General features: G+C 49.9%; 3 protein-coding genes across 6 annotated transcripts; 2 read left to right on the forward strand and 1 right to left on the reverse strand.

Annotated features, from left to right (window-relative positions):
* Nucleotides 1-2,687: 2,687 nt before the first annotated feature.
* On the forward strand, nt 2,688-27,280 carry TIMM44 (translocase of inner mitochondrial membrane 44). The gene is made up of 13 exons (XM_082206522.1): nt 2,688-2,813; nt 5,120-5,224; nt 5,920-6,090; nt 8,065-8,145; nt 9,788-9,937; nt 12,953-13,092; nt 14,633-14,718; nt 15,589-15,681; nt 19,478-19,602; nt 21,039-21,089; nt 22,279-22,368; nt 23,988-24,098; nt 26,409-27,280. Exons 1-13 carry the CDS (start codon nt 2,784-2,786, stop codon nt 26,526-26,528), a joined length of 1,353 nt encoding a protein of 450 aa, XP_082062648.1. The 5' UTR covers nt 2,688-2,783; the 3' UTR covers nt 26,529-27,280.
* A 25,411-nt stretch (nt 27,281-52,691) lies between these two features.
* Nucleotides 52,692-63,566, forward strand: CTXN1 (cortexin 1). 2 transcript variants are annotated; one of them, XM_082206821.1, is made up of 3 exons: nt 52,692-53,059; nt 61,500-61,609; nt 63,057-63,566. In XM_082206821.1, exon 3 carries the CDS (start codon nt 63,155-63,157, stop codon nt 63,473-63,475), a length of 321 nt encoding a protein of 106 aa, XP_082062947.1. In that variant the 5' UTR covers nt 52,692-53,059; nt 61,500-61,609; nt 63,057-63,154; the 3' UTR covers nt 63,476-63,566. The 2 variants fall into 2 exon arrangements, with proteins under 2 accessions (XP_082062947.1, XP_082062948.1); XM_082206822.1 differs by lacking the exon at nt 61,500-61,609.
* A 9,010-nt stretch (nt 63,567-72,576) lies between these two features.
* FBN3 (fibrillin 3) lies at nt 72,577-222,854 on the reverse strand. Of its 3 annotated transcripts, XM_082206194.1 has the most exons (65): nt 222,767-222,854; nt 208,649-208,917; nt 203,589-203,671; nt 194,790-194,888; nt 191,614-191,709; nt 189,049-189,144; nt 170,675-170,872; nt 169,352-169,477; nt 162,571-162,696; nt 154,380-154,532; nt 151,776-151,973; nt 149,301-149,444; nt 148,496-148,615; nt 146,784-146,909; nt 145,617-145,739; nt 143,696-143,971; nt 142,746-142,799; nt 141,591-141,716; nt 140,573-140,698; nt 140,207-140,326; nt 139,216-139,353; nt 138,329-138,379; nt 136,954-137,079; nt 134,597-134,824; nt 133,758-133,883; nt 132,978-133,106; nt 132,540-132,665; nt 130,255-130,380; nt 128,759-128,881; nt 127,383-127,508; nt 126,103-126,228; nt 123,780-123,902; nt 120,979-121,101; nt 118,883-119,008; nt 117,505-117,627; nt 116,025-116,147; nt 115,138-115,299; nt 114,450-114,518; nt 113,203-113,328; nt 112,540-112,665; nt 110,288-110,437; nt 108,742-108,813; nt 107,574-107,699; nt 105,764-105,889; nt 104,379-104,504; nt 103,134-103,250; nt 100,467-100,595; nt 98,474-98,593; nt 96,007-96,132; nt 95,113-95,265; nt 93,395-93,460; nt 92,932-93,057; nt 91,681-91,800; nt 90,900-91,022; nt 89,849-89,980; nt 88,169-88,294; nt 86,765-86,971; nt 85,507-85,632; nt 84,632-84,754; nt 82,021-82,137; nt 80,858-80,986; nt 79,889-80,008; nt 78,208-78,439; nt 75,026-75,197; nt 72,577-74,316 (listed from the first exon to the last, which is right to left on the reverse strand). In XM_082206194.1, exons 2-65 carry the CDS (start codon nt 208,822-208,824, stop codon nt 73,942-73,944), a joined length of 8,631 nt encoding a protein of 2,876 aa, XP_082062320.1. In that variant the 5' UTR covers nt 208,825-208,917; nt 222,767-222,854; the 3' UTR covers nt 72,577-73,941. The 3 variants fall into 3 exon arrangements, with proteins under 3 accessions (XP_082062320.1, XP_082062321.1, XP_082062322.1); XM_082206195.1 differs by lacking the exons at nt 203,589-203,671; nt 208,649-208,917; nt 222,767-222,854 and adding an exon at nt 202,952-202,973 and having other exon boundaries at nt 72,578-74,316; XM_082206196.1 differs by lacking the exons at nt 203,589-203,671; nt 208,649-208,917; nt 222,767-222,854 and adding an exon at nt 202,821-202,828 and having other exon boundaries at nt 72,578-74,316.
* Between the last annotated feature and the right edge of the window lie 17,484 nt (nt 222,855-240,338).

The raw sequence follows: 240,338 nt of genomic DNA on the forward strand, positions 1-240,338 counted from the left end.
CTTCTCGGTAGTGGCACCCGCCTGTTTGTTTCTGATCTAGACTGGCTGAACATTTACCAGAACATTTACCAGGACATCCATTTACCAGGCTGGGGGTGGCTGGGCAAATGGAAATACCATGGAGGAATTATCCTAGGAAAAAGCATTACTGGCTGGCTCCCTGAACAGCACCCTGCAACATTCACTTGCAGGTCCCACCTTGTATACCAACTTGTTTCTGATCTAGGCTGGCTGAACATCCATTTACCAGGACATTATAACTCAAATGAACACTACTCCCGTCTCATTAACAGTAAATAGGAGGAGCAACATACAAACAGTTGTGTGCCCTCTTATGACCCAGTGGTCGTTAGAGCCTACTGCCCATCTAGGCAGAATCATAGAGTTGGAAGAGACCACAAGGGCCATCGAGTCCAACCCCCTGCCAAGCAGGAAACACCACCAGAGCACTCCTGACATGTGGTTGTCAAGCCTCTGCTTAAAGACCTCCAAAGGAGGAGACTCCACCACACTCCTTGGCAGCAAATTCCACTGTCAAACAGCTCTTACTGTCAGGAAGTTCTTCCTAATGTTTAGGTGGAATCTTCTTTCTTGTAGTTTGGATCCATTGCTCCGTTTCCGCTTCTCTGGAGCAGCAGAAAACAACCTTTCTCCCTCCTCTATGTGACCTCCTTTTATATATTTGAACATGGCTATCATATCACCCCTTAACCTCCTCTTCTCCAGGCTAAACATGCCCAGCTCCCTTAGCCGTTCCTCATAAGGCATCGTTTCCAGGCCTTGGACCATTTTGGTTGCCCTCCTCTGGACACGTTCCAGTTTGTCAGTGTCCTTCTTGAACTGTGGTGCCCAGACCTGGACACAGTACTCCAGGTGAGGTCTGACCAGAGCAGAATACAGTGGCATTATTACTTCCCTTGATCTAGATGCTATACTCCTATTGATGCAGCCCAGAATTGCATTGGCTTTTTTAGCTGCCGCGTCACATTGTTGGCTCATGTCAAGTTTGTGGTCAAACTTGTGGTCACAGTAATGTGACAAGATTCACCAGCATAGCTAACCAACATGACCCAGCAACTCAGTGTAGCTCAAGCCGTGGAGGCGATAGATGCACTTTCCTCCGTTTTATTTCTTTGTTTTGTAGCACAAGAAATTATATTTCTATGCTGCTTTTCATTCGCACAAATCGCAAAGCGGCTTACAAACAATAAATAACAATGACATAATAGAACATCACAAATGCAACATGTAGCAGACAACATTAATCTTACGTACAGGATTAGTCTCCATGTGGATGAGCCTCAGTGCTGGGAGAACGGCTCAGTTTTGCTTCACGTTCAAAGCATCTCTCCTTATCCCTACATTCCAAGCAGAGATCTTTGTTTAAAAACAAATTTTTAGTCTGTTTTGTAATCGGCTTATTACTGTGACTCATGAAGCCAGTTCCTCCTGCAAGAATATATGTGCTAAAGGGTGGGATAAGAGACAGGGTAGGACCACAATCAGCAACTGGAATACCTGAAGATGCTGTTTTCAACAAGGAAAAAAAAAGGAAAGGAGCCGAAGTGAAAACCAGACCTGAAGTCCCATCCTCTGACCTGAAAACCCAGGTTCTTAGTTCCAAATGGTAGGAGTAGGTGTTCCTTCTTCCAGGTAAGATATAAAATGATTATAATATAATAATGAACATATAACATGGTTATAATATAATATAATATAATATAATATAATATAATAATATATATCCTGTAGGTGGCAGTGTGGTGTAGAAAAGTACTTTGACAGCTCGTGAAAATATATATAAAAACACATTTCTCTAGCTGCATTTTCTAGTACAAAGAACAATTCTTCAAGAGGGTACATAAAAGAATACACTCAAGTACATTTGAATCAAGTAATCCAGTAGCAGCTTTGAAACAGGTGATTGTTACATTAAGGTACATTCTCTAGCCAATGAGAGTGGGGGGGGGGGAGTACATTTAGATAAGGATACCTTTAGGAAAAAGATACACCATACATGCAGGGAAAAGATACACCATTTAGACCAAAGACACATTTAGATATATTCTTGAAGTCAAATGAGAAAGTTACGAAAAAAGATACATACTTAGTAAACGGCACATTCAGAGGATACGTTTCTTGAAGTCCAAGGTACAGTTTATATTCTTGTAGGGTATTAAAGCAGAATACTATATATTTGATATTTGATATGGGTAAGGTCATTTTCCTTTATTCCCCTCTCTGACCCTGATTCTCTTACGGCAATAATAGAATTAATATAATCTTATATAACATAATACAATTAATATTATATAATAATAATAATAAATAGTTATATAATTATATTATATAATAAAATAATAATATAGTATATATAATATACAATATGTATAGTATTATATAATAATAAAATAATATATAATAAACAATATAACAATAATATAATATAATATAATATAATAACATTAATAGAATTAATAGAATAAGCATATAGCTCCTGAGCATGTCCAAAGCGAACCTTCTGAGATGACGTCACATCCTGTGACCGCCTCGTGAGCTTCAGGCGGGGGGGGGCGGGTGTAAACGCTCCTCAAGGCAGCCAATCAAGAGCGTCTCGAGAAAGACCCGGATGACCGTTGCCACGGCAACCGGGACAACGAACGGGGCGCGAGAGCCTCTCCGCGCCTGCGCGCCGGCTGCTCTCGGCGACGCTCTCAACCCCTGACGTCATCGGGAGGCGCCGGCGGGAAGGTCGACCCGCTCCTTCCCTCCCTCTTGGAAAGATGGCGGCGGCCGCGCTGTGGGGTTGCCGGGTAAGCGGGGACGGGGCGCGTTCATGTGTGTCTTGGGAGGGGGGGGGCTCCCCAAGTTCCTTCCCCGAGCCAAGGCCTGGTAATTTGACTCGAGCCCCATTTCGAAGGAAAGAGTGCCTCTGAGCACGTGCAGAGGGCCCTACCGTCCCTGCTGCCGAGGAGAGAGAGGCTCAGGTACCGCGAGGAGGGAGGTGGTGCCCCTGCGCATGTGCAGAGAGGATCCCCTGCTCGTTTGACGCACAGCCCCATAGCCCCTGAGCATGTGCAGAGGGGGATCCCCTGCTCGTTTGACGCATAGCCCCTGAGCACGTGCAGAGCGCCCTACTGTCCCTGCTGCCGAGGAGAGAGAGGCTGGGTCACCACGAGGAAGGAGGTGGCGCCCCTGCGCATGTGCAGAGGGGATCCCCTGCTCGTTTGACGCACAGCCCCATAGCCCCTGCGCATGTGCAGAGGGGGATCCCCTGCTCGTTTGACGCACAGCCCCATAGCCCCTGCGCATGTGCAGAGGGGGATCCCCTGCTCGTTTGACGCATAGCCCCTGAGCACGTGCAGAGGGGGATCCTCTGCTCGTTTGATGCACAGCCCCATAGCCTCTGAGCACGTGCAGAGGGCCCTACCGTCCCTGCTGCCGAGGAGAGAGAGGATCGGGTACCGCGAGAAGGGAGGTGGTGCCCCTGCGCATGTGCAGAGGGGATCCTCTGCTCGTTTGACGCACGGCCCCATAGCCCCTGAGCACGTGCAGAGGGCCCTACCGTTCCTGCTGCCGAGGAGAGAGAGGTTCGGGCACAGCGAGGATGGAGGTGGTGCCCCTGCGCATGTGCAGAGGGGACCCTCTGCTCGCTTGACACACAGCCCCATAGCCCCTGAGCACGTGCAGAGGGCCCTACCGTTCCTGCTGCCGAGGAGAGAGAGGTTCGGGCACAGCGAGGATGGAGGTGGTGCCCCTGCGCATGTGCAGAGGGGACCCTCTGCTCGTTTGAGGCGCAGCCCCATAGCCCCTGAGCACGTGCAGAGGGCCCTACCGTTCCTGCTGCCGAGGAGAGAGAGGTTCGGGCACAGCGAGGATGGAGGTGGTGCCCCTGCGCATGTGCAGAGGGGACCCTCTGCTCGCTTGACACACAGCCCCATAGCCCCTGAGCACGTGCAGAGGGCCCTACCTTTCCTGCTGCCGAGGAGAGAGAGGTTCGGGCACAGCGAGGATGGAGGTGGTGCCCCTGCGCATGTGCAGAGGGGACCCTCTGCTCGTTTGAGGCGCAGCCCCATAGCCCCTGAGCACGTGCAGAGGGCCCTACCGTTCCTGCTGCCGAGGAGAGAGAGGCTCGGGCACCGCGAGGAAGGAGGTGGCGCCCCTGCGCATCTGCAGAGGGGATCCCCCTCCTTGCTGCTTCGTCCCGTGTGCCCGTTTGACTCACAACCCCATAGTCCCTGAGCACGTGCAGAGGACCCTCCCATCCATGTGCAGAGTACCTCTCATTCCTTTTGCCGAATACTTCCATATTGAAAAGTAATACTGGTCTGTATTATTTAAAACACATTAGGAAGAGCATCCCATTGAGCGTGTTCAGAGTGCGCTTTTAAAAATAATTTTAAAAAGCGCACGCACCCATCCAGTGTTAAAGATGAGAACTCTCTCTCCCTCTATAGTTTTAATGTTTTTTAAAATCTCTTGTTGGAAGCCGCCCAGAGTGGCTGGGGAAACCCAGCCAGACGGGCAGGGAATAAGTAATAAATTATTATTATTATTATTATTGTTGTTGTTGTTGTTGGGCATAGTATAAGTAATAAATTATTATTATTGTTGAGCAGGGTATAAGTAATTATTATTATTAGTAGTAGTAATAAATTATTATTATTGTTGTTGGGCAGAGTACAAGTAATAAATTATTATTGTTGTTGAGCAGGGTATAAGGGTATAAGTACCGTATTTTTCGCTCTATAACACGCACCCGACCATAACACGCACATAGTTTTTAGAGGAGGAAAATACGTAGGCATTCCCTCCATAACACGCACAGACATTTCCCCTTACTTTTTAGGAGGAAAAAAGTGAGTGTTATGGTGCAAAAAATACGGTAATTATTATTATTATTGTTGTTGTTGTTGTTTTATTGGAGGTGCAGAAAAATGCAACCCCAGGACCTCTTCCTTTAAAAAATTAGCTACTGGGTCTCATGTGGCTGATTGTTTCTGCTAGGGAAAGGTAATGAGGTTTGGAGGCTTGGCCTCTTTGCTATAACTGTTTTGCAAGCAGAGGGGGGGGGGGCTTTGCACTATTAAACAAGAGCACCTTATCTTTCTCCTCCTAGAAATGCCTTTTAAATATATGGCTTGTATCCGGACGAAGCTCAGGCCCCTTGCACCATGCTTTCCTCGTGCATCAAACTGGCAGACCTGCGTTGGAGCTGTACCAGGTACGCTTTGCAAATCAAACCTTTTTGTGCATAATTGGAGTGGAGGCAGTTGCTGAGAGTTAGACATTGCAGAGGAAGAACTGCCAGGCTGGGAGGGAGGGAGGGAGGGATAGCCATGTTCAAATATATAAAAGGATGTCACATAGAGGAGGGAGAAAGGTTGTTTTCTGCTGCTCCAGAGAAGCGGACACGGAGCAATGGATCCAAACTACAAGAAAGAAGAATCCACCTAAACATGAGGAAGAACTTCCTGACAGTAAGAGCTGTTCGACAGTGGAATTTGCTGCCAAGGAGTGTGGTGGAGTCTCCTGCTTTGGAGGTCTTTAAGCAGAGGCTTGACAACCATATGTCAGGAGTGCTCTGATGGTGTTTCCTGCTTGGCAGGGGGTTGGACTCGATGGCCCTTGTGGTCTCTTCCAACTCTATGATTCTGTGATTCTATTCTATGATTCTGTGAGGGAGGAACCTTCCCCTGAGAGCAATAAATAAATACTCTGGCAGCATCTCTCTAGGTTTTTAAACAATGGATCTTTCCTACCTAGGACCTGTTGCATGCAAGACAGACGCTCTGCAATTGAGCTATGACCCTTCCCTTTAGAAAAAAGTAAGATTCCAGACCTCGTGGTTCTGAATAAAAGGGCCAATTTGAAAAGGAAGTTGCTTTACACTGTTAACGCCAGAAACCTTCTCTTTAGGCTCGATGTTCCTCCTCCGGGGGCCGGAAAGGTTTTATCTCTGGCTTTGTGGAGAATATTAAGCAGGAGCTGGCCAAAAACAAGGAGATGAAGGAAAGTATTAAAAGGTTCAGAGACGAAGCGAAGAAGTTGGAAGAGTCGGAGGCCCTGCAGGAAGCGAGGCGGAAATACGTGAGTCTGTTTCCTTCATGCAGTTGAGGTTTGCTTTCTCTGGTGTGTTCCTCTTCCTGGGAGTCGCAGACCAGAGCAAAAGAGAAGGACTGGAATTGAGGAGCAAGATGGGGAAACTGCCCCTTCCGAAGTTGCTGGGCCCCCAGTGCCCAGCAATGATGTGACTTGTTGCCCAGTGGCAGGTTTAAAGCCCTTGCTTTAAGAGGCAACCTTCCCCCCAATTGCAAAAGATAGGAGCTGGTGTCTCTGTTTGGAAGAGACATTCTCATATGATAAAGGGGCTTGCATCTTAGGGCAGGGATCAGGGAGCCTGTTGCTCTTTCGACATTGCTGTTGGACTTCAGCTCCCAGCAGTCTCAGCGGTCAGCCTGGCCAGTGGTCAGGGAAGAGGGTGGGAGTTGTGTAGTCCAGGGACACATCTTGTTGTTGTTGCTTAGTTGTGTCTGGCACTTCATGACCCCCTGGACCAGAGCACGCCAGGCCCTCCTGTCTTCCACTGCCTCCTGCAGTTTGGTCAAACTCATGCTGGTAGCTTCGAGAACACTGTCCCACCATCTCATCCTCTTTCGTCCCCTTCTCCTTGCGCCCTCCATCTTTCCCAACATCAGGGTCTTTTCCAGGGAGTCTTCTCTTCTCCTGAGTTGGCCAAAGTCTTGGAGCCTCAGTTTCAGGATCTGTCCTTCCAGTGAGCACTCAGGGCTGATTTCCTTCAGAATGGAGAGATTGGATCTTCTTGCAGTCCATGGGACTCTCAAGAGTCTCCTCCAGACCATAATTCAAAAGCATCCATTCTTCAGCGATCAGCCTTCTTTATGGTCCAGCTCTCACTTCCATACATCACTACTGGGAAAACCATAGCTTTTATTATACGGACCTTTGTTGGCAAGGTGATGTCTCTACTTTTTAAGGACACAGGGACACATGGGCTGCGTCAATAATATGTAGCAGCTGAAATGGTCACAGTGCTCTACATGAATTTTCTTGGGAGTCCAGACACTACACATTAGCTGTTTTTATAATCTTTCAGCATGTTAATTCCTGTATTGTGTCGGGCTCACCAAAAGTCCTGCTTAAGTCCACAAGGAGCCAGGGGTTTCCTGGTTAGCAGTACAGCTTTCTAGTGGCTTCTGATTGATAGGAGAGAAAGGCATTGTTTCAAAGTAATGTCTCCTACCGCAGTTAGGGGCTTATATTAGAGTTGAGGGATCTTAGCTCAGCCTTGTAAATTGGCCTGTACTATTGCGTCCAAGGGACGTGGGTGGCGCTGTGGGTTAAAACACAGAGCCTAGGACTTGCCGATCAGAAGGTCGGCGGTTCGAATCCCCGCAATGATGGGGTGAGCTCCCGTTGCTCGGTCCCTGCTCCTGCCAACCTAGCAGTTCGAAAGCACATCAAAATGCAAGTAGATAAATAGGCACCACTCCGGTGGGAAGGTAAACGGCGTTTCCGTGCGCTGCTCTGGTTCGCCAGAAGCGGCTTAGTCCTGCTGGCCACATGACCCAGAAGCTGTATGCCGGCTCCCTCGGCCAGTAAAGCGAGATGAGCGCCGCAACCCCGGAGTCGGTCACAAGTGGACCTAATGGTCAGGGGTCCCTTCACTTTTACTATTCCATCCAGCGAAATGCAGCCTTTGTTTACGACAGGGAAGATTTCTAAGTCCTCATTGTTTTGTTTGCGTAGAAATAAATAAATTGCATCCAGCCTTTCTGCCACATTGGGGTTCAGGACAGCTAACGGCAAAACAGTGTGAATACAATCAAATGACTAAAAGACAATGATTCAAAGTAAACAAAATGCAAAGTAAATAACAACAGCATAAAAAGGAGACAGGGAAGACATCCATCCCAATTGGTCGTTACAAGAACATACAATGTAATCCCCCATAACAACCACAGGATGCTTTCGTAAAATAATAATAGACGATAATAAGAGGGAGAGTTTGATTTGCTTCTGTTGTCTTGCCTTCCGCTGCAGAAAACAATAGAGTCTGAGACAGTCAAGACCTCTGAAGTCCTTAAAAAGAAATTTGGAGAAATCACGGACACTGTCAAAGACGTAAGTATGTGTTCGTATATGATGGATATTTCGGGTTATGTCTGGTGTTGCTTCTATTTCAGAGCAGACCCACTGAAATGAATGGGCATGGCTAACGGAGGTCCATACATTTCCACAGGTCTGCTTTCGAACGAGACTTAGTTGGCTACAGCTCTTCAGCTCCTGGTTTTGTTTTACATTTCTGACTATTCCCTGTCCCAGAGATTGGGGAGGGGAAGTATCAAAGGGAGATAACAAGGAAGGCTGGAATGAGAAAAGGCAGGCAGCGTCTGCAAGAAATCGGAAGTGTGAAGTCACCCTGCTGAGGGTGCCCGCCAGTCAGCTGTTCCCTTTCACTTCCTCTCCATTTTCTTCCTTCCCACTCGCCTGTCCCTCCCACAGTTTGTCAGATTTCTGTGCTGCTTACATGGGCCTTTTCTGGTAATAATAATAATAACAACAACAACAACAACAACAACAACAACTTATTATAGTGGTGCCTCGCAAGACGAAAATAATCCGTTCCGTGATTCTCTTCGTCTAGCCGTTTTTTTCGTCTTGCGAAGCAAGCCCATTGACGGATTCGCGGATTAGCGCTATTAGCGGCTTTTAGCGGCTTATCTGCTGATCGGATCAGCTGATAAGCGGCTTAGCGGCTTAGAAAAAGGGGGGGGGAGAAAAAAAACCCCGCAGGAACTCGCAAGACATTGTCGTCTTGCGAAGCAAGCCCATAGGAAATTCGTTTTGCGAAGCACCGCCAAAACGGAAAACTCTTTCGTCTAGCGGGTTTTCCGTCTTGCGAGGCATTCGTCTTGCGGGGCACCACTGTATATGGTAATGTTCATAAGTGGGCGGCTTCCACGAAGACCCTAAATACACTAAGATGTCACACATTAAAAACTTCCCTGTCAGGTAGTTGTTTATCTCTTTGACATCTGATGGGAGGGTGTTCCACTGGGCGGGTGCCACCACCGAGAAGGCCCTCTGCCTGGTTCCCTGTAACCTTACTTCTCGCAGTGAGGGAACCGCCAGAAGGCCCTCGGCGCTGGACCTCAGCGTTTGGGCAGAACGATGGGGGTGGAGACGCTCCTTCAGGTATACTGGGCCGGGTATACCTGGTAGTTCAGCAAGCCTCAGGTTTTATGTAATCATTTACAGTGGTATCTCGGGTTACATACACTTCAGGTTACATACGCTTCCGCTAACCCAGAAATAGTGCTTCAGGTTAAGAACTTTGCTTCAGGATGAGAACAGAAATCGTGCTCCGGAGGCGTGGCGGCAGCGGGAGGCCCCATTAGCTAAAGTGGTGCTTCAGGTTAAGAACAGTTTCAGGTTAAGAACGGAACGAATTACGTACTTAACCCGAGGTACCACTGCATTGCATTGATAATCTCACTTTTTCTCTGAGAAACCCAAGGTGGCATTCATAGTTCCTCTCTCCTCACCCCACGTTTTATCCTCACAACAGCCCTCTGAGGTAGGTTAGGCTAAGAAACGGTACCTTTCTTATGTACCAGTGGTGTATTGGTATACAGAAGATGGAAAATTATATTTGGGAGCTCACCACTAGTACGGTGAAGGCTGTTGTTTGATGGGGCTCGTGCCCCTCTGTTCCCCTGTTTGGGCATGCCTCGTTAAAGGCCTTCTTCCCCTTTGGCTGCAGAGCTTTGACGAAGTCAGTAAGAGCGATATCGGTCGGAAGATAAAGGAAGGTATGGAAGAAGCCACCAAAACTGCGAAGCAGTCTGCGGAATCGGTCACCCGAGGAGGAGAGAAGCTGGGACGGACGGCAGCGTTCAAGGCCATTTCCCAGGTACGCTGTGCTCTGCCTGGGGCAGGCTGCTGCCTTACTCCCAAGTAAGGCCATCTATAACCTGGTGTTAACAGATACCCTCGCTTAGTGCATGGGCAATGTGACTGCCAATTAGGTGTGCTGTAAGATACCGTATTTTTCGCTCTATAAGACGTACCTTTTCCCTCCTAAAAAGTAAGGGGAACTGTGTGCGCGTCTTATGGAGCGAATGCAGGCTGCACAGCAATCCCTCTTGCTGTTCTGGCTTCAGGGATAGCTGCGCAAAGCTTCTTCAATAACATTTGATTCAGAATATCTTGTTTTCCTCCTCGTCTTTTGGAGCGAAAAATACAGTAAATTGCTCCCTGCATTCACACAGCAGGCCGTTTTTTATGCAGGTTCTGCTTTCATTTTCATTTTCATTTCAAAGAACCCTGCGGGGAGGGGGACGGAATCAGCAGCGGCCTCAGCCCCATTCCCTCCACCCCCCCAAAAAAATATCCACTCTGTATGGGGGCATTCATCTAGGTGAAGAGGCCCAATGAGGCCTGACTTACTTACTTACTTACTTACCATATTTTTCGCCCCATAGGACGCACCGGCTCATAGGACGCACCAAGTTTTTTGGGGGGGAAATAAAGAAAAACATTTTATTCCCCCCCCCCCCGGCGCTTGTGGGGCCGGCAGCGGGGAGAAGCGCTCTTCTCCCCACCGCCCGCCTGCAGACCAGTTCCGGGGACAGCGGGAAGACTCGCTGCGCCTCCCAGCTGTCCCCGGAGCTTGCGGGGCTGGCGGCGGGGAGAAGCACGCGTCTCCCCGCCGTCAGCCTCCAAACCACATCGGGAGACAGCGGGATGGCGGCATTCCGCCTCCCCGCTGTCCCCCACCTTGTGGGGCTGGCGCTGCGGCTCTCCTGAAGCCTGGAGTGCGAGAGGGGTTGGTGCGCACCGACCCCTCTCGCTTTCCAGGCTTCAGTGAAAGCCTGCATTCGCCCCATAAGACGCACACACATTTCCCCTTCATTTTTGGAGGGGGGAAAGTGCGTCCTATAGGGTGAAAAATACGGTACTTATTTCCCACTCTGGGCAGCTCTCAGAATATTAAAAACATGATAAAACTTCCCTAAACTGAGCTGCCTTCAGATGTCTGTCCCTAAACTTGGAGCCTGCAGACTTGCTCCTGGAGTAATAATGGCTTCCAACAGAGTATAAAAAATACGATAAAGCATCAAACGTTAAAACCTTCCCTAAACAGGGTTGCCTTCAGGTGTCTTCTAAAAGTCAGACAGTTGTTTATTTCCTTGACATCTGGTGGGAGGGCGTTCCACAGTGAGGTTGCCACCACCAAGAAGGCCCTCTGCCTGGTTCCCTGTAGCTTTGCTTCTCGCAGGGAGGGAACTACCATAAGACCCTCGGAGCGGGACCTCAGTGTCCTGGCTAGATGGTGGGGGTGGAGATGCTTCTTCAGGTACAGGGCCTGGGTCGTTTAGGGCTTTAAAGGTCAGTACCAACACTGTAAATTGGGCTCTGAAACGTACTGGGAGCCAACGAAGATCCTTTGGGACCGGTGTTATATGGTCCCGGCGGCCGCCTCAAGTCACCAGTCTAGGTGCCGCATTCTGGATTAGTTGTAGAGTTAATTGTCCCCCTTGTTACAGAGAGGCTTGGCTGTCCTACACCAGAGACTGTGCCTTCAGTTTCCCCCTGCGGATAGCAGACATCACACAGAGGCATATTTGCTTTTTAGTGTTGGACATCCCTGGAACATGTCTCAAATGTCCACCAGGGCTCCTGCTCATTTTAATGTTTCTCCTGCTCTGCTTCCAGCGTTTTTTTCTACCTTTTCGTTTTTATTTTCCTGCACCCTGCCTTGATGTGAGGGATACAGCACAGTATGATGAGCAGGGGCAGATCAGCAGCTAGATCAGAGGCACTGGATTAAAAATAAATAAATGCAGATCTTACTTAACATCGCTTGTAGGGTTACAAGAAGTTTTGTAAGGAGGATTTTATAAATTATTGTGAAAAGGATTAAGATTAGCTGATGTAAGATTGGATTTATAGTAATAAGCATGGTACAGTCACACCAGGGACGCGGGTGGCGCTGTGGGTTAAATCCCAGAGCCTACGGCTTGCTGATCAGAAGGTCGGTGGTTCAAATCCCCGCGGCGGGCTGAGTTCCCGTTGCTCGGTCCCTGCTCCTGCCAACCTAGCAGTTTGAAAGCATGTCAAAGTGCAAGTAGATAAATAGGTACCGCTCCGGCGGGAAGGTAAACGGTGTTTCCATTCGCTGCTCTGGTTCGCCAGAAGCGGCTTAGTCCTGCTGGCCACATGACCTGGAAGCTGTACACCGGCTCCCCTGGCCAATAAAGAGAGATGAGCGCTGCAACCCCAGAGTCGGCCACAACTGGACCTAATGGTCAGGGGTCCCTTTACCTTCACCTTTACAGTCATACCTTGGGTTACAGACGCTTCAGGTTGCGTTTTTCAGGTTACAGACGTGCCAAAACCCGGAAGTACTGGAACAGGTTACTTCCGGGTTTCATGCGACTGCGCATGCGCAGAAGCCCTGAATCGCAACCCGCACATGCGCAGACGTGCCACTGCAGGTTGCGAACGCTCTGGGTTGCGAACGTGCGTCCAGCACGGATCTCATTCGCAACCCGAGCATCCGCTGTAATAAGCAAATTTAGAAAGAAATTTAGAAAATCATTATAAGGGGTTGAAGGAAGTCTTAGGCTGCGATAGCCAAATATTTGTCATGTAGTTTCGGAGTTGTTATGTTGGGAAATTTGTGCAAAAATCAATAACAATTATTTAAACAGAAGAAGAAAAGAAAAGCAGATCTATCTAATTTTTTAAAAGCCAGCCAAAGCAGAAAAGGGCTTTTTTCGGGCCGCTCAGTGAAACACCAGTCCGGTTGTGGTTGGGGGACGGGATGGACAAATGCTCCCTACAAGGTTGGGTTTGCCAGCTCAGGTGTTCTCTGTGCAGTTACTCCCAGAGTCTCTGCTGTAACTGCCTCTTGCTCTTCCAGGGCGTGGAGACGGTCAAGAAAGAGATTGACGAGAGTGTCCTGGGCCAGACGGGGCCTTACAAGCGGCCGGAGAGGCTCCGGAAGCGGACAGAGTTTGCTGGCGAGAGGCTGAAGGAAGAGAGGATATTTGAAGCCAACGAGTGAGTGATGGCTGGGAAGGGGGTGCGGTTTGTAGGGGTGTCTGGGTGCTGCCAGTTGCTTCCCTGAAGGCGGAAGCCTGGCAGCGTGCAGTAGAGCATGGGGGTCGATGGAGCCCGGGGGCAAGCTCTGGACCCTAGTATTGCTCTAACAGGGTCTTTGCTAGGAGCCCCTCTGTTACGGCTGCTGCTGGTCGTGGTAGGCAAGGCTGAAACAGATGGGTGGGGGCTGTGACTTGTTGAAGGAGCGTCTCCACCTCCATCGTTCTGCCCGGACGCTGAGGTCCAGCGCCGAGGGCCTTCTGGCGGTTCCCTCATTGCGAGAAGCAAAGCTACAGGGAACCAGGCAGAGGGCCTTCTCGGTGGTGGCGCCCTCCCTGTGGAACGCCCTCCCATCAGATGTCAAAGAGATAAACAACCACCTGACATTCAGAAGACATCTGAAGGCAGCCCAGTTTAGGGAAGCTTTTAATGTTTGATGTATTATAGTATTTTAATATTCTTTTGGAAGCCGCCCAGAGTGGCTGGGGAAACTCAGCCAGATGGGCGGGTTACAAATAATAATTTATTATTATTCTTGTTGTTGTTGTTGTTGAAAGGCAGCTCCTCTCGGGGTGGGGAGAAATTTCGTATTATTTGTTGCCAATACACACTTTTATCATAATTAAACTTTTTCTAAATAATATCTAATTTCTTATATCTGCCTTGCAACTATTACTGAAGTTCCTCGAATGCTGCAACAGGATTTAAACTACTATATCTATTTTTCAAATATTCTTTGAAAACCTCCCGTTTTGAAACAAAATCCTGTTTTGATTTATTCTTTAGTTTTTCTTATTACAGCCTTCAGTTACAGATAGGTAGCCGTGTTGGTCTGCCATAGTCAAAATAAAAAATTCCTTCCAGTAGCACCTTAAAGACCAACTAAGTTAGTTCTTGGTATGAGCTTTCGTGTGCAAGCAGTGTATCTGAAGAAGTGTGCATGCACACGAAAGCTCATACCGAGAACTAACTTAAAGGTAAAGGTAAAGGTACCCCTGCCCGAACGGGCCAGTCTTGACAGACTCTGGGGTTTGTGCGCCCATCTCACATCTATAGGCCAGGGGCCAGCGCTGTCCGGAGACACTTCCGGGTCACGTGGCCAGCGTGACAACGCTGCTCTGGCGAGCCAGAGCCGCACACGGAACGCCGTTTACCTTCCCGCTGGTAAGCGGTACCTATTTATCTACTTGCCCCCGGGGGTGCTTTCGAACTGCTAGGTTGGCAGGCGCTGGGACCGAGCAGCGGGAGCGCACCCCGCCGCGGGGATTCGAACCGCCGACCTTTCGATCGGCAAGCCCTAGGCGCTGAGGCTTTAGCCCACAGCGCCACCCGCGTCCCCAAGAACTAACTTAGTTGGTCTTTAAGGTGCTACTGGAAGGAATTTTATTACAGCCTTGTTACAGTTCTTATGCTGCATATAATATATGGCACATATATAACTGCGAGAAAATATTAATTTTTATTCCTTCCTCCCCTTCATTGGCTCCTCCTCTTCTCCCAGGGAGGCGATGGGCGTGGTTCTCCACAAGGACTCAAAATGGTACCAGCAGTGGAAGGAGTTCAAGGACAACAACGTGGTGTTCAACCGTAAGTGGCGCCTGCAGGGAGAGCTCCTCCCCGCGGCTTCTCCCCTGCCTGGTCCTGTAAACGCAGGCTGAGTTAGGCAGGGCCCAGTGCCATGCGTGAGGGAGGCGAGTGTCTCCACCCCCATCGTCCAGCCCGGACACTGAGGTCCAGTTCCGAGGGCCTTCTGGCGGTTCCCTCACTGCAAGAAGCCAAGTTACAGGGAATCAGGCAGAGGGCCTTCTCAGTGGTGGCACCCTCCCTGCGGGAAATTCCCTTATTCCAGCACCGCTTCCCGCTGCTATCCCGGATTGTTAGATATCCTGTAGACTGTCCCCGGGACAGGTAGGGCTGCTAATCCCTTATTTTCAAACCTGAAAGTTGACAGCTATGCCTCCATTAGCTCCCAGTACGTTTCCGAGCACGATTCAAAGTGTTGGTGCTGACCTTGAAAACCCTAAATGGCCCAGTATACCTGAAGGAGCGTCTCCACCCCCATCATTCTGCCCGGACACGGAGGTCCAGCTCTGAGAGCCTTCTGGCGTCTCCCTCCCTGCAAGAAGTGAGGTTACAGGGAACCAGGCAGAGGGCCTTCTCGGTGGTGGCGCCCGCCCCGTGGAACACCCTCCCATCAGATGTCAAGGAAATAAACAACTCTCTGACTTTTAGAACACGTCCGAAGGCAGCCCAGTTTAGGGAAGTTTTATCGTGTTTTTAATATTCTGTTGAGAGCTGCCCAGAGTGGCTGGGGAAACTCAGCCAAATGGGCGGGAAGTAAGTAAGTAAGTATGGCCTCTTCACCTGGAGGAATGTCCCCATGCAGAGTGGATTTTTTTTTGGGGGGTGGAGGGAATGGGGCTGAGGCCGCTGCTGATTCTGTCCCCCTCCCCACAGGGTTCTTTGAAATGAAAATGAAATACGACGAGAGCGACAATGCCATCATCCGGGCCTCGCGCGTTGTGACAGACAAGATGACAGACTTCATCGGTGAGTCTCTCTCCTTGCCTTTCCCCTTCAAGTGCCGCTGGCTGGCCCTATAGAGACGCGGGGAGCGCTGTGCTCTAAACCCCTGAGCCTCTTGGGCTTACCAATCGGAAAGTTGGCAGTTCGAATCCCTGCGACGAGGTGAGGTGAGCTCCCATTGCTCCGTCCCAGCTCCTGCCAACCAGCAGTTCGAAAGCAAGTAGATCAGTAGGTACCACTGTGGTGGGAAGGTAAAGGGCGTTTCCATGCTCTCTGGTTTCCATCACGGTGTCCCGTTGTGCCAGAAGCGGTTTAGTCCTGCTGGCCACATGACCCGGAAAGCTGTCTGCGGACAAACGCTGGCTCCCTCGGCCTGAAAGCGAGATGAGCGCCACAACCCCATAGTCGCCTTTGACTGAACTTAACCGTCCAGGGGTCCTTTACCTTTTACCTGTGCCATCAGGTCTCCATATGGTTCACAAAGTAAATGGCTCTCCACCCCCCTCTCTCTGCTCACAACTTCCTCTCTGACTAGAGTTGAAGCTCTGGGGCTGATTGGAGACCGGAGGAAAAATAAAGAAATCCCTTCCAGTAGCACCTTAAAGACCAACTAAGTTAGTTCTTGGTATGAGCTTTCGTGTGCATGCACACTTCTTCAGATACACTGAAACAGAAGTTGCCAGATCCTTCTATATAGTGAGAAGGTGGGGAGGGGTATTACTCAGAAGGGTGGTGGGAATGGGAGATTGGCAGATAGCTGAGATGAGCCTGTTGACGACTCTTAACAACTGTAATAGGTCTTACAGGAAAAGGCAAGGGGTGAGAAGGTGAGAAATGGCTTAGTCATGTATAATGAGATAAGAATCCAATGTCTTTGTTCAGACCAGGTCTCTCCATGGTTTTAAGTTTGGTAATGAGTTGCAATTCAGCAGCTTCTGCAACTGGAGACCAGAGGGTGGGTGGAAAGGAGGCTGCAGCTGTTGCGCTACCCCACGTTTCAGCTACTAGACAGCGGGGAGGCTGAGCAGTGTAAACAAAGCCCCGCTGCACCTCCAGTCCCTTTGGGGCTTCCTCCGCCCTCACTGACGTCCTCTCCGGATTCCAGGAGGGTCTCCTCATGAGCCACAAGGACTCTCAAGCTCTCTCCCGCCATTTCCTGGTTCAAACCTATATACCGTATTTTTCGCTCTATAACACGCACCCGACCATAACACGCATGTAGTTTTTAGAGGAGGAAAACAAGAAAAAAATATTCTAAACGAAACAGTGGATGTATGATTTTTGTGGTTCATGCTCTGGCCACAGACATGTGATCTGACGGTGAGTTTGGGGTAGCCCAATGCAAAAATCCTGAGGATCCATGTGGATCCGTGCTTTGTAACCACGTTTTTGCACCACTGCAGCCCCAGGCAACAGTGGGTGCGCGATTTTTTTGGTGCAAGATGTAGCCATGGACATGCTATGTGATCTGCTGGTGAATTTGGGGTGACCCGTGTAAGCGGCTCCTCTCCTCTCCCGCTTTGCTCCTTTAAAGCAAGCAGGCTCTCTGTCCCTCTCTCCTCCCCACTCAGCGGCTCTTCTCCCGCTTTGCTGTTTCAAAGCGAGCCACGGAGGAGGGAAGGAAGGGGAACCATGGATCCTGTGCTCATGACTGCAGCAGATCCCCCCGCCATCCGTAGGCATTCGCTCCATAACACGCACAGACATTTCCCCTTATTTTCTAGGAGGAAAAAAGTGAGTGTTATGGTGCAAAAAATACGGTATCTGTTTCCCAGTAATGCGCATATACGTGGTCGACTGCTCATAAGTGTGTGTGGGGGGGTGCCTGTATCGCGTTGTGGTTTAGAAGTTGAAGTACTGTCTAGGCACCTGTAAGAAGAAGCCCACTTGGGTCTCTCTCTGGCTTCTTCCAGATGCAGCACACAGGGTTTCTCCCCTCCATCCCATAGTCTTAAGGACTAGCAGCTTGGTTTTTCACGGCATAGGGAAGCAAAGCTGAGAGTTATGGGTCGCTGAGTGATTCTTCTGTTAGGATATAGTTCTGTTCCACCTTAAAAGGAACAGGCATGACTGTTGTGTGTCACACGCCTGCTTACTTCCAGCACAGTCTGCTGGGAACTTCCGTTTGTATATAGCTTTTGCTATCCGGTTGTTTGCTTGGACACGAAGGGAAGCAGACATGTTTCTTCCTTTGTTCCTGAACTATGCTGAATAAAGGTAAAGGGACCCCTGACCATTAGGTCCAGTTGTGACCGACTCTGGGGTTGTGGCGCTCATCTCGCCACAACCGAGGGAGGGAGCCGACGTACAGCTTCTGGGTCACATGGCCAGCATGACTAAGCCGCTTCTGGCGAACCAGAGCAGTGCACGGAAATGCCGTTTACCTTCCCACTGGACTGGTACCTATTTATCTACTTGCTTTCGAACTGCTAGGTTGGCAGGAGCAGGGACCGAGCAACGGGAGCTCACCCCGTCACGGGGATTCGAACCACCGACCTTCTGATCGGCAAGTCCTAGGCTCTGTAGTTTAACCCACAGCGCCACCCGCTTCCCTTATTGTGCTGAATAAATGCCTGCAAATAATGCTTACTCACGTCTCTGTCCGCCACTTCCATTGTGAAGATTTATTCACACCGCTGATAAGAGTGTGCCAGGTCTCTACAGGTCCCTGAGGCTTGTGTCGCTGATTGATGCTGTTCCGAAAACCGGAGTTCGCCCGGCTGCCGGCCGGTGGCTGGAGCCAGCTGGGGGTGGCCCTGTCAAATGCCCCCGTCTCCCCAGACGCATCCCAACATCTTCACCCATCCCTTCGGCCCCACAAATAAGCCCTTGCTTAAAGTTGCAGATGACACCAAACTGGGAGGGGTGGCTAACACCCCAGAGGACAGGATCACACTTCAAAACAACCTTGACAGATTAGAGAACTGGGCAAAAACAAACAAGATGAATTTTAACAGGGAGAAATGTAAAGTATTGCACTTGGGCAAAAAAAATGAGAGGCACAAATACAAGATGGGTGACACCTGGCTTGAGAGCAGTACATGTGAAAAGGATCTAGGACTCTTGGTTGACCACAAACTTGACATGGGCCAACAGTGTGACACGGCAGCTAAAATAGCCAATGCAATTCTGGGCTGCATCAATAGGAGTATAGCATCTAGATCAAGGGAAGTAATAGTGCCACTGTATTCTGCTCTGGTCAGACCTCACCTGGAGTACTGTGTCCAGTTCTGGGCACCACAGTTCAAGAAGGACACTGACAAACTGGAACGTGTCCAGAGGAGGGCAACCCAAATGGTCAAAGGCCTGGAAACGATGCCTTATGAGGAACGGCTAAGGGAGCTGGGCATGTTTAGCCTGGAGAAGAGGAGGTTAAGGGGTGATATGATAGCCATGTTCAAATATATAAAAGGATGTCACATAGAGGAGGGAGAAAGGTTGTTTTCTGCTGCTCCAGAGAAGCGGACACGGAGCAATGGATCCAAACTACAAGAAAGAAGATTCCACCTAATCATTAGGAAGAACTTCCTGACAGTAAGAGCTGTTCGACAGTGGAATTTGCTACCAAGGAGTGTGGTGGAGTCTCCTCCTTTGGAGGTCTTTAAGCAGAGGCTTGACAACCATATGTCAGGAGTGCTCTGGTGGTCTTTCCTGCTTGGCAGGGGGTTGGACTCGATGGCCCTTGTGGTCTCTTCCAACTCTAGGATTCTATGATGTTGGATCCTCCTGAAGCCCTGGCCCTTTTTCTCACACCCCCCCCAACGTCACTCCGAATCCCCTCCAAATGCCAACCCTCTGTTGCCTCTGATTGTATCGGCAGGCGGACTGTTCTCCAAGACTGAAATGTCGGGGGTCCTGACCGAGATCCTCCGCGTCGACCCAAACTTCGACAAGGACCGGTTCCTCAAGCAGTGCGAGGACGACATCATCCCCAACATCCTAGAGGCAGGTCTGGGGTGCGGGTGGGGAGAGGCGGCTGGGTGCAGGGGTGTCTTGTGTGCCTAAGCAGCGAGGGAGGGGTGGGTCGCTTAAAGGCGGCAATGTGGGAAGTGGCCCTGGCATCACAGCAGAGAGAGAGAGTCAACTGATGGCTTTCAGGAAGGTGTCAAAGTCCAGAAAAAGGAGGGATGCGGCAGGATCTTTCTCTATTAATTTTTATTTATTTATTGAATCAATAATAATAATAATGATGATTTATTTATACCTTGCCCATCTGGCTGAGTCTCCCCAGCCACTCTGGGCGGCTCCCAATCAAGTGTTAAAAACAGTATAGCATTAAATGTTAAAAACTTCCCTGAACAGGGCTGCCTTCAGATGTCTTTTAAAGATAGGATAGCTGCTTATTTCCTTTACATCTGAAGGGAGGGTGGGCGCCACCACCGAGAAGGCCCTCTGCCTGGTTCCCTGTAACCTGACTTCTCGCAATGAGGGAACCGCCAGAAGGCCCTCGGCGCTGGACCTCAGTGTCCGGGCTGAATGATGGGGGTGGAGACACTCCTTCAGATATACTGGACCGAGGCCGTTTAGGGGTTTAAAGGTCAGCACCAAGACTTTGAATTGTCCAAGCATGAGATAACTAGAGCATGCACCACTCTGGAGAGACAGTCCGTGGGCAGGGAGGGTCTCATCCTGCGTACCAGATGGAGCTGCTAGACAGCCGCCCTGGACACAGAATTAACCAGTGCCTCCATGGACAGCTGTGAGTCCAAAATGACTCCCAGGCTGCGCACCTGGTCCTTCAGGGGCACAGTTGCCCCATTCAGGACCAGGGAGTCCTCCACACCTGCCCGCCCCCTGTCCCCCAAAAACAGTCCTTCTGTCTTGTCAGGATTCAACCTCAATCCGTTAGCCACCATCCATCCTCCAACCGCCTCCAGGCACTCACACAGGACCTTCACCGCCTTCACTGGTTCTGATTTGAAAGAGAGGTAGAGCTGGGTATCATCCGCATTCTGATGAACACCCAGCCCAAACCCCCTGATGATCTCTCCCAGCGGCTTGGTGTCCCAACTCTACAGTTCTCTGATTCTTTATTAGAACTCGGGTGCAAGGAAGAGAGTTTGGGGAAAGTTTTAGATTTAGGAATATCGGAACCTGCCTCGTACAGTGTCGGGTTCATTGGTCCATTTGACTCAATATTGTCTACCCAGACTGGCAGCAGCTCTCTGGGGTTTAGAGCAGAGCAGCATTCCTACCTCTACCTAGAGATGCTGGAGTGTGTGTGTGTGTTGAACCTGGGACCTCTATATGCCAAGCAGTCCCTCTACTCCGAGCCTACAGCCCTTAGGCCCTTCGTGTGCTCTCCGTTGTCATTCTGCTTGTCCCTCTGTGGTCGCAGCTCCTTGTGTGTGATGCTCTGTTGCCTCTCCTCCTTTCTTTAGGCCATTATAACCGGAGACCTGGACATCCTCAAGGACTGGTGTTACGAGGCGGTGAGTGTTTGCCCCGGGAGATGGCGTGGTTGGTCCTGGCGGGGTTCGTGGGTGGTGGCCATCTTTCCATCCTGACATTCAGGAGTGTCCCCAGAAACATTGTGAGGACATGAGAGCTCACACCTTGCTCGCACGCTTCCCAAAGGCTCCTGGCTAGCCTCTAAAAGAAGGTACCGTATTTTTCGCTCTATAAGACGCACCAGACCACAAGACGCACCTAGTTTTTGGAGGAGGAAAACAAGAAAAAAATTATTCTGAATCCCAGAAGCCAGAACAGCAAAAGGGATCGCTGTGCAGCGAAAGCAGCGATCCCTCTTGCTGTTCTGGCTTCTGGGATAGCTGCGCAGCCTGCATTCACTCCATAAGACGCACACACACATTTTCCCTTACTTTTTAGGAGGGAAAAAGTGAGTCTTATAGAGCAAAAAATATGGTATTTTGAAATGATATTTGGAAAAGTTACTTTATTGGGAGCATGCAATGGAGGGATAATAATATATTATTTGTACCCCGTCCATCTGCCTGGGTTTCCCCAGCCACTCTGGGCGGCTTCCAAAAATACACTAAGATGTCACACATTAAAAACTTCCCTGAACAGGGCTTCCTTAAGATGTCTTCTGAATGTCAGGTAGTTGTTTATCTCTTTGACATCTGATGGGAGGCCGTTCCACAGGGCGGGCGCCACCACCAAGAAGGCCCTCTGCCTGGTTCCCTGTAACCTCACTTCTCGCAATGAGGGAACCGCCGGAAAGCCCTCGGCGCTGGACCTCAACGTCCAGGCAGAACGATGGGGGTGGAGACGCTCCTTCAGGTATACTGGACCGAGGCCCATAATGGTCACAAATCCAATACATTCAGGATTGGCCTCTAAAAACTAGGTGCGCCTTATGGAGCGAAAAATACGGTAGTTTCCCCTCTTGTCTCTCTTTTGTTGGTTGGCTGCAGCCATTACAGGAAGAAACCATTGAGAAAGGGGGCAGATCTGGAAAAACCAGCTGCCTCCTTCCGGCCCTGGTGGCTGCTGGGCTGCTGCTGCTGCTTGTTCCACAGTGTTGAAAAACTGATATTGCCCAGCGATGGGCGATTGGGGGACGGGAGAGACCCAAGTGCGCCGCCTTGAGGTCCTTGAAGGAAAGGGTTATATATATATAAATTTAATAAATAATACCATGGGAAAAACTTCTTTCAGACTTACAGCCAGCTGGCGCACCCGATTCAGCAAGCGAAAGTGATGGGGCTTCAGTTCCACTCCAGGATTTTGGACGTCGACAATGTAGACGTGAGTGCCTGCCCCCCTTTCTTGGCCTGGACTGGGACATCTGGCAGTCAAAGGGCCAGTGTGGTGTAGTGGTTAAGAGCGGAGGACTCGTAATCTGGTGAACTGGGTTTCATTCCTCGCTCCTCCACCTGCAGCTGCTGGGTGACCTTGGGCCAGTCACACTTCTCTGAAGTCTCTCAGCCCCACTCACCTCACAGAGTGTTTGTTGTGGGGGAGGAAGAGAAAGGAGAATGTTAGCCACTTTGAGACTCCTTTGAGTAGTGATAAAGCAGGATATCAAATCCAAACTCTTCTTCTTCTTCTTTCGCTCCCTCCTGTCCAGTGGCAGAGTCATGATAGCAGAGCCTGGAGAGGAGGAGAGCTGGAAGAGCGCAATAGCCTCATTAGGACGCTGGTGGCGCTGTGGTCTAAACCACTGAGCCTCTTGGGCTTGCCGATCCGAAGGTCGGCAGTTCAAATCCCCGCGACAGGGTGAGCTCCCATTGCTCTGTCCCAGCTCCTGCCAACCTAGCAGTTCGAAAGCACACTGGCACAAGTAGATAAATAGGCACCACTGCGGCGGGAAGGTAAACGGCGTTTCCATGCCCTCTGGTTTCCGTCCCATTGCACCAGAACCGGTTTAGTCCTGCTGGCCACATGACCTGGAAAGCTGTCTGTGGACAAACGCAGGCTCCCTCGGCCTGAAAGCGAGATGAGCGCCGCAACCCCAGAGTCACCTTTGACTGGACTTAACCGTCCAGAGGTCCTTTTACCTATTAGGCCAACACCTACTGGGAACAGTTGCTTGCGCTGTCTTGCCTTCTTTGAATAAAGAGCTAACTTCACTGATGCCATGGTTTTTTCTTAATCACTGAACTACACTTGGCTCATGGGACATGGGTAGCGCTGTGGGTTAAACCGCAGAGCCTAGGACTTGCTGATCAGAAGGTCGGCGGTTCAAATCCCCGCGATGGGGTGAGCTCCAGTTGCTCGGTCCCTGCTCCTGCCAACCTAGCAGTTCGAAAGCACCTCAAACTGCAAATAGATAAATAGGTACCACTCTGGCGGGAAGGTAAACGGTGTTTCAGTGCGCTGCTCTGGTTCGCCAGAAGCGGCTTAGTCCTGCTGGCCACATGACCGGAAGTTGTACGCCGGCTCCCTCGGCCAATAAAGCAAGATGAGCGCCGCAACCCCAGAGTCGGCCACGACTGGACCTAATGGTCAGGGGTCCCTTTACCTTTACCTATATTTAGCTAAATATGTTAAGATAACTTAATTGGAAAAGCTTGCAAATAATAGATAGGCTTAGCATTTAAATATGTAAGCATAAGATGTTTAAAGTTACCGTAAATTAGAAAGAATGAAAGATGTTAGGTTTTTGAGAAAATCAATTTTGGAAAACTGTTAAAATGATATATAATGAAATTCAGCCAAGGGGATTTGAGGAAGTCACTTAATAATGTTACCAAGATTTAAACAGGATGTATGTATGTTTGTTTGTGTGTGTGTATGTTTGTTTGTTTTGAATTTTTGAAAATTTATAAAAAAATTGGAAGGAAAAAAAGAGCCTTGCGCTCTATCGACTGAGCTACCCAGCACCGCTATGGACTAGTAACTTGAAGTTTTTCTCCGCTTTGCAGCTCGCAATGGGCAAGATGATGGAGCAGGGACCCGTCTTGATCATCACTTTCCAAGCTCAGTTAGTCATGGTGATCAAAAACCAGAAAGGGGAAGTCGTGGAAGGAGACCCGGTGAGTAAAATTTGCCTTGCGCACTCTGATCTTGTTAGCTGCCTTTATTTAACCTTCTGTTGTATCCAACCTGCTGGGCTAAGCTAGACAGACCTCTCCTGACAGACGGCTTCCCAAAGCAACTGCGATTACCGTACTTTTCCATGTATAAGGCTATGTTTTTTGCTTTAAAAAGCATGCTAATAAGTGGGGGTCATCTTATACATGGACAGTTCATAGGGTGGACATTTGATTGGCTGCTGCCGCGGCTGTCAGCGGCTATTGTGCATGTTATTGGTTGCTGTGTCAGCGGGTGGTGTTGATTGGCTGACGCTCCGGCAGTTGGGCAGGCGATTGGCAGCTTCTGTTGGCGATGGGAGGTGGATTTTCTGACACATGCGGGTGAGCGGTTTTTTGCAAACCCACTACGAAAAGTTCAACAACTCTGGGCCATCTCCCCCCATTTTCTTAAATTTGAGTTCCCCGAAATAGTCTTATACATGGGTGTGTCTTATAGACGAAAAGGTACGGTATCATCAAATAGCAGGGTGCTGCCCCGTAGGATTATAACCTTTTTACATCCTCATGTTTCTGCAGTTTAGTTAGATGAATTTTTGCCTAAAAACAAAGGAATGAACTGTCATTTCTAAATCTTTTTTTTTTGGGGGGGGGGGAGGTCACCCCGAAATCAATGAACCAATTTTTGTATATGTAACCATATAATAATAATAATAATAATAATAATAATAATAATAATAATAATAATAATAATTTATTATTTATACCCCGCCCATCTGGCTGGGCTTCCCCAGCCACTCTGGGCGGCTTCCAAAAGAATATTAAAATACTATAATACATCAAACATTAAAAGCTTCCCGAAACAGGGCTGCCTTCAGATGTCTTCTAAAAGCCTGGTAGTTGTTGTTCTCTTTGACATCTGGTGGGAGGGTGTTCCACAGGGAAGGTGCCACCACCGAGAAGGCCCTCTGCCTGGCTCCCTGTAGCTTTGCTTCTCGCAGTGAGGGAACCGCCAGAAGGCCCTTGGCGCTGGACCTCAGTGTCCGGGCAGAACGATGGAGGTGGAGACGCTCCTATAGGTATACAGGGCCAAGGCCGTTTAGGGCTTTAAAGGTCAGCAGCAACACTTTGAATTGTGCTCGGAAACGTACTGGGACCCAATGTAGGTCTTTCAAGACCGGTGTTATGTGGTCTCTGCGGCCGCTACCAGTCACCAGTCTAGCTGCCACATTCTGGATTAGTTGTAGTTTCCGGGTCACCTTCAAAGGTAGCCCCACGTAGAGCGCATTGCAGTAATCCAATGTGGATACAGGAAAAGCAGAGCTTGCAAGTTTTCTAATACCTGTACGGCGCTTTGCACATCGTACATCGCCTATGATTGCTCAGATTAAACCGAGGTGGCGGTTTGTCTTTTGTTTCCGTTGCATTCGACGCAATGTTCCCGCCTCACTTGGATTGCGCATTCTGCGCGCACCGATTACTTCTTGGGAACCCAGAATAGGATGGCTCCTGCTTCCGGCGATTCTCCCGATACAGGTTTAGGAAGTCTCAGGCAGCTGCAAAAGTTCTAAACATTTCCATAAAGTTTTAAAAAATACTTATGAGTTATATGCATGGCGATTCTAGCTTTTCATTCCGGAGTGACTTTTTTCACAACTGAGAAGAACTACCGTATTTTTTGCTCTATAAGACGCACTTTTTCCCTTCTAAAAAGTAAGAGGAAATGTGTGTGTGTGTGTCTTATGGAGCGAATGCAGGCTGCGCGGCTAAGCCAGAAGCCAGAACAGGGAGAGGGAGGCTTCACGGGCTGCCCCAGAAGCCAGAACAGTGAGACGGAGCGCTGCACAGCGCTCCATCTCGCTGTTCTAGCTTTGGGGTTAGCAGCGCAAAGCCTCCGCAGGGCAGCGGGGTGCCTTCATCCTGCTGCCCTCCGGAGGCTTCGCGGGCTGTCCCAGAAGCCTCCGCAGGGCACGGGGATGAAGGCTCCCCGTGCCCTGCAGAGGCTTCGCGCAAAGCTAGACCAGCTATCCCAGAAGCCAGAACAGTAAGAGGCTATCCCAGAAGCCAGATCCCTCTTGCTGTTCTGGCTTCTGGGATTCAGAATTCCCCCCCCCCTTATTTCCTCCCCCCCAGACTAGGTGCGTCCTATCATCTGATGCGTCCTATAGAGTGAAAAATACGGCAGTCCCTTTCCCAGTGTTTCTGATACAGGAAATTGGGGGGGTTTGGGGGGAGGGAGTCAAAAAGTTATAACCCTAGTCCCCCTGCCGCAATGTGAACTGGCCTTAACTCTGAACGTCCCCCCCATTGCAGGAGAAAGTTCTACGGATGCTGTACGTTTGGGCCCTCTGCAGAGACCCGGACGAGCTCAACCCTTACGCCGCCTGGAGACTGCTGGACATTTCTGCATCAAGCACTGAGCAGATCTTATGAGCTCGGCGTCTCCTCTGCCCGCCTCTGCCAGAATAGGGGAGCAGCGCTTCTTTCCTCGCACGGAGGCCGGACAGGAGGGCAACTCGGGTGTGGCGCCGCTTTGCCGGGGACGCGGGAGTGCCAACTCCAAGGCCGAAAGACTTGTGGGCCCCCCTGCCAGCAGTCGGGCATGGGGTGTTTCCTTGACACTGGAGCAGTGTGCCAAACTCTTCGTTCTCGGGGAGGACAAGCGAGGAAAGACCCCCGCTTCGGATTGCGGCGCTAAAGAGTCCGAGGTGCACTTTGCCAAAGCAGCCCGGCTCGATGTCCCCATTCCCCCTGCGCTTCAGGCGGCAACCTGGCCTTCGCGGTGCCCACCCGGCAGCAGAACCAAAGAGGCGCTCGTTTGCCACGCCACCCTGTTTTTTTGCAGGTGGATGTCAAAGGCCCGAACTACGGTTGCGGAGGAAGGGGAATGGCTCTATGGGGCAGGGGAAGGTCTTTCAGCTTGGGTTGCTGCTCCGGGGAATGGAGGGTCCTGTCGTCGTCCCCCCACAGTTGTCCTTCCGCTGCAAGCTTGGCACATGGAGCGGTTGGGTGGGGGCTGCAGCTGTGAGGGGTTGTGACGGCCTTCAGCCCCAAGGCACACACACACACACACACACACACACACCCTGCCTGCCCCAAACACTCGGATTTGGCCTGATCTGGGCATGTGGTATCATGGCAATAGATTCTTCTACCACCTCTGTAAATTAAATACGTATATCCAGCTTGCTTGTCCCAGTGTCTTTGTATGGTGGGGGTGGGGGGGTCAGAGCGAGCAGCTTGACCAGCTGTCCTGCCATGGGGCTCCCTCCACATACAGGCAGCGATCTAAACCACTGAGCCTCTTGGGCTTGCCGATCCGAAGGTTGGCGATTCGAATCCCCGCAACGAGGTGAGCTCCCCTTGCTCCGTCCCAGCTCCTGCCAACCTAGCAATTCGAAAGCACGCCAGTGCAAGTAGATAAATAGGTACCACTCCGGCGGGAATGTAAACGGCGTTTCCTTGCGCTCTGGTTTCCGTCACGGTGTCCCGTTGCACCAGAAGCGTTTTAGTCCTGCTGGCCACATGACCCGGAAAGCTGTCTGTGGACAAACGCCGGCTCCCTCGGCCTGAAAGCGAGATGAGCGCCACAACCCAATAGTCGCCTTTGACTGGACTTAACCGTCCAGGGGTCCTTTACCTTTTTTTACAGGGAGGCAGGAAGTGCCCAATTCTTGCATGGCGTTTTAGCAGCGGGGTGGGAGTCTTGCCAAGAGATTTAAAAGTTTTGAAACTTTTGAAAAGTTTTGAAGCTTTTTCTTTCGGTGGTGGTGTGGGGGGTACGTTCATAGAATTGTAGAGCTGGAAAGGACGTACAGTGCAGGAATCGCGAACCCAGACCCCTGAAACTAAGAATCTCGTGCTCTACTGACTAAAGCCGGGTGATATTTTCTGAGAAATGGTCCGACGCCGGTACGGCATTCAGATCGCGATACCGTTTTCAGGCAATTTGAGCCGGCGATACAAAGACGCTTTGCATTAGAGGAGATTGCCTTTGCAAAAAAAAAAGTATAATTTGGCAAAACTGCGTACAATAATTTGCAAAGAATAAAAATGGTGGGTTTGATGCAACCTTTTTTTAAAAATAAATAAATCTCGAACTGATGTGGAAATGTAGAAAACAACTTAAGGTTGGGAAAACTGGAAAACGGAGAGAAAGTGAAGCTTTTCAGATTTTCCCACGCCTCTCCTGCACACTCACTTTCTCCTTTCTATCGTTTCCTGGTTTCACTTTCCTCTCCATTTAATAATAATAATAATAATAATAATAATAATAATAATAATAATAATAATAATTTATTATTTGTACCCCGCACATCTGGCTGGGTTTCCCCAGCCACTCTGGGCGGCTTCCACAAAGACCAAAAATACACTAAAATGTCATACATTAAAAACTTCCCTGAACTGGGCTGCCTTAAGATGTCTTCTGAATGTCAGGTAGTTGTTTATCTTTTTGACATCTGCTGGGAGGGTGTTCCACAGGGCGGGCGCCACCACCGAGAAGGCCCTCTGCCTGGTTCCCTGTAGCTTTGCTTCTTGCAATGAGGGAACCGCTAGAAGGCCCTCGGCCCTGGACCCCAGTGTCCAGGCAGAACGATGGGGGTGAAGACGCTCCTTCAGGTATACAGGACCGAGGCCGTTTAGGGCTTTCAAGGTCAGCACCAACACTTTGAATTGTGCTCGGAAACGTACTCGGAGCCAATGTAGGTCTTTCAAGACCGGTGTTATGTAGGTGGATTTACTCATTTGTTGCAGTTATATACACCCCACTTTTTCCTCCAAGGACTTGAAGTAGCAAATGTGGTTCTCCCCCTCCTCATTTAATCCCTAGAACAACCCTGAGAGGCCCGGGGTCTTCCAGTGAGCTTCACGACCAAGTGGGGATTTTAACTCTGGTCTCCCAGGTCCTAGCGTGACCCTCTAACCACTGTGCAACACTGTGCTACAGGGAGGAGGCTGCTGGATGAGGATGGCGATATTAGTACCGTCCCTTCACCATTAGGTAGCTTAAAAAAGTAAAGATAAAGGTACCCCTGACCATTAGGTCCAGTCGTGGCCGACTCTGCGGTTGCGGCGCTCATCTCGCTTTACTGGCTGAGGGAGCCGGCGTACAGCTTCCGGTTCATGTGGCCAGCAGGACTAAGCCGCTTCTGGCGAACCAGAGCAGCGCATGGAAACGCCCTTTACCTATTTATCTACTTGAACTTTGGCGTGCTTTCGAACTGCTAGGTTGGCAGGAGCAGGGACCGAGCAACGGGAGCTCACCCTGTCATTGCGGGGATTCGAACAGCCGACCTTCTGATCAGCAAGTCCTAGGCTCTGTGGTTTAACCCACAGCGCCACCCGTGTCCCTTATGAGGTAGCTTACAACAATCTAAAATAAAGTTTAAAACAACTTGCAGTCACAAAAATACGGCAGGTCCTTTAAAAAATGTACATCTCGGGTGTCAAAAGGTCTTAGGGTGTGTCTTCCACATTTGCAGAAAGCTGTAAAAGTTTCCAGGCAGAAATTCCCCTTCCTCTTGCCCCATTGCACTTAACTATTACAGGTTCTAACAAGTGACATTAAGAAAACAGCAAGGTGCAACTTGACAAAGTCAGCAGATGGGTGCAAATGCAGGAGTGTAGTTTACCTAATTCAGCTGGAAAAAACAAACAGAGAGCATTAAAGAAGGAGTTAATTAATTCCTGAGGCGCCCATTCTGAGCTGATGAATCATACCTCTTTTTGCGATCGTGTCTTTCAGGGGCTTAATGAACAATCATAAAAAGTTTTTTTTTTAAATGCAGATGGAATCTGCTTCTTGAAGAAGAAAAGCAAGACACTGTAAAGTGTGAGAAAGGACAAGTGATAGATGAGCAGAAAATGATTCACAGCATCTAGAAATGTTTTTCTCCCTCACTTAAGACACTGGAATTATCCACCTGTCCCTCCTTCTGAATGATCCATCCTTCGCTCAGAATTATCACTATGACACTGGGAGTATCCACCTGTGCCTCCTGAATGATCTGTCCCTCACTCGGGATTAATACTGTGACACTGGAATTATCCACTAGTCCCTCCTTCTGAATGATCTATCCCTCGCTCAGAATTATCACTATGACCCTGGGATTATCCACCTGTCCCTCCTTCTGAATGATCTATCCCTCGCTCAGAATTATCACTATGACACTGGGATTATCCTCCTTCTGAATGATCTATCCCTCGCTCGGGATTATCACTATGACTCTGGGATTATCCACCAGTCCCTCCTTCTGAATGATCCATCCCTTGCTCAGAATTATCACTATGACACTGGGATTATCCACCAGTCCCTCCTTCTGAATGATCTATCCCTCGCTCGGGATTATCACCATGACACTGGAATTACCCACTTGTCCCTCCTTCTGAATGATCTATCCCTCGCTCGGGATTATCACCATGACACTGGAATTACCCACTTGTCCCTCCTTCTGAATGATCCATCCCTCGCTCGGGATTATCACCATGACACTGGAATTACCCACTTGTCCCTCCTTCTGAATGATCTATCCCTCGCTCGGGATTATCACCATGACACTGGAATTACCCACTTGTCCCTCCTTCTGAATGATCTATCCCTCGCTCAGGATTATCACTAGGCGTGCCGACTCAGGAGGGAGATTTGGGGGGCTGGTGTTGCACGTCACATCCACGGGTCTTGTGTGATGTCGAGCATGATGCCCGGTGGCTCCTGCACCTCCTGCCATGGAGGGGAAGCAGCCTCCGGCCCCTGGCAGTGGCAAGAGAAGGTGCAGCCACATTCTTGGGCATTGCACGCAACAGAGCGGCGATGTCACATGCAATGCCCAGACGAACATTGTGGAAGCTCATTCCCCCTCAAGCAAATATTGGGGGGCTCAAAGGGGTTCAGCCCCTCTGAATCAGCGCCCCCAGATTATCACCCCCCCAAGATGTAGCTGTGTTTGGCTCTCCTTTGGACTGAACCCACGCTCTTCCTCCCCACGATGAGCTCCAGGATTCTCTGGTAACAGGTCCAGACAATTTATGCCGTCAGTGGTCAGCTATTGCATGTCACGGAGGAGTTGGCGGACGAAGATTAAACGATCAAATGAAGATTTAATAAGGAAGTTGGCAGAAGAGGACATCTGGTCTTCCTAGGGCAAAGCAGTCACTGGGATTTTTTTTGGGGGGGAGGGTGGGGGGAAGGCAGGCAAGTGGGAGAAGCCGTCCCTCAAACACTCAGCAAATTGCTTTTCAGCGTGAGAGTGTCTCGTTTTGCTGATAGCAGGAAAAGAGAGCAGAGTAGCTCAAGAGCAACATGGCAAAGTCCAGCAAGTTACTGACATATTTATGACTCGGCTGGCTGGGTGGAGAAAGGATGGTGTTTAATAGCCGGGGGGGGGGGGGGAGCAACAAAGCTGCAAAACAAAACAATTTGGCGGGGGCTCCGGGCTTGCTGGACATCAACAACCGCTATTTCATGATCGATAGCAGGAATCACAAGTTTTACAGGAGTGAGCGCATGGAGGGAAGAGGTTCTGGACGACGCCGTCGGAGGATTAAAACCTTGGGAAGCAGCTATTTTTGAGTTGCACAGCGGCCAGCAGAATTTATCTGTTTTTACACTTGGCTCTCCAAGATTTCAGGTGGGAGTTTTTCTCCCAGCACCAACTGAAGGTGCCAGGGCGGGGTGTTCATCAGAATGCGGATGATACCCAGCTTTACCTCTCTTTCAAATAAGAACCAGTGAAGGCGGTGAAGGTCCTGTGTGAGTGTCTGGAGGCGATTGGAGGATGGATGGCGGCTAACAGATTGAGGTTGAATCCTGGCAAGACAGAAGGACTGTTTTGGGGGCACAGGGGGGGCAGGTGTAGGGGACTCCCTGGTCCTGAATGGGGTCACTGTGCCCCTGAAGGACCAGGTGCGCAGCTTGGGGGTCATCTTGGACCCACAGCGGTCCATGGAGGTGCAGGTTAATTCTGTATCCAGGCAGCTGTCTACCAGTTCCATCTGGTACACAGGATGAGACCCTCCCTGCCCCCTTCCCGCCGGAGCGGTACCTATTGATCTACTTGCAGAGGCATTCGTGGCCCACTTCCTTCGGGTCGCACCCGCTCCCCGAAGCATCGGTCCTGGCAGTTTCGCGTGCGAGGGGGAATATGTAAGCCAAGGAAGTTCTGATGAAACAGCCACAAGGGGGGCTGAGATTGTGGGTGCACTGCCTTGTGCCCAGTTAGGGTTGGTTCATGGGGGCAGAGATCACTGCAGATGGTGACAGCAGCCACGAAATTAAAAGACGCCTGCTTCTTGGGAGAAAGGCAATGGCAAACCTAGACAGCATCTTAAAAAGCAGAGACATCACCTTACCAACAAAGGTCCGTATAGTTAAAGCTATGGTTTTCCCAGTAGTGATGTATGGAAGTGAGAGCTGGACCATAAAGAAGGCTGGTCACCGAAGAATTGGTGCTTTTGAATTCTGGTGCTGGAGGAGACTCTTGAGAGTCCCATGGACTGCAAGAAGATCAAACCTCTCCATTTGGAAGGAAATCAGCCCTGAGTGCTCACTGGAAGGACAGATCCTGAAGCTGAGGCTCCAAGACTTTGGCCACCTGATGAGAAGAGAAGACTCCCTGGAAAGGACCCTGATGTTGGGAAGGATGGAGGGCACAAGGAGAAGGGGACGACAGAGGACGAGATGGTGGGACAGTGTTCTCGAAGCTACCAGCCTGAGTTTGACCAAACTGCGGGAGGCAGTGGAAGACAGGAGTGCCTGGCGTGCTCTGGTCCAGGGGGTCACGAAGTCGGACACGACTAAACGACTCAACAACAACAACAAAGTAGATCCTTTAGATCAGGGTGGCCAACTCTCAAGAGACTGCGATCTATTTTCAGAATTAAAAACTGGCTGTGATCTTCCCCTGTTTTGGGGGGGGGTTCAGCTCTTTTTTAGGGAGGGGGAAAAACCCTTTTTGTTGCTGTCATTAGACCATGGGTAGGCAAACTAAGGCCCAGGGGCCGGATCCAGCCCAATCGCCTTCTAAATCCGGCCCGCGGACAGCCCAGGAACCAGCATCTTTTTACATGAGTAGAATGTGTCCTTTTATTTAAAATGTATCTCTGGGTTATTTGTGGGGCCTGCCTGGTGTTTTTACACGAGCGGAACGTGTGCTTTTATTTAAAATGCACCTGTGGGTTATTTGTGGGGCATAGGAATTCGTTCCTTTTTTCCCCTTCAAAATATAGTCCGGCCCCCCACGAGGCCTAAGGGACAGTGGACCGGCCCCCTGCTGAAAAAGTTTGCTGACCCCTGCGTTAAGACGCAAGAGACGTTAGCCCTACTCGGAATGGGACCCCTGAAATGAACAGGCATGACTGACTTAGGTCTACTCTGAGTAAGACAGAGTTGGACACAGCCCAGAAACTCTGTGGGGGGTTTCCTGACATGCCAATACCATATCTGGTCAAGATGCCAGCCAGCTCTCCTGTAACTCTGGTCCCCTGTGGCTGCCAGTAGCATCCTTATCCCTAGGCTCAGCTGATTGGCTGGCCCCTTTGGCCCTGGAGGCGGTTGCCATGGAGACCCTCCTGCAGCATCCTCTGGACTCTGCTCCTAGGTCGATGGAGGAATGCAAAGATCCTCTCTGCTAGAACGCAGGCACACCGGGAATTAATTTGTAAGGTAACAGGCAAAACGAAACAAGATGCTTTTCGGCATGTTTGGTTATTACAATGAGAAGGCAGTCTACTTAGCCAGTTCCCAGCTGAACTGAACTGGGCTGAACTGGGAACCACTGGTGTACACCCAGGAGATGAAATTTAGGATGTTTGGTGCATGGAATCATAGAATTGCAGGATTGGAAAGGACCCTGAGGATTCCAACTCTATAATTCTGTGATTCTATGAAGAATATATCCCAGTGCTTAGATTTTTTTCCAAACACAGAATTAAAATCGGGGCCAGGGAACCTTTCTCAGTCCAGTCTGAGGGCCACTGTTCTCTCCTGAACAACTTTCCAGGGGCCGCTTTGCCATGGTGGGTGGGGCCAGTGGCCAAAGTGGGCGGGGCAACCAATGCAAATATGACCATTGTACACAGTGCTCTATCCAGACAAGCGAGGGGTATTGCCAGAGTTTGACGGATTTATTGAACAAAATCTCTATGCTGCTTAACCGGAAGAAAAACCAATAAGTGGTTTCCAAAAACATTAACATTATAAGGACAGGCATTTAAGAATGTCCGAAAGATGGTTGCAGTCAATAGTCATCCAAAAAATAAATGAAACACAGCTAACTTTAAAATTCTGAGCGTACCCACTGAGAAGATCCATTTAAAAAAAGCAACTGTACCAAAAGAAATAATTGAGAAAATAATAACTATTTAAGGGAAGGGTACCAAATTTTGTTTTGCTCATGCTGCCATATCACCAAAGTCTCTCCCAATACAGATGTTGTGTGGACTTCCTGCTTGTTGTTGTTGATATTATTATTATTATAATACTGTCCTTCATCTGCAGATGTCAGGGCTGTTCACAACCAAGAAACACCATATAAAAGCACAAAATACACAATATCAACAGGAACAACAACCACGGGGGAAAACCCAAACTAATTTATGGAAATTTATGGTTAAGAGTCGTCAACAGGCTCATCTCAGCTACCTGCCAATCTCCCATTCCCACCACCCTTCTGAATAATACCCCTCCCCACCTTCTCACTATATAGAAGGATCTGGCAACTTCTGTTTCAGTGTATCTGAAGAAGTGTGCATGCACACGAAAGCTCATACCAAGAACTAACTTAGTTGGTCTTTAAGGTGCTACTGGAAGGATTTTTTTTATTTTAATTTATGGAAAAAAATTGTATTCATTTATTTTTTGGTAACTTTTCAGAACATGAAGTTCAGCAGCAATGCCCAACCTTATTGTGCTTCTCTTCGCCTGCTGTGGCTGTGTTTCTTTACGCTCCTTTGTGTCTAGCTTATTTTGTTGATTCAGAAAATAAATCAAATAAAATATAAAATGCTTGCTTGCTTGCTTATCCCCCCCAAATATTTTTATTTTATTTTACAAGTATAAAAGTATAACAATACAACCATATACATGGTCATTTAAGGATTCCTTAAAGTGGACTTCCCACTTTCTCCTCTGTGGGTCCTATTATTAACCTTTTCTACTGCAGCTTTTTCAATAACCCCTATTTCATATAACTCCTTTATCTCCCTAGTACTTGCTACTAGGGGATGCGGGTGGCGCTGTGGGTAAAACCACAGAGCCTAGGACTTGCCGATCGGAAGGTCGGCGGTTCGAATCCCCGCAATGACGGGGTGAGCTCCCGTTGCTCAGGCCCTGCTCCTGCCAACCTAGCAGTTCGAAAGCACACCAGTGCAAGTAGATAAATAGGTACCGCTTTATAGCGGGAAGGTAAACGGCGTTTCCGTGTGCTGCGCTGGTGCTGGCTTCGTCACGCTGGCCACGTGTCCCGGAAGTGTCTTCGGACGGCGCTGGCTCCCGGCCTCTTAAGTGAGATGAGCGCACAACCCTAGAGTCGGACACGACTGGCCCATACAGGCAGGGGTACCTTTACCTTTACTTGCTACCAAGGCCGGATTTAGGTAAAAGGTAGAGCTGGGTGTTAGCCGTCCTGAGCCCTGCCTTGGCTGGGGAGGGCGGGGTATAAATAAAATTTATTATTATTATTATTATTATTATTATTATTATTATTATTATTAGTAAATCCGGCACTGATTGCAAATCCTGCCAATGTTTCCATTCCTTTGCTTATCAACTGTGTCCAGTTCTGGGCACCCCAGTTCAAGAAGGACACTGACAAACTGGAACGTGTCCAGAGGAGGGCAACCAAAATGGTCCAAAGCCTGGAAACGATGCCTTATGAGGAACGGCTAAGGGAGCTGGGCATGTTTAGCCTGGAGAAGAGGAGGTTAAGGGGTGATATGATAGCCATGTTCAAATATATAAAAGGATGTCACATAGAGGAGGGAGAAAGGTTGTTTTCTGCTGCTCCAGAGAAGCGGACACGGAGCAATGGATCCAAACTACAAGAAAGAAGATTCCACCTAAACATTAGGAAGAACTTCCTGACAGTAAGAGCTGTTCGACAGTGGAATTTGCTGCCAAGGAGTGTGGTGGAGTCTCCTTTTTTGGAGGTCTTTAAGCAGAGGCTTGACAGCCATATGTCAGGAGTGCTCTGATGGTGTTTCCTGCTTGGCAGGGGGTTGGACTCGATGGCCCTTGTGGTCTCTTCCAACTCTAGGATTCTATGATTCTATGATTCTAACCATCCAGCCACGCGTCCGGAGAAAGCGCATTCTCCCGGCAAGCTGCTAGTCCTCAGTGTTCCTCTCTCCCCGCGCCCCCCATCACTCCTTTCCCTGCCCCGCCCCCTGGCAACTCCGCGTCCAATGGGGAAGGCCGGGTGGAATTCAAAAATCCTGCCTAGCACCTGCGAAGGGCGAGGGCGCCTCCTCTGCAGATGATGGAGCCGGAGGAGATGCGGTCTGGCCGGGCGGAGGCTGCAAGGGCGCTTTGAAGAGACGGGGATGCGCCGCGCCGAGACACCTGTCCGCTCCTTCCGCGCCCAGGTGGGCGCACGTAGCATCCTCGCCTCCCAGAGGGAAAGGTGAGTGGGGATGCTCTGTGGCTTCGGCTGGGGGAGCCCCCAGGGAGGGACCGCCCAAGTCCGGGCTGGCGGGTGCAGCAAGCAGGGTGCCAGGAGAGGGAGAGGGGTGCCGGGTGCCAGTCACGCCGGGCACACCCAGTTTTTGGGAAGGTAGCACGGGGACGCAGAGGACGCTGCCAGCCAGAGCCTGGGCTGAGCGTGAGAAGAGGCTGGGCAAGTTTTTGCTCAGAGTAGACCCAGCGGAATTTTTTTATTTTGTATTTTTATTAAAGGGTTCCTTGATTTACAGTAGTATGCGTAATGTCTCTCTCTCTTGTATTTCTTCCCATGTAACGTTTTAACAAATCAGTTTCATTTGTTGAGAAATTAGGAAGGAAAGGGGGAAGAGGGGTGGACGATGGGTGGGGTGGGGTGGGGTCGGTTGGCGATGTTTCTATTTTGCTTAATGTATGTAGGGAGACCCAGTGGAGTTGATGGACGCTGGGGGGGGGGCAACCTGAATGAAATATTTAGGGGCCGGGGCCGGCGGAGGGATGCTAAATTTGCTTTAACTAGTGGCCAATTTGTAAAAAAATGATTTTTTTAAAAAAAAGATTTGGCGTGTGTGTGTGTGTGTGTAGGTGGGGGGCAAACAGAGAATCCCCTCCCTGCATAATCAGTCCATAGCTGTCAACTGTTCCCTTTTTTAAAAAAGGGAAATTCCCTTATTCCGAATAGGATTCCTCGCAAGAAAAGGGGAAAGTTGACAGCTGTGAATCAGTCGTATGCACAACATTTGAATGGCAGTGCCCATCAACTTGGGTGAGGTTGTGGGGGGGGGGGGACTGGTCCCATCCAATATTTTACTGGGGGGGGGGCTTCTATGGATAGACACAAGTTTCTCCACTCCTGCCAACTTCACTGGGTCACCTCTGAGCAGGACCGAACTCTGACACAGCCGGGGGTGCGGACTTGAATTAAAAAATGGGGAGGGGCGGCGCAAGTAACCCCCACATCACATAACTGATCGCAAGGCACATGCACACCATTTGAATGGCAATTCACTTGAGGGGGGGACCCCACCCACTCAAATATTTTTTTTTTGGGGGGGGGTGATCAAGGGACCTCAACTCCCATCTAAGGATGCAGCCCACAGTGGTTGATTTGGCACAACATGTATTCCTTTTTTGGGGGGGGGGATGGAAGAAGGAAGGTGAATTGACACTGGGAAGAGAAAGTAAAAGTTTCTGTTAGCACCCATGGGGAAGACAGAGGCACTCTCAGCACCCAAATGGCACTTTTTTGGGGGGTGCCCTAGTCTCTTTCCTTTTCTTTAATTTATTCCCCCCCCCATTCTTTATGATCACACTTTCATCCAGGGATGTCGAATAACTTACCATTTTTTTTTTTAAAAAAATCATTCATTCAAAAATCTAACAATATCATGCATCAAAATTAGTTATAAAGGTAAAGGGACCCCTGACCATTAGGTCCAGTCGTGGACGACTCTGGGGTTGCGGCGCTCATCTCGCTTTATGGCCGAGGGAGCCGGCGTACAGCTTCTGGGTCATGTGGCCAGCAGGACAAAGCCGCTTCTGGCGAACCAGAGCAGCGCACGGAAACGCCGTTTACCTTCCCGCCGGAGTGGTACCTATTTATCTACTTGCACTTTGACGCGCTTTCGAACTGCTAGGTTGGCAGGAGCAGGGACCGAGCAACGGGAGCTCACCCCATGGCGGGGATTCGAACCGCCGACCTTCTGATCAGCAAGTCCTAGGCTCTGTGGTTTAACCTACAGCGCCACCTGCATCCCATACCTATTAGTTATACATAACAGTATATACTTTTGTCCTTACTCATTTATCCTAATTCCCCCCCCTTCCTCCCTCCCCCCAAAACTTCTTCCTTCAGATCTTTAACCATGTGCTCAGATTATTCATTCTAATTTGGATGCTTGGCTTCTTGGGGTGCCCTAGTGACCCTGCTTTCCAGATAGAGGTCCTCTGCTTGAGCCTGTCGCTCCTTCTCAAGTTGCCCAGGCTTACCTGGGGAACTACATTTGCAGATGATAGCCAGCTCTACCTCTCCTTTAAATCAGAACCAGCGAAGGCGGTGAAGGTCCTGTGTGAGTGTCTGGAGGCAGTTGGAGGATGGATGGCGGCTAACAGATTGAGGTTGAATCCTGACAAGACAGAAGGACTGTTTTGGGGGGACAGGGGGCGGGCTGGTGTGGAGGACTCCCTGGTCCTGAATGGGGCAACTGTGTCCCTGAAGGACCAGGTGCGCAGCCTGGGAGTCATTTTGGACTCACAGCGGTCCATGGAGGCACAGTTCAAATCTGTGTCCAGGGCAGCTCCATCTGGTACGCAGGCTGAGACCCTCCCTGCCTACGGACTGTCTCGCCAGAGTGGGGCATGCTCTGGTTATCTCCCGCTTGGACTACTGCAATGCGCTCTACGTGGGGCTACCTTTGAAGGTGACCTGGAAACTGCAATTAATTCAGAATGCGGCAGCCAGACTGGTGACTGGGGCTGGCCGCTGGGACCATATAACATCGGTCCTGAGAGATCTGCATTGGCTCCCAGTACGTTTCTGAGCACAATTCAAAGTGTTGGTGCTGACCTTTCAAGCCCTAAATGGCCTCGGTCCAGTATATCTGAAGGAGTGTTTCCACCCCCATCGTCCAGCCCGGACACTGAGGTCCAGGACTGAGGGCCTTCTGGCGGTTCCCTCACTGCGAGAAGTGAGGTTACAGGGAAGCAGACAGAGGGCCTTCTCGGTAGTGGTGTCCACCCTCCCTTCATATGTGAAGGAAATAAGCAGCTATCCTATCTTTAAAAGACATCTGAAGGCAGCCCTGTTCAGGGAAGTTTTTAACATTTAATGCTATACTGTTTTTAACATTTGATTGGGAGCCGCCCAGAGTGGCTGGGGAGACTCAGCCAGATGGGCGGGGTATAAAGAAATAAAAATTATTATCATTATTATTATTATTAATTATTTGCTTAATCATAGGCGCACCTGCCTGCCTGAAGAATGTCCCTAGTTCCACCCAGGTTGGGGCTTAAAATGTCCCCTGCCTGAAACTCTGGGCAGTGCCAGAAGCTAGGTGCTCTGACAGGTCCCCACTTTCCTCCACAACCCGCCCCATTTCCCTCTGCTGGTTGCGAAGGGCATCTGTCAACATCCTCCATGGGCTTTTCTTCAGATGGAGGTGTGTGCAAGAGAGAGAGAAAGAAAGATATCTATGAATCAGCAAAGATCAGCTCCCCTGTCCATCAACCTCACACACATGACACTTGCTCCCTGCAGGATCAGCTCCCACAGTGGAACATATTTCTACTGCCGCACTCATTAGAAACACAAAAGAAACGAACAAATCCCATTAAGAACTCGGGGGAGTTTGGCAAAAACCTACCTGGGGGCGAAAGAGATCCTTTGCGAATCAATTCGTCTCTTTTGCTGTGCTTGAAGCAGCCTGTTCCTTGAAGTGTGGGCTGTGTGCTTTTTATTCTGCATTTTTGAAGCACAACAGGTTGGTCCCAGATGAAAAACCACCAGGGGGTGTTTTGTGGGTGTGCCTGCTGTCAGGGGTTCAGAAGCAGAGACGCAGAGAAGGGTGGAAACAGAGAGCGAGGGGGAGGAAGCCGAAGGGAGAATGAGTGATGATGACGACCCGAGATCTCCAAGCCTAAGCAGTGAGTCAGAGGACTCCCAAAAGGGAGCCCCAGTGAGCAGAGCAAGGGGGGGATCCGGGGGGACACCCCAGGAGGAAGGGAACAGAGGAGATTCAGAGAGCAGCAGCTGGAAGTCGGGACCCACGCTCAAGACTGAGAGCAGCAGGGAGGAAGGCAGCCAGGCATCGGGTTCCGGAGGCCGTCAGCAGGAGGGAGGGCACGAGTCAGGGGTGGTCACGCCCTCCTCAGAGAGCGAGGCAACGGTCAAGAGGAAAGTAGAGAGTTGGGCGCGCGCGCCAAGTTCAAATGCAGCGGAAGCTGGAGCAGTAAGCAGCCCGGAGAGTGAGCCAGGTCCCAAAGCCCGCCGAAAGGAAGCGGAAGGATCAGGGGGGTCAGCGTCAGAGGAGAGTAGAAGGGAGGAGTCCCAGGGGGGCAGAAGGACCCAGAGACGTAGGGAGAGGCGAAGGAGGTGGAGCAAGGCTAGGGTATTAAGCTGGTGTGCAAGAGGCGGGGACTCAGATGGGTCTTCGCCGACCTAGGGCAGAAGGTGTAGAGCTGCACGCTGCAGTTCGGAAATGAAACCTGTAACTCAATAAAGACTCTTTTAAAGTGGACGCTGTGTGGCGTGGTCCTATGTGAGCTGGGACCTGGTAGCAGCTCTGACAGTAAGACCCATCTCCTCAAAGCTTCAGAAACCTGAAACCTCGCAGCGGGAGCAGAAGCCGCTAGGGGAGGAAGAGGGGTGTCTGTAAGCAAGCTCACAAAGGTTAGCAAGATGACGGAAGAACAGAGGATCTCCGCGCTGCAAGAGGCAGTGACCCAGTTGTCCTCAGAGGTATTGGCTTCCAAGAAACGGGAGGAGGAGACTACAGCCGCCTACAGAGACCTACACGCCAGGTTTGAAATGCTTGTCAAGCAAGGGCAACCGGGACCCAGACCGGAGGGCGTGGGATTGGCACGGAGAGCAGGAGGGCTTGTGGCTCACTTCGATGGGACTTTGCAACAGTACCCTAATTTTAGAGCAGACGTAATGTGCGCACTGCAACTGCTGGCAAAAGACTTTAGAGATGAGGAAGAGAAGGTGGGGTTCATATTGTCCCATTTGCATGGGGATGCCAAAGCCTGGCTGCGCAATTTGTGGAGGGATAAAGATCCGGCGCTTCAGAATGCAGATGCCTTTATCAAAGCGATGGATGCGTGTTTTTTGTCTACTATTGATGTGGATCTTGCCAGACGGGAGATTCATGGACTAAAACAAGGGAGGGCGAGCGTCCGGCAGTATCACGCCCGATTTTTTGCGCTGGTCAGTGCTTTAGAATGGGATCGGGATTCGCCCCCTGTCAGAGACCTCTTCTGGGAGGGTCTAAGTTCTGCGGTTAAGGATGAAATTGCAAGGGGGGAGAGGCCCCGAAGCACGCAGGAGGTGGTCCAAAGGGCGCTGACTGTGGGGGTGAGGCTGGAAGAACGTCCATGGTGCAGAGATGAAGGACGTGGAGGGCGCGAAGCAGCGAGAAGTTTCTCTTTCGTTCCGAGGGAAGCAGCGCGTGCGCAATCCACACCTCCGCCAGGAGGGGGAGGGGAACCGATGGAGGTTGGAGGTGCAAAGGCTCAGTCAGCAGCCAGAGCCCTAGCACCGGCAGCAGTGAAAGCGAAGCCTCCTAGAGGGAACAGGAAGTGTTACATCTGCGAGGATCCAGGCCATTTGGCGAAGGAGTGTCCCCGGAGGCTCCACAAGCACACTGCAGCCTCAGCAATGGTGACTGCAGCAACGCAGCAAGGAGAACCACAGCAGGGAAACGACGATGTCTGGCTGGAGACGGAGGCACTGGGGCCCAGCCAGACGCATCTGTGAAGCAGTCCCCAGCGATATTGCAACCCACGGATCCCCTCCCACCCAAACCAGTAGTGCAGCTCACAGCATCTCTCCAGCTACCCGACGGCGTCACTATCGAAGTGCCGCTTTCTGTGGATTCTGGAAGCAACGCAGACTTTATAGCGCAGAGCTTTGTGGAGCAGCACGCTATACAGCTATTGCCTGCCACTCTGCCCCTGCAAGTCGTCACAGTGGATGGCAGAGAGTTGCTAGGGGGGCAGGTGGTGAAGCAGACGCCACCGATGGTGATGCGCCTTGGCAACCACAGGGAAGTCATCAGTTTTAATGTCACCCAACTGTCGGACACGCCCATTGTGTTGGGCATGAGTTGGCTGGACAGGCACAGTCCGACACTGGCTTGGTACCAGAGACAACTGATCTTCGGCTCCTCTTATTGCGCAGAACACTGCATCCTGCCCCGACGGGAGGGAGAGGAGGAGGAAGCACAACTGCAGTTGGGAACGTTGCAAGCGGTCCCCCACAAATACGCGAGCTTTTTGGAGGTCTTCTGCGAGAAGGAGGCGGACAAGCTACCCCCTCACCGGCCATATGACTGCAAGATTGACCTCCTACCGGGGGCGACGCTGCCGAAGGGGCGGCTATACTCCATGTCTGAAGATGAAATGCAGGAACTCAAACAGTTCATCGAGCATAATCTGGAGCGTGGCTTCATCAGAGAGTCCAAGGCAGTGGGGGGCAGTCCCGTTTTCTTCGTGAAAAAGAAAGACACGCCCCAAAAAAGACTCGTTGTGGACTACCGCCTTTTGAACCAGATGACCAAACCGTCTGATTACCCCATGCCCAGGATTGACGACCTCCTCGCGACGGTGCGCAAGGGACGCGTGTTCACCAAGTTGGACCTGCGAGGGGCGTACAATCTCATCCGCATGCGGGAGGGCGATGAGTGGAAGACGGCCATGTTCACACCGCTGGGCACCTACGAATACAGAGTTATGCCCTTTGGATTACAAAATGGCTCTCACTGTTTTCAAGCTTTTATGCATCACGTGTTGGAGGGACTCCTCTACAAGACATGCGTCTGCTTCCTGGATGACATCCTGATTTTCTCTGACTCGCAGCAAGCTCACGACCGAGACGTGAGGGAGGTGCTCAGCAGGTTGCAACAACATAGACTGTACGCCAAGCTGGAGAAGTGCCAGTTCGACACGACGGAGGTGGATTTCCTGGGATACAAGTTGTCGGACAAGGGGATAGCCATGGACAGCACCAAGGTTCGTGCGGTATTGGATTGGAAGAGCCCGCGCAACCGGAAGGAGGTCCAGCGGTTTGTCGGCTTCGCCAACTTCTATCGCAAGTTTATCAAGGGGTTCGCGATGCAGACGGCAGCAATTACGGACACGCTCAGCTCCAAAAAAAAGAAATTCATCTGGACGGAGCAGGCGGAACAGTCCTTTCAAGCGCTCAAGCATCTCTTCGCATCGGAGAAGCAACTGCTGCATATCGACCCCAGTAAACCGTTGAGGGTAGAGACAGACGCGTCAGACAGAGCCGTGGGAGCTGTCCTGCTGCAGCGAGACCCGCAGGGGGTGTGGCGGCCGGGAGCGTTCTACTCCAGAAAGCTCAGCAAGTCGGAGCAGAACTACACCATCTGGGACAGGGAGTTGCTGGCCATTCATGCAGCTTTCAAGGCGTGGAGGCACTTCCTAATCGGCGCCAAGCACACGGTGCAGGTCTGCACGGACCACAAGAATCTGGAGCACTGGCGCACGGCTCAGTTCCTGAACCAGAGGCAGATACGTTGGGCGGAGTTCTTTGCTGACTTCAATTTCCGAATAGAGTACGTCCCAGGCGACACCAACATCATGGCGGATGCACTGTCCCGAAAACCGCAATACCTAGAAGAGGTGACGCCAGCGGCGGCCATGCACATCTTCGCACCGACGGCGTGGGCGTGTGCCTCAGCTACAGTAGACCTGGATGCGGTGCGACGTGCATTGCGGGACGACTCATTCGCGCAAGACAAGATGGCGGAACTGCTCAGAGGCACGGCTACCACGGACGAGTTCCAGGTGCGGGACGGCTTGCTCCTACGCAAAGGGGCTGTCTATGTACCAGGAGACGACCTTCGCGCCAAGGTACTGCAACAGTTGCACGACGCACCCACGGCCGGTCACTTTGGCACAGAGAAAACGATGGAATTAGTCGCGAGAGACTTCTGGTGGCCCAGGCTGAGAGGGGAGGTCGCGGACTACGTCGCGAGGTGCGACACCTGCCAGAGGGCCAAGCCGGTACACAGACCACCGGCGGGACTGTTAGAACCGCTGCAAACACCGTTTGAACCGTGGGAGAGGGTGGCCCTGGACTTTGTGACGGATTTACCCAGCTCGAGAGGCAAGACAGCTGTGCTAGTGGTGGTGGACTTGTTCACCAAGATGGCACATTTCATTCCGTGTGCGAAGGTGGCCACGGCGGAACAAACCGCCAAACTGTTCATAGATCACGTGTTCAAAGTGCATGGCCTGCCACGGTCTATCCTGTCCGACCGCGGACGCCAGTTCATCTCGTCTTTCTGGCAGAAGCTGATGGGTTTTCTAAATGTCAAGGTCAATCTGGCATCAGCAAGACACCCGCAGACCAACGGGCAAGCAGAGAGGGTCAATGCCATCATGCAGCAGTACCTGAGATGCTATGCCAATCAACAGCCTGCGACGTGGGTGGATTACCTGCCGCTAGCCGAGTTCGCTTACAACAACACGAAGCACGTGTCCACAGGAGTGACGCCGTTCTTTGCCAACAATGGGAGGAATCCCAGAACCTTCCCGGGACTGGAGAGAGTGGGGGAAGGAGAACCACAGACGGCGGACGCGTTCGCGTCAGAGCTGCAGGCGGTCCACGATCAACTCAGACGGCAGCTGGAGCTAGCTAAGCACGCCTACAAGGTGCAAGCTGACAAGCACAGGCGGGTTGGCGAAGTGATCCAAGTGGGAGACTGGGTCTGGTTGGCAGCCCACGCAGTGCCGACCAGGTCACTTGCCAAGAAGAAGTTGGGGCACAAGCAGATCGGTCCGTACCAAGTCGAAGCGCAGATCAACCCGGTAGCCTTCCGACTGGCGCTGCCGGAGGGTTCCAGAATGCATCCGGTGTTCCACAGGTCGGTGCTCACTCCCTACAAGGCACCTCACAGGTTCCAGGAGCCAGGGACGGCGCCAAGTCCGCTCCGGGAACGGACGGAGACGCGGGAGGTGAAGCACCAGGACCACATCAACGAGGTCACGGAGATTTTGGACTCCAGATGGGGGGAAGAGGGAGTCGAATACCTATTAGCCAGAGAGGGCACCCGGGCCAGCGCCAATAGCTGGGTACCAGACTACGCTTTGGAGGAACCCCTGCTCAAGGACGAGTTTCATGCCCTCTTCCCACACAAACCCATGCCAGCGAGCTTCTTCGACGACTGGTTGTTCACACCCACACTTTCTTCCAGCACGTTCCATGGATTCGACTCAGAAGGGGAACCCGCACGGAGCACCCGTTCCCCAGAAGGTTCACCGGCAGGTTCGGCATCAGGCAACTCGTATTGGTGGGACGATCGACCAGAGGAGCAATGGCGCAGGAAGTGGCTGGAGATGCCAGGTCGAGCGACCGACGCAGAGACTGACATGGACGTGTTCGGGGAGGACCTCGGGTTCGAGCACGGCGGTACAGAGATGGAAGAGCAACAAGTCAACGTCGACGACCGCGAGGGGGAAGACTCGGAGGTCTTCAGTTGGCGGCCACCCACGGGGAGCGACCTGTATCCAGCATTCCCTCCCTTGATGATGGAGCACCCAGCACCCACACCTGACAGCGGGGAGGGGGGAAGGGGGGGCTTCGAGGGGGGGATGGATGTCAGGGGTTCAGAAGCAGAGACGCAGAGAAGGGTGGAAACAGAGAGCGAGGGGGAGGAAGCCGAAGGGAGAATGAGTGATGATGACGACCCGAGATCTCCAAGCCTAAGCAGTGAGTCAGAGGACTCCCAAAAGGGAGCCCCAGTGAGCAGAGCAAGGGGGGGATCCGGGGGGACACCCCAGGAGGAAGGGAACAGAGGAGATTCAGAGAGCAGCAGCTGGAAGTCGGGACCCACGCTCAAGACTGAGAGCAGCAGGGAGGAAGGCAGCCAGGCATCGGGTTCCGGAGGCCGTCAGCAGGAGGGAGGGCACGAGTCAGGGGTGGTCACGCCCTCCTCAGAGAGCGAGGCAACGGTCAAGAGGAAAGTAGAGAGTTGGGCGCGCGCGCCAAGTTCAAATGCAGCGGAAGCTGGAGCAGTAAGCAGCCCGGAGAGTGAGCCAGGTCCCAAAGCCCGCCGAAAGGAAGCGGAAGGATCAGGGGGGTCAGCGTCAGAGGAGAGTAGAAGGGAGGAGTCCCAGGGGGGCAGAAGGACCCAGAGACGTAGGGAGAGGCGAAGGAGGTGGAGCAAGGCTAGGGTATTAAGCTGGTGTGCAAGAGGCGGGGACTCAGATGGGTCTTCGCCGACCTAGGGCAGAAGGTGTAGAGCTGCACGCTGCAGTTCGGAAATGAAACCTGTAACTCAATAAAGACTCTTTTAAAGTGGACGCTGTGTGGCGTGGTCCTATGTGAGCTGGGACCTGGTAGCAGCTCTGACACCTGCGTTTAGAATTATCCGTTACTCGCTTGTGTTTTTATATACACACCCCTATGCATTATATACATGCATTTTCCCTTTCGGGAGGCGGCGAAGAATTATTCTCCCTGGGTGCTAAAACACAGCTAATTAAAATCAAGATTTCCAGGTGTGAGTCTGCCGAGTTAGGGATAAAATCCAAATGACCTGGGGAGGGCTTGTGTTGGGGTGGATATGAGTCAACCACATAGGAATCTTCGCCAGGCAGAGTGGAAATATTGTACAGTGGTACCTTGGGTTAACAACTTAATTTGTTCTGGAGGTCTGTTCTTAACCTGAAGCTGTTCTTCACCTGAGGGACGCGGGTGGCGCTGTGGGTTAAACCACAGAGCCTAGGACTTGCTGATCAGAAGGTCAGCGGTTCGAATCCCTGCAATGACAGGATGAGCTCCTGTTGCTCGGTCCCAGCTCCTGCCAACCTAGCAGTTCGAAAGCACGTCAAAGTGCAAGTAGATAAATAGGTACCACTCTGGTGGGAAAGTAAATGGCATTTCCGTGAGCTGCTCTGGTTTGCCAGAAGCGGCTTAGTCATGCTGGCCACATGACCCGGAAGCTGTACGCTGGCTCCCTCGGCCAGTAAAGAGAGATGTGCACCGCAACCCCAGAGTCGGCCACGATGGTCAGGTGTCCCTTTACCTTTATCTTATGGCAGTTTTATGCAGATGAGTGCATGTTTCATCAGATCTACTTCATTATTGCCACATTGATTGCACCGCTCTCTATTTCTCCTGCTTGCCAGATTTTTTTTTTTTTTTAAAAAAAGGATTGTTAGAATTGGCCCAGGAACAAGTTGCAGGAGTTTTCGGTTCAAAGAAAGAAAGAATTTCTCTCCTTTCAGATTAACAGTGACACTGGGGGATCACAGGTATATTGATTAAAACCCAGCTCAGAAAAGAATCAATGGCATCCTGCCGTCATCGCATTAGGATTCCTTTCAGGATTCAATCACGGCCCGTGTGCACTCAGCCAAATCAGAAAGCGGCTGCAACGATGTGAACTGAAAGCAGCGGAGATTTTCTGCCGGCTCAGCAGGGCTCAAAAGTGAAGAGGGGGCAGGAACGTCCCATTGCAATTGCGTAGGTGGTGTTGGAAAAAGAAGATCAGGTATCCCAGAGAACGACTGAGATGCGGAGAACCCCTTAAGCAGGTTGTTTGGATTCTGTTCCTAAACCCAGAGCCTGCAGACTCGCTCCTGGAATAATAACGGCTCCCAACAGAATATAAAAAATACATCAGACATTAAAAACTTCCCTAAACAAGGTTGCTTTCAGATGTCTTCTAAAAGTCAGGCAGTTGTTTATTTCCTTCACATCTGAAGGGAGGGTGTTCCACAGAGTGGGTGCCACCACCGAGAAGGCCCTCTGCCTGGTTCCCTGTAACCTCACTTCTCACAGGGAGGGAACTGCTAGAAGGCCCTCGGAGCTGGACCTCAGTGTCCGGGCAGAACAATGGGGGTGGGGTTTTTGTTTTGTTTAGGGGGGGAGGAGGGAGGGGGGAAATGGAGGGAATAAGAATGATGATGTATTTTTGATAAGATTATTGTGTTGAAATTGCCAATTTTTTTTTTTTAAAAAGAAGGTTTATAATTAAACTGAGGGTGAAGAATAAAGCATGTGCAGAGAGTTTGGAAGGAGGCCACAGTTAGGGATGGAGGCTGGTCCGATATTCCTTTAACCCCCACTCTGTTTCTGCTGCCTCAGTCCCCTGTCCCCCCCTCCTCCCCACTTGCTTGAAATGAGGCCTTAGGGAAATGACTTCTGCATCTCCAACGCTGTAATTGACCTGGCAAAATCCATCGGCAAAGAACTCCTTGCATCTGAGAAGCTTGGCCTGTCTTCAAAGCAAGAGTTTTCGGCACCGGCTCTCCCACGAACCACGTTTGAAATTGCTTTGCTGGTCTCCAAAGCAAGACTCCGCAGCCTTGGAAATATCTCTGTGTCAGCAGCTCAGGCTCACAGTGCTCCGGTAAAGCTAAAGGTAAAGGGACCCCTGACTATTAGGTCCAGTCGTGGCCGACTCTGAGGTTGCGGCTCTCATCTCGCTTTATTGGCCGAGGGAGCCGGCGTACAGCTTCTGGGTCATGTGGCCAGCAGGACTAAGCCGCTTCTGGCGAACCAGAGCAGCGCACGGAAACGCCATTTACCTTCCCGCCGGAGTGGTACCTTTTTATCCACTTGCACTTTGACGTGCTTTCAAACTGCTAGGTGGGCAGGAGCAGGGACCGAGCAACGGGAGCTCACCCCGTCACGGGGATTTGAACCGCTGACCTTCTGATCGGCAAGCCCTAGGCTCTGTGGTTTAACCCATAGCGCCACCCATGTCCCTAATAATCAATGTACTGTATTATAAAAGAAATAAGACATTATTGTAGATGTTAAAAGTTAAAATTAATTCTTTTTCTAACCTGCACTGATGATGGATGGGAGGCTTTTATCCATTTCCACAATCACACCATCACACAATCAATCGATCAGTAGCTGAACTGGGTTCCACACAGTCACAAAAACAAAGGAACCGAAAAAGCCTCAGAAACAAAAACGCAAAATAAATAGCAGAAACAAAAGCGTTAAACTTAATCCGTTCCAGAAGTCCGTTTGACTTCTGAAATGTTTGGAAACCGAGGCACAGCTTCTGATTGGTGCAGGCGCTCCGGAAACAATAGCCGACAGCCGCATCGGACGTTCGGCTTCTGAAAAACGTTCGAAAACCGGAACAGTTACTTCTGGGTTTTTGGCATTTGGGAACCAAGGTACGCTGTATTATATATTTATATAAAAAATTCTAGGGGTTTCATTTTCACCCTCTGCAGGCTGCACCAGTGAGGGTCAGTTCTTGATTACTGTGGCCAAATGTCAGGCCATGTTGGGACGGAATGTGTGTATATTGTCTGGGTGGAAGACAATATTTTCCTCCGGCAAAGTGTTACTCAACAGGTATCGGCAGGAAATGTTTGAAAACTGATGAACGACTATTATCGATGGATAGAAGAGGATTTACAGCTCTTACTGTCAGGAAGTTCTTCCTAATGTTTAGGTGGAATCTTCTTTCTTGTAGTTTGGATCCATTGCTCCGTGTCTGCTTCTCTGGAGCTCCGAGAAAGGTTGTTTTCTGCTGCTCCAGAGAAGCGGACACGGAGCAATGGAGCCAAACTACAAGAAAGAAGATTCCACCTAAACATTAGGAAGAACTTCCTGACAGTAAGAGCTGTTCGACAGTGGAATTTGCTGCCAAGGAGTGTGGTGGAGTCTTCTCCTCCTTTGGAGGTCTTTAAGCAGAGGCTTGACAACCATATGTCAGGAGTGCTCTGATGGTGTTTCCTGCTTGGCAGGGGGTTGGACTCGAGGGCCCTTGTGGTCTCTTCCAACTCTAGGATTCTATGATTCCACCCTACTGAACTATTTTGAGGGCAGGTTATAACGATGTACAAAAGCCACAGCAGAAATTGGTAATTGAACCGGCGATGTGTAGGGAGAAGGGATGAATGTACCTTTTTTTCGCTCTATAAGACGCACCAGACCACAAGACGCACCTAGTTTTTGGAGGAGGAAAACAAGAAAAAAAATATTCTGAATCTCAGAAGCCAGAACAGCAAGAGGGACCGCTGCGCAGTGAAAGCAGCAATCCCTCTTGCTGTTCTGGCTTCTGGGATAGCTGCGCAGCCTGCATTCGCTCCATAAGACGCACACACATTTCCCTTACTTTTTAGGAGGGAAAAAGGGAGTCTTATAGAGCAAAAAATACGGTATTTTGAAATGATATTTGGAAAAGTTACTTTATTGGGAGCATGCAATGGAGGGAGGAAAATAGAGGGGACATTTTGTGGGGGGGGGAGTCAGCTTTTAAATTTGTATTGAATTTGCATTAATTTGGTGACAATTTGTTAAAAATTACGGGAAATCAAGAAAAACAATTGGCAAAGACATAAATAAAAAGCTTTCCCACTTGTGCATTAGGACTGCAGGCAGCAATGGGGTGGCAGGGGGTCGTTCGCCATGTCAGAGGAGTGTCAACAAAAGCAAAATTCCCTGCTCTGCAAAGGGAGCAGATGGAGGCACACCAGAAACAATCGGATTAAATTCTTTTGTGCCAGAATGAATTGTCCTTCCACCTGCTCTTCAGGACGGACAGACGGAGGCGGCGCTTGGATTAACTCTTGTTGCAAAACGATACCAGGACGTGTGTGCACGCAACAAAATGTTGCAGCAGATAGTTCTTCTCCAGAGAAAACCAATTTGCATGAATAATACAACACAACTTTACCACATCACCAATAAATTGTTGTTGTTGTTGAGTCATTTAGTCGTGTCCGCCTCTTTGTGACCCCCTGGACCAGAGTACGCCAGGCACTCCTGTCTTCCACTGCCTCCCGCGGTTTGGTCAGACTCATGCTGGTAGCTTCAAGAACACTGTCCAACCATCTCGTCCTCTGTCGTCCCCTTCTCCTTCTGCCCTCCATCTTTCCCAACATCAGGGTCTTTTCGAGGGAGTCTTCTCTTCTCATGAGGTGGCCAAAGTCTTGGAGCTTCAGCTTCAGGATCTGTCCTTCCAGTGAGCACTCAGGGCTGATTTCCTTCAGAATGGAGAGGTTTGATCTTCTTGCAGTCCATGGGACTCTCAAGAGTCTCCTCCAGCACCAGAATTCAAAAGCATCCATTCTTTGGCGATCAGCCTTCTTTATGGTCCAGGATGATGGGAGTTGTAGTCCAACAACATCTGAGGACCCACAGGTTGAGAACTGCTGGTCTAGAATGCTGTCCAGCCTGCCAACCCCCCCCCAAGAGGCTCCACTTCCCCTCCCTTTTTCCACCCCCCTCCTCCAACAGGCACTGTTCTGTGGCAGCAGAGCATGCTCAGTCTGTGTACTTTCCCCCAAAGAATTCTGGGTACTGTAGTTTGCAAAGGGCGCTGGGAAATGGAGTTCTGTGAGGGGCACAGGACAGTGCCCAGGATTTTTTGGGGAAAGTCTTCACTGGTAGCTTTGCCAACTTTGTTTGGGCAAAATACAGGATTGGTGTGGGGTTTTCCCACCAGGTGCTGAATTAACTTCAAAGCACATGAAAATGTTATATAGATGGTATCTAAACACCGAGTAAATTGGCAGAAATCTATAAATCCAAATCAAAAAAGTGTTGGGAATGCAAAGAGAATGAAGGTATTTTTTTTAGTCATATGTGGTGGTCTTGTAACGTTAAGGCTTACTGGGAAATGATATATAATGAATGGAAAACAATGTTCAAAATAACATTTGTAAAAAACAAAACCAAGAAGCTTTCCTTTTAGGAATTATAGGGCCAGAACTACCCAAATTTATTCATTTGTGCGACTAAAGTGGCAAGAATGTTCTTTGCCCCAAAATGGAAAGAAGAAGCCGTCCCAGCAAAAGAAGAATGGATACAAAAACTTACGGAATTCTGCAGAAATGGTGAAACCTACCGGGGGAAAATAAGAAATCAAGATAGCAAACTTTTATAAAAGAATGGAAATGGTTTATTGAATATTTACAAACACACCGTAAACAGATAAGGACCTTGGCAGGATTATTGTAATAACCTGCAGTTTCGAAAGAGTGTACATTTAAAGCAGCTGACTAAAAGAATAAGTTAATTTAGAATATGCAGGAAATGTAAAAATAACAATAATTAAGGAACAGCAGAAAGAGGTTGCAGGATGCGACCTGCTGATAAAATAATGGCCATTTATAGCTTATGAAATCCGCAAGACAACCAACCCGAACTGACTAATTTGGATTAACTGAGTCGTGGGCTTCGTCATGCCAGCAGAAGGTGGATGAAACTCTTCTCCTCCCCCCATAAAAAACTCCCAATTTTTGAGCAGCGACAGATGGGCTTCAGCATCACTGCTGCCACAAGTCACACGCCACCCCCTCCTCTCCTTTTCTCATCCACAGACTTTCTGTGTTGCCCACCAGAGTCACGACTCAGCCCTGGGCGACGCAGCAGCCACCGTTTCCCTCTCCCGGTTCTGCAAAGATGAGTTTTCTTCTCCCAGTGCCACCTTTTTGCTTCTGCAATTGATGCTTGTGTCTCCATAGGAACCATCTGGGAAGGACAGTTTTCTTCCGTACGGTCTTCTCCAGGGAAAAACGGTGCCTCCTTCATCCCCAAGATGACAAGCGACGGGCAGCGAGGCTGATGGACGGGCACTGCCTTGCCCAACAGGTACGTGCCACACTTTTTTCTCACCCTCCGGAAGTTTTGGGCAATAGAGGGAGGCGGGCGGAGGAGAACCCGATTTGGTCCGTATTTTAAGCAGAGCCACGCGATGGGCTAGAAGCGGATCGGAACGTCGTCGTTCTTGGAATTTTGCACCTCTCTGAATTTTGCGACGAAAGAATGTGCAGTTCTGCACACTCCCCCCCTTATTTTATGATAAATACTGAGAAATACTTAGGTTTCCAGCCATTTATGTATCCAGGCAGTTTCTGATGTTAAGACTACCCACTGAAACGAGTAGCACTAATTAGGACTAATTGAAATTAATTGGCGTGCTCACTAATTTAAGCGGCTGTACTCCGAGTATAATTTAGCGGGATACCGCGCAAAATATGTCTTTAAATGCCTGGGGTTGTATCCAGCTGGCTAATAAGAACCTTTAAAAGGAATTAAGCCAAATTAGACATGCCTATTAACTTCAATGGGTCTACTCTGAGGAGGACTGATTTGACTGCAGCTTATTTGACTTTTTGTGATGAAATATGTATTTGAATATAAATCTTGTCTGTCCTTTTTTTGTTGTTGAAAACACACACACACACTATTAATTTGGACATGGAACGGAGTGAAGCTACGGACGCTTGCAAGATTGACTTGGATTGGGAACAGGCTGATCTGTCCAACTCAAGCCGTATATGACAGTAATTTCCTGAGATGCGTGCCAGGGCATGAGAGAATGGCTCGATTATTGCAAGGAAGAAATGTTTTCCATTAAAAAAAAGTTTCTGGGACTCCTAAAGCGGGAGGTTGCTTGTTGCATCCCTGAATGATTTTTTTGCTCTGAAGTAGTCTCCCCTAAAAAAAAGGACGCTTTGTTGGGCACAGCACCAAAAAATGCACATTTAGGAGCTTTGTGCGAGGTCACAGCCCTGAAAACAGTGCTTTTTTTCGGGGGAATCGCTTGCAGGATCAAGCGTCTCACTTGGAGCTGTCCTTGGTGCTGAAAGTGTTGAGGAGCCAGGCCTGAGCCCTGACGCTCGCAGACGGGATCCCACAGTACCACCTCCTGCAGAACCAAGGCGCAGGATATTTCCAGGTCCTACACATGTGCATCCCCCTGATTGCCAGTCCAGTGACACAGAGAGAGGACCAGGTGGGATGCTGTGGAGGATGTAAAGAGTGCCTGTCCTCAGGCCAGAGTGTTGGCCCTTAAAGAAACTAACTTCCTCTACCCCCCAAGGTCTAGGAGAGGTAGTCTGGGGAGAGAGACTCCATGTGATGGCCTGGGATTCGGACTCGGAAGCTGAACCTGAGGAATCCCAGCCTGCACAGGAGTCCCCGCCTCCAGAACCAGCTGAGCCAGGGCTGCGGTATGACCCTGAAGGGTCCTCACCTGTGCTGGGTCCTCAGGTGCAGGCACCAGCTGAGTCTGCTCTGGCTCCCGAGGTGATGGAGGACCCATTGCCCGCAGGTGCGCCACTCTCAGCCCCATCAGGGGAAGGTGAGGTGGCCTCTGGGTCCGGGAACCCTCCAGCCTCTCCTGGGCTGCAGAGGCTCAGGGCAGAGAGGCGGAGGGAACTATGCTCCCGCAGGAGGAGTGCTCGCCTCCAGGCCAGGAAAGGCAAGTCACCTGTGGACCGGGGCCGCCCTATGCCTCGGGGCAGATAAAAGCCAGCCAGCCCCAGTCCCAGGTTGCGGGAGCAACATTGTTGGTAGCCTGTTCCTGCCTGAACCCTGTCCTGCTCTTCTGCCAGAGTTCCTGACCTCACCCGACTCCCTGCCTTGGACCCAGCTTCAGCTGTGACGGACTGTCTCCCTACTGCACCCTTGACCTCGGACTGGACTCGGACCTTGCCTCATGGTTAACCCTCAGGACCAGCACACTCCACTTGCTTTTAACCAGGGGTGTGGGACTTCTGGTTTGTGGGCCACTTTTTGCCTGCCAAGGGTTCCATGTTGCCCCGCAATGCCGTTTTCCCCAAAGCACGCCCACCGGTTCATCCGCCGACATCACTGGGTGATGGGAAGGCGGGGTTCAATCCTGCTGGGGTGCATTCCCTGCGGGGAACATGCTGGGGAAGTAGACCCCCGCGGCCAGCGATTTAGGACCCTCCACAAGTCAGCTAACAAGCGAAGGGTTCGATTCTGTATTGCCGGCGTGTTCCCTGCGCATGCCCAGAAAGGTTCCAAGAGAAAGGGCCCCTTTGCAAACAGCCCCTCGCTGCACTTGGGGGCTTCAAAGCACAGCAGAACCTGATGCCGCCATGGCGCCGGGTAATTGACAGGTGGGCATGGTCGCCCGCTTGTCCAGGGTTCGGAGCGAAGGAACTGGCCCTCCGTTGCTCTTAAGCTTGGTGGGAGCAAGTGTCTCACTTGGAGCTGTCTGTGGTTCTGAAATGCCCGAGCTGCCTTGAGCAGAACCAGAACAAGATCAAACTGGAACGTGTCCAGAGGAGGGCAACCAAAATGGTCAAAGGCCTGGAAACGATGCCTTATGAGGAACGGCTAAGGGAGCTGGACATGTTTAGCCTGGAGAAGAGGAGGTTAAGGGGTGATATGATAGCCATGTTCAAATATATCAAAGGATGTCACATAGAGGAGGGAGAAAGGTTCTTTTCTGCTGCTCCAGAGAAGCGGACACGGAGCAATGGATCCAAACTACAAGAAAGAAGATTCCATCTAAACATTAGGAAGAACTTCCTGCCAGTAAGAGCTGTTGGACAGTGGAATTTGCTGCCAAGGAGTGTGGTGGAGTCTCCTCCTTTGGAGGTCTTTAAGCAGAGGCTTGACAACCATATGTCAGGAGTGCTCTGATGGTGTTTCCTGCTTGGCAGGGGGTTGGACTTGATGGCCGTTGTGGTCTCTTCCAACTCTATGAGTCTATGATTCTAAGATGCCACCTCTTCTGGGTTGAGTAATTCGGCAGGGTAAGAAGGCATTGCTCAGACCCTCTTTGAGCGGAGGCAACAGGAATATTTGTCCTTGGAGGAGGGTAAGGTAAAGGAAAAGGGAGCCCTGACCATTAGGTCTAGTCGTGGACAACTCTGGGGTTGCGGCGCTCATCTCGCTTTATTGGCCGAGGGAGCCAGCGTACAGCTTCCGGGTCGTGTGGCCAGCATGACTAAGCCACTTCTGGTGAACCAGAGCAGTGCACAGAAACGCCATTTACCTTCCCGCCAGAGTGGTTCCTATTTATCTACTTGCACTTTGACGTGCCTTCGAACTGCTAGGTTGGCAGGAGCAGGGACCAAGCAACGGGAGCTCACCCCGTCACAGGGATTCGAACCGCCAACCTTCTGATTGGCAAGTCCTAGGCTCTGTGGTTTATCCCACAGCACCACCTGCGTTCCTTTGGAGGAGGGTGCCTGTTGCCTACTCTTAAACCCACGAATCTACGTTTACCTTTTTTCCAGTGCAGCAAGCGGTTCAGAAAACGTCAGGTAGCTCCCACTACCATTTGTGTTACTTGGGGACCTTACCCGATGGGTCACCATCTTCCAAACAATCAGGCCTCAGGCTGAATCAAAATTACTTCTTGTGCTTTCAATTCTGCCTGTTTTTAATAATCTGATCTGCATGTGTCATTGAAATCTTGGCTTGTCACGGAGCAGAGAGCCATTTCGATTTATTTATTTGCTCCTCGTCACCTCCTGCCTTTGCACCAAATGGTGCTTGTTGAGTCCTGGTTCACACGCAAAGATCGGCCAAAAAACCGAACTCCCACACTGTGTGAAAAGTGATCAATTCAGTCTTGCATGGGGCTTTCTAATGATTCATGCCCGAACGTCAGTAATGTTCATATGGGGGAAGAGCGGAGGACATGCTACATAGAAAAAAAGACTCCGTACCAAAATTTGCATTTTTTAAAAAAATAAAAAAATAAAAAAGAGGAATGTGTCAGTTCTGCTGCAGAAGAAGACTAGATAATTCGGAACTTCACAACCTTCACAAAACAGTGTTGCTAACCGTAGCCTTGTTCTGTCTGCGTGCATTTAACTCCCCTGTTTAGGAGCGAGATAAAACATCCTGCATTTAGGGGGATAAAATGAAATATCTCAAGGCCACAAGTACGGGGAAAAGGTCTTGGTTGTCCTAACAGGGCATAAACTGACCTGTGAGCCAGCAGTGCGATTTGGCTGCTAAAATAAGTAATGGCAACAGAAAGGCAGGGTCCCGGTGGTCAGAAATAATGTTTCCTCTCTACACTGGCCAGGCAGTTTCCCCTGGTTTCTCATGTCCAGTTCTGGGTGCCCCGTTTTAAAGAGGACATGGAACATCCAGGGCGAGTCCACAGGAGAGTGGCCAGGGTGATGAGGGGTGGAAAAATTGGGTGTGTTTGGGATTTTGGCTGAATATTAAAGTAAAGGGTAAAGGGACCCCTGACCATTAGGTCCAGTCGTGGCCGACTCTGGGGTTGCGGCGCTCATCTCGCTTTACTGGCTGAGGGAGCCGGCGTACAGCAAGGATGGTCATGTGGCTAGCAGGACTAAGCCGCTTCTGGCGAACCAGAGCAGTGCACGGAAACGCCGTTTAACTTCCCGCCGGAGCAGTACCTATTTATCTACTTGCACTTTGACATGCTTTCGAACTGCTAGGTTGGCAGGAGCAGGGACAGAGCAACAGGAGCTCACCCCGTCATGGGGATTCGAACCGCTGACCTTCTGATCAGCTAAATATTAGAAAGTCCCTAATGGGAAGAGCTGTCAGGCAGTGGACAGGGGGTGTGTGCAATATTTCACCCCAGATATTTCAAGCTGAAACTTGGTATCTGCTGGCCAGGGATGCTATGTTTGCAGCTTGTACCAAGCAAGAGGTTGAAATGGATGTAATAATAATAATAATAATAATTTTAGTTATACCCCGCCCATCTGACTTGGTTTCCCCAGCCACTCTGGGCGGCTCTTAACAGAACATTAAAAACACGTTAAAAGATGAAACATTAAAAACATCCCTAAACAGGGCTGCCTTCAGATGTCTTCTGAAAGTTGGATAGTTGTTTATTCCCTTGACATCTGATGGGAGGATGTTCCACAGGGTGGGCGCCACCACCGAGAAGGCCCTCTGCCTGGTCCCCTGTAACCTCACTTCTCGCAGTGAGGGAACCGCCAGAAGGCCCTCGGCGCTGGACCTCAGTGTCTGGGCCGAACGATGGGGGTGGAGACACTCCTTCAGGTACACTGGACCGAGGCCGTTTAGGGCTTTAAAGGTCAGGACCAACACTTTGAATTGTGCTCGGAAACGTACTGCGAGCCAGTGTAGGTCTTTCAAGATCGGTGTTATGTGGTCTCGGCGGCCGTTCCCAGTCACCAGTCTAGCTGCCGCGTTCTGGATTAGTTGTAGTTTCCGGGTCACCTTCAAAGGGAGCCCCACGTAGAGTGCATGGCAGTAGTCCAAGCGGGAGATAACTAGAGCATGCACCACTCTGGAGAGACAGTCTGCGGGCAGGGAGGGTCTCATCCTGTGTACCAGATGGAGCTGGTAAACAGCTGCCCTGTATACAGATTTGACCTGTGCCTCCATGGACAGCTGTGAGTCCAAAATGACTCCCAGGCTGCGCACCTGGTCCTTCAGGGGAACAGGTGCCCCATTCAGGACCCAGAGTGGCTGGGGAAACCCAGCCAGATGGCCGGGGTATAAATAAAATGTGGTGTCCCCTTCCAGCTTCACGATTCTCTGAGAGGCACTCGGGGAGCTTATCCCTGATAGGATGGATCTCTCTTCCGACTCAGCGGGTGTTTTCAATCAGTTGCCGTGTTTCCTTGAAACGAAACCTTAATCCCATAAACCGGAGCGCTGGCGATCTCCAAAGGGCAGGATTATAGATTAACGCAACAGAAGGATTACAGCGAGGGGAGGCAGGTTGCTAGAGATGGTAAACTCTGTTCTCATAAGGAAATGCCATGAGGGCGATCTGAGCTGGAGGCGGCGGAGGTGGCTTAAATTCTGGGTTTCAAGCATCCCTCCTGCACCCTGGGCACGCTTAGGAAAAGCGTTTGCCCTCCCCGTGGAAGATTTAGGGTTCTTTCGCAAGGACGGCAGCAAATCGTGGTGAGGTTTGGGGAGGTTAAGCTTTGCATGCCGATAAGATCGACTCTGGCGGGGTTGGGACATGGAGGGTGAGAGAGAAGAGCAAAAGGACACATCCTTTGCATGTAGAAAGTCCAGTCTGTGGCATTTCCCGGTAAGACATCGAAAGGTTATGGTTTGAAACCCCCTGCTGCTCACACGGAGTTAGGAGCATGGGAGGTTGTTTTGAACAGAGTCATACTGTTCTTCGATCTAGGTCCATACTGTCTTTGTTGTTGTTTAGTCGTTTAGTCGTGTCCGCCTCTTTGTGACCCCCTGGACCAGAGCACGCCAGGCACTCCTGTCTTCCACTGCCTCCTGCAGTTTGGTCAAACTCATGCTGGTAGCTTCGAGAACACTGTCCCACCATCTCGTCCTCCGTCGTCCCCTTCTCCTCGTGCCCTCCATCTTTCCCACCATCAGGGTCTTTTCCAGGGAGTCTTCTCTTCTCCTGAGGTGGCCAAAGTCTTGGAGCCTCAGCTTCAGGATCTGTCCTTCCAGTGAGCACTCAGGGCTGATTTCCTTCAGAACGGAGAGGTTTGATCTTCTTGCAGTCCATGGGACTCTCAAGAGTCTCCTCCAGACCATAATTCAAAAGCATCCATTCTTCGGTGACCAGCCTTCTTTATGGTCCAGCTCTCGCTTCCATACATCACTACCGGGAAAACCAGAGCTTTAACTATACAGACCTTTGTTGGCAAGGTGACGTCTCTGCTTTTGAAGATGCTGTCTAGGTTTGTCATTACATTTCTCCCAAGAAGCAGGCGTTTTTTAATTTCGTGGCTGCTGTCACCATCTGCAGTGATCATGGAGCCCAAGAAAGTAAAATCTCTCACTGCCTCCATTTCTTCCCCTTCTATTTGCCAGGAGGTGATGGGACCAGTGGCCATGATCTTCGTTTTTTTGATGCTGAGCTTCAGACCGGACTCAGCTTATCTATATACAAATATGCCGTTAAGACAGGATTTGCAAGCAAAAATACAATACAATACTCCCTTACTGCAGAGGAATATTTGAGGTCATTGGGAGAGTCAAAATGGCTTCAGGATGGCTCTCTTGTACTATTTCAGACACATGGTTCATATATTTAGATATGTGTGCATTTATGAATATTTATTCTATATAACAACTGCTTCTTATAGCAACCCCTCTCTCCCTCTTTCCTCCCCTGACAAACATCTCCTTTTGGAAACACATGCAACCCATTTTAATTCTGTTCCCTTATCTCCATCTCTCTGTCTCTCTTCGTCTCCCTCCCCGTCCTATGCTGTCATTAATATCATTTATTTTTTTTTAAGTTACTAAGGGAACAGGACTTTTAATAAACGCGAATGGAATTGAGTATTTCAAACAAAATGAAGCTGAAGTTCTTGCTGGCAAAGGAAATAATTATTCCGTGAAATACAAAATGAAAATTTAAGGAAAGGAGGAGTTGAGTGGGCAGTTGGAGGAAAAAGGTATTATATATGCTTTTCATTAGCCGTTGGAGAATTTGCCTTTAAATCGGGCTGTTTCTTAACACTCTGGGAGGCTCCCAACAGAATATTAAAAACACGATAAAACGTCAAACAATAAAAACTTCCCTAAAGAGGGCTGCCTTCAGATGTCTTCTAAAAGTCAGATAGGTGTGTATTTCCTTGACATCTGATGGGAGGGCGTTCCACAGGGCGGGCGCCACCACCGAGAAGGCCCTCTGCCTGGTTCCCTGTAACCTCACTTCTCGCAGGGAGGAAACTGCCAGAAGGCCTTTGGAGCTGGACCTCTGTGTCCTGGCTGAATGATGGGGGTGGAGACCTTCCTTCAGGTCTACTGGGCCGTTTAGGGCTTTTAAGGTCAGCACCGACACTTTGAATTGTGCTCAGAATCATCCTGGGAGCCAATGTAGGTCTTTCAGGGCCCTTGTTATATGGTTCCGGCGGCCACTCCCAGTTACCAGTCTAGCTACCATATTCTGGATTAATTTCAGTTTCCGAGTCACCTTCAAAGGTAGCCCCACGTAGAGTGCATTGCAGTAGTCCAAGCGGGAGATAACCAGAGCATGCACCACTCTGGCAAGACAGTCTGCAGGCAGGTGGGGTCTCAGACTGCTTACCACATGGAGCTGCCCTGGACACAGAACTGACCTGTGCCTCCATGGACAGCTGTGAGTCCAAAATGACTCCGAGGCTGCGCACCTGGTCCTTCAGGGGCACAGTTACCCCATCCAGGACCAGGGAGTCCTCCACACCAGCCCGCCCCCTGTCCCCCCAAAACAGTACTTCTGTCTTGTCCAGATTCAACCTCAGTCTGCTAGCCACCATCCATTCTCCAACCGAAATGACTATGTCCTTCAGGGACACAGTTATGGTGTCTTACAGCCCATTCATTGTCTCTTTTGCAGCCTCTCAGCCTAACAACGGTGTTGTACTGATGTTGGAGAAGAAGGGATCGGATGCAGTAATTTTTCCTCTGGTTCTAGAGTTGCCAGCCTTCTGGAACCGCAACTGGAAGGTATGAAGGCATGTAATCTCCCCTCACCCCCCTCTCTCCTTTCCTCCTTTCTTTTTATATTGATTTTTTATTACCTTTCAGAAATTTTAACAAATCAACATTAATACCTGTACATGTTTCTCTTAACGGTTTGACTTCCCACCATGGGTATAGCCAGGAATTTTGTTAGGGGGAGCAGGTTTTTGTTGGGGGTGGGTGTTATGTACTGAAGTTCTCACCCTGGGCCAGCAGGGGGATAGTGTAGATAGTTATGCAAATGAAGGATCGAAAGTGACGTTCAGTGATTGGATAGTTTTAGAAAATTGCTACAGTTACGTTGTACTGGAGCTCTATATAAGCAGGCTGACTGAGCCCTTCAGTTCAGTTCTGTTCTGGCCTCTGAATAAAGAAGAGCGGTTGAAGAATCGCTGTGTTGTCTGATATGTTCACCCACAACTTAAGAGTGGGGAGAGAACCTCAGATTTGTATTGATTTGTGTTGATATTGATTGATTGGGGGGGCAGCTGCCCCCTTGTTTCCCACCCTTATTTCCACCCCCCCCCCACTGCATTATGTAGCATAAATCTAAATCTCATACTTCTTTTCTCTGTTACAATTGTGGTCAATTCTCCTCCGCTGCCCAGATTTCGAATCCTGCTTGCAACTTCATTTTTTAAAAAAAGTTTATAGATATATATTTATTTAAAGTTTATACATTTCATTAGTTTTACAATCCTTTTAAGATTTCCAAACTTCCTCCCAGTAGCACCTTAGAGACCAGCTAAGTTTGTTATGAGCTTTCATGTGAATGCACACTTCTTCAGTTGCCAGTATCAGATATCTGAAGATACCAGATATCATTTCCCAGAAAGCTTTTACCACCACATACGGTAAAAAGCCCCTCCTTCCAAGAAAACTTTTTTGTTGTTGTTTAGTCGTTTAGTCATGTCCGCCTCTTCGTGACCCCCTGGACCAGAGCACGCCAGGCCCTCCTGTCTTCCACTGCCTCCTGCAGTTTGGTCAAACTCATGCTGGTAGCTTCGAGAACACTGTCCCACCATCTTGCCCTCTGTCGTCCCCTTCTCCTTGTGCCCTCCATCTTCCCCAACATCAGGGTCTTTTCCAGGGAGTCTTCTCTTCTCATGAGGTGACCAGAGTCTTGGAGTCTCAGCTTCAGGGTCTGTCCTTCCAGTGAGCATTCAGGGCTGATTTCCTTTAAGAATGGAGAGGTTTGATCTTCTTGCAGTCCATGGGACTCTCAAGAGTCTCCTCCAGCACCAGAATTCAAAAGCATCAATTCTTCGGCGATCAGCCTTCTTTATGGTCCAGCTCTCACTTCCACACGTCACTACTGGGGAAACCATAGCTTTTACCTTTGTCGGCAAGGTGATGTCTCTGCTTTTTAAGATGCTGTCTAGGTTTGTCACTTTAATAATAATTAAAAAACCCAACCCTCCTATTTCCGCAGGCGAAAGGGGTGTTTGGTCAGAGGCGTGGCATCGTCATGGAGTAGATCTCTGGAAAGGAAACTCCCTCACCCCCCGAAAACCACACACACACACACACATGATCCTGGAAGATGCTTGCTGCCTGACACCACCCCTGGCGAGGAGTTTTCGCCGTGCTGCTGCGATGGACAACGCCTCAACGCTGGATTACGAGCTCCTGTCCCCGGGGCGAGTGGAGCCCGTCCCCAGCCCTTTCGGGATGGACGCGGAACAAAAGACGGTCTTTGCCTTCGTCATCCTCCTGCTGGCGTTCTTGGTCATGCTGATGGTGCGCTGCTTCCGCATCCTGCTAGACCCTTATAGCCGGATGCCTGCTTCATCCTGGACCGATCACAAGGAGGGGCTGGAGAGGGGGCAGTTCGATTATGCCCTGGTATAGCTCGGGCGAGGCCTGATGTCCAAAAGTGGGGGGAAACCTTGGCATCTTCTGGAGTAGGGTTTCCAGGGGAAGCGAAGTCGCTGTTCTCAAGGGATGGGTGGGCAGGGGATGGGGTTTTTATTTGGGTGCGGGCAGGGGAGTTTTCCGTTTTGTGAGGTCGTAAGCAACCACGGGAAGGTGCCCGTTTCAAACCATAGCTGTCAACATCTCCCTTTTCTTGTGAGGAATCCTATTCAGAATAAGAAAAAAAGGGAAATGTTGACAGCTATGTTTCCAACGCGGCATCCGCCGAGCTTCTCAGCGCAGGTGAAATAAATGCTAAACCACACGGTTTCGGGACAGACTGAAAAGTGCTCTGATCCAAATTGGGTGTGTGTATGTGTAGTGGTTGGGAGTTACTCGTGCGTAATCCTGCCCCGTTTGAGCATCGGACTGCCTGGTTAAACCCTCCGGACTGCACAGCCCATCTCAGCGTGGCTGCCCTTAGTCACTCGTAGAATCCCTCTGTGGGCGTTTCTTAAAGCGCTGCCAACATAAGAGTTGTTTGACGCCCAATCGTCTCCGCCTCTCACTGCGCGGGAGTCTCCTGCGCAGGGTGGGCAGCGGGGTGCTTGGGCTCTCCTCGCTAACTTCCAACGAAGAGTCCTGGAGCCCCTGCACCTCCCTGTCCCGTTGCTCTCCTGGATCCCTGGTGTTACACTCGTTCTCTTCCCCTTCTTCCCAGCTGAGTCTCCCTCTAGTGCTGGGACCTTCTCCTGCAGAATCAGAGACCCTCTCCAGTGTGGTGTAGTGGTTAAGAGCGGTAGTCACGTAATCTGGGGAACCGGGTTCGCGTCTCCGCTCCTCCACATGCAGCTGCTGGGTGACCTTGGGCCAGTCACACTTCTGTGAAGTCTCTCAGCCCCACTCACCTCACAGAGTGTTTGTTGTGGGGAGGAAGGGAAAGGAGAATGTTAGCCGCTTTGAGACTCCTGAAGGGGAGTGAAAGGCGGGATATCAAATCCAAACTCCTCCTCCTCCCGTGCCTCTGATGTCAGTTCCCTGACAGTATGTGAAAATCTGTTCGGAATTTCCTTTGAAATCCGCTTCGCCAGAGAGAGGCCAAGAATCTTAGATCTGATCCATCTCCTTGTCCGTTTTCTGTGTCTCTGGACGGGGGGAGAGGGAGGTGCCCCCTTTGCTGTGACCTGAAATGTCTTGTGTTGTGGGGGGGGGGTAGGGAGTTGTAGGGGGGTGGGCTGGGGGGGGCAAAGGGTGGGGAAATGCCATGGGGTGGCAGCGAAGGAATGTTTTGGCAGCGAGGGGCGGAGGAGAGCTCTGAGGTCTGGAGAGAGGAAGGGCGTTGAAGGCGACTTAATTGGTTTGGATTGGAGACAAATCAAAGCTGTCAACATCCATACCCTCCAACATTTCTCTGATAGAAATAGGGATCTCCAATTCCATAATAGGGACGCGGGTGGCGCTGTGGGTTAAACCACAGCACCTAGGACTTGATGATCGGAGGGTCGGCGGTTCAAATCCCCGTGACAGGGTGAGCTCCTGTTGCTCGGTCCCTGCTCCTGCCAACCTGGCAGTTCGAAAGCATATCAAAGTGCAAGTAGATAAATAGGTACCACTCTGGCGGGAAGGTAAACGGCGTTTCCATGTGCTGCTCTGGTTCGCCAGAAGCGGCTTAGTCCTGCTGGCCACATGACCCGGAAGCTGGACACCGGCTCCCTCGGCCAATAAAGCAAGATGAGCACCGCAACCCCAGAGTCGGCCACGACTGGACCTAATGGACCTTTATTCCATAATAATAATAATAATACAGATAACTAGAGCATGCACCACTCGGGCCACACAGTCTGCGGGCAGGTAGGGTCTCAACCTGCGTACCAGATGGAGCTGGTAGACAGCTGCCCTGGACACAGAATTGACCTGTGCCTCCATGGACAGCTGTGAGTCTAAAATGATGGAGGATTTGTGGCCCTCCAGACCTGGATGAACTACAACTCCCATCCTCCTTGACCATTGGCCGCACTGGCTGCTGGGAGTTGTAGTGCAGCCTCATGCGGAATGTGCCATGCCAGCTGTCCCCGGTGTATCTTGGCGGACGAATGGCTGATGCTGACATAAAGTCACTTCTTGTATGTCTCTGCTTAAGCGCTATTCAGGAAGCAGAGGAAAGACAAGTACCGTATTTTTTGCTCTATAAGACGCACCAGACCACAAGACTCACCTAGTTTTTGGAGGAAGACAACAAGAAAAAGAAAATCTGAATCTCAGAAGCCAGAACAGCAAGAGGGATCGCTGTGCAGTGAAAGCAGCGATCCCTCTTGCTGTTCTGGCTTCTGGGATAGCTGCACAGCCTGTGTTCGCTCCATAAGATGCACACACATTTCCCCTTACTTTTTAGGAGGGGAAAAGTGAGTCCTATAGAGCAAAAAATACAGTAATCCATGTGGTTCTGGCTCTCCAAATAAAACAAAAACCCTAGCTTGCGCCCGAAAGTAGGAGTGTTTCAGTCTCCCAATCATGCTGTGAGGCAGTCCTTGTCTCCAGCTTTCTCTTCCACCCATAACTCTTGTCCCAACCAGCTTGCTTTGGCGTTGACCCTGGTATGTCATGTGTGAGTCTGTGGTGTCCAGGCCGCCCAAACCGTCTCTGCTCTCTGGGCTTGGAGAGTGTGTGAAGGAGCGTCTCCACCCCCATCGTCCAGCCCGGACACAGATCCAGCACCAAGGGCCTTCTGGCGGTTCCCTCATTGCAAGAAGTGAGGTTACAGGGAACCAGGCAGAGGGCCTTCTCGGTGGTGGCGCCCACCTCCCACCAGATGTGAAGGAAATAAGCAGCTACCCTATCTTTAAAAGGCAGCCCTGTTCAGGGAAGTTTTTAATATTTAACGCTGTATTGTTTTTAACACTTGATTGGGAGCCGCCCAGAGTGGCTGGGGAGACTCAGCCAGATGGGCGGGGTATAAATAAATAAAAATTATTATTATTATTATTATTATTATTATTATTATTATTATTATTATTTATTTATTATGTGTGGGGAAAGTTCTCTTGCCCCAGCGAAATCCATCTTGGAACATGAGCCATAGGGATGGTTAGGGAGAAGCCTCTGTCGGCCAGAGTCTTACGCACGCAGAATGGAAAAAAAGAAGTCGTCTCCATAAAATAGGAAAAACTTTTAAAACTTACGGACTACAGTCGTACTTTGGAACGCCTTGGTACTCAGACGTTTTGGCTCCTGAACGCTGCAAACCTGGAAGTGAGTGTTCCGGTTTGCGAAGGTTCTTTGGAACCCGAATGTCCGACGGGGCTACCACGGCTTCCGATTGGCTGCAGCAGCTTCCTGCAGCCAATCAGAAGCCGTGCTTTGGTTTCCGAATTTTTTGGAAGTTGAACGGACTACTGCTTCCGACGTGCGGCTGTATTGGAAATGGCAAAGGTGAAAGCGAAAGAAGAGGTCAAGCGCTGAATTTTATACTGAAGAATGAGACCGGTGCTTATTTGGAAAATATCCTATGTTAAATGGAATCGCCGGCAGGATTAAAATATGAGCAGTGGAAGAAATGCGATTACAATTGTAATGAAGGAATTGCAGAATAGACAAAAGTACAACGCAGCGTGAAAGGGGGAACTGGAAACACCGCGGAAGAAAGGTCCATGTTTAAATGGGTATCAAATTTGAGGTTCATTTGTTTAAGAAACGGTGAAACACAATAAAAATTGAATGGGAAGGGCGGGGAAGGAACAGGAGTCACAGGGACGGTTAGGGAGTAGATTCCTCCGGCCGTGGCAGAAAACTGGGACAGGGCTGTGGAAGGGAGGGGGGTTAGTATCCTGCAAATGCCCCTTCCCGAGGGGCTTTGGGAAGAATTGTGCAGGCCACAGTTCACCTTTGGGGTGGAGTATTTGGCCTCTTCTGTGCTGTGTGTTGCGGACAGGGAGCTATTTCTATAAGAAGGGTAACAGCACCTCGTTCGCCATGAAATAAAAGCTGCCTTTTGTTGCTAAAGCTGCCTGTCGCCTCCTCTTTGATCTCCGCACACCCAGCCATTGCGGAGATATTTCACGCCTGCAATGCAATGTTTCGAAAGGGCTCTCGTGCACTGTCTCTCTGCCTCCCCATTTGAAAATTGGCAAATATGACAGAAAAACAATAGAGGTAGATGCACGTGGAATGCTACTGCTAGCTTGCAGTAGCCAGAATAATCCTACTTTGAAATATATATGTGTGTGTTAATAGAGGCAGTCCATAGCGATGCAAAGGACATGGGTGGCACTGTGGGTTAAACCACAGAGCCTAGGACTTGCCGATCAGAAGGTCGGCGGTTCGAATCCCCGCAATGATGGGGTGAGCTCCCGTTGCTCGGTCCCTGCTCCTGCCCACCTAGCAGTTTGAAAGCACGTCAGAGTGCAAGTAGATAAATAGGTAGCGCTCTGGCGGGAAGGTAAACGGCGTTTCCGTGCGCTGCTCTGGTTCGCCAGAAGCGGCTTAGTCCTGCTGGCCACATGACCCGGAAGCTGTACGCCGGCTCCCTCGGCCAATAAAGCGAGATGAGCGCCGCAACCCCAGAGTCGGTCACGACTGGACCTAATGGTCAGGGGTCCCTTTACCTTTACCGCATCAGGCCAACACGGCTACTTACCTGAATCTAGAACTCAGGCAAATTGGTCATGATTTGGCAATGGCGGCTCTGCTCCTAGACTATTGCCCAGAACAGGGGTCTGCAACCTTTAAGACAAAAAGAGCCACTTGGACCCGTTTCTGAAGAAAAAAACACCTGGGAGCCGCAAAACCATTGCAACATTTAAAGCATGCACGCCGCTGCCCTCCGATCTGACAGCGGGCGGGAAGGTGACGTCGGGACGGTGCGTGACTAACGCACGCACCGCCCCCATGCGACGTCACAGCCAGTACAGCGCCCGCCACAGTGGGGAGTGTCGGGGCGCACAATGCGCCTCCTCCCCTCGCTAGTATCCGCTCCGGTGTAAAAGAGCCAAATGCGGCTCCGGAGCCGCGGGTTGCAGACCCCTGGCCCAGAAGTTGCTTTTCTACGATGACCCTTAATTTTCCTGAGTTCCACCACCACTACCACCCCAGCGCACCTATTTGTTTTTCTCCGTTAGTAACGTTGCTAGCTGATTCGTGTACCCCCAAGGCCATTCCATCTCCTCCAACATTTCTCCAATGAAAATAGAGAAAAGTGGGATGTTCCGAGGTCAAATCAGAAACCGGGACAGCTTATGTGAATCTGAGACTGTCCCTGGAAAATAGAGACACGACTGGACCCAATGGTCAGGGGTCACTTTACCTTTAAGCAAGAGCATGGACGCACCTCGTCTTAAGAGCCTATTTTAGAGATGTCAAGTCCAACCGTTTGGGAAACAAGGAGAGTGCCACAGACCTTTAACCCAAAATAACTTTATTGCTGCCGTCGCTCATGATACAAAATGAAAAAGTTGGGCCCCCCCCAGGCGGCCGGGTCTCGGTCTCAGTGCCGTGTGCGGCCGACCCCTCCCCCGTTGCACAGAAGGAAAGTCACGGTCGTGGTGCGGAGGAGCTCAGGACCACAACTCAGCACACGCAAACACCACGCCCCTTGGCTAATGCATTACCACCATCATCAATAATAATAATAATAATAATATTAATAAGAATCGGAGGGAGGGGGGAAAGCACCATTTGGCAAAACCCAAAAACAAGTACGGGAGACGAAACGAGGCAGGAAAGATTGGTTATGAGAGAGGATGTCGTGTTGAGAAGTCTGGCTTGGGGTGCCTCCCCAAGCCCGCTGTGGACTGAGCTGGGGAGGTCCAGGGGTTTCAAGTTTTAAAGGAACCCAAGCCTGCCTCCTGACACCCATACTTTTTAAACAACAACAACAAGGGGAGGGAAGGAATGGGAAGAATCCAGAACAGGAAGAGGACCGGCCACCTCCTCCTAGGACAACCCTTCTCAACCTTGTGGGTCCCCAGATGTTGTTGGACTACAACTCCCATCACCCCTAGCTAGCAAGGCCAGAGCTCAGGGATGATGGGAGTTGTAGTCCCACAACATCTGGGGACCCAGAGGTTGAGAACCGCTGTCCTGGAGGATTTGCCCCTTCGGTAAAGCCCCAGCGTCGCTCAGTTCCAACAGGGGTGGGTGAACCTGTCACTTTCAGTCCCCCTCTCTCTTTCCCCCCAATCTTAAATCCAGTTCTCCATATTTCTGCAGCCGTTTGCAACTTCGTTTATTTTTTAAAAGCCCCCTTGTGAAAACTCACCAGCGTTTCGGTGCAAATTTCTCGCACCTAGCTTTGCCCGTTGTTCCAATTAACAGGCGCGTTTTCGAAAGCGCTTCCACTTAATGTGAAGTGGGTTTTTGGTTTCTGGTTGCTGTTTGGGCTGTTTCCGCTTAACCGCGTGCATATCCGCACGCACGATTTGCCTGGAGAACGGTTGCAAAATTGGGAGATGCGCGGATTTCAAAGGATGGCCCCGCTTTGGTTCACGGTATTGGCACTTGCTGAGATGCAAACGGAATTGAAATTTCTTCCCTTACCCCACATTGCTAGGCCTGTGTGGACCTCAGGAGACCTAATGGAGGGAAGGCAGAGGGGACAACTGAAGAGGTGTCAAGCAGTCAGAGGGCGAGCACAAAAGGGGAAAAAGAAAACCTGAGCAAGATTGCGCCCCTGGAACTCCGAATTGGAGAATGGCCACTGTTTCAGGTCCGGTTTTTGTGGCAATGAATTAAAACAGCTGCGGTATTGCCATGGCAAAACCTAAAGCAGGTGTTTCACAACCTTGCTCCCACACCCTCAAATCCACACGGACTGACATGGCCGGGGCCTTTTGTGAATGAATTTTGTGAATGAATTTGGTAAATGAATGAATTTTGTGAATGAATTTTGTGAATGAATTTTGTGAATGAATTTGGTAAATGAATGAATTTTGTGAATGAATTTTGTGAATGAATTTGGTAAATGAATGAATTTGTGAATGAATTTTGTGAATGAATTTGGTAAATGAATGAATTTTTGAATGATTTTTGTGAATGAATTTTGTGAATGAATCAATTTGTATTTGTGTGGCCCCTGCCATCGCTGTATGGCAGCCGTTATTTTTACCCATTATTCCGCTGAGGCACATTGAGGTTCCTGAGGCATCAGAGAGAGATTCTTGCTGGAAGAGGAGGAGGATGAAAAATATAGCTGCATGAGAAGAAGGTGCCCTATGGCACATCCGGGTTAACGCCTGAGTCTGTCGGTCTCCATCCAGGGGGTCTGTGTCGGGCACAAGCATGTCAAGGGCTCGGGGTGGGGGCAGAGGCCTTGAGGGTGGCGTGGGGGGGTCTTCTGGCCCCTCTTGGAGCCACGTTTCCCACTACAAATTCAGTAACCCCGCTATGAAACAGGTGGCCGCAAGGAGGGAGGCTAGCAGTAGGTGGCGCCAGAGGCAAGAGGCAGAGCCCAAGGGAGGTGGAGCCAAGCCCAGACTGGCAGCAAGGAGCCAGGCAAGTTGAGGCTAGCTGGGGGTGGACTGAGGTTGGCGGAGGAGGCCCCCCATTTGCTCAGATGGGGCACACCACAAGACAGTGAGAGTCCTTGACACCCTCCTTCCTCTGTTGCTAGTTTCTCATCGGGTGCGTTCGCAGGTAAGCCTTAAAGAGGCGCGATCGCACAGAAGGGTTCAGGTCAGCTTTCTCTAACCCTGGTTCCCCCTAGATGTTTCATACTACAACTCCCACAGCTTCTGTCCGAAATGGTTCCCGTTACCCCCCCATATTCTTTCGCGTTGGCAATCGGACGCTGACTTAAGCAGCAGCAGCAGCAGCAGCAGCAGCAGAGAGGTCACATTTGCACCATGCGCTCAAAGCGCACTTCCTGGGAACTGTAGTTCACCCCTCACAGAGCCGCAGATCCCAGCACCCTCAACTGACTACGCTTCCTAGGATTCTCTCTGTGTTTTAAATGTGTTTTGGGTGGTGAGAATGCAACCAGAGCCGCAAAATCAGATTGAAGCCCCGTGCGAGAGGTTGCTTGAGTCTGGGATAGTTCAGTTGGCAGGGCACAAGGCTCTTCAACTCAGGGTCTTGGTGTGATGGCCTGGGACTCTGATTCAGAGGCTGTGCCAGAGGAATTCCAGCCTGCACAGGAGTCCCCGCCTCCAGGGCCGGCTGAGCTGGGGCAGGGGGCTGAATCTGAAGGGTCCTCACCTGTGCCGGATCCTCAGGAGCAGACACCAGCTGAATCCGCTCTGGCTCCGGAGGTGATGGAGGACCCATTGCCTGCAGGTGCTCCACTCTCAGCCCCGTCAGGGGAAGCTGAGCTTGCCTCTGGGTCCGGTAACCCTCCAGCCTCTCCTGAACTGCAGAGGCTCAGGGCAGAGAGGCGGGGGGAACTGGTTTCTCCCAGGAGGAGTGCTCGCCTTAAGGCCAGGAGAGGCGGGTCACCTGTGGGCTGGGACCGCCCCTGGCCTCAGAGAAGATAAGGCCAGTCAGCCCGGTCCCAGGTTGCGGGTCCCAGGTTTCGGCCAGCACCCAGACTTGTTCTTCCAGAGTTCCCAACCACGGCCGGCTTCTTGCTTCGGACCCCGCTTCGCCCTTTGTGGACTGTCTCCAGACCCTTGACCCAGGACCGGACTCTGACCACGCCTCACGGTAACCTCCCCCCGGGACCAGCACACTTGGGTTCGAGTCCTACCTTGGGCATTGCAGGGGGTTGGACTAGATGACCCTGGTGGTCCCCTTCCAACTCTACAATTCTAGCATTCTTTGACTTGCCAGGGGCCTAATTCACGTTTCACCTCAACCACAGCAGAGTACAATAACGCCGACCTACTCTAAAGGGCTGTTGTGAGGTTTCACTGAGATAACGTACGTGAAGCACCTTGAAAGCTCACTTCCCCTGTCTAAATGCAAAAAAATATATTTGTAGATGGTTTCTGGGAGTCCAGGAATGCTCCTGATGAGGACACCAGTGGGGTTCGGTGCCTGCCCCTGCTTAAAGCGTTGTCTGGCTCAGTTGGTTAGACCTTGGTGCGAATCACGCCAAGGTTGCAGGTTCGATCCCAGCATGGATATTCCCCGCTGGGTATTCTTGCATTGCAGGGGGGTTGGCCCTCCAGCTGTTTTGGGACTACAGCTCCCATCATCCCTAGCTAACAGGACCAGTGGTCAGGGATGATGGGAAATGTAGTCCCAAAACATCTGGAGGGCCAAGTTTGGCCATGCCTGGCCTAGATGAGTTTCAGAGCCCCTTCCAACTTATGATCTATGAAGTCTGCTCCCTTGTTTCCAGCCAGGACACAACAACTATATCATTTCTTTCCAAACATCTGGATTTCGACAGACCCCTGGTAACTTCTACCCAAGCGGGGGAGCAGACAACATTAACTTCTCTCTGCTGTGTGACATCTAGCGCTCTCTGCGTTAAGGAAACAGATGGAGGCGTATTAAACTCCCTCGATTTGGGGGCCTGGTGTGACTCTTGCTCACGATGTGTGCCGCAGTTTCAAACTTGTCCCCACCACGCAAGAACAACTGGCCCCCTGTTTGCAACCTCTTCCCTTTGCGCAGAGCACATTCCTTGCTGCGGAGGTAACAAGGCAATGGTTTCCCTTGCTGCGCAATGCACATCGCTGCTGTTCAGTTAACTCTAGTGCATGCCAGCTCTGCAGGGGTGACACAGCATGCATCTAACGCTTAAGAGCAGCTGCGTTAGGTCCAGTTAGGTATAAAGCAGGCAATATACGGTGCTGAGGGAAGGAGAAAAGCTAGCCTGCCTCTCAACATCCGCCCCTCGCCCAGGTATGTGACACCAAGATGCATGGAAACACAGCAGCTCTGCTTCTTCGCTTTGGTCCCCATAAGCGGCGCAGTGCACTTCAATGCTGTCCAAGGAACTCTAGTGCACTTCGGAAGACCCTGCAGAGGTTGGATCCAGTGCAGGCCTTGCTGCCTTCCCCCAACCGCTGCCGACAGGTGAAGCACCCGCACACGAAACCCCGGAGTCCAGTGTAATAGCGGGCCGGACGCACAGTGGAGACCGGAAGCTGCCATTCCCTTCTGACACGAAGGTAGATGAATAAGTCCTCAGTGCTCGCAGAGGAGGAGGAGGGGGGCCACTGGGATGCCAAGGCGAGGGGTGAAACGAGGGGGGGGACCCAAGGCGAGCGAGGGAGGGGGGCTTCCTCGCCTGCCGGGTCTAGACCGCTGCCGTTCCCCGGAGGCTGCACGGCGGAGGCCGCCTGTGGGGCAGGAAGTGGTGGCAGAGGCGAAAACAGCCCTCTGAAAAACGTTTTTGTTTTGGAGAACAGGATTCGTTGTGGTCCAGATCGGGGGCTGCCCTGAAGCCCTTCCACCACGGCAGCAAGGTGTGTGTGGGGGGGTACCGGCACAAGGGGGGGAGGCGCAGATTCTCCCGGGGTGTGTCGTTGGTGGTGCGCAGCCTGAGCTCTTGGCTTCGTTGGTGTCTCTTGGCAAGGGAAGGGTTAAAAGAGGCGGAGCTGCAACCTCATTTTGAGGGCCTCGCCCAGCTCCCCGGCAAGGTAGTCGTGATCCTTCAGGGCTTCCAGGTGTTGCAGTTCGCGCTTGCGGTAAAGCGGGACGCTGACGATCTCCAGTTGGTAGGTGCCAGGCGATGCCCGCTTGCGTGCCAGGTGGAGGAAGCTGAGCCCCTCTTGCTGGTGGATGTGGAAGTGGCCTGCCTCGTTCCCCTGGGCGATGACGTAGCGGACGCGGTTCTCCAGCGGCGCCACGGCCGGCAGCAGCTCCAGGATGTGCTCCTTGTGTCCCAGGCCGGAGAGGTTGAGAGCCACCACCACCGGCGAGGCCACGTCGATGCTGGCCAAGCTGACGCCCGGTTTCTGCACGGTAGGGGAGGGAGGAAAGGGAGGAGAAGAGAAGTCAGAGGCGGGCCAGGGAGGGGCTATTTATTTCATAAAGTTCACGCAGAGCTCGGTTGTGGAAAAGATAAAGCAATGAAATTATTGCAACTGCAATATGTTCAATGTTTACTTTTGAAAAGAGCTGGCAACGTGTTACTTCCGGCTTCCGGCAGAGGCGCATGCGCAGAAGCGTCGAATCGCAACCTGCATGTGTGCAGACGCGCCGCTGCAGGTTGCGGCCGCTGCGGGTTGCGAACGTGCATCCTGCACGGATCACGTTCGCAACCCGAGCATCCACTGTACAGCGGCACCTCGATTTTCGAACGTCTCGGAAGTCGAACATTTCAGCTTTTGAACGCCAAAGACCAGGAAGCAACTGCTTCGGTTTTTGATCGCTTTTCAGAAGTCAAATGTGCCACGCGGCTTCCGTATTGAGTTTTCCAGAAGTAAACGCTTCCGGAAGTAAATGCTTCGGTTTTCGAATGTTTCGGAAGTTGAACAGTCTTCCGGAACGGATTACGTTCGAAAACCGAGGTACCGCTGTATCTGCAATATTCCTCGGGCACCAGTTCCACTTTGGAAGCGAGAGCAGGCGAGTTTGGGAAGGCCAGTCCCAAGAGCATCTCTGCTCGGCTATGAGGTGCCCCATCTCTCTCCCTCCGCCCGCCACCTTCCCCTCCCCAAATACCTGGTGCTCGTTGGTGTCATTGACGCTCCTCCGGTGACGCCCTCTCTTGGGGTAGCCGTTGATCTTGCACTCGTAACAGGCTTCGGGCGACAGCAGATTCTCCTCATCTTCCTCCTCCAGGGGCGCTGGGAGGTAAGCTTCCTTGCCAAACCCTAGCCCAGATACACAGTGCCTGCAGTTCAAAAAGCAAGCAAGCAGCAGAGAGGGGATTGTCAGGGACCATAGCTGTCAACTTCCAGATTTGAAAATAAGGGACCAGAAGCCTCGAAAATAAGGGATCAGCAGCCAAAATAAGGGGTTTTCTGAACACAGGTATGTTCAACTTTTGAGCCCCTCCGAGCCAAAGGCAGAAAGCCCAGCCAGCAGCCAAACGAAGCCTCAAGCGGTGGTTCCCACAGCGCAGCAACCCAGCAAAGGGGACGCAGCAAGGAAAACCACCGTCACCTCTCCGCTGGGAAGCGCTGAGCAAAGGCGAGTCCCCAAGCAATGCGGCCGATTTGATCGGCACAAGGCATGCAAGCTCCACCCCCCAGTCGTTCTTAGACTCCTTATTGGGTGAGCAACGCAGCCAAGCAACACAGTTGGAGCCTCCCTCCTCCCTGGCCGGCAGGGAGGGAGGGAGAGGAGCTGCTTCCTTTGAAACCCGGGAAATTTAAGGGACACCATCAATAAGGGACAGCAGCAGGACACAGCGTTGGGATAAGGGACTTTCCCGCCAAACAAGGGACGGTTGACAGCTATGTCAGGGACTCGCACTCGCTTCCGTCTTTCCAAACTGTGCTTTTCTGAACAGTGAGGCAGTCTCACCATTTAAAGTAAGGGCAAGTTGACAGGGTGTAACTCTTTTGAGAAACTGTGCAATAAACAGCTTCTCTTCCCCTGACATTTGTCAGCTGGAGTCCCCCCGGGGGTGTCTCAGAAAGGCCTGCAAATATTTGGATAGAAAACACCGACGTTGTGAGGCAGCAGAAGGCAGGCTGGGCCTTCCCACTGAAATCAGGGCAGCCTCGTCTTGTCAGAAGTCTTTTTATTTAGGTGTTTTTTTAAGTGTTAACAAGGAAGATTATGTTTTTTTAATGCATGTAAATCTGTTTTTTCTTTTTTTCTTCTTTTGTATTTTCTTCTTTTTTCTTTCTTAATTGCTTTCCCCCCTTTAATTTTCTTCTTGCAATATGAGATTGTAAATTCATTGTATATGTGTGTAATTTAAATTAATAAAGATGATTTAAAAAAAGAAACCAGGGCAGCCAAAAGAAGTGCATAAACCAGAAGTGAATGTAAAACGAAAGTGAAACTAAAAGGATGTAAAACGAAAGTGAAACTAAAATGAAACAGACGTTGAAATGTTTTCCAGGCTAAACAGCTCCTTCAACCGTTCCTCATAAGGCTTGGTTTCCAGACCACAAGCGGAGCATGAGTCAACCGTGTGATGCAGCAGCAAAAAAGGCTAATGCTATTCTAGGCTGCATCAACACAAGTATAGTGTCCAGACGTAATAGTCCCGCTCTGTTCTTCTGTTGTCAGACCCTGCCTGGAGTCCTGTGTCCAGTTCTGGGCACCACAAGTTAAAAAGGAGATTGACAAGCTGGAAGGTGTTCAGAGGAGGGTGATGGGAGTGATCCAGGGTCTGGAAACCAAACCTGATGAGGAACGGTTGAAGGATCTGGGTATGTTTAGTGTGGTGTAGTGGTTAAGAGCGGTAGTCACGTAATCTGGGTAACCGGGTTCGCGTCTCCGCTCCTCCACATGCAGCTGCTGGGTGACCTTGGGCCAGTCACACTTCTGTGAAGTCTCTCAGCCCCACTCACCTCCCAGAGTGTTTGTTGTGGGGGAGGAAGGGAAAGGAGATTGTTAGCCGCTTTGAGACTCCTGAAGGGGAGTGAAAGGCGAGATATCAAATCCAAACTCTTCTTCTCTTCTTCTGGAGAAGAGAAGACTGAGAGGGAGATATTGTGATGGCCTAGGACTCTGGCTTGGACTCAGAGCTAGAGGAGTCTCAGTCCGCACCAGATCCTTTGCCTCATCTGAACCTAGTCTGGGGCCTGATCCTGAAGAGTCCCAGTCTGCGCAGGTTCCCCTGCAACAAGCACCAGCTGGGCTGATTCAGGGGCCTGAGCTTGCCCTGGCTCCAGATGTGGGGATGACCTCGTTGCCTTCAGCTGGGCCATCGCTTACAGCTGCTCCACTACCGGTCGGGTCAGGGGAGGCTGAGGCGGCCCCTGGGTCTAGTAACCCACTGACGTCTCCCGAGCTGCAGAGACTGAGGTCTGAGAGAAGGAGAGACCTGAGTACTCGCAGGAGGAGTGCTCGCCTTCGGGCGAGACAGGGAGGTGAGTCGCTGGGGGATCAGGACCGGCCGTTACCCCGACAGAGATAAAAGGCTGCTGGACCCTGTCCCAGGTTGCGGGAGCAACGTTGATGTTTGCTAGAACCTGCCTGTGATCTTGCCTGGTTTCCTGCCTTGACCTTGCCTGGTTTCCTGCCTTGTGTCCTGCCTTGCCCCTGTCGGACTGATTCCTCGCAGAACCCTTGGATTCGGGACCGGACCTGGACTGCGTTACTCGGGATACCCCCGGGCCCAGCACAGATATTTGAGCCATCTTCCAATATCTCAAGGGTTGTCATACGGAAGAGGGAGCAAGCTTATTTTCTCCTGCTCTGGAGGACGGGACCCCCAGAAGCAATGGATTCAAATGACAAGGAAGGAGGTGAAGGCTAAACTTCAGGAAGAACTTTCTGACAGCAAGTGGAACAAACTGCCTTGAAAGCCAGTGAACTCTCCTTCCTTGGAGGCCATCTGTGATGGCCATCTGTCCTGGATGCTTTAGCTGAGATTGCAGGGGGGTTGGACTGGATGACCCTCAGGGTCCCTTCCAACACGACAATTCTATGATTCTAGGTCCACTTCAGTTTTCCCCCCCTTTCCCACAAACCACTTCAGCTCCCATCATCCATGTCCCTGGTGGGTTCTGCCCACAACTCCCTTTCGCTGGGGCCATCCCTGACATTGACCTTCAATCACTGTATGATGGAGCGCATTGCAAGATCCCTCGGCCCTCCATTTGGAGGGGCTAAGGTCGGAGGAAGCCAAACTCCACCCCCAAACACAGGTACAGACTCCCGCTTGTAGGTCCAATTGTTTTGCTCCATGAATCGGAGGCTGCCGGCGTTGCTGAACTTACCCCTGCCCTGCCCGGAAGTACCCGGTTGGGCACCCGCACAAGTAGCCGCCTTCTGTGTTGGAGCAGCCATAGCTACAGGGGCTCCCGCCCGCGGCACATTCGTTCACATCCTGGCAGCCCCCGAAGGCCTGGTCGAAGTCGAAGCCAGACGGGCAGATGCATTTGAAACTCCCCAGGGTGTTGTAGCAAGAAGCCGAGCCGCAGGCCGTGGAGCTGGAGCACTCGTTCTCGTCTGCAGCCGAAAGGGTGGTTATAAGGCTGGTTATACAAGGGCCCCTTGACCCAGGACCTTCTGGCAGGGCCGGCCCGTACATCAGGCAGACCGAGGCATCCGCCTTTGGGGTTGGAATCCAAGGGGCGCCGTCAGAGAAGTGGTGACTAATGGACAAAACCTTGCCAGAACCTGGAAGCTGCTGCCACAAGGCTTTGGCAGGGGCAGCACCTTCCGGTTTTGCCTCAGGCGGCGAAATCCGTTGGGCAGACCCTGCTTTCTGCACACCAAGCAGGTGCTCTCTGATAATACTAATACGACTGGTGCGTTTTTTTAAATGCTTCATGGTTTATTATGTTTTTATATATGCTGGAAGCCACTCATCAGATGAGTGGGGTATGATGATGATGATAAGATGATTACCGCATGGGAGAAACTATGGAAGGTTGGGCATTTACTGCATGTTATACTTTGAAAAGGGACGTGGGTGGCGCTGTGGTCTAAACCACAGAGCCTAGGACTTGCCGATCAGAAGGTCGGCGGTTCGAATCCCTGCAATGGGGTGAGCTCCCGTTGCTCGGTCCCTGCTCCTGCCCACCTAGCAGTTCGAAAGCACAAAAGTGCAAGTAGATAAATAGGTACTGCTCCGGCGGGAAGGTAAACGGCGTTTCCGTGCGCTGCTCTGGTTCGCCAGAAGCGGCTTAGTCCTGCTGGCCACGTGACCCGGAAGCTTTACGCCGGCTCCCTCAGCCAATAAAGCGAGATGAGCACCGCAACCCCAGAGTTGTCCGTGACTGGACCTAACGGTCAGGGTGACCTTTACCTTTACACTTTGAAAGACAGCTAGATGAAAATAATATTTAGGTGGTACTTAACACCACTTGAACTAGCAAAAATGTCTAAAAATATTCCAAACACATGTTGGAAAATAATAATACTAGTAATAATAATAATAATAATTTTATTTTATCTTAACAAAACAACAACACCAGAACAACTATTATTATTATTACTACTACGCTTATGTTTAGTATATTATGTTGTTTGTTATTATTCTTAGTACCCCCGCCCATCTGACTGGATTGCCCCAGTCTCTCTGGGTTGCTCCCAGCACATATAAAAACACCACAAAACATCAAACTTTTAAAACTTCCCTATACAGGGCTGCCTTCAGATGTCTTCTAAGAAGTCAAAGAATTGCTTATCTCCTTGACGTCTGATGGGAGAGCATTCCGCAGGGAAGGCGCCACCACCGAGAAGGCCCTCTGCCTGATTCCCTGTAACTTTACTTCTTGCAGTGGGGGAAACTGCCAGAAGGCCCTCAGGGCTGGACCTCAGTGTCCGGGCAGAACGATGGGGGTGGAGACGCTCCTTCAGGTCTACAGGGCTGAGGGGGCATTTAGGGCTTTCAAGGTGTGTTGAGCCTCCCTTATCGTCCCTTTCCACCCAGCCCCCCAGTGGTTCTCTTACCTACACACTGATTCCACTGATAATGCTGGACGTATCCCTGGGGGCAGCCGCAGCGGTACCCTCCCAGGACGTTCTGACACCCGTGTTGGCACCGGTGGTTCCCGTCACATTCGTCGACATCTGCGCACCGTGGAGGGAGGGAGAGATCATGCTTTAGGTGGGGAAAATCATAGACTCATAGGCCTGTAGTGGTTGTTTTACAACAACCATTGGAGTGCTGGTTGGTGGGACATTCTAGCCACTGAGGAAGAAGTCACACGGCATGTGGTTAACCTGTGGAACTCACTACAGCAGGAAGTGGTGAGGACTATTCACCAACTCTCCCCCTTTTGTCTTGAATTTCCAGTTCCACTGGATGGTTCCTGACAGAGGGAGAATGTCTCTGGCTACTTCCAGCCTGCCTGTGATTTTAGGTGTGATTTGATCGCAAAGTCAGGTTGTGCAATTTTCGGTGGCCCGGCAGTTTCACACAACAAGGCCCCAGATTATTCTGATCTATGCTTCCTCTACGCTTCGATACCTTCTCTGAGACCACCAGAACGGTGGCTCCACCTTTGTTCAAAGGTCTGATTTTGAAATGAGATGGTTGGAAAACCATGAGAAATTTATTTCTAAATCGTATAAGCTGCTGTTTGAACGGGGAACAAAACATGAGATGGTCAGCAATGATATATTGGTCCGAAGACAATTTGGTGTTTTTTTAAAAAAAACCTATATAATGATAAATACTTTGAAACACTTTTGGAGAATAAAAGTGATATTGGGAAAACAACAACAACCAAAAGTGACTTCACCGTAGGTTTGCACAAAATATCGGCTGCTATATTTTCAGCTCCTTTTCTCATGATCCGTAGCATGGAATTCTCTTTGTTTTCCCCGGAGTTTGGGTTGGCTTAGCGTGGGGAAAACGGTCTAGCTTTGTGTGTTATTGCCATGGGATTTTAGACCATTCCCTGTGTCCACACATACCTTCGCAACTACTTCCAGCGGTGTCGAGGGCAAACCCTTTCTGACACTCGCAGTTGTAGCTCCCAGGGGTGTTTAGGCACTGCCCTTTGACCCCGCACAAGGTGGGCTGCGCTGTGCACTCGTTGTTATCTGCAGGAGGAGAAGGGGGGGGGGCAAAGAAGAGAGATCTCATGAACAACAACAAAAAGGCACGTATTAGCCCCATCTATAGTAGACACAAGCACAGTCCAACAAAGCCCCCGTATTGGCCCAATTGCAAAGGGTTGCCAAACTGGACTGCAGTGTGGTGGCAGTGGGGAATCTGTGGCTTCGTAATGGAGCGTGCGGCTTGGCTCGCTTGCTTGAGATATACCCTATTTTTCGCTCTATAAGATGCACCAGACCACAAGATGCACCTAGTTTTTGGAGGAGGAAAATAAGGGGGGGGGGGGATTCTGAATCTCAGAAGCCAGAACAGAAGAAGAAGAAGAAGAGTTTGGATTTGATATCCTGCCTTTCACTCCCTTTAAGGAGTCTCAAAGCGGCTAACATTCTCCTTTCCCTTCCTCCCCCACAACAAACACTCTGTGAGGTGAGTGGGGCTGAGAGACTTCAAAGAAGTGTGACTGGCCCAAGGTCACCCAGCAGCTGCATGTGGAGGAGCGGGGAAGCGAACCCGGTTCACCAGATTACGAGTCCACCGCTCTTAACCACTACACCACACTGGCTCTCAGAACAGCAAGAGGGATCGCTGCGCAGCGAAAGCAGCAATCCCTCTTGCTGTTCTGCCTTCTGGGATAGTTGCGCAGCCTGCATTCGCACACACATTTCCCCTTAGTTTTTAGGAGGGAAAAAGTGAGTCTTCTAGAGCAAAAAATACGGTATGTTTTCCTGGTAAGCACTCCTGCATTGCTCATGCTGTTGGCCTGTGGGTGGAATGCCTTGCAGAGGTTACATTATAGGGTAGCGGCAGGTGAACGGACCTGAAGCCAGCATGGAGCAGATGAAAAGGTCAAAGGTAAAGGACCCATGGATGGTTAAGTCCAGGAATCAGGGGGCCGAGGGGTGAACTACAGGCTACGCGCAAATGTGTGCAGTAAGACCTGCAGATTTATTTCTCTTTGTGAACAAGCATCCCAGGAAAGGTTCGCCCTTGCCTTTGGGAGAGCACCAGGGGAACTCACCGATGCAGGAAGAGTGGTGCTGGGTGAAACCAGGGGGGCACTTGCAGTTGAAGCCCCCGATGACGTTGACACAGAGGAACTGGCAGTTGTGTTGCTTTGTGGAACACTCGTCGAGGTCTGGATTCGTAAAGAAAACGAGCTGAGTTACGATGTACGATATATATACGATATATGATATCTTTATTGTCATTATCCCATGCAGAACAATGAAATTGAAAAACTACATGAATCTACATAAATACTACATAAAAACTACATAAAACTACATAAACTACATAAAACATTCAAAACCCCCTAAAAACTCTGAAACCCCATTTTAAAATACACTATACTATAGAGACCCCTTATGCTGCGTTTAGAACCAGAATTGCATTTGCGTAGAAACTGTTTCTCAGGCGGCTAGTCCTGGCCTTTATAACCCAATACCTTCTTCCAGAAGGCAGAAGCTGACAGAGATCATTTCTGGGGTGCGCACTATCATGCGCTATCTCTGCCGCTTTCTTATGGCACCTGACAGCATAGATTTGATCCAAGGTGGGAAGAGTGCGCCCAATTATTCTCTCCGCAGTCTTTACAACCCTGGACAGCGTTGTTTTTTCCCTGGCTGTGCAGCTCCCAAACCACACACAGAGACCATAAGTTAATACACTCTCCACAGTACAATGGTAAAATGCCATCAACGGGTCCTTTGAGGGATTGTTTTTCCGGAGGATTCTCGGAACATATAACCTCTGCTGTGCTCTCTTCACCAGGTCTTTGCTGTTTTCTCCCCAGGTTAGGTCGTCTCTCAACTCCATTCCCAGAAATCGAAACACCGAGACCTGCTCCACGCACTTCCCCTCAATAATAAGTGGCTGAATATTCAATTTACATTTCCTAAAGTCCACAAAGATCTCTTTCGTTTTCTTTGAGTTAGGGAGTAAGTTGTTTTTCCTGCACCACTCCCTCTCTGGAGCTATCGCCCTCACCCTACAGAGGCTGGGTTGAGGCGAGACTACAGAGGGACGGATCTGTCAACTTCCCTACCTCTCAAGACTGGGGAAAGGACAACGAGGACACCCTAACAGTGACCAAGAGACTGATATTGATGAATGGATGGTACCCTTTAATGCAGAGGTTTTCAACCTTTTTGAGTTCATGGCTCCCTTGAACTTTCTTTCTGTGGCAACCCTGTGGGGCTCAGGAGCCCAGTTATGTCCCCCCTTGCCTGCAGAGCTGCAGCCCCTCACCCCTTTTTCAAACACCCGCCCTTGCGGAGCGTTCCCTCGGCCTCCTCTCTTCTCCCCTCTCCTGGGGAGTCCTCTGTGTCAGGAGCTTGAGTAAGGACCCTGGCAGAGACACATGCCCAACTGGCATGTTCTCTCTCTCTTGGTCGATCGTTCGGGAGCTTCAGAAGATTTCTTCAGCCTGAACATCACAGCGACCGATGCCAACCGACACCGGCACACTTAGGGATCTGCAGAATTTGCGCAGCTTGCGTAACAGACCTCAGCAACTCGGCATTTTGGCTAATCTACTTTATTTACATATAAACACACACGGAGCACTGCAACATGGCTCCCTCTCTCTCTCTAGCATCGGACAGCAAAGAGAAAAAGAAAAAAGGACAAGAGTCCCACTTCACGGAACACAATGATACAAACATCCTGTCTCCGTCACTTCCCACTCTGTGGAGTCAAAACATACACCATCATGTGATAGACAACAATCCTGTGACTGCAATCAAAGAGCAGGAATTGTAACACTCTGGGCAGCTGCTGAAGCCGCTGATGCCGCCACTGGTCTCTGGCGAGTGGTTATGCCTTTTCCTAACTTGTAAGTGCACTTTTGACAATCATAGAATTGTAGAGGTGGAAGGGGCCCCGGCGGTCATCTAGTCCAACCCCCTGCAAGGCAGCAATCTCGGCTCAAGCACCCCTGACAGACAGCTGTCCAACCTCTGCTTGAAAACCTCTGAGGAAGGAGAGTCCACAACCTCCAGAGGAAGACCATTGTGCTGTTAAAAAGCTATTACTGCAATGCGCTCTACGTGGGGCTCCCTTTGAAGGTGACCCGGAAACTACAACTAATCCAGAACGTGGCAGCTAGACTGGGGACTGGGGGCAGCTGCTGAGACCATATAACACCGGTCTTGCAAGACCTACATTGGCTCCCAGTACGTTTCCGAGCACAATTCAAAGTGTTTGTGCTGACCTTTAAAGCCCTAAACGGCCTCGGTCCAGTATATCTGAAGGAGCGTCTCCACCCCCATCGTTCTACCCGGACATTGAGGTCCAGCTCCGAGGGCCTTCTGGCAGTTCCCTCACTGCGAGAAGCCAAGTTACAGGGGGCCAGGTGAGCAACGCAGCCAAGCAACACAGTTGGAGCCTCCCTCCTCCCTGGCCGGCAGGGAGGGAGGGAGAGGAGCTGCTTCCTTTGAAACCCGGGAAATTTAAGGGACATCATCAATAAGGGACAGCAGCGGGACATGGTGCTGGGATAAGGGGCTTTCCCGCCAAATAAGGGACAGTTGACAGCTATAGTGTGGATCCTAGGGCCTTCCAGAGGCAGCTGGTGTTTGCAAAGATCAAATCCATTTGGCACCCCAGCTTCTCCCCCAAATTTTAGTTACCTTTGCAGGTCTTTCCGTCTTCTTGCAGGATGTAACCTCGGGGGCAGGAACACTGGAAGCTTCCTTCCGTGTTCTTGCAGATGAAGTTGCATGGCTTGGGCGACTGGTTGCACTCGTCTAGGTCTACGGTGAAGCGAATATGATAAAGCAGCAATAATAATAATAATAATAATAATAATAATAATAATAATGTCCTGCTTTTCCCCCAGGCAGTTTCCAAAGTACAAAACCAACGACAAAACAGAAAAAGATGAAAACATAGAAACACCGAAGTGCAATCAAACACCAATAGAATTGGTTGTACCTTGGAAGTTGAACGGAATCCTTTCTGGAAGACCGTTCGACTTCTAAAATGTTCAGAAACCAAGGTGCGGCTTCCGATTGGCTGCAGGAAGCTCCTGCAGCCAATCGGAAGCCGTGTCGGATGTTTGGGTGCCAAAGAACGTTCGCAAACCAGAACACTCACTTCTGGGTTTGCGGCGTTCAGGAGCCAAAGCGTTCGACTCGCAAGGTGTTCGACTTCCGAGGTACGACTGTATATGACAGACCCATGAAAAATACAGATAAAAACAGCAATGAAAACATCGCAGCAGCAGCCCTTTCCTTAAAAAGAGTCCGTTCCTAAAGGCATGTTGGAATAAAAAGGTGTTCAGCTCCTGGCTGGACAACAAAGAGGAAGCCCGTCTAACTTCTCTAGGCAGGGAGTTCCATAGTTCCCTGGGAGCAGCCACGACCGAGAAGGCCCTCTCCGCATTCCCATTATTTTATTATCATTTTATCTAAATTGACCAGCCGGACTGAAGGAATGGGTTTCCCAAAACCCAAAACTGACTGCTGGCTCGAGCCAGGCTGCCTGCTTCCGCGAAAACCCTTACCCTGGCAAGATGTGCCGGTGATATCGTTGGTGTAGCCTAACCGGCAGTGGCAGCGGAACGAACCCATGCTGTTGATGCACTGGCCATGTTTGCAGAGGTTGGGCAGGACTCTGCACTCGTCAATGTCTGCAGCGGGAGAGGAAAGGAGCCGATGGTTAGGATATGGTTACCAGATGTCCCCGTTTCCCGGGGATAGTCCCCGGATTTACAAATGTCCCCAGATTTCATATAATGTCCCCGGATTTATATTTTATGTGTTGTAGATTTAGTAGTAGTAGTAGTAGTAGTAGTAGTAATAATAATAATAATAATAATTTTTATTTATACCCCGCCCTCCCCAGCCAAGACCGGCCTCAGGGCAGCTAACAAGCAATAATAAAAACAAGTTGAATGAATAGAACTTAAAAACAAGATAAAAACACAACATTAAAATATTCAAACATTAAAATATTAAAATGAAGCCTCATCACAGGAGGAGAAATGAAAAAGCAAAAAGAAAGAGAGGGAGGGAATCAGACTGATTCTAAGCCAAAGGCCAGGTGGAACAACTCTGTCTTACAGGCCCTGCGGAAAGAGATCAGATCCTGCAGGGCCCTGGTCTCACGAGACAGAGCGTTCCACCAGGCCGGAGCCAGTGTTGAGAAGGCCCTGGCTCTGGTTGAAGTTAATCTAACTTCCTTAGGGCCCGGGACCACTGGGGTGTTGCTATTTATGGACCTTGAGGCTCTCCGTGGGGCATACCGGGAGAGGCGGTCCCGTAGGTAGGGAATGAATGTTGTGTGATTGGTTCAACGGCACAAGACACATCATATGGGGACTTCCGGTGAGGCAAAATGGCGCCATGGCAGCGAGCAGCTCTTGAAGCAGCCAGAGCCAACTGCGCTACCAGTCTGGCTCCGGGTTGCTGAGATTGCCGCTGCCACTGCCAAGGCGGAACCGGGGACGCCCGGCACGTCAACTGGGGGAACCGCTGACCCCCACACACAACCCAAATCGAGCGCGCCCCGCCACCTGGCCAACTGGCCGCAGACGAGAATATATTATTTCTTTTTTTAAAAAAACAATTTTTTTAATAACTGTTTTTTTCTCTTTTCAAAAAAAAAAGTGTCCCCAGATTCTTTGAAAAAGATCTGATAACCTTAGGTTAGGATCATCACCAATGCAAAGCCAGTTGCGGTCGGGGGGAGCGTGGGGGGGGGCTCAGAGACTTTGCGGGTGCTAGGGGAAGACCCCCAGGGGCCCAGCTTGACAGGCTCACCTCTCCCGTCGGTTGCATAGCCTGGCCCATGCGGGCACATTTTCTTGTACTGGGCGGTGGCAGGAAAGGGGCAGAGTTCGCACTGGGGCCCCCAACCCCGCCCTCCGTTGCAGCAGCACTCCGATTTCGTGACCTGGTGCCGGTTGGTCGAGGACATCTGGCACATGGTCTGCAGCACCTCGGTGAAGCAGAATCCTTGGCGGGTGTCTGGGAAGGGGAGAGGAAAAAATCGGCAGTCAGTGGCGTAGCGGAGTGTGTGCCCCGGGCACAAAATTACCAGGAGCAAAAATTTCAAAAGGGGGAAAAAACAGCACACCCTCCGTCTGTGCCTCTCTCAAGAGTCAGGGAGTCCCTCAATTTCCACTCTTTCCCCCCTCCCCAAACCTTCGGTTCTTCCATCAGGTCAAAGGCACATATTTTGTTTGGGTGTTTATATTAATGTTTCGTTTTCAAATTCTTCCGATGGCTGCTATCCGCATCAAACTGAAGTTGGAAAGGGAGAAATGGAGGGCGGGGGCTGATCAAGAAGGTGGGCAGGGCTGCAATTGCCATGCTGGTGCCGTTACAGGTTGGCAGAACAATACTGGTCTTGTCCCGGGCACCGGTAACCCACGCTAGGCAACTGTAGGCTGTTAGCAGAGTGTGCCACCGAACCTGCAGTGGGACCAAACTCTAGATGGGATGAGAGCTGGGGAGAGCATGGGAGGGAACCAAAGGGTCCTCTGGTCACCCCCCTGCCTAGGACTTGCCGATCAGAAGGTCGGTGGTTTGAATCCCTATGACAGGGTGAGCCCCCGTTGTTCAGTCCCTGCTCCTGCCAACCTAGAAGTTCAAAAGCACATCAAAGTGCAAGTAGATCAATAGGTACCACTCCGGCGGGAAGGTAAACGTCTTTCCGTGCGCTGCTCTGGTTCGCCAGAAGCAGCTTAGTCCTGCTGGCCACATGACCCGGAAGCCGTACGCCGGCTCTCTCGGCCAATAAAGCGAGATGAGTGCTGCAACCCCAGAGTTGGCCACGACTGGACCTAATGGTCAGGGGTCCCTTTACCTTTACCTTTACCCCAACCCCCTACAATGCTGCCTAGTGGCGCCCATGGGAGAGTGACACTGATGGGCGGAGCCTCATTATGTCTGGTGGCTTAGAGGCGGAACCTGATGTCACAGGGGGCGGAGCCAATGGCACAGTCCTCTCAACCCTCCCAAATCTGCCTCTGCCCTCAATTCTCTCCCCTCAGGAAGAGGAGAAGGTCAAACTCCCCCAGTGCTTCCAACGCAACGCCTACGAGCTGGAAACACAACCAGGCTATCCTGTGACGACTGCAGCCACCTCATCGAGGCCACCACGAGACGACTGCAACCGAAAGCTCAAGGGGAAGCTGCCGGGCGAGAACCGTTATCGCTTACCAAGGCACTCGGTGCCGGAGGGGCTGCTCTGGAAGCCTTCGTTGCAGTCGCATTGGTAGCTGCCCACGGAATTGACACAGCGCCCGTTGGGGCAAATCCCTGGCTTGCTCCGGCACTCGTTCTCATCTGAGGGCAGCAAGGAACGAAGGGAGGAGGTTAGAAGTGGGAGAAAGAGTGAGCTTCACGTTTGTTATGGGCCGGTTCAGTGGCCACGAGGTTAAACTATACAGTGGTACCTCTGGATGCGAACGTAATCCGTTCCGGAGCCCCGTTTGCATCCAGAAGTGAACGCAACCCGCGTCCACAGGTCACGATTTGCCGCTTCTGCACATGCGCGTGACATCGTTTTGACCGTCTGTGCATGTGCGAGCAGCGAAACCCAGAAGTAACGCGCTCCGTTATGATAGTACCAAACTATCGAAGGCTTTTCACCAAAGCCAGACTAAACGTCTTTCCTTCTGCAGTGTTGGCTGGCAGGTTGAGAGGAGTCCCCTACCAGGACAGACTTTGCTCGTGTGCTCAAGACATTGATTCCATAAAACATATTTTGTTGCACTGTGCAAAATATGAGCAAGCCAGGGCTGAACTGATATTACCCTTGCTGGTACCTTTCCTGGGAAAATCAGAGGCTCGCTATGTCAGGTTCCTATTGGAAGACCGGACAAACGCTAGAACATTAGCAGTGGCAAAGTTTTTATTGGTGGTTGCAAGAACCAGCGATCCCTATCTTCTGAACAAAATGCTTGTTTAACCTGGAGGTAGGTTGTCTGAATTGTGTATTGCTTTGTAACGATTTGTTGGGTCTCTGGACCGGAATAAAGATTGATGATGATATGAAATTATACAGAACTTCCCAAAGGCAAAAGGTAGAAACAAGACATTTATATTCCACCAAGTGCCCGTTTCTTTTAAATGTAGCCTTTACAGATAGGTAGCCGTGTTGGTCTGCCATAGTCAAAATAAAAAAAAATCCTTCCAGTAGCACCTTAAAGACCAAGTAAGTTAGTTCTTGGTATGAGCTTTCGTGTGCATGCACACTTCTTCAGATACACTGAAACAGAAGTTGCCAGATCCTTCTATATAGTGAGAAGGTGGGGAGGGGTATTACTCAGAAGGGTGGTGGGAACGGGAGATTGGCAGATAGCTGAGATGAGCCTGTTGACGACTCTTAACGACTGCAATAGGTCCTACAGGAAAAGGCAAGGGGTGAGAAGGTGAAAAATGGCTTAGTCATGTATAATGAGATAAGAATCCAATGTCTTTGTTCAGACCAGGTCTCTCCATGGTTTTAAGTTTGGTAATGAGTTGCAATTCAGCAGCTTCTCTTTCCAGTCTATTTCTGAAATTCCTTTGTAGTAAAACAGCTACTTTGAGATCTTGTATAGAATGTCCTGGGAGATTGAAGGTGCTACTGGAAGGAATTTTTTTATGTAGCCTTTACGTTATGTATGCAGTTGTGGTCAAGCGCGATACGAGATGCCCCCAAAGTTCCGTCCAAATATCCCTTCGTTCAGTAAAGAGGGGCGAGGTGGAAGGACTTCATGGCAATGGAATAGGCAAATAAATAAAGGGCCCTTCTGGACCCAAAAATTCAGGGTCCTGCCCGCGTGTTTCCATCGCAGTAATGAGGACTAGAATGCTGTGGCTTCTTTGAAAAGAAATCAGTGAAAAGGGGGCCACCTGTGCAGCCTTCGCCATCAGGCCGACGCTGCATCCCAGGGGGGCAGATGCAGGCGAAAGTTCCGATGAGGTTCTTGCACATCATGCCATGCGATTCGCAGTCGTGCATGCCTTCGGCGCATTCGTCCAAATCTGCAGGGAAAGGGACAAATAATGATAACAATAATTTATTATTTATACCCAGCCCACGCGGGTGGCGCTGTGGGTTAAACCACAGAGCCTAGGACTTGCCGATCAGAAGGTCGGCGGTTCGAATCCCCGCAGTGACGGGGTGAGCTCCCGTTGCTCGGTCCCTGCTCCTGCCATCCTAGCAGTTCGAAAGCACATCAAAGTGCAAGTAGATAAATAGGTACCACTCCAGCGGGAAGGTAAATGGCGTTTCCGTGTGCTGCTCTGGTTCGCCAGAAGCAGCTCAGTCCTGCTGGCCACATGACCCGGAAGCCAGTAAAGCGAGATGAGCGCCGCAACCCCAGAGTTGGCCACGACTGGACCTAATGGTCAGGGGTCCCTGTACCTTTACCATAACCCTGCCCATCTGGCTGGGCTTCCCCAACCACTCTGGGCGGCTTCCAACAAAATATTAAAATACTGTAATACATCAAACATTAAAAGCTTCCCTAAACAGGGCTGCCTTCAGATGTCTTCTAAAACTCTGGTAGTTGTTGTTCTCTTTGACATCTGGCGGGAGGACATTCCACAGGACGGGTGCCACCACCAAGAAAGCCCTCTGCCTGGTTCCCTGTAACCTCGCTTCTCACAGGGAGGGAACCACCAGAAGGCCCTCGGATCTGGACGTCAGTGTCTGGGCGCAACGATGGGGGTGGAGACGCACGAGAGCATAGGCTCGGAGGTGGGACATCAGCTTGGCGCACAGAACGTCCTGGGTTCAAAATCCCCGCCACCGTCGATATAGGGCTGGGAACGTCCTCTGCCTGAACTCTTTTGGGGGTCACTGCCAGCCTGTGCAGGCAACACTGAACCAGATGTAGCAATGGAAGGTGCAGACAGGCAGAACCAATCTAGGGAACATTTCATTGCGCTTCCTCCTCACCTTTGCACATCCTCCGGTCGTCCCGCAGTGTGTAGCCAGACGGGCAGGTGCAGTCGTAGGAGCCGAGGGCATTGATGCAGCGGAAAGCACAGAGCAGAGGGTTCAAGGCGCACTCATTGATATCTGTGCAGGAGAGAGGGATGGGGGTCAGGTAAAAGGGATGGCCACAGCCATTTTTTGGATTAAATTTTCTAATTCATATTTCAAAATATTCATTCAAACAACCTTAAAATATCAATGACTTCCCTTCTTCTCCTTCCGTGGTTCATTTTGCATACCATAGGTAAAGGTAAAATGGACCCACGCCACATGACCCAGAAGCTGTACGCCGGCTCCCTCGGCCAGTAAAGTGAGATGAGCGCCGCAACTCCAGAGTCGTCCACAACTGGACCTAATGGTCAGGGGGTTCCTTTACCTTTAGGCAAACTAAGGACTGGGGGCCGGATCTGGCCCAATTACCTTCTAAATCCAGCCTGCGGACGGTCCGGAAATCAGCGTGTTTTTACATGAGTAGAATGTGCCCTTTTATTTCAAATACATCTCTGGGTTATTTGTGGGGCACAGGAATTCATTCATTTTTTCCCCTCCAAAATATAGTCTGGCCCCCCACAAGTTCTGAGGGACAGTGGACTGGCCCCCTGCTGAAAAAGTTTGCTGACCCCCGGTTTAATACCAACCCCTGGCAACGCAGGAATATGCAGCTGTCACGTAATAACATGCCTATAAAAGCAGGGTCGAACCCTCAAGCAAAAACCCGCCTCCCTGTAAAGTCCCCACTAACCTTCGCAGGTCATCATAGGTCCCGGCTCAAACCCCTCCCCGCAAACGCACTCGAAGCCCCCCACCACGTTGGTGCACGTCCCGTTGCCGCAGGGGTTCCCGATGGAGCACTCGTCTGTGTCTGGGGTGGCAGGGAAGGAAGAGGAGACAAAAGAAAACCTCAGGGGGAACACCAGTCATTATTGGCAAGAGCTCAGGTGGTCCCGGGCACTTACCTGGGGTCTATTGGAGAATCGAGACGCGGCCGAGACTGCCGTAGCTTTCAGAAATCTGCTTTGTTCACCTATTTACTCCTTCCGTCTGCACGGAGGGAGCCCAGAGCTTACAGCATGCTTATTTCATGAGGGGCCTGTCCCCCACAGTAGTGCAGCCAGCCTTCGGCCAGCCTGCCCAAGATGGATCCCGGCAGTGGCAGACCTTCAAGTTCCAGCAAGGGGGTGGGGGCACAGAGCAGGCGGGTGTGTGGCTGGCGTGCATCCCGGGGCATCGCACGCTGCCCACAGGGGTGTGGCACACGTCCTGGGGGCGTGGGGTGCTGTCCGTGTACCTTGGTTCCCGAACGCCAAAAACCCGGAAGTAACTGTTCCGGTTTGGAAACGTTTTTTGGAACGTCTGAGGTAGCTGTCGGCTATTGTTTCCGGGGTGCCTGCACCAACCAGAAGCTGTGCCTTGGTTATTGAACATTTCGGAAGGCAAAACGGACTTCCGGAATGGATTAAGTTTGGCGCTTCTGTTTCTGTGCTATATTTTGTGTTTTCGTTTTTGAGGCTTTTTCAGTCCATTTGTTTTTGTGACCCAGTTCAGCTCCTGATTGACTGATTGATTGATTGATTATGTGACTGTAGAAATGGATAAAAGCCCCCCATCCAAACAATGACTATCATCAGTGCAGGTAAGAAAAACAAATATTTTAATTTTTATCATCTACAATACCGTCTTATTTCTTTTATAGTATTGATTATTGCTTTCGTTGTATGGATCAATGGTCTCATTTGATAGCAAAATTCGTGTTCAATTGCTGTTTTAGGGGTTGTTTCTAAAAGTCTGGAATGGATTAATCCGTTTTACATTGCTTTCTATGGGAAAGCGCGCCTTGGTTTTGGAACGCTTTGGTTTTGGAACGGACTTCCGGAACGGATTAAGTTTGAGAACCGAGGGACCACTGTATAAATGGGGAAAGGTGATGAAGTGGTATTTAGGTATTCCACCCCTACGTGTTCTGCACCCCATATACATTCCCCCCCCCACTCACCCACACAGTTCACTCCAGTGTAGTCGAGGTTGTAGCCAAACGGGCACTCGCAACGGAACGAGCCGTCCGTGTTGATGCAGTTCCCATTGATGCAGATGCCCGGGTTTTCGGAGCACTCGTTCACATCTGGAAAGGGAGCAACACCGTGAACTGCTCTGTGCTCAACGTGGTCCGCGGTCGGGGACAAACACGCATGGATCCTGGGGGCCACAGGCTTCCCAATCCACGATCAGAAGGCCAGACCCGAACCGAGGGATTCAAGTGGCGAGAAATGAGATTCCTACTCGATGAGTAGAATCGCAGTTTTAAAGGGATGACCTGTGGCTCATCCAGTCCAAACCCCCTGTAATCACAGCTAAGGAATCCCATTTGGCCTCTGCTTAAAAGGCTGAGTGTCTCTGGGGAGAGCATTCCATAATCGGGGAGCCACCACCGCAAAGGCCCTGTTCTTTTTGTTACTCACCTTCCCTGGTATCGCCGGGTCCAGGAATCGCACCGTGACCGTAAGGGCACAGCTCCTGGAAAGCAACTGCATAGAGAGGGGGAAACGAAGCATGTTTATTTTGCTTTTGTTTCAATGGGTCTACTCTGAGCAGGGCTAAGTTGTGAAAAACCCATGGTGCTTTTATCTGCCGCTATCACCTTGCCAACAAAGGTCCGTATAGTTCAAGCTCTGGTTTTCCCAGTAGTGATGTATGGAAGTGAGAGCTGGACCATCAAGAAGGCTGATTGCCAAAGAATGGATGCTTTTGAATTCTGGTGCTGGAGGAGACTCTTGAGAGTCCCATGGACTGCAAGAAGATCAAACCTCTCCATTCTGAAGGAAATCAGCCCCGAGTGCTCACTGGAAGTACAGATCATGAAGCTGAGGCTCCAAGACTTTGGCCACCTCAGGAGAAGAGAAGACTCCCTGGAAAAGACCCTGGTGTTGGGAAAGATGGAGGGCACAAGGAGAAGGGGACGACAGAGGACGAGGTGGTGGGACAGTGTTCTCGAAGCTACCAGCATGAGTTTGACCAAACTGCAGGAGGCAGTGGAAGACAGGAGGGCCTGGCGTGCTCTGGTCCAGGGGGTCACGAAGAGTCGGACATGACTAAGCAACAACAAATCTTATTTGGGCTTTTTGTGTTGCAGCTCTGGCTCTCTGGAATGAATTACCAGTGGAAATCATAGAGGAGGCCAGTCTGAGGTTGTTTAGGTGCACACCTGGATTGTGTGCTTGTTGACATTAAGCCAAACTCAGGAGAGCTCCGCTGAAATCGCTAGAGTCTAGACTTTAAATGCATTCAGGTCAATCGTCAGCTCTGAGTGTGGCCTGGTTGGTTGCATCTGCCTGTCGGTCTATGCGAATGATCACATGAGCTCAAAGACTCCAACATTTCTCTGACGAAAATAGGGGCGTCCTATTCCACACCCTCCAACATTTATCTAATGAAAAGAGGGATGTTCTTATCCATATCCTCCAACGTTTCTCCAATGAAAATAGAGATGTCCTATTCCATCCCCTCCAATGTTTCTCCCATGAAAATATTGATGTTTAGTCATTTAGTCGTGTCCGACTCTTCGTGACACCCTGGACCAGAGCACACCAGGCACTCCTGTCATGAAAATAGGGACGTCCTATCCCATCCCCTCCAACATTTCTCCGATGAAAATAGGGACGTCCTATTCCATCCCCTCCAACATTTCTCTGATGAAAATAGGGACGTCTTATTCCATCCCCTCCAACATTTCTCTGATGAAAATAAGAACGTCCTATTCCATCCCCTCCAACATTTCCCCGATGAAAATAGGGACGTCCTATTCCATCGCCTCTAATATTTCTCTAACGAAAATAGGGATGTCCTGACCTATTCCGTCCCCTCCAGCATTACTCTGATGGAAATAAAAATGTCCTATTCCATCCCCTCCAACATTTCTCTGATGAAAATAAGAACGTCCTAAGGAAAAGTAGGACATTCCGGGATCAAATCGGAAACCGTAACAACTTCTGGAAAACAGGGGAACATGGAGGGTCTGTGAGCTGTGTGCACTGCTTCTCTACTGGCAGGTGGGGTGCTGACCTTTGGGATTATGCTGTCTGAGGCAGCTGCTTCAAACCACCTAATGGGTGGGCCGGCCCTGAATCCAGTTCACCTGCAAACTCTCTCCATGCCAGGACAGCTCAGCTGGGTCACCTACCGTTGCCCTCCTGTGGGCAAAGCTCACAAGGGTCTCCCCAGCCTTCCCCGGGCATCTTGCTGCAGCAGCACCGGGCCTTGGTGGTGTTGAAGGCCTTCGGCACGGAACATTTGCCGTTGTCGAAGCGGGTGAAACAGAAGCTTTGCCGGGTGTCTGCAGAGCAGAGGAAGAACAGGGCATGGGCCCTATATTATTGCTGTTCATTCCCACCCCCGGTGATAATTTTATTCTTTAATCTTTTCTGTAAACCTATTAGGGCTTATTAAACCTATTACTATTATTATTTATTATTTATTATTATTATTATTTATTATTATTAAACCTATTACTGGGACACGGGTGGCGCTGTGGGTTAAACCACAGAGCCTAGGACTTGCCGATCAGAAGGTCGGCAGTTCGAATCCCCGCCACGGGGTGAGCTCCCGTTGCTCGGTCCCTGCTCCTGCCAACCTAGCAGTTCGAAAGCACATCAAAGCGCAAGTAGATAAATAGGTACCACTCCGGCGGGAAGGTAAACGGTGTTTCCATGCGCTGCTCTGGTTCGCCAGAAGCGGCTTAGTCCTGCTGGCCACATGACCCGGAAGCTGTACGCCGGCTCCCTCGCCCAGTAAAGTGAGATGAGCGCCGCAACCCCAGAGTCGGCCACCACTGGACCTAATGGTCAGGGGTCCCTTTACCTTTAAAAACCACCAAGAGGATAGTATGGTCCCAGAGGAGGGGGGTGGATGGACATCCGGCCAGGGCAGGATGGGGAAAGCCGTGCCACTGTATTTTTGGTTTTTATGGAAGCCGCCCAGAGTGGCTGGGGAGGCCCAGCCAGATGGGCGGGGTATAAATAATAAATAATAAATAATAAATTATTATTATTATTATTATTACTGGCTAGTCACTCACCGAAGCAGCGTCGGCCGTTGTCGGAGAGCACAAAGCCAGGTGGGCAGATGCAGTGGAAGCTTCCAGGTGCGTTGGTGCAAGTCCCGAAGAGGCAGATGTTAGGCTCCTCCTCGCATTCGTTGATATCTGTTCGCACCAACAAAACAGGTGTCTGGTTAAAGCAGCTTAAAAAACAACAGGTTGTCTCCAATGTTAGTCCTTCTCAAAGTGAAATGAAAGGGTGCCTTCGGTCCATTGACACCAACAGGTCTACTCTGGTCAGAGGTGAGTCAGCTGCAACACAAATATACAGCCGTATCTGAAGGAGCGTCTCCATCCCCATCATTCTACCCGGACACTGAGGTCCAGTGCTGAGGGCCTTCTGGCTGTCCCCCCCCTGAGAGAAGTTGGTTACAGGGAACCAGGCAGAGGGCCTTCTCGGTGGTGGCACCTGCCCTGTGGAACGCCCTCCCACCAGCAGTCAAAGAGAACAACAACTACCAGACTTTTAGAAGACATCTGAAGGCAGCCCTGTTTAGGGAGGCTTTTAATGTTTGATTTATTGCAGTATTTTAGTATTTTATTTGGAAGCTGCCCAGAGTGGCTGGGGAGACCCGGCCAGATGGGCGTGGTATAAATAATTTATTATTATTATTATTATTATTATTATTATTATTATTATTATTATTACCTTGGTCTCGAACAGAATGTGTCCCACGATTCCATTTGACTCCTGGAACCAATCGAAAACCAAGGCGCGGCTTCCGATTGGCTCCAATCGGAAGCCGCGCAAGATGTTCTGCTTCCAAAAATCGTTCGAAAGCCAGAACACTCACTTCCAGGTTTCTATCGTTTGGGAGCCAATGAGTTTGAGAACCAAGGTATGCGTGTTTATGGAACAGTTTTCTTCAAATCCTTTCCCCAGCTTATTTTGGCAGTTGCGTCCAGTGTCAGCCCTACTTAGAGAAGACCCGGTGGAATTAAAGGACATGACTAACTGGGACATCACCAGTAGAGACATCACCTTGCCAACAAAGGTCCGTATAGTAAAAGCTCTGGTTTTCCCAGTAGTGATGTATGGAAGTGAGAGCTGGACCATAAAGAAGGCTGATCGCCAAAGAATGGATGCTTTTTAATTATGGTACTGGAGGAGACTCTTGAGAGTGCCATGGACTGCAAGAAGATCATATCCATTCTGAAGGAAATCAGCCCTGAGTGCCCACTGGAAGGACGGATCCTGAAGCTGAGGCTCCAGTCCTTTGGCCACCTCATGAGAAGAGAAGACTCCCTGGAAAAGACCCTGATGTTGGGAAAGATGGAGGGCACAAGGAGAAGGGGACGATGGAGGACGAGATGGTTGAACAGTGTTCTCAAAGCTACCAGCATGAGTTTGACCAAACTGCGGGAGGCAGTGGAAGACAGGAGTGCCTGGCGTGCTCTGGTCCAGGGGGTCACGAAGATTCGGACAAAACTAAACGACTAAACAACAACAACAACAATTGGGTGCCCAGCTCAGTGGTAAGGCTTTGGATGCAGGAGGCTCCAGGTTCGATTCCAGCCGTGCTGGCGACGTTCCTTTTCCTGAAACCCTGGAGAGCAGCTGCCAGTCTGTGTAGACGACATTGAGGTAGATGGACTAGGCAGCTGCTGCCCACGTTCTTAACTTAGATCCACTCATTTCAGTTAGTAGAATTTAATTGGGCACAACAATTTATATCTCGTTGATTTTGCCTTATTCAAACTCCCCAAGATGTTCTGCAGCAAAAACAAACCAAGGTTTACCAAGCGCGGCTTCAGCCACAACAAACCGTGGAGAAGCAGCGAAGAAAGAGTTTTGAATAATAATAATAATAATAATTTTTATTTATACCCCGCCCTCCCCAGTCAAGGCCGGGTTCAGGGCAGCTAACAAGCAATAATAAAAACAAGTTGAATGAATACAACTTAAAAACAAGATTAAAATACAACATTAAAATATTGAAACATTAAAATATTAAGATGGAGCCTCATCACAGGAGGAAAAAGAAAGGGGGGAGGGAATCAAATTGGCTCCAAGCCAAAGGCCAGGCGGAACAACTCTGTCTTACAGGCCCTGCGGAAAGAAATCAGATATTGCAGGTCCCTGGTCTCATGAGACAGAGCGTTCCACCAGACCAGAGCCATCACTGAGAAGGCCCTGGCTCTGGTTGAAGCTAATCTGACTTCCTTAGGGCCCGGGACCACTAGGGTGTTGCTATTTATGGACCTTGAGGCTCTCCGTGGGGCATACCGGGAGAGGCGGTCCCGTAGGTACGAGGGTCCTAGGCCGTGAAGGGCTTTAAAGGTCAAAACCAGCACCTTAAATCTGACCCTGTACTCCACCGGGAGCCAGTGCAGCTGGAAAAGCACTGCGTGAATATGCTCCCATGGCAGAGACCCCGTGAGGAGCCTCGCTGCGGCATTCTGCACCCGCTGGAGTTTCTGGGACAGCTTCAAAAATGAAACTTACCGATGCAGTTGTCGTTTTGCACCTCGTAACCAGGCGGACAGATGCAACGGAAGGAACCTTCTAGATTCTGGCAGGTCCCCGGAGAGCAAGTCCTGGGAAGGCTGACACATTCGTTGATGTCTGGGAGGAAGAAGGAAAGAGGGTCAGTGTGGAGATGTTGAGAGTCACCCAATGGGGCTCCAGCTTTTGCCTCTGATTCTACTAAAAGGTTAAGGGACCCCTGACCATTAGGTCCAGTCGTGGCCAACTCTGGGGTTGTGGCGCTCATCTCGCTTTATTGGCCGAGGGAGCCGGCGTACATCTTCCGGGTCATGTGGCCAGCAGGACTAAGCCGCTTCTGGCGAACCAGAGCAGCGCACGGAAACGCCGTTTACCTTCCCGCCGGAGTGGTACCTATTTATCTACTTGCACTTCGTGCTTTCGAAGTGCTAGGTTGGCAGGAGCAGGGACCGAGCAATGGGAGCTCACCCCGTCATTGCGGGGATTCGAACCGCCAACCTTCTGATCGGCAAGTCCTAGGCTCTGTGGTTTAACCCGCAGCGCCACCCGCGTCCCTCTGATTCTAGACTTCTCACTAAACCCTGTTCGCACATCACCTTCCGCCTGTTACGATATAGAAGCAACGCAGCTGCAAACTGCTAGCTTGAAAACATCACATGATGGGATGTTGGGACTGTTCCGTGGGAAACAGAGGGACAGTCAAAACACAGGGCGATGCACCGGAATTAGCTCAGAGTGTAATATGAGCTCTTCCTCTTGTACAGGAAGTACAGGAGGTTTTTGTCTCTCGACTGCTGGAGCTTGAAGAGAGCAGTCATGTTTTCTGTAATGCTTCAAAGACAGAAATAAAAGCATGTAAAAACGTTTTCTGTCTATCTCCTTTTCCCTGCCGGGAGAGCAGGAGAGAGGAGGTGTGTTCTTCTCACGCTGAGAAGAATCGCCTATCGCGACCTCTGCCTGGATCTCGCTGGGAATGCAGCCAGGGAGGTCAACAGGAGACCAAGCCGGGTGCCTGGGAGTGTTGCCAGTTACTCCCGAGATAGGCTTGATTTCCGACACAGACACCTGTTCCTCCTTGCATATGTTGGTACCTCAACAAATCGCCTGATCCCTTACATCCCAGTTCGATCGCAGAGATGCAGGAACACCCTTGGGTCTTTCCCTGAGTTGGTGAAGTTCACTGGACAACGATGAGAAATTGAGCCTTTCGTGTCATTGGCCCAGTCCTGCGGAACTCCCTGCCACTATAAATTCAGCAGGCGCCTTTTCTGCCAGCTTTTAAACTCCTCCTGGAAACTCTTCTGCGATGTAGGCGCTTAAGAATGCATCCCTCCACAACGGTGTCTATTTTTGACCTTTTAAATATGTTTTTTTTAAAAAATTGTACTGTTATATTTTATTGCTGTAAACCGCTCTGATATATTTTTAAAATGCACTGCAGTATATACCGTATTTTTCGCTCTATAAGATGCACCTGGCCATAAGACGCACCTAGTTTTTAGAGGAGGAAAACAAGAAAAAGAATATTCTGAATCAAATGTTGTTGAAAGAGTCTTTGCGCGGCTATCGCTGAAGCCAGAACAGCAAGAGGGATTGCTGCGCAGCTGCATTCGCTCCATAAGACACACACACATTTCCCCTTACTTTTTAGGAGGGAAAAAGTGTGCCTTATAGAGCGAAAAATATGGTCATTATTTTTTATCATTATAAATGAATAAAACAAATGGAATATAACAAAAGCTCTGCTGAATTTCAAGTGGCAGGGAGTTCCGCAGGACTGAGCCAATGACACTAAAGACTCGATTTCTCATTGTTGTGATCCTATGCCTCGTTCGAGAGTCTGGAAGCGAAGGGGCCGCCCTGCCCTCTTCCACAAAGAGATGTCCTTGTTGCTGGTTGGTGAGATGGATTCCCTTTGGGGACGTCCCACCCTGCTTGGACCACACCACCCTTCCTGGGGGGCCTCCAGGGAGAGGATCCAGAAGACACCCACCAACGCAGTTCTTGCCATCCGGCGTGTGGTCGTAGCCCTCCTGGCAGAGGCACCGGAAAGAACCAATGTTGTTAATGCACTGCCCGTTCCGACACACCTGCCCCGCCAGAGAGGAGCATTCGTCGATGTCTGTGGGGGGGGGGGAGAGAGAGAGAGAACGTGAGCAGGAGCTGTGCCGGCAAAGTGCGTCCCCGTAAGATGGCCGAGCCACCTCCTGCCGCAGGAATCTAGAGCAGTTCACAACATAGCTGTCACAGATTTGAAAATAAGGGACCAGCAGCCTCGAAAATAAGGGATCAGCAGCCAAAATAAGGGATTTTCCAAGCATAGGTATGTTCAGCTTCTGAGCCCCTCCAAGCCAAAGGCAGAAAGCCCAGCCAGCAGCCAAACGAAGCCTCAAGCGGTGGTTCCCACAGCGCAGCAACCCGGCAAAGGTGATGCAGCAAGGAAAACCACCGTCACCTCTCTGCTGGGAAGCGCTGAGCAAAGGCGAGTCCCCAGGCAACGCGGCCGATTTGATTGACACAAGGCATGCAAGCCCCACCCCCCCGGTCGTTCTTAGACTCCTTACTGGTTGAGCAACACAGCCAAGCAACACAGCTGGAGCCTCCCTCCTCCCTGGCCGGCAGGGAGGGAGGGAGAGGAGCTGCTTCCTTTGAAACCCGGGAAATTTAAGGAACATCATCAATAAGAGACAGCAGTGGGACACGGCGCTGGGATAACTGTCCCGCCAAATAAGGGATGCTTGACAGCTATGGTTCGCAACCCAAGGGCTGACATATCCTCCCGAGGGCCGTGAGCTGGGGCGTGCGAGGCCAGAGGCAAAGGTGGAAGGGATCGATGGGAAAACCTACTGGTTTCTACACAAATCTCTGCATCCTCTATCCAGAGGCATTCTGGGAGTTTGGAATCGCATTAGCTTTGATTCATTGGCTTTAGAAGACATTGGAAGGCAGCCCTGAACGGGGAAGATTTTTAATGTGTCATGTTTTATTATGTTTTTATAGATATTGGAAGCCACCCAGAGTGGTTGGGGAAAAGTCAGATGGGCAGGATATTATTATTATTATTATTATTATTATTATTATTATTAATCTTTATTGTCCTATACAGAACAAAGAAATTGAAAAAAATCTACATCAGACATTCAAAAACCAACAAGCCTGCTATCCCAGCCATCTCAGCCTGGTTAACCCCCTAAAAACTCTGATACAGTGGTGCCCCGCAAGATGAATGCCTCGCAAGACGGAAAACTCGCTAGACGAAAGAGTTTTCCGTTTTGGAGGTGCTTCGCAAAACGAATCTCCTATGGGCTTGCTTCGCAAGACGACAATGTCTTGCGAGTTCCTGCTGGTTTTTTTCCCTCCTCCCCCCCTTTTTCTAAGCCGCTTATCAGCTGATCCGATCAGCAGATAAGCCGCTAAAAGCCGCTAATAGCGCTAATCTGCTAATCCGTCAATGGGCTTGCTTCGCAAGATGAAAAAACCGCTAGACGAAGAGAATCACAGAACGGATTCTTTTCGTCTTGCGAGGCGCCACTGTACTCCATAACTGAATACAATATATTCCCACAGAGACTACCTTACACTGCTTTTAAAACCAAAATCGCATTTGGATAGAAAATGTTTCTCAGGAGGCTAGTCCTAGTTGTTAACATCATCATCAAAGGTACAGGACCCCTGGACAGTCAAGTCCAGTCCGACTATGGGGTTGCGGTGCTCATCTCCGCTTTCAGGCCGAGGGAGCCAGTGTTTGTCTGCAGATATCTTTCTGGTTTATGCGGCCAGCAGGACTAAACCGCTTCTGGCGCAACGGGACACCGTGACGGAAACCAGAGCGCACGGAAACGCTGTTTACCTTCCTGCGGCAGTGGTACCTATTTATCTACTTGCACTGATGTGCTTTCGAGTGCTGCCTTTGAAGGTGACTTGGAAACTACAGCTAATCCCGATTGCAGCTGATAAACTGGTGACTTGGAGTGGCCGCTGGGACCATGTAACACTGGACCTAAAGGATCTATGCTGGCTCCCAGGACGTTTCCGAGCACAATTCAAAGTGTTGGTGCTGACCTTGAAAGCCCTAAATGGCCCTGTATACCTGAAGGAGCATCTCCACTCCCATCGTCCAGCCCGGACACTGAGGTCCAGCTCCGAGGGCCTTCTGGCGGTTCCCTCACTGCCAGAAGTGAGGTTACAGGGAACCAGGCAGAGGGCCTTCTCAGTGGTGGCGCCCGCCCACCAGATGTCAAGGAAATAAACAACTAGAAGACATCTGAAAGCAGCCCTGTATAGGGAAGCTTTTAATGCCTGAGGTTTTGTTGTGTTCTTTTATGTTTTGCTACAAGGCTCCCAGAGCAGCTGGGGAAACCCAGTTATATGGAAGGGGTGCAAGTAATAAATTATTATTATTGATTCCTGCATTAAAGAGGTTTGTATTGGATGACCCTATGGATCCCTTCCAAGTCTGCAGTTCAATGAGTCTATAACTCTACAGGCCTATGTTTCTGCGACTCTATTCCAGAAAAGAAACGTCCGAGGAGGATGTGAAGCTGAATCAGTGAGGGGTGTGGCTTAGGAAAGGGGGTGTGGCCTGTGGAGAGTCCTGAGGGCCAGGCGGGAAGGCTTGGAGGGCCACACTCGGTCCTTGGGTCCCTGCCCATGCTCTTACCCATGCAGTCATTGTTGTGGGTTAGCTCAAACCCGGGGAAGCAGAGGCAATTGTAGGAGCCGACAGTGTTCTTGCACGTCCCGTTCCCGCAGGGCTGGCGGTCGCACTCGTCGATGTCTGTGGATGCAAAAACAGCGAGAGGGGATTGATGTGACGTCGATTGATGCACTTCAGAGCCGCTGAAGCAGTCCTAAGAACAACCCAGAATGATTAACTCTGCATTGTACACAGCCAGTGCCGGATTTACGTACAGTGGTACCTCGGGTTACATACGCTTCAGGTTACAGACTCCGCTAACCCGGAAATAGTGCTTCAGGTTAAGAACTTTTGCTTCAGGATGAGAACAGAAATCTGGCGGCGCGGCGGCAGCAGGAGGCCCCATGAGCTAAAGTGGTGCTTCAGGTTAAGATCAGTTTCAGGTTAAGAACGGACCTCCGGAATGAATTAAGTACTTAACCTGAGGTACCACTGTATAAGCTAAACAAGCTATAGCTTAGGGCCCCAACTCCCCCCCCCCAAAAAAAAAACCACTGGATGTACATTTCCAAAATATAAGATAAAAAACAAATAAAATAAAACCTACATCCAGCAACATGTGTTGTATAGGCTCCTGGGATGTAAGTCATGGGCCCCGCCTGCTAGCCTGCTCCCTAAAATATCACCGCTTTGCTCCTTTCTATATATAGGGTGCCTACATTTTGCATGGACTGGTTGCAGGGCAACATGGGCAAATGGCCTGAGATACAATTGATAACAATTTATTGATCTTCCAAAAATAACAATACCAAAAAAACCACACCCATAACTAAATCAAACCATAAATTTTGATCAACTTCCCTCCATTCCCCCTCTTGGTTCCATTATAATATACTTGTTTATGCACTTCCATAAAACCTTATATACTAAACAATCCAATTTTAAAACCTTCTTCATCTTATTACAAGTGACTTTTAAAAGTTATAGTAGGGAAACAAATCTGTACACAAAGCTTAAAAAATTTGCTTTAAACAATTGCCCCTTTTTTGGGTAATAATTTGCCCTGCATAGTTGAATAATTTATTCTGCCAATCTTCTTTTCTTTATACATTTCCCCACCCCATTCATTTTCTTTCTTTTTCTTTCAAAGCCATTCTAATTGCTGGCCATCATGTGGCAGTGAGTTCCCCTGCTCAACTGCAAAATCGGCAGCATGAAGACAGGCCAGAGGAAGAAGATGATTCCTTCTGCCCAAAGATCCCTACTCACCCATGCACATGGTCAGGTCCCCGGTGGCCTTGAACCCGTTGAAGCAGATGCAAAGGTAGCTCCCTTCCGTGTCCACGCAGTCGCCATGGCTACAGACGTTGGGGATCTCCTGGCACTCATTGCGGCCTGGGGAAACAAGGGCAGGAAACAGACAGCCCAGGTGAGTGACCGAGAGAAGCCAGCATCTCAGGTACGACCACTCTGGAATGCAGAGGGCAACCTGCTGTTAGGATCGTCCTACTCTCGTGTAGGACGATCATGATGTATGGAAGTGAGAGCTGGACCATAAAGAAGGCTGATCGCCGAAGAATGGATGCTTTTGAATTCTGGTGCTGGAGGAGACTCTTGAGAGTCCCATGGACTGCAAGAAGATCAAACCTCTCCATTCTGAAGGAAATCAGCCCTGAGTGCTCACTGGAAGGACAGATCCTGAAGCTGAGGCTCCAAGACTTTGGCCACCTCCAGAGAAGAGAAGACTCCCCGGAAAAGACCCTGATGTTGGGAAAGATGGAGGGCGCAAGGAGAAGGGGACGACGGAGGGCGAGATGGTGGGACAGTGTTCTCGAAGCTACCAGCATGAGTTTGACCCAACTGCGGGAGGCAGTGGAAGACAGGAGTGCCTGGTGTGCTCTGGTCCAGGGGGTCACGAAGAGTCAGACACGACTAAATGACTAAACAACAACAACATGGGCTAGATCCACGTGTGTGTGTGTGTGTGTGTGTGTGTGTGTGTGTGTGTAAGGGGATCAAGAGGTTGTGTCAAGGCTTCAGGGAATCCTATCCCTCTTACTGTGGGATGCCAAGAAACAGATAAACAAGAAGAGTTCTTGCCATGTACTTTATTCAATATTCACAGAGAGAGAGGAAGGAATGAGGTCTCTCTTAGATAATGGCATTGCTCTGAGTAACGTCCCACCCCCCTCAGTCCCTCCTATTCTACGTCACCCCTGCACAGGCTGATCTGCACTTTCAGCCTCTGAGCTTTCTGTTCTCCTACTCTCAAGGCACGCTGGGTCCTGGGAGAGGGTGGCAGGGATCAGGAATGCTTCCAAGAGACACTGAATCTGTTAACTGTCTCTCCCCTGGTGCTTCGTCTTCTTCCTGATGTTCCTCTCCCAATATTTCCCAGCTTCTCCCCTCTGCAGCCTCTGAACTGTGCCCTTCTGCAAACCACTGTTCTAAATCTATACTGTCTCCCTCTTCTCTGGGGAGTACAGGAGGATTCCTCCTCAGTCCAGCCCCTGACAAGCTGCTCTCTGCCTCCTTTTCTCTCCTTCCAGGGAGATCGCTCAGGCCTGGAGTTAAAGGGAAGGTGGCTGTTCGACTACCCCAAGTGAAGCCCCCCGCTCCCAGGTCTCGGGTGCTATGGAGACCTCCCGACTTACCCACACAGGCTCCGCTCGGTGACAGCTTGTATCCGGAAGAGCACTCGCACCGGTAACTTCCCGGGCTGTTGAGGCAATCGGCGTTTCTCTGGCAGAGGTTCTCACCGCTGCTGCACTCGTCGATGTCTGCAGGGGATCGGAAGAAACACATGATTCATCCCACTTGTCTGGGGCACGGGCTCTTCCAAGCAATGCGCTCACCAGCACATGCGCAGTGACAGTGCCTTCATGTTTCCAGCTGCCCTTTCTGCCACCTCTGTCCCCCACCCCCCAAACTGGGGAACTAGCACGTCACCAACCCTGGAGATAGGAAGCCCAGAGCACTTGTTGTTTAGATGTCCCTTTTAGAAGAAGAAGAAGAAGAGTTTGGATTTGATATCCCGCCTTTCACTCCCCTTCAGGAGTCTCAAAGTAGCCAACAATCTCCTTTCCCTTCCTCCCCCCACAACAAACACTCTGTGAGGTGAGTGGGGCTGAGAGACTTCACAGAAGTGTGACTGGCCCAAGGTCACCCAGCAGCTGCATGTGGAGGAGCAGAGACGCGAACCCGGTTCCCCAGATTACGTGACTACCGCTCTTAACCACTACACCACACTGGCTCTCTCTTTTAGGAAGAGGCACGTAGTAAGACCATTGATCCCCTGCTGGTGAGGCTCGCTGACCTCCCGGAAAAGCAAAAATTTGACCTTTTCCTGTTAGGCAAAGATCAGAAGACGACCTGGATGGTCGCCAGATTCTGTGTACAGATCTGTAGGCGTAGACCATCTCCCGACTCAAACTAGTTCATTAAGAAAACCCCCAAAATTCATTCCATGGGTAACTCTGGATCTGCCGTAGTTTATCTCAAAGTTTTAAGTGTCTATACGCTCATCGCATTTATAAATTTAAAATTTATTGTTGAACAGTGGTACCTCAGGTTACATACGCTTCAGGTTACAGACTCCGCTAACCCAGAAATACTGTTACAGATAGGTAGCCGTGTTGGTCTGCCATAGTCAAAATAAAAAAATTCCTTCCAGTAGCACCTTAAAGACCAACTAAGTTAGTTCTTGGTATGAGCTTTCGTGTGCATGCACACTTCTTCAGATACAGAAGAAGTACTGTATTGAAATACAGAAGAAGTACTGTATTGAATAAATACTGCTTCAGGTTAAGAACTTTGCTTCAGGATGAGAACAGAAACTGTGCTCCAGCGGTGTGGCGGCAGAGGGAGGCCCCATTAGCTAAAGTGGTGCTTCAGGTTACGAACAGTTTCAGGTTAAGAACGGACCTCCAGAACAAATTAAGTACTTAACCCGAGGTACCACTGTAAGGTAAAGGTAAAGGGAATCATGGCCATTAGGTCCAGTCGTGGCTGACTCTGGGGTTGCGGCGCTCATCTCGCTTTATTAGCCGAGGGAGCCGGCGTACAGCTTCCGGGTCATGTGGCCAGCAGGACTAAGCCACTTCTGGCGAACCAGAGCAGTGCACGGAAACGCCATTTACCTTCCCGCCGGAGCGGTACCTATTTATCTACTTGCACTTTTTATGTGCTTTCGAACTGCTAGGTTGGCAGGAGCAGGGACCGAGCAACGGGAGCTCACCCCATCGTGGGGATTCGAACCACCAACCTTCTGATCGGCAAGTCGTAGGCTCTGTGGTTTAACCCACAGCGCCACCCGCATCCCTACCACTGTACGTTGTTTTAATTGTCTGTTTTGCTTCTGGAACTGTACCCTCAAGTGTGTTTTATAAGCTGGTCTCCGTCAATAATAAATTATCTATCTACCTAGCCCCATAGGTCTCGTTCTCCGCAACCCACAGCCCCTACCTTCGCAGATGAGCAGGATGTTGTTGTAGCTGAAGCCAATGGGGCACTCGCAACGGAAACTGCCAATCTGGTTGATGCAGACGCCGTTGGTGCAAATGGCGGGGATCTCGCTGCATTCGTCGATATCTGTGGGAAAGGCAGTGCTTTTTCCCCCAGCCAGAGCGTGCCGGACCGCAGTTATGGCCCATCTCAGGCAGACGCCATTGCGGTCCAGCGTTCAGCCCCTCCCGCCATTTCTTGCCCTTACGTACTTCTGAGAAGCCCAAAACAAACATTTCAAATCAAAAGAGAAGCTGGTCTCTTACGTTAAAAACCCGACAGTACCAAATTATCGAAGGCTTTTCGCCAAAGCCAGACTAAACGTCTTTCCTTCTGCAGTGTTGGCTGGCAGGTTGAGAGGAGTCCCCTACCAGGACAGACTTTGCTCGCGTGCTCAAGGCATCGATTCCATAAAACATATTTTGTTGCACTGTGCAAAATATGAGCAAGCCAGGGCTGAACTGATATTACCCTCGCTGGTATCTTTCTCAGCAAAATCAGAGGCTCACTATGTCAGGTTCCTATTGGAAGACCGGACAAACGCCAGAACATTAGCAGTGGCAAAGTTTTTATCGGTGGTTGCAAGAACCAATGATCCCTATATTCTGAACAAAATGCTTGTTTGACCTGCAGGCAGGCTGTCTGAACTGTGTATTGCTTTGTAACAATTTGTTGGGTCACTGGACCGTAATAAAGATTGATGATGACAGAAGCTGGTCAGAGGGTGCGAATCTACACTTCTTCTTCTTTTAGATCTTTGACTCCAACTAGTCACAATTGGTTGAACTACAGGGCAGAGAAAATTCATACAGTGGTATGTTTTTATTTTTTCCTTTTTTCTATCTTTTTTCGGTTTTATCTTTTGTTTGTTTTTGTTACTGTTAATTCTTTCGTATTATGCTTATTTACTGAAAATAATAAATTTTTTTTTATTATTATAAAAAAAGATACTGCCTTTGACTTTCCCCCCTGCAAAAGCACACTTTTCGAGAGTTGATGACGCAAGATCTGCTTTTCCTGCTAGCTCAGTTTTGGCAAAGAGACAAGAGTCACACCTTTAAAAGCCCAAAGGGGAATGTTATTAGCAGAAAATATAAACAGAGGAGGCTGAGGTTTGGGGTTGACTTACCAATTGGTTTCCCAGTGTGAATATCAATGATGAATCCAGGGGCTTGATTGCCACATAGGATCTGGTATTCAGCTACAAGAGGAAGCGGTAAAGAAAGATTTGCTCATGCACCTCATTACATTACGACCACTGTCATACAGTGGTTCCGCTCCTTCCTCCTGGGCCGTGTTCAGAAAGTGGTGGGGGGGGATGAGTGTTCAGACCCCTGGGCCCTCACTTGTGGGGTGCCTCAGGGTTCCGTCCTCTCCCCCATGCTTTTTAACATCTATATGAAGCCGCTGGGAGAGATCATCAGGGGGTTTGGGCTGGGTGTCCATCAGTATGCGGATGATACCCAGCTCTACCTCTCTTTCAAATCAGAACCAGTGAAGGCGGTGAAGGTCCTGTGTGAGTGTCTGGAGGCGGTTGGAGGATGGATGGCGGCTAACAGATTGAGGTTGAATCCTGACAAGACAGAAGTACTGTTTTTGGGGGACAGGAGGCGGGCAGGTGTGGAGGATTCCCTGGTCCTGAATGGGGTAACTGTGCCCCTGAAGGACCAGGTGCGCAGCCTGGGAGTCATTTTGGACTCACATCTGTCCATGGAGGCACAGGTCAGTTCTGTGTCCAGGGCGGCTGTCTACCAGCTCCATTTGGTATGTAGGCTGAGACCCTATCTGCCCGCAGATTGTCTCACCAGAGTGGTGCATGCTCTGGTTATCTCCTGCTTGGACTATCCCGCATGGTTCTATCCGGACACTGAGGTCCAGCACCGAGGGCCTTCTGGCAGTTCCCTCATTGTGAGAAGCCAAGTTACAGGGATCCAGGCAGTGTCTGGTTCCCTGTAACCTTCTCGCAGGGAGGGAACCACCAGAAGGCCCTTGGAGCTGGACCTCAGTGGCTGAACGATGGGGGTGGAGACGCTCCTTCAGGTCTACTGGGCCGAGGCCGTTTAGGGCTTTCAAGGTCAGCACCAACACTTTGAATTGTGCTCGGAAACGTCCTGGGAGCCAATGCAGATCTCTCAGGACCGGTGTTATGTGGTCCCGGCGGCCGCTCCCAGTCACCAGTCTAGCTGCCGCATTCTGGATTAATTGCAGTTTCCGGGTGACCTTCAAAGGTAGCCCCACATTGAGCACATGGCAGTAGTCCAAGCGGGAGATAACTAGAGCATGCACCACTCTGGCCTGACAGTCCGCAGGCAGATAGGGTCTCAGCCTGCGTATCAGATGGAGCTGGTAGACAGCTGCCCTGGACACAGAACTGACCTGTGCCTCCATGGACAGCTGTGAGTCCAAAATGACTCCGAGGCTGCACACCTGGTCCTTCAGGGGCACAGTTACCCCAATCAGGACCAGGGAGTCCCCCACACCCACCCGCCCCCTATCCCCCAATGGATTATCCATGTCTCCCCGCTGTGACTAGCTGCAAGGACAAAGTTACTTCTTGCAGTGCTAGGTGTGAGAGATGACCGGTAACTCCTAAGCAAGATTTCGGTGACCGGGGAAGCCACGGAAAACTCAGTGCGTGGTTTTCGAGAACATGTCGTGTGGGGCTGCTGGCTTACAGCTGGCTGGGGTGGGGCAGGGCTCGCAGGGCTTGTTCCAGGCCTTCCCGATGTTGTATGAACAGCAGCACATCTTCTTGGTCATGTTGAAAGACAGCTCGTTCTCGCAGGTGTCGTTGTAGTTCCGGTAGCAGAGGCTTTTCCTCATATCTGGAGAGGCGGAAGAAGAAGAGTTTGGATTTGATATCCCGCCGTTTACTCCCTTTAAGGAGTCTCAAAGCGGCTAACATTCTCCTTTTCCCTTCCTGCCCCCCAACAAACACTCTGTGAGGTGAGTGGGGCTGAGAGACTTCAGAGAAGTGTGACTGGCCCAAGGTCACCCCGCAGCTGCATGTGGAGGAGCGGAGACGCGAACCCGGTTCACCAGATTACGAGACTACCGCTCTTAACCACTACACCACACTGGCTCATCAAAGACTCGTTCAGGCTGGCGCAAGTCTGCAGTGTGGTGGCAGCTTCTCTCCCTCCTTCTTTCCACAGCTAGCAAGGCACTCTTTTCCACGGATATGATCTCAGACTCGGAAGCAGGGAGACTCTCACCTCGGCATCTGAGCCGCCCCCCCTCTGAAAAAGGATGCCTCGCTGGCTGGCTGCAGAGCTGAACAGCTTCTCTCTCTGAGGCAGCACTGCAGAGGCTGCCTGTCTCTTATTGACTTTGTGGGTGCTTGGCCCCCGCAATCACATCATTGTGGGTGCCCAAGCAACCACAATGTGATGTATGGAAGTGAGAGCTGGACCAGAAAGAAGGCTGATTGCAGAAGATTGGATGCTTTTGAATTCTGGTGCTGGAGGAGACTCTTGAGAGTCCCATGGACGGCAAGAAGATCCAACCTCTCCATTCTGAAGGAAATCAGCCCTGAGTGCTCACTGGAAGGACAGATCCTGAAGCTGAGGCTCCAAGACTTTGGCCTCCTCAGGAGAAGAGAAGACTCCCTGGGAAAGACCCTGGTGTTGGGAAAGATGGAGGGCGCAAGGAGAAGGGGACGACAGAGGACGAGATGGTGGGACAGTGTTCTTGAAGCTACTAGCATGAGTTTCACCAAACTGCGGGAGGCAGTGGAAGACAGGAGGGCCTGGCGTGCTCTGGTCCAGGGGGTCAGCAAGAGTCGGACACAACTAAACGACTAAACAACAACAGCAAAGCAACCACAGCCCCCTGATGTTGGCTCCTGCGCCTGGTTGACCTGCGGAACTCCCTCCCACAAGCTCTGCGACAATCCCCTTGCTTCCCTAAATCCTACTGATTTTCACCGGGATGCTGGACTAAGTGAATGCCCTCCCCCTTTGACAATAATTTTTATTAGTTTTCAATTACAACAATCCAATGGTAGCCTCATTATAACAATGTCAAATTAGAATACAATAGTTGTTGTTTAGTCGTGGCCGACGCTTCGTGACCCAATGGACCAGAGCACCCCAGGCACTCCTGTCTGGAATGTCATCATTTCCACAATTACTAATCCCAATCCTTCAGGTGCCAAATTATATAATTTAGGTGACCCTCCCCCACACTAGAATTGATGGTTTGATGATTTATTGCATTTCTGCTATCCAAAATCTCAATTCATCTCAATTACATTCCAGTCAAAATAACAATCCCTTACACAATACGGCGGTACCTCGGGTTACAGATGCTTCAGGTTACAGACTCCGCTAACCCAGAAATAGTGCTTCAGGTTAAGAACTTTGCTTCAGGATGAGAACAGAAATCGTGCTCCAGCGGCATGGCAGCAGCAGGAGGCCCCATTAGCTAAAGTGGTGCTTCAGGTTAAGAACAGTTTCAGGTTAAGTACGGACCTCCAGAACGAATTAAGTTCTTAACCCGAGGTACCACTGTAACTGCAATATTAATGGCATCCATTCCTCTTGACACATTAAATGATTTATAAACCCAAAGGAGAATGCCCCTTAGCCCGATAGGGTCTCCGGACGTCCTTGCGACCGAGTCCTCAATTCTTTTAAGTGCTGGGTCCCATTTCCCTAGCTCTGAGCTCCCTTTTCCCTGCAGCCCCAGAGCGCATGGAAACGCTGTTTACCTTCCTGCCGCAGTGGTACCTATTTATCTACTTGCACTGGTGTGCTTTCGAACTGCTAGGTTGGCAGGAGCTGGGGCAGAGCAACGGGCGCCCACTGCGCCGTGGGGATTCGAACCACTGACCTTCTGATCAGCAAGCCCAAGAGGCTATGGGGTTTAGACCACAGCGCCACCCACCTCCCTTCCCCTCTGTGGTAGGCAATCCCTTCCTTCTTACCCATGCAGTTGTTTCCTCCATTGACTTGCATGTACTCTGGTGGGCAAACGCAGGTGTAATTCCCCAGGGTGTTGTAACAGGTCCCCGGACCACAGATTCCAATGTGAGCCGAACATTCGTCAATGTCTGGAGAGAGAGAGAGAGAGAGAGAGAGAGAGAGAGAGAGAGAGAGAGAGAGAGAGGTGAGAGGGAGAAAGCCAATGGGAGGGTCCTGATGTTTAAATACTGTATTTTTCGCTCTATAGGATGCACCCGACCACAGGACGCACCTTGTTTTAGAGGGGGAGAACAAGAAAAACAAATTCTCCCCATCTCTGCTCAGCGCCCCTTCAGCAAAGCGGCAGGAGAAACGGAGCCCCTTCCATTTCTCCTCCCGCTTGGCTGAAGGGGCACTGCGCAGCTCTCCCTCTCTGCTGAAGCCAGGAGAGTCTTGCGGTCTGGTGCGTCCTATAGAGCGAAAAATACGGTAAATAATAAATTATTGTTGTTGTTATTATTAATAATATTATTATTATTAGCTTCTCCACAGACAGACAGTGGAGTGCCCCGAAGTTTGACGGAACATCTCAGCTTCCCATTTTAACAAGGGAATTATTATTTGTTTTCTCCACAAGCCCAGCCACGACAGTCACTCCTTCCGCACCCTTTGCTCTGGGGGTGTACCTTCACAAATGCGGGTGTCTTCATTCAGGTAGTAGCCCAAGGGGCATTCACACTGGAAACTTCCAAAGGTGTTGACGCAGTTTCCGCCTTGACAGAGGCCCGGCAGCTCCTGACACTCGTCGATATCTGTGTGGGAGAGGAAAAGGAACAGAAAAGGGGTTTCAATGGTTACAGCCGGCCCTGTCGTTTGGCAGAGTGGGGCAGCTGCCTCTGGTGGTCAAAACCGGAGGGTGGGGAGTGGTGGCAAGGGTGCCGGAGGGTGGAGCTGGGTGTCTTTTGCCCCCTAAGCTACCCACCTGACCAGTGGTGGCTAGTGCCTGTTGCGACTGGTGGGGTAGAAACCAGGGGCATTGCCAAAATTGAGGAAGAGTAGGCCCATTGAAGTGAATGGACCCAACTCAGCCATGTCCATATATATAGGTAAAGGTAAAGGGACCCCTGACCATTAGGTCCAGTCGTGGCCGAATCTGGGGTTGCAGCGCTCATCTCACTTTATTGGCCAAGGGAGCTGGCGTACAGCTTCTGGGTCATGTGGCCAGCAGGACTAAGCCGCTTCTGGCGAACCAGAGCAGCGCACGGAAACGCCGTTTACCTTCCCGCCGGAGTGGTACCTATTTATCTACTTGCACTTTGACGTGCTTTCAAACTGCTAGGTGGGCAGGAGCAGGGACCGAGCAATGGGAGCTCACCCCGTCTTGGGGATTCGAACCGCTGACCTTCTGATCAGTAAGTCCTAGGCTCTGTGGTTTAACCCACAGCGCCACCCGCGTCCCTAAATTTTCTGTTTTACAATTTAAAATAAGAACATTTAAGAACAGTTTCAGGTTAAGAACGGACCTCCAGAATGAATTAAGTTCTTAACCCGAGGTACCACTGTACACTGGTAAAAGGTAAAGGTAAAGGACCCCTGGATGGTTAAGTCCAGTCAAAGGCGACTATGGGGTTGTTGCGCTCATCTCGCTTTCAGGCCGAGGAAGCCGGCGTTTGTACGTAGATGGCTTTCCGGGTCATGTGTCCAGCAGGACAAAACCGCTTCTGGTGCAACGGGACACCGATGGAAGCCAGAGCACACAGAAACACCGTTTACCTTCCCGCTGCAGTGGTACCTATTTATCTACTTGCGCCAGTGTGCTTTCGAACTGCTAGGTTGGCAGAAGCTGGGCAGAGCAGCAAGAGCTCACCCCATCGCAGGGATTTGAACCCGGAAGAATAACCCAGCCGCGAGCAAGGAGCTTGGCTGTCCTTACCTTCCAGAATGACTGTTATGGGGTTTGGACGGAATCCTTCGCCGCCAGGACAGAGAGTCTTGTATTCCGCTGTAGAGGGAGATGCACATTACTGAGATTTGATTCTGGAAAGCAGAGAGGGCTTGCAGGCCTTGTCCGTCCTGCTCCCCTTTCTTGCATATTGATTACATTTTGCATATTGATTACATTTATATGACACCTTTGCTCCCAAGTTGCACAAGTGACATATATTATTATTATTATTTCTATACCACTTTATAGTTTAATGGGAAAAACCTCAAAGTGGTTTAAAGGTAAAGGGTAAAGGGACCCCTGACCATTAGGTCCAGTCGTGGCCGACTCTGGGGTTGCGGCGCTCATCTCGCTTTACTGGCTGAGGGACCTCTGGGTCATGTGGCCAGCATGACTAAGCCACTTCTGGCAAACCAGAGCAGCGCACGGAAACGCCGTTTACCTTCCCGCCAGAGTGGTACCTATTTATCTACTTGCACTTCATGCTTTCGAAGTGCTAGGTTGGCAGGAGCAGGGACCGAGCAACGGGAGATCACCCCATCACGGGGATTCGAACCGCCGACCTTCTGATCAGCAAGTCCTAGGCTCTGTAGTTTAACCCACAGCGCCACCCGCGTCCCTTCCAAAGTGGTTTACGACACATTAAAACAATACAACATAGATGGACTCTGCTCACTGGTATTGGCTGGCGGGCAGAGCTCGCAGGGATTGCCCCAGGCCCGGCCGAGCGAGCAGCAACAGGAAGCCCGGGTGACCCCCACGCCGATCTCAGCGCTGCAAGAGATCCCGCCGTCGCCCCGATCTTGCGTGTCCAGGAAGCAGTTCCCGACGCGAGTATCTGGAACATGAAGGATGAAGAGGAAAAATTTTGGGAAATGATTTACAACCAATTGAAGAAAATGTTCCATTTAACATTTGTTTAAAAAACTGAAGCATTTCTGTTAGGGATTGTAGGGAAAGACGAGAGTTTTAATAGTTACATACGATTTTATTTTGGAGTTGTCTGCTTATTTTGGAGTTGTTTGTTGTAAAGAATGTATACTATGTGAATAATTTTTTTAAATAATAGCAAAAACACAAAGAAAGAAAGAAAGAAAGAAAGAAAGAAAGAAAGAAAGAAAGAGGAATTAAGATGACAAGGGCTTAAAAATAAATAAATGGGGGAAATGTATAATTTACCAAGGAGACCACTGTTAGTAAATTAAAACTTTAGCTGGACTTTAAGAAATGCTTGTAAAGTAACGAAGACCATGGATAATTTGGAAAAATGGACATTGTGGAGAATGTACTGATACGTAGCTTTAAATTCTGATTTAAGGACCCATGTAAGGGATGAGGAAAAGTCATGAGATTCAGAGAATCTCACAAAACGATTATGCAAGCTGTTTGGATGTAAATTTGTAATAATGAAAGCAAATAAAAATATTTCACACACAAAAAATATGATACCGTTGAGCGGACTTATTTGCCAACAGTGACCAAACCCCAACCGAAACGGCGCTATCTGGTTGCCGGGCGAAACCTGGAAGAGGAGAGGCTCCGAATGTCGGGGGTCAGACTTACCTACACAGCCCACTCCCGTGGGGTTGAGCTCAAAATCTTGAGGGCAGTTGCACAGGTAGCTTCCAGGTGTGTTGACACAAAGCCCGTTGATGCAGTTCACCGGATCGGCGCACTCGTTGATGTCTGAAAGGTGAAAGCGTTATAAGAATTTTAAGGTCTCAAATACAGTGGTACCTCGGGTTACATGCGCTTCATGTTACAGACTCCGCTAACCCAGAAATAGTGCTTCAGGTTAAGAACTTTGCTTCAGAATGAGAACAGAAATTGTGTGGCAGCAGCAGGAGGCCCCATTCGCTAAAGTGGTGCTTCAGGTTAAGAACAGTTTCAGGTGAAGAACAGACCTCCGGAACGAATGAAGTACTTAACCTGAGGTACCACTGTATAGAAGAAACATTCATAAATTTCCCCTAAATTGATTTTTGTTTTTTATTGTTCTTCATGTTTTTATACTGTATTTTATGCTGCTTTTATAATTAAGTGTTTTAAATTTGTTGTTAGCCGCCCTGAGCCCGGTTTTTGAACCGGGAAGGGCGGGGTATAAATAAAAAAATATTATTATTATTACAGTGGTACCTCGGGTTACATACGCTTCAGGTTACATACACTTCAGGTTACACACTCCGCTAACCCAGAAATAGTGCTTCAGGTTAAGAACTTTGCTTCAGGTTGAGAACAGAAATCTGTCTCAAGGCAAAGCTAAAAAAATGTAGTATCAACACCAACAACTAGCAAACACTGGCCTGCGAGCGCTCCAGTTGGAGAACAGCCTTTGCCAAAGGTGTCCTGGGCTTTGAAGACACTCAAACTCAGGATGAGAGGGAGAAACGTGCTAACAGGACGGCATGCTTGGCAAACCCTCACTGGGATCAACTCCCACCCGGAAACTGATGTCCCCACCGTGGAAGGACGTGTAGATCCAGAATTGGCCTCCACAGTCACTTACGGACTCATGGTTAAAATCGTGTTTATGGAAGACAATCTTACTCGGCTACGAGGGATTGCTGAAGAAGAGGAAGGAGAAGAAGAGGAGGAGGAGGAAGAAGAAGAAGAAGAAGAAGAAGAGGAAGGAGAAGAAGAGGAAGAAGAAGAAGAAGAAGAAGAAGAAGAAGAAGAAGAAGAAGAAGAAGAGGAAGAGGAAGAAGAAGAAGAAGAAGAAGAAGAAGAAGAAGAAGAAGAAGAAGAAGAAGAGGAAGAGGAAGAAGAAGAGGAAGAGGAGGAAGAGGAAGAAGAAGAAGAAGAGGAGGAAGAGGAAGAGAAAGAAGAAGACGATGAAGAGGAAGAGGAAGAGGAGGAGGAATAAGAAGAGGAGGAAGAAGAAGAAGAAGAAGAAGAAGAAGAAGAAGAAGAGTAGGAGGAAGAGGAAGAGGAAGAAGAAGAGGAAGAGGAAGAGGAGAAAGAAGAGGAAGAAGAAGAGGAGGAGGAAGAAGAATTAATAGTAATGCACTGTGTGCCCTTGCTAGTCTTTCCCCTCCCAACTCACCTGTACAGTTCCCTCCACTCCTATCCAGCTCATATCCATCATCGCAAGCACAGCGGAACATCCCTGGAAGGTTCTGGCAGCTGCCAAACACACAGATGTTCTGGAAGGTGCACTCATCGATATCTGTGGGGCGGGAGGGAATCACAAATGAAATCAACACTCTTTGGGGTGAGTCAAGTACCCGATGGCTATTCCACAAAAACATCGCCCACGATAAATCTGTGAGCCCTTAAGGGGCATGGAGAAAGCAGGAAGAGAAAAGCTGGCCTCGCTCTCATCTTATATGAGAACGATGGGGCAGTATTATTATAAAACGACTACCTGACTTTTAGAAGACATCTGAAGGCAGCCCTGTTTAGGGAAGTTTTTAATGTTCGTTGTTTTATTGCGCTTTTAATATTTTGTTGGGAGCTGCCCAGAGTGGCTGGGGAAAACCAGCCAGATGGGCGGTTTATAAATGAGAAATTATTATTATGAATTATTATGATTATTATTATCCGAAGGAAGCTGAAGGTCGGATGATTCATAGCAGACGAAAGAGAGGATTTGCTCCCACAAATGATAGCGACAGGCGCCAAGTCAGACAGCTTTAAATGGAGATTAGGGAAATTCTCAGATAGGGCGAATTATTATTATCATCATCATCATCATCATCATCATCATCATCACGTGGATTTTCCTAGAGGTAAACAATGAGGCAAACAGATGTGTGGATAATAATAATAATAATAATAATAATAATAATAATAATAATAATTTATTATTTATACCCCGCTCATCTGGCTGAGTCTCCCCAGCCACTCTGGGCGGCTCCCAATCAAGTATTAAAAACAATACAGCGTTAAATATTAAAAACTTCCCTAAACAGGGCTGCCTTCAGATGTCTTTTAAAGATAGGATAACTGCTTATTTCCTTCACATCTGAAGGGAGGTTGTTCCACAGAGTGGGTGCCACCACCGAGAAGGCCCTCTGCCTGGTTCCCAGTAACCTCACTTCTTGCAGGGAGGGAACCGCCAGAAGGCCCTCGGAGCTGGACCTCAGTGTCCGGGTAGAACGATGGGGGTGGAGACGCTCCTTCAGGTGTACTGGACCGAGGCCGTTTAGGACTTTCAAGGTCAGCACCAACACTTTGAATTGTGCTCGGAAACGTACTGGGAGCCAATGCAGATCTCTCAGAACCGGTGTTATCTCTCGGATGAACTCCCACAGAGCCAAACCTAAGACTCTGCTGGCGAGTCTTGGGTTCAAATCTCACCTCAGCTGGGATACACCTCTCCAGCACCAGCCGGCGAGGAACTGAGGTCTTGCAAAGTGTTTGGCTCCAGCCAGGCTGCTCTGCTAGGCTGCAAACAGAGATAACTTCGCTCCCCCGCTTACCTTGACATGCCCTGCTGTCCTCGGTGGGGTTGAAGCCCATTTCGCACTCGCAACGGTAACCACCGGGGGCGTTGAGGCACTGCCCGTTCTCACAGAGGTTGACGTTGTCAGCACACTCGTCCACATCTGGGGAGAGGCAAGGAGAGGTCAGGGGTTTTTCTTGGGTTGAGACTCGCTCGTCCCAGAACCGTCGACATTACTTACAACAAGTGAGATCGGAAAATATAAACTGTGTGGAAATAATAATACTAACTAAAGCCTTTTGAAATATTTGGAAGAAGATAAAAGACTCTCCTGTGACGCACTATTTAATTGGGATCCGCCATTATGGGATAGACCGAGTTAGAATCATAGAATAGAATCATAGAGTTGGAAGAGACCACAAGGGCCATCGAGTCCAACCCCCTGCCAAGCAGGAAACACCATCAGAGCACTCCTGACATATGGTTGTCAAGCCTCTGCTTAAAGACCTCCAAAGTAGGAGACTCCACCACACTCCTTGGCAGCAAATTCCACTGTCAAACAGCTCTTACTGTCAGGAAGTTCTTCCTAATGTTTAGGTGGAATCTTCTTTCTTGTAGTTTGGATCCATTGCTCCGTGTCCGCTTCTCTGGAGCAGCAGAAAACAACCTTTCTCCCTCCTCTATGTGACATCCTTTTATATATTTGAACATGGCTATCATATCACCCCTTAACCCTCTTCTCCAGGCTAAACATGCCCAGCTCCCTTAGCCGTTCCTCATAAGGCATCGTTTCCAAGCCTTTGACCATTTTGGTTGCCCTCCTCTGGACACGTTCCAGTTTGTCAGTGTCCTTCTTGAACTGTGGTGCCCAGAACTGGACACAGTACTCCAGGTGAGGTCTGACCAGAGCAGAATACAGTGGCACTATTACTTCCCTTGATCTAGATGCTATACTCCTATTGATGCAGCCCAGAATTGCATTGGCTTTTTTAGCTGCCGCATCACACTGTTGGCTCATGTCAAGTTTGTGGTCAACCAAGACTCCTAGATCCTTTTCACATGTACTGCTCTCATGCTCACATGTACTGCTTCACATGTACTGCAGAGATAAATAGTCATAGGGGGAGACGAGCTCTTAATTTTGTTATTATATCTGTACTTCAAGTCCGATTTGGCAAACCTCCCTGTTAAGTTGTGGGCAAACATATCAGACGACACAGCGATTCTTCAAACAGCTCTTGTTTATTCAAAGGCCAGGACAGAACTGAACTGAAGGGTTCAGTCAGCCTGCTTATATAGAGCTCCAGTACAACGTAACTGTGGCAACTTTCTAAAACTATCCAATCACTGAATGTCACTTTCGATCCTTCATTTGCATACAAACTATCCAATCACTGAACGTCACCTCCGATCCTTCATTTGCATAACTATCTACAGTATCCCCCTGCTGGCCCAGGGTGAGAACTTCAGTACATTACACTCCCCTGGAAACACTAATGTTTGGTGCAACCCGCCTGAGAAAATTAATGAGCAAACGCTTAGATTTTATTTCATCGGAACTGAGAGAAGATGGCGTCTGCCACCAGAGGAGGACTTTTGGATTGATTCGGCATAAACACCAGCATGTGAGGGTATACTGCTAATAATAGACTTACCAGCTGCAAAAAAGAAAAGAAAAAAGGGAGAGTCATACAAATTTCACACAGAAGTATATTATTGCTCACTTCAACTTGCCTGTGGAAACAACTCAGAGGCCATGAAAGAAGGAAGGATAACAACAGGAAGATTTAAAGAAGGAACTATTGGAAACCCAAGGTAGTAGAAACATAAGATGAATAGAACCCCACTGAACTTGAAGCATGGGAAGCCCCAACAAAAATTCATAATTTGGCAAAATATTTGGACTTTATGATATGTATTTGTATAATTTGGAATACGTAATGTGATCTGATTGGATTGTTAAAATGGAAAACTTAATAAAAATTATTATATATGAAAAAAGAGAGAATTGCTCGTCCCACACACTCCAGCCAAGTCCTTTCCCGCAAGCCCCGGTCTGGCTGCTGCGGGAACGGATCCTGCAAAAACCCCCGGCTCCAAGACTCCTTCCCAACCCCAGCCTAGCCGTCTTACCAGAGCACGAGAAACCATCGCCGTTGAAACCGTCTCGGCATGCGCACCGATAAGACCCTGGGGTGTTCAGGCAGTTGGCGTTGAGGTTGCAGCTATGCGCCTCTGTGGCACATTCGTCCAGGTCTGGGAAGGAAGGAGACAGTGTTGTACTGATTGCTAATTAAATCGACCTCTGAGAAGCTGAGTGACTGGTTGGACTGAACAGAAGACTACATCAAAGAATCACAGCTATGTTGGTATGTTGAAACGGATTGGAAAGGGGGGGGGCTTTTCTCTTTTTCAATATGATTTACCTAACAACCCCTCCCCAAGAAGAACCGCCACACGACTGATAGCAAGTGAGATAGGAAAATAAACTGTGTGGAAATAAAATTATTAACTAAAGGCTCTGTTGTGCGGAAGATCTGGAAAGGAAACGAAAGGCTTTTGGATGATGCAGTTCTAATTGGGAACCGCCATTATTCAATTCAATTCAAAATCCTTTATTAGGCATAACACACCACACATTAAAAAACAAACATCATATACAGACTGTATAAAATACGGGGTCAATGAACACAATTTATCCTAGTCCTATTCTTAACTCCAAGAAATGAATCGATGTACAAAGATAATATAATACAACACAGCAACATCACCTACTATTAAAAACCACTAAGTCTCTTTGTCATGGCCCATTCTTTCTTCATGGACAGCACTTAAAAATTCAGCCGCTATTAATGTAATTTGATCATCGCTGTCCGCCAGCAGGTCCTGAACAGTTGGTTGTGTGAAAATCTGTCTATTAAATTTTATGGCCTCAAATAATTGTTTTCTGGCATAACTGCCGAAATCACAGGAAAAGGAACCGCCATTATGAGACAGGCTTTGTTGGGAGGGAGCCACGGTTCTGTTATCATATCTGAATTCTACGTTTGATTTGGCAAGAACTCCCCTGAAAAGGCTGATTTATGGAGCAACTGGTCTAGGAAAGTTAATGAGCAGACGCTTAGACTGTATCTTATGGGAATTGCTGAAATGGCGCCTGCCGTTGGAATAGAACTTTTGGATCATCATGAAAATCCACACAGGACTATAATAATGTTTGCTTCAACTCACTTGTGGAGATATTCTCAGAGGTTATAAAGAAAGAAAAAATGATAACAACAAGAAGATTGGAAGACGGGATTTGTAAAGGATAACAACAAAGAGATGGAAAGATGGGACTTGTGAACATCAAAGCAGCAGAAATATGAGATGACTGAACCCTTTCTGAACTCGAAGCATGGGAACCCCCAACAAAAATTTAAAATTGGCTAAATATTTGGAGTTTGTAATGTATTGGTATAATTTGGAATTAATGTGATATGATTGGTTTGTCAATTGGAAATTTAATAAAAATTATTTTAAAAAAAGAAGGAAGGAGACAGTGTCAGCCTCATTGACGCAACACTGCAGTTCAGACTCATTTGCACTATTGCAGGTGCTCCTGAATTTTTTGCTTTCATCCCTAAGGACAGACATGGTCCTTTCCCGTAAACCAACTCAGAAACCTGCCGCACGCGTTAGATTTCTAAGGGCTGTTTGGAGGTGGAAAGCGAGGCGCTCTGCACAAGCTCAGGGCTGCAAAAACCCTGTGTGCAGAAATCTAGCATGTGCAAAACAAAAAGCGGTCAGCCTACAGTCCCTCTCCTTGACATGCTAGATTTCTGTGTGTCAGGATTCTGTCATTAAGCTCCCTAACGTGCAGGCTTAACAGGGGTTGACGATCTTAGTGAGAACTGGATAATTGGGGTTAAACCTAATTCCCAATGTATGTATGTATGTATGTATGTATGTATGTGTTGTTATTGTTGTTTAGTCGTTTAGTCGTGTCCGCCTCTTGGTGACCCCCTGGACCAGAGCGCGCCAGGCACTCCTGTCTTCCACTGCCTCCCGCAGTTTGATCAAACTCATGCTAGTAGCTTCAAGAACACCATCCAACCATCTCATTCTCTGTCGTCCCCTTCTCCTTGTGCCCTCCATCTTTCCCAACATCAGGGTCTTTTCCAAGGAGTCTTCTCTTCTCATGAGGTGGCCAAAGTATTGGAGTCTCAGCTTCAGGATCTGTCCTTCCAGAGAGCACTCAGGGCTGATTTCCTTCAGGATGGAGAGGTTTGATCTTCTTGCAGTCCATGGGACTCTCAAGAGTCTCCTCCAGCACCAGAATTCAAAAGCATCAATTCTTCGGTGATCAGCCTTCTTTATGGCCCAGCTCTCACTTCCATACATCACTACTGGGAAAACCATGGCTTTAACTATACAGACCTTTGTTGGCAAGGTGATGTCTCTGCTTTTTAAGATGCTGTCTAGGTTTGTCATTGCTTTTCTCCCAAGAAGCAGGTGTCTTTTAATTTCATGGCTGCTGTCACCATCTGCAGTGATCATGGAGCGCAAGAAAGTAAAATCTCTCACTGCCTCCATTTCTTCCCCTTATATTTGCCAGGAGGTGATGGGACCAGTGGCCATGATCTTCGTTTTTTTTGATGTTGAGCTTCAAACCATATTTTGCACTCTCCTCTTTCACCCTCATTAAAAGGTTCTTTAATTCCTCCTCACTTTCTGCCATCAATTTTGTGCCATCTGCATATCTGAGGTTGTTGATATTTCTTCTGGCAATCTTAATTCCGGCTAGGGATTCATCCAGCCCAGACTTTCACATGATGTATGTATGTATGTATGTATGTATGTATGTATGTATGTATATGTAAAGAAGCAGAAGTCCCATCGAAGGAAGAATGGATACAAAAATGTATGGAATATGCAGAAATGGCGAAACTCACCGTTGCATTTCAGCCCATCACCGAGCCAGCCTGTCCGGCACTTACACCGAAAACTCCCGGGGATGTTGATGCACGAGGCGTGCATGTCACAATTGTGAGCTCCGATTTCACACTCGTCAATATCTGCAAGGGGGCGAGGAGGGAAAGCGTGGATTTTATTTATTTTTTAAAAAGTCTGGTGAAGAGCAACGTTTTTGCCTGGTGCCTAAAGGTGTATACTGAAGGCGCGAGGCAAACTTGAGCGTTCCACAGACGGGGAGCCACTGCAGAGAAGGCCCTGTTCTCGTGTTCCCACCCTGCGGACCTCTCGAGGAGGGGACACACGAAGAAGGGCTTCAGAAGATGATCTCAGGGACCAGGTAGGTTCATATGGAAAGAGGCGGTCCTTGAGGTATTGCGGTCCTGAGCCATTTAAGGCTTTATAGGTCCAAACCAGCACTTTGAATTGGGCCCGGAAACTCATTGGCAGCCAGTGCAGTTGGGCCAGGATCAGTGCAATAGGCTCAAACCATCTTGCTCTGGTGAGCAACCTGGCCACTGAATTCTGCACCGGCTGAAGTTTCCGAACCGTCTTCAGAGGCAGCCCTGCGTATAACGCATTGCAGTAATCTAACCCTGAGGTTACCAGAGCATAGACGACAGTAGTTAGGCCATCCCTGTCCGGATAGGGGCGTAGCTGGGCCACTAGCCGAAGGTGATGGAAGGCACGCCAGGCCACTGAGGCCACCTGAGCCTTGAGCGATGGCAAAGGATCCAGGAGGACCCCCAAGCTATGAACCTGCTCCTTCAGAGGAAGTTTAATGCCACAAAAAGCAGGAGATCTCCCAGCCATCCGGCTTAGGGAACCACCCATTCCCAGTGCCTCTGTTTTATCTGGATTGAGCTTCAGTTTGCTGGCTCTCTGTTGGGGTACTGCCAGGGAGACGAAGGCATCGGGCTGCCTCCGCGTCGTCTCCGGACAATCTCCCGGTCTCCCGTCGAACAGCATCAGTCAATTAGGGAAACGAGCCTCAGAGACACCCTTTCTGCAGAATTTCCACAACGGAAGATTCAGCCAGGAGAGCATATTTACAGGTTTATTTGACGTTGATCAGAACAACGTGGAAAAACATGACTGCTTGCATCCGTGTCCAGGAAAACAGCCAGAACAAAAACGACCATATTTTTCGCCCTACAAGACACTTTTCCCCCTCCAAAAATGAAGGGGAAATGTGTGTGCGTCCTATGGGGTGAATGCAGTCTTTCGCTGAAGCCTAGAGAGTGAGAGGGGTCGGTGCGCACCAACCCCTCTTGCTCTCCAGACTTCGGGCAGCTCTCCGCAAGCCTTGGGAGCCCGGCGCGACTTCCCGCCGGGCTCCCAAGGCTTGCGGACAGCAGCCTGCAGCCCGAAACCCGGGGAGCGCAGGTCGGGGGAAGCTCGGGGTTCCCCCGCCCCAGCCCCGCGCCTGGGGGGGAAATATTTTTTTTCTTTATTTCCCCTCCCCCCAAACTAGGTGCGCCCTATGGGCCGGTGCGCCCTATAGGGCGAAAAATACGGTATATACAAAACGGAAACTCCCAGTGAGCAGGAAGTAAACTGGCATGTGATACACAACAATCATGCCTGACTATTTAAGGTTCAACGGAACTATATATCCTAACATCTTCCCCCTTTCCATGTAACCTGTAGTACCTGTGGTTCAACCCAATTGCAACCTCTGTACATAAACCTTAAGTTATTCTCTGTTAACAACCTTAGATAACAGATCGCAGGAATTTCATTTCCTGGCATGTAGGACACCTGAATGAGTACACACTCTCTTGCGCAATGTAACTTAATCTGCAAGTATTTGGTTCTTTGCTTGCAACTCTCTGAGTTGAGCAAAGCCAAACATGATCTATTGTCGTGATACACTTGTATAGGACATTTCACAGAAACTCTGATGTCCTGAAACAGTTGCATCAACGATTCACAATCCATGAGTGAAAATGGCAGAGCATTGAGTTCTGCCTCACAGGAACTTAGGCTTACTGTCGTCTGCTTTTTGCACAACCAGTCAAACAGACAGTGGTTGTACATGTAGCATACTCCAGAAGTGCTTGCCGCATCCGTGGTGTCACTTCCAAAACTAGCATCTGCAAAGATTTCAAGACCTCCAGAGTTTCCGCAACGGAAGATTCAGCCAGGAGAGCATATTTACAGCTTTATTCAACGTTGATCAAAACAACACTCTCATCCAGTCCGTTACGGACGCAAGGCACTGGTCTAGCACTTCCACTGCCTCACCTGCCGAGGCAAAGGAGAAGCGGAACAGGACTTAGCTGGGAACACCTGGTGACATACCTGTGCAACCGGTGGTGCCCTTCTTGACAAAGTAGCCCAGCTGGCAATGGCAGATGAATGATCCTTTGGTGTTCTCGCACTCTCCGTGAAGACAAATGTTGGGGTTCAGGTCGCACTCGTTCACATCTGCAGGGGGAAGAGGGAGGGAAGTATTCAGAACACCCCTCTTCCAAAGCCTGTGCTCACCCCAAACTTCAAGCAGCCCTTTGTCTAGGAAGCAGGGAGGTTGTAACCTCCCTGTCAGAGCACATGCGGTGTGCAAAAGGTTCAGGATTCAATCCCCGGGACCTTTGAGTACGGCAGGGAAAGACCTCTAAAGGCCGCTGCTATGTTAAGTACAGTCATATTGCGTTTTTTCGGGTTACGGACTGCTGAAACCCGGAAATACCAGAATGGGTTACTTCCGGGTTTCGGCGGTCGCGCATGCGCAGAAGCGCCAAATCGCAACCCACACATGCGCAGACGCACCGCTGCGGGTTGCGAATGTGCATCCTGCACGGATCACGTTCGCAACCTGAGCATCCACTGTATAATGATTTCATGAACAGAAATTGGAAATGCTTAAATCCATCACTGTAGGGCTGCCATACACCTGCGATTTTCCCGGACATTACTGGGATATCAAAGGCGGAAGTGACATCTGGAGGGAAATTCCGGAAGTTAATTATTATTTTTTTAATTTTCAAAAAACCACCCCCCCACACACAAAAAAGAAGAAACAAAAAGTAAAAAAAGAATTAAAAATAAAAATACAGAAATATATATATATATAAATCACAGACCAAACCAAACATCCCCCCCTTTCCCACCCACCACCTTAACTTAAAACAAATTTTAAACCAAAATATGACTTCCTTCCATCGATGCTTGAACTTATTTTACACTCTTATCTTTATTGTTGTCGTGTTTCATTTTGTAGATATTTTTATTTATTTTATTCCTTTCCCCCCTTACAAACTTTGTCATGTAGGAAGGTTTGTCCTGGATCTTCGGCGAGTAAACTGTGAAAGCCCCAGCGAAAGAAGAACGGATGCAAAAACTTAGGGAATATGCTTCTTCTGTTTCTGCTCCAGAGATATGAGGATTATAATCTCATTTTTATTTTATTTTTAGGGGAAGGATGTCGGTCAGAGGTGGAGCACATGTTCTGTAAGCAAAAGGTCCCAGCTTCTGGCATATTCAGGTAAGTCAGGGAGAGGCTGTCACCTGGAACCCCAGGCAGCTACTGTCGGTCAGAGCAGACAATATTGGGATGGATGGGCGAATGGCCCTGGTCTTACCGATGCAAGTTTTCATGTCCAAAGAGGCCATGAATCCGTCAAAGCAAAGGCAGCGGTATTCCCCCGGAATGTTGGTGCATTGTCCGCCATCGCAGATATCTGGGTTGTCCTCACATTCGTCGATATCTGGAGAGGAGGCAGGGAGAAACAGATTTTCCTCCTTCCCAATAATAATAATTTAGTATTTATACCCCGCCCATCTGGCTGGGCTTCCTCAGCCACTCTGGGCGGCTTCCAAAACAAATATTAAAATACTGTAATACATCAAACATCAAAAGCTTCTGTCTTCAGATGTCTTCTAAAAGTCTGGTAGTTGTTTTTCTCTTTGACATCTGACGGGAGGGCGTTCCACAGGGCGGGTGCCACCACTGAGAAGGCCCTATGCCTGGTTCCCTGTACCTTGGCTTCTCTCAGCGAGGGAACCGACAGAAGGCCCTCGGCGCTGGACCTCAGCGTCCGGGCAGACTGATGGGGGTGGAGACGCTCCTTCAGGTATACTGGACCGAGGCCGTTTAGGGCTTTAAAGGTCAGCACCAACACCTTGAATTGCAGGGGGTGGGTTATTTGACCCCCATGCTAGGCACAAGCCCTCGGGGAAGCAGCACTCAGAAGTGGAGAGGCACCATACTATTATTATTATTATTATTATTATTATTATTATTATTATTATTATACTCTGCCCATCTGGCTGAGTTGCCCCAGCCACTCTGGGCGGCTTCCAAGACGCAAAAAATCAATAATAAAACACCAAACATTAATAGTGACAATCAGATCCTATATAAAAAAAGTCACAATAACTTTAAAATAAAATAAACTGATACCAAATAAAGCAATACGCAATAATGCATTCAAATCCAATAGTAAACACTGAAATTAAACACCGACAAGTAATAATGAGACAGTTTACACTTATTGCAATAAAGAATTGCTCATCTATAATCATAAACAGCAGCAAATCGCAACGCATAAAATGCCACAAATCGTAGAAAACGTAATTTAAAAGGATTAAATTAAGAAACAAAGACACACAACTTATAAAATTATTTGAAATGAAACAATATCCAGACAAGGGAAGGGACAGCCTGTCAATAAAACGGATAGCATGTGTGAGAAGCTAAGCAGGGTCCGGTGCGGTTTCAAATTGGATGGGAGACCGCGTGCTGAGATTTCTGCATTGCAGGGGGGTAGGACTAGATAACCATGGGGGTGCCCTTCCAACGCTACAATTTCCGATCTTAGATTCACAGAACCGTAGAGTTGAGAGGGGCCCAATAGTTGCCTGGTCCCACCCTCTGGAATGTGGGAATCACAGCTATGCGCAGCAATGCTACTTTGAGGATGATGGGCGGGGCGGGGACGGGAGATGCTCTGCTCACCTGTGCAGGACCGCTTGTCGGGCATCAGCGCATAACCCTCGCTGCAGCTGCACTGATAGCTGCCTTCTGAGTTGGCGCAGTGGGTGTCACAGCCCCCGTTCATGATGGTGCACTCGTCAATATCTGCAAGGGAAGAATAATCAGGGGCTGAGCACCCGGGGAGGCTGAAAGGACGGCTAAAAGGCACAGAGCAGCTGCCAGGAAATGGGAAGTCCGCCACATACAGTAGAGGACTCTAACCAGACAGACAGCATGTCTCCCTCCAGAACACTCCATTCCATTTCCAGCTGCAAGGGAAGAATAATCAGGGGCTGGGCACCCGGGGAGGCTGAAAGGACGGCTAAAAGGTACAGAACAGCTGCCAGGAAATGGGAAGTCCGCCACATACAGTAGAGGACTCTAACCAGACAGACAGCCATGTCTCCCTCCAGAACACTCGATTCCATCTCCAGCTGCAAGGGGAAGAATTATCAGGGGGTGGGCACCCAGGGAGGCTGAGAGGGAGGCTAGAAGGCATGGAGCAGCTGCCAGGACATGGGGAGTCCGCCACATACAGTAGAGGACTCCAACCAGCCAGCCAGCTAGCCATGTCTCCCTCCAGAACACTCCATTCCATTTCCAGCTGCAAAGGGAAGAATTATCAGGGGGTGGGCACCTGGGGAGGCTGAGAGGGAGGCTAGAAGGCACAGAGCAGCTGCCAGGAAATGGGGAGTCCGCCACATACATAATTATAAAATATACATCAAGCCATCGTGTCCACGATGAATGCATTGTGTTGACTGGGTTTGATATATCGACGATAATTTCTGATTAAATCTCTAATCTGATTAAATTTCTGATTAAATCTCTACATTCATGCCTTTTCCCTCTACTGCCCATTTATCTCTCTTCACAAGTCACGTACACACTTAGACAGGCAGGCGTCCCGGGTCCTCAAAGATAATGGGCAGTTTCGTCGATGTAGCTTTTCTTATATATTGATCTTAGGATGTTAATCTTAGGGCCAGGAAACAGGTTTCACATTAAGGTGATAATGGTCACTGTCCTCCTGGCCATTCTTCTTATCATGTGTACTGATTGTTTATGACCTCCGGGGTTGCTGAATACAGTCCTTTGCAGTTTTCATTCATTTACTCCAGAGTATGCATGCCTAACTAGTGTTTATAGTTTAGCTTTGTCCTCACTTGAGGTTTGTTTGAACGCTCAAAGGAAATCTGATTGGTTCTTACGAGCACTGTGTCAAGGATTCTTTTGCTAATAAAATGGCCTGGTGAGGGGTGTGGTGTACGCACTTTCTCAGAGAGCCTTGCTGGTCAAAGCCTCGTGTCTTATTTTAATCAGGGTCCAGTCCTTCCTCTGGCCTCAGAACGCAACATGATAGCACACACAAGGCCATCCCTGTTCCTTGAGAAAGATTTGAACTCTCTCCCACCAATATGCCCATCATTTTATGGCCAAGCCTTAGGGCATCAGAGACGAGCGACCACGAATCTCACCGACACAGCCTTGGCGGTCCGGCGTGGCCTGGAACCCGGAGTCACACAGGCACTGGTAGGTTCCGATAACGTTGACGCAGCGTCCGTTGCGGCACAAATTGTCGCTGAGTGAGCATTCGTTGATATCTGAGGAGAAGGAAGAGAAAGTTCAAGGAAGGAATCGGACAGAAAAGAGGCAGTCTCAGAACATTGCTGTGCAGATCGTACGAGGGCAGCTGGGCATGCGAGGACATAGAGTTGGAAGGGACGGCCAAGGGTTGTTAATGTAGCAGGAACCCCCCACCCCAATCATTCAGTTTGTACAGACTTCACACACTCACACTCACACACTACATATGCCACACTTCTGTTATAAATTCATAGAAAAATCAACCATACATCCGATTTGCACTGTTCCATTTTTGTTTTACTCCATATGACAAGGACTATCAAAGGGGGGTGGCTTGGTTCTGGTCAACCATAATCCCTTCACCATCCCAGCACATCCACAGGAGCCCTGCCCAGTTGCTATGCCAACCCTGATGGTCCTAGACAGAAGACCATCAAGATCACAAAGAACTTGCATATGGGAGTGGATTCAGCACAGACTGGAACAAAGGACAATGATCAGCTCTTCCCTCTGGGGGCAGGAAACTGCAAACTCCCCTCTGTCACTTGGAAAGTACTCATGGAGAGGGGGAAAGGGGGAACCAGCCAGGTGACAGGACACTCAGGTTACCACCACAACTCCTCCCTCAACCCCTCCTTTCTGTAATGTATGCATGATGTTTCTGGGGGTGGGCTTGACCTAGAGGATGGGAATTTCAAAAGTTTTTATAAGGTCTTGCACACCATCTTTCTGGGTCCCCTCCTCTCTCCTGCAAATGAGGGGAACACCCTGTTGCAACAGTTCAATAAAGGCCAAGGCTACAGGCTGCTGTTTTGCTCCAAGTTATCCTGGTTGGTGTCTTTGTTTTTGTCCAAGGGAGCCCTCGTTTTTTTCCGGGAACATAATACCCTGCAACGAAGGAATCTTTGGCCAAACGTGGAACTCGAGTCTCCCTCTCCACCGACAGAGCTATCAACCACCTCCCCTGAGTCTGGAAACTGGAAAGTTTTCCTTGAAAGGGGGGATTGCCTTTTCTGAAACTGGGGCTATAGCCTTCCAGAGGGCAGGCAGGACTCCATGAATGGGGCAACTGTGCCCCTGAAGGACCAGGTGCACAGCCTGGGAGTCATTTTGGACTCACAGCTGTCCATGGAGGTGCAGGTCAATTCTGCGTCCAGGGCAGCTGTTTACCAGCTCCATCTGGTACGCAGGATGAGACCCTACCTGCCCGCGGACTGTCTCGCCAGAGTGGTGCATGCTCTGGTTATCTCCCGCTTGGACTACTGCCATGCGCTCTACATGGGGCTCCCTTTGAAGGTGACTTGGAAACTGCAACTAATCCAGAATGTGGCAGCTAGAGTGGGGACTGGGAGTCACTGCTGAGACCATATAACACCAGTCCTGAAAGACCTACATTGGCTTCCAGTACGTTTCCGAGTACAATTCAAAGTGTTGGTGCTGACCTTTAAACCCCTAAATGGCTCAGTATACCTGAAGGAGCACCTCCACCCCCATCATTCTGCCCGGACACTGAGGTTCAGCTCCGAGGGCCTTCTGGTGGTTCCCTCCCTACGATAAGCGAGGTTGCAGGGAACCAGGCAGAGGGCCTTCTCGGTGGTGGCACCTGCCCTGTGGAACGCCCTTCTGTTAGATGTCAAGGAAATACATAACTATCTGACTTTTAGAAGACATCAGAAGGCAGCCCCGTTTAGGGAAATTTTTCATGTTTGATGTCTTATCGCTTTATTATTGTTATTTTTAACATTCTGTTAACTCCCTGGAAGACTCCCTGGAAAAGACCCTGATGCTGGGAAAGATGGAGGGCGCAAGGAGAAGGGGACGACAGAGGGCAAGATGGTGGGACAGTGTTCTCGAAGCTACCAGCATGAGTTTGACCAAACTGCGGGAGGCAGTGGAAGACAGCAGGGCCTGGTGTGCTCTGGTCCAGGGGGTCACGAAGAGTTGGACGCGACTAAATGACTAAACATCAACAAAAATTCTGTTGGGAGCCACCCAGAGTGGCTGGGGAAAACCAGCCAAATGGGCGGGGTATAAATAATAAATTATTGTTGTGGTGGTTGTTATTGAGCTCCAGCCACCATCAGCCTCAGTCACGGATAATGGCCATAGGTCAAGGAGGATGCTCTAAGAAGGAATTGAGCTCTGGGGTCCAGAAGCCCCCAATTGGTGCACTTACCGACACAGGCATTGCCCTCTGAGGTGAGCTCGTGCCCCGGGGGGCAAAGGCACTCGAAGCTGCCATCGGTGTTGACGCAGACTCCTCCTCGGCACAGCAGAGGGTCCCTCTCGCATTCGTCGATGTCTGAAAAGAAGGAAGAAGGAAAAAAGACCCAGAAGTTCAGTGCGCCGTATGCAACGAATGACTCTAAATGCATCGCCTTGTGGTTTTCAACCTCTTTCGAGTCCACGGCTCCCTTTGAAGGAATGGGTTTCTGTGCAGTCAGTTTGAAATGGGACCCAAAACCCCGCTTTTCTTCTTTCTCCAAGAGAGCAGCGGCGGTCGTGGAGAGGCAACGGTAAGCTCCCTCGCAGCCTCGTTACGGACGAGCATCGCCTCCTCCTGAGCTCCAGATAAAACACATTTGGCCCAACCCCTTTCCCAAATCCGTCTCACCCATGCAGTTCTTCATCATCATGAACCCGCTCTCGTAGCCCTCAAAGCATTCACACTCAAAGCTGCCAGGTGTGTTGACGCAGGAACCGTGGCCACACAGGTCGGGCGAGATCCGGCACTCGTCGATATCTGCGAGGGGCGGAAGAGATGTTCAGGTCGCACCATGGGCACAGCGAGTCTCCCCGGGGGGGAAGCCCTGTCCGAGAGTGGGACTGGCTTCTGAGAAGGGCGTTTACGCTGCCCCGCTTACCATAGCTGTCAACTTACAGATTTGAAAATAAGGGACCAGCAGCCTCGAAAATAAGGGATCAGCAGCCAAAATAAGGGATTTTCCAAGCGCAGGTATGTTCAACTTCTGAGCCCCTCCGAGCCAAAGGCAGAAAGCCCAATCAGCAGCCAAACGAAGCCTCAAGCGGTGGTTCCCACAGCGCAGCAACCCGGCAAAGGGGATGCAGCAAGGGAAACTACCGTCACCTCTCCGCTGGGAAGCGCTGAGCAAAGGCGAGTCCCCAGGCAACGCGGCCGATTTGATCGGCACAAGGCATGCAAGCTCCACCCCCCAGTCGTTCTTAGACTCCTTATTGGGTGAGCAAGGCAGCCAAGCAACACAGTTGGAGCCTCCCTCCTCCCTGGCCGGCAGGGAGGGAGGGAGAGGAGCTGCTTCCTTTGAAACCCGGGAAATTTAAGGGACATCATCAATAAGGGACAGCAGCGGGACACGGCGCGGGGATAAGGGACTTTCCCGCCAAATAAGGGACGGTTGACAGCTATGCCGCTTACCTGTACAGTTTCTCTCCTCAGCGTCCAGGGCAAAGCCATTGCCACAGAGACACCGGAAGCTGCCGATGGTGTTGCGGCAGGTCCCGTGCGTGCAGAGGCCGGAGAATACCTTGCACTCATTCACATCTAGAGGGTCGAAAAGGAAAAGCTCTCATTGCAGCCTGCCGAGAAGTTGATTGGTGGCAGAAGTGGGAACCTAAGGCCCAGCTCTCATCATCCTTGACGGCTGGAAGATGAACGGATCTCAGAAACATCTACAGGGCCACAGATTCCTCAGCCTTGTGTTAAAGATAAAGGGACCCCTGACCATTAGGTCCAGTCGCAGGTGACTCTGGGGTTGTGGCGCTCATCTCGCTTTATTGGCTGAGGGAATTTGTCCGCAGCCAGCTCCCAGGTCATGTGGCCAGCATGACTAAGCCGCTTGTGGCGAACCAGAGCAGTGCACGGAAACACCGGAGCGGTACCTATTTATCTACTTGCACTTTGACTTTTTTTTGAACTGCTAGGTTAGCAGGAGCAGGGACCGAGCAACGGGAGCTCACCCCGTCATTGCGGGGATTCAAACCGCCGACCTTCTGATCGGCAAGTCCTAGGCTCTGTGGTTTAACCCACAGCGCCACCCGCATCCCGGGGTATTTGGTGGTAAACCCATCCACTAGGTATTCAAATTCAAATATCTGGGAATTACATTCCATCATAGGCTTCTCCGGTGCAACGGCAATGAATGCCAGTAAGTTGTCTATTTGGGGACCATCTGCCCAGGGGTTCCAGACTCTTATTTGCCCCCCTCCTCTGCACTCCTGGGGACGATGTTCTCCATCACACACACCCCAACTCACCTTTGTAAAAAGGCCGTCCGGATAAGACATCTCCCCGATTGGCAAAACCAGGTCCTCGTGGGCAGATGGCCTTGTATTCAGCGGAGCCCGACTTGGGGCACTCCTCGCAGTCAAAACCCCAAGCCGCACCGACAGAGCAGCAGCAAAGGTCGATGCGGTATTTCCCCGGCAGCGGTGCCGTGCACTCGTCTTCGGCCCACTTCATGTAGCACTGCTCCAGTCGCACGTCTGGGGGAGGAAAGGAGAAGGTCAGTGGGGGGCAGCGAGGAAGACGCCATCTCGAAGGTTTTGCTAGCGTCTGGCGGCTGCGTGCCACGCTAATCGTAGCCCGAACAGAGCCATCAAAATTAAGGGACATAGCTGGCGGAGGTCTGCTGGTCTACTCTGAGTAGAATTTAGCTGGGTGCAACCCTGGGAATGGGCTCCTCTTGAGAAGATTAAAAGGAGACATTGATTGATTGATTGATTGATTGATTGATTCAGCCTAACAAAATTCGTATGCTGCTTAAAACGATAAATGAAACCTCTAAGAGGTTCTCTCTCTCTACACACACACACACACACACACACACACACACACACACACGTGAAAATCCAGACACAACAGTTGTTGAGTTTGGATTTTTTTGGCAAAGTTGCAGAGCTTTTAAAAAGTTGTTAGAAGGCGGAGGGCCTTCTCGGTGGTGGCGCCCGCCCTGTGGAACGCCCTCCCATCAGATGTCAAGGGAATAAACAGCTATATCTGACTTTCAGAAGACACCTGAAGGAAGTCCTGTTTAGGGAAGTTTTTTATGCTTGATTATTTTTTTAATCATGTTTTTAATATTCTATTGGGAGCCTCCCAGAGTCTCTGGGGAAGCCTAGCCAGATGGGCGGGGTATAAATAATAAATTATTAGTACAGTGGTACCTCAGGTTACGTACGCTTCAGGTTACATGCGCTTCAGGTTACAGACTCCGCTAACCCACAAATAGTACCTTGGCTTAAGAACTTTGCTTCAGGATGAGAACAGAAATCGTGCTCCGGCGGCGCAGCGGCAGCAGGAGGCCCCATTAGCTAAAGTGGTGTTTCAGGTTAAGAACAGTTTCAGGTTAAGAACAGACCTCCAGAACGAATTAAGTACTTAAATCGAGGTACCACTGTGTTTATTATCTGGCTGGGTTTCCGCAGCCACTCTGGGCAGCTTTCAACAGAATATTAAAATACAATAGTCTATTAAACATTAAAAGCTTCCCTAAACAGGGCTGCCTTCAGACGTCTTCTAGAACTCAGATAGTTGTTTATTTCCTTGACATTTGACGGGAGGGCATTCCACAGGGTGGGCGCCACCACCGAGAAGGCCCTCTGCCCGATTCCGTTAACCTCATTTCTCTCTGGGAGGGAACTGCCAGAAGGCGCTCAGAGCTGGACCTCAGTGTCAGGGCTGAACAATGGGGGTGGAGACGCTCCCTCAGGTATACTGGACCGAGGCCATTTAGGGCTTTAAAGTGTATCGCTTTGCCTCCGTGTTTCGCTTTGTCTCCAGCACGGGGGCTCCCCCCACCCCCGAGACGTAGCAAGGTCCTTCCCATGGAAGATGAGAAATAAGGATGTCATGGGAAATATGGGGAAAGGGGAACCGGGAGCCTGCATGGCTCATGCCTCTTAGAATCATAGAATCATAGAGTTGGAAGAGACCATAAGGGCCATCGAGTTCAACCCCCTGCCAAGCAGGAAACACCATCAGAGCACTCCTGACATATGGTTGTCAAGCCTCTGCTTAAAGACCTCCAAAGTAGGAGACTCCACCACACTCCTTGGCAGCAAATTCCACTGTCGAACAGCTCTTACTGTCAGGAAGTTCTTCCTAATGTTTAGGTGGAATCTTCTTTCTTGTAGTTTGGATCCATTGCTCCGTGTCCGCTTCTCTGGAGCAGCAGAAAACAACCTTCCTCCCTCCTCTATGTGACATCCTTTTATATATTTGAACATGGCTATCATATCACCCCGTAACCTCCTCTTCTCCAGGCTAAACATGCCCAGCTCCCTTAGCCGTTCCTCATAAGGCATCGTTTCCAGGCCTTTGACCATTTTGGTTGCCCTCCTCTGGACACGTTCCAGTTGGTCAGTGTCCTTCTTGAACTGTGGTGCCCAGAACTGGACACAGTATTCCAGGTGAGGTCTGACCAGAGCAGAATACAGTGGCACTATTACTTCCCTTGATCTAGATGCTATACTCCTATTGATGCAGCCCAGAATTGCATTGGCTTTTTTAGCTGCCGCGTCACACTGTTGGCTCATGTCAAGTTTGTGGTCAACCAAGACTCCTAGATCCTTTTCACATGTACTGCTCTCAAGCCAGGTGTCTCCATCCTCACCAACGCACGTCCTGCCAGAGCCGTCCAGCGTCAAGCCTTCGGGACAATCGCAACGGAAGGACCCAACTGTGTTCACGCAATGGCCGTTGGAACAGACCCCCGGGAAAACCTCGCATTCGTTCACATCTGGGAACAGAAAAACGTCGTGAGGGTCGTTGCAGGGTCTGTTAGTCAGTGGGTGGGGACTGGAAGGGGGGATTAGCGGCAAAATATCCATTTTGGGGTCTAAGAAAAGGCCAGCAGATCCTGAGCACAAAACACAGGTGGGTTCTACACCCTCAAAGCACAAAAACCCTCCTTTGGAAACACACAGTTCCTCAGAACACCCATTTCACAGATGGTAAGGTAAAGGGCATAGCTCTCAACTTTTCCCTTTTCTTGCGAGGAATCCTATTCGGAATAAGGGAATTTCCCTTTAAAAAAGGGAAACGTTGACAGCTATGCCCCTGGGCGGTTAAGTCCAGCCAAAGGCGACTATGGGGTTGTGGCGCTCATCTTGCTTTCAGGCTGAGGGAGCTGTTGTTTGTCCACAGACAGCTTTCCGGGTCATGTGCACAGCAGGACTAAACCGCTTCTGGTGCAACAGGACACCATGACAGAAACCAAAACACACGGAAACGCCGTTTACCTTCCCGCCGCAGTGGTACCTATTTATCTACTTGCACTCGCGTGCTTTCTGTTAGGTTGGCAGGAGCTGGGACAGAGCAACAGGAGCTCACCCCATCGCATCTCTGGGTTATTTGTGCGGCATAGGAATTCATTCATATATTTTTTCCCCAAAAATATAGTCCGGGCCCCCACAAGGTATGAGGGACAGTGGACCGGCCCCTTGCTGAAAAAGTTTGCTGACCACTGCCCAAGAGGCTTGATGGTTTAGATCACAGTGCCACCCACGTCACCCGCAGATGATAAAGTGGCAAGTCTAAAGACCTGGCTGCTGTGTTGAGGCAGGCAGGCTCACATTGCCTTGTCCAAAATTACCGTATTTTTCGCTCTATAAGACGCACTAGACCACAAGACGCACCTAGTTTTTGGAGGAGGAAAACAAGAAAACAAATATTCTGAATCTCAGAAGCCACAACAGCAAGAGGGATCTCTGCGCAGCGAAAGCAGCAACCCCTCTTGCTGTTCTGGCTTCTGGGATAGCTGCGCAGCCTGCATTCGCCCCATAAGACGCACACACATTTTCCCCTACTTTTTAGGAAGGAAAAAGTGAGTCTTATACAGCAAAAAATACGGTATATTGCCCCTGCGCAGGGCAAATTCAAGGGAGGAGCTATCAAAGACACAAGGACACTCCTGTTTCGTGGGGAGGGGATTGGGGTTTCCTCGGTAGACCCCCCCCCAGGATACGAGCTGTCAGAGCGCCCCATACCTTCGCAGGAGACCCCCTTCATCCTGGCGTAACCCCTCGGACAGGTGGTGTCTGTGGCAAAAAAAGAAAGTGAGATACCAGCCTGAGAACCACGAGACTTTGCCAAACTCGGAGACCCAAAGGTGCTTTGGAGACCAAGACCCCTTGCACACTGCAATTTGGCCAGTGCACCACTAACACAGAGCTGAGGAATGAAGCCCCGATAAAAGAAGCAAATGCTCTAGCAACTAATAATTTACTACAGTGGAATAAACTCTACTTTTATTAACTTGAGTTATTCCCTGTTGACTTAAATTATAAGCTGATTGCAGCCAAAGTGTTTTGTTTTTTTACCAGAGGTTGTTAATTCAGATGCCAAAATATCACAAACTGTGTGAACAGTGAACCCAACTTCTCCATGTGGAACTAATAAGCTTTAAATTGCTTATTTTTATTTTTTGTTGTGATTTTGCATTGCTTTGTTTATAATTTTTGCTAAGTGCCATGGGTACTTAAGGGCAGTAGTCCAATAAATAAATTGGCAAACAGATCAACAGCAGTTCTGTCAATTTTGCCATTATTATCTGATGACTTTTTGTGCAAGCACATTTCTATTTGCACTTGATGCCAGAATTGCCAGCATTGTTTTTTAATTGACTTTCTTAAATTTGAGGGTTTGTGTAGTTCTACCTATACACACAAACTTGATACAGTGAGCTGGTTCAGCCAATTATATATTGTTCTTATCTTGGCTTATTAAATCAAGTATTTCACACAGCTTTGAGTAAACTCGGAGTAAACTGCAATTTGAGTAAACTTGGAGACCCAAAGGCGCTTTGGAGACCAACACCCCTTTGCATGCTGCAATTTGGCCAGTTCCAAAGCAGGGCGTTCGGACAGACATTTACCAATCTCGCAGCGTTCGCACGGACTGCCCCAGGCAGCGCCCAGGGTGGCGCAGCACTCGGACTTCAGCGTGGCACCATTGATGTTGACTTCGCAGCGGCCTTCCTGGATGTTCAGCCAGCAAGTCCCTTTCATACTGTCTAGGAGAGGAAAGCAGAACAGCTGAGTCAGGTGGCGTTTGTTTTTGTTGTTGTTGCTATGATAGGTAGGTAGGTGATAGATATAGATATATAAATAGATGATAGATAGATAGATAGATAGATAGATAGATAGATAGATAGATGATAGATAGATGATAGATAGATAGATAGATAGATAGATGATTGATAGATAGATAGATAGATAGATAGATAGATGATAGATAGATAGATAGATAGATAGATAGATGATAGATAGATAGATAGATAGATAGATAGATGATAGATAGATAGACATATGACAGATAGATAGACAGATTGCATTTTACGATTACATTTCAGTGTGAATTTCCTCAATATAATGCACTTTGCGCTCTATGTGGGGCTACCTTTGAAGGTGACCCAGAAACTGTTTTGTCGTGTTTTTAATAGTCTGTGGGGAAACCCAGCCAAATGAGCAGGGTATGTATAAATAAATAAATAAGTAAGTAAATTAGTAAATAAATGTTATAATAATAATAATAATAATTTGTATTTCACTATTATATTTATTCTTTGCATTTCAGTGTGAATTTCCCCATTATAATGCTTTTTTTTTTTTTTGCTATTCTTCCTCTTCCGATTTGCTTTTTGCTGTTATTATTTTTTTGCATTCCCCTGTGTATCCCTCCCACTTTAAGGAATTTAAGGACATATAAGGATAAAGGGATTTGAACAGAAGCAGAACAGAAACATCATGGAAGTAAGTATAGGAAGTAGAAAGGCAAAGGGCGTATCACACCGAAACTGAATTGAATTTGTTAAACGGTATGAAAATCAATTTTTAAAAATTACGAAAAAAAGAGAGGCTCTTTACCGACACAGATGGTGCCGCTGGAATCTAGCTTGCTTCCTGGGGAGCATTCGCAGGCGAAAGAGCCGGCGTTATTCCTGCATATGCCGTTAATGCACGGGTTGGAGGTGCACTCGTTGATATCTGGAAGGGGAGATAATTCAGTCGCCGCGGCTAGAACCTTGCTGAATTTATCCCTCACAGATCCTGAAATCAGCCTTCTTAGTCCAACCTGTGTCGCCTCTCCCTCGTGGGAAGCCACGGGACGTTCGCCAACACCCCAACTTCTCAAAGGACAGGCAAAGGTGCCAGCTTGGCTGGCGCTAAAACCTTAATTAAAGAGCCAGTTTCGCCGACAACAGAGATCCGCTCCCTTTCTCAAACACTTACCCTCGCAGGTGTCCGTCTCAGTCCGGAAGACAAACCCCTTGGGGCAGCTGCAGCTGTAGCTCCCTGGGGTGTTGCGGCACAGGCCGTTGTCACACAGCAGCCGGTTGACGGCACACTCGTCCACATCTGGAGAGAAAGTCACACGAGTGTGAGCTGCGCATGGAGGCCGGTCGGGTTACAGCACCCAGCGCCCAGGGCCGGATTCAGGTTTGATGAGGCCCTAAGCCATTGAAGGCAACGGGGCCCTTTCTATGTCCAGCTGTCCTTTCTCAACAACAAATTGCCACTGTTTTTTGTGTTGAATATATGCTATATGGTCATTTATGGACCTAATAGGTATCTCAAGCCATTTGCCCATGTTGCCGTGCAACCAGTCCATGCAGAATGTAGGCACCCTATATATAGGTAAAGGGTAAAGGGACCCCTGACCATTAGGTCCATTCGTGGCCGACTCTGGGGTTGCGACGCTCATCTCGCTTTATTGGCCTAGGGAGCCGGCGTACAGCTTCTGGGTCATGTGGCCAGCATGACTGAGCCGCTTCTGCGAACCGGAGCAGTGCATGGAAACGCTGTTTACCTTCCCGCCGGAGCGGTACCTATTGATCTACTTGCACTTTGAGGTGCTTTCGAACTGCTAGGTGGGCAGGAGAAGGGACCGAGCAACGGGAGCTCACCCCGTCGCGGGAATTCGAACCGCCGACCTTCTGATCAGCAAGTCCTAGGCTCTGTGGTTTAAGCCACAGCGCCACCTGTGTGCCTTTATATAGAAGGAACCCACCCTTTATATATAGAAAGGAGCAAACCAGGGATGTTTTAGGGAGCAGGCAGGGCCCTGGACTTACATCCCAGGAGCCTACACAACACAAAACATTGTTGCTGTGTGAACTAGCTCCACAGCGGTTCCGTTTCACAGCTCGAACTGCGCATGCCACAGGCTTGTCTGCGCATGTGTTTCGAGGTTACGTCGATCTCTAGACGGCCCCCTGAGAGCCCTCCGCGACCCCCCAAAATCACTCACCCACACAGTTTTTGCCTGTGGGGTCTGACTCGTAGCCCAGGTTGCAGATGCAGCGATAACTTCCCCGTAGATTCTCACACATCCCGTTGGGGCAGATGTCCGGGTTCAAAGCGCACTCGTTGATATCTGGACACAAGAGGGGAGATTTGGGAATTAATAATTCTACGTGGGGCTACCTTTGAAGGTGACCTGGAAACTGCAACTAATCCAGAATACGGCAGCTAGACTGGTGACTGGGAGCGGCCGCCAAGACCATATAACACCGGTCCTGAAAGATCTTCATTGGCTCCCAGGACGTTTCCAAGCACAATTCAAAGTGTTGGTGTTGAGCTTTAAAGCCCTAAACGGCCTCAGTCCTGTATCCCTGAAGGAGCGTCTCCACCCCCATCGTTCAGCCCGGACACTGAGATCCAGAACTGAGGGCCTTCTGGCGGTTCCCTCATTGCGAGAAGTGAGGTTACAGGGAACCAGACAGAGGGCCTTCTTGGTGGTGGCACCCGCCCTGTGGAATGCCCTCCCACCAGATGTGGAAATAAGTAGCTATCCTATCTTTAAAAGACATCTGAAGGCAGCCCTGTTTAGGGAAGTTTTTAACATTTAACACTGTATTGTTTTTAATACTTGATTGGGAGCCGCCCAGAGTGGCTGGGGAAACTCAGCCAGATGGGCGGGGTATAAATAATAAATTATTATTATAATATTATTATTATAATATAGCGGACGCTTGGGTTGCGAACGTGATCCGTGCGGGAAGCACGTTTGCAACCTTCAGCGCTGCATCTGCGCATGCGTAAGTTAAGATTTGACGCTTCTGCACATGCACAAAGTGTGATTTAGTGCTTCTGTGCATGCGCTGAAACCCAGAAGTAACCCGTTCCGGGTTCGGCACACTGCGCAACCTGAAATCGCGCAACCCGAAGCGTCTGTAACCCGAGGTATGACTGTAAGACCATATTTATGTGAATCAGAGCGAAAATGATCAATTACAGGCGGTCCAGTGCTTTTTTTCGCGGACTGAGTTGGGACCACGGATTTTAAGACTGCGTCCCAATGAAACACCATCAGGACTGAGTTTCTGCAGAGGCCCCAGCCTTGCACAACCCCCCACAAGCTGCTGAAGGGTGGGGTGGGGGGGTCACTTTCCTCGAAACTTACCTCTTCCGTCAGCTGTGATGCCGATGCCACTGCTGCAGAGAGCTTGGAATTCAGCTGCAAAAAAAACCCACAAGTCTTTGTCAACTCAGCGATTCTAAGGCTTTTTAGATTCATGTGCTGAAAGAGTCGCTGTATTCCATGGACACTGAGAATGCTCAGACCTTATTGTCCTTATTGGCCTTGTGGGACGCGGGTGGTGCTGTGGTTTGTGGCGCTGGAATGTGGTAAGACATTCCAGTTAGAAATGAGCCAGCGTGGTGTAGTGGTTAAGAGCGATGGACTCGTAATCTGGTGAACCGGGTTCGATTCCCCGCTCCTCCACATGCAGTTGCTGGGTGACCTTGGGCTAGTCTGAAGTCTCCCAGCCCCACTCACCTCACAGAGTGTTTGTTGTGGGGGAGGAAGGGAAAGGAGATTGTAAGCCGCTTTGAGACTCCTTAAAGGTAAAGGAACCCCTAACCATTAGGTCCAGTCGTGACCCACTCTGGGGTTGCGGCGCTCATCTCGCTTTATCGGCCATGGGAGCCGATGTACAGCTTCCAGGTCATGTGGCCAGCATGACTAAGTCGCTTATGGTGAACCAGAGCAGGGCACGGAAATGCCGTTTACCTTCCCGCCAGAGTGGTACCTATTTATCCACTTGCACTTTGACGTGCTTTCGAACTGCTAGGTTGGCAGAAGCAGGGACCGAGCAACGGGAGCACACCCCGTCATTGCGGGGATTCGAACCGCCAACCTTCTGATCGGCAAGCCCTAGGCTCTGTGGTTTAACCCACAGCGCCACCCACGTCCCATCTTGAGACACCTTAGGGTAGTGATAAAGCGGGATATAAAATCCAAACTCTTCTTCTTCCTTTCGTTGGACTTCTTATCTACTGCCATGGGGGCAAGGAGGAACCTGATTCCCAGAATCCTTATAGGCATGTACAAATCGCTTTTCTCCAACTCACCTGAGTTCTTGGCCGGGCAAGGCTGGCAAGGCTCCCCGAACCCGTGGTCCGGGTTGGCACAGCAGCACTCGGACTTGGTGACAGCGCCGGGGAAAGGCCTGGCGCAGGTGCCCTTCTTGATGCCGCCGTAGCAGGTGCTGCGGACATGGGTGTCGACGCAGACCCGCCCGTCCACGCCGATGGCCAGGCCCCCCAGGCACTCGCAGCGGAAGGAGCCCTCCGTGTTGATACACCAGCCGTTCATGCAGATTCCAGGGGTCTCACACTCGTCGATGTCTGCCAGGGAAAGGTAAAGGTAAAGGGACCCCTGACCATTAGGTCCACTCGTGGCCAACTCTGGGGTTGCGGCGCTCATCTCGCTTTATTGGCCAAGGGAGCCGGCGTACAGCTTCCGGGTCATGTGGCCAGCATGACTAAGCCGCTTCTGACGAACCAGAGCAGTGCACGGAAACGCCGTTTACCTTCCCGCCGGAGCGGCACCTATTTATCTACTTGCACTTTGACGTGCTTTCGAACTGCTAGGTGGGCAGGAGCAGGGACCGAGCAACAGGAGCTCACCCCTTCAAGGGATTTGAACCGCCGACCTTCTGATCAGCAAGTCCTAGGCTCTATGGTTTAACCCACAGTGCCACCCGCATCCCAGGGCGGGGTAGAAATAGTAAATTATTATTATTATTATTATTATTATTATTATTATTATTATTATTATTATCTGCCATGTGCCATTTTTGGCAGGCAAATCCTGGCTATGTCTGGGAAATTCTGGACGTTTGTCAGCCCTAGTACAGGCTAAAGCTCCTCTGGCGACTAATAACTTTAATGTTGATATATACCGTATTTTTCGCTCTATAAGATGCACTTTCCCCCCTCCCAAAATTAAGGGGAAATGTGTGTGCGTCTTATGGAGTGAATGCCGGCTCCTTGGCTTCAGTGATAGCAACGTGAAGCCTCCGAAGCGCAGAGGGAGCACTCCCTCCGTGCTTCGGAGGCTTCACGTTGCTTTTGCTGAAGCCTGGAGAGTGAGAGGGGTCAGTGCGCACCGATTCCTCCTGCTCTCCTGGCTTCGCTTCACTGGAGAGGCGCTGCACAGTTTTCCCTCTTTGCGCAGCGCCCCTTCAGCCAAGCGGGAGGAGAAATGGAAGGGGCTCCGTTTCTCCTGCCGCTTCGCTGAAGGGGCGCTGAGCAGAGAGGGGGAGAATTATTTTTTCCTTGTTCTCCCCCTTAAAACAAGGTGTGTCCTATGGTCGGGTGCGTCCTATAGAGCGAAAAATACGGTATACTATGCCGCACTGTGTATTGTGGGTCTACGGACCGCAATAAAGCCGTGTGCAGATTTAACAAACCGAAAAACCATCGGGAGAACACCTGATCGGGGTTGGTGCAAGCGGAGGGCAAAGACTTTGCTCATGTTTTTGGAAATGCAAACTTCCCCCGCTCGCTGGCAGATGAAGCTGATTGATTGTATGGGACTTGCAGAAATGACTGGCAGAATCCGGGACCAGGTAGAAGAGTCGGCAGGAGAAGATTGGAGAAAATTTAAGGACTATTTACAAAAATATTGTAAAGTTAAGGAATGTTGAATGATGCTGGATTGAAATTAAGTGGTTTCAAGCTGTAACTATGATAAAACGACTCTCTTTCTGTAAGCAAAAATTTAAAGCTACAATAATTTAAGATGTTGAGATAAGGATTTGCTGTACAAACAACTTAAACAACTTAATACAAGAAGGGGAGCTATGAGGAGGTCGGGGAAATAAGTTACAAGAAAATAAGTTGTGAAATTTAAGTGTTTTTAATATTTTTATGTTTGTTTTTTCTTTTGTTTGTAAAAAATTGGAAACTCTAATAAATATCTTTTTTTAAAAAAAACAAACTTCCCCCGCTTGCGATCCCTGGTAAAGTTTTTCCGCAGTCTACCCACCGACACAATATCGCCCATTGGGAGCCAGGATGAAGCCCAGCTTGCAGATGCACTTGAAGCTCCCGTCTTCGTTGATGCACATCCCATTGAGGCACATGTTGGTGGTGGCGCATTCGTCGTGATCTGCGGGAGGAAGGGAGGGAGCAATTTACCATGGGGATTTCTCCCCCTACCCGCCACGGCCTCCCCTGGCATCACTGGCTCGGGGAAGCCCCTTCCCAAGGTGGGGGAACCAGAGGATTTGCGGAAAATGGAGCAGGAAACTGTTTTCCCCCTTCCTTTCTCCAGCTGAGAAAAATCTCCCGGGAGCTTATCTGGGGAAGGGCCATAGCTCAGCGGTGGAGCGTCTCCCCCACGAGTTGGGAGAGGCTCCCCCCTGAATCTCTGGAGGGCAGCTGCCAGTCAGTGTAGACTGAGATAGATGGACCAATGGCCCGACAGTCAACAGTAGCTGTCTAGGTTCCTTTGTAGCACGGGCAGATGAAAATAGTGATGGGAAAGGCGAGAGCCAAAAGGGGGCTCTCTTTCTCCCCCACTTGCCCTTCCTTCCTTCCTTCCTTCCTTCCTTCCTTCCTTCCTTCCTTCCTTCCTTCCTTCTTCCTTCTTTCTTTATTTTCCCCTTCCTTCTTTCCTCCCTCCCTTCTTCTTTCTGTATTTCCCCCTTCCTACCTTCCTTCCTTCCTTCCTTCCTTCCTTCCTTCCTTCCTTCCTTCCTTCCCTCCTTCTTCATTTTCCTCTTCCTTCTTTCTTTCTTTCCTTCCTTCCTTCCTTCCTTCCTTCCTTCCTTCCTCCCTCCCTCCCTCCCTCCCTCCTTCCCTCCTTCTTTCTGTATTTCCCCCTTCCTTCCTTCCTTCCTTCCTTCCTTCCTTCCTTCCTTCCTTCCTCTCTTTCTTTCTCTCTCTATCTCTTTCTTTCCTTCCTTCCTCCCTTTTCCCTTCTCCCCCTCACCTTTTCCTTCCTCGCTAGGTCTTCCCAGAGGCTTCAACTGATTGCTCCCCCGCCCCTACAGACCCATCCATTTTGGCTCTCTACTCCATCTTGTTCTTCCCTCACCCTTCCTCCTCCTCCTCCTCTCTGGGCTCCCTTTGCCCTGACGGAACCAGACAGAGAGCCTCGCATGCCCCACCCCTCACTCCCACCCCATGACAAAAAGGGCCTAATCCTTACCGGCACAGTTCTTCCCGTCCGGAGTGATTTCAAAGCCGGCATTGCAGATGCACTGGAAGCTCCCGTCGGTATTGACACAACGCCCGTTCCGGCACATCAGTCCGTTCATGATGCACTCGTCGATGTCTAGCGGGGAACCAAAAAGGCGTTAAGTCAGAACTGTCCGATTGCATTTCTTAGTACAGAAAGTATTGATCTGATATGTAGAGATCTCTCCTGTTCTGATTAATTCAAGAGGGTTCTGGAAGGTTTCTTTCTACGTGAAAGAAACAGGCTGGAGGTTTCTGTTGTTTGGGTTATTCCTTCTGGGAAGTTGCTTACAGCTGGTTTAAACGGGTTCTCCTATCTGTCTGTTAAGGACATACTGACTATAATAGGCCAGAAGGAGTCTGGGTCTTACTTTTTCTTCTCCTCACTTTGTTCTGGTGTGGTGTTCTATACAGTGGTACCTCGGGTTAAGTACTTAATTTGTTCCGGAGGTCCGTTCTTAACCTGAAACTGTTCTTAGCCTGAAGCACCACTTTAGCTAATGGGGCCTCCTGCTGCTGCCACGCTGCCGGAGCACGATTTCTGTTCTCATCCTGAAGCAAAGTTCTTAACCCGAGGTACTATTAGCGGAGTCTGTAACCTGAAGCGTATGTAACCCGAGGTACCACTGTATCCCATAATGTTAAAGTTGTAAGTGCTGCAACTGAAGAAGTGTGCATTCACACCAAAGCTCATACCAATAACTAACTTAGTTGGTCTCTAAGGTGCTACTGGAAGGAATTTTTAATTTAATTTAATTTAATTTGTTTCGACTACGGCAGACCAACACAGCTACCTACCTGTAACTGGACTTTTATGGACTGCGCCAATCCTGAAAGTACTGGATTTGTGACCATTATGCTCATTTGGGGGGCGTGTCTTCAGCTACAGGGCAGGCAATTTCAAAAGTCTATATAAGGGCTTGCACACCATTGTTCAGGGTTCTCCTCTCTCCTGTGTGCGATGAGCGGGGGACCCTGTTGCAACAGCTCCTTGAATAAAGATCAGGCTTACTAGCTGCTTTGCTTCTCAATATTCTCTGCTTGGCCTGCTGATTTCTTGTCCAAGGTTGTTCCAAAGGATCAACCTATGTACAGAAACTGGGCTTGTACTGAGATTGTACATGACACACTGCCAAGTGGTATTCACAGAAAGGGGGAGGATGTTGGTTTCTGTGTGTTGCCACTGTGCAGTGCTTTTGAGTCGCAAAACTCTGTTTACATTCCAGAGACTCCAGGCTGTTGGAAGTCTCACAGAAGATAGGAGACGGATGTGATGTTACTTTGTTGTTCGGTTGCTCTCTGCTCTCGCAGAGAGAGCATGTATGTTTCTTTTCTGTCTGCGTAGTTAGGAATAAAACACTCTTTAGCCATGTAGCTCAAACTTCTCGTCTCTTCCCTGCGCTGGATACTCTGCGGAATGGGGAACGTGCTTGGAGTCTTATCAAAGGCTCATGTCGTTAATCATGTCGGAGGCGACTCAACCAGAGGAGTCGCAATTCTGAAAGGCCTCTCTTAATTTCTCCTACCGATAGAAAACCTACTTAAGGACTCTATACAGGCTCTTGGCTACCCATAAGGGATAAAGGAGCAGTTTTTTTATTATAACAATAACCACCAATCCGAAAGGGGGATTTTTTTTGCACCGGTTCCCCAAGATGGAACTCAGCTTCTCCCCGAACTTACCAATGCAAGCCTGCTTGGTAGGGGTGCTCTGAAATCCCTCGTGGCACTTGCAGTGGTACGAGCCAGGCGTGTTCACACAATCGCCGTGGAGGCAAGGGCTACTCGAACACTCGTCCATGTCTTGGCAAGGAAAGGTGGAGAGAGATACCAAGGGAAGATAAAAGACCGTTCATGTATGCAACAATCATAGCTGTCAAGTTACAGATTTGAAAATAAGGGACCAGCAGCCTCGAAAATAAGGGATCAGCAGCCAAAATAAGGGATTTTCCAAGCACAGGTATGTTCAACTTCTGAGCCCCTCCGAGCCAAAGGCAGAAAGCCCAGCCAGCAGCCAAACGAAGCCTCAAGTGGTGGTTCCCACAGCGCAGCAACCCGACAAAGGGGATGCAGCAAGGAAAACCACCGTCACCTCTCTGCTGGGAAGCGCTGAGCAAAGGCGAGTCCCCAGGCAACGCGGCCGATCTGATCGGCACAAGGCATGCAAGCTCCACCCCCCCAGTCGTTCTTAGTCTTCTTATTGGGTGAGCAACGCAGCCAAGCAACGCAGCTGGAGCCTCCCTCCTCCCTGGCCGGCAGGGAGGGAGGGAGAGGAGCTGCTTCCTTTGAAACCCGGGAAATTTAAGGGACATCATCAATAAGGGACAGCAGCGGGACACGGCACGGGGATAAGGGACTTTCCTGCCAAATAAGGGACGGTTGACAGCTATGGCAACAAGTGCGGCAAGAATTCTCTTAGCATGAGCTGTGCTCCATCAGCCAAGGCTGCGCATGCGTGCACCCTTGGTCCCAGGACCCCCCAACTCACCAATGCATTCTCCCCGCATGTCCTGCTTGTAGCCCATGTTGCATTCGCAGCGGTAGCTGGACGGGGTGGGGATGCAGCGCCCGTTCAAGCAGAGGTTGGTGAAATGCTTGCAGATGTCGATGGTCTGGTTGAGGGTGGCTGTTCCTGCAAAAACACCAGGGGTGGTTACTGCTGCTGCTGTGAGCGGGGAAGAGTTTGGGGGGGGACACCTGAGGGTCATTTAATCTGACCCCCTCCAACGCAGGGATCTTTTGCTCAACAGCTGTCCATGGAGGCGCAGGTCCATTCTTGGACTGCTGCAATGCGCTCTACGTGGGGCTCCCTGTGAAGGTGATCTGGAAACTACAACTAATCCAGAATGCGGCAGCTAGACTGGTGACTGGGAGTGGCCGCCAAGACCATATAACACTGGTCTTGAAAGAACTACACTGGCTCCCAGTACGTTTCCGAGCACAATTCAAAGTGTCATATAGAGGAGGGAGAAAGGTTGTTTTCTGCTGCTCCAGAGAAGCGGACACGGAGCAATGGATCCAAACTACAAGAAAGAAGATTCCACCTAAACATTAGGAAGAACTTCCTGACAGTAAGAGCTGTTTGACAGTGGAATTTGCTGCCAAGGAGTGTGGTGGAGTCTCCTCTTTTGGAGGTCTTTAAGCAGAGGCTTGACAACCATAGGTCAGGAGTGCTGATGGTGTTTCCTGCTTGGCAGGGGGTTGGACTCGATGGCCCTTGTGGTCTCTTCCAACTCTAGGATTCTATGATTCTATGTTGGTACTGAACTTTAAAGCCCTAAGCGGCCTCGGACCAGTAGACCTGAAGGAGCGTCTCCACCCCCATCATTCTGCCCGGACGCTGAGGTCCAGCTCCGAGGGCCTTCTGGCGGTTCCCTCCCTGCGAGAAGCCAAGTTACAGGGAACCAGGCAGAGGGCCTTCTCGGTAGTGGCGCCCACCCTATGGAACGCCCTCCCACCAGATGTCAAAGAGAACAACAACTACCAAACTTTTAGAAGACATCTGAAGGCAGCCTTGATTAGGGAAGCTTTAAATGTTTAATAGGTTATTGTATTTTAATATTCAGTTGGGAGCTGCCCAGAGTGGCTGGGGAAACTCAGCCAGATGGGCGGGGTGTAAATAATAAACTATTACTATTACTATAACAGAACAGTAGGCGTTCAACTCTTACTTTAGCAGACGGCAGCTCATTTAAACAGTGCTGCCTTGGTTCTCAAATGCCTTGGTACTCAAACAACTTGGAACGCAAACACTGCAAACCCGGAAGTAAGTGTGGCAGTTTGCGAACTTTTTCGGAAGTTGAACGTGCTCCGCTTTGAGTGTTACACTCCTGATTCGAGTGTTACGCTTCCAATTTGAGTGCCACACTTCCATTTTGAGTGTTACGCTGAGGTCTGTTTTTGCCATTTATTGTTTTTGTTTTAGTGGCTCTTTTTTGTTTTGTTTTTGTGACTGTGGGGAACCCAGTTCAGCTGCTGATTTATTGATTGTGTGGCTGCATTACATTGTTTATTGCTTTCATTTTCAATGGTCTCATTTAGATAGTAAAATTCATGTTAAAATTGCTGTTTTAGGGGTTGTTTTTAAAAGTCTGGAACGGATTAATCCATTTTGCATTACAGCGGTACCTTGGTTTACGAACTAAATCCATTCTGCAAGTCCGTTCTTAAACCGAAACCATTCTTAAACCGAGGTATGCTTTTCCTCATGAGGCCTCCTGCCACCAGTGCCCTTTCACCGTTCGGATTCTGTTCTTAAAGGTACAGGTAAAGGGACCCCTGACCATTAGGTCCAGTCGTAGACCACTCTGGGGTTGCGGCGCTCATCTCCCTATTGGCCGAGGGAGCTGGCGTACAGCTTCTGGGTCATGTGGCCAGTATGACTAAGCCGCTTCTGGCGAACCAGAGCAGCGCACGGAAACACCATTTACCTTCCCGCCAGAGCAGTACCTATTTATCTACTTGCACTTTGACGTGCTTTCAAACTGCTAGGTTGGCAGGAGCAGGGACCAATCAACGGGCGCTCACCCCGTCGCGGGGATTCGAACCGCCGACCTTTTGACCGGCAAGTCCTAGGCTCTGTGGTTTAACCCACAGTGCCACCCGTGTCCCTCTGTTCTATTCTGTTCTTAGACCGAGGTAAAGTTCGCAAACTGGGACACTACTTCCGGTTTTGCAGCGTTCGTAAACCGAATCATTCTTAGACCGGACAGTTCTTAAACCGATGCACCACTGTACTTTCTATGGGAAAGCGCGCCTTGGTTTTGGAACGCTTTGGTTTCAGAACAGACTTTCAGAACGGATTATGTTTGAGAACCGAGGTACCACTGTACTGCTTTGCCTGGTGGAAAATCCCAGGTTAAATCTCCAGCATCTCTCGGGCTCCTGACTCGGCATAAGGCAGCCCTTTCCCACTGAACCATGAGGTCTAGAAACTTGTGTGCTGTGTGTTTTTCTCACTTACCGATGCTTGAACTTCCGGGCCCCATTCCAGGCAGTCCGGGAATCCCACCTTGACCGTTTGCGCCATTTGGACCAAAGGCACCGGGACCACTAATTCCTGGTCCAACGCCGTTGGGGCCGAAGCCAGGAACCCCAGGAAATGTTCCAGGGAAGCCCGGAACCACTGGGAGGCCTTCGATGCACAGCCGGCGATATTCATCTGGGGAGGGCAAAGCAGAGAAGCAAACCATCATTTCCCGCTTAAGGTGGAAGGATAATAATAATAATAAATGTTATTTATATCCCACCCTCCCCAGCCGAAGTCGGGCTCAGGGTGGCTAACAACAATAAAATAATGCAACATTCCAAAATCATTTCATTAAAATTAATTCAACTCAAATTGATGGCAACCATTAAGCAAAAATTCTGTGCAGATTGCCAGACAAGGGAGTCAGGCTGTGCCCTGGCCAAAGGCCTGGTGGAACAGCTCCGTCTTGCAGGCCCTACAGAAAGATCTCAAGTCCCGCAGGGCCCCAGTCTCTTGTGGCAGAGCGTTCCACCAGATCGGAGCCACAGCCGAAAAAGCCCTGGCTCTGGTTGAGGCCAGCCTAACCTCTCTGGGACCTCCAAGATGTTTTTGTTTGAAGACTGTAAGTTCCTCTGTGGGACATACCAGGAGAGGCGGTCCCGTAGGATAAAGGAGATTCGTAAAGAAGTGTGGCAGCAACTACAGTCGTACCTCGGAAGTCGAACGGAATCCCTTCCGGAAGTCCGTTCGACTTCCAAAACGTTTGAGAACCAAAGTGCAGCTTCTGATTGGTCGCAGGAAGCTCCTGCAGCCAATCAGAAGCCCCATTGGACATTCGGGTTCCAAAAGAACACCCGAAAACCGGAACAATAATTTCCGGGTTCCGATCGCTCGGAAGCCAAAACCTTCGAGAACTAAGCTGTTTGAAAACCAGGGTACGACTAAATAAAAAAAAATCCTTCCAGTAGCACCTTAAAGACCAACTAAGTTAGTTCTTGGTATGAGCTTTCGTGTGCATGCACACTTCTTCAGATACACGTGTATCTGAAGAAGTGTGCATGCACACGAAAGCTCATACCAAGAACTAACTTAGTTGGTCTTTAAGGTGCTACTGGAAGGAATTTTTTTATTTTGACTATGGCAGACCAACACGGCTACCTATCTGTAACAGGATACGACTGTAATTGGTGAAGCCAAGAGCTAAAACCAGAGCAGCCAAATGATTATTGCTTGTGGAAGAACAGAAGCCTTTTTTCGGATTCCTTAAAGGAATACTATAGCACGGCGAATTCGCGTCCAGGATTTGAACCTCGAGCGACAGAAGGAACGAGAGCTTGTTGCGTTGTTGGTGTGGCATAAGAGAGAGAAGAGAGGGTGCAGCAAAGGGGGAGAAATTAAAAATGGAAAACTGGCAGAATTTGGGGGGAAAGTGAGGCGAATATTCAGACCATACATGGTATTTTTCGCTCTATAAGACGCACCAGACCATAAGACGCACCTAGTTTTTGGAGGAGGAAACCAAGAAAAAAAATATATTCTGAATCCCAGAAGCCGGAACAGCAAGAGGGATCTGGCTTCTGGGATAGCCTCTTGTTGTCCTGGCTTATGGGATAGCCGCATGCAGCTTCTTCTGGGCAGGGGGATGAAGGCTCCCCCTGCCTGGAAGAGGCTTTGTGTGCCTAAGGCAGAAGGCTCCCCTAAGAGCCGCGCTCCCTTTAAAGAGAGCTTGTGTGTGGGGAAAAGAGCCCAAGAGCCGCACGCACGCTCCATGTGGCTCTTTAAAGGGAGCGCTAAGCAGAGCCTCCCACCTGCGTTCGCTCCATAAGACGCACACACATTTCCCCTTACTTTTTAGGAGAGGAAAAGTGCGTCATGTTGTTGTTGTTTAGTCATTTAGTCATGTCCGCCTCTTCGTGACCCCCTGGACCAGAGCACGCCAGGCCCTCCTGTCTTCCACTGCCTCCCGCAGCTTGGTCAAACTCATGCTGGCAGCTTCGAGAACACTGTCCCACCATCTCATCCTCTGCCGTCCCCTTCTCCTTGTGCCCTCCATCTTTCCCAACATCAGGGTCTTTTCTAGGGAGTCTTCTCTTCTCATGAGGTGGCCAAAGTCTTGGAGCCTCAGCTTCAGGATCTGTCCTTCCTGTGAGCACTCAGGGCTGATTTCCTTAAGAATGGATCGGTTGGATCTTCTTGCAGTCCACGGGACTCTCAAGAGTCTCCTCCAGCACCAGAATTCAAAAGCATCCATTCTTCGGCCATCAGCCTTCTTTATGGTCCAGTTCTCACTTCCATACATCACTACTGGGGAAATCATAGCTTTTACTATACGGACCTTTGTTGGCAAGGTGATGTCTCTGCTTTTTAAGATGCTGTCTAGGTTTGTCATTGCTTTTCTCCCAAGAAGCAGGCGTCTTTTAATTTCATGGCTGCTGTCACCAAAGTGCGTCTTATAGAACAAAAAATACGGTATATACAGACAGCTTTCTTCATAAGTGTATCACTCACTTTCCAAAATATTGTTGTCATGCCGCCAAGCCAATGTTGCCAGATCGAGGCCCACTGGCCTTGCTAACCCCCTCCCTAGAGCTCACTCACCTGACCCCCTCACAGGGCACATTTCCGGAGTTTGACCGATGGCCCAACATCTCCCGGAATCACAGCAGCACTGCATTTTCGTGTATTGCCCAGGTAGCTCCCCAGCGCACCGACCGCCGATGAGTGCCGAGAAGCAAGTGCCGATTCGCTGGTCTGGAACGAGAAATGAGAGGTGTCACTGATGCGCAGAGCCTGCTTTGTGCATGAGATCAGAGAAAGGGACCCCTGACAGTTAAGTCCAGTCGCGGACGACTCTGGGGCTGCGCCGCAGACAGTTTTTCCGGGTCATGTGGCCAGCATGACTAAGCCGCTTCTGGCGAACCAGAGCAGCGCATGGAAATGCTGTTTACCTTCCCGCTGGAGTGGTACCTATTTATCTACTTGCACTTTGACGTGCTTTCGAACTGCTAGGTTGGCAGGAGCAGGGACTGAGCAACGGGAGCTCACTTCGTCGCGGGGATTCGAACCGCCGACTTTCTGATCGGCAAGCCCTAGGCTCTGTGGTTTAACCCACAGCGCCACCTGCTTCTCTTGCAGGTATAGATAGATAAAACCGCATATCCAAGAGCATTTCGCTCTGGCTTTTCACCAGCTTCCCCAGGAAGGGGGAATTCCAAGGCGAAGCCGCAATCCACATTCCCCACCCACAAAGACACCAGCGGCAAAGTCCTAGAAAGCATGGCAAGAAAAACGAATTTCTTGCGAGAAATCAGATACAAAACTCCGCACTGGCAAAGAAATTGAGGAAAGGGGAGGAGGATATACAACCCTGGATGACTCATTCGTCTGGGGTGCCTGTGCGCCAAAGGAGAGCTGGATGATGAGGCCCCCCCTGCAAAATGCTTGCTGTTAATTGCACCGTTTGGCCAGCCCTGGAAACGCCGTCTTTCATCATCCGCTCCCGCAACCCCTCCATTGGAAAAGCTCGCAATTAACAGCCCGGGATGCAAACGTCAAAAGGCTAATGAAGCCTTGGGTGGGACTCTGGCTGGGAGGGAATTTCCTCGCAGCCACCTCCCAGATGGCCGTGAGTCAGAGCCCAAGAAATCCACCATTCCCGGGACGTTTCACGAGGAACCTTTCCAGGTTTCCTTCCCCCATGCTGAGGCCTGGTTCACAAACACAGAGCTCAGCGGGAACCCTTTGAGGGAGGCGCCGCGGCAGGGAAGGGGAGTTGGGAAACCAAACACCCTGCATTTAGACAACCAGCGTGCCAGGAAGCCCCCTGACATGCTAGATTGGATCCCAGTACGTTTCCGAGCACAAATCAAAGTGTTGGTGCTGACCTTGAAAGCCCTAAATGGCCTCAGTCCAGTATATCTGAAGGAGCGTCTCCACCCCCATCGTTCTGCCCAGACACTGAGGTCCCGCTCTGAGGGCCTTCTGGCGGTTCCCTCACTGCAAGAAGCCAAGTTACAGGAAACCAGGCAGAGGGCCTTCTTGGTAGTGGCTCCCACCCTGTGGAACGCCCTCCCACCAGATGTCAAAGAGAAAAATAACTACCAAACTTTTAGAAGACATCTGAAGGCAGCCCTGTTTAGGGAAGCTTTTAATGTTTGATGTATTACAGTATTTTAATATTTTTTGGGAAGCCGCCCAGAGTGGCTGGGGAAACCCAGCCAGATGGGCGGGGTATAAATAATAAATTATTATTATTATTATTATTATTATTATTATTATTATTATTATTATTATTATAGATCTTCTACATGCAGGGAACTGGAATGCTCCTCTCTACAGAAAGTTCCCTCTGTGGCGAAGACCGCCGTATCTGAGCAAGCCCGAACCTCGAGCAAAGGATGGGTGGTCTCTCTCAAAATCCCCTGCCCTATTTGGGAATGGAACTTTTTGAGGGGGACAAATAATAATACAGTGGTACCCCTGCATGTCTCAAAGGGATGCGGGTGGCGCTGTGGGTTAAACCCCAGAGCCTAGGACTTGCCGATCAGAAGGTCGGCGGTTTGAATCCCCTGATGGGGTGAGCTCCCGTTGCTCGGTTCCTGCTCCTGCCCACCTAGCAGTTCGAAAGCACATCAAAGTGCAAGTAGATAAATAGGTACCACTCCGGCGGGAAGGTAAACGGTGTTTCCGTGCGCTGCTCTGGTTCGCCAGAAGCGGCTTAGTCATGCTGGCCACGTGACCCGGAAGCTGTACACTGACTCCCTCGGCCAATAAAGCGAGATGAGCGCCGCAACCCCAGAGTCGGCCACGACTGGACCTAATGGTCAGGGGTCCCTTTACCTTTACCTTTTTACCTCTGCATGTGAATTGGATCCATTCCGGAGCCCCGCTCGCATCCTGAGCAGAACACAACCCGTGTCTGCGCATCTGCGCAGGTTGCGATTCACCGCTTCTGCGAATGCGCGTAATGTCATTTTGAGCGTCTGTGCATGTGCGAGCGGCGAAACCCGGAAGTAACCCATTCCGGTTTGCCACGGAACGCAACCTGAAAATGCTCAAGCTAAAGCTACTTTAACCCAAGGTATGATTGTAACAACAACAACAATTTATTATTTATACCCCGCCCATATGGCTAGGTTTCCCCAGCCACTCTGGGCAGCTTCCAACAAAAGATTAAAAATATATTAAAACATCAGTCATCAAAAGCTTCCCTGAACAGGGCTGCCTTCAGATGTCTTCTAAAGGTCAGGTAGTTGTTTATTTCCTTGACATCCAGTGGGAGGGCGTTCCACAGGGCGGGCGCCACCACCAAGAAGGCCCTCTGCCTGGTTCCCTGTCACCTCACTTCTCGCAGGGAGGGAACCACCAGAAGGCCCTCGGAGCTGGACCTCAGTGTCCGGGCAGAACGATGGGAGTGGAGACGCTCCTTCAGATATACTGGGCCATTTAGGGCTTGGAAGGTCAGCACCAACACTTTGAATTGGGCTCAGAAACGGACTGGGAGCCAGTGTAGGTCTTTCAGGACTGGTGTTATATGGTCTTGGCAGCCGCTCCCAGTCAACAGTCTAACTGCTGCATTCTGGATTAGTTGTATTCCAGAGGTGGTGGATATGCCAAGCTCTCCAGCAGTTTCTTGAGGAGGTGAGGTCTCACTGTTATCAAGGATACCACAGGATCTTTTCCCAAGTGCCAAAAGTGAGTGGGATCAAACCCGAGGGTGTGCGTTGTGCCAGCTCAACAGATCCACAACCTCATAGTCATAGAGGTAAAGGTCTAGGACCAATCAGACTGCTGCATTTTGGATCCTATTGTCCTAGGACCAATCAGACTGCTGCATTTTGGATCCTATTGTCCTAGGACCAATCAGACTGCTGCATTCTGAATCCTATTGTTCTAGGACCAATCAGACTGCTGCATTCTGAATCCTATTGTTCTAGGACCAATCAGACTGCTGCATTCTGAATCCTATTGTTCTAGGACCAATCAGATTACTGCATTCTGAATCCTATTGTTCTAGGACCAATCAGACTGCTGCATTTGGATCCTATTGTTCTAGGACCAATCAGAATGCTGCATTCTGGGTCCTATTGTTCTAGGACCAATCAGACTGCTGCATTCTGAATCCTATTGTTCTAGGACCAATCAGACTGCTGCATTCTGAATCCTATTGTTCTAGGACCAATCAGATTACTGCATTCTGAATCCTATTGTTCTAGGACCAATCAGACTGCTGCATTCGGATCCTATTGTTCTAGGACCAATCAGACTGCTGCATTCGGATACTATTTTTCTAGGACCAATCAGACTGCTGCATTCTGAATCCTATTGTTCTAGGACCAATCAGATTACTGCATTCGGATCCTATTGTTCTAGGACCAATCAGACTGCTGCATTCAGATCCTATTGTTCTAGGACCAATCAGACTGCTGCATTTGGATCCTATTCAACTCAGTACATAACAGAGATATTGATGGATGGGAGCGCAAAGCCAAGATTTGTTGGGAAGAAACAGTTAAATGGACAGGCCCTCATGCTCTGGCCATACTGTAATGTTCTATGCTGCGTGCGATAAATATGCCTTTGCGCAACTGGGTCTGCAGGGGGGAAGAGAGAGGGAGGGGCGATGTGCCTCTTGGTCCTCATTAACTTTGACATCTCCTTTTGATTAAACTCAGATGCTTCCCGCAAATTCCTGAGGCCGCTTGTTGACTCTCCTCTCAGAATTAAGGTCACAAACTTCCATTTCTGCCGGCGGCTCGGTTGATCTGACACGAACCTCGCCATGAGGCGGCTGGGAAAAAACAGGGGGCTCTTTCAGCTTGTAGCTCCCTCCCTCTCAGCACCCCCCCCGCCCCCCGTCTCTTGGCTGAATTTATTGCTTTCACGGCAGGTACACAGAGCGGATCGCCTGCAAAAGCGTCGGCACGAAGGGGGCAGCAGCCGTGGACCACATTTCTGCTGACCTCCAAACCCTTTGGACCTTTCCCCACTATAAAGGCCCCCAAACCACCCCCTGAGAGCTTGGTCCCAGCAGTGCTCCTTCAAAAGGAAGATCTGGAAATGGCAAGGAGGCTTTCTGGGTAGCAAGTGGACTACATTCACAACCAGGACTTCTCCCAAAGAATTCTGGGAGCTGTTTGTTCAGAGCTCCAAGACCTCTTAGGTAAAGGGACCCCTGACCATTAGGTCCAGTCGTGGCCGACTCTGGGGTTGCACCGCTCATCTCGCTTATTGGCCGAGGGGCCGGCGTACAGTTTCCGGGTCATGTGGCCAGCAGGACCGAGCCGCTTCTAGCGAACCAGAGCAGCGCACGGAAACACCGTTTACCTTCCCGCCGGAGCAGTACCTATTTATCTACTTGTACTTGATGTACTTTTGAACTGCTAGGATGGCAGGAGCAGGGACTGAGCAATGGGAGCTCACCCCGTCGCGGGGATTCGAACCGCTGACCTTCTGATCAGCAGGTCCTAGGCTCTGTGGTTTAACCCACAGCGCCACCCGCGTCCCTCCAAGACCTCTTAGGAGGCCTCTATATCCCACCCTCTGAACTACAATTCCCAGAGTTCCCTGCGAAGAGGGATTGATTGTTAAACTGCTCGTAGCTCTGTGAAAGGGACCATATTTTCCAGGGACAATCCTTTTTTTGATCCCCGAATGTCCCACTTTTCCTAAGGCGTCCCTATTTTCATTGGAGAAATGTTGGGATGTCCCTATTTTCATTGGAGAAATGTATATCACCCAGAGAACTATTCTTACTGGTGGTGGGTTTGCAGTTATAGGGCCTTCTTCTTGTTGTTGTTTAGTCATTTAGTCATGTCCACCTCTTCGTGACCCCCTGGACCAGAGCACACCAGGCCCTCCTGTCTTCCACTGCCTCCCGCAGTTTGGTCAAACTCATGCTGGTAGCTTCGAGAACACTGTCCAGCCATCTCGTCCTCCGTCGTCCCCTTCTCCTTGTGCCCTCCATCTTTCCCAACATCAGAGTCTTTTCCAGGGAGTCTTCTCTTCTCATGAGGTGGCCAAACTCTTGGAGCCTCAGCTTCAGGATCTGTCCTTCCAGTGAGCACTCAGTGCTGATTTCCTTCAGAATGGAGAAGTTTGATCTTCTTGCAGTCCATGGGACTCTCAAGAGTCTCCTCCAGCACCAGAATTCAAAAGCACCCATTCTTCGGCGATCAGCCTTCTTTATGGTCCAGCTCTTACTTCCATACATCACTACTGGGAAAACCATAGCTTTAACTATGCACATCTTTGTTGGCAAGGTGATGTCTCTGCTTTTTAAGATGCTGTCTAGGTTTGTCACTGCTTTTCTCCCAAGAAGCAGGCGTTATACAAATTTAATTAATAATAATGATGATGGTGATGATAAATTTTACAAACTATGGGTTGTATCCAACTGAATTCTACTCAGACGGATTACCATATTTTTTGCTCTATAAGACTCACTTTTTCCCTCCTAAAAAGTAAGGGGAAATGTGTGTGCGTCTTATGGAGCGAATGCAGGCTGTGCAGCTATCCCAGAAGCCAGAAGAGCAAGAGGGATTGCTGCTTTCACTGTGCAGCGATCCCTCTTGCTGTTCTGACTTCTGAGATTCAGAATATTTGTTTTCTTGTTTTCCTCCTCCAAAAACTAGGTGCGTCTTGTGGTCTGGTGCATCTTATAGAGCACAAAATACGGTAATTGCTCTTAGCTAAGTCATTTCAAAGGGCCTACTTTGCGCAGGACCAATATTGGGTTTGGTTCAACTAAGCTTTACCGGCTGAAATGGATAAACGCAGCTAAAACAGGTCCGTTCGTTTCAGTGGGTCTACTCTTGAGGGAAAACAGGGCTGGCTACAACCCAGTCCGCAATACGCACAGAGGAGAAATGACTGCAGCTATTCAAAAAAGGAAAGGGAAAAAAGAAAAAACACTTAAAAAGTAAATCTGAAATGGAGTTATTTCCTGCTCCGAGTGTTGGGAAACTGCTTTGGCCATGTCTGGCAGGTCGCGAATAACTCCTAGCTATGCTGGGATGTTTTGAACTATTCATAGCTGGGTTGTGTTTTAAAAATAAATACATAATCGCCGCTCGTCTACGGGGTGGAAGGGAAGCCTTGGGAACGTCCAGCGCACTCCGCCTTGCGAGGAATTCTCATCCCGTCCGGTGGAACAAAGGAACCTTTCAGAAAGCAGGACGTAATTTGAGGACCCACTGGGACGCAGGCCTCCCCGGCCAGAGAAAATATTGTTCCTCTCAGCGAGTGACGGCACATTTACGGCACATGTTCACTCTGGGTGGTGTGGGGGGAGGCAGGGAAAAAGAAGCCCCAACGCATGACGTAGCCAAGGTAAGAACCAGCCAACACTGCAAGTGGTCCCACTGGGAGAGGCGAGTTATTTTTCTTAAAAAACAACAACCAGGATCTTTAATTAAATTTGCTCGGTCTTTTCTGGCAGCCTCAAAAGGATGCTAGGGTCCATATGTGCCATCCTAAAAAAGAAAGCGACTCCTTTCTCTCTACCCCCCCTCCGCCTCCATCTTGTAAACCCCGCAGTGCCGGATTTACGTATAAGCTAAACAAGCTACAGTGGTGCCTCGCAAGACGAAAAGAATCCGTTTTGTGATTCTCTACGTCTAGCGGTCTTTTCGTCTTGCGAAGCAAGCCCATTGACGGATTAGCGGATTAGCGCTATTAGCGGCTTTTAGCGGCTTATCTGCTGATCGGATCAGCTGATAAGCGGCTTAGCGGCTTAGAAAAAGGGGGGGAGGAAAAAACCCCGCAGGAACTCGCAAGACGTTGTCGTCTTGCGAAGCAAGCCCATAGGAAATTCGTTTTGCGAAGCACCTCCAAAACGGAAAACTCTTTCGTCTAGCGAGTTTTCCGTCTTGCGAGGCATTCGTCTTGCGGGGCACCACTGTATAGCTTAGGGCCCCATTCGCATGGGCCCCCCAAAAAAATGTAAAGAGGGGGAAAAACCCTGGATGTACATTTCCAAAATATAAGATAAAGAACAAATAAAATAAAGTCTACATACAGCAACAGTAAGGGACGCGGGTGGCGCTGTGGGTTAAACCCATGATTTACATCATAGGAGCCTACACAACACAAAACACTGTAAAGGTAAAGGGACCCCTGACCATTAGGTTCAGTCGTGGCCGACTCTGGGGTTGCGGCGCTCATCTCGCTTTATTGGCCGAGGGAGCTGGCGTATAGCTTCCGGGTCATGTGGCCAGCAGGATTAAGCCGCTTCTGGCAAACCAAAGTAAACCCGCAGATCAGACCATCTATGCTAGTCTACCACTACATATCTACGGGAGAAGCGATTGCATGCCAGGCAGACCATCTCATCTGGTTCCTTTGGTGGCACAGCTGCAGTATGGCCTAGCGGGAGTGGGAGCGGTGGTGACGGGCAGAGGGGAGGCCCCAGGCAGAGTCGCTCAGTTCGGCAGCCGCGAGGAGGATGGTGGCGGAAGGGCCCGAGGCTCCCACCAGTCCCGGCGGGGAGGGGTTCCCCGGGGCCGAGGCTGGTGAGAGGAAGTCGGAGGGGGGCGGGCCGGGCAGCCAAGCAACACAGTTGGAGCCTCCCTCCTCCCTGGCCGGCAGGGAGGGAGGGAGAGGAGCTGCTTCCTTTGAAACCCGGGAAATTTAAGGGACATCATCAATAAGGGACAGCAGCGGGACACGGCGCTGGGATAAGGGACTGTCCCGCCAAATAAGGGACGCTTGACAGCTATGGTTTGAAAAGAAACACCCCAGTAAGTCCACAGCGGCAATGGCGAATTGAGCAATCGATTCTCCATCTTACCCACACAACGGGAGCCATCCGGACTCGTCATGAAGCCCCGGGGACAGGCACAGACGTAGCTCCCGGCCGTGTTGGTGCACTCGCCGCCGTCGCAAACTCCTGAGACGCTGGTACATTCGTCAACATCTAGGAAAGAGCAATTGCAAGAACCGTGAGAGTGGACTGGCTTGGTGATGTAGTAACCTGAGTGTTGTAGCCCAGGGGTCAGCAAACTTTTTCAGCAGGGGGCCGGTCCACTGTCCCTCAGACCTTGCGGGGGGCCGGACTATATTTTTTTGGGGGGAATATGAACAAATTCCTATGCCCCAAAAATAACCCAGAGGTGCATTTTAAATAAAAGGACACATTCTACTCATTTAAAAACACGCTGATTCCCTGACCGTCCGCGGACCGGATTGAGAAGGCGATTGGGCCGGATTTGGCCCCCGGGCCTAAGGTTGCCTATCCAAGCCCTAAATTGTCTCAGCCCTGTATCCCTGAAGAAGCGTCTCCACTCCCATTGTCCAGCCCGGACACTGAGGTCCCGCTCCGAGGGCCTTCTGGCGGTTCCCTCCCTGCAAGAAGCCAAGTTACAGGGAACCAGGTAGAGGGTGTGTGTGTGGCAAAATTGCGGGGTTGAGAAGGGCCAAATTGGGGGGTTGAGAAGGGTTAAAAGCTTCCTGATACGGGTACATATTGATATAGGAATGTATTAGATAAACTGTAAAGAAATATACCATAATAGGAGTACATTCATTTGTAGAAAAAGAATACACAACGAGATTGAGTCTGTAGTGTTGGTAGAAATATTATTTTGAAATGGCTTTATGTCTTTCCCCCCTTTTTTTCTTGCTTTAGGTACATTAATTTGGTATATAAACTTTGTGCACATGTTGGAAATTATATTATAATATGCCCTGTAATGTAATATGATAATGTATACATATGTGATATAAGAACTTTAATTAAAAAACAACAACTTCCTAATACAGGGCTGCCTTCAGATGTCTTCTAGAAGTTGTATACAGTGGTACCTCCGGTTACATACGCTTCAGGTTGCAGACTCCGCTAACCCAGAAATAGTACCTCGGGTTAAGAACTTTGTTTCAGGATGAGAACAGAAATCGTGCTCCGGCGGCGCGGCGGCAGCAGGAGGCCCCATTAGCTAAAGTGGTGCTTCAGGTTAAGAACAGTTTCAGCTTAAGAACAGACCTCCAGAACGAATTAAGTTCTTAACCAGAGGTACCAGTGGCGTAGCGTGGGGGGTGCAGGGGGGGCCGGCCGCACCGGGCGCAACATCTGGGGGTTAGGGTTAGGGGGCGCAAATATACGGGTTAGGGGGCGCAAATTACTTGCCTTGCCCCGGGTGCTGACAACCCACGCTACGCCACTGCGAGGTACCACTGTAATTCTTTATCTCCTTGACATCTGATGGGAGGGCTGTTCCACAAGGCAGGTGTGGACCTCTGCTTGGTCCCCTGTTGCTTTACTTCTCACTCCTTGACATGGTCCCTTCCAACTCTTTCGATTCTTTGATAGACTCGTTTCAGCGCCTTCTCCTCCAGACACCTCTCACGGCCTCCTGGCTCTCGCCCAGGGCTCCACCCGTCCACCTTGGCTCTCACCCAGCTCCCAGCGAAACTCACACCTCGCCCACAAACCCCCGCGAAGAAGAGGGTTCCTGGAAACCTCTGAGATCACCGCAAACTCCCTTTTTACGGGCAAGCCCCATGGTGGATGTTGAGGTTCCGCAGGCTGCCTGCAGCTGTATCCCATTCAGCAATCAGCCGGTCTCTCCAAGCCCAGTTCCAAGGCTATACTGGGTTTGCTGGGCTCCCTGAATGGGTGAGTTTGTTTCCCTAGAAAACCGAACAACCCCTCCCCAGACTTCTGCTTTGGCAAATATTGTCTTCTGCTGCTGCTTTTTGACGATTTAATATGCACAGTCGTACCTCGGTAGTCAAACGCCTTAGTTGCCGCACAAATCGGCTCCCGGAATCCGCAAACCCAAAAGTGAGTGTTCCGGTTTGCGAACGTTTTTTGGAAGCTGAACGTCCGGCGCAGCTTCCGATTGGCCGCAGGAAGCTCCAATCGGAAGCCGCACCTTGGTTTTTGAACTGTTTCAGGAGTCAAACGAACTCCCGTAATGGATTAAATTTGAGAACCAAGTTACAGTGCTACCTCGGGTTAAGTACTTAATTCGTTCTGGAGGTCCGTTCTTAACCTGAGACTGTTCTTAACCTGAAGCACCACTTTAGCTAATGGGGCCTCCTGCTGCTGTCGCGCCACTGGAGCATGATTTCTGTTCTCACCCTGAAGCAAAGTTCTTCACCTGAAGCACTATTTCTGGGTTAGCGGAGTCTGTAACCTGAAGCGTATGTCACCCGAGGTACCACTGTACAGTGGGTGCTCGGGTTGCGAACCTGATCCATGCGGGATGCGCCTTCGCAACCCACAGCGACACGTCTGCGCACGGGCGGGTTGCGATTCGGTGCTTCTGTGCATGTGCCAAGCGCGATTTAGCACTTCTAACCCATTCTGGTACTTCCGGGTTTCGGCGGGTCCATAACCCGCAAAAAGACAACCTGAAGCATCTGTAACTTGAGGTATGACTGTATACGAAACCCAGAATCCTGTTTTACATTATCTTCCAATATATTGCTATGCTGATTCTCGCTGACAAATCTAGGAAGGGGTAGGAATCATTTCCTCTTTGTATCCAGGGCTGGATTTAGGTTTGATGAAGCTACTTAAGGTAATGGGGCCCTTTATCTGTCCAGCTGTCCTTTATCAGCAACAAATTGTCGCTGTTTTTTTGTGTTGAATATATGCTTTATGGTAATTTATGGACCCGATAGGTAAAGCCATTTGCACATAACAAACTACGTTTTTTATCACAGTAATTGTTAAACTGAAATGCAATTATCTTATATTTTGGAAAGGTAAAGGTAAAGGTAAAGGTAAAGGGACCCCTGACCGTTAGGTCCAGTCGTGGCCAACTCTGGGGTTACGGCGCTCATCTCGCTTTATTGGCCGAGGGAGCCAGCATACAGCTTCCGGGTCATGTGGCCAGCAGAACTAAGCCGCTTCTGGCGAACCAGAGCAGCGCACGGAAACGCCGTTTACGTTCCCGCTGGAGCGGTACCTATTTATCTACTTGTACTTTGAAGTGCTTTCGAAGTGCTAGGTTGGCAGGAGCAGGGACCGAGCAACGGGAGCTCACCCCATCACGGGGATTCAAACCACCAACCTTCTGATCAGCAAGTCCTAGGCTCTGTGGTTTTACCCATAGCGCCACCCGCGTCCCTTTGGAAATGTACATCCAGGTTTTTTCCCTTTAATTTTTTTGGGGGCCCCCAAGAGAGTGGAGCCCTAAGCTATAGCTTGTTTAGCTTATACGTAAATCCGGCACTGTTTGCATCCCAACTTTTGCGCAGCTCTGGCGATGTGAAACTTCCCCGTTCCGCAAATGAGATCTTTGCACCCTTGTCCCCATCATAGCTGTCAATGTTTCTCTCTTTTTTGAGGGAAATTCCCTTCATCCGAATAGGATTCCTCGCAAGAAAAGGGAAAAGTTGACAGCTATGGTCCCCATGAGCCTGACATCCACAGACACATACCCCTGCTGCTTCTGACTCAAGGTACCGTATTTTTCGCTCTATAAGACGCACCAGACCACAAGACGCACCTAGTTTTTGGAGGAGGAAAACAAGAAAAAAAATATTCTGAATCTCAGAAGCCAGAACAGCAAGAGGGATCGCTGCGCAGTGAAAGCAGCAATCCCTCTTGCTGTTCTGGCTTCTGGGATAGCTGCGCAGCCTGCATTCGCTCCATAAGACGCACACACATTTCCCCTTACTTTTTAGGAGGGAAAAAGTGAGTCTTATAGAGCAAAAAATATGGTATTTCAAAAAGCGCCTGCCAGTTGCGTTCCAAGTCTCTCTTAAAAATTTGGCGCTTTTGGGCTCCCACACAATGATGGGATTGAAGGCGAGACGTTGACTTTGGAACCCAGATTCGCTTTTTTGGGGCCAAAGCAAGCGTGGAAGGGTCTGGGGTTTTGTCTTGGGGTGGGTTTTGTTTTGAGCTTTGCAAACCACAAAGCCGAGCCAAGAAAGGAAGGAAGGAACAACCTCCAAAAGGGAGCCAGGGAGGAAAACCTGTTGACGCTACCTCTTCGCAAGAGCCCCAGAATTGCTAGGATTTCATCTTCCTCCAACTTTGCTTTCATGGAACTTACTGCATTTTTCACTCTATAGGACGCACTTTTCCCCCTCCGAAAATGAAGGGGAAATGTGTGCGCGTCCTATGGAGCAAATGCAGGGGGGAGGCAGGGAGGGAAAGCCCCCAAAAGCCGCACACAAGCTCCGCGAGGGCTCTTGCGGGCTTTTCCTCAGGAGGGAGAAGGGACTGACGCGGCCAGTCAGTCCCTTCTCCCTCCTCGTAGAAAAGCCCACAGTAGCCGTACGCTCCTTAAAGGGTGCGCGGCTCCTGTGGGCTTTTGCGGGAGGTGGGGGTATTGCCATAGCTCAATTAATGGGTTCCTGGCTTGCTTAAACAGTACCAGTGGTACCTCGGGTTACATACGCTTCAGGTTACATACGCTTCAGGTTACAGACTCCGCTAACCCAGAAATAGTGCTTCAGGTTAAGAACAGTTTCAGGTTAAGAACGAACCTCTGGAACGAATATTCTTTTCGCTGACACATTCCAGAGCGTTAAACAAGCCCTTTGGGGGAGGGAATACGCCTTTTTCTGAGAGAGACGCCGCGGCTGAACCTGATGGGGAAAGCAGTCCGACCGCAGCACATCTGGGAATGTGCGACATCCCCCCCGCCCGCTCTCAACACACCCTGGAAAGCCTTTTCTCATAAAGAGGAGAGGGAGGGCGGGGGCGGATATGAGCTTTGCGGAAGGCTGGAAATATTCGCTCCAGTACAGCGGTACCTTGGTTCCCAAACGCCTTGGCACTCAAACAACTTAGAAGCCAAACACCGCAAACCCGGAAGCACAGTGGTACCTCGGGTTACATACGCTTCAGGTTACAGACTCCGCTAACCCAGAAATAGTGCTTCAGGTTAAGAACTTTGCTTCAGGATGAGAACAGAAATCGGGCTCCGGCGGAGCAGCGGCAGCGGGAGGCCCCATTAGCTAAAGTGGTACTTCAGGTTAAGAACAGTTTCAGGTTAAGAACGGACCTCCGGAACGAATTGGGTACTTAACCTGAGTTACCACTGTAAGTGATCCGGTTTGCGAGCATTTTTCGGAAGCCGAACATGCTCTGTTTTGAGTGTTATAACGCTTCCGTTTTGAGTGTTACGCTGAGGTCTGTCTGTTCTTGCTATTTATTCTGCTTTTCTGTTTTTTGCGGCTCTTTTTGTTTTTGTGACTGTGCGGAACCCAGTTCAGCTACTGATTGATTGTGTGACTGCAGTGCATTGTTTGTTGCTTTCATTTTATGGATCAATAGTCTTGTTAGATAGTAAAATTCATGTTAAATTGCTGTTTTAGGGGTAGTCTGGAACGGATTAATCCGTTTTGCATGACTTTCTATGGGAAAGCGTGCCTTGGTTTTGGAATGCTTTGCTTTTGGAATGGATTAAGTTTGAGAACCACTGGTTTGAAACCGCTTTGGATTACAACTGTTTTGGATTACAACCACATCAAACCCAGAAGTGCATGTCCCTTTTTTTGGATTACAACCCCTTTTTTTATTACAACCAATTTTTTTTGAGGCCCCTCTGTCTGCGGACAAACGCCACCTCCCTCGGCCTGTAATGCGAGATGAGCGCCGCAACCCCAGACTCGTCTGTGACTGGACTTAACTATCAGGGGTCCTTTACCGTTACTTTTTTAAAGGGAATTTACAGTGGTGCCCCGCAAGACGAATACCTCGCAAGACAGAAAACTCGCTAGACGAAAGAGTTTTCCGTTTTGGAGGTGCTTCGCAAAACGAATTTCCTATGGGCTTGCTTCGCAAGACAACAATGTCTTGCGAGTTCCTGCTGGTTCCCCCCCTTTTTCTAAGCCGCTAAGCCGCTTATCAGCTGATCCGATCAGCAGATAAGCCGCTAAAAGCTGCTAAAAGCCGCTAATCCGCTAATCCGTCAATGGGCTTGCTTCGCAAGAAGAAAAAACTGCTAGACGAAGAGAATCACAGAACGGATTCTTTTCGTCTTGCGAGGCACCACTGTACCAGGAACATACAATTCAGTCTGGGACAGGCTTAGTTGTATCATAGTGAGAGGCTCACACGAGCCTGCGACCAGCTATCTGCTGTGCGTGAGAAGGGGAATGTAAACTCTGCTAAGTAAAGGAACTTGCTAGCACAAGTTAGGAAGGATATTAAAAAGGTAAAGGTAAAGGGACCCCTGACCATTAGGTCCAGTTGTGGCCGACTCTGGGGTTGCGGCTCTCATCTCGCTTTATTGGCCGAGGGAGCCGGCGTACAGCTTCCGGGTCATGTGGCCAGCAGGACTAAGCTGCTTCTGGTGAACCAGAGCAGCGCACAGAAACGCCGTTTACCTTCCCGCCGGAGCGGTACCTATTTATCTACTTGCACTTTGACGTGCTTTCGAACTGCTAGGTGGGCAGGAGCAGGGACTGAGCAACGGGTGCTCACCCCATCGCGGGGATTCGAACCGCCGACCTTCTGATCGGCAAGTCCTAGGCTCTGTGGTTTAACCCACGGCGCCACAAGTTAGGAAGGTCATTAATAAGCAATATATCCTCTCCTGCCACCCTGAACATTCCCACATGTTTCTCCTTTGGAAATTTCTGGCCCCTTTATCTCCCCCGCTCACCTTCGCACTTGTGGCTCGTCTCGCTCTGCTTGTGGCCCACCGGGCACTTGCATTCGTAGGACCCCACGGTGTTGAGGCAGTTTCCTCCTTGGCAAAGCCCGGGGATTGCCTGGCATTCGTCCACATCTGCAGGGAGGAAGTGAGGAAACACAAATGAAGACAGCTGAGAATGCTGAAGGTAAAGGTCACCTTCATTTTGCCAGGTCTGCGGCACAGTAAACCCTGGTTTGCACAAACCATTGTTCGGAACGCTATCTACGCCGGACCTCCCAGTGTTGTGTAGTGGTTAAGAGGAGTAGATTCGTAATCTGGTGAATTGGGTTTGCGTCTCTGCTCCTCCACATGCAGCTGCTGGGTGACCTTGGGCCAGTCACACTTCTCTGAAGTCTCTCTGCCCCACTCACCCCAAAGAGTGTTTGTTGTGGGGGAGGAAGGGAAAGGAGAATGTTAGCCACTTCGAGACTCCTTAAAGGTAAAGGGACCCCTGACCATTAGGTCCAGTCGTGACCGACTCTGGGGTTGCAGCGCTCATCTCGCTTTATTGGCCAAGGGATCCGGCGAACAGCTTCCGCGTGATGTGGCCAGCAGGAGTAAGCCGCTTCTGGCGAACCAGAGCAGCGCACAGAAACGCCGTTTCCCTTCCCACCGGAGCGGTACCTATTTATCTACTTGCACTTTGAGGTGCTTTCGAACTGCTAGGTTGGCAGGAGCAGGGACCTAGCAATGGGAGCTCACCCCGTTGCAAACCGCCGACCTTCTGATCGGCAAGTCCTAGGCTCAGTGGTTTAACCCACAGCACCGGAAATCGTGCCTGCGCAGGTGCCGGAAGTCACGTTTGTGCAGAAGCCGGAAATCACAGGTGTGCCCGCTGAATCCAGCCCACGGAGGAATCTCCGCTGGAGTGAACCGGCCCAAGCGAGGTAAAACTTGCCAATCCCTGCTCTGAGAGAAACTGTGCTCTGTAGCTGCTCATCTGCTTTTGTGTGACATCAAATCAGCAAAAAAAACAACAACCCCATTTTATTTTGTTTCGGGACTCCTCGTTTGACTGCTTCAAAGGAGTTTTAGAAGCAAGAAAACCCTCTCTTGGGCTCAAGGGAGAGAAACGTATTTTATCGGACGTCCTTTTGATTCCATCTCCCTTGAAAAGCAGCGGTTAAAGCCGCTCGAAACATCAACGGCTATGAAAGGCCCTTTTGAGCAGGACTCTTTCTGAAAGGGCAGCGTCCAGCAGCTTTGGTGCCGCCACCGAAAAGGCCCCGTCAATCATGGCAATGGTTCTGAGCTTCCAGTAGGGGCTGGGCGAGTCGTGAAGGAACTTACCTTGGCAAGCGCCAGTGCGTATGTTAGGGATGAAGCCACGGCGGCAGGGGTGGGGCTGGGCGGGGCACATCTCGCAAGGGTGGCCCCATGCCCGCCCGATGGTGGCGCAGCACATGGTCTTGGTGCAAACGATGCCACTGAGTTGCCCTTGGCACATCTGGTTGCTGACTTGGCTGAAGCAGGGGCCCGTGCGGTAATCTAGGAGAGGAACAAGAAAGGGGATAGGTTTATGATTTTGAATCAAAATCTTGAAAAGTCAGTGGAAGGCACTCCAGGCCAATGGAAGGCACTCCAGGCCACCTGAGCCTTGAATGACAGCAAAGGATTCAGGACAACCCCCAAGCTACAAAACATGTACAAACATCCGTTCCGGAGCCCTGTTCACATCTAGAAGCAAACGTAACCTGTGTCTGCACTTCTGCGCATGCGTGGGTCATGTTTCGGCGCTTCTGTGCATGTGCGTGACGTCATTTTGAGCGTCTGCGCATGCGCAAGCGGCGAAACACGGAAGTAACGCGCTCCATTACTTCCGGGTTGCTGCAGAGCGCAACTCGAACGCGCTCATCCCGAAGCACATTCGACCCGAGGTATGACTGTACAGTGGTACCTTGGGTTACATACACTTCAGGTTACAGACTCCGCTAACCCAGAAATAGTGCTTCAGGTTAAGAACTTTGCTTCAGGGTGAGAACAGAAATTGTGCTCCAGCGGCGCAGCAGCAGCGGGAGGCCCCATTAGCTAAAGTGGTGCTTCAGGTTAAGAACAGTTTTTAAGTGCGGACCTCCGGAACGAATTCAGTACCGTATTTTTTGCTCTATAAGACTTTTTCCCTCCTAAAAAGTAAGGGGAAATGTGTGTGCGTCTTATGGAGCGAATGCAGGCTGCGCAGCTATCCCAGAAGCCAGAACAGCAAGAGGGATTGCTGCTTTCACTGCGCAGAGATCCTTCTTGCTGTTCTGGCTTCTGAGATTCAGAATATTTATTTTCTTGTTTTCCTCCTCCAAAAACTAGGTGCGTCTTGTGGTCTGGTGCGTCTTATAGAGCGAAAAATACGGTACTTAGCCTGAGGTGCGTTCTCTTTGCAGTTGGACAGCTCTTACAAAATCATATCCACATTTGGCTTGACGGTTCCAAAAATGGAGTTCTGTTCCGAGGAGACCCACTCAAATTACTGGACCTAAAGCAGTAGTCCATTGATTTCAGTCCATCTCCTCAGAGTACAGCTAACACTGAATAGAACCCATCGTCTATCAGCTTCCAGCCTGGTCAACCTGCTTTGTCATAGATGTTTCCTTCCTGCTTTCTACCTGCTTCCACAGGTAGGCAGATGATGGAATTTCGGAGCTAGCTAACCTGACCGGAAAAGTACGTGACCAGAGGGAGGAGGAAGAGGAGTGGAAGAAATTCAAAGTCTATTTAGCTAAATATCTTAAGATAATATAATAAGAATATACCGTATTTTTTGCACCATAACACTCACGTTTTTCCTCCTAGAAAGTAAGGGGAAATGTCTGTGCATGTTATAGAGGGAATGCCTACGGGTGGCATGCCTACGGATTTTCCTCCTCTAAAAACTACGTGCGTGTTATGGTCGGGTGCGTGTTATAGAGCAAAAAATACGGTAATTATGACAGGAGTGCTCTGATGGTGTTTCCTGCTTGGCAGGGGGCTGGACTCGATGGCCCTTGTGGTCTCTTCCAACTCTATGATTCTATGATTCTATGATTCTAGAATTACTTGCGAGTACCAAATAGGCCTCGGATTTGAAAATGCAATGTGTAAAATATTACGTTAAGGTTAAAAATGAAAAGAAAGTAAGATATTAATTGACCAAGTAAATTTTATGGGGAAATAGTTTTGGAAAACTGTTAGAATGATTTATATGGAAACTCAGCCAGGGGGATTACAGGAAGTCACCTAACAATGTTAACAAAAGTGGAATTATTATAATCAGCATAAATGTTTGTTGGTTTGTTTTGATTTTCTTTTTCTTATCTGTTTGTTATAAATTTGGAAAATTAATAAAATCTTTGGGGTGTGTGTGTGTGAATGAATTCCAAAGGTAGGCAATTTCAACTTCAGCAGGCGATACAAGCATAAAAGAGAGAGATGTCAAAACTCCCTAAGTGTCCCTATTTTGCAGGGACAGTCCCAGATTCCCAGAGGCCGTCTCGGTTTCAGATTCGATCTCAGAACATCCCGCTTTTTCTTTTGTTGTTGTTTAGTCGTTTAGTCGCGTCCGCCTCTTCGTGACCCCCTGGACCAGAGCACGCCAGGCCCTCCTGTCTCCCACTGCCTCCCGCAGTTTGGTCAAACTCATGCTGGTAGCTTCGAGAACACTGTCCCACCATCTCGTCCTCTGTCGTCCCCTTCTCCTTGTGCCCTCCATCTTTCCCAACATCAGGGTCTTTTCCAGGGAGTCTTCTCTTCTCATGAGGTGGCCAAAGTCTTGGAGCCTCAGCTTCAGGATCTGTCCTTCCAGTGAGCACTCAGGGCTGATTTCTTTCAGAATGGAGAGGTTTGATCTTCTTGCAGTCCATGGGACTCTCAAGAGTCTCCTCCAGCACCAGAATTCAAAAGCATCCATTATTTGGCGATTAGCCTTCTTTATGGTCCAGCTCTCACTTCCATACATCACTACTGGGAAAACCATAGCTTTAACTATACACTCCTTTGTTGGCAAGGTGATGTCTTTGCTATTATTATTATTATTATTATTATTAGTAGTAGTAGTATTAACTTTAACAAGACGGACCTTTGTCGGCAAGGTGATGTCTCTGCTTTTTAAGATGCTGTGTAGGTTTGCCATCGCTTTTCTCCCAAGAAGCAGGCGTCTCTGAATTTCGCGACTTTTCCTTAGGACGTCCCTACTTCCGCCGGAGAAACATTGGAGGGTATGAGCTCTCCCGAGGAAACCCAAAAGCATAGCTGGGATGAGAGCGACTGCCTTTTTCCTCCAAAGGCCTCATGTATTTCCACACAACCCAAACAAGGCCAAATATTTTCTACAGGGGATTGCCGGGTGATCGGAAACAGATTGCGGGACGTGGTTCTCTTCCCTATTTTGCAGCCCCGCGACGTCTCTACAGCTCATTAGGACCCAAACTTCATGTGTAACCGTTTAGCTCATTCTACCAAAAAAGAGAGAGGTTAAAACGGAATCTTTTCATAATGTGGAACAGTTGGTCTCCCCCTCCTTCCAAACAGAAAACGTAATTAAAACTAGCAGGGGGGTGGAATTATCCATCCATCGTGAAATGTCCTGTGCTGAGCAAGAGAGTCTGTGCTTTGGAATCTGGAGCAATCAAGGCAGATGTTCCAGAATCATAGAATCATAGAATCATAGAGTTGGAAGAGACCACAAGGGCCATCGAGTCCAACCCCCTGCCAAGCAGGAAACACCATCAGAGCACTCCTGACATATGGTTGTCAAGCCTCTGCTTAAAGACCTCCAAAGCAGGAGACTCCACCACACTCCTTGGCAGCAAATTCCACTGTCAAACAGCTCTTCCTGTCAGGAAGTTCTTCCTAATGTTTAGGTGGAATCTTCTTTCTTGTAGTTTGGATCCATTGCTCCGTGTCCGCTTCTCTGGAGCAGCAGAAAACAACCTTTCTCCCTCCTCTGTGTGACATCCTTTTATATATTTGAACATGGCTATCATATCACCCCTTAACCTCCTCTTCTCCAGGCTAAACATGCCCAGCTCCCTTAGCCGTTCCTCATAAGGCATCGTTTCCAGGCCTTTGACCATTTTGGTTGCCCTCCTCTGGACACGTTCCAGTTTGTCAGGGATGCCTCTTCTGGGCTTTGCCATACCCTGATAGCGTGTCTCTTCTACCGCAGGCTTAGAAATGTTTGAGGAAGGAGTGTCTGAGAGGAAATGGTAGAATAGCTACCAGGAAGGATTTGTTGTTGTTTAGTCGTGTCCGCCTCTTCGTGACCCCCTGGACCAGAGCACGCCAGGCCCTCCTGTCTTCCACTGCCTCCCGCAGTATGGTCAAACTCATGCTGGTAGCTTCGAGAACACTGCCCCACCATCTCGTCCTCTGTCGTCCCCTTCTCCTTGTGTCGTCCCCTTCTCCTTACTCCGCGTAGCCGAGTAAGATTGCCTTCCATGAACACGGTTTTAACAATGAGTCCATAAGTGACTGTGGAGGCCAATTCTGGATCTACACGTCCTTCCACAGTGGGGACCTAGGTTTCCAGGCGGCAGTTGATCCCGGTGAGGGTTTGCCAAGCGTGCCTTCCTCTTAGCATGTTTCTCTCTTGCGTCCTGAGTTCGAGTGTCTTCAAAGCCCACGACACCTTTGGTAAAGGCTGTTCTCCAACTGGAGCACTTGCAGGCCAGTGTTTCCCAGTTGTCAGTGTGTACAGTGGTACCTCAGGTTACATATGCTTCAGGTTACAGACTCCTCTAACCCAGAAATAGTACCTCAGGTTAAGAACTTTGCTTCAGGATGAGAACAGAAATCGTGCCCTGCCAGCGCAGCAGCAGCAGGAGGCCCAATTAGCTAAAGTGGTACCTCAGGTTAAGAATGGTTTCAGGTTAAGAACGGACCTCTGCAACGAATTAAGTTCTTAACCCAATGTACCACTGTACTTAGAACCAAAGGGTCTTTAGTTTGTGGGTGGGATTTAGGTTGTTTTCAGTGAATTCGTTTATTTGTTATAGTAGTTCTGTGTATGTTTGTTTACTGACTGAGGGAAGCATAATTATATCTGCTTACCTCCAACGATAACTCACTCTGCTTTATGTATTTGAAAACCTAATAAAAAATATTTAATCATAACAATATAAATGTATTACTATTACTAATTGCTGGGAATTAAGTACTTAACCCGAGGTACCACTGTAATTCGTTCCAGAGGTCCGTTCTTAACCTGAAACTGTTCTAAACCTGAGGTACCACTTTAGCTAATGGGGCCTCCCGCTGCTGCCGGAGCCCGATTTCTGTTCTCATCCTGAAGCAAAGTTCTTAACCCAAGGTACTATTTCTTGGTTAGCGGAGTCTGTAACCTCAAGCGTCTGTAACCTGAGGTACCACTGTATACAGTGGTGCCCCGCAAGACGAATGCCTCGCAAGACAGAAAACTCGCTAGACGAAAGAGTTTTCCGTTTTGGAGGTGCTTCGCAAAACGAATCTCCTATGGGCTTGCTTCGCAAGACGACAATGTCTTGCGAGTTCCTGCGGGTTTTTTTCTCTTTCCCCCCTTTTTCTAAGCCGCTAAGCCGCTTATCAGCTGATCCGATCAGCAGATAAGCCGCTAAAAGCCGCTAATAGCGCTAATCAACTAATCCATCAATGGGCTTGCTTCGCAAGACGAAAAAACCGCTAGACGAAGAGAATCACAGAACGGATTCTTTTTGTCTTGCGAGGCACCACTGTACTACATTTTTTAAGATTTGCCTTGAAAGTGTCTTTGAACCTCTTTTGTTGACCCACCAGCATTACGCTTTCCATTTTTAAGTTCGTTCACACACACACAACCATTCATTCAGCCCCCTCACCATTTGAACCACCCCTACCTCCAATCACAAAGAAAGCCCCCACACTGCAAGGAAAACGTCTCCGCAGTAGTGCAAAAGAGAAAGACAGAGTGTGCGAGAGACAGAGGAAGGGGGGAGAAGCAGACTTGTGCGAAGGAGGGAGGGGGGCCGGGAATCGCCAAAAATAGATTTTTTCGGATTTCGTTTCCAAGCCTAGGAAGGGAACGGTGCCAAAGCAGCTTGTGAGTTTGAAGCAGACAGGCCAGGGCAGGTTGGCTTTTTGCCAGGAAGCATCTGGGGCTGATTTTAATGGGTCATATGATTAAAGATTTAATGAGGCTCCAATCAAACTTTATTAAGGCTCGGGGACGTGATTGCTGCGCACCCACCCCACTTCTGTGCCCAAGGCTGGGCTCTGACCCCAGGTATGTTTGGAGCGCAGTCCACCTCCCCAACAGCTGTGGGAAGGACCCAGCGAACCGCCTCCCCACATTCTTGCACGTCGACTCCGAAATTCGCCTTTCGGAAGGTCTCATCTGTCGACCCACTGGGTTTGCCCCAGGGAACAAGGGAAGCTTTACTCCTGAGGAAACCGGGCGCTGGATCCGGACGCGTCTCAAGGCGCCGTCCTCACACGGAAAGGAGTTCCATACCGCTTTAAACCGTCTCGGTTTCTCCGCCAAAGACTCCTAGGAACTTCAGTCCGCAAAGGTTGCTGAGAGTTGCCAGGAAAGCGCTCGCAGTTCCCAAAATTCCCTGGGAAGAGTGAGCTGATTGGTTCAACCGTTCTGGGAACTGTAGCGCTGTTTGAGGGAGAAGCGCCCCATGCCGTAGAATGAGAGGAACGGACTCCCCAATTCCAGCAGGAATGGCTGGCTAGATTTCCGAATCAAAACGCAGTGTAGTGGTTAAGAGTTAAACCAGTGTAGTGGTTAAGAGCTGTGGACTCGTAATCTGGTGAACCGGGTTCACTTCCACCCTTCTCCACACACAGCTGCTGGGTGACCTTGGGCTAGTCACACTTCTCTGAAGTCTCTCAGCCCCACTCACCTCACAGAGGGTTTGTTGTGGGGGAGGAAGGGAAATGAGATTGTTAGCTGCTTTGAGACTCCGTAAAGGTAAAGATAAAGGTAAAGGGACCTCTGACCATTATGTCCAGTCGTGGCTGACTCTGGGGTTGCGGTGCTCATCTCGCTTTATTGGCCGAGGGAGCCGGCATACAGCTTCCGGGTCATGTGGCCAGCAGAACTAAGCCGCTTCTGGCGAGCAAGAGCAGGGCATGGAAACTCCGTTTACCTTCCCGCCGGAGTGGTACCTATTTATCTACTTGCACTTTGAGGTGCTTTCGAACTGCTAGGTTGGCAGGAGCAGGGACCGAGCAACGGGAGCTCACCCCATCATTGCGGGGATTCGAACCACCGACCTTCTGATCGGCAAGTCCTAGGCTCTGTGGTTTAACCCACAGCGCCACCCGCGTCCCTTTCTGGAGACTCCTTAGGGTACTGATAAAGCAGGATATCAAATCCGAACAACAACTCCTCCTCCTCCTCTTCTTCTTTTTCTTCCTCTTCTTCTTCTTCTTCTTCTTCTTCTTCTTCTTCTTCTTCTTCTTCTTCTTCTATAAATACCATCAAGTCTAGGGCAGGGATGGGAAGATCCATCGATGTTGGTTATCATTCTTCCGGTCTTAAGTTCAGTTCTGCATGTTTTCATGATCGTCCTGTTAGCCAGGGATGATGGGAGTTGTAATCCCAAAACATCTGGAGGGCCGAGTTTGGGGACGCCTGCTCTAGATGGTCCCCAAAAAAGCATCCATTCTTCCATAAAACGCTCCTCATTAGATGGTCTTAATTCTGCTGTTAATTCCCCCCAGTTCTGCCCTGTCCATTATCTTACTTATCCGTTCCTCTTTGGCAAGAACATCTCCTTTTTCCATGTTATTTATTTGTGCTTTTAAGTCGCGTTTCTATCTCGCGAACCGCCCCGGGATCCTTTGATGCCGGGAGGGATCTAAATCAAATAAATGAATAATAATAATAATAAAGACCGAGCTACATTTAGATGGATGCCCGCGGTGGAGATTGGCACTCGTTCCCTCGATGGCACAGATCTCTGCCGCTCCAGCTTGCCTGGGGCTCAGTCTGTTCCTCCTTGCATGCCATTTGGCCAGGTTTTATTTTTTCAGAGAAAGTAGAGAGCACGAGAGAGAAGGAGAGAGGTCCAAAGGATTTCTTCCCTTCCTTCCTTAAACAAACAAGCAGGCCGGCTAGCCAAACCTCCCTCAAATCGGATTCCTTTCCCACAACAGCGCTGGAAGGTTTTCCTCTCCAAACAGAGCGGGGGAATGTGGCTGGCAGGCTCTCCGGCCGGCAGAAAGGAGGTCAGTGGGGCACAGGCCGCCCTTGAAGGCCCGTCCGAGGCTGTTGTGGAAAGGCTGCCCTCCTGGCAAGGAGCGCCCCACCCCGGAGCCTGAGCCGGCCCCACCTTGCCGCTGCAGAAGAAGAAGAGTTTAGATTTGATATCCCACTTTATCACTACCCGAAGGAGTCTCAAAGTGGCTAACATTCTCCTTTCACTTCCTCCCCCACAACAAACACTCTGTGAGGTGAGTGGGGCTGAGAGACTTCAGAGAAGTGTGACTGGCCCAAGGTCATCCAGCAGCTGCATGTGGAGGTGCGAGGAAGCGAACCCGGTTCACCAGATTACGAGTCCACTGCTCTTAACCACTACACCACACTGGCTCTCTTCAGAATTAACCCATACTCCCCGCTTTCCAGGAACCAGGGAATCGCAGCATTGGAAGGGACCCTGAGGGTCTCATCCAGCCCAACCGGCTGCAAATCAGGTCTCTTGTTGTTGTTGTTTAGTCGTGTCCGCCTCTTCGTGACCCCCTGGACCAGGAGACTCTGGAGAGTCCCATGGACTGCAAGAAGATCAAACCTGTCCATTCTGAAGGAAATCAGCCCTGAGAGCTCACTGGAAGGACAGATCCTGAAGCTGAGGCTCCAATACTCTGGCCACCTTATGAGAAGAGAAGACTCCCTGGAAAAGACCCTGATGTTGGGAAAGATGGAGGGCACAAGGAGAAGGGGACGACAGAGGACGAGATGGTGGGACAGTGTTCTCAAAGCTACGAACATGAGTTTGACCAAACTGTGGGGGGAACTGAAAGACAGGAGTGCCTGACGTGCTCTGGTCCAGGGGGTCACGAAGAGTCGGACACGACTAAACGACTAAACAACAACAAAGTTACATATGAACGAATTGCATATCGACGCAAATTAAGAATGGATAAATATGAAGAAATCTGGAAGGAATACTTAAGCGATAAAGCGGACAGTGGTTGGGAAGTAGGGGGACGAGAGGTCTGGAAATATTGTTAAAAGGGTGCAGTTATAGGCATAACAGTACTCAAATCTGAATTGTTAAATTGTGTTATGAGTGTTATTGTGGTTTTTGTTGTATGTGTTTTTGGTGGTTGCTGTATGTACTGAAAAAAATGATTAAATAAATGAAACAATAATAATAAAAAAGACGTAAGGAATTGCGTTTAGTCTCCACACTCCCCGGAAATTTAAATGCTGCAGCGACAGAAAAGCTGTCCACATGGCCGGAGCTTGGGTTTCATGGTAGTGCCCGTTTGCCATCAGGAAACTGTAAATCCAGCCGGCGGAAAAGCCAGCAAGATTGCGTCTCGCTCTTCGATTTCCTCTTGGGTGTTTTTTCAGCCCTCGGAATGTCTGGCCCTGCAAAAGGAAGCCGGCCAGATTTTCCCTTTCTACAAATAACCAAAACACGGGAATGTGATTCCCTGAGCAATGAGGTAAGGGAGCGGAGAGGTGGCCTGTGCGTGCGTCTCAGCCTTAGCAGGAGATGAACAAATTTCATGTTTCTCTGTCCCTCTGGTTCCCTGCCCTGGATTCACTTATCCACATTTCTGCAGCAATTCTGGGGACAACATTATTATTATTGTTGTTGTTGTTGTTGTTGTTAGTTTCCATTGATTTATTGGTTGGTTTGATGCCTGTGTAGGAGACTCTGTTTTTAAATGTGTGATGTTGTGTTGTGCTTTATGTATGGAAAGAAAGAAAGAAAGAAAGAAAGAAAGAAAGAAAGAAAGAAAGAAAGAAAGAAGAAAATAGGAAGGAAATAAGGAAGGAAGGAAGGAAGGAAGGAAGGAAGGAAGGAAGGAAGGAGAAATTAAGGAAGGAAGGAAGGAAGGAAGGAGAAAATAAGAAAGGGAGGGAGGGAGGGAAGGAAGGAAATTATTATTATTATTATTATTATTATTATTATTATTATTATTATTAACTTCTGCTATGTGAGTATCTCCACTAGCAGAAGTGCTTCACTGAATAACCCCCACTGAAGTTAACGGACCCAAGCTAGTCATCTCCATCATTCACAATGGGTTCGCTCTGATCAAACGCAGTAAAGACGGACTTATGAGCTCACAGAATTGCACTCTTAATGAACTTCCTGAAGTGCCTGTTTGCGTTTGCAGTCACTTCTCAAAGCGCCTGACACATCCGCTCCTTCAGCTGTTACACTTATGGGCTCATTTGCATCGCCTATTTCTGAACAATAACACTTGACTCCGAGAAAGAACAATGAACCCTTGTGTTAGGAAGCAGCCGGTAAAGAATTTCTCCTTTGTTGCATGCTAACCAACAAGGCTTGGATGAAGAGTTAGTCATACTATGGCATGGGTCGGCAAACTAAGGTCTGGGGGCGGGGCATAGGAATTCGTTCATTATTTTTTCCCAAAATATAGTCCGGCCCCCGACAAGTTCTGAGGGGCGGTGGACCGACCCACTGCTGAAAAAGTTTGCTGACCCCTGTACTACAGCCAGGCACTATGATACGACCTCAGATATGATTCCAACAAATTCCACACGAAAAACGCTTCTCTCCTGTGGAGATGGCAGTCGTGAATTGGTGGCGCATGCCCTTCTGGCTTGCACTCTTTATAAAGACTTGAGGAATGAGATTATCACCCCTCTTTTATTGTCCATTCCGGGTCGCCCAACCACTGCCCCAGTGCCCTTTCTCTTGGCAGATCAAGATGAGAAGGCGACAGCAAAGGTGGCAAGGTTTTTAGCTGGGGCAATCAGAATAACACCCACTATTTGACTATTGATTCAAAACCCTTAAATGTATTTTAGATAATTGACTTTTTACTTCTATTCTTAGTGAAAGCTGGACCATAAAGATGGCTGGTCGCCGAAGAATGGATGCTTTTGAATTCAGGTGCTGGAGGAGACTCTTGAGAGTCCCATGGGCTGCAAGATGATCAAACCTCTCCATTCTGAACGAAATCAGCCCTGAGTGCTCACTGGAAGGACAAATCCTGAAGCTGAGGCTCCAAGACTTTGGCCACCTCAGGAGAAGAGAAGACTCCCTGGAAAAGACCCTGGTGTTGGACCCAGGATCCTTTGGTCCTCAAGACCCACTTCCTTGCCTTCCAGATCCCTTGCGCTCTCAAGCAGTTACCGTATTTTTTGCTCTATAAGACTCAGTTTTCCCCTCCTAAAAAGTAAGGGGAAATGTGTGTGCGTCTTATGGAGCGAATGCAGGCTGCACAGCTATCCTAGAAGCCAGAACAGCAAGAGGGATTGCTGCTTTTGCTGCGCAGAGATCCCTCTTGCTGTTCTGGCTTCTGAGATTCATAATATTTTTTTTCTTGTTTTCCTCCTCCAAAAACTAGGTGCGTCTTGTGGTCTGGTGCATCTTATAGAGCGGAAAATGCGGTAGGTTCCCAAATGTGGCTGGAGCAGCTTCGATACGGATGTGCAAGCCAGGCCCCTTCTTCCAGCTCCCCCACTACACAAAAAAGGTGTCTGTTAGGGGCAGGAAATGATCCAAGTGGGAATTGACACAACCCTCCTCATTAAGCGATTTGCCTCTGAAGTGGGCACCGCAATCAGAGTGCCAAGTTCCTTTCTTAACAAAGACGTCTCTCTCTGTCTATCCCCCACTGTGTGGGTCTTTGTGGGTTTGGCATGTAGGGTCCGCGGGAGGGAAAATTTGGCACAGGTGGGATTGGGAAAGTGGCAGTCGTTTGCTTTTCCTTTGTTAAAAAGCACGCAAACAGGAACGGAGGGGTGGTGTGTGTGTGTGTGTGTGTGTGTGTGTGTGTGTTTGCACCAAATGCCCAGTCCAGAAATTTATTTTCCTTTCTAGGTAAAGGGACCCCTGACCATTAGGTCCAGTCGTGACCGACTCTGGGGTTGCGGCGCTCATCTCGCTTTACTGGCCGAGGGAGCCGGCGTACAGCTTCCGGGTCATGTGGCCAGCAGGACTAAGCCGCTTCTGGAGAACCAGAACAGCACACGGAAATGCCGTTTACCTTCCCACCGGAGTGGGACCTATTTATCTACTTGCACTTTGCCGTGTTTTCGAACTGCTAGGTTGGCAGGAGCAGGGACCGAGCAACAGGAGCTCACCCCGTCGTGGGGATTCGAACCGCCGACCTTCTGATTGGCAAGTCCTAGGCTCTGTGGTTTAACCCACAGCGGCACCAGCGTCCCTTTCTAAGAAACGGGCAAAACCTCCCAACTCCTTGAGAGCTCCTCAGAGTCGTACCTTGGATCTCAAATGCCTCAGCTCCCGAACAAATCGGCTCCCGAACGATCGAAACCCGGAAGTGAGTGTTCCGGTTTGCGAACTATTTTTGGAAGCCGAACGTCCAATGGGGCTTCCGATTGGCTGCAGGACCTTCCTGCAGCCAATCAGAAGCTGTGCCTTGGTTTCCGAATGTTTTGGAAGTTGAACGGACTTCCGGAACGGATTTCATTCGACTTCCGAGGCACGACTGTACTCTTCTCCTTTAACGTCTCCCGCGGAAAAGATATTGTCCAAGTGCCAATCAAAAACCCGAGAATTTTGAGATCAAAATGACGAAACGTCGTAGAGTATCTAAAGAACTATTATAGTTGCATGAAAACGCAAGCTGGATTTGAAATGTGAGTAACCGAAGAAAGACATGAAGGCTAATAATATGTGGAGAGATATAAATTAAAATACGCAACATTAAACACAGAACACTGTGGGGGGTGGGAGCGAGATGGGAAGTCGATAAATAAAGTAAAGGTATTGTTGATGGCGCAGAATGTAAGCTTCTGAAAACCAAATACAGTGGTACCTCAGATTACATACGTTTCAGGTTGCATACGCTTCAGGTTACATACTCTACTAACCCAGAAATAGTGCTTCAGGTTAAGAACTTTGCTTCAGGTTGAGAACAGAAATCACGCTCCAGCGGCACGGCAGCAGCAGGAGGCCCCATTAGCTAAAGTGGTGCTTCAGGTTAAGAACAGTTTCAGGTTAAGTACGGACCTCCGGAACAAATTAAGTTCTTAACCCGAGGTACCACTGTAAACATTTTCCTTTTTGGGGGGGAACTCTCAATAAATACATAAATACTTAATAAATAAAAGAATAACAGACGCAGTCGACACAGAACTGAACATCATTATGCATCAGCTTACAGCACCCAGGGATTGACGGCTGATTGACAGGTGAGCATCACTCTGGGGATATGGGTTTTGGAGGAATCCACAACAAAGGGAGCAGACCGTACCCCCGGGAGGGGGAAATCTGTGGGGGACTGTTGGTTCTTCGTTGCTGGAAGCTGAGAGCAAGGCTGGAAGGGAGAGTGCGCTTTGAAACTCTATCCTATCTCTGCTGCGCACACAGCAAGCCCTCTGTTTGTCTTGGCCGGGGCGAGTCGGTGTGTAGGCACAGCTGCGAAGCTTGTTTCATCTCCAGCTCTGAGCCAAATCCATTCACCACAAAGCGAAAGAGGGAGGGAGGAGCGCTTGATTCAAGGCTTTTGTACCTTACAAGATCATAGCTGTCAGCTTACAGATTTGAAAATAAGGGACCAGCAGCCTCGAAAATAAGGGATCAGCAGCCTCGAAAATAAGGGATCAGCAGCCAAAATAAGGGATTTTCCCAGCACAGGTATGTTCAACTTCTGAGCCCCTCCAAGCCAAAGGCAGAAAGCCCAGCCGGCAGCCAAACGAAGCCTCAAGCGGTGGTTCCCACAGTGCAGCAACCCGGCAAAGGGGATGCAGCAAGGAAAACCACCGTCACCTCTCCGCTGGGAAGCGCTGAGCAAAGGCGAGTCCCCAGGCAACGCGGCTGATTTGATTGGCAAAGGCATGCAAGCTCCACCCCCCAGTCGTTCTTAGACTCCTTATTGGGTGAGCAACACAGCCAAGCAACACAGTTGGAGCCTCCCTCCTCCCTGGCCGGCAGGGAGGGAGGGAGAGGAGCTGCTTCCTTTGAAACCCGGGAAATTTAAGGGACATCATCAATAAGGTACAGCAGCAGGACACAGCGCTGGGATAAGGGACTTTCCCACCAAATAAGGGACAGTTGACAGCTATGTACAAGATCCCTCCAAAGTTGGCCCGAGGCAGGGAACGGGTGCAGAGCAACGACGATTGCCATGTGCTTAGGATCCACTCCGGGATGAAATCTATGAGCCTCTCGATCCGGTTTAAACGTCACGACTTGAATACATCCCAGGCTGCCTTCTTTCAACATGTTGCTACGCATCAGATCTTATTTGAATAACTAAACCTACCCGGACCCTGTGGTCACCTTCTGCGGCCCTCCTTTGTGTGTCTCCTCCTTGAGAGGCCCGGAGGGTGGCAACACGAGAACGGGGCCTTCTCTGCAGTGGCTCCCCGTCTGTGGAATGCTCTCCCCAGGGAAGTTCACCTGGTGCCGTCATTATACACCTTTAGGTGCCAGGCGAAAACATTCTTTCTTAACCAGGCCATTGGTTCATCTGATATACATCCTATACCCTTTTAAAATGTGGGGTTTTTTAAGGAGGGGTGCAATTGGGTTGCTGTTTTTATTTTTTATTATGTATTTCGTGGTTTTGATTTTATTTTGTGAATCACCCTGAGACCCCTGGGTATAGGGCAGTATCTAAATTCAATAAATAAAAGAATAAATATTTTCTCCTCTTATTTTTTTTAAATAGGTTTTTATTAAAGCTTTGCAAAAGTACGTGAATCGTCTCTCTTTTCAGGCTGTAGAGCCTTTTATTAAATGTTTTAATAAAAATTAGAGAAGAAAGGATGTGAAGACCTTTGTAGATGGTTTCTGGCAGCGTCCCTATTTTCCAGGGCCCGTCCTGGATTAACAGAAGCCATCCTGGTTTCTGATTTGATCCCGGAATGCAAGTCACAACCTTTGATTTCAACTGGTCAAAAGGTAAAAAGGTAAAGGACCTCTGGATGGTTAAGTCCAGTCAAAGGTGACTACTGGGTTGCGGCGCTCATCTTGCTTTCAGGCCGAGGGAGCCGGCATTTCTCCACAGACAGCTTTCCAGGTCCTGCGGCTAGCAGGACTTAACCACTTCTGGTGCAACAGGACACCGTGACGGAAACCAGAGCACATAGAAATGCCATTTACCTTCCTGCTGCAGCGGTACCTATTCATCTACTTGCACAGGTGTGCTTTCAAACTGCTAGGTTGGCAAGAGCTGGGACCGAGCAACGGGAGCTCACCCCGTCGCAGGGATTCGAACCGCCGACTTTCCAATCGGCAAGCCCAAGAGGCTCAGTGGTTTAGACCACAGCGCCACCTGTGTCAATGGGTCAACACTGAACATGACTAACATTAAATGCAACTCGCAATACGTACGACGGTGCTTTAAAAAAACCTAAGCCTGAGCTCCACCCCTGAGAAACTGTTGGGGGATTTCTCCTCTTTGAAGAAAATCAGGTAAAATTGTGTGTGTGTGTGTGTTTCAGTTTCTCTGCTTGCAAACTCAGAGGAGAATTCCAAGAGTCCTTCATGACGCAGTCTTGAAAGTTGGGTTGCAGCTAACAAAGTTGTACTCAGAGTGTTGTTGTTGTTTAGTCGTGTCCGCCTCTTCGTGACCCCCTGGACCAGAGCACGCCAGGCCCTCCTGTCTTCCACTGCCTCCCGCAGTTTGGTCAAACTCATGCTGGTAGCTTCGAGAACACTGTCCCACCATCTCGTCCTCTGTCATCCCCTTCTCCTTGTGCCCTCCATCTTTCCCAACATCAGGGTCTTTTCCAGGGCGTCTTCTCTTCTCATAAGGTGGCCAAAGTCTTGGAGCCTCAGCTTCAGGATCTGTCCTTCCAGTGAGCACTCAGGGCTGATTTCCTTTAAGAATGGAGAGGTTTGATCTTCTTGCAGTCCATGGGACTCTCAAGAGTCTCCTCCAGCACCAGAATTCAAAAGCATCAATTCTTCGGCAATCAGCCTTCTTTATGGTCCAGCTCTCACTTCCATTCATTACTACTGGGAAAACCATAACTATACGGACCTTTGTTGGCAAGGTGATGTCTCTGCTTTTTAAGGTGCTGTCTAGGTTTGTCATTGGTGAGTAGACCCGCTGAAATCGATGGACTACATTAGTCGTGCCTGTTAATTTCAGCGGGACAATTCAGAGAAGGATTTAGCTGGATTCAGCCCCGACGATCGTAGCCAAGGCAGTGTTTATGCTATTTTTGGAACTATATGCTTGATTCCGTCCCAGATACAATGTTCAGTGCTATCCAGGTTCTGACAAGTGATGTCTTCAGAAGAACTTAGGGTAGCATGGCCAGCGCAGAGCTAAGTTACAGCCACATAAGCATGGAATAGTACAATTGGAAGGGACCCAAAGGTCATCTAGTCCAATCCTCTGCAATGTAGGAATCTCAGCTAAAGCATCCATGACAGGTGGCCATCCAACCTCTGCTTAAAAATCTCCGAGGAAGGAGAGTCCATAGTCATCTCCAGTGTCAAACAGCTCTTGCTGTCAGAATCTTGTTCCAGATATTTGGTTGGAACCTCCTTCCTTGTAGCTTGAAGCCATGGGTTCGAGTCCTACCCTCTGGAGCAGGAGAAAGCATAGAATCATAGAATCATAGAGTTGGAAGAGACCACAAGGGCCATCGAGTCCAACCCCCCGCCAAGCAGGAAACACCATCAGAGCACTCCTGACATATGGTTGTCAAGCCTCTGCTTAAAGACCTCCAAAGGAGGAGACTCCACCACACTCCTTGGCAGCAAATTCCACTGTCAAACAGCTCTTACTGTCAGGAAGTTCTTCCTCATGTTTAGGTGGAATCTTCTTTCTTGTAGTTTGGATCCATTGCTCCGTGTCCGCTTCTCTGGAGCAGCAGAAAACAACCTTTCTCCCTCCTCTATGTGACATCCTTTTATATATTTGAACATGGCTATCATATCACTCCTTAACCTCCTCTTCTCCAGGCTAAACATGCCCAGCTCCCTTAGCCGTTCCTCATAAGGCATCGTTTCCAGGCCTTTGACCATTTTGGTTGCCCTCCTCTGGACACGTTCCAGTTTGTCAGTGTCCTTCTTGAACTGTGGTGCCCAGAACTGGACACAGTACTCCAGGTGAGGTCTGACCAGAGCAGAATACAAGCATGTTCCTTCTTCCATGGGACAGCCCTTGAGATATTTGAAGATGGCTATCACATCTCCACCTTTTCCAGGCTAAATATACCCAACTCCCTCGACTGTTCCTCATCAAGTGTGGCTTCTAGACCCTTGATCATCCCTTGGTCACCCTCCAGGTTGTCCACATCCTTCTTAAACTGTGGTGCACAGAATTGGACTACACCGGAGTAGACTCTGCGGAAATTAATTGCCTAAATGAGTCGTGCCTGTTAAATTTCAGCGGACTGATTCGGAGAAGAATTTAGCTGGCTTCAACCCTGACGGCTGTAGCCAAACTCAGCGTTGATGCTATTTCGGGAACCTGAAAGCGTATATTCTTGATTCTGTCCCAGAGACGATATTCAGTGCTGTCCAGGTTCTGACTTTGAGTGATGGCTTCGGAAGGTTTTTGGGCTGTAGCCACCGTAGAGCTAAGTCGTAGCCAGTCAACGCCACCCTTGCTCCGCTGGCAAAATGGTTTGCGCCGAAGGGCATGTTTGCGCAGAAAAGAACGTGCGAGGAAGTTGCTGGTTTAACCCACAGCGCCACCCGCCTCCCTTGTCCCTGTTATACCTAATTGCAAATTCAAATGTATCCCTATCGCGTTTTATGACTTCCTTGATATTGTATGTGGGCTGGAACTGGTCTGTGACCGAAATAAGAAAATTCATTCGTTCATTCTAGCATTGGATTCCTTGGTTGCAGAATACAGCGGTACCTCGGGTTACAGACGCTTCAGGTTACATACGCTTCAGGTTACAGACTCCGCTAACCCAGAAATAGTGCTTTCAGGTTAAGAACTTTGCTTCAGGATGAGAACATAAATCGTACTCCGGCAGCGTGGCGACAGCAGGAGGCCCCATTAGCTAAAGTGGTGCTTCAGGTTAAGAACAGTTTCAGGTTAAGTACGGACCTCCGGAACAAATTAAGTACTTAACCCGAGGTAAAGGTAAAGGTAAAGGAACCGCTGACCATTAGGTCCAGTCGTGACCGACTCTGGGGTTGTGGCGCTCATCTTGCTTTATAGGCAGAGGGAGCCGGCGTACAGCTTCCAGGTCATGTGGCCAGCAGGACTAAGCCGTTTTTGGCGAACCAGAGCAGCGCACGGAAATGCCGTTTACCTTCCCGCCGGAGTGGTACCTATTTATCTACTTGCACTTTGACATGCTTTCGAACTGCTAGGTTGGCAGGAGCAGGGACCGAGCAACCGGAGCTCATCCCGTCGCAGGGATTTGAACCGCCAACCTTCTGATTGGCAAGTCCTATGCTCTGTGGTTTAACCCACAGTGCCACCTGCATCCCATAGGTACCACTGTATTAAAACTCACCTGTCTGCTAGCGCAAGAGCCTTGGCGGGCAGAAGATGTTGGGTATAGTCCCACATAAGTGCGACGGGCCTCCGTCTTCACGGACGACATGCAAGATGCATAAGCAGCCACAACTTACCTCTCTCGCACTGGGGCCCTGTGAATCCATACACGCAAGCGCAGCGATTTGGCCCAATGCATCGACCTCCGTTCTGGCAGCCACTTTCGCAGACAGCTGTGCGGGGAGCAGAGAGAGAGAGAGAGAGAGAAAAAAGACGGAGTTTGAATTGGCCAGGAATCAAGTCGATCTCTCCAGGAAATGCCGTGGTACGGTGGGGAATCGGGAGCCCAGCCAACATCTCCGCTCCTCCTTTCTGCCGCTCGGGACATTCGAAGAGCCAAAAGCGATGGGAGGCTGTTTCGGAGGGGCGGGAAGTCATCCAAATGGGGTAAAATCCTGCATGAGACGCGGAGAGCCTTGCCTGAGAGGCAGGGTCTTCGGGGGGCTTAAAGGAGACATGGTGAAGCGTTCCAGAGGCCATGTCTGACCCCAACGCCAAGCAAGTTGTCAGCAATAGGTACCGTATTTTTTGCCCTAGAAGACTCACTTTTTTCCTCCTTAAAAGTAAGGGGAAATGTGTTTGCGTCTTATGGAACGAATGCAGGCTGCGCAACTATCCCAGAAGCCAGAACAGCAAGAGGGATTGCTGCTTTCACTGCACAGCGATCCCTCTTGCTGTTCTGGCTTCTGAGATTCAGAATATTTCTTTTCTTGTTTTCCTCCTCCAAAAACTAGGTACACCTTGTGGTCTGGTGCGCCTTATAGAGCGAAAAATACGGTAATATCAATCATCTGAAGAGCGGAGACGGTCTGGCTTTCCTTTCCCAGAGTGGCGCTACGGTAGGAAAAGGGATTTAAACCGTTCCGCTCAGTCCAGCGCTGTGATGTGATGTGATGAGGAGAAAAATGCCCACCTTCCCCCCCCATTTATTTTTATAACACAAATAAAAAACACAAACAGAAAAGACAAACAAATTCTTGTCATATCCTTATTTTTCTAAACATTGTTAAGTGACCTTCCACAAGTCCCACCTATCTGATTTCCATTTTACTTCACCTTTAGCAGTTTAAAAAGGTAAAGGGGTAAAGGGACCCCTGACCATTAGGTCCAGTCGTGACCAACTCTGGGGTTGCGGCGCTCATCTTGCTTTATTGGCCGAGGGAGCCGGCGTACAGCTTCCGGGTCATGTGGCCAGCAGGACTAAGCCACTTCTGGCGCACGGAAACGCCATTTACCTTCCCGCCGGAGTGGTACCTATTTATCTACTTGTGCTTTGAGGTGCTTTCGAACTGCTAGGTTGGCAGGAGCAGGGACCGAGCAACGGGAGCTCACCCCGTGGCGGGGATTCGAACCACCGACCTTCTGATTGGCAAGTCCTAGTCTCTGTGGTTTAACCCACAGCGCCACCAGCCTCCTCTTTAGCAGTTTACATATATCATAATTTCTAACCATCTCCCCCCTCCACTTACTTCAACCATAAAAACTTCACCTTTTATCACATAAAATACACTGTCTTCTACTTCTCACCCTACTGCCTATATCCACTTCCAAAGCAATTCTAAGATTTAAATATTAACGTATTTTTTCAAATATTCCTTAAACTTCTTCCAACCTAAAAATGCCCACCTTTTGGTCATCTGCATTGGCTGTTCAAGGGGCTGGGAGGGGGGGTCTGTGTGCGAGTTAGAGAACCGTAGAACTGTAGAATCGGAAAGTTGGAAAGGGACCCCGCGGGTCATCTAGTCCAACCCCCCTGTAATGCAGGAATCTCAGGTAAAGCATCCATGGCAGATCTGCTTAAAAACCTCCTGACAATCTGCCTTCACACGGGAGTTGCAGTGGCCACCTTTTGGTGGCCTTGTGTATTGCACCGTGTCGACAGCCTTACGTTTCTATGTATATAGGAAGGAAAGGCACAGGGAATCGGGAGAATTTCCAAGTGCGTTTCTCCTGGTTTATGCATTTTCGGCACACAAAATCAGAAAGTTCTTCCTGTTGTTGAGTCTGAATCTCCTGCCTTATCTTTTGACTCTGTTGGTTCGTCTCCCATCTTCCCCAACCACGGGATATGCTAGCAAGGTCTGGCGTTGGCTCCCCCTGCCATAGCTGTCAACTTTTCCCTTTTCTTGCGAGGAATCCTATTCGGAATAAGGGAATTTCCCTTTTAAAAAAGGGAAACATTGACAGCTATGCCCCTGGGCGGTTAAGTCCACCCAAAGGCGACTATGGGGTTGCGGCGCTCATCTCGCTTTCAGGCTGAGGGAGCTGGCGTTTGTCTGCAGACAGCTTTCCGGGTCATGTGGCCAGCGGGACTAAAACGCTTCTGGCGCAACGGGACATCATGACGGAAACCAGAGCACACAGAAATGCCATTTACCTTCCCGCTGGAGTGGTGCCTATTTATCTACTTGCGCTGGTGTGCTTTCGAACTGCTAGGTTGGCAGGAGCTGGGACAGAGCAACGGGAGCTCACCCCGTCGCAGTGAATCGAACCACTGACCTTTTGATCGGTAAGACCAAGGGCATAGGTAGGCAAACTAAGGCCTGGGGGCCGGATCCAGCCCAATCGCCTTCTAAATCTCAGCTCAGGGCTTGCTCTTTTGCCTTTTTCCATGCTCACAGCATGCACGCCCCAGTACTCACGCTGGCCGCAGTATGTCCCAGTGTATCCCTTCTGGCACAGACAAGCTTCTTCGTTGCAGCTGCCGCCATTCATACATCTCACGTTGCAGGACTGAACTGGGGGAGGAAGAAGGAGACAGGTTTATGGAGGCAGCCTAGGAGCAGAAGGAGAATGGAGAGATGCAACGGCGGAGAGTTTAACGGTGAAGCTAATAATATCCGCGACCAGAAAGAAGAGGAATATCAAGAAGAATGGAAGAAATTTAAAGACTATTTGAATATTGTAATATTAAAGATTTGTAACTACAGTGGTACCTCGGGTTACATACGCTTCAGGTTACAGACTCCACTAACCCAGAAATAGTGCTTCAGGTTAAGCACTTTGCTTCAGGATGAGAACAGCGCAAGGCCCCATTAGCTAAAGTGGTGCTTCAGGTTAAGAACAGTTTCAGGTTAAGAACGGACCTCCGGAATGAATTAAGTACTTAACCCGAGGTACCACTGTACTTGAAAGAATTAATTAGGCTGAGGATTAAATCAGGACTAAATAAATAAATAAGAAACAATACCATAAGGAAAGTTAGGAAATATGATTGTGACAGGATGATTGTTCTAAGAAATTACGATATTGGAAACTGCTACATTCAATTACAAAGAAATTCAGATGGAAGAGATTAGAGGAAGTCAAGTAATATGTTTATGAAGTTGGATTTTAATTAATTAAGCTTTGTTGTATTTATGTATGTGGTAGTATTATGCGGGGTTGGTACTTCTTTGGTTTTTCTTTTCTTTTCTTTCTTTTTTCTCATTATTGTTTTTTCTTTTTCGGTTATGTTAAAGTTATGTTTTTATATAAACTTAATAAATATTATTGGGAGGGGGGAGAGAAAAACTGCCCCAGTTGTTTCCACACCTGACAATAATTTCCCCACTGATACAACACAGCAGAGAAGACCTTTGTGTCCCCTAATAAAGGTAAAGGGACCCCTGACCATTAGGTCCAGTCGTGACCGACTCTGGGGTTGTGGCGCTCATCTCGTTTTATTGGCCAAGGGAGCCGGCGTACAGCTTCCAGGTCATGTGGCCAGCAGGACTAAGCCGCTTCTGGCGAACCAGAGCAGCGCACGGAAACACCATTTACCTTCCTGCCGGAGTGGTACCTATTTATCTACTTGCACTTTGACGTGCTTTCGAACTGCTAGGTTGGCAGGAGCTAGGACCGAGCAACGGGAGCTCACCCTGTCGTGGGGATTCGAACCGCTGACCTTCTGATCGGCAGGTCCTAGGCTCTGTGGTTTAACCCACAGTGCCACCCACATCCTTTTGTGTCCCTTACTGCTTTCCAAAAAGCTTTGAACCTCTCCAAAGTTCAGCCATAGGAAACCGACATCCACTTTGCTCTCTCCATCTGGCCTCACACCCTGTTGTGGAGGCAGCCCCACCCCCCCCCCAAAAAATAAATGCCTTGTGAAATCTTAAACTCCCCCCCCGCCTCCCTCCCCCAGCGACCCCCCAGGGACCACCGGAATGCAGGCAATGTAGCCCCTTTCCCAACACCCCTCCCCAAGCCTGAATTCCTGACATAGCTGAGGAGATTGCTAACATCTGGGGTCTCCATCACAGTGAAATTGAGAGCAGAAGGGGCTTCATGTATATTAAGGTGGTAATGTATAGAAGTGAAAGCTGGACCATAAAGAATGCTGATCGCCGAAGAATGGATGCTTTTGAATTCTGGTGCTGGAGGAGACTCTTGAGAGTCCCATGGACTGCAAGAAGATCAAACCTCTCCATTCGGAAGGAAATCAGCCCTGAGTGCTCACTGGAAGGACAGAATCCTGAAGCTGAGGCTCCAAGACTTTGGCCACCTCCTGAGAAGAGAAGACTCCCTGGAAAAGACCCTGATGTTGGGAAAGATGGAGGGCACAAGGAGAAGGGGACGACAGAGGACGAGATGGTGGGACAGTGTTCTCGAAGCTACCAGCATGAGTTTGACCAAACTGCGGGAGGCAGTGGAAGACAGGAGGGCCTGGCGTGCTCTGGTCCAGGGGGTCACCAAGAGTCGGACACGACTAAACGACTAAACAACAACATATTAAGGTGGGGGGGAGCTGCTGTAAAAAGCGCATTGCACCCAAAAAAAAAAAAGAGGGTTTTGCGGTCGTGAGCCGTTAAAGGCTTTATAGGTCAGAACCAACACTTTGAATTGGGCCCGGAAACTAAACGGCCTCGGTCCAGTATACCTGAAGGAGCGTCTCCACCGCCATCATTCTGCCCGGACGCTGAGGTCCAGCGCCGAGGGCCTTCTGGCGGTTCCCTCCCTGCAAGAAGTGAGGTTACAGGGAACCAGGCAGAGGGCCTTCTCGGTGGTGGCGCCCGCCCTGTGGAACGCCCTCCCACCAGATGTCAAAGAGAAAAACAACTACCAGACTTTTAGAAGACATTGGAAGGAAGCCTTTTTCAGGGAAGCTTTTAATGTTTAACAGACTATTGTATTTTAATATTTTGTTGGAAGCCGCCCAGGGTGGCTGGAGAATACAGGGGTACCTCGCGGTTAAGTACTTAATTCATTTCGGAGGCCCATTCTTAACCTGAAACTGTTCTTAACCTGAAGCACCACTTTAGCTAGTGGGGCCTCCCGCTGCCGCCGCACTGTCGGAGCACGATTTCTGCTCTCATCCTGAAGCAAAGTTCTTAACGCAAGGTACTATTTCTGGGTTAGCGGAGTCTGTAACCTGAAGCGTCTGTAACCTGAAGCATATGTAACCCGAGGTACCACTGTAATAAATTATTATTATTATTATTATTATTATTATTATTATTATTATTAGCAAGTGAGGTCAGACCAGGATCAGTGCAATATATTCAAACCATCTTGCTGCCTGGTGTGTGACACAGCCGCTAAATTCTGCAGCGCCTGAAGTTTCCAAACCATCTTCAGAAGCAGCCCTACGTAGAACGCATTGCAGTAATCTAACCTTCAGGTTACCAGAGCATAGACCACAGTAGTTAGGCTATCCCTGTCCAGATAGGGGCGTGGCTTCTAGGGGCCTGGGCAAAAGTGGGTGGAGCAACAGGCAACGGCGCTTATTCTTCTCCGACAGGTTACATCCCAACCGTGCAAAGGCAGGGGGTTTCTGCGCCCAGTCGCCCACCTCGCACACATGCGCATCTCACACGAAGTCCCCCTTTCTCCTCACCTCCTCCGGAGCCGCAGTTTGGAGACAGCTGCCCATTGGAACAGGTGCACATATTGGGTCGGGAACAGAACCCATCTCCGCAGGAGTTCCGGCAAATGGCTGTTGGGGGAAAGGGGGGAGAGAAAGAGAAAAGGAGTTTAAAGGCCATGTCCTTTCATCCCTACCCTAACGTTCCTCCAATGAGGCTCTCTTCCTCTCCATTCTGGCCTCACAACCACCCTGTGAGGTGAGCTGGCCTGGGAGCTCACAAGGTCACCAGGGCTGAATTTAGGTTTGATGAGGCCCTAAGCCACTGAAGGCAAGGGACGCGGGTGGCGCTGTGGGTTAAACCACAGAGCCTAGGACTTGCCGATCAGAAGGTCGGCGGTTCAAATCCCCTGATGGGGTGAGCTCCCGTTGTTCGGTCCCTGCTCCTGCCAACCTAGCAGTTCGAAAGCACGTCAAAGTGCAAGTAGATCAATAGGTACCGCTCCGGCAGGAAGGTAAACAGTGTTTCCGTGCGCTGCTCTGGTTCGCCAGAAGCGGCTTAGTCATGCTGGCCACATGACCTGGAAGCTATACGCCGGCTCCCTCGGCCAGTAAAGCGAGATGAGCACCGCAACCCCAGAGTCGGTCACGACTGGACCTAATGGTCAGAGGTCCCTTTACCTTCAGTAGGGACGCGGGTGGCGCTGTGGTCTAAACCACGGAGCCTAGGGCTTGCTGAACAGAAGGTTGGCGGTTCGAATCCCCACAATGACGGGGTAAGCTCCCATTGCTCGGTCCCAGCTCCTGCCAACCTAGCAGTTCGAAAGCATGTCAAAGTGCAAGTAGATAAATAGGTACCACTCTGGTGGGAAGGCAAACGGTGTTTCCGTGCACTGCTCTGGTTCGCCATAAGCGGCTTCGTCCTGCTGGCCACATGACCTGGAAGCTATACGCCGGCTCCCTCGGCCAGTAAAGCGAGATGAGCGCCGCAACCCCAGAGTCGGTCACGACTGGACCTAATGGTCAGGGGTCCCTTTACCTTTACCTTTAAGCCACTGAAGGTAATGGGGCCCTTTCTATGTCCAGCTGTCCTTTGCCAGCAACAAATTGCCGCTGTTGAATATATGCTACATGGTAAATTATGGAGCTAATAGGTATCTCAAGCCATTTGCACATGTTGCCGTGCAACCAGTCCATGCAGAATGTAGCCACCCTATATATAAAGGTAAAGGGACCCCTGACCATTAGGTCTGGTCCCGGACGACTCTGAGGTTGTGGCGCTCATCTCAGTTTACTGGCCAAGGGAGCCGGCATACAGCTTCCGGGTCATGTGGCCAGCATGACCAAGCCTCTTCTGGCACCCAGAGCAGCGCACGGAAACGCCATTTACCTTCCCGCCGGAGCGGTACCTATTTATCTACTTGCACTTTGATGTGCTTTCGAACTGCTAGCTTGGCAGGAGCAGGGACTGAGCAACGGGAGCTCACCTCGCCATTGCAGGGATTCGAACCGCCGACCTTCTGATCGGCAAGTCCTAGGCTCTGTGGTTTAACCCACAGCGCCACCCGCGTCCCCCCAGCACTCCTAGGAAACTACAATTTCCAGAACTCACTGGGTGGAGCTGCGACTGTTTAAAAGGCCATAATGCTGTGTTAAGTGGGAGCTATACCAGGCTTGCAAACCAATTGTTAAACTTCTTTATAATTTAGCCCTGGAAGGAGCTTTCAAGCAGCTGAAACAAAAGAGCTCTTGCAAAACCAACTTTTCTGGTTGTGTAATTTGAGGATCTTCATGGGGGGCGGGGACAAATCTAGATGGAGCTTTCCATTTGTTTGAGTGCTTGTTTTGATCCCAAGGACAGCTCACACTTGTAGGTAGAAACATCAAACTGAAACGTTTCACCCCAATAAAGCAAAGCCGTGAAAACGGCAATTTTAAGACCATTTCATGCCCCAGAGTTAACGCTGCTTGTGCAAAACCAACTTAATATGGAACATTTTAGAAAGCAGAGGTATAAGGTAAAGGTAAAGGGACCCCTGACCATTAGGTCCAGTCGTGTCTGACTCTGGGGTTGCGCCGTTTACCTTCCCGCTGGAGCAGTACCTATTTATCTACTTGCACTTTGATGTGCTTTCGAACTGCTAGGTTGGCAGGAGCTGGGACTGAGCAATGGGAGCTCACCCTGTCGTGGGGATTCGAACCGCTGACCTTCTGATCGGCAAGTCCTAGGCTCTGTGGTTTAACCCACAGCGCCACCCATGTCCCGCAGAGGTATATAAGCCCTTTAAAATATAAGAAAGAAACTGTAAACCAGCTCAGATCCCCAGCTAGACTGAATCAAATGGGTTATCGCGAAAGCCAAAGAGGTACGGGCTGAGTCTATAGAGCAGCAGTCCCCAACCTGTGGCCCATGGGCCGGAAGCAGCCCACAGAGGCCATTTAACCAGCCCACAAGCCACCCCCTAACTGAGATGCCTGCTTGGCAAGTCCACGCATACTGCGCTAAATTGGCGCGGCGCGGCGCAGGCGGGGACTCTCTTCCGCAGCTCTGGAAATCACTTCTGCGCATGCCCAGATGCCGGAAATTGCTTCTGCACTGGTTAATTAATTAATGTACTAGTTCCCACCAGGGAGACATAACCCTGGCTCATACTCACGGACAACGCACTGGTTCCCACCAGGGAAACATAAACCTGGCTCATATGGACAACATACTGGTTCCCACAGGGGAGACATAACCCTGGCTCATACTAACGGACAGTGCACTGGATCCCACCGGGGAGACATAACCCTGGCTCATACTCATGGGCAATGCACTGGTTCCCACCGGGGAGACATAACCCTGGCTCATACTCATGGACAACGCACTGGTCCCCACAGGGGAGACATAACCCTGGCTCATACTCATTGAACAGTGTACTGGATCCCACCAGCGAGATATAACCCTGGCTCATACTCACAGACATTGCACTGTTTCCCACCAGGGAGACATAACCCTGGCTCATACTCATGGACAACGCACTGGTTCCCACCAGGGAGACTTAACCCTGGCTCATACTCACAGACATTGCACTGTTTCCCACCAGGGAGACATAAACCTGGCTCATACTCATGGACAATGCACTGGATCCCACCAGGGAGACATAACCCTGGCTCATACTCACAGACATTGCCCTGGTTCACACCGGGGAGACATAACCCTGGCTCATACTCATGGACAATACAGTGGTTCCCACAGGGGAGACATAACCGTGGCCAATACTCATGGACAACGCACTGGTTCCCACAGGGGAGACATAAACCTGGCTCATACTCACAGACAATGCACTGGTTCCCACCAGGGAGATATAACCCTGGCTCATACTCATGGACAATGCACTGGATCCCACCAGGGAGACTTAACCCTGGCTCATACTCATGGGCAATGCACTGGTTCCCACCGGGGAGACATAACCCTGGCTCATACTCATGGACAACGCACTGGTCCCCACAGGGGAGACATAACCCTGGCTCATACTCATTGAACAGTGTACTGGATCCCACCAGCGAGATATAACCCTGGCTCATACTCACAGACATTGCACTGTTTCCCACCAGGGAGACATAACCCTGGCTCATACTCATGGACAACGCACTGGTTCCCACCAGGGAGACTTAACCCTGGCTCATACTCACAGACATTGCACTGTTTCCCACCAGGGAGACATAAACCTGGCTCATACTCATGGACAATGCACTGGATCCCACCAGGGAGACATAACCCTGGCTCATACTCACAGACATTGCCCTGGTTCACACCGGGGAGACATAACCCTGGCTCATACTCATGGACAATACAGTGGTTCCCACAGGGGAGACATAACCGTGGCCAATACTCATGGACAACGCACTGGTTCCCACAGGGGAGACATAAACCTGGCTCATACTCACAGACAATGCACTGGTTCCCACCAGGGAGATATAACCCTGGCTCATACTCATGGACAATGCACTGGATCCCACCAGGGAGACTTAACCCTGGCTCATACTCACAGACATTGCCCTGGTTCACACCGGGGAGACATAACCCTGGCTCATACTCATGGACAATACAGTGGTTCCCACAGGGGAGACATAACCGTGGCCAATACTCATGGACAACGCACTGGTTCCCACAGGGGAGACATAAACCTGGCTCATACTCACAGACAATGCACTGGTTCCCACCAGGGAGATATAACCCTGGCTCATACTCATGGACAATGCACTGGATCCCACCAGGGAGACTTAACCCTGGCTCATACTCATGGGCAATGCACTGGTTCCCACCGGGGAGACATAACCCTGGCTCATACTCATGGACAACGCACTGGTCCCCACAGGGGAGACATAACCCTGGCTCATACTCATTGAACAGTGTACTGGATCCCACCAGCGAGATATAACCCTGGCTCATACTCACAGACATTGCACTGTTTCCCACCAGGGAGACATAACCCTGGCTCATACTCATGGACAACGCACTGGTTCCCACCAGGGAGACTTAACCCTGGCTCATACTCACAGACATTGCACTGTTTCCCACCAGGGAGACATAAACCTGGCTCATACTCATGGACAATGCACTGGATCCCACCAGGGAGACATAACCCTGGCTCATACTCACAGACATTGCCCTGGTTCACACCGGGGAGACATAACCCTGGCTCATACTCATGGACAATACAGTGGTTCCCACAGGGGAGACATAACCGTGGCCAATACTCATGGACAACGCACTGGTTCCCACAGGGGAGACATAAACCTGGCTCATACTCACAGACAATGCACTGGTTCCCACCAGGGAGATATAACCCTGGCTCATACTCATGGACAATGCACTGGATCCCACCAGGGAGACTTAACCCTGGCTCATACTCACAGACATTGCCCTGGTTCACACCGGGGAGACATAACCCTGGCTCATACTCATGGACAATACAGTGGTTCCCACAGGGGAGACATAACCGTGGCCAATACTCATGGACAACGCACTGGTTCCCACAGGGGAGACATAAACCTGGCTCATACTCACAGACAATGCACTGGTCCCCACAGGGGAGACATAACCCTGGCTCATACTCATTGAACAGTGTACTGGATCCCACCAGCGAGATATAACCCTGGCTCATACTCACAGACATTGCACTGTTTCCCACCAGGGAGACATAACCCTGGCTCATACTCATGGACAACGCACTGGTTCCCACCAGGGAGACTTAACCCTGGCTCATACTCACAGACATTGCCCTGGTTCACACCGGGGAGACATAACCCTGGCTCATACTCATGGACAATACAGTGGTTCCCACAGGGGAGACATAACCGTGGCCAATACTCATGGACAACGCACTGGTTCCCACAGGGGAGACATAAACCTGGCTCATACTCACAGACAATGCACTGGTTCCCACCAGGGAGATATAACCCTGGCTCATACTCATGGACAATGCACTGGATCCCACCAGGGAGACTTAACCCTGGCTCATACTCATGGGCAATGCACTGGTTCCCACCGGGGAGACATAACCCTGGCTCATACTCATGGACAACGCACTGGTCCCCACAGGGGAGACATAACCCTGGCTCATACTCATTGAACAGTGTACTGGATCCCACCAGCGAGATATAACCCTGGCTCATACTCACAGACATTGCACTGTTTCCCACCAGGGAGACATAACCCTGGCTCATACTCATGGACAACGCACTGGTTCCCACCAGGGAGACTTAACCCTGGCTCATACTCACAGACATTGCACTGTTTCCCACCAGGGAGACATAAACCTGGCTCATACTCATGGACAATGCACTGGATCCCACCAGGGAGACATAACCCTGGCTCATACTCACAGACATTGCCCTGGTTCACACCGGGGAGACATAACCCTGGCTCATACTCATGGACAATACAGTGGTTCCCACAGGGGAGACATAACCGTGGCCAATACTCATGGACAACGCACTGGTTCCCACAGGGGAGACATAAACCTGGCTCATACTCACAGACAATGCACTGGTTCCCACCAGGGAGATATAACCCTGGCTCATACTCATGGACAATGCACTGGATCCCACCAGGGAGACTTAACCCTGGCTCATACTCACAGACATTGCCCTGGTTCACACCGGGGAGACATAACCCTGGCTCATACTCATGGACAATACAGTGGTTCCCACAGGGGAGACATAACCGTGGCCAATACTCATGGACAACGCACTGGTTCCCACAGGGGAGACATAAACCTGGCTCATACTCACAGACAATGCACTGGTTCCCACCAGGGAGATATAACCCTGGCTCATACTCATGGACAATGCACTGGATCCCACCAGGGAGACTTAACCCTGGCTCATACTCATGGGCAATGCACTGGTTCCCACCGGGGAGACATAACCCTGGCTCATACTCATGGACAACGCACTGGTCCCCACAGGGGAGACATAACCCTGGCTCATACTCATTGAACAGTGTACTGGATCCCACCAGCGAGATATAACCCTGGCTCATACTCACAGACATTGCACTGTTTCCCACCAGGGAGACCTAACCCTGGCTCATACTCATGGACAACGCACTGGTTCCCACCAGGGAGACTTAACCCTGGCTCATACTCACAGACATTGCACTGTTTCCCACCAGGGAGACATAAACCTGGCTCATACTCATGGACAATGCACTGGATCCCACCAGGGAGACATAACCCTGGCTCATACTCACAGACATTGCCCTGGTTCACACCGGGGAGACATAACCCTGGCTCATACTCATGGACAATACAGTGGTTCCCACAGGGGAGACATAACCGTGGCCAATACTCATGGACAACGCACTGGTTCCCACAGGGGAGACATAAACCTGGCTCATACTCACAGACAATGCACTGGTTCCCACCAGGGAGATATAACCCTGGCTCATACTCATGGACAATGCACTGGATCCCACCAGGGAGACTTAACCCTGGCTCATACTCACAGACATTGCCCTGGTTCACACCGGGGAGACATAACCCTGGCTCATACTCATGGACAATACAGTGGTTCCCACAGGGGAGACATAACCGTGGCCAATACTCATGGACAACGCACTGGTTCCCACAGGGGAGACATAAACCTGGCTCATACTCACAGACAATGCACTGGTTCCCACCAGGGAGATATAACCCTGGCTCATACTCATGGACAATGCACTGGATCCCACCAGGGAGACTTAACCCTGGCTCATACTCATGGGCAATGCACTGGTTCCCACCGGGGAGACATAACCCTGGCTCATACTCATGGACAACGCACTGGTCCCCACAGGGGAGACATAACCCTGGCTCATACTCATTGAACAGTGTACTGGATCCCACCAGCGAGATATAACCCTGGCTCATACTCACAGACATTGCACTGTTTCCCACCAGGGAGACATAACCCTGGCTCATACTCATGGACAACGCACTGGTTCCCACCAGGGAGACTTAACCCTGGCTCATACTCACAGACATTGCACTGTTTCCCACCAGGGAGACATAAACCTGGCTCATACTCATGGACAATGCACTGGATCCCACCAGGGAGACATAACCCTGGCTCATACTCACAGACATTGCCCTGGTTCACACCGGGGAGACATAACCCTGGCTCATACTCATGGACAATACAGTGGTTCCCACAGGGGAGACATAACCGTGGCCAATACTCATGGACAACGCACTGGTTCCCACAGGGGAGACATAAACCTGGCTCATACTCACAGACAATGCACTGGTTCCCACCAGGGAGATATAACCCTGGCTCATACTCATGGACAATGCACTGGTTCCCACCGGGGAGATATAACCCTGGCTCATACTCATGGACAATGCACTGGTCCCCACAGGGGAGACATAACCCTGGCTCATACTCAGACATTGCACTGTTTCCCACCAGGGACACATAACCCTGGCTCATACTCATGGACAATGCACTGGATCCCACCAGGGAGACATAACCCTGGCTCATACTCATGGACAACGCACTGGTTCCCACAGGGGAGACATAACCCTGGTTCATACTCACGGACAATGCACTGGGAGACATAACCCTGGCTCATACTTATGGACAATGCACTGGTTCCCACTGGGAAGACATAACCCTGGCTCATATTCACAGACAATGCACTGGGAGACATAACCCTGGCTCATACTCACGGACAATGCACTGGTTCCCACCGGGGAGACATAACCCTGGCTCATGCTCACGGACAATGCACTGGGAGACATAACCCTGGCTCATGCTCACGGACAATGCACTGGGAGACATAACCCTGGCTCATACTCACGGACAATGCACTGGATCCCACCAGGGAGACATAACCCTGGCTCATACTCATGGACAACGCACTGGTTCCCACAGGGGAGACATAACCCTGGTTCATACTCACGGACAATGCACTGGGAGACATAACCCTGGCTCATGCTCACGGACAATGCACTGGGAGACATAACCCTGGCTCATGCTCACGGACAATGCACTGGGAGACATAACCCTGGCTCATACTCATGGACAATGCACTGGATCCCACCAGGGAGACATAACCCTGGCTCATACTCATGGACAACGCACTGGTTCCCACAGGGGAGACATAACCCTGGTTCATACTCACGGACAATGCACTGGGAGACATAACCCTGGCTCATACTTATGGACAATGCACTGGTTCCCACTGGGAAGACATAACCCTGGCTCATATTCACAGACAATGCACTGGGAGACATAACCCTGGCTCATACTCACGGACAATGCACTGGTTCCCACCGGGGAGACATAACCCTGGCTCATACTCACGGACAATGCACTGGTTCCCACCGGGGAGGGTCTTCCATCCTGGGCAGCAGTACGAGTGGAACCGGGATCCGCAGACGTTGGGCCTGAAAGTCAACGAGAGAGTCACAAGCTGAACGTTTGCTCCCTGCTTGCAACGGCCAACAAACCTGTAGATGGGGCAGATTGCGGCGTTTACCTGGATGCTCCCTGTCTCTGGGGTTGTTTGGAGCAACTGCAAAACACCTGAAACTCCCTGACGCTGAGTGAGACCATCGTCCACTTTAGCATCGCTTACACTGATCGGCAAGAGCTCTTTGGAGTCTCAAGGCAGAGTGTGGGCTTTCCCAAACTTGCAGCTGAGATCCTTATGGAGCTGGATTCATGCTGAGGCTGTTCTGATTGGCAGTGACTTCCTGGGATTTCAGGCAAAGGCAATTTCCGACTCTGACCTGGAGATCGGACCCTAGGACCTGTTGCATGCCATTGAACCCATTGCCAGGGATTGGTCAGCTGTGATTTGTGGCATTGCAGTGGGTTGGACTGGATGACCATGGGCTCCCTTCCATTCTATGAGCAACAGAAGAACTTAAAGATTATAGCAGCACTGTTGAAACATCAGAGAGGGAATCCAGGGTTCAGCAGAGGGAGAGAAATAAAAACAGAATGGGGGTGGGAAGTCAACAAAAACAATGGTTTTACTATGTATTGAAACGTATGTGTTAATTTATTTGTTTTTGAAAAGTTAAAAAAGATGATAAGAAATAAGTGTGAATTTCGGGAAGACAGAATCATAAAACCGTAGAGTCGGAAGGGGACCCAGAGGTCATCTAATCCAACCCCCTGCAATGCAAGAAAGCTCAACTCAAGCACCCACGGCAAATGGCCATCCAAACGTCTGCTTTGAAACCTCCAAGGCAGTCCGCCACATCCCAAGGGAGACCGTTCCACTGTCGAACAGCTCTCACTGTCAGAAAGTTCTTCCTGATGTTGAGTTTCCTGTCACTTGAAGCCACGGGTTCGAGTCCTGCCCTTCCAGAGCAGGAGAAAACAAGCTCGCTGCATCCTCTATGTGAGAGTCCTTTAGATGTTTGAAGATGGCTCTCATATCTCCTCTTTTCCAGGCCGAACATACCCATCTCCTTCCATCTTTCCTGCCAGGCCTTCAGATGCAATTGGAATCAAATTCCTCTTGCATCCCTAGCTGTGATCGTCTGACTTAGCTCACGATGCTGTGCAGACTCCCCTGACAGCAAGGCCCCCCACTGCCCGCATTTACCTGGGAGTAAACCTCCTTGAGAGGGACGTGGGTGGCGCTGTGGGTTAAACCACAGAGCCTCGGACTTGCCGATCAGAAGGTTGGCAGTTCAAATCCCTGAGACGGGGTGAGCTCCCGCTGCTTGGTCCCTGCTCCTGCCCACCTAGCAGTTGGAAAGCACATCAAAGTGCAAGTAGACAAATAGGTACCACTCCAGAGGGAAGGTAAACGGCGTTTCCGTGCGCTGCTCTGGTTCACCAGAAGCGGCTTAGTCCTGCTGGCCACATGACCCGGAAGCTGTACGCCGGCTCCCTCGGCCAATAAAGCGAGATGAGGGCTGCAACCCCAGAGTCGGCCACGACTGGACCTAATGGTCAGGGGTCCCTTTACTTTTTTAAACCTCCTCGAACTCAACGTGGATTAACCTCCAAGCCAAGAAAAAGCCTGGGAACGAGTCATTGCACAGCAGCACGACCCTGGAAAAGCTTGCCGCGGAGTGAGCAGCGCCAGTTCCAGCGAGGCTTCATCCCAAGATGTGTGTGGGCTGGACCTCAGCCTCAGACATACCTTTGCTCAGAGTTCTTGTATCAATACATCTGCTATATGTTTACATTATGGGATGGAGGTGGGGGTTGGGGGGGGGTTCTCTCTCACAAACACGCACATCCAAGAACGACTGAACATGCTTATAGAGAAGGACTAACGGATGCAAAGCCATTGCTTTGACGTTTATCAAATGAATACGAGCTATGTGATTTATGTAAAAGTGTAGAATTGTAGAGTTGGAAGGGACACCAGCGGTCATCTAGTCCAACCCCTGCAATGCCAGAATCTCAGCTAAAGCATCCATGACAGATGGCTTGTAAACCTCTGCTTAAAAACCTACAAGGAAGCAGAATTCATCAAAACACGGGCCGCAGCAGTAGCTGAAATAAATAGTCTTTTTTGACACCCGTGATTTGTTAGCCCCCGAAATGGAAAACCAAAGAGGTCCCAGCCAAAAAATTTGCACTAATGGAATACGTGCAGCTTGCAGATTTAACATATGGAACAAGAGAACGAGAAGGACGTATGTTTAAAAAAAGACTGGAGAATGTTTACTGATTATATGGGTGAAAATGGTGCACATTTCAAAACGCTTGTAGCATTAAGATAAATTCAACAGTGCACATAAGTTTTGATGGATGTAACAATGGAACACAGAATGGTTTAGTTTATTTAAAATATGCAGGGATGGATGGTATGCAAAAGGAAGTACGAAAGAGAAGAAGGGAAGTCATTGATTTAAGGTTGTTTAAATGAAATATATGGGACGTGGGTGGCGCTGTGGATTAAACCACAGAGCCCAGGACTTGCCGATCAGAAGGTCGGCGGTTCGAATCCCCGCAATGGCGGGGTGAGCTCCCATTGTTCGGTCCCAGCTCCTGCCAACCTAGCAGTTCGAAAGCACGTCAAAGTGCAAGTAGATAAATAGGTACCACTCCGGTGGGAAGGTAAACGGTGTTTCTGTGTGCTGCTCTGGTTCGCCAGAAGCGGCTTAGTCCTGCTGGCCACATGACCCGGAAGCTGTACACCAGCTCCCTCGGCCATTAAAAGCTTTCCTAAACAGGGCTGCCTTCAGATGTCTTCTAAAAGTCAGGTAGTTGTTGTTCTCTTTGACATCTGGTGGGAGGGCATTCCACAGGGCGGGTGCCACTACTGAGAAGGCCCTCTGCCTGGTTCCCTGTAACTTGGCTTCTCGCAGTGAGGGAACCGCCAGAAGGCCCTCGGAGCTGAACCTCAGTGTCCGGGCTCAACGATGGGGGTGGAGACGCTCCTTCAGGTATACGGGACCGAAGCCATTTGGGGCTTTAAAGGTCAGCACCAACTTTGAATTGTGCTCGGAAATGTACTGGAAGCCAATGTAGGTCTTTCAGGACTGGTGTTATGTGGTCTCAACGGCCACCCCCAGTCCCCAGTCTAGCTGCCGCATTCTGGATTAGTTGTAGTTTCCGGGTCACCTTCAAAGGTAGCCCCACGTAGAGCGCATTGCAGTAGTCCAAGCGGGAGATAACCACAGCATGCACCACTCTGGTGAGGCAGTCTGCAGGCAGGTAGGGTCTCATCCTGCGTACCAGATGGAGCTGGTAGACAGCTGCCCTGGACACAGAATTAACCTGTGCCTCCATGGACTGTTGTGAGTCCAAAATGACTCCCAGGCTGCGCTCCTGGTCCTTCAGGGGCACAGTTACCCCATTCAGGACCAGGGAGTCCTCCACACCTGCCTGCCTCCTGTCCCCCAAAAACAGTCCTTCTGTCTTGTCAGGATTCAATCTCAATCTGTTAGCCGCCATCCATCCATAAAACATATTCACTCATGATGCACTGGGCAAGAGATTTGGAATATAATATTCGGATGGCAGACTGGGAAACGCACCGAGCACCCACACATTTGGGTGCCACAGCTATGGCACCCATGGCCCTGGGCCCCCACAGTCATGGTGGAGCCAGGTTGACTCTCCTGTCCACAGCGCCATGCGCGATCTACAAAACCTACTTGTTTCTTTGAAGACCGTGATGTAATGATTTCTGTTCCCCACTGAAATTGGAAGCTGCCCTCCTATATCCCGGTCGCAAGCGGCGTGAAAAAGTGCATTTGTCCGCTTTAAACAAGGGTCAGCAAACTTTTTCAGCAGGGGGCCGGTCCACTGTCCCTCAGACCTTGTGCGGGGGCAAGACTATACAGTCATACCTCGGGTTACAGCTGCTTCAGGTTGCGTTTTTTTTGGGTTGCGGGACGCCAAAACCCAGAAGTACTGGAACGGGTTACTTCTGGGTCTCGGCACTCGCGCATGTGCAGAAGCACTAAATCGCACTTCGCACATGCGCAGAAGCGCTGAATCGCAACCCGCGCATGCGCAGACATGGTTTGTGGACACCGCGGGTTGCAAACGTGCATCACGTTCGCAACCCGAGCATCCACTGTATTTTGAAAAATAATAATAATGAACGAATTCCTATGCCCCACAAATAACCCAGAGATGCATTTTAAATCAAAGCATACCGTATTTTTCGCTCTATAGGACGCACCTTGTTTTAGAGGGGGAGAACAAGAAAACAAATTCCCCCCTCTCTGCTCAGCGCCCCTTCAGCGAAGCAGCAGGAGAAACGGAGCCCCTTCCATTTCTCCTCCCGCCTCGCTGAAGGGGCGCTGCGCAGCTCTCCCTCTCTGCTGAAGCCAGGAGAGTCTTGCTCTCCCGCCTTCAGCAAAAGGAACCCGAAGCCTTTGGAGCGCAGCGCGAGGTCCCGCTGCGCTACAAAGTCTTCAGGCGGCTATCCCTGAAGCCAGGAGAGTCTTGCTCTCTTGGCTTCAGCAAAAGGAGCCCAAAGCTTTCAGGTTCCTTTCGCTGAAGCCAGAAGAGTCTATCCCTGAAGCCCGGAGAGCGAGAGGGTCGGTGCGCACTGACCCCTCTTGCTCTCCAGGCTTCAGCGAAAGCAACGCACAACCTCCGGAGCACGGAGGGAGCGCTCTCTCTGCCCTTCGGAGGCGTCACGTTGCTATCGCTGAAGCCAAGGAGCCTGCATTCGCTCCATAGGACGCGCACACATTTCCCCTTAATTTTTGGAGGGGGAAAAGTGTGTCCTATAGAACGAAAAATAGGGTACGTTCTACTCATGTCAAAACACCAGGCACGCCCCACAAATAACCCAGAAATGCATTTAAAATAAAGGGCTCATTCTACTCATGGAAAAACATGCTGAATCCCGGACCATCTGCGGGCCGGATTTAGAAGGCGATTGGGTCGGATCCGGCCCCCGGGCCTTAGTTTGCCTACCAATCGCTTACCCTCTCAAAGTGTCATGGCCTCTTCGCCTCACTCGGCTTGGGGGCTGCTTGCTCTCGTAGCTGCTTGCAAATCTGTCGGGCTGGAGGTCTCCGTCATGCTGTCCGCTGGCGAACTCTTGGTAGAAGGCGAGGGACGTGCACGCCAGGAGGAAGCGGGTCACCCACAGGGGTCCCATAATGGGTGCAAGGAATCAGGCCACCAACACCTTGGGTCCAGCGGGAGGGTCTCTGCAGCTAAACAGCAGGAAATCGGAGCTTCCTTTTCTGAGCTGGAAGGGAAAAGAAATCAGATAAGGTCCCAAACTTCTTGAGGGCTTCATGGTCCATGATTTCTTTATACAGTGGTACCTCGGGTTACATACAACTCAGGTCACATACGCTTCAGGTTACAGACTCCGCTAACCCAGAAATACCTCAGGTTAAGAACTTTGCTTCAGGATGAGAACAGAAATCGTGTGGTGCAGCAGGAGGCACCATTAGCTAAAGTGGTGCTTCAGGTTAAGAACAGTTTCAGGTTGAGAACAGACCTCTGGAATGAATTAAGTACTTAACCCGAGGTAACACTGTATGTGTGTTCTCTTTTCAGTTGCACAGCTCTTACAAAATCATAACCACATTTGACTTGATGGTTCCAAAAATTGAGTTCTGCTCCGAGGAGACCCACTCAAATTACTGGACCTAAAGCAGTAGTATATATATATATATTTATTGGCCGAGGGAGCCAGCGTACAGCTTCCGGGTCATGTGGCCTGCATGACTAAGCCGCTTCTGGCGAACCAGAGCAGCGCATGGAAACGCCGTTTACCTTCCCGCCGGAGTGGTACCTATTTATCTACTTGCACTTTGACATGCTTTCGAACTGCTAGGTTGGCAGGAGCAGGGACCGAGCAACGGGAGCTCACCCCGTCATTGCGGGGATTCGAGCCGCCGACCTTCTGATCGGCAAGTCCTAGGCTCTGTGGTTTAACCCACAGCGCCACCCGCGTCCCTTAAAGTGACCTTTTAGTGCTTTAAATATGTGGTGTTGTTGTGACCTTTGTCTTATCTAAATAACTGGTTTTGCTTTGGAAGTGGAGCTCATAGAAGAGGAATCCGCCCCGTTGCATATATATATATATATATATTCCAAATCTTGTACAATGCATGTATTTCCCTCTCGGCAGTTCCTTAATCATGCACATCTGCGCATCGATAAACACACCGTGGAACAGAGAGAGGAATGTTGACTTGAATCAATATACAATTCAGTTCTGTGTTGATAACATCGCTGGCAAAAACACACAACAGCCTGGTTCATTATGGTTTAGTAAACCACGGTTTGGGGCACTGGCGAACAAAGGGGGCGGGGGAGAGGCTTGCTTCGGGTGCCATCGGGGGGTGACATCGCAGCAGCCCCCACCCCCTGGGATGTTTGGTGCTCTCTGCGCACACCCCAGGATGCGCGCCATGCACCCTGCAGGTGGTGCACCATTCCCTCTGGGACTAATAATAATAATAATAATAATAATAATAATAATAATTTATTATTTATACCCTGCCCATCTGGCTGGGTTTCCCCAGCTACTCTGGGCGGCTTCCAACCGAATATTAAAAACAATACAGTGGTACCTCGGGTTACATATGCTTCAGGTTACGGACTCCGCTAACCCAGAAATATTACCTCAGGTTAAGACCTTTGCTTTAGGATGAGAACAGAAATCATGCTCTGGCGGTGCAGCAGCAGCAGGAGGCACCATCAGCTAAAGTGGTGCTTCAGGTTAAGAACAGTTTCAGATTAAGAACAGACCTCCGGAACGAATTAAGCACTTAACCCGAGGTACCACTGTACAGCGTCAGACATTAAAAACTTCCCTAAACAGAGCTGCCTTCACTTGTCATTTAAAAGTAAAATAGTTGTTTATTTCCTTGACATCTGATGGGAGGGCGTTCCACAGGGCAGGTGCCACCACTGAGAAGGCCCTCTGCCTGATTCCCTGTAACCTCATTTCTCGCATGGAGGGAACCACCAGAAGGCCCTCAGAGCTGGACCTTGATTCTGAGGGATAACTTTAAATCTCCATGGGAAGAGGAGATAGTGGAGGAAGTGCAGAAGTGCGGGTTGTCCTCCCTTTATATAGAGTCCATGACGTATAGCCACGCAAAGGCGGTGATCGCGCAAAGATTAAGGGATATTGCCAGACAGGAGGACATAGCCCGTATGTATCGGGCTGCTCCAGCTCGCTACCTGGCGGATATCCACTACGTGGAATACCGCAGACTATTTACTGCGGCTAGGCTGAATGTTCTTGACTCGGCGGTCCTGAAGGGAAGATATGGAGGAGTCCCGTATGACCAGAGATTATGCCACTGTGCATTGGGTGAGGTAGAATCCACAGAGCACATTTTACTGAGCTGTCCCTTCTACAACGATTTAAGACAGTATCTTATAACTCCATACTTACCCCAGCTTAGTTCCCGACAAAGAGGAAAGCAGACAGCATATCTGCTAAATAAGTCTTCTGGGAAAACAACCTTGTCAGTGGCTAAATTTCTTTTCCTGGCACTCAAGTGTCGGAAACGTATAACTGAATGCTTTGACGTGGGTTATCTGTGAGAGGTCTAGTACTGTGGCCCTACCTCACTTATGTACCCCCTATGATGTTATAGTTTTTAATTATTGTGTAATGTTCTAACTCTGACTATCGGTCGAATAAAGAAATTGATGAGTACTTAATTCATTCCGGAGGTCCGTTCTTAACCTGAAACTGTTCTTAACCTGAAGCACCACTTTAGCTAATGGGGCCTCCTGCTGCTGCCGCACTGCTGAAGCACAATTTCTGTTCTCATCCTGAAGCAAAGTTCTTAACCTGAAGCACTATTTCTGGGTTAGCGGAGTCTGTAACCTGAAGCGTCTGTAACCCGAGGTACCACTTTATACACACCAGCTCAACGCCCCACAAAGGGGTCTCACTGCAATCAGAAAAAGAGTCATAGACGAGTTGGAAGGGACCCCGGGGTCATCTAGTCCAACCTGCTGCACATAGGAGCACATCATTGCGCATGACTGCACATCAGCCATGTGGAAGGGGAAAGAAGCAAAGGAACAGAAGCCTGTGGCAAACAACCCACACTCTGATTGTCAAATTAACTTTTGACATTGAAATCTGGTGGTGCAAGAGGGAGCCATGTTCAGGGGGAAAGACCCTAACTAGGGAATTTTGTAGATCTGCCAGTTTGGGTTTCGTTCTGTTTCTTATTCACCCAGCCTTAAATTCAGTTTAGATTTCTACATCTCTACATTAGGTAAAGGGACCCCTGACCATTAGGTCCAGTCGTGGCCGACTCTGGGGTTGCGGCGCTCATCTCGCTTTATTGGCCAAGGGAGCCGGCGTACAGCTTCCAGGTCATGTGGCAAGCAGGACAAAGCTGCTTCTGGTGAACCAGAGCAGCACACGGAAACGCCGTTTACCTTCCCGCCGGAGCGGTACCTATTTAGTTCCTTGCACTTTGACGTGCTTTCGAACTGCTAGGTTGGCAGGAGCTGGGACCAAACAATGGGAACTCACCCCGCCATTGCGGGGATTCGAACCGCCGACCTTCTGATCGGCAAGTCCTAGGCTGTGTGGTTTAACCCACAGCGCCACATTAGTTGATGGTTTATTTTTCTATTATTATTATTGACATCCTCATGAAAACTCATCAACATTTTTGTTGTGAATTATTGCTGTCTGGAACAGGCTGCAGCCCAGCTTTGCGTGCAGAAGATGTCTAGCATTTCCAAGTGCAAAATATCCCCTGTTTGCATCCCCGGAGAGCGGTTGCCAGTCAGATCAGACAATATGGGGGCTAGATGGGCAAATACTTCGAGCTATTCTAAAGCAACTCGCTATGTGCCTGGGTTTAGGGTTTAGAAGATCCCTGGCATTTCCAAATACAGAATGTCCCCCATTTGCATCCCTGGAGAGCGGCTGCCAGTCAGAGCAGACAATATGTAATAATAATAATAATAATAATAATAATAATAATAATAATAATAATTTATTATTTATACCCTGCCCACATGGCTGAGTTTCCCCAGCCACTCTGGGAGGCTCCCAATCAAGTATTAAAAACAATACAGTGTTAAATATTAAAAACTTCCCTGAACAGGGCTGCCTTCAGATGTCTTTTAATGATAGGATAGTTGTTTATTGCCTTGACATCTGAAGGGCGGGTGCCACCACCGAGAAGGCCCTCTGTCTGGTTCACTGTAACCTCACTTCTCGCAATGAGGGAACCGCCAGAAGGCCCTCGGAGCTGGACCTCAGTGTCCAGGCTGGACGATGGGGGTGGAGACGCTCCTTCAGGTATACTGGGCCATTTAGGGCTTTGAAGGTCAGCACCAACACTTTGGATTGTGCTCGGAAACGTACTGGGAGCCAATGCAGATCTCTCAGGACCGGTGTTATGTGGTCCCGGCGGCCACTCCCAGTCACCAGTCTAGCTGCCGCATTCTGGATTAATTGCAGTTTCCTGGTCACCTTCAAAGGTAGCCCCATGTAGAGCGAGTTGCAGTAGGGGCTAGTTGGAGAAATACTTTGAGCTGCTCTAAAGCAACTCCCTATGTGCCTGGGTTAAAGCACCCAGCCTAGTGTTTTCCTGTCATATGGCCCGGCTTACATCCCAGCTGGAAGATTCTTTGTTATTCCACCTGAAGACCACCCAACGAGTTTACAACCTGGATGACATCCGAAACAAAGGCGTCTCAAGCCCCTTAGAGTCTTCGCCTGCAATTCTATGCATGGCAAGATGGCCGAGAAACTCAGTTCAGATTGCAATTGCAAGCAAACAGACTATAATTTGCACTCTCCGCAACAATGCACAAACATTGCTAGCCTTCAAAAATTCGCAGTTTCCTGAATTTTGCAATGCACATCTCCAGTCAAGTAAATGTGTACAGCCATGCTTAGAAATGTACCTACTTGCATTCATAACCTTATCGCAATAACGCACTATAACCAGGAGAAATTTCTTTGCAAAAGCGTGCATTTTCAGTAGCAATGTTGCTAGAGGGGTGCTGGGTTTTTATGAGGACTTTAAAAAAAGAAGTTTGCAGACTGATGTGGAAAAACGGAGAAGCAAAATTAAAGCAGGGTTGCCACATTTCAAAAAAAGGGAAAATCTGGACACAAAAGTCTAGATTTCCAACACGGGTTGCCATACGTCCAGATTTTCCTGGACATTTCAGTGATTTCCACCCAGAGACTGTTTCTGACTGCCATATTCTGGCTGTGTCCAGTGGCGTAGCGTGGGGGGTGCAGGGGGTGCCGGCCGCACCGGGTGCAACATCTGGGGGTTAGGGTTAGGGGGCGCAAATCCACGGGTTAGGGGGCGCAAATTACTTGCCTTGCCCCGGGTGCTGACAACCCACGCTACGCCACTGGCTGTGTACAAGAAAATCCGAATGTAGGACAGCTCTAAATTAAAGTGTGGAGAAATGAGAAACAGAGAAAATCAGAAATTGAGAGATTCGCCCATTCCTCCCTGGGAGGAAGCCCCAATTAAAAAGCAGTGGTTGTATAGTTACTCGATCTCCTCGTTTCAGGGGTTGCAAAACTCCCTACCTGCCAACATTTCTCTAATGAAAATAGGGACACCCTAAGGAAAACACAGGTGGCGCTGTGGGTTAAACCACAGAGCCTAGCACTTGCCAATCAGAAGGTTGGCGGTTCGAATCCCCGCGACGGGGTGAGCTCCCGTTGCTCGGTCCCTGCTCCTGCCCACCTAGCAGTTCGAAAGCACGTCAGAGTGCAAGTACATAAATAGGTACCGCTCCAGCGGGAAGGTAAATGGCGTTTCCATGCGCTGCTCTGGTTCGCCAGAAGCGGCTTAGTCCTGCTGGCCACATGACCCGGAAGCTGTACGGCGGCTCCCTCGGCCAGTAAAGCGAGATGAGCGCCGCAACCCCAGAGTTGGCCACGAGTGGACCTAATGGTCAGGGGTCCCTTTTACCTTTAAGGAAAAGCAGGGCACTCCAATCAGAAACCAGGTCAGCTTCTGTAAATCCAAGACTGTCCCTGGAAAATAGAGATACTTGGAGGGTCTGTATCTAGTCCAACCACTTGCGAGGCAGGAATCTCAGTTAAAGCATCCCTGATAACGGAAGAAGACGACCTTCTCCTCTTACTGGCAAGACAGCAATGGATCCAAACTACAAGAAAGAAGATTCCACCTAAACATTAGGAAGAACTTCCTGACAGTAAGAGCTGTTCGACAGTGGAATTTGCTGCCAAGGAGTGTGGTGGAGTCTCCTCCTTTGGAGGTCTTTAAGCAGAGGCTTGACAACCATATGTCAGGAGTGCTCTGATGGTGTTTCCTGCTTGGCAGGGGGTTGGACTCGATGGCCCTTGTGGTCTCTTCCAACTCTACGATTCTATGATTCTATGTGCTCTCTCGGAAAGTGATGGACTCTCCTTCCTCAGAGGTTCTCTCTCTCTCTCTCTCTCTCTCTCTCTCTCTCTCTCTCGTAAATTGATCTCATCAGGAGCTCTAAGTCACATATCATCAATTAGCTCTGTTGGTCGAGCGTGAGGCTCTAAGGGTCATGGGTCCGAGCATCACCTTGGGCAAAAGACGTCAGCATTGCAGAGGTCAGACTAGATGACTCACGAGGTCCCTTCCGACTCTACAATTCTACAATTCTTCATATAAAGTGGTACCTCGGGTTAAGAACTTAATTCGTTCCGATGGGTAAATGTTAAGTATTAAAATGAGGTTTAGAAGTTTAAAATTGGTTAATTAAGATGAATTAAGTAAAATGTTAATAAGGGATAATTTGGGGATAAGAACTTGCTGAGTTAATTATTGGGATTGGGATGCAAGAAGGGGAGGTGGGGGAAGTCTGGGAAAGTGGTTAAGAAATTAAGGATTTAAAATTATACTTGTTATTTGTGTGTTGTGTCGGTTTGTAGTTGTTTATGTTTTTGTGTTTGTCTAAAAAAAATCTGAAAACCTTACTAAAAATTTTATATATAAAAAAGAAAGAACTTAATTCGTTCCGGAGGTCCGTTCTTAACCTGAGACTGTTCTTAACCTGAGGTACCACTTTAGCTAATGGGGCCTCCTGCTGCTGCCGCGCGATTTCTGTTCTCATCCTGAAGCAAAGTTCTTAACCCGAAGTACTATTTCTGGGTTAGCGGAGTCTCTAATCTGAAGCGTCTGTAACCTGGGGTACCACTATATATAGTTTTCTGCCCTGTGCTACTGGAAGATCAAAAGTCTCTCTCTTTCTCTCTCTTAAATGGTAAGGTAAAAGGTAAAGGACCCCTGGATATTTCAGTCCAGTCAAAGGTGACTATGGGGTTGCGGCGCTAATCTCACTTTCAGGCCGAGGGAGCCAGCGTTTGTCCACAAGACAGCTTTCCGGATTGTGCGGCCAGCAGGACTAAACCGTTTCTAGCACAACAGAACACTGACGGAAACCAAAGCGCATGGAAACGCTGTTTACCTTCCCGCCGCAGTGGTACCTATTTATCTACTTGCCCTGGCGTGCTTTCGAACTGCTGGGTTAACAGGAGCTGGGACAGAGCAACGGGGACTGCCGACCTTCCAAACGGCAAGCCTAAGAGGCTCAGGGGTTTAGACCACAGCGCCACTTGCATCCCCCTCTTAAATGGATCTCATCAGGCTCTCTCAGTCACGTGAGACCACTATCACAGTCAAACGCATTTTTGAGAAGCTCTGGTTATCTGCTCAAGACATGCCTGTCCGTTCCCTCTTCCCAATTTGGGCAACCGTAGTAAACATCTCCACTACTCTTCCCCGGTTTATCTTGCTGTGGAATCCCTTTGAGCTCAAGACGCGCCTCTCTGAATTGGGATTAACGTGACAGGGAGCATAGAAGAGTGCATTTAAGAAGAAAGGAAACGAAAAATGAATGGCCATTCCAGTCAATCATCGTAGCTCTGGCTAGGTTGGATTCCCAAGGAAAGGAAATCTGAGAGGGGCTTAGCTCCCAGACCTCAGCGAGACAGAGACCCCGACAGAGATGGTGTGAGGCATGGGGAAGTTGCTTTCCTGTGAAGGCAGATACCCTCCTCAGCTGATTTCAGATTGGCTCGCTTTCACGGAGGACCTTAAGGTCCATAAATAGCAACACCCTAGAGGTCCCGGTTCCCAGTAGTGATGTATGGAAGTGAGAGCTGGACCATAAAGAAGGCTGGTCACCAGAGAATGGGTGCTTTTGAATTCTGGTGCTGGATGAGACTCTTGAGAGTCCCATGGACTGCAAGAAGATCAAACCTCTCCATTCGGAAGGAAATCAGCCCTGAGGGCTCACTGGAAGGACAGATCCTGAAGCTGAGGCTCCAAGACTTTGGCCACCTCAGGAGAAGAGAAGACTCCCTGGAAAAGACCCTGATGTTGGGGAAGATGGAGGGCACAAGGAGAAGGGGACAACAGAGGACGAGATGGTGGGACAGTGTTCTCGAAGCTACCAGCATGAGTTTGATCAAACTGCGGGAGGCAGTGGAAAACAAGAGTGCCTGTTGTGCTCTGGTCCAGGGGGTCACGAAGAGTCGGACACGACTAAATGACTAAACAACAACAACAACAGTGGTCCCGGGCCCTAAGGAAGTCAGATTAGCCTCAACCAGAGGCAGGGCCTTTTCAGCACTGGCCCCGGCCTGGTGGAACGCTCTGCCTCATGAGACCAGGGCCCTGCAGGATCTGATTTCTTTCCACAGGGCCTGTAAGAGTTGTTCCGCCTGGCCTTTGGCTTGGAGCCAATTTGATTCCCTCTCCCTCTTTCTTTTTTCCTTTTTCCTTCTGTGATGGAACTCCTATTTGGGGACTTCCCTGGCTTTTTTCTGGCCCACGTAGGACCGGTCTGGATAGTTAGCCTTGGTGAAGACTTGACATTTTCATCCCCAAAAAGGTACTTGAGTGTCTGCTGAAATGAAGCTGCATTTTAATGTTGTATTTTAATCTTGATTTTTAAGTTGTACAGTGGTACTTCGCGTTACAGACGCTTCACGTTACATACGCTTCAGGTTACAGACTCCGCTAACCCAGAAATAGTACCTCGGGTTAAGAACTTTGCTTCAGGATGAGAACAGAAATCGTGCTCCGGCGGCGCGGCAGCAGCGGGAGACCCCATTAGCTAAAGTGGTGCTTCAGGTTAAGAACAGTTTCAGGTTAAGAACGGACCTCCGGAACGAATTAAGTACCTAACCCAAGGTACCACTGTATTTCAATCAATTGTTTTATATCTGGTGTTAGCCGCCCTCAGCCCGGTCTTGGTTGGGGAGGGTGGGGTATAAATAAAATTTATTATTATTATTATTATTATTATTATTATTATTATTATTATTATTAAACTGGGAAGGGTAGCTGATGCCACAGAAGACAGAATCAGAATTCAAGGTGACCTTCAAGAGCGACAAATGTCAGAGTCTACACTTAGTAAAAAAAACCAGCTGCATAGATATAAAATTGGTGACACCTGGCGTTCTAGCAGTACATGTTGAAAGGATCTGGGGGCCTTAGTGGACCATGACTTTAACATGAGTCCACAGTGTGATGCAGCAGCAAAAAAACCCTAACGTTATTCTAGGGGGCATCAACATAAGTCTAGGGTCCAGATCAAGGGAAGTCATAGTCCCGCTCTATTCTGCCTTGGTCAGACCACACCTGGAATACTGTGTCCAATTCTGGGCACCACAATTTAAGAAGGATGTTGACAAGCTGGAAGGTGGGCAGAGGAGGGTGACTGAGATGATCAAGGGTCTGGAAGCCAAGCCTGATAAGGAACGGTTGAAGGAGTTGGGCATGTTTAGTCTGGAAAAGAGGAGATATGAGAGCCATCTTCAAGTATCTGCCACATGGAAGATGGAGCAAGCGTGTTTCCTCCTGGTCTGGAGGGGAGGACTCGAACCCGTAGCTTCAAGTTACATGGACGAAGATTCCAGGAAGAACTTTCTGATGGCAAGAGCTGTTCAACAGTGGAACGGACATCCTCGGAAGATGGTGGAAGATGGAGGTTTATGCTTTGCAGGTTGTACTAAATGAGACATGTAAAGGTAAAGGTAAAGGGACCCCTGACCATTAGGTCCAGTCGTGGCCGACTCTGGGGTTGTGGCGCTCATCTCGCTTTAGTGGCTGAGGGAGCCGGCGTACAGCTTCCGGGTCATGTGGCCAGCATGACTAAGCTGCTTCTGGCGAACCAGAGCAGCGCACGGAAACGCCGTTTACCTTCCCGCCAGAGCGGTACCTATTGATCTACTTGCACTTTGACGTGCTTTCAAACTGCTAGGTTGGCAGGAGCAGGGACCGAGCAACGGGAGCTCACTCCGTTGCAGGGATTTGAACCGCCGACCTTCTGATCAGCAAGTCCTAGGCTGTGTGGTTTAACCCACGGCGCCACCCGCCTTGTACTAGAGACCAATTGGGGTCTCTCCTAAGCCAAAAGAGAGAGAGAGAAAGATCAATCAGCCTCAGTGTGGTATAGACAGCCCAATGGCTTGACTCTGTACCCATGGAAGAAGGCAGTCTTCTTTGTTTGTTTGCAATGATAAAACAGACTATAGTTTCTCTTGCAAACAAAAAAAAAGTACGTTTTTTCATCACAACAACCTTATGAGCTAGGCTTCATTCTGCAGCGTGGTCGCTTTTCCCAAACTGAGAATTTTCCGGACATTTCCCCAAGCCGTTAATTTTTCCAGCGGAGGGGGGAGGAATCAATGTCATAATTAACAAAGAATGGGTTCCAACTGCACAAACAATCATACACAAAGCCTTTTATCCCCCTCCCCGTAGCTTTTAGCTTTGTTTACAAAATGCAAGTAAAGTAAGCATGCTAAATTAGATGGCTCTCTAGGGCATCAGAAAATGTCTAGGTGCAAGTTGAATTTTTCCCGACGCTAATTGCCCAGACAAAAAACTAATTCAGCTTTGGGGGGGGGGAGAAGCCATATTACAGGGCAGATTAGATTCCTTTGAGAGCCTGACTCAGCCAAGATCACCTAGCGAAGGGATCTTCATACCTACATGAAGATTTGAACCCAGGCCCTGGCCTCAGTGGCGTAGCGTGGGGGGTGCAGGGGGGGCGGCCGCACCGGGCGCAACATCTGAGCTTTAGGGAGCGCAAATCCACGGGTTAGGGGGCGCAAATTACTTGCCTTGCCCCGGGTGCTGACAACCCACGCTACGCCACTGCCTGGCCTACTGCCCTAACGACTGTCTGAGACAGTGCATAGTAATCCGAGTACCGTATTTTTTGCTCTATAAGCCTCACTTTTTCCCTCCTAAAAAGAAGGTGAAATGTGTGTGCGTCTTATGGAGCGAATGCAGGCTGCGCAGCTATCTCAGTAGCCAGAACAGCAAGAGGGATTGCTGCTTTCGCTGCGCAGCGATCCCTCTTGCTGTTCTGGCTTCTGAGATTCAGAATATATTTTTTTTCTTGTTTTCCTCCTCCAAAAACTAGGTGCGTCTTGTCATCTGGTGCGTCTTATAGAGCGAAAAATACGGTAAATCCAAGATTGCTCAAGGAAGTGAGCCAAAGCCTATGCTAAAGGAAGGTGAAAGGATGGGATCGCCTTTGCCACGACGAAGGTCACGTGGTCCCCCCAAAAGCTGGTTATATTGTTTACCTATTGCTGCTACTGCAGCCAGAATTCTGTATGCACAGAAATGGGAAGTAGGTAGCAATGAAAGAGGACTTTAAAATGATTGGACTACAGTGGTACCTTGGAAGTCAAACAGAATCCGCTTCGGAATTCCATTCGACTTCCAAAATGTTCGGAAACCAAGGCACTGCTTCCGATTGGCTGCAGGAGGCAGAGCTGGCGATGAGCCCAACCAGAAGGCAACGGAGGAAGGTGAACGATACTAGAAGACATCGGAAGGCAGCCCTGTATAGGGAAGCTTTTAATGTTTGATGGATTACTGTATTTAAATATTTTGTTGGAAGCCGCCCAGAGTGGCTGGGGAACCCCAGCCAAATGGGGAGGGGGGTTTATAAATTGTTGTTGTTGTTGTTGTTGTTATGTCATATTATTTTATCAGGCTGCATGCTCATGGAACAGATCGTCCGGGAGTGACCTAAGATTCTAGTCCAGGGGTCAGCAAACTTTTTCGGCAGGCGGCCGGTCCATTGTCCCTCAGGCTTTGTGGGGGGCCAGACTATATTTTTTTTTGGAGGGGGGGGGATGAACGAATTCCTATGGCCCACAAATAACCCAGAGATGCGTTTTAAATAAAAGGACACATTCCGCTCATGTATAAACACCAGGCAGGCCCCACAAATAACCCAGAGATGCATTTTAAATAAAAAGACACATCCTCCTACTCATGTGAAAACACACTGATTCCCGGATCGTCCGTGGGCCGGATTGAGAAGGCGATTGGGCCGGATCCGGCCCCCAGGCCTTAGTTTGCCTACCTATGTTCCAGTCCTCATGAGTGATTCAGAAGCTGTCTTAGACGGAGTCAGATTGTTGGTCCAGAGATGCTGTGATGAAAATCAATACCTCCTCAGTCACACACACACACACATACTGGGCTATGCCCCTCTTCCACTTTGATCCGCAAGGGCACTCCACGCATGGGAGCCTCGTCATGTGAGAATCTCCCCACACCCTGGACATGTGGGGCGGTTGGCGGGCAGAGCAGGAGCGCAGGAATGTCCTCGGAGCTCCTTTCTTCCTCCACAAACTTTGCTCCTGATGTGCAACCCATCAGAAGCAGGGAACCCCCACCATCCTCATCAAACCCCCAACCTCTCCTCTCCCCCCCCAACTCACCAAGAACGCGCCCCCGAAACAAAACTAGTCGATGTCGCAAACCATAGAAGGCAACGCCTCGGTCCTCCCCAATAAAATATTTGAGGGTGCTGGGACCCCCAAAGTTAGTGGGCATTGCCGTTCCCATGGTGTGCGTGCACCATATCATGCAGGGCGGGGCTTAATTGCCCCCCCCGAAAAAAATATTTTATTCAAGTTGCAAACAGAACAGTTCCCGCATATACAACTCCCAGGGAACCCGGGGAGGGGTCACCCATTTTGCAAACCTCTCCCAGCAGCACCGGGGGGGGGGTAGGCATGCTAGAGGCTCTCGGAGCAACATGTGAGGAAGCTTAACCGACCCCCCCCTCCTAAAAATTAGCAGGGGGAGGAAGCGTGAAGAGGAACAAAGAGACCCCTCTGGATCTGCCTTGCCCAGCTATGCGCTGCGTTTCTCTGCTCCAGGGCTCGGGGGGGGGGTGGCGCGCGATCCGGGGCCACCACGGGGAATGGGGGTGTGGGTGCGGCACCCCCAGAGCGATCTAAGGTAGGCAGGGCATGCAGCAACTCCACGCAAGCGAGCAACACAACCACACACACACGCCGGCACAAGAGGTCCCCGCGCAATGAATGGGAGTCGTGCGCCAGGGCGCACGACGCGCATCCAGATGGACTTGCACGGGGGAAGCGGTTGTGTCCCGCCACATCCCCATTCGAAATCTCAGCTTAGGTCTCTGCGATCACGCCCGGAAGAGAGAGAACCGAATCTAACCTCCTTGTCAATGGTGCGGGGAGGGAGAGGACGGGAGAGAGGGAGGCTGGCTTTTAAAAAAATAAAATTAATTTTTTTTGAAACCAGACAGACTCACTCCTGCGATCCGGGACAAGAAGACGGAAAAATCCCGCCGCGAGCGCGAGGTTTCTTTTTTTGGTGTCCGTGGGAAACTCTTTCCTAGCCCCCTTAGAAAGTTTTGAGTAGTTGGGGGGGTGAGAGAATGGGGCTTTCTTGTCATTCCCAAAAGCGCCCCAACTCATCCCCCAAAAGTGGAGAGAACGGGGGTGGGAGCACTTGGGTTGCTAGCCTTTTCCTGGGTGGGATCGGGGAAGAAAGACCATGGGCTAAGGAATTTCAGAAGTGAACAAAGAAAACGGAGGGGGGGGGCAGAGAGAAGAGAGAGGGGCGACAAAGGACGGCGCAGCAAAGAGCTGCGAAGGAAAACCCACACGCACCATTTGCAAAAGTCACTGGAATAGTTTTCCTGGCGGGTGTCCGTCCCGTCCCCCCTCCGCCGCCAACAACCCCCCCCCCTAACCCAAAACCATTGCAATAATCTGGAGCGATGTTTTAAACAAAAAGAATAGATAGAAGTTTTACAGATACCTTTTTGGTCCTAGAATTCCAAAGATGAGCCGCGGATTTCTTTGTTTAAGTTCTGAGCCGGGCAGGAGGGGGGGGGGAGAGAAGGGGGGGGAAATCGCAGCCTTTTTGGAGAAAAGGAGGAGAGAGACCTCCAAATCGGGCAGGGGGGAGGTCCTTGCAGCTTGAGAAGGGGTGCTGGGTGGGGAGGAGGGAGAAGAGGAGGGGGCAGAGAGGGAGGAAGGCTACATTCTTCAGCCAAAAGTTTTTAACTTCAAGGCTTGGTTGAAGGCAGTCGGGGGGGGGATTAGGTGGAGGGGTTTAGCCAGGGGTGGTGGGCTTTCAAAAGCAGGGACTGCCATCTCCCTAATGTCTCCTTGGCACCTTGGTTCTGTTGGGCCTGGAGACCCCGGACAGACGCCTGCATCCTTCCCTCCTTCACCCCCCCAATTTCCCCTCCCCATGACAGCTCCTCGACTCCCAGGCGTGAAAGGCTGTGGGTGGCAGAGGGGGGAAATTAATAACACATCCCTCGACTTCAAAGGGCCTTGCAGTGGGAAGAAGGAGAGAGGAATGAATGAAAGACGAGAGAAAGCCAATTTGGCCTGTCTATTGTTCCCCTTAAATGGGTACAGGGAAAGTCTGGTGGGCGGTGGCGAAACCCCTGCCGCCTGCCTGCGCTCCCGAGGCTGGAGAGGAGGTTTTTCCAAGTAGTTGGGAACTTTCCGTGGGCGCCAGCCTCAGGGTTCCACAAAGCTCTTCATCAGGCGAAAGCGTTTTGTGAAACTGGGAAGTTTGTGCACTCTGCCGCCGACCTACATAAAAAAGGTAAAGGGAGCCCTGACCATTAGGTCCAGTCATGGCCGACTCTGGGGTTGCGGCGCTCATCTCGCTTTATTGGCTGAGGGAGCCGGTGTACAGCTTCCGGGTCATGTGGCCAGCAAGACTAAGCCGCTTCTGGCGAACCAGAGCAGCGCATGGAAACGCCGTTTACCTTCCTGCCGGAACGGTACCTATTTATCTATTTGCACTTTGATGTGCTTTTGAACTGCTAGGTTGGCAGGAGCAGGGATCGAGCATGGGAACTCACCCCGTTGCGGTGATTCGAACCGCCAACCTTCTGATCGGCAAGTCCTAGGTTCTGTGGTTTAACCCACAGCGCCACCCGCATCCCAAATACAGGTGGTAAAGGCCGATCAGAAGGTTGGTGGTTCGAATCCCTGCGACGGGGTGAGCTCCCGTTGCTCAGTCCCTGCTCCTGTTGACCTAGCAGTTCGAAAGTACATCAAAAGCGCAAGTAGATAAATAGGTACTACTCCAGCGGGAAGGTAAACGGCGTTTCCGTGCACCGCTCCGGTTCGCTAGAAGCGGCTTAGTCCTGCTGGCCACATGACCCTCGGCCAGTAAAACGAGATGAGCGCCACAACCCCAGAGTCGTCCACGACTGGACCTAATGGTCAGGGGTCCCTTTACCTTTTTACAGTTTGCTTGCATTTTCTAAAACCCAATGCGAACAAAAATTCAGCCGTGGTTTTTTTCCTAATTCCGCCTTTCCCGAATTTTGCAATTCAGGTCTCAAAGCCAAGCCGTGGGTCCCTAATTTGCAGAAAGATGTGGGAATGCCGAGGCCAGAATCCCTGGGAGAAATCCTGAAATGGACATATTTGCCTGAACATGTAGATGGCAGAATGGTACGATCAGCTGCTCTGCCACATGGGGAGAAAGAGTTGGTTTCTTTGGGGGGAAGCTTGGAGCAAAGGCAAAGTTTATGTTCAGGCTCCTTCTCTCTTTGCTAGACGCAGTTGGGCAGATGGAAGGCAGGCTCCTGCGTGCTCTCAGCCACAGCCCCAAATCCCCTGCTTCCTGAAAGAATCAGGAATTAAGACTCATTTCCCTCGATGCAACCAGCATTGCAAGGAGGTAGTTCTGGGTGCAACAAGCCTCAAATAAAAACCTTATTTGAGGGGGGAGCAGGTAGGGGTGACGCAGAACGAGTTGCACGCAGAAAGCCACGGGTGCGCTCTGAGGAGCCGACAGACGGGTTGAGCATGCCGTACGTCTAAAGCACATCACTTCCTACCAAATAACGCTGGGAACTGTAGTTCGCCACTTAAAGGTAAAGGTAAAGGTACCCCTGCCCGAACGGGCCAGTCTTGACAGACTCTGGGGTTTGTGCGCCCATCTCACATCTATTGGCCGGGGGCCAGCGCTGTCCGGAGACACTTCCGGGTCACGTGGCCAGCGTGACAAAGCTGCATCTGGCGAGCCAGCGCAGCACACGGAACGCCGTTTACCTTCCTGCTGGTAAGCGGTACCTATTTATCTACTTGCACCCGGGGGTGCTTTCGAACTGCTAGGTTGACAGGCGCTGGGACCGAACAACGGGAGGGCACCCCGCCGCGGGGATTCGAACTGCCGACCTTTCGATCGGCAAGCCCTAGGCGCTGAGGCTTTAACCCACAGCGCCACCCGCGTCCCATAGTTCGCCGCTTACCGAGCTACAATTCCCAGTACCTTTAACAAAAGGCTGGACCTAACGGTCAGGGGTAAAGGTAAAGGGACCCCTGACCATTAGGTCCAGTCGTGGCCAACTCTGGGGTTGCGGCGCTCATCTCGCTTTACTGGCCGAGGGAGCCGGCGTACAGCTTCCGGGTCATGTGGCCAGCATGACGAAGCCGCTTCTGGCGAACCAGAGCAGCGCATGGAAACGCCGTTTACCTTCCCGCTGGAGTGGTACCTATTTATCTGCTTGCACTTGGACGTGCTTTTGAACTGCTAGGTTGGCAGGAGCAGGGACAGAGCAACGGGAGCTCACCCCATCATGGGGATTCGAACCGCCAACCTTCTGATCGGCAAGCCCTAGGCTCTGTGGTTTAACCCACAGCGCCACCCACGTCCCGTCTTGGTGTGATAGTCTGTTGCTTCTGGGGACAATCCATGCGCTGGTGTCAAGAATCTTGTGTTGCGTTTGTTTTACCCATGCACATCGATGCACTTTGGTTAAACTCAACACGAAAAGGATCACCCTACAACCAAGACAGGGTACCAAAGGGGAGTTTCCCTCTCCTGTGTATGTCTGTTTAACTCGATCAACATTGCAACACGGCCAATAATTTTATTACCCCATTCCTCCGTCGCGGGCAGTGGCATAGCGTGGGTTGTCAGCACCCGGGGGCAAGGCAAGTAATTTGCGCCCCCTGACCCGTGGATTTGCGCCCCCTAACCCGTGGACTTGCGCCCCTAACCCGTGGACTTGCGCCCCCTAACCCTAACCCCCAGATGTTGCGCCCAGTGCGGCCGGCCCCCCTGCACCCCCCATGCTACGCCACTGGTCACGGGACACCCCAGGGCAGCAAACACGTGGTTCCCAGGTCTCCCATCCAGGAACCAACCCATCTGGGACCTGCTTAGGCGGTGCCTTCAGACCAGATCCTGGGACCAAGATCCTGCAAGGCCCCGAGTGTTGCACAATGCAGGGGGGAACGGGACTATGAACATCTCAGCTGCGAAATCTCCCCCTCCTCTCCCCCTGGCCTCCTCCATCAAGCACCATCAATCCAGGCTGTTCCACATTAATCTAGCATGAGGTCACTGCTTGGAGAGTCGGAGGGAGCCTGTCTGCGCAGCCTGTCGCTTTCGGGGTCTTTTGCTTTTCCTGTTGGACACAAGGAGAGACTTTGCCTGGTGCTCGCAGGAAGTCGGATTCCACTGAGCTGGAGAGGGAGCAGCAATATTCGGTCGGGATCCTGTCTGCCGCCCCGTGAAGCAGGGATGGGTCTAAGTTCATGAAGGTCCCGTCGGCAATTCTGCCCATGGATCTTCCAAGACGTTGCGAGCCCGAAGATGAAGGTCATCAGCATCTGTGCAAATACAGTGGTGGTTGTTGTTGTCGTTTAGTCGTTTAGTCATGTCCGCCTCTTCGTAACCCCCTAAACCAGAGCACGCCAGGCCCTCCTGTCTTCCACTGCATCCCACAGTTTGGTCAAACTCATGCTGGTAGCTTCGAGAACACTGTCCCACCATCTCGTCCTCTCTCGTCCCCTTCTCCTTGTGCCCTCCATCTTTCCCAACATCAGGGTCTTTTCCAGGGAGTCTTCTCTTCTCATGAGGTGGCCAACGTATTGGAGCCTCAGCTTCAGGATCTGTCCTTCCCGTGAGCACTCAGGGCTGATTTCCTTCAGAATGGAGAGGTTTGATCTTCTTGCAGTCCTTGGCAAATAGTGCCATGGTTTTCCCAGTAGTGATGTATGGAAGTGAGAGCTGGACCATAAAGAAGGCTGATTGCCGAAGAATTGATGCGTTTGAATTCTGGTGCTGGAGGAGACTCTTGAGAGTCCCATGGACTGCAAGAAGATCAAACCTCTCCATTCAGAAGGAAATCAGCCCTGAGTGCTCACTGGAAGGACAGATCCTGAAGCTGAGGCTCCAAAACTTTGGCCACCTCATGAGAAGAGAAGACTCCCCGGAAAAGACCCTGATGTTGGGAAAGATGGAGGGCGCAAGAAGAAGGGGACTACGTAGGACGAGATGGTTGGACAGTGTTCTCGAAGCTACCAGCCTGAGTTTGACCAAACTGCGGGAGGCAGTGGAAGACAGGAGGGCATGGCGTGCTCTGGTCCATGGGGTTACGAAGAGGCGGACACGACTAAACGACTCAACAACAAAGCCCTCCTTCTGCTACAATTCGAGCACTTGATTCTGCCTTTCCAAACTTGGCTTTCATGTTTTTTTTGTGTGTGTTTCCCCCCCGCTTTCCTCGCATTCTGCAGCCAGTTAAGAACATTTGTGTTTGGCCGGGTGCCCCGGAACCCAGTGAGCCTCTGCCCTGGAACTTCTCCCAATGTCAGTTTGCCTCGGGCTGGCCAGAAATAATCTGGATTTCGTTATGCTCTCGTCTCTAACCGCCTGCCCCAGCCTGGAAGGAGGAAGCGGTGACGATCCTCGATTCCTGGGCTTGGAACTGGACGCGAGGCTTAATTCAGGACTTCCCTGGGGATTGCGGGGGGGGGGGAGCCTCGTTTCGTCCACGACATCGTTGGCACCGGCTACACGCCCTGAATTTGGAAACAGGGAGATTCTTCTCCATCTGTTGATGGGGGAAACGGTTTAATTACTTAGCGGTTGATGCATTTAGTAACCTTTGCCCGCATTTTTCATACCCTCCAACATTTCTTCGATGGAAATAGAGACGTCCTATGCTGAATCTCTGAACACCAGCAGCTGGACTGGTGACTGGGAGCGGCCGCCGAGACCATATAACACCGGTCTTGAAAGACCTACATTGGCTCCCAGTACGTTTCTGAGCACAATTCAAAGTGTTGGTGCTGACCTTTCAAGCCCCAAATGGCCTCGGTCCAGTATACCTGAAGGAGCGTCTCCACCCCCATAGTTCTGCCCGGACGCTGAGATACAGCGCTGAGGGCCTTCTGCCGGTTCTCTCCCTGTGAGAAGCAAAGCTACAGGGAACCAGGCAGAGGGCCTTCTCGGTGGTGGCACCCACCCTGTGGAACGCCCTCCCATCAGATGTCAAAGAGATAAACAACTACCCGACATTCAGGAGACATCTTAGGGCAGCCCTGTTCAGGGAAGTTTTTAATGTGTGACATCTTAGTGTATTTTTGGTCTTTGTGGAAGCCGCCCAGAGCGGCTGGGGAAACCCAGCCAGATGGTGGGCAGGGTACAAATAATAAATTATTATTATTATTATTATTATTATTATTATTATTATTATTATCTCCTCCAACATTTCTCCAAGGAAATTGGGGACATCCTGTTCCATCCCCTCCAACATTTCTCCGATGAAAATAGGGACATCCTAATGAAAAACGGGTAGGGGACCCGGGTGGCGCTGTGGGTTAAACCACAGAGCCTAGGACTTGCCGATCAGAAGGTCAGCGGTTTGAATCCCTGCAACGGAGTGAGCTCCCGTTGCTCGGTCCCTGCTCCTGCCAACCTAGCAGTTCGAAAGCACGTCAAAGTTCAAGTAGATAAATAGATACCGCTCCGGTGGGAAGGTAAACGGCGTTTCCGTGCGCTGCTCTGGTTCGCCAGAAGCGGCTTAGTCCTGCTGGCCACATGACCCGGAAGCTTTCAATGTGCTAGGTTGGCAGGAGCAGGGACCGAGCAACGGGATTCGAACTGCCTACCTTCTGATTGGCAAGGCCTAGGCTCTGTGGTTCAACCCACAGTGGCACCCATGGGCAAGTACTAGAGTGCAAAGCGACCCCCATCTTAGCAGACTGGAGAACTGGTCTTGGGATGGGGTTGAGGCCCCCCAATCTTGAGGGACTGGGCCTTGGGGGGCCTCACTGTGGCGGGCCCCATCTGGCCATCCCATGGCTGCAGCGGGTTCCACCTGGCCCTGCTGGCTGTCCCTGCAGCTGCGGCTGACCTCACTTCTTCCTACTGCCATGTGACGTAACATGTGTACATTGTGGTCCGAACATTTATCCCCCACCACAACTTTCTGGACACGACCCAGGAGCAAGGAGCGGGACCGCTGCATAACAGTACCCCCCAACTCCCAGCCCTCCTAGAACGGTCCAGAAGGATACCGTGGTCGACAGGATCAAAAGATTCGGCAGGACCAGGAAACCGTTTTCATCCCTAGTCGGCCGGAGATCATCGACTAGCGTGACCAAGGCGGTTTCAGTCCCACGGCAAGGCCTGAAACCCGATTGGAAGGGGTCAAATAGTGCACATCCTCCAGGAGTTGGCTTACGTCCAGGCGCATGTGTTTGGGTTTGCCTAGGAAGACATCTGTTGTGGTCTCCAGAATGGGAGATTTGGAAACAGGCAAATTCAGACCCAGCGGAGAATTGGGCACATGCCCACGGACAATCCATTCAAAGCTTTCCTCCAAAGCGTGCTGAGCTGAATTAATCACAGACAGACGTTGGGTGATATTATTTATTAAAAGAAAGCAAGACTTTGCTTTTGTTTCGTAGAGGGAGGGCTCCTTTCCCCCCACCGCGATTTTATCTGCATCTCCCAAGCTGTTGTGTTTTTTTTAAACGAACCAGATCGCAGCCAAATGGACCGGTCTGGATCCTTCCCCCACTTGGCTTTGATCTGGACATGGGATCTGGTGTCTGTGCCAAACCAAGTGTGGAAAAAGGAGGGGAGGGGAAGGAGCGACGGGGGGGGGGGGAGAAAGGGCTGGCTGGCTGCTGCGAGTTATCCATCATTCTTTCTCGTTCTCTCTCTCTTTCTCCCCCCCCCTCCACAACCGCCCTCATACTTTCAGTTTGTTCAGTCAGAGCCCCAGACTGAAATCATTTCGCTGTGGTTTCCCCTCCGTGCCGGAGTCAGATTCCTAGAAAACAAAAGGAATGTGATGTCGCAACGTGGTTCTTCAGGAGAGAGGCGAGCCTGCAAGTGGGTGGGGCTGTACCACATGGTGGAACCAGGAGCCAAACTCGGAGCAGGCCCACCGAAACATAAAATCACAGAAGGGACCCCCAACGTTCATCTAGTCCAACCCTCTGGAATGTTTCGGAATCACAGCTAAAGGATGTCCAAAAGATTCTCTGAGGAATATAGGACCATTCTACTCTCCATCAGGGACGCGGGTGGCGCTGTGTTCTAAACCACAGAGCCTAGGACTTGCCGATCAGAAGGTCGGCGGTTCGAATCCCGTTGCTCGGTCCCTGCTCCTGCCAACCTAGCACATTGAAAGCTTCCGGGTCATGTGGCCAGCAGGACGAAGCCGCTTCTGGCGAACCAGAGCAGCGTACGGAAACGCCGTTTACCTTCCCACCGGAGCGGTACCTATTTATCTACTTGCACTTTGACATGCTTACGAACTGCTAGGTGGGCACGAGCAGGGACAGAGCAACAGGAGCTCACCCCATCACGGGGATTCGAACCGCCGACCTTCTGATCGGGAAGTCCTAGGCTCTGTGGTTTAACCCACAGTGCCACCCGTTTTAATTGTTCTCTGAAACATGGAGGGGAGGAAAAGCAGGGCATGTCACGATCAAATCAGAAACTGGGACGGCTTCTGTAATTCTGGGGCTGTCCCTGGAAAACCGGGCAACTTGGAGGGTGTGGAACTGCAGCCCTTCGGCTAAAAACAAGTCTCTCTTCCTTGGTCTGAGGAATGCCAGCCTCAGGGCAGCTGGAGCAGACAGCCATCTGTTTTCTGGGAATTTCGCAGCATGGCTGTGCTTGAAGAGGGTCAAGGGAGGAGAGAAGATTCGGGCCCTGAGATGGAGGGGAAATTCCTGGGGGTGGTGGGTTGGAATATCTCTTCTGAGAATTTTTGGCTCAGCTCTAACACCGCCTGGCTAATTACGGCCTGTGCTTTCGAGCCTGGAAGATGGGGAATGTGGCCCTCCGAAAGGGCCCTGCGGGTCAAAACATGTCTGGCAAACATGGGGGTTTTCTTCTCCTTCTCTCAATTACCTTTCATGATGCCAACGGACAATTTTATTGGTATTTGCCTATCAGCCAAACCCCTGCCATGCGATTAAATCTAATGTGTCTTTGATTGCTGCTATGTAAACAGAGCTGTGGTTTTCTCTGTTTTGAGTCAGAGGAGTTTATCGAAACATGCCGCGACCTGCAAATGTTGCGCTTGACAGGCGCATGGGTGGTGTGGTGCATTGTCTTAATTCTGAAGTCCTCTGCTTTCAACTCATGGAATCCTCTGCCTGCCTCTTGAGCCGGCAACCTGCAGCTCAGTGGGCAAAGTCATCTGCCGTAGCTCAGGACAGACTCTGATGTGCCATGCCTATCTATTGTTGCTGTTGAGTCGTTTAAAGGTAAAGGGACCCCTGACCATTAGGTCCAGTCGTAACCGACTCTGGGGTTGTGGCGCTCATCTCACTTTATTGGCCGAGGGAGCCGGCCTACAGCTTCCGGGTCATGTGGCCAGCAGGACTAAGCCGCTTCTGGTGAACCAGAGCAGCACACGGAAACGCCATTTACCTTCCCGCCAGAGCGATACCTATTTATCTACTTGCACTTTGATGTGCTTTTGAACTGCTAGGTTGGCAGGAGCAGGGAGCGAGCAACGGGAACTCACCCCGTCGCAGGGATTCGAACTGCCGACCTTCTGATTGGCAAGTCCTAGGCTCTGTGGTTTAACCCACAGCACCACCCGTGTCCGTGTTGAGTCATTTAGTCGTGTCCGCTTTTTCGTGACCCCCTGGACCAGAGCATGCCAGGCACTCCTGTCTTCCACTGCCTCCCGCAGTTTGGTCAAACTCATGCTGGTAGCTTCGAGAACACTGTCCCACCATCTCGTCCTCTGTCGTCCCCTTCTCCTTGCGCCCTCCATCTTTCCCAACATCAGGGTATTTCCAGGGAGTCTTCTCTTCTCATGAGGTGGCCAAAGTCTTGGAGCCTCAGCTTCAGGATCTGTCCTTCCAGTGAGCACTCAGGGCTGATTTCCTTAAGAATGGAGAGGTCTGATCTTCTTGCAGTCCATGGGACTCTCAAGAGTCTCCTCCAGCACCAGAATTCAAAAGCATCCATAGAAGCTACCAAGCTATCTATAGAAGAGCAGTATAGAAGTGAGGAGATGGAAGGGACTCTGTTGTATTATGCTTGAGGGAACGAGTCAAAGTACAAAGAAGGGGTGAGGGAGAGGACCGAGGCTGGTTGAACTGCTGGATGCCAAACAAGGGGGGAAAGGAAAAGAAACTGTGAGAAAGGCCACCAATAAACTCTCTTCTCATCCATCGGGCCTTTCTAAACTTGGTTTTGAGCCAGCCCGGCTCCTAGTTTTTATCACAATTGACTTTGGCCTTGAACTCCGGGCAGGAACGGATTGCAAGGTCAGCAAGCGAAAGTCCTGTATCCTTGCAAAAAAAAAGAAAAGGGAAGCCTGGTTTGCATATTATGCAAATCTGCTGCCAATTATGCAAATTGCACGCATTAATTTGTGAGTTTTCTGCCGCTTGCTCCCCATTCCCACCCCCTTATTAGTCCTGCCTTGTCCTCTGCAATCCCTCCGGGAATAAGTTTGTTTCCTTCTCCACCACGTGAACCAGGTCATCCCAATCTTCCATGTCTACAGCGGCACTGGAATATTGTGGGGGTTATGCATTGACACTGAAATATACTCGGAGTCGAGAGTGAATTTCATGCTCTTTATTCAGCTCATAGTGGTGGGGAGGAATGGAAGTTCCCCCACAATATCTGCATTGTATACATTATTTACACAATGGGCTGCACGGGATTGGCTAATTCCAGGATTCTCCTGTAGGCCAATCATGTTGTGGATTCACTTCCACCTGGAGCTGGATTGGGTGGCTCCTGTGGACCAATCAGACTGCTGCATTCTTCTAGGACCAATCAGACTGCTGCATTCTGAATCCTATTGTTCTAGGACCAATCAGACTGCTGCATTTTGGGTCCTATTCAACTCAGTACATAACTGACACGGATCAGCAGGGTTGTAAATTCTACTCCCAGTAGAACCATTGACTGACCTAAGGCAGACCACGCCCATTAATTTTGATGGGTTTCGTCTGAGTTCGACTAACATTCCCTACAACAAACCCTCCAAGTGTCCCTAAATTCCAGGAAACGCCCCGTATTTACAGAAGCCATCTCGGTTTCTGATTTGATCCTGAAATGTCCCGCTTTTCCTTAGGACATCCCTATTTCCATGACGGAAATGTTGGAGGGCCTGGAGTTATGCGAGCCCTGAGCCAAGGAGATAAATCACTGTTCAACCTTTAAAAGACATCTGAAAGTAGCCCTGGATGGGTAGGTTTTTCAATGTTTAATATTTTATTACGTTTTAATATGTTGGAAGCTGCCCAGAGTGGCTGGAGCAAGCCAGTCAGATGGGTGAGGTAAAAATATAATTATTATTACTACTAATACTACTACTATTGAATAGGTAAAGGTAAAGGGACCCCTGACCATTAGGTCCAGTCGTGACTGACTCTGGGGTTGCGGCGCTCATCTCGCTTTATTGGCCGAGGGAGCCGGCATACAGCTTCCGGGTCATGTGGCCAGCAGGACTAAGCTGCTTCTGGCGAACCAGAGCAGCGCATGGAAAAGCTGTTTACCTTCCCGCCGGGGTGGTACCTATTTATCTACTTGCACTTTGACATGCTTTCAAACTGCTAGGTTGGCAGGAGCATGGACCGAACAACGGGAGCTCACCCCGTCGCGGGGATTTGAACCGCCAACCTTTTGATCGGCAAGCCCTAGGCTCTGTGGTTTAACCCAAAGCGCCACCCGCATCCCCTACTATTGAATAGGACATCCCTATTTTTACAGAAGAAATGTTGTAGGATATTCTTCTTTGGCGATCCCTCATAGCCAAGGAAGATTGTCTTCCATAAACACGGTTTTAACAGTGAGTCCATAAATGACTGTGGAGGCCAATTCTGGATCCACACATCCTTCCACAGGGGGGACACAAGTTTCCAGGCGGGAGTTGATCCTGGTGAGGGTTTGCCAAGTGTGCCTTCCTTTTAGCACGTTTCTCCCTTGTGTCCTGAGTTCGAGCGTCTTCAAATTCCATGACACCTTTGGCAAAGGTTGTCCTCCAACTGGAGCACTCGCAGGCCAGTGTTCCCCAGTTGTCGGTGTTTATACTACATTTTTTTAGATTTGCCTTGAGAGAGTCTTTGAACCACTTTTCTTGACCACCAGCATTACGCATTCCATTTTTAAGTTCGGAATAAAGTAGTTGCTTTGGAAGACGATAATCAGGCATCTGTACAACATGGTCCAACAAAGTAGGAAGTTGAAGAATCATCGCTTTGACACGGGTGATCTTTGCTTCTTCCCGTACACCGGCATGCAACCCATCGCTCAGATCTCCAGCACAGGGGAACGACCAGAAGCCTCAGGTGCAAAAGTGGCCTAGCGGCTTCTACAATTGCTTCGCCCTAATGTTAGTAGAGACGTCACCTTGCCGACAAAGGTCCGTATAGTAAAAGCTCTGGTTTTCCCAGTAGTGAAGTATGGAAGTGAGAGCTGGACCATAAAGAAGGCTGATCGCCGGAGAATGGATGCTTTTGAATTCTGGTGCTGGAGGAGACTCTTGAGAGTCCCATGGACTACAAGAAGATCAAACCTCTCCATTCTGAAGGAAATCAGCCCTGAGTGCTCACTGGAAGGACAGATCCTGAAGCTGAGGCTCCAAGACTTTGGCCACCTCATGAGAAGAGAAGACTCCCTGAAAAAGACCCTGATGTTGGGAAAGATGGAGGGCACAAGGAGAAGGGGACGACAGAGGACGAGATGGTGGGACAGTGTTCTTGAAGCTACCAGGATGAGTCTGACCAAACTGCGGGAGGCAGTGGAAGACAGGAGGGCCTGGCGTGCTCTGGTCCAGGGGGTCACGAAGAGTCGGACACGACTAAAGGACTCAACAACAACAAACGTTAGGACCGGCACTGGATATACGTTTGCCCCTCTGGCACCGAAATGCTGAGGTTTGAACTTCCCCGACGGAATGGGACTCACGGCAGTTGCAACCCGAGATTTCTGGAGGCGGAGATACTAAGAGAGATCAAAGGAGCATTTCATGAAACCCCAGCGCTGGGGAGTGATGTCATACGCCGAGGGAGAGGTGTCGGTGGAAGAGGCAGATGACATCACTTCCTGTCTGGTCCTCCGGAGACTGATTGGAACCATGTTTCCAGGTGCTGGGCATGCCATGGAAGTGAAAAACGCCTCTCTTTTCCCAGCCAGCTTTCGCTCAGCCCAATGAGGGGTGTGGGTCGCACGGTGCTTCCCCCCCTTCCACACACACCCCAACTAAAAGAGGTCTTCTGGCACCTGGCTTACCCCATGGTCTTTTCCTGTTGTGTCTGTTCCCGGGCGGAGAGGGCCGTGGGGCTGTTTTCTTTAGAACACACCGTGCCAGAAGGGGCCGACGTCGTCGGGGTGAACTTAGCCAGGCGTCTCTTCCCCCCTCCGGCGGGATTTCGAGGGGAAGGACCCCTCCCCGAATTCAGGAAATAACTTATGAGGAGGGGGGCACATATGAGTCATGGGCTCATGGGGAGCTGGAACACTGGCTTACAGTTTCTCGAGTAAACGCCTTCCACCCCATCGCTCCTGCCATGGTTCGCTGTCCTTTGCTGTCCGGTTAGAAGCTCAAGTTAGATTCAGGTGGTTCAAAAGCGAAGGGATGAAGGATGCTCGCAGACGGTCGCTGCCGCAGAGCAAACACGTTTCTCCGCAACCGGGCCATCACAAAACAACACATTTGCTGAATTATTATTATCATGATGATTTTGTTGTTGTTGTTGAGTCGTTTAGTCGTGTCCGCCTCTTCGTGACCCCCTGGACCAGAGCACGCCAGGCCCTCCTGTCTTCCACTGCCTCCCACAGTTTGGTCAAACTCATGCTGGTAGCTTTGAGAACACTGTCCCACCATCTTGTCCTCTGTCGTCCCCTTCTCCTTGTGCCCTCCATCTCTCCCAACATCAGGGTCTTTTCCAGGGAGTCTTCTCTTCTCATGAGGTGGCCAAAGTCTTGGAGCCTCAGCTTCAGGATCTGTCCTTCCAGTGAGCACTCAGGGCTGATTTCCTTCAGAATGGAGAGGTTTGATCTTCTTGCAGTCCATGGGACTCTCAAGAGTCTCCCCCAGCACCATAATTCAAAAGCATCCATTCCGTTTCTTTTTTTCTGCAACCTGTCTGTTGCAGAATCCTTTTATATATATATATAAAGGTGTGGAGTGCGGATCTTTTTGGTGGGTTTTGAGAAGTCACGAAAATAATTTAGGTAGCATTTGCGGGCGGAAAGAAACAGCGACAGCAAATCATCCTGGCGTGATTTCCGTTCCTGGCCTTGAATGGGAACAGTGGCCATTTTTCCGCCTCCGTCTTGGTTCCTGGTGGAATCCCCCGACTTCCCTGGATGGGGCGAATGTATCGGCCGTTCTGCCCCATAGAAAATGCCCCACGTGTGCCGTTCTCTCAGCCAGCTGTGGATCAGAATTCAGCCCCTCCTGAAATGTGGGGCCTCAAGCGCAGCCACAGAATAATCTCTAGGATTTTCTTTGGACGGAGGTTGTTTTTTTGTAAGGGGGGTGGGTCTCACCCTTATAATCCTCCAGTAATGAATTCCCTGTGACCCGGAGAGGTGAAGACCCGCAGGAAACTCCAGCAGGATTTCCGTAAAAAAATAAAATAAAATAAAAGCCTAGCTCCCTGGGACAGGATGGGGAGAGGGATGAAGGGGGTCAGTAAAGGAAGGGGGGTCTTTTTCTGGCCAACTGTAAGGCTCTTTTTCAGTCAAGGGAGCCCAGAATTGAGGCCGCACCACATCACCATACATTTAAAGCAGGATCGTAGCATTTTGAAACAGCATCCTAGAAGCTGCACTGTTTGTGAAGGCATGTCCTCCAACATTTCCCTGACGAAAACAGGGACGTCTGATTCCATAATAATACTTCTACTATTTATACTAGGTTGCCCCAGCCACTCTGATGGCTTCCTACATATATAAAATCATGACAAAACATTTTAAAACTTCCCCACACAGGCCTAAGTTCAGATGGCTCGGGGGTCGGGTAACTCTATCCCCTCCAACATTTGTCCGATGAAAATAGGTGCGCCCGATTCCACCCCCTCCAACATTTCTCTGATGAAAATTGTTGTTGTTTAGTCATTTAGCCGTGTCCGACTCTTCATGACCCCCTGGACCAGAGCACGCCAGGCACTCCTGTCTTCCACTGCCTCCCGCAGTTTGGTCGAACTCATGCTGGTAGCTTCAAGAACACCATCCAACCATCTCGTCCTCTGTCGTCCCCTTCTCCTTGTGCCCTCCATCTTTCCCAGCATCAGGGTCCTTTCCAGGGAGTCTTCTCTTCTCATGAGGTGGCCAAAGTCTTGGAGCCTCAGCTTCAGGATCTGTCCTTCCAGTGAGCACTCAGGGCTGATTTCCTTCAGAATGGAGAGGTTGGATCTTCTTGCAGACCATGGGACTCTCAAGAGTCTCCTCCAGCACCATAGGACGTCCTATTCCATCCCCTCCAACATTTCTCTCTAGCTTGGGATGATGGGATTTGTAGTCCCCCAAAAAAGTTGGAGACCCAATTTTTGGAACACACTGCTGCACAGCCATTGCCGGATTCAAGTATAAGCTAAACAAGCTATAGCATAGGGCCCCACTCTCTTGGGGGCCCCCCCCAAAAAATCCTGGATATACATTTCCAAAATATAAGATAAAAAACAAACACAATAAAACCTACATACAGCAACAGTGTTTTGTGTTGTGTAGGCTCCTTTGGTGAAACTCATGGGCCCCGCCTGCTCCCTAAAATATTACTGATCTGCTCCTTTCTATATATAGGGTGCCTACATTCTGCATGGACTGGTTATTTTGTTATGTGCAAATGCCTTTAAAAAGGTAAAGGGACCCCTGACCGTTAGGTCCAGTCGTGGCCGACTCTGGGGTTGCGGCGCTCATCTCGCTTTATTGGCCGAGGGAGCCGGCGTACAGCTTCTGGGTCATGTGGCCAGCAGGACTAAGCTGCTTCTAGCGAACCAGAGCAGCGCATGGAAACGCCGTTTACCTTCCCACTGGAGTGGTACCTATTTATCTACTTGGACTTTGCTGTGCTTTCGAACTGCTAGGTTGGCAGGAGCTGGGACTGTGCAATGGGAGCTCAACCCGTCATTGCGGGGATTCGAACCACCGACCTTTCTATCAGCAAGCCCAAGCGCCACAGTGGTTATATTTAACACAAAAAACAGTGGCAATTTCTTGTTGACAAAGGACAGCTGGACATATAAAGGGCCCCATTACCTTCAGTAGCTTAGGGCCTCATCAAACCTAAATCCGGCCCTGTGTACGGCCTGTTCAACCTGAGGCAATACCAAGTGTAAATGAGGCGATGGATTTAAACCACTTCCCAGCCTTCTTAAATCCCATTTCCAGTCCTCAAATTCTTTCACCTGGACTGCAAGTATTTAGCCGAGGGCTTGGGTTGCCCTCTAGCGACCAAATGGAGAACCTTCACCCCATGAAGGGCTTGCTCACAAATTTATTGACAGCTTCACCAATTATGATAGCTAGGATGTGGAAGGGTCAAGCAGAATATAAAATACAAGAATGGTGTAAAGAGGTGTGGGATATATAGCTGTTGTTGTTTAGTCGTTTAGTCGTGTCCACCTCTTCGTGACCGCCTGGACCAGAGCACGCCAGGCACTTCTGTCTTCCACTGCCACCCGCAGTTTGGTCAAACTCATGCTGGTAGCTTCGAAAACACTGTCCCACCATCTCGTCCCCTGTCATCCCCTTCTCCTTGCGCCCTCCATCTTTCCCAACATCAGGGTCTTTTCCATGGAGTCTTCTCTTCTCATGAGGTGGCCAAAGTCTTGGAGCCTCAGCTTCAGGATCCGTCCTTCCAATGAGCACTCAGGGCTGATTTCCTTCAGAATGGATCGGTTTGATCTTCTTGCAGTCCATGGGACTCTCAAGAGTCTCCTCCAGCACCAGAATTCAGAAGCATCCATTCTTCGGCGATCAGCCTTCTTGATGGTCCAGCTCTCACTTCCATACATCACTACTGGGAAAACCAGAACTATAGAGAGAATAAGGTAAAGGTAAAGGGACCCCTGACCATTAGGTCCAGTCGTGGGCGACTCTGGGGTTGCGGCGCTCATCTCGCTTTATTGGCCGAGGGAGCCGGCGTACAGCTTCTGGGTCATGTGCCCAGCAGGGCTAAGCCGCTTCTGGTGAACCAGAGCAGTGCACGGAAACGCCGTTTACCTTCCCGCCGGAGCGGTACCTATTTATCTATTTGCACTTTGACGTGCTTTCGAACTGCTAGGTTGGCAGGAGCAGGGAGCGAGCAATGGGAGCTCACCCCTCATTGCGGGGATTCGAACCGCCAAACTTCTGATTGGCAAGTCCTAGGCTCTGTGGTTTAACCCACAGCGCCACCCACGTCCCTATAGAGAGAATAGGGTGTCCCTATTTTCATCGGAGAAATGTTGTAGAGGATGCTCAAACGAGACAAAACCTTGCATCCACTTAAATCACCCTTGAATGAAAAATACAGAGCTGGAACGCTGCAGCTTCTGTTATCAGTCTCGATTCAATCAGTAGCAGACACAACCTTCAGCTGCTTCCCCGGGATAAGTTTGCTCACCAGCAATTTCGCCTCTCTCTCGCAGCCAAGACAATGGTGTTCCTGGAAGCCATCCAATAATAATCTCTCCTTATTTATTCATGAGCGTTATTTATTTAACAGATTCCGTATCTCCGCCCTTTAGCTCCGAGAAACACCTAAGAACCCTTTTGTAAACTGTCTCTCCGCTCAAAAGCAAACTCTGGTGAGAAGAGCGTCTGGCCTGGTAAACAGAACCCTATAAACTTTTATTGTTTGAGAAGAGATTTAATGGGTATGTCCTGGCTTCAGATCAAGGCTACGCCAGACAGGTCAGGAGGACCTTAACCCCTGCTAATGCAACTTATTACGGCAATAAACAATTACATACTGTTAATCCATCCACGTACTTAATTATATGTTTGATTTCACATCATGAGTGAATTAAAGTTTTCCAAATTATTATTATTAATATTATTAATATTATTATTATTATTATTATTATTATTATTACATTTCTATATCGCTCTTCCATCCCCTCCAACATTTCCCTGA

The sequence above is a fragment of the Podarcis vaucheri genome (genome assembly GCF_965113315.1).
Source record: "Podarcis vaucheri genome assembly, chromosome: 18".
In the NCBI taxonomy this organism is placed as follows: Eukaryota; Metazoa; Chordata; class Lepidosauria; order Squamata; family Lacertidae; genus Podarcis; species Podarcis vaucheri.

Excerpts from the sequence above, each read along its gene's own strand:
- FBN3 (XM_082206194.1), bottom strand. The coding sequence starts at position 208,824 with ATGGGACCCCTGTGGGTGACCCGCTTCCTCCTGGCGTGCACGTCCCTC. Across the intron at positions 151,974-154,379 it reads GTGCCCTGTGAGGGGGTCAG|ATGAATATCGCCGGCTGTGC; the intron begins GTGAGTGAGCTC and ends TGCCCTCCCCAG. Across the intron at positions 103,251-104,378 it reads GGACCTGACCATGTGCATGG|ACATCGACGAGTGCGACCGC; the intron begins GTGAGTAGGGAT and ends TTGCATCCACAG.
- TIMM44 (XM_082206522.1), top strand. The coding sequence starts at position 2,784 with ATGGCGGCGGCCGCGCTGTGGGGTTGCCGG. Across the intron at positions 5,225-5,919 it reads CTGCGTTGGAGCTGTACCAG|GCTCGATGTTCCTCCTCCGG; the intron begins GTACGCTTTGCA and ends CCTTCTCTTTAG. Across the intron at positions 13,093-14,632 it reads AGGATATTTGAAGCCAACGA|GGAGGCGATGGGCGTGGTTC; the intron begins GTGAGTGATGGC and ends CTCTTCTCCCAG.
- CTXN1 (XM_082206821.1), top strand. The coding sequence starts at position 63,155 with ATGATCCTGGAAGATGCTTGCTGCCTGACACCACCCCTGGCGAGGAGT.